General features: G+C 50.9%; 4 protein-coding genes and 3 long non-coding RNA genes across 19 annotated transcripts; 5 read left to right on the top strand and 2 right to left on the bottom strand.

The window, feature by feature from the left end:
- Positions 1–7,124: 7,124 nt before the first annotated feature.
- Positions 7,125–19,052, top strand: DET1 (DET1 partner of COP1 E3 ubiquitin ligase). Its single transcript, XM_068695412.1, has 4 exons — positions 7,125–8,843; positions 11,580–11,770; positions 13,397–13,588; positions 17,141–19,052. The coding sequence occupies exons 1-4, from the start codon at positions 7,761–7,763 to the stop codon at positions 17,328–17,330; spliced, it is 1,656 nt and encodes a 551-aa protein (XP_068551513.1). The 5' UTR covers positions 7,125–7,760; the 3' UTR covers positions 17,331–19,052.
- A 7,678-nt stretch (positions 19,053–26,730) lies between these two features.
- Positions 26,731–30,532, bottom strand: MRPS11 (mitochondrial ribosomal protein S11). Its single transcript, XM_068695414.1, has 6 exons — positions 30,337–30,532; positions 30,161–30,256; positions 29,949–30,038; positions 29,106–29,235; positions 27,552–27,617; positions 26,731–27,081 (listed from the first exon to the last, which is right to left on the bottom strand). Exons 1-6 carry the CDS (start codon positions 30,387–30,389, stop codon positions 26,974–26,976), a joined length of 543 nt encoding a protein of 180 aa, XP_068551515.1. The 5' UTR covers positions 30,390–30,532; the 3' UTR covers positions 26,731–26,973.
- MRPL46 (mitochondrial ribosomal protein L46) lies at positions 30,501–32,939 on the top strand. Its single transcript, XM_068695413.1, has 4 exons — positions 30,501–30,677; positions 30,805–30,997; positions 31,650–31,823; positions 32,498–32,939. The coding sequence occupies exons 1-4, from the start codon at positions 30,501–30,503 to the stop codon at positions 32,746–32,748; spliced, it is 795 nt and encodes a 264-aa protein (XP_068551514.1). The 3' UTR covers positions 32,749–32,939.
- Positions 32,940–41,386: 8,447 nt separating this feature from the next.
- LOC137863073 (uncharacterized) lies at positions 41,387–45,178 on the bottom strand. Of its 3 annotated transcripts, none has more exons than XR_011100678.1 (4): positions 44,496–45,178; positions 43,155–43,245; positions 41,732–42,116; positions 41,387–41,489 (listed from the first exon to the last, which is right to left on the bottom strand). It is a non-coding gene; the product is annotated as an uncharacterized lncRNA (long non-coding RNA). The 3 variants fall into 3 exon arrangements; XR_011100677.1 differs by having other exon boundaries at positions 41,387–41,793; positions 41,923–42,116; positions 44,496–45,172; XR_011100676.1 differs by having other exon boundaries at positions 41,387–42,116; positions 44,496–44,944.
- Positions 45,179–51,521: 6,343 nt separating this feature from the next.
- On the top strand, positions 51,522–54,066 carry LOC137863076 (uncharacterized). Its single transcript, XR_011100680.1, has 2 exons — positions 51,522–52,282; positions 52,523–54,066. It is a non-coding gene; the product is annotated as an uncharacterized lncRNA (long non-coding RNA).
- Positions 54,067–57,196: 3,130 nt separating this feature from the next.
- Positions 57,197–71,487, top strand: LOC137863075 (uncharacterized). Its single transcript, XR_011100679.1, has 5 exons — positions 57,197–57,260; positions 63,515–63,685; positions 65,153–65,255; positions 66,071–66,249; positions 69,317–71,487. It is a non-coding gene; the product is annotated as an uncharacterized lncRNA (long non-coding RNA).
- Positions 71,488–84,065: 12,578 nt separating this feature from the next.
- On the top strand, positions 84,066–279,328 carry NTRK3 (neurotrophic receptor tyrosine kinase 3). Of its 11 annotated transcripts, XM_068695403.1 has the most exons (19): positions 92,766–92,841; positions 110,789–110,910; positions 111,035–111,109; positions 112,346–112,417; positions 128,007–128,075; positions 134,446–134,603; positions 136,366–136,508; positions 137,094–137,235; positions 139,387–139,683; positions 143,499–143,522; positions 144,077–144,147; positions 145,891–145,993; positions 183,372–183,560; positions 235,542–235,672; positions 239,653–239,825; positions 244,578–244,821; positions 255,056–255,130; positions 271,854–272,012; positions 274,839–279,328. In XM_068695403.1, the coding sequence occupies exons 2-19, from the start codon at positions 110,873–110,875 to the stop codon at positions 275,022–275,024; spliced, it is 2,349 nt and encodes a 782-aa protein (XP_068551504.1). In that variant the 5' UTR covers positions 92,766–92,841; positions 110,789–110,872; the 3' UTR covers positions 275,025–279,328. The 11 variants fall into 11 exon arrangements, with proteins under 11 accessions (XP_068551501.1, XP_068551502.1, XP_068551508.1 ...); XM_068695400.1 differs by lacking the exons at positions 92,766–92,841; positions 110,789–110,910 and adding an exon at positions 84,066–84,961; XM_068695402.1 differs by lacking the exons at positions 92,766–92,841; positions 110,789–110,910 and adding an exon at positions 85,276–85,481.
- Positions 279,329–279,674: the final 346 nt, after the last annotated feature.

Below are 279,674 nucleotides of genomic sequence, written 5' to 3'. Positions count from 1 at the left end.
AGGAGAGCTGCCCGCAGCCCATGGGGACCCCTCAGAGACCCCAGCCCATGGAGATGTTGGTTCCTGGAGTCCCAGCTTGTCCCTACCCTGTCCCCAACGAGGCCGCTGTGCCCGCACCTGCAACCCGTGTCCCTGGCAGAGGACGGCACGCGTGCTGAGGAGCCTCCCCCGAGCACAGGGACCGAATTGCACTCCGGATGACTAATTTGTGCCCTAATTGGTGTGGAAACGAACGCCAGAAAGCGCTGGAATACCGAGAATTGAAGCTCTCCATCTTGGCTTCCTTCAGGGAAACGGTCTTAATTAAGAGCCTGCCTTGCAAAGAGAGATAATTCCCAGCTCCGTGTGGCAATGGGAGCCCCACAGAGCCTGCAGCTGGGACCAGCACCTCAGCGGGCCTGTGGGCTGGAGCGAAGCCTTGGCCAGCATGGGCCCCTCCATGCCCAGCACCCCACAGGACACCCCCGTGGCCCTGATGGCTCTTTTAGGGTCCTTCAGCCCCCAAAACCCGGCTTGTGCTCCCTCACAACCAGCCCCAGCAGCAGGACAGGCCGCACCACTTGCAGGAGGCCCTTTTGGGGCCGGTGCTGACTCCACCAACACCGTGGTCATACAAACTCCATGCCACCAGGGCCTTTCCCTGGTACATTTTTGTGGGATAAGCAGTGATTTCCCCACTCCCCGTGGCCAGCAGCCCCAGAAACCCCCTTCCCCTTCCAGCCCCACGGCTCACAGAGCTGCCAGCCCCATCTCCGAGCTCGGCTGGCACCGTGCGCCCCGGCCCCTTCCCCACGGCCGCAGCTGCTCCCATAGAAGTGGCTGTTGCCATGGTTTTCCCCAAGAAAACACGGCCCCCCCCGCTCCCCACCGCCTTAACCTTGTGACAGCAGCGACGAGGATGACGCGGAGAAAGGCCACTCGGCGTAGCCATGGCAACAATTAGCTTTTTCTTGTGGGTTTTTATTTTTTTATTATTATTTTTTTTATTATTTTCGGGGGTGAGGGGAGCCAGGCAGACCCACGGCTTCCCCCCCTTGGTGTGGGGGCTGCCCCCAGCACACACCTGCCCCATGCCCAAGCATCCCATATAGATGCCTGGCTCGGCCACGGGGATATCTGTGGGGTTTGTTTGTCTCGTTTGGCCGGGGCACACCTCGGGACACCGAGCAAACCCTAAATATCTCAATAGGGTTCCGCCAGCCAGAGCAGGAGGTGAAGGTGGGGAGCTGGGGAAAGGCACCCCTGAGACCAGGAGGGGTGGGAGCCCCCCCAGCAGGGAGGAGGATGAAAAGGGGCTCACGGGGAGCTTGGGATCCGGGTGGGATTTTGGCCATCTGCATTCTGGCTGTGGGGTAAACCCTCCGCGAGGCTGCTCCCTGGGTGTACCGGAGTCACAGCTGCCGAGACTGCAGCGCCTAAAATAAGCGTTTCCCTGCTTTTTATTCCTCCGAGCCCGGCAGAGCCCACTCAGCTCCGGGAGCGGAGCCGGAGGCTATTAGCCCTGCAGAGCCTCCCGGGAGGAGCGGGAGTCCCTGCGCCAAGCGGGGGCCGCCAGGTCCCATTCCCAACACCCCCAGAGCTGATCCCATCCCGAGGGTGCCCCCGGGACCCTCGCTGCTGGCCAAGGAGGGTTTGGGAAAGGAGCAGCAGCGGGGATGCCCCGGCACCGCTCTGAGCATCGCTGCAGGATTTGGCAGCCCCGGGGAGCGGCTGCAATGCAGGAGGATTTTTGGAGAGGTCGGCGTCCTGGTGGAGCTGGGCATCCCGCTGCTCCAGCCAGCATCCCAAGGGGACGAGGGCAGGGAATGGGGACAGGCAGGGATGCGGAGGGTGCTTGGGGCCGGGCGGGCGAGGGGGAGAAGCCCCGGCTCCATAGCAACAGGTACTCGCCACGTAATGGAGTCCTTTCCGCCAGCCTGCTTCGCGTGGCCATAAATAATTCAATTTTCTCATTCACGCACATGAATGCTGCGGGCCGGGGCTCTGGGCGCGCTCAGCCTCCATCTGTCTGGGGGGGGGGGGAAGGGGAAGGCAGGGCTGGATAATAGGCTCCAGCGTTTGTTTAAGGTGGATGAGTGTGGCCAGATGGCCCAGGGATGGCGAGGTGGGGACGGGGAGGAGGAGAGGGATGCTCGGGGCTCCGTCCTGTCCCCAGAGCCCCCAAGGTTTGGCCCCGTCCCCTGTGCTGAGCCCCTGGGGAGGAGAGCAGGGGACAAGCTGTGCGGGGACAAGCTGTGGCACAGCCACATCAGCCTCTCTGCTGGCAACATGGACGTTGGGGCTGGAAGGGGGCTGGGGGAGTGCAGGTGCCCTGCTCTGCACCCTGCCTTTGGGGCTTCCCACCGGGGAGCTGCTTTAAGGCTCCAGACTGGTGAGACACTGAGGGAGCCGCTCCCAAAATGAGACCCTTTGGCTGGAGACCCCCGAGGCCGTGCCACGGGCGCTGCTCCCCACACCCCACGCTGCCAGGCTGGGGTGCGCAGCCCCGAACCCTGCTGCAGGCACACCGCAACAGCCCTGTGGAGGGAGAGCCAGCCAGCACCTCGCTCCTGCAACCCCGAGACACCGACAGGATTTGTGGGGTGCAACTTCTGGGGTTTGTGGTCCCCCTGCCACGTTGCTTGGCTATGCTGAGCCCCCGGGGAGGCGAGCAGAGCCTGGGGAGGAAACGCATCGAGCCTCAGCTCTGCCTCTCTCGTGCCCAGCTGGGTAGCAGCAAGGTCCCCACCTCGCCTGCTGTGCTTGGCCCCATATGGAGGCACCATCTTGGGCTGCAGCCTACGGAGCAGGATTTAGGATGCCGCAAAAACAGGGGGCAAGAGGAGAGCCCGAGCCACGGCGTCGCTGTCTGCCACCAGCACCGAGTGGTTCCCCGTGGGAGTGGAGAGCGGCGTTTGCAGGCTGTGTTTGTAGGGCCGGGGAGCGCACCCAGCTTACACGGCGGTGCTGCTGAGCGCTGCCACGTATTTGGGTACAGCACGTGTGCATGGGTGCGTGTTTGGGTGCTCTCACGCACGCACACGCTCCCCTGGTCGCACCGGGAACGGGCTCTCGGAGGATTTTGGGGCAGCGAAAGCTCAGCGAGGCATCAGCATCCCTGGAGCAGCCGTTGTGGCCAGCCGCCACCCCACAACTTCTCCTGCCCGTGGTATTTCCCTGCCCGCTCCGTGCCTGTCCAGACAGACCGCGGGTCTTTTCGGCTCGACTCCAGCCCCTCGCACATGTACTATGTCCTAATTAACCCCTAAAATTACCCCCTGCCCACGCCCGGGGGGGCAAGCAGAGGGTGCCTGGTGCATTTGCTCACGACTGCTTGGCCGCTGCAGGACCTGTGAGCTCCCAGGTGAGATTCCCACCCATCTGACAATTTTTTTTTGCCTCTTCCACTCTAAACCCAGGCCCAGCCCAAGCCCTCCGCATCCTCTGCCAGGCTCCGGGCAGAAAGGCCCCACGGCTCCTTCCTTTGCACCCCAGCCCCGCAGCTGCCTCCTCTCCGCGCGGCCCCCTTGGCCGGGCAGCGGTTTTTACCCCATTTCTCAAGGCTGAGCAACGCATCCACCACACTCCTCATCCCCGGCTGCCTCGATACCTGCCCCCTGAAGGCTGCAGGGGCAGCCCAGGGTAGGACTAGCCGCAGGGTTTGCCCTGGGGCCACCCCTCCGAGGCCACCAACATGGGATCCAACGCAGTCCCCGTGGAGCTCTATCCCCCCGGCACCCAGGGGAGAGGCAGGGTGGGGGCTCAGGGACCCCCGAGGTGCCCAGGTGAGGAGTTTGCCGACTTGCACGATCCCTGCTGGGGTGGGACATGCCCTTAGCCTCAGCAGGGAGGCAGGTGCCTGTCCCTATGCGCGCATCCCCACCCCGCTGTGCTCTCAGCTGCTCCCGGACCCTTTTTCCACCCCGCACATCCAAGCGGCGCCGACATCCGCAGCCAGAAAGAGGGCACTTACCTGCTGGAAGGACAGCGGGACACAATGCCACCACCCTGGGGACCGGGCAGAGCCCGGGGGAGGACGCAGCCCCTCTGCCCCTGCTCCTTCACCGTGCCCGTGGCTCCCACAGCACCCACCAGCACCTGGCAAAGCCCTCGGGGCTTGGAGCCCCGGGTGCGTGGCACAGCGCTGGGGACACGGAGATGTCCCCCGGGGGTGCCACGCGAGGAAGGTGGGTGCCTGGCCGAGGGGGTGAGAGCTGGGTGCCCGCAGGGGTGCTCGGGGAAAGCCAGCGTGGAGGCGAAGGGAGCCCGGTGCTGCCCAAAAAACAGCATCCCGGCCCTTGGGGACAGCGGGGTTCTGCCACCCCGGGGTGCCCGCTGTCCCAGGGGTCGCCCTGTCTTCTGGAATAATCCCCGTGCCCTGCGGGGAGGCGAGGGGAGGGCAGGGAGGCGGTGGGAGCATCCTTAAGGCTGGATCCCAACGGGTTCCCGGGGGGCTGTGGGCTGGGGGTCCTGGCACAGCGCCCTGCCACCTCCCCTCAGTGGCACGGAGCGGCCCCTTTGTCAGAGCTGGGCCCAGCGGGTGGGGGGCTGCAGCAGGGTCTGGGGGGGCTGCCGGGGCCACGGAGCGCAGCCTTACCTTGGTGGGAGCTCTGTAGGGGCAGCAGCCCAGCCTCGGTGGCCCTAAAACCGAGCGGGAAGCGGCTCGGAGAGCAATGGCACAGGGGGAGCTGCGGTGGCGGCGGCGGTGGTGCGGGGATGGGTGGGATGTAATGGGATGGGTTATATGGGATGGGATGGGTTATATGGGATGGAATGGGATGGGATGGGTTATATGGGATGGAATGGGATGGGGTGGGATGGATGGGGTGGATGGATGGGGGTGTGTGTGTGTGTGGGGTTTGGGGGCTGCGCGTCCCCCCGCTGCCAGGGGCGCAGACAATAGCCGGGGCTCCCGTCGCCGCCGCAGCCGGGCTCTTTAAAGCCCTCACAGCCCACAGGTGGCCCTGTCACCACCGTGGTCATCCATGACGTCATCGGGAGGGAGGGATGAAGAGGAGGAGGAGGAGGAGGAGGAGGAGTGTGGGGGGGGGGAGAGAGGCGCCATCCCCCTCCACAGCAAAAGTCTCCGGGCACCCATGGCAACTGCCTGCAAATGGCAGCGCGCCGCAAATGGGCACCCACGGGGGGGTGACGGGGGTGGCACCCCATAGGGGACCCTGCTTGGGGTCTGTCTGACCCCAAAAAGCCCCCCCTGGCACCATGCGGGCCCCGCGTCCCATCAGATGTGTGCCCAGGTGCCCCTGGAAGGGGCTGCGAGGGGCTGCAGCCGCTCACGGAGTCTCCCCTCCAGGCCTGGGACAGAGCTAAATATCAAATTAAAATTTATTTTTTATTTTTTAGCTTGGAAAAAGAAAAAAAAAAGAAAAAATGGAGACTTCTGCTGCCTGCCTGCCCGCCCTGGGCTCCCCCCGTGCCCCCGCAGCACCCACCCCAAGCGGGGTGCCCATCGCTGGGGTGGGCAGGGAAAAAACCCCACAGAGGCGGCTCGTTTCCCAAGGAAAAGCCACCGCCAGTGGGGATTTCTCCTGGAGGAGCCCCCCCAGCTCCCTCCCACGGAGAAAACACCCCTGGGAGAGGTTTCCCCGGGATTAACACCAAGCCCCCGAGCACCCTTCCCACCGCCCTCGGGTGCTAACCCACAGCTGTGCACATTTGGGAACGCAGATTTGGGAGCCTTGTGCTGGAGCAGGGCCGTTTGCACAAACTTTTGGGGTTTTCCCAGCCACCCCCATGCCCCAGGGTCTTCCCCTAAATGCCACCCCGACCAGCCAAGCGGGAGGGCTCTGGGTTTGCTGCCCCCAGGGCTCCCCGAGGTGAGGACGGTGACGGCCTCGTGTCCCTGTCCCCACCACGGAAGGAGCCCCGGTGCTGTGCCGAGCTGGGAGCGAGCACCGTTTTGGGGAAAAACCCCAAAAAAGCAGAGCAGCCACCCCAATCCCACCTCCTCCCAACCCTACCCGTGCCCGAGCCCTTCTCCCAGCTCGGGGTGCCTGCCGGGGCCCACCCTACAGCCCCAGGAGTGGGGTTTGCCCCCAGCCTCGGCCAGGTGAGGCCTCATCAAACCCATCCCCGCTAATTAACGAGCCCGTCCCCTCCAGGGGAGCGTGCCGGCCGCGGGGAGGTTGCGGTGATGAAGTTATTAGCCCGGGGAGCGCTAATTGCTGCCATATTAATGGCCCTTTTGTCCGTCCAGCCGCCTCTCTGTGTGTGCGGGTTGGGTTGTTTTCCTGCCAGCTGCCGTGCGGTTGGATGCTCCTCGGTATTTAGTGTGATCCTATTAAGGTGGAGCCCAATTAATTACATGATGGGGGGGGGGGGGGGGAGAGAGACAAAGGGAGGCACCGAGGCCGCTCGGGGCAGGATTTTATCGGCCCCCCGGTGCCCGGCCATAAAGGGCCCGGAGAGGGACCCTATGCGCCCCCAGCCCTTTTTCCCCAGCTGGTTATGGGGTGCAGGGGTTACAGATCCCCTACAACCTGTCGCAGGGGATAACCCTGCTTGGGGTGACGTCCCCAGGGTTTTGCGGGGATGCCACCGAGTGCTTTTTTGGGGTGAGGCGCCCCATTTCTGGCTGCGCTCGGGTGCCAGGTGAGGCCGGGTGTCCCCAGCTCCGTGGCACTAATGCCACCGCCTGGCCGCTGCTGTCCCCGTCCCCAAGCTTCTGCAGGGACCCCATTTGCTTGGGGACAAGCCCAGTTTATGGGATTGGGGGGGCACAACCCCAAAAAACACTGAGAAGCGGGAAATTGCATTGGCACATGGCAGGACACGTCAGTGCCACGTTGCATGGGGGGGAACACGGCCCCAGCACCCCCTGGAGCACCCCGCTCCTGGTGGAACTCACAGTGAGGGGACACCAAATGGATTTTGGGGTCCCCTGAGCCCCCCTGGTGAAGGATGAGGGGTGTGGGGTGGGCACAGGGGGCTGCAGCTTTTGGGGGTGCGGGGTTATAGGGGGGCAGGGCTAGAGGGGTACGTGGCTAGAGGGGTGCAGGGCTGCAGGGGTACATGGCTATTGGGGTTCGGGGCTATGAGGGTGACGGGTTATTGGGGTGCAGAGATATTGGGGTGTAGAGATATTGGGGTGCGGGGTTGTGGAGGTGCTTGTTTACTGGGGTGCAGGGCTTTCGGGATGCCCAGTTACGGGGATTCCAGGTTATCAGGGTGCTGGTTTATGGGGGTGCAGAATTATGGGGGTGCCCCGTTATGGGGGTGCCCCGTTATGGGGTGCAGAGCTTTGGGGTTGCCCAGCCATGGGGTCTCTCCTCCCACGGCCAGGGGGCGCTGTGCCTCCCCCTGCGGACGCTCTACCCCGCCCGGGCCTTTCTCACTGCTCCACCGACCGGAAGCGGAAGCGGGCAGCGGGGCCGTCGCCCTCCGGCCGCCGCCGTGGCGGAAAGATGGCGGCGGCCATAGAGTGAGCGGCGGCGGCGGGCCCGGCGGTGAGCGCGGCCTGAGGCGGGCCCGGGACCCCCGGGACCCCCCCGGGATCCCCACGGGATCCCCCCGGGACCCTCTGGGAACCCCCCGGGACCCTCCCGGTTCCCCCCGGTTCCCCCCAGACCCGCGGCCGGGCCCCGCTGCCCCCCCGGGCCCTCCCCGTTGCCGCCCCCCCCCCCCCCCCCCTCAGCCCCGGTCTCTCCTCAGCCCCCCCCCCGGCCCTGTCCCTGTCCCCCCCCAACCCCTCCCCCCCCCCCCCCCTCCCCAGCCCCGTTGTGCCCCGGTTGGCGGCGGGGCGAGGATGCGGTAGGGCGCTGGCCATGGCCCATGAGGCCCCCACCATCCGGCCCCGCCGCATCCAGAACCAGAACGTCATCCACCGGCTGGAGCGGCGCCGCATCAGCTCGGGCAAAGCCGGCAGCCACTGGCACCAGGTGCGCGTCTTCCACCAGAACGTCTTCCCCAACTTCACCGTGGTCAACGTGGAGAAGCCGCCCTGCTTCCTGCGCAAGTTCTCCCCCGACGGCCGCTACTTCATCGCCTTCTCCTCCGACCAGACCTCCCTGGAGATCTACGAGTACCAGGGCTGCCAGGCGGCCGAGGACCTGCTGCAAGGCTACGAGGGGGAGATCCTGGCCAACGGCAACGACCAGCGGGCCGTCAACATCCGCGGGCGGCTCTTCGAGCGCTTCTTCGTCCTGCTGCACATCACCAACGTGGCCTCCAACGGGGAGCACCTCAACCGCGAGTGCAGCTTGTTCACCGACGACTGCCGCTACGTGATCGTGGGCTCGGCTGCCTACCTGCCCGAGGAGCCCCACCCGCCCTTCTTCGAGGTCTACCGCAACAGCGAGTCGGTCACCCCCAACCCCCGCTCCCCGCTGGAGGATTACTCCCTGCACATCATCGACCTCCACACGGGCAGGCTGTGCGACACGCGGACCTTCAAGTGCGACAAGGTCATCCTGTCGCACAACCAGGGGCTCTACCTCTACAAGAACATCCTGGCCATCCTCTCGGTGCAGCAGCAGACCATCCACGTCTTCCAGGTCACCCCCGAGGGGACTTTCATCGACGTGCGGACCATCGGGCGCTTCTGCTACGAGGACGACCTGCTCACCCTCTCCGCCGTGTACCCCGAGGTGCAGCGGGACACGCAGACGGGGATGGCGAACCCCTACAAGGAGCCCTTCATCAACTCCCTGAAGCACCGGCTGCTGGTGTACCTGTGGCGGAGGGCGGAGCAGGACGGCAGCGCCATAGCCAAGAGGAGGTTCTTCCAGTACTTCGACCAGCTGAGGCAGCTCCGCATGTGGAAGATGCAGCTGCTGGACGAGAACCACCTCTTCATCAAGTACACGAGCGAAGACGTGGTCACGCTGCGGGTGACGGATCCTTCGCAGGTACTGCCTGCCCCCTGCGGGCGCTGTGAGCTGCGCTCCTTACCTGAGCCTCCGAACGCTCCGTGCAGGAGCTGTTAGGGCCCCGTTGCTTCGCTCTTTTGTGAACGTTTGACGCCTCTGGTATCAAATAACGTCGCTGTCTTTGGCTCTCGTGATTTCACTGCACCCTTCTCGACTCAAAGTGAGAGGGAGAAGATCTGAGGTGGTTTCTGAGTCCCCTTTCTCCAGGGATTGTTCCCCGTGCTCGTGGATGCTCTTCCCCTCCCAAATCCCCAGCTGATTTTTTAGATGTTATTTCATGTAATGTGCTTGTATTGCAGACTCTCCCCCTTTTCTCCTGTATTTTCCAGCATGGTTTTCAAACATAATTGTCTCCATTTTCCCCCAGTAGAATCACCTTCTCTGCTCTGCCTACGTACTTACTCTTTCGAGCTTCTACCAGAGACAGCATTTGTGATCTCTCCCAGTTGGGGTAGCAGCTCTTAAATCGAGCTCATGTCCCAGTTGCTTCTCCTTTCCTCTTAGTTCTGAAGAAGTCAGAGGAGGGCAAATGCAGCCCCGGCAGAGCCGAGGCCCTCCAGACATTTTGCAGTCCTGTGGGTTGAGCGTCCTTTCTCCACTGCTAGCTCAGAAACCCAGTAAAAACCCAGTAACACTGAAACCGAGCCAGGTCTTTTACATTTAACCTAGCCTGCTCCTTTAAATTGTTTTTTTTTTTTTTTTTTTTTTTAATATTGGAAGGTATTTAGCGAGAAATCTTAAATCTCTAGTGCTGATCTGTTCCCTAGGTGCTTGGTTTTATTTCCACACCTGTCCCTCCCTCCCCATCTCTGCCAGTTCCAGCAGAAACGGGCGGTCGTTCTCTGCAAGGTCCCTCGGCCTCATTCGCCCTGGAGAATGACTAAGAAGTCCTTCCTCTTTTTCCTCTTGAATTGTCCTCCACATTTTCCTCCTAAATTGTGCGTTGGTTTGGAGGGAGTTGTTCTGGGAGGGAATGGGCGAGGCTAAACCTCACCTCAGTGCTGGTTTGAGGCTCTCTGCCGTGCTCACCGAGGCTTTTGTGCCCGATTTGCTGCAGCGTGTCCTCCACTCGCTTCACCTGAAGTTCCCTTTTAGATGGGAATTCGGGCTTGTTTGTGCCGTTTGTGTGTTTTCTGCTGAGGACAAAGCATTTTGTTTGTTGTTGCTTTCAGAAGCTAATTCCAGAAGTCGGCAGGCCCGACTGCATTTCAGCTCTTTATTAGGGCTTCCTGAGGAAAGCTCTAGTCACGGAATGCCTAAAGCTCCCGTTTGTCTTTCTTCTATCAGACAGGAACACAAATTTAATCTGATTTCAGGCTGCTCCTGTTCCAGGGAGGCTGAGGAAGTCGCTGTTGGAGCTTGTTTCTATTGCCAAGGTCTGCGCCGAGCCTCCCAAGATCTTTAATCGCGTGCTGTGGATCCGTAGCCTGGGGGCTGTTGTTCTAGGCTCGTGGTTTAGCCTTGCTGTGTGCTTCTTGCAGCGCTCAGCTCCTGCCCTGCGTGCTGTGAGGGTGCTGTGCCTGTCCCAGGTGCTGCTGAAATGCGGCGAGGGTGATTCCTGACGTTAAGGGCAGCCTGTTGGTGCCTCTGTGTTAAACTGGCAAAGGCACCTTTTTACTGCAGGACACCCCTTGCGATTTTCAAAGCTGTAACCAGTTTCTCCTCCTGCTGTCTCCTTGCGTTGTCTCTCTGTATTTCAGGAGGGCTTCCCTCTCCTCAGGCAGCAGTTCAGTGAGTAACCTCCTCCTGCAGCGTGTGGGGGCCGGATTGTGTGAGCAGGGCTCATTTTGGGCCCGTAAAACAAACAAACCTGGTGATATTTACGGACGGGTGGGGTGGGCACAGCGCCTGCTGTCATCACTGGGCGTTGCTTGAGAGCGGGAGGCGAAGCCTTCACAAATTGCCTTTGTGAGCAGGAGAATTACCAGATACGTGCATGTACCGGGGGAATTAGTTACTTGAGAAGCAGGGGCAGGCTCTGAATTTGGGGTGCCAGGATTTCAGCCCTCTTTTATCCAAGAAATTAGCACCGTTGATGCCCAGGGGATGGGGATGTCCTCCCCTGGGTGCAGCTGGTACAAATGTCACGTTTTCCCCCCGCCTCTGGCTCCTTCCTCCTGCAAAACGCTGCCCGTCTGCAGCACAGTGCCTGGGGCTTCTTGCACGGGAGCGCCGATGTTAAAAAGCTGTCATTAATGCCTCTCAGATTTTCATTTCTGTGCCAGCAGGGTACCTGGAGGGCACAACTCTGTCGGCAGTGCTGCGGCGCGCTGAAAAGGCTCATCTCTGTGTGGCAGCAGCATTAAGAAGGGAGAAGCAAATCGTTTCTCTGCATAAAGGAAAAAAAAAATAATTTGTTGCTGGCTAGCATGGGTTTGAGATCAGTTTGTCAGCAGGAATTGAAATTAAATTTGGCACTTCAGAGAGCATTTTGGAGTTGGTGGAGGGCAGAGAGAGAGGGAAATACCGACATCCAGTTCGAGGGGGAAAAGCTGGAAGTCCATCCAGGTTTTTTTCCATGTGTAATCACATCACAGTTAGCAGGTGGGTAATTTGGGACCTGCTGAGGCATTTGGGTAGCAGAAAGGATTACCGTGGGGCTGTGGGATTCTCCTGCGCTGCGGAGAAATTTGGAGAGGGTCTGGGATGTCACCCGGGGAGCAGGAAGGGACATCTCTCCCCCGGGGTAACCGCTGCCTCTGCCTCTCTCCCCAGCCCTCGTTCTTCGTCGTGTACAACATGGTGAGCACCGAGGTCATCGCCGTGTTTGAGAACACATCGGACGAGCTGCTGGAGCTGTTCGAGAACTTCTGCGACCTCTTCAGGAACGCCACCTTGCACAGCGAGGCGGTCCAGTTCCCCTGCTCGGCGTCCAGCAACAACTTTGCCAGGCAGATCCAGCGCCGGTGAGCCCCTGGGAGCATGCTTTATACCGTGTAGGCACGCGCTGCCCCCCGCCAGCTGAAGGCTAGTATCAAATAACAACGAGGACCCCGAGAAAAGCAGCTCCTTCAGGCCCTGAGGGGTGCAGGAGCCCGGCTGGGACGCGGTTCAGCTTGCAGCTTCGTGCAGCTGCTCTTGTATTTTGCAATATCTGTGCAGGAAGGAAAAGGCAGTGGCAATTTGGTGCTTAGAAGGGAAAGGAATTTTAAGGGCAAGATGTTGCTGGCGCTCCTCGAGCAGTAACTCTTCTGGAGGTTATTGAAGCGGTAGCTTCGAGCCCTGCAGATAAGGTTTTATCAAGATGCTACATCATTTATTTGGATGTATTTTGCCAAGTGCCCTTCTCTAAATTTAGTGTGCAGCAAACTGCGTTCTGTAACATCAGTAAACAGCTCGTGGTTCTCGTCAGACGCTGCTCGGGGGAAGGAAGCTGATCTGCCTAGAGCTGTAGTGAAAAGCGAGCAAAATACCAAAATAACCAAGGTTTCTAGAATGTGCTTTAACAGTCTGATGTGGTTTTAATGAGGCAGAGTGTGTTATTTCTTGTGGAATATGTTTTTATGTGACTCAGGGTGTTTTGTTCTTCTAGTGACTTGTTTGACATCATCCAAAGCACTTGGCAGTCACTAAGGGGAATGAAGCTTCGGCTGATTTTAGGTTCGTGTCCCATAAGTTAAAGGCAGTTGGCTGCCTGTAACTTTTTAGAGCTCCCTGTCGTGAATTCCATATTGCCTGGGGGGAAGAGAGAATGAGAGAGCTTACTGCAGGTACCTGCAGAACAATTCCTGCCTTGTGCTAAAATAAAGAGGAGAATCTGCTCATCCACGTGGCTCTAAGAGCCTGTAACAGGAGTGTTTAGCTTAAGCAGCAAAGTGTAACAGTGCTGTAGGCACAGCAAGCTGGCTTCTGGCTGTGTTTCTGGCCTAGGGGGAAGGTTTTCACTGTCCCTGGTGTCTGCCATTTGTGCAGCTGATCTGACTCTCCTTTGCTTGTGGAAAGTTCAAATTATATTTGGAAAGAGAAATCCAGCCTGCGTTAGTCTCTTCACCAGGAAGAACTTCCAGCACGCTGTAGTTTCTGAAGAGCTTTATGCTTCTCTCCAGGGTTCTGCCTCATCTCGGGTTTCTCCCTTTACGTGTTTCAAACACTGGCTAGAGAGAGGGGGATTCTTGAGTCAACCTTAAGGGCTCAACTGTTACTGTGCAACCCTCCGGCTTCTGCTGATGCTGTTTACAGGCTTCACGGTAAAACTTGGATTGACTGATAAGCTGCTAATCCACCTCCCCCTGGTTCTGATCCTGTTCATTTCCTGTGCTGTGGAGCAGCTGGGGCCAGGCCTCGTGGATAGGCACAGCCTCGTCCTTCTCAGTTTGGACTTTGAGAGCAGAAACAGTAACGCGGAGGGAGGATGAAAAGGTCACCAGAACTGGCTGGTGGTTGAATCACCGTGATGCACCATTCGAAGGGAACTGTCGTGGTTCTTACACTGCTGCCATTCCTCTTTCTCTCTCAGTTTTCCTCCTTAGTTTATTTAAGCTGTGCCGCTCACCCGGGGCCTTTGTGAGTAAACCCTTCTTGTTCTGCTGCAGGTTCAAAGACACTATTGTGAACGCCAAGTACGGAGGGCACACAGAGGCTGTGCGGAGGCTGCTGGGCCAGCTCCCCATCAGCGCCCAGTCCTACAGCGGCAGCCCGTACCTCGACCTCTCCCTTTTCAGCTATGATGACAAGTGGGTGTCAGTCATGGAGCGTCCCAAGACCTGCGGCGATCACCCGATAAGGTACGGAACGGGCCAGGGAGATGTGTGCGAGGAGAGCAGTGTGGGAGTAGCTAAATCACCTCTGCTAAATCACCACCTGGTGACAAATTTGCAGGAAGACCAAGTAGATGAGTTGCTTTTCTCTTTTGACATCCTAAGAGCAGAGTGTTTGTTTCAGTAGTCCCACAAAGTTTGGCATCTCTCCTTGTGACCTCTTACTTTATCCGTGTGGGAGAGCTCTTCAGGTTTTGTCACTGAGCTGCCCTGGGGAAGATTTGGGTTGTGAAGCCCAAGCCTTTTCCATATGAATGCTCTTGTTCCTCCTTTTATTGCAGCCCAATGTGGTTCTGGATGCCTGCCTTCCTGTGCTGGAGGGATTCCTTTTGAGCACGTAGGGTTAGCTGGTGAGGATCGGCTGGTTTGTCCTATGAATAAAATATCAGCCGGGTTAGGTGTTATTCATAATGCTTCTGGTATTGATTTTGCTATTTTCAGACTTGCCTTGTTTACGTTTCTCACCCTGAAAGCTGCACTCCTCTTCGTGCTCCCCTTCTTTCTATGATCTATAGGAAATTAGTTTCTGTGGTGGGAGTTGAGCCAGGTGTAAGAGCTGTTCTGTGCCTCTTACGTCTGAGTCTTCAATGCTGGCAGCAGGAATAACTCCAGGCTGGAGAATGAGGAGGTTTGCAGTGCTTCTTGCAGAAACACCACGGCTGCTTCTTTTTGTTGGCTGCAGCCATGGCTGCAAGTAGTAGCGTTTAAAAATCCAGCATCTCTCTGGCCTGAAAGGCTCAAATCAAAGGGACTGAGTTCTCCAGGCAGAATAGTCCTTCCACTCAGAGTCCCACAAAAGGGAAATGAACCTGTGCTCTAAAAACAAAGAGAGCCTTCAATCTCCAAGTGCTTTGTCTAGCGATTGCCCACATGTTGGGGGCTCCGGCAGCCTAGGGAGACCGTTCTGGCCGCTTTCCCAACTTTATTTTCATCAAAACCGGGCTTCATGTCTCCCTGGCCCTGACTCAGGTGGCGGGGAACCTCTGATTATTCCTGCGCTCTCAATTCCCAAATTATGTATATTTAATTAATTTTCTTTTCCCCCTGCCTGTATGATTTGGCTTTACTCTCCGGCTCCGTGCTATCTGCGGAGAGCCTGCCCTTTCCTCCTTGTCTGAGTTGGGAAAACTTGGGGAGCAGTGGTTGTCTGGCAGCGCCAACCTGCTTCCATCTCCTGCAGACAAAAGGGAGCGGAGCCGCAGTCATTTGCTGCAGTTACCGGCTTTGTAGTAAACAAAGCCAAGTGCCACCTTTCCTCCCTCCCCTGAGCAGAGCGGCGTTTCAGCGCCAGCCCTTTCAAAGCTTGGAGCTGTGCAGAGTCAATTAGGGCCTGAATAGGGTCTGAAAGCTGCGGGGCTGCTGGTTTTTGGGAAGTAAGTAGAAGGCGAGGCGCTAACCTTAACCATTCAGCAGCTGAAATCGCGCTGCTGCGTTTCTCACCTGCAAAACAAAGGGATTAATAAAGTCATGCAGCTGCCCGGTGAGGTTAGAGAGCTTGGAAATGAGGGGCGGCGGGATTTGTAATCTAAGCCCTGCGACTGGCTGAAGTGCAAAACCGTTCAGCAGCCGAGGGTGTTAGGATCAGTTGTGATCCGTAGGTCGTTTCCTAGCAGGATGGCCATGATGTGAAAGCCTCCACCCGTTTTACACACCGGTTTCAGCACCTCCGTGCGTGGTCTCCCTTTAATCCTTACTTTAATCCTTACTGCCTCTCCGTGTCCTGGTAGGTTCGACCCTCATCTCCGGCTGCTTGAGAGACCAGTGGTGGTTTGCTCTCGGGAGGGCAGAGCTTTAGGTTCCCCATCTCTGCCATCTTCCAGTGTCTTTTCAGGAGGCTTGAAGAGACATTCAGTGGGTGAAATGGTGGGCCTTGGGAGGAAGAGGCTCTAATACAGCTTTACCTCTAGTGGGGGGTCTCTAAAATCCATCTAGATGGCTAAGAAGGAGCCATTTAACCAAAAAAATTGGTCTGCAGATAAATCTTCCATTTTCATACGGTTTGAAAAGGCTGGTCTTGCTGTTTCTGTTGACATACAATTTTATATTGCAGTGCCTAATTTATCCCCAGAGTGAGAGCCCATGGAAATGGCCTCTGATTGCAGAGCACTTTTAAAAATAGATTTAAAAATACCAAACTGAACACATCTTTGAGATTACAGGGAGCTTCATCTTGAGTAGTAAATTATTGTGAATTGGGGAGAGAGAGGAGCAGACCAGGGACTGTGCTTTATTTAAAGAATGACCCTCCACATACCCAGCCTTGTGTAGGAGGGAAAGGGCTTTTTGAAAAGCCAAATACCAAGATTGTGACTCTCTTGCTGGGTTCTTGTGTGCAATTTTCAGGCAGGGCTGGCTAGCACTTCGATTCAGAGGAAGGGAGAGGAGAGTGGCCCTCCAGGAAGAACATGAGGATCTCAATAGGCTGTGCTGTTAAAACGTGGAGTGTGTCTGCTCCTGAAACAGCATCGCCTCTATCTGCCATCACCTGTTCTTTCCAGGCTGAAAGCAGAGTGCTTCGTATTGCTTGCTGGCATGGGGAGGAGGGGGGAGAGAGAAATGTGCTCTAATATTAAAAGCATTCTCTGAGTTGAAACCAGAGGAAAAATGCAAAATACCCACATCCACAAAGCGCTGGTGGAAAAGGAAATGGCTGGGAGGCAAAATGGCAATTCTGTTCCCATAACTGAAAAAGCAGAGAAAAAAAATGGTCGAAAGAACTGAGGCAGCTGCAGGGAGGATTTGAGCCCTGTCAGTTGGAGCTCGGCTGCCTGGTGAAGGTACCAAATCCCTGAAACCTCCACCGGAGTACTGGGGAGAGTGGGGTCAGCACAGAGTCCTCTGATCCCCCAGCAATGCAGAGTGATGGTGTAATGTCTGCTACACAGCGAGCCTGTGCTCATGTGCAGAGAAGGTTCGAGAAAGGAAGAGCTTTTTAGACGAGTCTGTCTCATCAGTGCTTTGCCTCATGCCCTTGGCACTGCTCGCTTCTTGCTGAAGCTGTGCTCCTGAGCTCACCTGTTTGGGGACACAAAAGAGCTTCCTCGGACCCGCAGGCAGGTTTCTGGTGGCAGCAGCAGGACACGTCTCCTGTTTGCCTTTACCACAAGGCCTGGTGGATGCTGCCCACCTGGCACTTCCCACCCAGGCTATCCCATTAAAGATTTTTTTGTTGTTGTTGGAGATCTAAAGGGACCTGCAGAGTTGTTTGAGGTGTAAGGTGGAACCTCTCACCCCTGAGCAGGATTGGATCCTGCTAACTCCAGCTAATTGGTCAGCTCACCCCGCCAAAACAAGGGCAGAGTTTTCTCACTGATGGCACTAAAAGAAATCGTTGCAGACAGCGGGAGGCCAGCTGCCCCGGGAGGGGCTTCCCTCTGTAGCCAAGAGCCAGACCCCCAGCTGAGGACCTCTGCCTCTGAAGGATACCAGAGCCTGAACGAGGCTCTTGTCTCTGTGAAGAGTCCAGATGGCAAAGTCAATAGCCGGGAACAGCCCTAATGGACTTTTCCTTCCTTTCAGATTTTACGCTCGTGATTCTGGCCTCCTGAAGTTTGAGATCCAGGCGGGACTCCTGGGGCGACCCATCAACCACACGGTGCGGCGCCTGGTTGCGTTCACCTTCCACCCCTTCGAGCCCTTCGCCATCTCGGTGCAGCGCACCAACGCGGAGTACGTGGTGAACTTCCACATGAGGCACAGCTGCACGTAGCGGGGCGCGTGGCCGGGGCGGTGTTCTCCTCGGGTCTGGGCCTCTGCCACAGACACACCAAAGCCGGGCTCTGGCACCTTCTAGGAAACCAAACCCTCGCTCGTCTCAAGAAACCTGACCCGGGAGCTCCTACCAGCCTGCATCCCTCAGCCTCAGCTGGGGGAAGGCGAGCAGCTGAAGGCCTGGGGATGTTTCTTCTGACTCTGCTCGCACTGCGGCGTCCCCACCGCGCTGAGCGCTGCTGCTGCTCCCTGCTCCTGTTGGTGAACAAAGCGTAGCTGAGATTCCTCGCGTGATTTCCCAGCGGCGTGTCTGTTTTCTCTCCTGTTGTGTGTCTGAGGATGGCGAGTCCGGAGCTTTGCAACGTGTTTGTGGAGCGCTCCCTTCCTACCTTGTCAAGACAAACAGCCTGTCCTGGAGGGAATGGATGGGAGCCACGGGGAGGGTTAAAAATCCAGCTGCCTGTGTTTGGATCTTCAGTGGTAATAGGGAAACGAAACCCTGTTCTCATCCACACAATCTACCCACGTGAGTTTAATATGCAAGAGGTTAGGAAACAAAAAAGGTGTGAGAAATCACCGGGATCGAGAGAGATGAGGCGTGCTCCTGACTCTTATGCAAGTCACTTAATTTTTGTGCCTTAGTAGCTGTAAAGCCCCTCCGTGGAAGGTGGTGTGTGAGCACCAGGAGGCCAGTGCAGCTGCTCGTGTCTGTAGCCTATGAAAAGGTGGGCACAGGAGGAAGGTGGGTGGCTGGGAGAGGCGTGGGGAGCAGCGACGGCTCCTTGCTCACGTCGGAGGACTTCTTTCTGCAGAGCACGGACAAATCCTGGTGGGCATCTTCAGGTTCTGCTGCTGAGGAGAGAGACCCAGCTGCTGGCACCTCCTGCGCGCTGGAGAACGGACCTGGAGAGTTAGTAGCATTTGGGTTCCCCCAGAAAGGAAGGAGGAGACCTGAATTACTGCGCGTTGCTGCAGGTTTGCAGTTGAGAGCTGCGTTTGTTGACTGAGGTTGCTCACCTCCCCCCGTGGGGTACGCTGTTCTCTGTGAGAACCCCTTTGGACATTGGCAGGCTTCAAAGCACAACCGGCTGGTGCGTGATATTCAGCGTGCTGCTGACCGGACCGCTGCAGTGTCTGTGCTGCCTCTAGAATAAGCTCCTGGGTGAAATATTTCCTGTCCCGTGAGCTGGAGGGGGTGCTGGGCTGCCCTCCTCTGTTAAAAATGGAATTTTTGTGGTTGTAGATGAACATCTGGGTTTATGACTGTGTGCTGGAAGGCGCTGCAGCCATCCCATGGGAGGTATAGAGGGGGTTTTAGAAATCTGGTGCTTGTACGTGGGAGACCTCTGCTTTAGAGGGCCCTGTTGGTGTCATCTTTGGACCAAAACGGGCTGTGGGTGCTGTGGCCTGGCCCTTGGAATCAGCCGTCACTCTCGGTCTCATGGTATTTCTCTCCTCTCCTCGCCCCCCTAAACTTAATTCTAGGGCAAGACACTGTATTTCACTGCTCTTCTCCTGCTGTTTGCACTGTTGGTTTCTCAGGTCTGTCAGGAGCGACTTCAGGTCGGAAGACGGCTGGCAGAGGAGGCGCCAGGCCACGCGTGCTTTGGGTCTGGGCTCCTCTCCACCTAATAACACTATTTGTCAAGGTCTTAGGTTTTTATCCTGCGATCTGTTCCTCAAACATTCAATTAAAGCTCCACATGGAGAATCATTTGCACACTGTAGACCATGGAATTACCTCCTTCCTGCACCCCTTCCACGTTTGTTCACATTTTCAGTATGAGGCTGTTCTTTCCCAAAGCTTTCAGCAGCTCCGTCCAAGACTGGGCTTACTCCTTGGTGTCACGGCCTGGGACGTCAGTGCTTGTTAAAATGGCTGTCAGATCTCCGTTTAGATCTTTTTTTTAGGTGGCAAAAATGTAAAGCACTTCAGCATTTCTGCAGTAGGGGCTTTTGCCAGGGTCAGGCTATCCCGAGTGAAGCAGAGAGCGTGGCACAGCAGACGATGGATTATTGGACCTGGGGCTGAGAGACCAGAGGTCTGTTCTGAGCTCTGCTATTAAATTGTTCTGTCACTGGGGGCAAATCTATTCCTGTTCCAGCTGGTGTTTTCTTCTCTGTAAATGAGGCCAAAACCATATTTTAAGCTTTTGTAAAAAAACACTTTGAGATTCATGGATAAAAAGTGCTGGGTAAGTGCTAAGTATTTTCTTATTATGTTTGCAGACAAACCGATTGATTCATTCTGGGTACTAATTGCCTTGGAGTAGCGTTGCAGATCCTCTGGTTGTGGCTGCTGCATTTTATATCTACAACAGAGTTAATTTTATTACAGAAATGTGTCGGAAGAAAAGTCTCTCATGCTTGAAATTTTGATTCTTTATTTAAAAAAAAAAAAAGCGTGCGGTGGGGAGGGTGGGAGGCAAGGGGAGATATTTTCTACCTGATATTTTTCCTAGGCTAGGATGAAGATTTGTTAGCAACACAAGACAAAAATGGAATAAACAGAATTTGCTTTAAGAGCCTGACTTACTGGTTTTGTTTTCCTAAAATCTCAGGGGTGTAGCCAAGAATTCCATGGCTGAGAAGGGCTGGGAGGGCCGTGCCTTGCACTGTGCAGGCACACACTGACTGCTGGTTTGCTGCCTCTTCTTGGCATCTGGAGTACTGGTGTGCTCAGGGTGTTCTTCCATGGGTATTTCTGTGGCTGCTGCAGATTTCTCAAATTCTTCTCTATAGAAGCTAATGCTGGGGGAGGAATACTTGGCTTGCAGTTGTTTTTCCCCATTTTTTTATTGTATTACTAGCCTAATTGTACTCAGACTCTTCCTTTAGTCCATTTGTCTGGCCTTGTGGCCATTTGCTGCAGGTGTTCCACCATCAAGAGGTGAAAGTGGATCAACACAGCTCGCTTGGCAGAAGTCATCACCTACCCCTTGCTTTTAATTGGGTAAGGCACTCACATTTCCAGCTGCGTGTTGCTCCCAGCCACGAGGATCAGGGCCGGGAGTATCCAAACGATTCTCCCCAAAGTCTGGGAGCCCCCTGCAACCCGCTGCTGCTCTGTAGTGCCCCAGCATCGTGCCTGTGGGTTCCTGTATCCGTCCGCATCGTGGTCCTGAGAGCTGCTTTCCTTTGAACCCGTCCTCCATTTCGTGTCTGCGCTCCTCTGATGCTTTCCTTTGGAGACCTTGAGCATGTCAGAAAGCTCTTGAGCCTGTGCCTTTTCAGAGTGGCACTAAGTGACAAGGAGATGCTTTGCTTGGAAACCACGTTTGGCAGGCACTGGAATCCCATCTTTTGTTACTTCTCGTGCTGCCTGCTTTCAAAAAAAACAATATAAAAGCAGGACACTTGCGATATTTGTTATATAAACTGCATTAGGCAGCGAGCCGCAGAGATCCCGATGGAATCAAGCCGATGTGTCCATTAGCGGCACGTCTCTGCTCCAGACTCCTCTCGGTTCACCTTCCAGCCCCGAGCAGCTGCCCCCTGATTTAGCTCCCTGATGTCCTCTATTTATTTACCGACCCCTCCTTTTGCTCAGGTGCTGGCGTGCCTGTTACGCTTCCTTCCCTTGGTCTCTCGTGACCCAGCTGGAAGAATCACGCTGCTGATGCTTTAGTTCATACATTTCTCTTTATGTGTCTGTCCTGTTTCTGTCCCGTTCCTCTTCTGCTGTTTCTCCCTGCAGGATCTCTCAGGACTTTGAGAGATGGCGATGGCTGGGAGGCAGCAGAACGGGTGGCCTGACAGCTTCCCTCTGTCTCTGAACCTTTATTAGAGAGCTGGGTCCTGTGGGCACGCGGTGGGACAGGATTTTGGGGGCTTGCTTTTGCACTGCTCATAGCTGTTGGCATGCCGGCACACCTGTACCTTCCTGCCTTGTTAGCGTGGCTGGAAAAGCTCTTCTGGCCGAACGCTCCTCACGAGAAGCGAACGGTGAAAGGGCTTTTATTATTTTTGCTGGCCCTTGGCTGCTGAGCAGGGGGTGGAGGGCACTGTGTGTACCTGTAGGCTTTGTGCAGGGGGAATTTTTTACCTTGTCTCTTTGTTTCCTCCCTCCCATGAGCCAAATCCTTTCCTCGGGCACCTTCTTGCCGTCTGTCTGGGATTTTGCCATTTGGCCACTGAGGCAAAAAATCATACAGGAACAAGGCGATGGGAATTTGGGGATAACGCTGCAAAGCCTCTGGTAGTTTCTTGATGCTGAATTCAGCCTCTGTAGAGCCAGGAGCACGTTGCTGGGCGCTGCTCGGAGGCGCAGTGTGGAGCGGTGCTGGATTAGGTGTTCCTGCTGCCCTTGGCCAGCACCGGGAGATTTCGGCGCTCGCCCTCCCGCCTCCGGCCCAGCGTCGCTACGGCAACGGGGAGAAACAGCCATCCGCATGGAAACGGCCTTGCTGCGCCTGGAATCGAGGGGAAAACGGGTCAAAAGGCGAGTTTGGAGGGGCGAGGGGCACCAGCAAGCCAGCCGCGGCTGGGTTGATTCCTGCCACGAGCCGCAGTGGCGCTGGGGACCCCTCCTGAAACAGCAGCATCGCCCCCGAGCAGCCCCGGCATGCTCCCAGCTCTCCAGCCTTGAAGGATGGCTTTCATTACCGCCGCCCTGGTATTTTCAGCCCGTCCCGATGTCAGGGTAAGGCCCAGACCGGCTGCGCTGATAGCGGCGGCAGCGCGCAGCTGGGTCACCGTGGCAGCCCTGCCTTCAGCGCTGCCCAAATCCCCCCTTGGAAGGGAGAAGGGGCGGCTGGCGGCCAAATGAGGTCTCCTGTAACACAGGGCAAACACGCGGCACGGCGATACTTGCCCTCTTGCAGGGATTTCTGTGCAAGGAGCTGGTTTTGGAGCATCTCCTGGTGCTGAGGCTTCCCTGCCGCATAGAAGAGCCCAGGGGCTGCCCCGTCTCTGTCCCTGTGCCGATGCCGTTGGGTAGTGCTTGGCCCTGACAGCTCAGGAAATTGGACATTTACCTCTGCTGTGGATGCAGCAGGAGCACAATGAAAGGCAGCGCCCAGCTCCTGGCGAGGGGCGGCGTGGGGACCATTCCTGGCAATTAGGAGAGCGAGCTGCCTGCCCGCGGGCTGCTGCGCGGAGAGATTGGAGCCGTATTTTACCACCTCAGCCTGGGAGCTGCTGAAAAGGCTGCTGCTGAGAGGCCAGGGGGGAATGTGCATCTTTCTCTTGCCCGGCTGCGTTTTATTTGTTAGCTGAAGTCCTGCGTGCAGTGGGAAAGCCGTTGTGCTCCTGCACAGAGGAGCAAGCGGAGGAAAAGGGGCTGAGAGCCGGAGTGTTTGGTGCTGTGGCTGCGAGTTTGGCTTTGCCAAGTGAACCATGAAGTGGTGAAGCACCGAGGATGGTGCTTCAGGAAGGTTTTGAGGGCTGTCGTTGCTGCTTGGGGAGGCTTGGGAGCGGTCTGTAAATATGGTGCTGGGACGATTTTGGTGCTGTCTTTAAAGTGACTGAGTGCAGGCCCCGAGGAGCGCATCGTGCTGCAAAGAGGGCTCTGGGGGTGGCTGCTGGGGCTCCCTGGCTGCGGAGAGGTTTTGGTCCAGGTCCCGGCGCTGTGCGCAGCCTCAGGCAATCAGATGAAGGGTGTAGGAGGTGAGCTGTGAACTCCAAAGGAACAAAAAGACCCCGAGAAGTGGCAGGAGCAGAAGGGGAGCCGGGAGGGCACAGCGGAGGAGGTGTGAGTGGTTTCAAAAAAAAAAAAAAAAAGAAAAAAATAAGGAAACAGGAGCAAGGCTTGGCTCCCCTCTGCAGCTCCCTGAGAGGACCCTTCACCGTCAGCCCGGGGACTTGGATGCTATTAGGCAGTTCATTAATAAAACCCCTGAGCGGTTCCCACCGCTGTTGAGCATCCGTTAATGCCTCTCGAGGGGAAAGGAGGACAGTGGAAAAGCACAAAAACAACCTGAGGGTCCTTGATCTCTGCTTGGTCTGAGAGGTCAGGGGCTGAGGCTGGAGGGGCGGCTGCGCGGGGACGGGGGGCGTGATTATTTGCCCAAGTCTGAGTGGTGCCAAACACAGCCTGGCTTGAACCCTGAGTTCTCAGAGGCTCCCGAGGGGCGTTTTGGGGTTATAAACACCCAGCCGGGGACCTGCCTCGTGCGGATCTGCAGCCAGGTATTTGTGCACAGGGGGAAAGCGTCAGAACCCGTGCAGGTGGCCCTGGCAGCTGGGCTGTTGTGAGCCACCCCTACAGCCACAGGTTCTCAGCGCTGCGGGGTCCGTCCCCTTCTCCTCGCCCGCTTGTGTACAGCCAGCCGTTAGAGGACACTGACATCGCTTAATTAATGGCTTAATTGAATCTCACAAAGGGATTGGAATTGGCTGCCTGACTCCTTGCCACTGAGGCTCATGGAGGAAATAGTAAATCAGCAGTTCAGTGGATAAAGCTGCGCGCTAGCTAGCAAGCCCTTGCTGTGGGGGTTAGGGGAAGAGCTGCTCTTTCCCAAATAATACATGTATGCTCTTAGGGATAAGTCTGGGGGCTGTTTCTTCCAAGCCACCAGGTGTCATCCGTGTCCAAGGGACAGGTAACTGAGTTAGACTCAGTCTCTAAGGCACTCGTTAAAGGGCAGACAGATCAGAGCATCTTACCTGCTGGCCAGAATACTGTTTTTCGTGTCATCCCGTATGTGACGGGGAAAGGGCTGTGGGGTGTGTTAAAATAGAGGGCAAACACCCAGAAAGGCCATGGTTGAACCTGGATGAAGGTTTGCGGTCAGTAGCAGCTTCTGAGCTTGTTTTCAGGGTGGGATTAAAAAAACAACACACAAAACAAAAACCAAACCAACAGCAACAACAAAATGTTCTGAGAGTTAAGGAATCAAAGGTTAGGAGGAAGAGGAAGGAATGGAGAGAAGAATGTCCCAAAGCAATGGGGAAGCCTGAAGGGAGAGGATGTGACCCTAATGAGGGTGCTAACGCTGTGGCCACGCTACTCAAGTAATTGCTGCTCAGGAGGAATGAGCCAGTGGAACACGGTATTCCACCCAGGCGCCAAGAAAAGCAATTAAAACTGGTAAATGCCAGTGGCTGACTAAAACCAGGCCTTTAATTAATAGTTTCATCTGAAGAGTAAGGAAATCATTAAGTGCTATTGGTGTCTATTAATTCCCTGCTAGAGGAACAACAATGGAGGGTTTAAAGACTTCTTTCACCGTGCAGCGTGTGCAGGGAGGAGCAGCTGAGCCCTAGCACAAGGAAGGGAAGCTGGCTTTGTGTAGCCGTGCGCTCCCACAGCACCGACAACTGCCCCAGAAACCCGGGGTTTGCTGCAGAATTAACAGCTCAGAGCGAGCCTTGAGCTGGGATCTGGCTTTGGGCTGCTCCACCAGGGCAGGAGGAAAAGGGGGTGGAAAATCCAACCAGTGAAAAGCTGTAAAAACAAGGCACTGTGCTGGAGAGCTCGGGGAGGGTATGTGGAACTGGGGGGTTGGAGGGCAAGTGTGGCTTGGTATTGTACAGATCCGGTCGCTGAAAAGAGTGAAAAGAGTGTTAACTCTTCTGGAAAGTGCAAAATAGATGTGACTCGGAGGAAGAAAATAGGGCTAGGTACCAGCAGCAGGCAGAGCGGACAGGGAGGTGAAATGTCCCGCTGTGTAAGCAGAGGTGGTGCATTGGTGGAGTTCATCCAACGCTCACAAAGGCTCAGAAGCCAGGGGTGTTCAGGAGCAGCCTTTATAAAGGGCACAGCCTTGATTCTAAGTCTGGATGAGCCAAAGATTTATTGTAGCTGCTATTTGACTCTTGAGTCATCCACCTACTCTTCCCTGAATTTCAACAGGACCACGGATCTCTTCCCAATCTTGTTTTTCAACCCCTTCCCTCGTATTGATCCAACACGGGCGCTTCCGCTGCGTCGCTGCCACAAGCAGCTGGTGGCAGAGCACGCTCGTGTTCGGATTTCTGCGTGTGCCCTGTGCCACGCTGCGCTGCCAAGCCTGCCAGCAGCTGGTGCTTCTTTGCCAGGGCTCAGCAGGAAGCAGGACAGCCTTGCTCTAAGGCACATCCATATTTGTGGCTGCCTCCCCCACCTGGCTGCCCAAAACACTCAGATTAAATGTGGTTTGTCACAGATGTGACCTATTCTCCTCGAAAAGAGTAGCATGAAGTCACCAGAAGCTCGGCCATGTTTTGGAGCAAGGGGGAAGCTCGTCTAGTCTGTCACACAGGTATAGAAGAACCTCTCTGCCTTGCTGTCAAAGCTGTGACAGCTCAGGGAACTTCCCTGCGAGATAACCTCTCTGTTCAAATTCAGGCAGTCGGATTCATCCGAGTCTTATTTTATTCTCTTCTGTCAAATGCAACTCACCAGGCTCTCCTAAGCAGACTGATTTCTTTCAAAACCTGCTGCATGTCACTCAGCCCCATGAAGGAGGTTCACTGCCTCGTTGCCATGGTACCCTTTCTCTAAAGAGGAAGAGAATAGTTAATTATGCAATTTAAGAAACTAAGGAGGAGCGACAGAAAGAAAAATAATCGGAAGGAAGATTCTGGGTTTGTGATGAAACTGCTGGCTGCACCAAAACACCCCGTGTTTACAAGTGAAATGCGTGCCCAGTGTGTGCTGTGTGTAGCCCAGGATTCTCTGGCAGGGGGGGTTTCCCGTCGCTGCCCTGTGCTGGGCAGTGGGTTTCTGCCACCCAGGAAATCAAAGCTGTTGTCAGTCAGCGCTGTTACCTTCCCTGCTTAATCCTCCAGAGAGCCTCAGACATGTTTGCTTGGCAGAAATTCTCTTTGGATGGAGCTGGGACGGCAATAACACATCACAGCCCTGTGACAAGCCCATGCTGCCTGTGGATATAGAGGCACGGTTCAAGCCGTAAGTGTTTTAAATCTCCTTGGCAGCATTTCATCGTTTCTCAAGCCTGCTCACCCCCTGCTTGCTTTCCCCAGGAGCTCCAGCAAATCCAGTTTGTGGGGCAGAACCAAAGGCGCTGCGAGCAGCAAAACTGGCACAACCACAGCCCCTTGGAAGGGCTGGCGTTTTCCCTTTGCCAGCTGCAGCTTAGCTGAAACACAGCAGCACACCTTGGCCAGTAAGGGATTCAGGCTGCGGTGCTCCACGCGGTGTGGACGGGGAGCGGCGCCTCCCGCATGCCACAGGGAGCTCTGCAAGCCAGGCGGAAAGGAAAGAGTTACTGCTTCTGTTGCCAAATGTGTGCGGTGAGAGAAAGAGGGAAGGAAGATGGAGTGACCCCACGCAGTTGTTTACTACAGCTGACTGCGAGGAGGGCTGATTCTGTACGTAGCTCGTGCTCCCCTTCCACCTAAGCAGAGCAGTAGTGGCACTGAGGGCTAGACGAGAGCCACACACTGTGGAGAGAGGAAGAGAGCAGCTGAGAGGCAATAATAATCCAAAATACTTCTGGGAACACAGCGGGAACGACTGTCGGAAGATCAACATTTTAATCAACAAACTTTGTACACAAGAGGCTTCCCACGAGGGGGTAGATGCACTCCTGCTTTTACCACCAGCTCATACCGCCTGACCTTCCACGGCCCAGGACTGTCTTCTTTGAGCTCCCCTCAGCAAACAATTCCCAGGAGGGGGCCTTTCCGGGCAATATTCAACCCAGTCCCTGTTGTGTGAGCTAGCACTGAATGCAGCGTGGCTCTTCCACTCCCTCTCACATTCGCCGGGCTTTCCGTGGGCGGCAGCCGTTGTGTGGAACCGGGGTGTTGTCGGTGATGGAGATGATCTCCAGGCCTCCCATGGTCAAACCCTTGATGGCAGCCTGCGGGGTGAGACAGCAGACGATACACTGTTAGCAACATGCTGCAGAGCAAAAGGGGATAAAAAAGCTAAAGGAAAAATAGCTTGGGTCCCTGCCCAAAAAATCAGCTTCTTCCAATAGTTCTACTTTGTAATTATCCTATGGATAAGTAATTAGTATCAGAATATACAGTTTAAAACTATCTGCTTCCATTCTTTCATCAGATTTCCCATCAATTTTGCTACTTTAGTTGGAAGAAGATACCAATACAGCTTTTGTTCTGTCTCCAGAAGGAAATTATTCTAAAATTCTTATTATTCTCAGTTTTCTTTACTAGGCATATGAGTGATGAATCCTTTATATCACCTTTTGAAAATAAATCCCACAAATTAATAGGTATTCTCATAAGACTAGCCCGAATTAAAAAAAAATAAAAATAAAAGGATGATGTCTGGGAAAGAAAAACTATATGAAAAGAAACTGACACCTACTTTGCGTCCTGGTCCCAGTCCTTTCACCATGACTCGTACGTGCAATACGCCTTTCCCACGTGCTTTCTGAGGGGAGAAGAATTGGTTAGTATTCTCTTTGATGTATCTACTGCTGCTCTGGCTCCCCTGGAGCCTTTCATTTGCTTTTGACCCACTATCACAGTATTCTGTAACTAAAAATAAAAAGTAGATAGTAATGGATACAGAAGAGAACGATGGTGGTTATTGCACAAAGCCAGACAGTAGAAGAAAAGGAAGCCTGGATACAACTGTGGCAGTTTCAAGAAAACTTGTGTTAAGCTGTCAACTACGTATACAGAGAAAGTGTCAAGATCAAACGATCTGTGACCCAAAGTCAGGACAGAAAATGACATAACCATGGATACCTGGCTAACAAAGAGTAACTCAAAGCTGTTTTCTCCTTCTCTAATGCAGTGACTTCTATCCTGCGATCAGTGGATTCCTTCTAGAGGGTAAATGAGAAAAGTGGGCAGGCTTTATACCTGCTGTGCTGGAGTCCACGCTTTCAGTGCAAAAATTTTAGGGACTTGCAAATTGAAAATGAAAAACACCTGCTGTAAAGCAGAGCAGTGCTGCCACCAAGTGGAGCTCTCCTGAATCTCTCGGTTTCCACACTGAAGTGCAATTAATCTCCTACAAACTTTAACAGGGATGGGAATACATCTGGCCAACCACAGCTATTGAGCTATTACGAGGCTCTGGTGATCAAAGATTAATAGTGAAAGTGTTCTTATATTCCTCTGAATCAACCATAACAAGCTGTTGGCCAGCAGCAGCACAGAACACCTCTGACACGAAAGGTTCCATCTAATTGAGGATGAGGATTTTCAGTTTAACCTTGCCTCGTGTTGCTGTAACTAGGGCCATAACATTGCCAGCTTCATCTTTTTCTGCTAACTGGACGCCCACGTGTTTTTTTTTTTTTTTTAGGAATTACTACAGTAAACTGTATGCATCTGGCAACTACGTGCCCAGAGACATTGCTTTTTCTGACTAGAACTGCTGGTAGCAGCTCAGCTCTCCTGTGGCAGAGAGCAAATATAAAACATTCAGCCAGTAATTACAGCCACTTCTCAATCCCCTGCAGTGCAAATTAAACTGCTGCTGTTTCAGGGGCTTTTATTTCCAAAATGGCTGAGGTACGTTCACTTCAAATAAAAGAGCTAGGAAACTGGAGCAAGGAAAGGAGAGGCTACAAGCTACGTTTCTCAGTCACAGCGTGCACAGCTAAGATCACCCTCTGGGCATTTCTCACCGCTGTTTCAAACACATTTTGTCAGTGTGAAGATGCTCACTGTGTCAGATGAAGCTAGGGAAACTGTCAGCAAACAGCGTGCTGCTCGAGTGCTAAGGAGCAGAGGTCTGGAGTGCTGCTCATGAGCAAGGGATAAGCAATGTGAACAAGAAGCCCTACTTTCCCCCGAAAATAGCTGAAGTTACTGTACTTGTCCTCCACTCCCCTGTCCCCGGGTAGCAGCAGGATGCAGTCAGGGACCCCCTCTGGGAGGGTGACAATACTCAGCGCAGACTCACTGTTGCTGCTGCTATGCCGGCTGTCTGTGCCGCGATGGCAGTTCCCTTCTTGGCGTTCTGGAAGCCTTCAGTGCCGCAGGACGTACGGGCAAACGGCCTGTTGTCAAAGCCAACCACTTGGATGTGGGTGCTACGGAAAGAGAGGGGCAAAAGAAAGGAATAAGCTAGCAGATGATTTAACTCTCCAGTTTCTCCTCGTTCTGCAAAGCTTCTCAAAATGCATGGCTCACCACAGAGCTCATTTCCCCTCTCAAAGCCATCTGAACTCAACCTTCGTTTTCAAAGTATCTCAGTTATGCTCGCCAGCTGCAGAGACCTGCCAGCAGTGAAGTTCAAGGTCATGCCTGGAAAACTGGAGATGGTAAAACCTGTCTGGGTGACCTGCTCCGCTAGCTATCCCTTGGGTACAGCTAACCCTGTCAGACCCACCTCTTACCGTGAGCATTTTACTTCTTCTACGTATTAAAAAAAAAAAAGTACAAAATACTTCTCGAACTCAACAGACGTTTAAGAGGCGGCACAATGTCACACTAGGGTTCACTAATGAAACACAATCATCTCTCATGGATAATACAATGACTTTTTCAACAGCTGCACAGTGCTAGAACTGAGGGCAGGAAGTACCCTGCCATTAAACCATCAGCATCTAATTATTCCTATCAGAACGCAGCCAAGAAGTAATAATAATCCTATTAATGTTAAAGACATTATGAGGACAGTTATAGGTTTGCAGTCAGTAGTATTGTCCCCCCAGCCATGAACTTCCCTGACATTTTTCATTTAAATTGACCGGCCCAGGCACGTTATAAGCTTTTATTTCGCAGGGGAAGCCGCTTTGCTCACTTGTTGTACGTGGCCTTGACGTGCGCTATCGGGATCTCCTCGTAGGTCTTCCCATCCCACCTCATGGAGCTCCTCTGCAGGAGCAGAGAGCTGGGGAGATAAAATCAGATTGTCAGACACTCGCTCTTTGCATCCGGCCAGGTTTTACGCTGTATCTTCAAACAATTTGGGCAGAAAGCCGGGCCGGGGGCTGCCCCTGCCCCAGGACTCACCTCAGGTCTCCGACGCTCTGCCCCTCCGCCTCCTGCGCGGGCTCCTTCGCGGCCACCTCCTGCTGCCTCCACACGCCGCCATGCAAACGGCGGGCACTGAGGGAGAAAAAAATAAAGCAAAACGTGAAAAAGGGAAATAAAACAAAACAAAACAACCCATCCCGGCCGCCCCTCACCCGCGGGCCGCCCCGAGCAGCCGTTGCCAGGCGACGGCGAGCGCCGCGCTCATGGCGGCCCGCGCGGCTGCCCTAAGATGGCGGCCGCCGCCTTGGCGCGAGGCAGGGCGGGAGGAAAGATGGCGGCGGGCGGGCGCGGGGCACTGTGGGGAAGGGGTGGGGAGATGATGGCGGCGGCCGGCGGGGCTGTAGCGGGATGGGGGCGCTGGGTGAGTTCTGCTTCTGGAGCTGTAACGCCCCGGCCGTGGAGGCTGTTCGGGGCGCTGTGCTTGCTGAGGTTGCCCCGCATCACGCAGCCGCTTCGGAGGGAGGAGGAGGAGATGGCGGCGCTCATGGAGCAGGTAAAGCTGGGGGGGAGAAGGAGGGGAGTCCCCCGGTGCTGCTCGGTGTGAGGGGTTTTGCCCCCAAACCCGGCCCCCTGGTGCTGGTGGGAGCTCCGAGCGGTCACACCTCGTGCTGTCCCTCTAGATAGAGCTGGAGAGGAGCCGCTACTCCGACCACGAGGTCCGCAAGCTGGAGGAAGAGGAGCGGCTGCGGAGGAGGAAGGAGAGCTCGTACGACGACGATGAGGAGCCTGGAAAAACCGTCATCATGGCCCAGGACCTGGAGGACAAGTGGGAGCAGAAGCTGCTGCAGTTCAGCCCAGCCCCGAGGGTGACAGGTACCGGCTAAAATTGTGTCTCGGCAGGGGGGAGCAGCCTACATAAAACCACGCTCAGGTGTGTCTAACAGAGAAGACATTTGCCAACTTCTTGTTTCTCTAAAAACTTCATGCTTTGGCAGCATGGCTAGCACGTGTGTGAGGAATTAACTGGGTTATAAAGGAATCAGGGCTGCAGTGCTGTGAAGGTAGGCACATTCACACAGCCTTGTGAGACCAGAGTGGGGAAAACTTGTGTTGTTCCCAGGAAGCTTCCAAGAAAAACCTTGAAAAGTTTGGTTCCTGTACTTGTCTGTCATTCTTACTGGGTCTCCAGCTTGACAGAAATTAAGCTGCTCACTGCAAATTCCCTTTGAAAACAGAACAGGTAAGAGTACGTTTTAGCAGTGCCTTAGAGTATCTGTGCTCAGGTAGAGTACATCTTAGCACTACACTTTTGCATTTTAGCACTTCTGAATCCTGCTTGGGTTCCCAAAGTGACTGCGAATATTTCTGTATAGATTTTTGCCTTGTTCCATGTACCTGTATTCTCTCTGCATGGTTTCTAAAAGGGTGTAAGTTGCAGAGAGAATCATGCTGTTCAGACCAGTGTGGCTGGGAGACTTTGTTTCCAATGTATTTTTTTTTATTTTTTTATTTTATTTTTGGGCAGATGCTGATAAAAAAAATGATCGGAAGTCTCTGAACAGGAAGCTGGACAGTAACCTGATGCTGCTGGTAAAGCAGAAGATTGGTAACCAGGAGCTGTGGCTGCTACCTCAAGTGGAATGGCAGCCTGGAGAGACTATGCGAAACACAGCTGAGCGAGCTATGGCTATGTTTTTGGGTATGTAGCTTGCTGTGTGCCTGCCTCTTGTTCCTCTTTGTCCCAGTCTTTTTTTTTTTTTTTCCCCCTTGTTCTACCTGAGGGATATTTGCCATCTGTAGTGAAATTGCCTCCCATCTGCTGGGAAGAGGTATTTCATAGCAGTGGAACTGTGCTCGAGTAATGGGGTTTCTGGCAAGATCCTGGGTGATCTGTGCCTTAACTGCACTCAGCTGTGCTGCAGTGTGAGGGGCTGCCAGCCAGCAGGCTGGGAGCTGGGCTCTCTGGCTGCCAGCCGCTGTGGTGCCAGGCCTGGCCCTTGCAGTCTGATGTTTGAGCAGCACCAGATGCCCCCTGGATGGTCTAAGCTTGCTCCAGGTGTGCAGCTTCCCCTTCCCTTTTGTCATCCTGTAGCAGCTTCTGTGGCAGATGGATGATAGCAAACACGTGTGTCCTTCCTTTTCTGCGTGAGTTGGCAGAGCTTGATGTTCTCTCTACCTCTCAGAGTGCTTGATGAACTTGGGACAAGTCACTTTTTCATGAGAAAAGACTTTAAATGGGCAGTATTTCTGCCAAGAAGAGGGAACAGTCAGTCTGAACCAGATATAAGGACCATCCTATGCTGTCTGTCTGTTATTACAGGAGTATGTAATTACTGTTGCTCTGTGTTCTTACATGTTGTTTTCTTTCTCCAGGAGATCACATTCAAGCCAAAATCCTGGGGAATGCACCGCATGGGATTTACAAGTATAAATTCCCCAGGGCCATCAGGACTGAGGATAACGTGGGAGCCAAAGTATTCTTCTACAAAGCCTTCCTCCAGAGCAGCGATTTGTCACAGGCAGAGCTGAAGAAAGATTATCTGTGGGTCACAAAGGATGAGCTGGGAGCTTACCTGAAGCCGGAATACCTGAAAAAAGTCAATCGATTCCTTCTGGACTTATAAATGATAAGCTGTGCTCCAGAACATGGGGAAGACATGGGATGTGACTCTGAGGAGGAGAAGAGCTGTTGCTTTGCGTGGCCTGTGTATATAGGATGTTAAATAGGGCTCTGGAGGATAAATTGCCTTTGCGTTACTTCCCACTTCTCTTCACCAGGCCTGTTCTAAATAAATATTAAAACTTATACTCTGAAGTGAAGCACTCCTCAGGGAGTTCTTCTGGAAGTGCATGTTGTGATCTGTTCCTCTCCCAGGTGTGCAACTCCCAGGGGCTTTGGTACCTAGGAGGCTCGCTCTCCTCACCAGACCCCTGTCACAGTCTAGAGCTCAAATGGCTTCTTCTAAACAATTGCTAATGCTTGTCTCTGACACCTGCTCTTCAGTAAGAGCAGCTCTGGGGGGTGATCTTTGTGTCCAGGTGGGAATAGCTGCCCTTAAGTGTAAGGGGAGCCAGCTAGATATAATGGGAGTCCTGGCAAGGGAGTGATTTTCTTTGGCGCCATCCCAGCCCCCTGAGGCTGTAGTTTTCTGGAGGATTGTTATGACGCCCAGGGGAGGATATGCACACTGCAGCATGCAGCAGAGCAGCAATCAGTTGCTTACCCAAGGATTAGCTTTTGCAGGCCTGGAGCAGCTTCACCAGCGTTTCCAGCAATGCCTTCATCTGTCTGGACGTGGTGGCCAAGCTCCCTCTGTGATCCCCTGGAACCCCTTTAGCTTCTCCAGAGGTAATCAGCTCATTGGCACAGCTGGGCAGGAGGGCAGCAGTCCTTAACCTGTCCCCTGCGGGTGGAAGTTCCTCCAGCCAGGAACAAGCCTGGTACTGCAGAGAGGGGAGCTCATCATGGATCACGAGCTGCAGGTGAGGGCTCACAAGGCTGGGCAGTTTCTGGGGAGTTTGCAGCTGGGTTGTTCATATCTTAGTCATGTTTAATCAGCATTGAAGCTGCCTCTGGTCTTTGAGTCCACAATACACAGTGACCATGAAGGGGACAGATGCAGTGGGAACTAGTGGTAGCTCCTCAGATGAATGCTGCTTTCCCACATACACTGAATCAGTCCTTTGGGGCCTGAAGCAGCAGTAACAGTGAAGGTGAGTAACACTCAAGCAGCAGCTCTTTGGGGCTGAAATGCTAATTTTCACTTGCAAGGGGAGTGCTGCTCTAATGTTCCTGCTTCCTGAGAGCAGCCTTCAAGGTGGCTTTGAGTTCTGTCCCAGTGTCCAAGGCCAGCCCTGCTGCTAACCCAGCCCAGCCAGGTCTACCTCAGGTAGCCCAACGTGCTGCAAGTTCTTTGCTAGAAGAGCTATCCTGTGCTTATATGGTGCTGGCGTGCCTCTCTGGGTCTGTTTTTATTTCTTGGGGTGCTTTTTCTGGTTGTAAATGTTGCTGTTTGGTAGTCAGATCGTGGGCTTGGAGCTGGTTGGACTTTGCACGGAATCAGCCTTCAGTGGCAGGGAGAGAGAGGAGGAGGAAATAGGTGTCGTTAATCATCTGGAGAGGGTTCGGCCTCCAGAGGTGGAACTGAGATTGCTATATATATTATATCAGTCCTTTGGGAGCTGCAGGCCTCAAATTAAAGCTGTCCTTAATCACTCCACAAGTCATTGGGGCATGGGGAGGGGTAGCACAGCAGCCTTCCATTTTCTAATGCTGGGCAGATGGAAGCTGCAGGCTTGCCATAAACTATAAACAAAACAAAACTTGGGTTCACCCTTACAGGCCTGGCAAAGGAGGCTGCCTGCAGCAGAGAGCATTTGCAAAGAGGAAATAAATGCGAAGCAAAATGTGTGCCTGCAAGCTGCAGGCTGCTGTCTGTGCTCAGCCCTGTGCAAGGGGAGACTCGTCTTCTCCGAGACTGAAAGCACCTGTGCAGGGGAGAGGTGAGTCTTTCCCCTCAGGCTGTGCCCCTCGTAGCCTGGGGCTTTGGTGCAGATGGCCAAGGACTGGGCTTTTTTCTGTCCCCTGATTTTAGGCTGTTGCTGGTGCAGTAGCACCCAGCTTCTGGGCAGAGCTTTGTGGGCAGGGGCTCAGGGCATGCCCCTTGCCGAGGTCTCTGTGCCATTTCCCGTGCTAAAAGCAGGTTTTGTGCTGCTCGAGTGAGGCTTTCAAAGCATATGAGCTGGTGTTTAATCAGTGCTTTTTTGCTCTCAAAACAAGGAGCACAAAAGAGAGATAAAACTGTATGGAAAGCTTGGTGATGTTGAAACTCAGACAGTTCTTCTCTGGCTTGCCGGAGCACCAAGTCTGCGGGCACTGTGTGTGCTGAGAGGTGCAGCACCCTCCAGCAACGGAGAGGCCAGAATCTTCAGCCTCTTTTATGTTTTATCTTTTTCCTCAGGCTCAGGCCTTTGTTCGTACAGGCTTCAGGTGCATAACAAACTGGGCCTTCTCTGGAAGCTGACATTGTTGTTTTCTCAGCACCTAAACCAGAAATCTCTGCTCCCAACCTGCATGGGAACTGCTTTTTTTTTCCTTCTAGTGTTTGTTCTATTTAAGGACCCTCAGCCAGGTGCTGCGAACAATCCCAGATCCTCTCACTTGGGTGTCTGCTCGCTTTTTGTTCTGTGTGACCTGCTCCCCTTCCCCGTGGCCTCTGTGAGTAGAGCATCTTGCAGGCTGCACCGCCTGGGGAAGGAGCTGGAGGGTGCCGACAGTCAGCCTGCAGAGACTTTCTGCTGCTCCAAGCCATGCTCAGCACAGAACACTTCCCTTCGTGAAGGTGGTGCACGAAAGCCAGCTCGTTCCCCCCTCAACGAGCAAGGATGCATGCCATTTAGATGCCTTTTCCCTCACGCAGTGCCGCCCAGCAGCCGTTGCTAAAAGCCTCCTGAAGCAGAAACAAACGTAAGGATCAATGGCAGCCAAAAACCCCTGCATCTGAGTTGTTGCTTCAGCCACCATGTTAGAAGAGAGAGATTAAAGCTGTGTGTGACAAATGGGATGCTAGCGCTCCCCTCCAGCCATGGAGAGATAACAAGTCCTAATAAAACCACTTCTCAGATTCGCAGGTACAGGTTTCTGCTGTTTCCCCTACAAAATGCCTTCCTTAGCTGATACCCTGCCCTGTCTGGGGTTTGGTGGTCTATACGCAGAGCTCTGTGTGCCTGTGTAGTGCTGTGGTAACACCGAACTGCTCACAACCCCACGCTGCCCATGTAACAGGCAGCTGGTAGCATTTGTTCCTCCTCCTGGCTGGCTCCAGGCGACCAAAAACTTAGATATTTGGAAGATAAATGCATGTGGAACCAGGAGGGGCTGAGGGCCGTGGTCTGCACTGCTTCAGGGAAGCTGTCCCAGTGCAGAGCTCCGTCCAGCTGGGATGAGGGTGGGTGGGTAGGAGTTGGGCTGTACCTGTGGGCTCACCCCTGTCCTGTCCCTGAGGATGAGGGGTCTTGTGGCTGGCTCCCCAGCAGCATCGGTCACCTGCTTTTGTTCTGTCCAAGCTCCATTTTTGAGTTGAAAGGGATCTGTCTCTGTGGGGGGAGTTTTTTTGGCAGTCCCTGGGGTTTCTGTGAGCACCGTGTGCTTACAGAAGCAGCACGGACCGTTCTGCTCAGGGCAGCCCAGGTGCCCTGCAGAAAACGCTGTGGGAAATCAGGTCGAGGCAGGTCACCAGCGACAGGAGCGGATCAGCTCTCACCCTTCTGTTTCGAGGATGCCTTTTCCCTCCCGTGTCTGGAAGGACGCCGAGGGGGGCAGGCAGAGGTAAGGACGGGCGTAAAAGAAGGAGAGCTGCTGGGAAACTGGGGCTCAGGGAAAACAGCCCCAGAAGCTTTGCTGTTAATACCCAATCCTCAGCACCAAGCCCTCCAAAAGCAGAGCCGGGAATTGGTGAGGTCAGCACAAAACGCTGACAGCAGGGAGCTCCTTCAGGTTGTTCTAGATAAAGCTTTGCTGTCAAGGCTGCTTTTCCCCAACAGATCGCGGGGGTTATAAAATCCTTTGGCAGGACTTCATAGGCAGGGCTTGGAGACCCAAGGGCATTTCTCAGTTGAAATATGACGGGGTGTTCAGCAACATTAAAACGAGGCTTCTTCAAAAGCCAGGTGAGGCAATAACGCCTTTACACGGGGCGTGCAAGGCTTTGGGGCTCAGCAGAGCCTGCTCCAGAAGCAAGAAGGGTGCTAGCAGGAGCTGGCCACTCACACAGCTACAGCAAACGCCCCATCTCATAATTAAATGAGGCAAAAATTAAGGAAAATTGTCCCAGGTAACAGTTTGCAACTGAAGGCTGATTCCTGCTGGCTGGGCTGCTGCCTGCCCGTGCTGCCCATCCCCTTCCTGCTCGCCCTCATTTATCACAGCAGTTACACACATCACCCTTCTCCTTGCAGGTTTTCCCCTCCCAGATGTTCTTTCTACACCTTCAACCTGTGGGGGAAAGTGAATTATTGGGGAAAGGGACCAGGTGTAATCCAGGTTTAATGGGCGCACAGAAAAAGCATGCTGGGCTAGGAGGGAGGCTCGGCCTGCTCTGCAGGCAAAGAGAAATTTATCTATGTGTGTGTGTGTATCTGGCTTTGTGATCTGTGAGCTCTTAATAATGGGTTTGGTGACCTGCCGGCAGCGTGCTCCCTCTGCAGAGCTTTCCCCAGTCCCCGGTTAATGTAACGGGTCACAAATCCCATTTGCTTTTGAATTCCGAGTAATCCTCTCGCTAATGTCCCCTAGCGCTTTGGGAAGCATTGGAGGTGCTCGGAGCCCCGTGTTCACCAGTGAACCTCCTTCTGTGTGCCCGTGAGGCCCTGTCCTGCCCTGCCTGGCTCTTCCAGGTGAGCTGTGCAGCCCCCTCAGTGTTGGACACCCCCGTGTGCCCCTGCCCAGCAGCAGTTGCCTCCCGAGCCGTGGTTTGTCCTTTGTACGTGGTGTCACCTCCCCGTGCTCCGGGCTGTTTGCCTCTCTTTTCCCTGAGGGTTTCCGTCAGGATCTGGGTGGATTCCCAAGCCCTCACCATGACATAAAGTGAGGAGCACGGTGGGTACAGGGCCCGAAACCCAGATGTCCCTGCCACCAATTTAAGAGCTTTAATCCACCGAGGATGCAGTCGGGTGTTGCTGCCTGTGAAACAGCTCGGTGCTGGGCACTAGATGGCAGGCAGCGACTGGGAAATCCCATCCGTGGAGCTTTCCTTCCCTTCCCCCTTAAAATCTTCTATTCCAGCTCCTGTTCTCCAGAGTGGGAGCCTGAAGGCTGCTGTGGGGACTGCCACTTCCTAACCACCATGCCCAGGCCTGGTGGCTTGTGCCTTGAAGGGTCCCGGGGACCAGCAGGGGGTTGTGTTTGCTCCACAGAGGCTTGACAAGTAACCAGGGGCTCAAAGGAGCCTCGAGAGCAGGGAAAAGAGGCAGGGAGCAGGCAGGCTGGGTTTGGTGATGGAGGATGCTTAGGGCTGTAAGGGGGTTGGGGGTATGGGGGTGATGGACCTGTATGGGGTAGAGAGAGGGACAAAAAGTGGTGGTGGGTGTTGGGTGCGGACAGGCAGAAGTCAGCAGCTCCTCTGGCCACTTCCCATGGCTTGGTTGTGCAGGGGTTGCTTTAGAGAGGGCGTTGGACAAGGCTTCACCTAGCTGAGCTTTCGGGGCTTTATCCCCATGGGTGGGGATAGAAGTGGAGTTGCCAAGAAGAGAGGGTGCAGCTGTGCCCCTACCCAAAGTGCTGCAGCATGTGCTCTGAGGGAGCAGGACTGGCCAATTCCCTCCCCTTATCCTCCCTCATCTGCTTTGGGTCTGAGCTGGAGGTGTCCCTGTGCCCTGCTGGGTGCTGCCCCCAGCCCTACAAAGCCCCCGTGGTGCTGGGTACCTGCGTGTCCCCTCCAGGCACGGTGCCACAGCCCCCGTGCTGGGTGTTGTAGGTCCCTGTAAGCACCTTCCAACAAAAAGGGGATTAGCTATAGCTTGTTAGAGGCCTCGCAGGGAGGCAGAATAAGGCTCTTTGCTCTGAAATGTTCTCTTCCCCGGGATTACAAGATAATGCATATGAAACGACATTAGCTCAGCCAGGTTTATGGATTATTTGAAAATCAAATTCTTTTAATCTCATCCACCATCTGGCAGCGCCGTGGCAGCCAGCTCGCTGCCGCTTCCACCCTGGCTGTGTCACAGCGAGGGGACACCAGCGGCCCTGGCCACCTCTGAGCATCCTGGCGCCGGGGCCAGCCCTTGTCCTGATCCCTTTCTGATGGCGTGGAGGTGACAAGTCCCAGGAGCCACCTCCAAGGATGCTGATGTTCCTCTGTGCCGTGGGTCCATGGGGAGAGGGGACGAGGTCGGTGACGCCCCTGCCTTCACCCACGGGGCAGCCAGCCCCTGCTGCCAGTTTTTGGAGGTGAAGGCAGCCAGGCTGCAGCGCGGCTCAGCTCTCGTGTTTTAGTCGTGAGCTGCTTTGCCCTCTTTGCTGAGCCTCAGCAGGACCCATCCATCTTCTCCCGTCTCCTCCGGAACGCTTCTGCACCTACTACCAAGGAGCTTGCTAATCTCAGTCCCCATTTAACACGAATAAAAAGCCTTCTGGGACAGTAGGTCACGGTTATGCAATTTAGCTCGAGTCGAGAAAGGGCCTTTATAGCTATGAATATATGAATACTTAAAGCACACATATATATAACGTCGGTTAACAGCGGGACACGGAAGCATAACATATACATAGCGCCGGGCTGACGCTTTGCTCCTTGGCTCCCTCCAGCAGGCTGGGGCTGCTCTGCCTGCCAGCTCCAGCTCCTCGGGGCTGGGATCATGATTTCGTGGTGCTGTCGGCTCAGAGAGTGGCTGTGGAGGGCATGGGGAGCATGCTGCAGCCACCCCAAGGTGGGCATGGGGTGTGAGAGGGGAGGATGTGAGCCCTGTGCCCGCAGGTAAGGGCTGGCAGCAGCGGTTTGCTGCCGGGGTTTGTGCGCCCTGAGGAGAGCTGCCTTCAATAAAAAGGGAAAAGCAAACAGTAATAAGAAAAAAAAACAGGGTTTTGAAGAAAAGAAAACATCTTTTCTGTAGGTAACTAATTACACAATCAAAGCATTGTCTGTGTCATTAGGATTCCTTGTTTTTTCAGTGTATTGTGGTTTTAATTAAACAAAGCCTTAGATTGTTTCTTTTTTTTATCCTCCTTTGTAACAAAATCTTTTTTTTTTTTTTTTATTAGTGCCAAAGAATAAATTAATTGTGTAATTAGTGACTATTACTTTGTCATTCCTAGGAGGATTATTTCCTGCGTGCGTGTGTGTAGTGGCTGGGGAGTGGTGATGAGAAGATGTTTGGCACCAAGACTCCCTGGAAGCCAACGAGAGGAGCGTGGAAAGACTCTGCCAGGCTGGCTGGAGGAACCCCCCAAGCCCCGATGGCATCCCCTTGCTTATCTGCACTCCTGTGAGTAATGGTGTTTTGGGTTGGTGCAGAAATCCCTCCAGAAGGCATCCTCGGGCTCTCCAGAGAGGGAGCAGTGGCTTGTTCCAGGTGTCCCTGCTGGTGACGTTCAGCCTGCACCACTACATCTGTCACTGTATGGGACAGGGGCTGGCACGGCTCCCCTGTCCCCAACACCTGTAGGGCACCCAGCAGGTTCCAGACAGGAAAAAAAGGAATTTAGCGTGCAGCGAGTGACGGGGCCTTAACAGATCTGCACTTATGATCTGGGGAAAAAAGAATGGGAATTAGAGGCTTACGAGGGATTAACAAGCGTGAGTGCCCCTTTCTGAGTGTACAGCTCCCTTTTAAATCCCTTGTGCCACTATCCCAATGGAGATTGACACCACTGCAGCAGTGATATCAGCGTGTTGCTGCTGATTAGGAGACCCAGCAGCCCTGAGGGGCTCTCCCGGTGGCCTCCTGCCCTGTTTGCAGCTCGGGGTTCAGCTGTGAAACCACCCTGATTTCAGGCAGCACCGACCCCCGGTGGGACAGACACCCTGGGAGCACTGCCCCCCTCCTGGAGGGTTTCCATCACCTCCTGAAGTGCTCGAATTGAGGCTTGAAGTGTTCCAGCTGCCCTCTCCTGGGGAGTTGAAAGCAGCAGAAGGGAAAGGGATTCTGGAGGATCCTCAGGGGGCCCTGCAGCGAGCTGTAGTGCTGCAGAGAGAGCTGGGGCTGCTCGGATGGCTCCTGGATATACCTGCAGGTGGCCTTCAGCTGTGCCCCAAACCGTGTGCTTCTGGTCCCAGCTAGAGCACGAAAAGCTCCTGGTACAGGCGGTGTCTGAACCAGGACAAATGGATGAGACACGCTCCCAGCCCTGGGCACAGCCGGCTTCTTCCATGGGGTCCCCTCCGTGCCACCTCATTTTCACCTGGGGGCTGATTTGGGTCAGAAAACCTAGCTTCTCCCACCAGCCTGGTGCTCGGATCCCAGCGCGTGCTGGAGACCCTACAAAAACAACTCTATGAGCACCGATGTGGCCCTACAGGCCCTGCCTTCACTCATGGGCAGGATTCCCCCTGGGAACAGTACCTGGGGAAGTCGGGTTTGCCATGGGTGTTGGCCTGCTGATGCAAAAATCCCTCCTTAGGTGAAGGAGAGAAGCAGAGCAGAGAGCTAGACGGGCTGGTGAGAGCAAGCTCCAGGTGCTGAGAGCCCAGCTGCCGTGATTAATGGCACTTCTCAGCAGAAGGTGCTCGAAACTGATGTTTTCTGGAGAAAAGAGAGTGAGATCTCTGCAATAAACTAGGGAGACGTTTTATTTTTTTTAAGTTTTTAAAGGTGTTTCAGCTGATGCAAGCAGTTGCACCTTCCCGGGTGTCTCTCCCTGCTCAAAACCCTTAAAAAAAGAAAAACTGGTGAGAAAAATTGCTGTTTGGGTCAAGAGACAGCCAGACTGGGGCATCGTGCCAGTGGGGCAGCACCACCCCTGCTCCCCATGTGCCCTCTGAGCTTCCCCCAGCTGCTGGGATGAGCAATGTGCAGATATTCCCCCATCACCGCCCTGACCCGAGGATGGCAACCTGGAAATCAGGCGGGACACACGTCCCTGGGTGCCTTGAGATGACCCAAAAAGCAAACCTGGTACCGCAACAGAGAGCTCTCCCAGCAGGCAGTGTTTCAAGGGTTGAACCGGAGCCGGGCTGTAACGATGTAAAAAAAAAAAAAAAAAAAAAAAAATATTAAGGCAGGCTTTTGATGCTCCAGCTAGATCTTAAAAGGGTTTCACGTTTCCTAGAGCAGAAACACCAGAGTGCTCTGCATCTGTTTACTATGCAGAAGGGTCAGGAACGGCTCTTCTCCCTCCAGGGTCCCCGCAGCTTCGCTAGCAGAATTAAAAGGCACACGCAGAGCTCCAGCAACGGGTGAGGAAGGGAGGAGAGGGGAGGAAGAGAAGAGAAGAGCCTTCTGTTTCATCCCACCTGCTCCGTGATGGGGACTTGCCCCGGAGAGTCGCAGGAAAATCCTGTGTAAATGGAACATAAATGTTTTATGAATTCAGCCCTGGTGGAGTAAATTAAAGGGTCATTAATGGCCTCATTAAAGAGCTTTGCACTTTGTTCTGAATTATGAAAGCTATCGTGCAATGTTAAAACTAAATGGAGTTTTGGTCGGGGTTTTTAAACTCTTTAACTAGTTCTCTCTCCCCCTCTGCCTCTCTCTATTCTTCTCTCGCCTTCATTTTTTCCTTGTGATGAGAGATGTCTTTCGAGGGAGCCGCCTGTAGTGCTACAAACTCCATTTCAATTATAAATCTCCTTACGCTCCGCTAATTGCCCAGGATTTTTCTCGAGAGCTGCCTGAGGTTAACGCTGATGAAGAAAGAGCCCTCTTGTCTCGAGCTGGGGCCTCCCTCCTGCCTCTGGCGAGGCGTCAAGCTGGGAATCACCTCCAGTGGCACCCGAAGGGGACGCGGTGGGGGACAACAGCGGATTTTGCTCTGACTTTTCCTTGGTTTGCAGCAGGCTGGGGAGAAGCCCCAGGGAGCACCCACCCCAGGGCAGTGCTGGAGCCCAGCTCTTCCATCCTGCTCCTCTCCATCTGACAGCGCTCACCCCTGACACCCAGTAAGGACACGTTTTGTGTGATTTTAGGTGTTGGTGTGGCTGGGTGTTAGCAGACAGAGGGTTTTGGATGGGGCAGAGGCACAGTGCCCTGGCCAGCCCAGCCAAGGGGACTGGGCGATGGGGGCCAGACCCTGCCTTTACACCAGGGTAAGGGAAGAGCACACGGGGCAGTCTCACCAAGCCGATAAAATCCCCATCCCACAGCTGCCATCAGCAGCTGGTGGTGGTGGGCGCAGCACCACGGCACAGCCAGCCCTCCCCTCCCCTCCCCAGGCTCCCCCCAAGGCTCGTTTCTTTGACTTATCGACTTCCCTCGCCCTCTGCGAATTCTTCACGCAGCTACACAACAAATTAAACCCCTTATTAACTAATTAAGCTATTTATCCAACCAGGCAGCAAAGAGAGGAGAGGTTGTTATTATTTCTATTTTTACATACCTGCCAGAGGCGCACGTGCCCAAGCCACGCGTGGCGGACGGGTCCAGCTGAGGGGCCCCCGCTGCTGCCCAGTGCCTTTACCAACAAAACCCTTTGGAGAGAAAATGTGATAATTTTTTTATTTTTTTTTTCTGCTTAATTTTCACACCTGGGAGCTATTTTAGTGTCTTGAAGGGCCTCATTGACTTTTGGGGCTCCGGCAGTGGGTTTGCTGCGTGGAAATTTGTGGGGTGCTCTTCAGGAGCATCCCTGGTGGCTCCGGCATCCTTGCAGCCCCCGTGTCCCCAAAAGTGCCATCTGTCCCCTGCAGGGGCCCCTCCGCAGCCCGGTGTCACCGTCCCCAGGGTGTAAGGGCTGGAGGGAGCTTGGGGAAGAGATTCTTGCAGGGTCGGGCCCCGGGAAGGTTTGGGGTGAGCACTGCGATGGGAGCGCCTGCAGAGTGTGCTGTGGCTTCAGGGATGCTGTGGGAGCCGGGCATGGGATTTTAGGGGTTTGCTGTGAAAAATCCCTGCTGGTGGCAAGGCAGAGGGATGCTGGGGAGCCGGAGCTGGTCTGCACGGGGGGAGGATGTGAAAGTGGAGGGGGCTTGAAGGGGGATAGCTGCAGGAGCAGCTGAAGAGCCCCAGAACTGCTTTGTGCTGCTGCTCGCAGGGAGGTGACCGATAGGGACCGAGGGAAGGGGTGGGTGTGGGTGGGGAGGGAATTTAGGAAATGATTTCATCCTAGGGTCGATTTCCTCGGGGAAAGGGGAGGCAGGACGGCACCAAAACACCCCCCAGGCAGCTGTGGCTGCGGCTGGCTGGTGAAGGGAAGGAGCTGGAGAAGCCTTTGGCCATGCAAAGCCCCAGCGGGAACACGCGGGGCAGGGCACGGCGAGCCCACACCTGAAAAAGAAATCTTTCCCCTCGGATACACGGCCACACGCTTATTCCTCTAACAGCTAACTGAGTCAGCAGGAGCAAACCGAGCTCAATTGGTGTCTCAATCCGAGCAAATAGGGAAAGGCTGCCAAACCTGAGAATAAAACCCGCAGTGATCTCAGACATCTCCCTCCTATATGGTACAAGGGAGCAGAGCAGCGTTCAGCCAAGGCGCTGGTGCGGGGGGATCAGAGCATCCCAGGGACAGCCCTGAGCTGTGCCCAGGGGCAGTGAGCAAAGCTGGGTGAGCAAATCCTGCCAGCTGTGATGGGCACTGCCAGACGGGGGCATGGAGGTGGCTTCGGAGCTGCCCTGGGGACAGGCAGGGGGTGGCACTTCTGGCTCTGTGCCGATATCATCCAGGCAGAACCTGGAGGAAAAATATGGGGTTGTCCCACATCGGGATGCTCCTCCTGTGTACCCGTGTGATTCCCAGAGCTGGAACTCCGCCTGGGGTTCCCTGGCTGCTCCCACCCAGCTGCTGGTGTCCCCAAACCGAGCCTGGTGTCCCCAAACCGAGCCTGGTGTCCCCAAACCGAGCCTGGTGCCCATCCAGCCCCAAGTGGTGCTGAGCCCCTGCCGGCTTCCCAGTGTCAGCAGCCAGGCAAGAGGGATTAAACGGAGTGAGGACAGGCAGCGTGCCTGACTGTTTTCCTAGAAGAAGGCATTCAGCAAGCTCAGCTGAGCTATAAATACCCCGTAACCTCCGCTACGTGCTGGGGAGCGGGCAGGGGGGGCTTTTCTCCCTGTAAACAGACGCAGAGCAGAGAGCCGCGGGGAACAAAAGCTACCCAAGGACTGGAGGCGAGCGCCGCGGCTCGCTTCGGCTCCAAGGCGTTGCAGCATTTCTCGGGCAGCCTGTGGCCACGGCCAGATGCTTCGGGAGCCTGTCTGGAACCCAGGCTTCGGACTTTGTGTTCCCAGATGCTGGGGGCTGAGGCATTGCAGTTGATCCTCCTTGTTTTCTAAAGGCTTAACAAAGCAAGTTAAGCAACCTGAGAACAAAACAAAAGCGTTCGAGTTAGGATGGAATGAAGTTTTTGGTTTTTTTTTTGGAGCTGCAAAGTTTTCAGCTTTGTATGGGGCTGAGGGTTGGATCCCACCAAGGTGGCTGAAGGCACTGTTCAGGGAGCAAGGGGGACACAGGTCCCTCTCCTTTAGACATGTGCTTTGCTCAGGAAAAGCCAAAAAGTGTTCCCCATGCTCTTCTTTTTTTTTGCCATACAAACCCCAGAACAGCAAAAGGGAGGGGACAGAAGCATTGTTCCCCGGCTGCGTTAGGAACAGTTTGGTCTCGTTACAGCCTGCTCTCACCTGCTACTAATTTTCCTCTGGTTGCGAGGGCCCGGGATTGTTTGTTTGTTTGTTTGGCTGAGCGGAGAGGGAAGAAGAGCTGCTGGATGTCACTCGGTGCGGGGAAATGACTGCGAGCTGGCGGGGGCACGCGGGGTAACGGGTGCTGGTGGGGACAGGGAGGGAGCTGCAGCACCGAGACCCTGTCTGGGGTTTTACTGATGCACAAGGGGGCTGGAGGGGCTGCAAGGGGGTGCAATGGGGCAGTGGGTGTCCCCAGTGCCTCTGGATTTGTGCTGGGGGTGAGGTCTGAAAGCAGCTCCTGAGCTGGCCCTGCCTGGTGGCTCAGGGCTGGGTGTCTGTCTGGCCAGGAGCTGCAGGACGGACAGACACCCGAGTGTGAGGCTTGCAGTCCTAAGGCAGCAGCAAGATGCCAAAATGCTGTTCCCATCCCATCTCCGGGACGCAGGGGCTGCTGATTTATGGGGCTGTGATGGGGAAATGAGAAAGCACAGGTGCACGGGGAAATCCCGTTGAGCGCTGGGGCTGGGAATGCCCGACACCAAATCTCCATCCTCTGAGCCCATTTGTTCCCCTCCATCACCCTCCTTCCTGCCCCTGCACCCCGTGGGGCCCTGCCGAGGTGTGCTGGAGCTGCAGGGTGCAGGGGCTGCACGTCCCCAGCTGGGGATGGAGGTGGCTGTGGGGCTGTGCCCGAGGAGCTGTGGGGCTGCGGGACGTCTCCGCTCCTCTCCTGCTGGCCCTGCGAGCGCAGCACATGGGAGCTGTCTCGCATTATTGTGACAAGCAATTATGGTGATGTGAGCTGCTAAAAAAAATGACTTTATTAGGCAAAAATGGCCTGTAAACATCCCGGAACAAGCAGGGCTGTTTAAACAGCTCCAGATTTTGCGGGAAGGTGGCTGCTCTCCTCCTGCTCCTGCGCCGCGCCCCGGCGGCGATGTGGCACCGCGGTGGCACAGGGCACAGGGCTGGCACAGCCCTGCCCAAGCCTTCTCCTGGATGAGTGTTAATAAACCCACAGCGCCGGGGCTGCCTTAGCGCTGCCTCTAATTGGAGCCATAAAGTTAAACTCGGCCACTTAGGGTTCTGCTGGGAGCTGGGGCTTCCATTTGCAGGCTCCCCCGCGCAGAGGAAGGGCGCTGCGCTGGCTAATAGGTGTTAAATCGGAGCATCACTTTTTAATAAGCCTCTTAATGGCATGACGCGGCTCCTTGGCAGCTTTGGGATGCCTCCATTATGAAACCCCTGTGCCAGGGGGAGCCAGGGAAGGTGGAAGCGGTGCCAGGGCTGCCATCTCCACGGGATAATGCAGGGGCGATGAGCAGAGCCCAGCGGCGCACCCGGGTCCTGCGTTTTCTTCTTTGGGACCATCCTCTTCATCATCAGGACCATCCTCTTTGTCATGGTGCTGCTGAGGTGCCTTGCCTAGGGTGAAGGTCCTCGCTGCCCCTCGTCCTGCGTGCATCACCACCACCAGACTCCAGATCTCACCTTCGTCACCCCCTGGGGTGCCCCCTAAAAGTGCTGGCTGATGGCATCCAGGGCCATACTCCTCCTTCACTTCAAAAGCTGCATAATTAATGGATAATAATCCAAAAAAAATATCCAAACCCTTCCTTCTCCCCTTCAAAGGGGCTCCTCTCCCCCCGCTGCCCCGTGTGGCTGCTGACCCCGAGGGGACAGCACGGACGGGACCAGGAGCTGCCCTGCAGAGCCCAGCTAACTGGAACCAGGAGGGGAGCCTCTGGGCGGCTTCCACGTGGGTACTGCTTACAGAAAGGGCTGGGCTCCCAAGGAACAGGCACTATTTTTATCTAATCCCTCTGCTTTAATAACAGGGAGTTGGAGGGGGCTCGTTATTAGTAATTCAGAGGAGGGCGGATAAGAGTCCCCGATGATTTCTGCAGTCACGTGCTGCCCCGCTGCCGCTCCTGCCTTGGCTTCTCCCACCAGGAGGGGTGGGAGGGGGGTGCTTGACACGTCCTGATGGTGCTGTGCTCGCCCAGAGCATGGGATGTGCTTCGCACATGTCCTCCAGGCACACTGAGGTTTTGCTACAGGCACCCACAAGTAGGAAGCACTTGTTCAAAGTCAGGTCCCTACAATGCTGGGGATGGGATGGGGTGGGATGGGATGGGATGGGACAGGTTGGGATTAATAGGATGGAATGGGATAAGTTGGGATGGATGGGATGGGGTGGGGTGGGATGGGATGGGGTGGGATGGATGTGATGGGATGGATGGGATGGGATGAGGTGGGGTGGGATGGCATGGGATGGATGGGGATGGGACAGGTTGGGATTGATAGGATGGGATGGGATAGGTTGGGATGGATGGGATAGGATAGGGTGGGATGGATGGGGTGGGATGGATGGGGTGGGATGGGATGAGATGAGATAGGATCAGATTAGATGGAATCAGATGGGATGTGGTGGGACAGGACTTTCTGTATTCAGTACTGATGGGCGGGGGGGATTTGTCACTTCCAGACCAGGCAAATTTGAGGCCAAAGCTGTGGAAGGGAATGGATGCAATTTTTGTCAGTTCCATCCGCGCCGGCGAATGCAGATCATGAATTACACACCCGCCAGATGACAGGCTGACATTTTAGCTCCAAACATTCTCCTATAATTAGAGAATCTAATGCAATACAGGGAATGGCTCCATTTTACACACACATTATCGTAATGCCTTTAAATAAGATAATTGATTATGCCTCTGCATAAGAAAGTAAAATATTCGGTGTAATTAAAACCGACATTCAGATTTTGGCATGCTGACAGGTGAGGCCATGTGTCATTTTATAAATCCTTAAAGTGATATTCACACCCACATTTGAGTTCTTGAAGTTTGGGGAGAAGAAGAAAAGAAACCCTCGCTGCCGAGTTGTTTTTTCATCCTGAGTTCAAATGTGTTTTGAAGAGGGATTTCTTTCTTTTTCTTTTTCTTTTTTTTTTTCATTCCTTCTGCTCTCATTTGTCTTCATTTCAGCCTCATACCTCCAGCTGACACAAACCTGTGCTCACACCGCCGGGAGCAGGGCTGTTGGTGGATGCTGTCCGAGCAGGAGACCTGGCCAGCAGCAGAGCCCTGCGAGCAGTCCCTGCACAGCACCGCTGAGCTGCAGGCGGTGTCTGCTCCGTCTTCAATGCCCAAACCACTGCCTGGTGCTGAGGGGCTCAGCCTGGAGCAGACACCTGTCTGTAGGAGCTGACAAAGGGCTTCGTGGCTGCCAGGAGCCCTGAGACCCTTGGGGTGGTCAAGGAGCCTGCCCTGATGTGATGGATGGAGGCGTGGGGCAGCCCAGGATGGGGCGTTCCTGGGAATCCAATTTTTGTGTCTGGAGGTGCCAAAAATGCTCAGGACCCTCTAAGAAACCTGGTGCCTGGGGCTCCAGCAGCTGCTGATGGTTTATGGCACCGATCCCCACCGCTGTGGGCTCACGCCTCCTGTGGTCACCAGGCTAGTGATGGGGTGTGAGGTTTTGGGGGATTTTTTGGGTCTTGAGGAATTCTCTGAGTCAGCGCAGATGCTGACCTGCTGCTTCAATATTTGCCGACTGCTGCACCTGGGAACTTTGCAAACAGAGGCCTGGACACTTGCAGCATACCCAAACCATCCCAGGGTGTCTCTGGTGAGAGCTGGGCAGGCTCTGGGCAATGAATGTCTGCGCCCTGTGCTCTGCATCCATCCTTGTCCCATCTGAGGGAGGTAAAAAGGAGCTGACAAAAAGGAGCACCAAGGCTGTGAGCACTGAACCTGCCTCCTGTCAGCGACGGGGACTTGGTGCAACCCGCTGTAAGGTCACACCAGGCAGCACCCCGCTTCTTTCCAGCCAAGCAGACCTGCTAAAGGCTGTCCTCTGCAGCCAGCCTCACCTGCCAGGGACCTCAGGGACCTCCCCCCAGGATTCTCAGTGACAGCCTTTCCTATCGTACCCACCACCCCAGCTGCCTCTCCATCCCCTTCCATAACCCCATTCCCATCCCCAACCCCATCCCCATCCCCTTCCAGCCCCCCTGGTGCCCCGAAATCCAGGCTGATCATCTGGGCAGGGCTCAGGAGGAGGAGGAGGAGGGGCAGGCAGCTCTGTCTGCTCCGCTCGCATTAGCAGACGGCTCTGGCTTTCTCCCCCTCTCTCTAGGCCATTACCGCGGGCTCGCGGGGCTGCGGTTGGCAGCGCGGGGCGCCGGAGCCCGCTGGGACGCCGGCCCTGCAGCCTTCCTCCGCTCTTAAGTGGGCTTGTAAAGAAAAACCACCCCCCTGTGCCTGGAAAACGGAGCCGTGTTAAAGCCGGCTTGTTTAAACGCAGCGCACGGCCTCCCCTCGGCAGGGTGGCGAGGGCGAGGGCAAAGGGTCTCGCTCCTGGATGTCCCGGGAGCAGGGGGGTGGCTGTAGCTGGGGATCTGGTACCCATCCTGCAGCCAAAACCTGAGATCATCTTGGCTGCGGTCACCCCAGGGAGCAAGGGTGGCTCTGGCTGCGGTCCTGCAGCCCCCAGGAGCCACCTCCAAGGTCCCCACGGGAGCACAGGAAAATGGCACACAGGCACCCGAGGCTGGATGGGCCACTGCAGGTGGGAGAAAACCTCAGTGCAGTGAGGTTTTCCTTGGCTGGATGGGAATTTGTGTGGATCTGGCTTTCTGGGGCTGCCTCCTGCACCCCTCAGCATCCCGCATCCCTCGGCACCCGGAGTCCCCCAGGTGCCCAAGGCACTGCCCTATGCGGGGACTGTGGCTGGAGGGACAGCTGGGGCAGGGAAAGGTCCCTGAGGTGCCTGCCCAGGGCAGTTCCTTTCCTTGAGCAGCCCACCAAAGGGACATGGGGCAGTGCGGGGCCACCCCGCTGTCTCCTCCTTACCCTCAGCCATTCTCCCTGACCTCCCACTCCCCCTTTCTCACCTGATCCCAATACAACCACGAGCAGCGTGCTCTTCCCAGTGCTCCCCTGCTCCCACCTCCTCCACGTTCACCCCGCTCACGACGACCACCCCATGAACCACGTTCCCTTTCCAAGCACCACCTGGACATCCCCAACCCTTGCTGTGCCCTGCTACCAGCACGCAGCCCCCGGGCTGTCCCCCCCCGAGCCCCCACGCAGGTTCCCCAGCCCGTCTCACGCTCCGGCTCCAGCTCTCCCCCCTTTCCTCCGCCTGCGCCCGCTCCTCACCCTCGCACACCCCCGCGGGATGATGCACGCCGCGGAGGAGCGTGCGCGAGCGGCATTAGTCACCGCTCCCGTGGGAGGGAGGGAGGAAGGCTGCGAGCAGAGGAGGAGGAGGAGGAGGAGGAAGAAGAGGAGCGCAGCCACAACGCGGAGAGAGGCCACGGCCACCCCTGGTCCCTCTTTTGGGGTGGGGGGCCGAAATGGTGGCAGTGGGCTCGGGGAGGCTGCTGGGGTGGTGGAGGTGGGGGCACCGCTGGCACGATGGAGGGCTGCGGGGAGGGAAGGTGCCGGGCATGTGGATGGGGTTGGGGAGGGAGAGAAGGAGGAGTGCAGGAGGATTTTGGTTTGCCAGGGAGCTGCGGTGCTCCTGGGCAGCGTTTTTGGGGAGGAGAAGCCAGGTGCAGGGGGATAAAGCTGGGGATGAGCTGGGCAGGGGACAGCAAAGCACCCCGGGCGGTTTGGCTGAGCGTTGGCTGGGGTGTGGGTGAGGAAGCAGGGCAGGAGGGGAAAAGGGCACCCACAGGGTGGGTGAGAGCTCTTGGGGGGGCTCAGAGCAAAGGGACGCCCCCCTCTGAGCAGTTTCCAAGAGGTGGGAAGGAGACAGCCTGGCCAGCTGCCCTGCACTCTGTGGAGCCCTGCGGGACTTTTCTGCTTTTCCTCGCTGTCCTGGCACCCTGCAGCCCGTGCGTGGGCTCACACCCCTTTGCCTGCTCCAGGCTCTTCTGGGGGCTGAGGGAAGGTCTCCCCGGAGCTGCCCCCTGGGGGACTGCTCCCCAGAGCCTCTCACAGCCCAGCCTGGGGCCTTTGGACGTTCCTTGGCCGAGAGGCACAGGGCTCAGCTCTGGGACGAGCTCTGCTCACGAGCTACCTTTATGTCTGCAGCTCCCAGTCCTGCTGAGTGTGTGGGCATCAGACTGGAGGAAAGGGCACCACAGGAGCCTGCTGGTGCTGTCTCCTTCCTTACAGCCAGCCCAGCCTGGCTGCCTCTGAACGGCAGAGCAGGGAGCAGGTGGAATCACAAACCACTCTGCCTCTCCTCCCCTCTCCGCCACCCGTACTTGTCCCTGCCACCCCTCTCCTGACCGAGGGGTTTTGCGTGCACACCGTGCACAGGGACAGTGCCAGACCGGTGAGCATCCCTCTGCCCCGAGCTGCTGCTTCTCAGCTGTCCTTGTGCCACACACCTGGGTCTGCTCCGTGTGTCCCCATCCGTGTGCCACACGTCCCTGTGGCTGCACCTGAGCCTGTTTCAGCCTTGCCCAGCACACTCAAGGTACTGTGCACACCACTCCATACCTGCATATTTCACCTTTTTACCATATCCCAACCCTCTCCTGTGCTTACAGCTCTTTCATCCCATACACCATCAGGCTGCTGTGACAGTGCTTCCCCCACGGACCACGAAGGGACTGAAAAGATCATCCAGACTGGGGCAAAACAACACATTTGAGCACTAAGTGGTGCACCCAGCTCCAGCCCTGCCCTTCTCCCGACAGGGGCTGTGTTGCCAGCCTTGGGCTGGGGTCCTCAATCCCATCCGTGCTCCCTGCTCCTTGGACTTGCCAGCAGACGAGCATCAGGCTTTCCGTAGGGGCTGCTGGTTTATCTGTGGGCACCGGCACGCCGATGCGCTGACGGACAGCTCATGAATCACAACATCCCTAATGCACCAACATCTTCAAAATGCAAAGCTCTCCCTTGGTATTTCGGCCCAAAGCGAAGCCGGGTAGGTAGAGAAGAGATGGGTGGGAAGCTGCACAAGGTGATGTTTCCACCTGGTGTCTGGCACGGTGATTGCATCAGCATTAATCGCAGCGGAACCTGCTGCCCTTTAAAGCAGCTCAGCACACATCGTGTCCTCAGCCTTCCTGCCTCGGGCTGGCTCTGGCTCTGAAACAGTCTCTTGCATACATTTGAAACAGTTTGTAATTAACAATCACATTGTTTTCCTTTTGAATGTCAACAGAGAGAGAGGAAACAGAGAGATGGAGAGCTGCGATGCCGATACGACTGGGGATTGTTTTGCTTTCGCGAAATGATTTTTCCCATTTCGCAGCAAATTCGGTGCTGATGAGCCCGGGAGGCTTCGCTCACCCATGTAGCACAAAGCCTGGGGAGCAGGCAGACATCTGGAAAAGTGCTCTGCTGTACCTGTGGGGAGGCAGGAAATTTGCTCTCGGCTGCCCCGCTCCCTTTGCCCCATCTTCTTGGTGCTCACACAGAAATTATTCCTGGCACCGTGGTTGTGTCCACAGAATAGGACCTGATGGAAAAACCTGCAGAAAGGGATGAGGAAAAACCAGGATTTTCCACAGGTTCCTGAGCTACCCAGCGTGTTGGAGCAGAGGGGGCTTCATTTGGAGCCTTGGCTCGGCAGACAAGAAGCAGATTACAAACTTCTTCAGTCCTGGAGCAGAGCTGGGATGGGAGGATTGCTCCCTCCATCTGTTCTTCTCATAGACAATCTGCCTTCGAAAGCCACCGCCGCATAAATCTGGAGAAAGTGTAAATGCAGGAGCACCTGAATATTGTTTAACAGATGGGGACACACATTTTTCAGGCGGAGATTTCCCTTCCATCGCCCCACTTATTTTAGAGGTGTTTTTCAGGACCGTCCCGTGACTGCCTGGCACTGAGCTGGCGTCCCAGCCTCTGGTCTGCGGCCACTCGAGTTAATTTTCAGCAGCAAACTTCACCGTGTGAACACTCTCGTGACATTTCTGAAACTCGCTTTCATCTCTTTCGGTGCCTCCTTCCCTTCCAACTAAATTCCCATTTCTCATCAAATGTTTCTGGAGGATCGTCGGCAGGGAGCAAAGCCGCACTCCGCCCTGGGTACAAGCGGCTTAGGGAGCTCATCCGTGCTCCTGAAATTCATTCTGAAACCCTCAAACAAACACAGTCAAACACAAAGCCAAGTTTTGCACCCTGTGAATGCCTCTGCCCACGTGAACTTCTCTCCGTCTCTGTGCAGGCAGCCCAGGAGCTGCCCTCCTGGTGCCAGTGCTCTCTTCTTGCACCCTTCATCGCCGACAATCCAGCACCTTTTGTCCAGCGCCGTTCAGCTGCACCAACCCGAGGGCCACTACAAACTTCCAGACAGAAGCAGAGCCGCAGACTGCTGAGTGGCAGGAAGGAAATTGCTTTGCTTGCAACCTTTTCACAGCTCCGCAGGCTGGGACCCCCAGGACTCGCGGACTGCGGAGAGGTGCGCACGGAGCCGGCGTCCCCTAGCATCCCTGGTGGGAGCAGGTCAGCGTTTTCAGGCATTTCACGTGGATACAGGAGGGAACAAGGAGCTGCTGGAATTGCAGCGGGTGTTTGGATACTCTTGATGGATGGGGTGCTGTTCCCTCCCGGTGAGCCTGAGGTTGCCAGCCCGGCTCCTTCTCCTCCTGTCAAGCACAGGGGCACAGTGATGCCGTGGCGCTGACCCCTGATGCTCAGAGCTCGGGAGCCTTGTCTCCAAATTCAAGCAATGACATTAAATCCTGTTTTCTTTTCCCTTGCCTTCTGGCTCTGGAACTAGTAGGTTGTGCTCAAATACCACTCACAGCTTTTATTTATTCTCCCCCCCCCAGCCACAAGAGTTAGAACTTTTCCTTTTTTTTTTTTCTTTCTCCATGTAAACTGGAAGCTGAGTCTTGCTGAATCACCTGTCTCAGGGAGCTGCAGATTTAAGGAAAACACTAAATATTGGGAAGTTTGCAGCGGACACCTGAGACTTGGCAGCACTGCCAGGAAATGAAACCAAAAGGTGATGGAGTGCGGCCGTGCTGGGGAGGACAGCACCAGGGCTGTGTTTGAGGGGCAGCCCTGGTCCTAGGGCAGGACCCCACAGCTGTGACTGAGGGCTATGGGATGTCACATCGGGTGGAGATGGCAGCAAGGAGCTCAGCCTGGCTGCTCCCCTCCACTGCACCTGCACCTAAAGGGGGATCAGAGGTGAAGGGTTTCTTCTGGGTGAGGCGGGCAGTGCCTTGGGATGCTGGGCCAGCAGCAGGGGGTGTGGGGTGGAAGCTAGAAAAGGGGAGGGACAGCAGGGATAAGGCTGAGAAGTGGGAGAAACCCAGCAGATGTCCACAGAGCCACCTGCACGGCTCCTCCAGGCAGTCCCAGCTGGACCTGAGCAGCCCGTTACCAGCACGTGGACCCCCACAAAATCCAGCTACCAGGAAAGTCATGGCTGGAGGAGAGAGGGTAAATGTAAGAGAAAATATACGTGCAGAGGATGGACGCCAGATTTCTCAGTTTTCCTCTCTCTTTCCCTTTCCTCTCTGTTCTTCAGTTGTCGCGCTCTTCCTGGGAGAAAGTGGCTGTTGGAAAACAGACAGAGAAGACGACAAACACTGCTGTGGAATTATTTAACGAGCCAGAATGAATTGCATTTGAAATCATTTAAATGGGATCTGGGAGTATTTAACTGCAGCACAGGAACTTAACAAGAGTGGGAAAGGATTTTGCACTAATTGCTGGCAATGATATACCTACGGAGAGAGAACATGCAGCAATTAGTAAGCAAGGCTGTAATTTCAGCCTAAGGTCCCTGCCTGCCCCAGAATATGGCGTGGATTATCTGCTGGAAGAAAGACAGGGGCCTTGGTCCTCAGGTGCCCAGAGAAGGACCAGGAGAAGCAGCATAGGTTCTCGTTAAGAAGTCATTAATTGAGTTTTTCTTGTAGGAGATGGGTCTGGTCAGCCCGGCACAGCTCAGGTTGGTAAAAGCAAACAGATCTCAAAGCCTCAGCCCAACCCATGCTGTGCACCTGCAAGGGGATGGTGTCCTGCTGAGCTCAGGGCATCCTTGGGGCTCCTGGGTTTGGGATAGAGCAGGATGAGCCCAGGGAGGTGGTGCAGGACCCTGGGCTGATGGCTTGCAGGAGGGCAGAGGTGGGGGCACGGAGCCCCCAAACTGAGCAAGGGGTCCTACAGCCATACTGGGGGGAGATGGGAGGAGGAGGGATGGGATGCTGCAAAGGATTCCTGCTCACAGCCATCCCCGGAGGCTGTCCTCGCTGCAGGAGGAGGCAGAAAGCCACAGGTCTTGGCTGAGCCTCTGCCCCCGTCAGCTGCACGCAGCCTCCGCCAGCCTCCGCTCATTGTTCCCCGTCCCCGTTCTCTCCCCGCGATGCCTCCGTCTTCGCTTTTTGTCTTTCAATCAGTTTTCATCTCAGTAATTCCCATTCAATGGTTAGTCCCTGATCTTTCTAATTGAGATCAGAGCTCCGTATAATAGGGAGGGGGGAGGGAGACTATTTTTAATTTGCTACGTTCCCATTAATAACAAGTTCTAATTAAAAAACCTCCATCTTCCATCCTCCCAAGTTCAGAGGAAAACTCTGTGACTTCTGTTGGAATCTTCTCCTGATAAATTGGTACCACAGCCTCCTAGAACAGTTGGTCCTCTTTAGCAGGCATAGTAATTAATGGGAATAATAAATGCATTCAGAGCAGGTCCGTAACCCTCCTTTCTGTGCACTCAGACTTCTCTTTGCATCGCAAGAGACGCACATCAACATTTCCACTGAACAAACAGGCCCAGAAGAGCTGCCTGCTTCTGACAAACCTGGCTTCATCAGCACCTTGGGGCACGAATGGTGCGGGGTACGGGGAGGTTCCCTGCTGGAGGTGGCGGGCAGCTCCTGCAGCAGCTCCTGCAGCTCTCTGCCACCCAGGAGCAGCGCGCTCTTGCTCAGGTGCACGGCTGGCACGGTGCAAACCCTTGCCTCTCAAATCTCACGGGGATATTTTGGGGTGTTTGCATGTGCCAACCCTTCTAGTCCAGCCAGGGCCAGCCCTGCCTGTGTTCCTGCGTGATGCTGCCCTGCTACCATGGCAGGGGACGTAAAGTGAAAAGGAACCTCAGGGAGGGAATTTGCTTTTTCACTTGCACAAGAAGAAAGGGGACCAGGATTTTCCTTTCTCCCCAGCTCCTCCTTTTCTGTGTCCATCTCACTGCCTGGGATGCATTAGGGTGGACAGGTATTGCATTGCTGCCTTGCAATACCCATGCAGTGAGACTGTGAGGAAGGCGAAACAAACACATAGCATAGGCTATGGCCACACTGAGAGGCAGGGAGGAGACCCAGGTGTGCTCCTTCCCTTTTCTGGGCACACAAGATCAGCACATGGGGCCAAGGAGGGGCTGCATCCAGCCTGGAGGTGCAGAAAAAGCAGAAGATCCAGCAAGCCACACACCCTCTCCTCCCTTTGTGCAGGTCTCCAGTTATACCAGCTTCTGGCCTGGGGTTCTTGGGCACGCAGATCAGCTGTGCTGGCGATGGATGGCCTCCTCATATCCCCTTCACTTGCTTTTATTCACTGCTCCTGAGTTAATGGCTTCATCTCAGGAGTGGCCAAAGCGGGAGCCATCAGCGCAGCTCTCCCCGAGCTGAGCAATCTGTCCCGAGCAGTGATTTCAATTATAGGGTCATTAGCGTGAAATCTTATCCAGCCCGGCTCCCATTTGCCATCAGGAGGTCCTTCTCCTCCCCGTCCCAAGCCCTGCGCTGTGGTTAGAGCGCGCTGCTCCTGCTGGAGCCCTCCCGTTTTGCTAAAACACAGCAGCTGCTGCTAATAAACAAACATATTGATCATGGAGATATGGGCTGTCAGGGACTTAATTCATGAACGAAAGGTGCTTAAGAGTGCCCGGTAGGCAAGGGCTCTGCCTGGAGAGCTGGAGACCAAGATGGTGCTCGGAGGTAGGAGCAGAGGAGCCTGGTTGGTGCTGGGGTGTCGCAGTTTGGGGCTGGTGTAAGGGGCTGAATTTATTTGTGGGACAGAAAGGAGCAGAACAAGCTTCCTCTTTGTCATTTTGTGCCGTTGGTGGCAGGGAGGGATGTGCTTCAGTGAAGGGCTCTGGTTCCCTCCGGTTGAGGTGTTCAGCATGAAGCTCCTGGTGCCTGACCCGGGCTTTTGACCTGCCTGTGGTAGCAACAGGGCAACCCAGCCATGTGTAACTAGTTTAAGGAAAAACTCTGAAATACTGCCCAAAAGCTAATCCCATGAGTCTTACTTCTGACAAACACCTCTTTCTGATTTGGGATCAGACTTTCCCTCCACCAGTGTATGTGTGGAATGGGGACTGTGTGTATGGCTGAGGTACTGATGCCTGCCATTGTCTCCAAATTGTTGTCATTGTCTGCAATCGTATCAAAACAAGGTGCAATCAGCTTGGGGTGGATCCCACACAGCCAGGGGCTGTAATTACAACAGAGGAATATCTGAATATAGCCTTTTATACGTTACACTGAAATAACCAAGGGTATAGTCTGGGCTGGAAAAGTTCGGTGTGATTTTGGTATTAGCCACACCAAAAGGCATTGATAAAATAGGCTTTGGTATTTATGGTCCTGGGACATGGAGGCCGTGCTGGGAGCCTGATGAATGAACTCCCAAGGATAGGAATAGTTGTCAGCCTGAAATATTTATTAGCCTGGACTCTCCTTGTGTTTCATGCCATGGTTTCGCTACCTCTGCTTTTCTCCCCGTCTTCTGGCTTTGGAGCTGAGGTTCCCTGGGCAGGAGGGAGGCTCTCTGCTGGGCAGCACAGCCTCCTGTTGGAGGAAGAAAATCCACTCCTGGTGATTTTCTCTCTTCTCCCCACAAGCACGTGGGCATTGACCACTGCTTCACCCGGCTGTGGTATTCGGCACTGACCCAGCTGCTGGTCCTGCCTTGCCTCCTGCCCCAGGGGCTGTGTTTTGGGGCTCACCAAAGAATTTCTGCTTCCTGCACAGCGGGAGGTGGAGGTGCTGTGCCTCCCCCAGTCTGTGTCTGTCTGCTGCTCTCATCTCTTTGCTGTGGGACTCCTGCATCCTTCTGCTCAAGGGGAGGTCAAAGGAGCCGCAGGCCACCCAGATGAGGTGGGCTGTCCATCGTTCTGCATCTCGTCCTTCCCTTACTGACAGCACGAGCCCGTTATCTGCCTCCTCTCCAGTTCCTGTGTCAGCAGGACAGGGACCTGGCAAGGCTGGGACCTGGTGAGGATGAGCTGGGAGGATGGGGATTTCAGAACCTGATCTCACCAGCAGGGAGTTCCCAGGCTCCTGGGGTCTCCAAGGCACCCAGGGCCTGCAGGTTAATGAACGTCTCAGTGTTATCCCCTGGGCAAGGGGCTGACAACTCCCAGAGCTGCACCCGCGGCAAACGCCAGCGAGGCAGCTTTCTGGGAGGCTTCTTGGAGCTCCTGCTGAAAGGTCGGAGCTCTCAGCGAGACGAAAGGCTCTCTTCTCCCTCCCAGCTGTTCCATCAATACTTGGTTTTCCTCTCCATTTATTTTTACCTTCCTGCTCAGAAAAGCAAAATGCATAAAGGGGGGAAATGCTGCTTCTCATGACATGTTCTGCTGCTCAGGCCAAAGACCCCAATACGCTTTGGGGGCAATAGGGGAGATGGGGAGGCCCCAGTGATGCCGAGGGGGATGCAGCTGTGAGGTTGGGGTGCAGAGGGGACACCCAATCTTCTCCAGCCAGAAGCAGGGCACAGGGTTTGTCCTCCACATGCTCCTTCCCAGTTTTTTGGGCACCTTGCTGGGTCGGGTGGCTGCTGCTTCCAGCAGCCAACCCATGGGGTTTTGGCATGGGCACACTTCAAGCTGGGGAAGGAGCCCCCTGCCTGCTGTGGGAGCTCTGTGGGGAGGTCAGGAGCCCTCTCTCTTTCTCGTGATGTTAATAGCTCTCTGCTGAGTTCCTGTGTAATACAATTCGGGGGGAATATCCCTTAACCCACCGCTGGGCCCTCCTGTGATGATTCCTCCAGCTGCAGCGCACCTCTCCTCCTCTTCCTGACCCCATCCCTCCCTCCTTCCCCGTCTCTATCTCATTTCTCTCTCTCGGTCATTATGGCCCTCGTCCAGCAAAGCACTTACACAGGTGTTTCACCCAGCCAGTAACCCGGGAGCCCCCCGCAGGAGGCACCTGGCCACCCCTGGGGCTCTCGTGGGGAAGTCAGGACAGGCACCCAAGCCCCCCATGCCAGAAAACACAGGGCATGATGCTTGCTGCCCCAGGGACGAGGAACAGCTCAGGGCGCTCTGTCACAGATAGGAAAAAACACCCCCTGTGTGATTGGCACCAAACCCTCTGCCTTTCACCCCAAAAAGCCCGAGGCTGGAGGTTGGCTCCTCACACCGCTGCGGTGTCTCAGCCGCTCGGCTCGGGAGCGAGGCGCGGGTAAGACAGCGGGGCTTACATTTCAGGACTTAAATATTCAATTAATCAATGGAATATTCCATTAGCGTAATAATCACTTGGCATCGCCTGATCTATAGGTACATCTCAGCTGGGCCTCGCAAATTGATTTCTGATGAAGTCCTAATTGACTGTGCAGGCAGGAGAGGACCTGTCGGGGTGTACTGAAGCAGGGCCCGGGGGGGGGTCTGATGTACCACCCCCCTTGGCAGGGGAGGGGGCAGGGGGAGGTGTGATTTATGCCCCATTTATCACGACAGCCTCTACCCTATCCTGTTTTATCGGTCCCAAGTGAGGCATGAGAGCTTACAGCTTTAATGCGGAAATTTGCAGGCAGCCGGAGCCCCCCGCGAGCTGCTGACAGCTGCTTGTCACTTATGGGGTGGGTGCCGGGGGGACCTTAAATCCCAAGCCTCTTAGGGCAGGATGCAGCCGTGGATTGGGCTGAGATTTTTTTCCAGTGCTCCCCATTCTCTATAGAGCCAGGGCAGCAAAGCCATGGGGGTTTTGTCCCTGCAGTGCCCATGGGGATGGAGGTGCATGGAGCGGGGCAGTGGGTGACACACGGATTTCCCTTTTTTCTTGGCCATCGTGGAGCCTGGTGCTGGTCCCTGAGGGCAGCAGGCGCTGCGGGGACACTGGGTGGGATGTGTGGGCTTCGTTACACCACTTTGTGCTGTGATTTCATGAAAACTGGGAACGACAACATCACCGAAACCAATCAACGCGTGTGGCTGGCTGCTGGATTTGAGGAGAAATAGCTGCATTTTTCAAACACGGAGAAGTGACTGTAACTTCCTCCCCATCCTCTACCTGCATTAACTTAAGAGACAGCCAGGTGCTTAAAGGTTACTTTGTAGGCAATGACTGCTCTGTAAAGGGCTACTCATCTCTAACAGAGATAGCTTTTCTTTTATTGAACATCAGCCAGAGTGGCTGAAACCTGATAAAAAATACAGAGTGATAGCTTTTTCTTTCTGTTTCCAGTGAGGAATAATAATCAGCAAAATAAAAAGGCAATTGCCTCACTGTATGCACTGCGTTAAGCAATGGCTTTGTGGGGCGGAGAATGCAGCTTAGGTAAATGCCCAATTAGAAGGGTTTTGATGGAAGAATCTTGGATCACCATGTCTGAACACGTCCCGTCCTGTCCCCCCTCCTCCATTTCCATCACCCCTGCTTCTATAGCCTCATCTAGGCAGGAGATTTAGGTGGCTGATACCCACGTGTAGGGTTTAGGTGATAAAATCCCCCCTGGGGCAATCAGAGCCAGGCAGAAAATGGCAGTGTGGTTTCACGGGGTGGCCTTCCTCCGGGACGTGCACGCCTGTGAGTCACTTTGGGTTGGTTCTTCTCTAACAAGCACAGGAATTTATGCAGAAGGGGTTTCTGACTCCCCAAAAAATGGAAATAGCATCCTCATCTCCATGGGGAAGGTGATTCCCAGCCTGGTTTGGGGTGAAGGAGAATCAGGGCCTCCCTGCGCTTGTAGCTGCTGGTTGCTTCGGAGCAGTCCTGACCGAGCAGGGCTGACTGACTCCTAGTTTGTTTGTTTTTGTTATTTTTCAAACAAGTGTTTTTAATTACCCAGTGAGCAGAGCCAGGAACACAACCCATGGTGGAAATCCAGCCAAGAGGAGCGGGGCTGCAAATGGGGGACGCAAAGCCCAAGGCCTGGGGGGACCTTTCCAGGTGCTTCCCCTGCCACTGCCTCCACCTGAGCCCCTCCCCGGAGACCCCCTTTTCTCACCTGCCTTGGGCACCTTGGCCTCCAGCACTCCCCATGAGATGCCTGAGCAGCCTGACTGCCCTCCTGTGCCAGGTCCTAAATACATGGTGCTATTTAGCTGCCCTCAGGGCTAGATCTGTTGTCTGTACGTGGAGCAAGCCACAGGCATGGCTTGGGCACAGCTGAGACTCAGCCCTCAAGAGCTGAGCATCCTCAGGCAACCCTGGTACCTGCAGCACCTGTGACTGTAGGATGGGGATGCGATGCACACCAAGAGAAACCCTCTCAAACCCTCACCAAATCCTCCAGATCGAGGATCTGCCCATACCCATGAGCATTTAGCGCTTATATCCGCAGTATAAAGAGAAGACCCTTAATCTCCAAAGCTGCCAGCCCTGATTTTGATTTTACCAGCAACGTGAAGTTCAACTAAAAGTTACATTACATTTTTCCCCATTTGCGTGTCCCAATCCTTTTTTTATTTTTTATTTTTCCTTTTTAATGCAAGCTGCACGACATATGGGGCAACCACGCTGCGTGCGCTTAGGCAGCGTGTCCAGTTCTCGGTGTGTCACAGATGCCTCCAGAAACGTGGAGGCTATTAGGCAGAAGTTATTAAGTGTCATTATTAATATGCTGGAATGTGACAGGAGAGGATTTATTTTTATGCTGGCGCCTTGGCAGCCAGAACAGAGGTGGGCGCGAGGTTGTTCCTCCTCCGCTGGTGGACATGGGCACGTGGGAGGGTTTCATTACCCTCTGCCCCCCGTTCGGTCCCTGCCTGGCGTGTTTTTGGGCTGGTGGCAGTCAGCTCCAGTGGGATGAGTGGTGTCAGGATGCTCAGGTGCCACCTATGGCATCAGGAAGAGCCAACAAAGCCACCACGGCTTTTTGTAGGGTGCTTGGTCATCGTGGTGAGACCTGGGAGCAGAAATGCCACTGGGAAGGCACTGGGATTTCCCAGCTCTCCTCCACCAAAAAAGAAAAGAAATAAAGAAAGCAAAGCCGCTTCAGAAAAAAACTCATCAGAAACTGAATTTTGATCTTTCTAAGAAAAAACACGCTTCTTCTCCATGTTCTGTGCCGTTTTCTGTGTGATGAAATACAGTTCCTCTCCCAAATGAAGCTACAGGCAGTTTATTAGCCTAGCTAATTAACCCACAATCAGCGTTTCGCTCTCCTCTAATCACAGGCTGCTCACACCCTCAGATCACGGAGTGCAGCCGTGCTACAGCACATGTATTTATAAAGGGAAAAAAAGAAAAAAAACATGCGACATGCCGTGTCCCCGATTTACAGGGATAACGTCAGCGCCTCCAGACACGCGATGGGGCCAGGGTGGCTCTGAGGGGTGGCGGTGAGCCCTGCAGTCGGGTGCTGGAGGCTGGATGTCCTCATCTGGTTTGGGGTGGAGAGGAGCCCAAGCCCTTCATCGCCACCTCGGCAGGGCTGTTCACTAGGGGCTCTAGCTTCCCTGCCTCTCCAGCAGTGATCCTTCCACGAATACACACCAGATCTGCAGAAAACAAAATGTATAAAACACCTACGGCTTTTCATTTGTTATTTTTTTTCCCCCTGCTTGTACGCTCAGAGACACCTTCCCCAGCACCTGCCTCTTGCCCTCCCGGCTCCTTGTGGGTGGATGCTCAGTGCCCCGCTCCCGCCAGACAAAATGGGTTCGGCTTTCTCAACGTTTCCTTGTAAATCAGGTTTCCGATTATTGCCGCTGCCCTCTGAACTCCCTCCGATTCGTCACTCTGTTCCCGGTGCTGCGGTGCGCCGGCCATGGAGAGACGATGTTTGAAAACATCCTCAACCCGGGCGGTGATCTAACGAGGCAGCGTATAAAAATATCGTTACACGGGGAGCTGAAGGCATTGTGCAGCTCTGTAATCATTTTCAAGATGGTAAAATCATTCTGCAAGGACAGCCTGTCTCCACTCTGATAAAATCAGGGCCAGAAAAACAACCCGGCTTGGAGGAACAAATTGCAGAGTGGTGGTTTTTCTTTCTTTTTTTTTTTTTTTTCCCAAAGATTTATTTTTAAGTAAGAGAGCTGTCATAAAGTGGGACAGATGTTGAGAAGATCAGGTGCGAGCAAAACCATCCCCTCCAGTCTGCTCTCCCTCTCTGTATCTACAAGACCTGTGTGTGCAGAAGGAGATGAAGAAGACACCTTATGTCAAGAAGATGCCCAGAAAGCTGGGTAAGAAGGTCACATCTGAGCCAGGGATACAGCTAGAGATGGGTCTAGCCTGCTTTCCACCACTTTGCCCAGGGTTTTTCTTCTCTCCTGCCCCAGTATCTTCCTCATTCCCATCTCGTATGCTGGGGAAAGGTGAATTTAATTCTAGGCTAATGAAATGTGTAACACATTTATTGAAAAAAAATGTAACCCGAGTTAAGAGGGAGTACTGTTTTGTTTTTGCTAAACCACTTATTTTTTCTTTTTATTTGCTCTTTTTTTTTTTTTTTTTTTTTTTTTGTCCCCTCTCTCTGCATTTTCCTTTGTCTTGTAAACACGCATTGCGTAAGTCCTCTGTGCATTCACTGGGTGCTCACAGCATTGTCCTCAAGGGCCATTGTTTGGGTTAATTTATGCCGGGTTAGGCATCACCCTTTGGAGCAGGTCCAGAGTCGTGGTGAGGCAAATCTTCTTGATTTATGTCTCCCCGCCCCTTAAAAATAAAGAAATAAAGAAATAAGGAGGAATTTAGGAGTTCCAAGAAGAGGAGAATGGAGAATTCAGGACAGTTTGCACCCATTGCTCGCTCCTGGCAGGGAAGGCTGGGATGATTTGGGGTTGGTTAGCAGAGACCTCTCATCTGTTTGCAGAGAGAAGGAAAATTAAATCTCATGGCCTGTTTGTGAGAGGAAATTGCCCAGAATAGCTCTGACAGAATAAGCTATTCCACAATAGCTCCCCATGCGGACACTCGAGCCACTTTGTTCCAGGCTAATTAGTGTGCTTCCAAGCGGAGTAATTACTTTGGAAGGGAAATCTCTCTTCTCCCACAAAGGGTGTCTACATGGAGGTAGCTATCTGGGAATGGCACGAATGGGACGTGGCTGCTCCATGGGCCAGCATCGCCTTGTTGACACCTCCTGGGCTCGGGGAGGTACCGCGGGTGGGAGGGATGCTCAGGGGTGTTTGGAGGAGGTGGCAGGTAGGGAGAACCTCGCTGCCTATCTAAGTGAGGTGGGCGCAGGTGGATCCCCATGATGCTTGGTTATCCACCCCAGAAGAGGAGATGATTCAGAAATTAGAAAAAATATAGCACCAATCCTGTTATTTCATGTCCTTTTTTCATTCCACTGTTTTATGGCCATGTTATTAAAAGTCTGCTCTAAGGGCTTTTTTCCTCTCAGAATGTCTCTCTCTCTCTCTCTTTTTTTTTCTTTTTTTTTTTTTTCCTAAAAGCATTTTATTTCTCACCTACTTTGCTACTGACTCACTGGAGAGCCTAGATTTAGTCTAAACGTTTCTCAGGAGACTGCCTGGTGTCTCACATGGCTCGTTCCCTGTAATTCATGGCGAAGTTCTTTTTATAAAAGACGAGGGCTTCTGCGAGGAGGAATTTGGGGCCAGATAGCCAGGTTTGGTGCTGAAGACATGGACGGGCTTTGATTTCCTGGAGGTGGCTGCCGACCTTCTCCATGCTGCTCTCACCAGGCTGGATGAAGGCTGGCTCAGCCTGTGCCAGGGGACCCAAATCAAGTCTCCTGGTGAGGACCAGTGGGAGGGCCTCTTCTACATCATTTCTCATGGAGCAGATGTATATTTGCACTTGTCTTGTTGGTTTTTGGGTTGGTCCTGACAAAGAGTTGATACTAAAGAGACAGGAGAAATAACAGGAGGTTCTGAGGTTCATCTCCAGCCCCTCCAGCACCCTGCCTACATTCAGCACCTGATAGCTATGGCCCAAAGCAAACTCTGAGCTGTGCTCTTCTCTTATTCAGAGCTGCTGAGAGTCTCAGCCCAATCTCTTGTTCTTCTCACATAGTTTCAGAGAAGGGAGGCAAAGGTCCTACTCTGCTTTTCTGGAGCTTCTAACCCTTCGCCTTCTGGTTATCCTTCCCCCAGGGCGCAGCCCATACACGTGGTGGTCTGGTGTATGGACAGGGCAGAAAGAGGGGCCTGGATGGTCCACGTTGGATCCCTTCCTCCTGGAAAAAATTCAAAACAACTTCATAAGCATTTTAGTGTCAGTTGGAGAGATTCTCTCCAGCCATAAACCCTGGCACGGTCCATAATTACACACGGTCTGCCCACTCTGCAAAATTGATACTTACATGGTCCGCTGGGCCCCGTGTCCCTGAGTCGCTGTCAAAATGCAGATCAGCCATTCCCAGGGGAGCTGAACCCTCCTTCCAGAGAAGTATTAAAAGAAAATGGATGAGAACTAACTTTCTTTCTTTTTCTTTTCCTTCCTTCCTTCCTTCCTTCCTTCCTTCCTTCCTTCCTTCCTTCCTTCCTTCCTTCCTTCCTTCCTTCCTTCCTTCCTTCCTTCCTTCCTTCCTTCCTTCCTTCCTTTTCTTCTTTTCTTCTTTTTCTTCTTTTTCTTCTTTTTCCTTCCCTTTTTTATGACAGCATCTCCTTAAACTCAGACTCCACGGGGTCCAAAAGACACACTGTGATGGGAAATAAAGTGGGTTCTTCAGGAGCCTGGCTGTGAGAAGTCTTTTCCTGCGTATTAGGAAGATTTTGGGATGGACTCAGAAGCCACCATGTTGCTCAGATGTGCCCAGGTGGCTGCAAGTCTTGGTGGGGTGAGTCCTGCGGGTCTCCAAGGCTGGGGAAGAGGTGGAGGGAGGGAGGTGGGCTTGTGGTCTGAGCCAGCAGCACATAAATCTGGGAGCTGCCACCTCTTCCAGCAGGGGTGGAGGACACGTGGCACGTCCTGTAGTTGACATCTCTGGGGAGAATTGTCCTCCTGTGCTGGCAGGCTCAGGAGCAGAAATTATTGCTGCAGAGAACTAGTTGTCACCTTACTTAACCTGCTGGTCCCTCCAACCTAGATATGAACCAGTGGAGGAGAAAAAAGTGGGGAAATGGTTGGAAATTTTGGGCCTAAAAGGGTTGAGAGAGAAGGCTAAAGAAGAGATTTTTTTGGGGTAGGGGTTGGTGGCAGCGAGGAAGCCTCAGTTTCCATGGAGTGGGAGAGAAAAAGCAACCCTTGTCAGCCAACAGCAGGCTGACACCTCGTCAGCGCCCGCAGTGACTGATGTCTCCTTGTTCTGAGATTAATTAGCTGAAAATAGCCGTGCACCAGGAGCTATGGGATCTGCTCCCTGCGGAGAAGCCCTCTCCCCTCCCAGCAGCAGGCACGTCTTGGTAGGCTGTCTGAGGACACAGAGGGCATCTCCAGAGGGAAAAGCCTGTCTGGGGCAAAGCGGAGGGGATGGGTCGGAGAGCCAAGGGGGAGAAATGCAGTTTGGGGAAGCTGGGAGGCTTTGCAGCCTCGCGGAGAGCTGCATCTACTCAAGGAGGTGTCAAGGTATAAAAGCTCCATGCCATGGGTCCAACACCTTCGTGGCAGGAGAGGGAGCCCAAAAGACCCTCTGCATCTCCTGCCAGAGTCTCCCCAAATTTCAGGCTCCTCAGAAAGCCCCCACCTGGCAATTAATCTCCGAGACTTCTTCCCCAGCTCTGCACCTTCCTCCTGAGCTAAACCCTTGCCCCAGCTGAGGGTTTTCTGCTCCTGAATTATATTTCATCTGTCAAAGCCGGAGAGATGAGGTGTGTGGAAATTGTGCAGATCCACCTGATTTCTGCCTCTTTATCCAAGCTTCACCTGCTTCAGAGGGAGCAAATGCAAATATTGACAAGTTCAATAAAAAGGCCCATCTAGCAGTAAATAGCTAAACAGGCTATCTAATGAGGGGGTGCAGTGAGGGATGTGAAGGTAGCTGAAGGGAAAATTGGCGCTTTTTACCCGTTTCCATATGCTGGCCTCTTGCCTAGACCCTATATAATCCTAAAATACGGGCATGCAGAGCAGTTGCCCTGCCTCAGCCCATCCCCAGCAGCTGCTCCCACCCCACACAGGGAAGGTGACGTTGTCCTCTGCATTGAAAGGACAAAATCCCTCATATTAACTGATTTCAGCACTTTTCGTAGGGGAAATGAGACACGAGAGTCCCTCCTCTCTTTGTGCCAATGGAAAACAAGGGGTGCTCTGATACCAGCAATAATTGGGCTTTCCCAGCCCTTTTGCAGGGGGAGTCAATGTTTGCAAAGTGCTCTGGGATGTTCCACCCTAGGATTTCGTGGCACATCACAGGGTTGAACATGTACAGGAGGTGCCAACGTTATCAGCAAATGGAGGAACATCGAGCAGCTCGGGGGAGCTGTTGGGGAACATCCCTTACAGGGCTGACACGTGGAACAAGTCCTGTTCTGCATGTTGTGGTACTCCCCTGCCTAGGGGATGTTGGATTTGAAGACTTTTGTGTTTAGGAAGCATGTATTGACTTAAAATGTTGCCATAAAGGGATAAAATTCTCTCTGGAAGTCAAGTTAAAGATTGAGGTTTTTCAAAAACCTCCATGTGTGTGAACAGGGTGCCTAAAATAATGTCTGGACCATTGCCTTTGCAGCTTAAGGGACCCAGGAGAGATCCAAGAGCTCACCACTAGGTATGTGTCTTGTCCCCAAAGAAGACCAACCCCCAAGCTCACCATCCTGCCCCAGCATCTCCCTAAGATTTATGTGGGACTGGAGCCGAGTGTCGGAGCAGTGGCACCCTGACCATGAGCCTGCCCTGGAGCAGGGTCCCCGGGGCAGGCTCGGGCAGCTACAGCCCCGCTGGAGCCTCCAGCACAGCTCCATGGTGCCAGGAGGGACGCCCGCCTGGAAGCCAAGCTGCACATTACCCAGCAGACTCGAACGAAAACTAATTTTCCCCAAACCTCCCCATTTTGTCTTTGCAGCAGAAACATCAGGCAGGCAGTGCAGGGAAGGAACGAGCTTGGCGTGGTTCCCACCAACAGTTTGCTTCTCTCCATCAGCAATTAACCAGGACAGGGGTGGCTGCACATCTCAGAAGGGCTCACAAGCATAACCCAACAGAGAAACCACTAGATTTTGCCCCCCAGACTGTTATTAATGCACAAATCTTCAGCTAGACGTTGTCTACAAAACCTTTCTACCTTAACTTTCTCCAAAACCTCACCACATCCTTGGTGTTCTCGGAGGCAGAGGCAGCAACAGGGGAGCTGGAGATGTGTATGATGCCCAGGGAAGCCTCTGAAGATGAGCAGAGGGTGGGAATGTCCCTGCTCCTGGAGAAACCAGCCCTTGTCAAGCCAGGAGCCCTCCTCACGGCTGGCTGGGGCAGGGACCAGGGACGCACAGGACGCGCCAGGCGCACGGGTGGTAACAGCCTTGTCCGTGCTTCGTCTTCCTCCCCGCTGACAGCTTGACAACCTACCAGGAAAAATGAAGTCAGTGAAGGGAGAAATGCTATCAGGAGCCCCGTGCTAAGAGGGCAGACAGGCCAGATTGGAGGAAAATGAGAAGCTGTCCGGACTAATGCAATCATTTATCACATAATCTCGCTCAGCAGTGGGGCGGGGAGCCTGGCAGTGCCTGGCACTTGGAGGAGGCTCTCTTGGCCCCAGGTACCCTGCTCCAGTTGGTGAGGGATGCTCCTCCTGGATCCTCCAGGACCTGAGGTTTCCTTTTTGCTGCCTTGTTGTGCTTGTTGGACCCACCTTATTTTGCTCCCTGTTGTCCTTTCCGTGCTTCCCTCCTCCCCAGGGCCAGACCCAGGCTGTCCTTGCTGCGGGGCTCGTGATGTTTCACGGCGGACCTTTCTATTTTTTATTTTTCCAGAAAAGATGGCATCTCGTCAGGTCATTGCTTGCGCTGAGACATTTCATCACCAGGCCGTTTTGGCTCCACGCTGTGTTAGTGCTAGCCTGGAACCGGGATTTACTGCTTCCTCACACCCGGCCACAAACAGAAGCGCTGCTGAAACGCCGCTGCAAAAAGGGGTCAGCGACAGAGTGCTACCAAAAGGAAGCAGCGAGGGAATTTCTCCCCCTGCTCATGTTGCATCTTAGGGTTTGCTCCGTGCTTGGGCCATATGTGACCCGTGCCCCAGGGGGACGGGGGGGACATCAAAGGGCAGCCTCAGGCGAGGATGAGCTCACTCGCCTGTGCTTGACCCCTGCTGCAAGGCAGGGGGTGACAGCTCCGTGTCCACACATCCCTGCAACAGTTTGGGGGGGGGTATGGGGCAGGGAACCCCCTGCCTGCAGCTGCCTGGGCTTTGTGAGAACCTGATCTGCCTTCCCTTGAGCCTGCAGCTTGCTCTCAGTAACGCCATGTGGTCCTGCACGGCAGCAGCTCGCGTCAGGGATGGGGCCAGCAGCTCTGCTGGACGTCCCCGCATGGAGCTTTGGTGCCCCTGGCTCCAGCAGATGCGAACGGGCTCTGTGGATCCCCTCATCTCCGGGATCTCCAGGAGAGCAGGGACGTGCCAAGCCGTACGGCTAATTTGTACAGGTCCTGTCACAAACGAGCACTGAGCTCTGCAATTGCCAGAGCCGGCCGCAGGATGAGTGCTGACTGCACTGCCGCTCTCAGGCTTTGCTGTTTGTTTGCTTTCTGAGCAAAACCAAACCTTCGGGTGCTGTCCTGAAGGCGTGTGGGTGTGCTGGGCAAGTTCAAATCCTCTCTGCTTGAATTATTTCCCACCTTGAACACGACGGTGCCCCATACCCTAACGCACCTGCAGTGCCTCTCTCTCCCCTGTGTCCTCACCTCTCCGGGCTGAGGAATCCAGCCTGGCGGCTCCCAGGGCTTCCCAGCTCCTCCTGGCTGCCGAGGCAGTGTTGGTTCAGCTCCAAGGCACGGGGAGGTTTTGCCAGCACGCACCCCGTGCTGAGGACCCACCAGGCACACCACAGCAGCCACCTGTTCTCAGGCTTTGCAGGAGACGAGCAAAATTTCCCAGACTGCTGCCTCCTCCAGGAATGCTGCCTGTTAATTATTATTAATGACTCCCTGCGACTTTTACTATTACCAATACTAATTAATTGGGTTATTGCTACCGTTTTTCTCGGAGGTGTTTGGGGGTGGCACGTCCAAAAAAATAGGCTTGGCTTTCAATATGGAAAAAGGACAAGAGGGAGCTCACTCCGTGCTCTTTGGGGAGCACAAGGCAGCAGAGGTGAGCAGCCCTTAGCCCTGGCACTCCTTAGCTGGTTCTCCTTAACTTATTCTCCCTGTGTCTGGATGAGCAGCAAGTCTCTCCAAGCAGTCAGCCAGGAAGCTCCCCCAAGGCAAAGGCCAGGAGAAGACAGACAGCAACCTCCACCACGGCACGCCTTTGTCCCCAGATCCTGGTCTCATCATCGCACTCCATCACGGAGCAGATAACGGAGCTGCCCATCACAGCAGATCTTCCTGGCCCTGGGCTCGGGGTGAGCCAGGCTCCTCTGTGGTGAGACCCGTCATTAAACGTATGGCACAGCCCCAATTTACCAAAAATATCCCTGAAGAATGGAAAAGAGGAGAGGCGCGTGTGCAGGCATGCGTGCGTGCGTGCGTGTCCACAAAGCCATTTGCTGTTTAGGTGTCAGAAATAAATTTTACCACTGGAGTCTGAAGCATCTGATTAGTGAATTATTCAGTTTGGAGATTGCCTTCGCTGTGACCTCATTAGTAACCCCGAGGTGAGCGGGACGCATTAGACTAACCACCAGGCTGTCACTGAGGAGCAGAACTGGGGCATTAAAATGGATTAAAGTGCTTTACCAAGAAGTGCAGCACAACTCATAAAAAAAAAAAAAAGACCAAAAAGACAAAAGGGAAAAGAGTGAGCAATAGGAGGGGAAGAAAAGAGAGGCAGAGCAATAAAATAAATAAATAAGGAGGTCTGTTAAACAGGCAAGCAGGCGGAGGGGCACGGGGTCCCGGCGTGCTGGCAAAGCATCAGCCTTGGCTCCGAGGCCAGGGCAGGTCTGTGGCTGGGAAGAGGAATCTGTAGGGCTTTGTGCTGTCTGTTCTGCCAAGGGAGAGCAGTGTCTGCTCGGTGTGGCCAGCCCTTGGGATCACAGCCAAATTCCCTATGTCCCCAGGAGTGGCTCCCCTTTGTGACCCCAAGGGGCTGAGCCCCAGCCTCGTCCCTTCACCCCACCAGGGCTGGGGGAGGTTTGCAGAGGGCGGTGTCAGGGCAGGGCACGGGGCTGCGGGTGGGGAATTGCCCCTGAGGTGTGCACGGGGATGGGGAAGGGACTTCAGCCAGGCACGGAGCAGCAGGCACTGCTTTCTGACTCCTTGTTCCAGGAGGCTGGGGCTTCTGTCACCTTTTGTGGGGTACAAACAGGGTTGTGCTCGGTCACAACATCCAGGGCGCGATGGGAACAGCCCACTTTTTGGCATGCTAAAGCCAGGACAGGAGCATGGTGGGGTTGTGCACATCTCCCAAACCCACCTCGTGAGTGGGGGTCACTCTGCTGACACGGGGAGGAGGATGCAGCCCAAGGAGACCCTCTTGAAGGGGGCAAGGCGAGATAACCCATTTCATCCCTCCTTGACAAACCCACAGAAGGAAAGGGGGATGGGTGCACACCGTGCTCCCGCAGGGTCAGCTTTTCTTCCCTCTTTGGGGGGAGGCATGGCTGATGTGAGCTGCTCTCAGCAGGGGATGGGCCCGGTGACTGATGTGGTCGCATTTGTTTGCTCAGCAGCAGTTGCAAATAATGGATGCTAAAAGGCTTTGTGGTTCATTGATGGCCATGCTCATAACCACACACTCTTCATCCAGTGCTGGGGAAGAAATGCAGTGCCTCCCCTCTAACTTCTCAGGTCCTAAGCCCTGCCTTAAGCATGATGTGTGGCCTTTTTCCCTTCGCTGTGTGCACAGGAGACCTTGTTTGTAAGAGATGGTCCAAGGTGGTGGATGGTCCTTATGAGTTGATCATCCAAGGGTCTGCACCTGGGCTGGTCTCTGGATCATTGGATGGGAGCATGTTGTCTCTTTCTTCTCTTCTGTAGGGTTTTGGGGCTATCCAGGGTAGGATATGTTGAATGATCCCTCACGCTGAATCCTTCAGGCATGCTCTGGCCTCTCGTATGAGGTTGTGTAAGGAACAAGAGGGCGCGAGAAGGGTCGAACACAACTATCTGAGTTTTATTAGGTCTAATTGTCCCTGTTTTATTATACCTGAATGCACAAGGAATCTTAATTGAATCAATTTCAGACGGCCAAGGCAAACAAGCCACTCTATAGAGGCAGAGAGGGAGCAGACCAGGCTGCTGGGTCCCTGGGTCTTTGCTGAGTCCTCCTGCCCCCACCACCGGGCGAGTACGGGAAACTCATTCATTTATCGCTGCTTAATAATATATACTTCTGCACTGTGCATCCCCAGCTATTTGCATTGTCAAGTCATGTGCACTGACGTGGAAGCTTTGCTTTCCCTCGTGTTGCTGCTGGTGTCGTCTCTGAGCATCTTCCTAATGGTGACCCGAGGAAGTGAAGGGGAAGAGGCAGCAGAAATGAGAAAGGGCTGGGGGAGCAGGAGCAGGGATCTCTGGCACTGTCCCAGGACTTGGTGCACCGAGCATCTGACAGCGACATTCCCCTTCCAACTAGAGAGGAGCATCCTCATTTAAATTTTGTTTTGAAGGCCGCTGAATCTCGTTCCAGCTGGGCTCTGATTTCCAGGACAGCTGTCCTTGGAGTGGCACGCTCCTCTCCCATGCAGATTGTCACTGCTGCAGCTTAACCCCCTCCAGAAAACCAGCAGCATGAAGCAGAAGAAAACACTGTACCAGATAAACAAGTCACGCCTTGCATTTCATCTCCCTCTCTCCAGCCACCCCCTCTTTGGTCGGCAGTGCTGCCAGAGCACCTGGGGACGTTGGGGACTCTCCATACCTTCCCACAGGGCTCTGTGTCTCTTGACATCCCGCAGAGTGTTGAAGCCAGGCTAGCAGGATGGGTTTGAAGGACAGAAGACCACGAGAAGAGGCCTGCTCCCTTCTTTTAGGCATGAGTGTGGGTGCCCCTCAACCAGTGATCAGCACCCGGCCCTGAGCATCCCCTCCCTGCTGCCCTGCAGCCGGAGGAGCGGGGCAGAAATCCCTGCCTGTTCTGCAGAGCAGGGCTGGGGTTTCCTCCTGGCCATTTGCAGAACAGCTGGAAAGCTCCCTGTATCCAAGGAAACCTGCCTTAACCTGCTGCTTACGGGGAGCCTGCAATTTGGCGAGTTCCTCGGCTGTTCCCCGTGCTCCCAACAGGTGGGCACCCTCCGGTGCCAAGCCCATGCTGCTGGGTAAAGGTTTCGGGAGCTCTGTGAGCAGAGATGCTCCTGCCTTGGTTTTGCCCTCCCAGCCTCTCCTGCTCCACCTGCTCTGGATGCTCCAGCTCTGCTCCACGTGCTCCCCGCAGCCCCCTGGCACCCACCAAGCTCTGCCGCCAACCCCCCGGCTCTCCCCTTCTCCCGTGCTGCTCCGCGGAGGAGAAACCCAGAGGCTGTTTTTCTGCTTCTATTTTTTTCCCCTTTTCTTCTTCTTTTCCCCGACTCCTGACACCTCTGGTGGGTGAGGCGTGGTGTAACCGCCCACCTCCGCGCTGCGTCTGACGGGGGTCCTGGGCGGGAGCTGCGCACCAGCAGGGGGGCGGCAGAGGAGGTGGAAAGGATTCAAATCCAGGGATGCTGGGTGGGCTGGGAGGTACCTGTGGGATAGGCGGTGGCTGTGGCTGCAGCGGGGCCCTTCTACCTCTTCCCAAATGCAGGGGAGCATCAGGGAGAGCAGAAAGCAAGAAATACTCCCAGTTTTACACCTCAGCTCCTCATCCCATCCCATCCCATCCCATCCCATCCCATCCCATCCCATCCCATCCCATCCCATCCCATCCCATCCCATCCCATCCCATCCCATCCCATCCCATCCATCTCATTTCTCCTTCCAGAAAGCCCATGGTCCAAAACATCCCCTTTCCCTCCCTCATTTCCACCGCTGTTAGGAACTGGGAGCAGGCAGGAGCGTGGCAGAAAACCACAGCCCCTGGGGTGGATCCAAGCAGCCGTGAGCTTGCGTCGGGGCTGCAGGAACTGCGGTGGGAGAGGCTGGAGGAAGCCTGGGGAAGGCACTTTGGGCAGAGAAGGGCTGGAGACAATGCCAGGTGTCCCCAAGGCAGTGTGCCAAGGTGAAGAACACAGGCAAGAAGGAAGAAAAGAGAATCCTGTGCCCATGCACCTTGGCCAGCCCTGGCTCGTCCCCGCTGCCCCTGGCCGTGCCATCGATTTGGACCTGGCACTGCTCCTCTCGCTGCCCGCACGTCCCACTGAGCCTGCCAGCACCTCCCAGAGCATCTCGGGGAGGTTAAGTGGTGCTGGGGGAGCGGGAAGCTGCTGCTGTGCTCCAGCAAGCCCATACCATGTGGCAGGGGCTGTGCTAAAAGCTTCTGTGCTGGAGCCTTCCCGGAGCCGGGTTAATGCGGCGGCAGCTGTGGGGCGCAGCCCGGAGCGGGGTTAACATGCTCGCCGTCCCTCAGCACCTCTGGCTGCATGGAGGTTAAACTCCTGCCTCGGCCTTGCCGGAGCTGGGTTTTAATGCTGAATGCTCTGTGAGAGCAGCTGGGTTTGGCATTTCTTTGGCTCTCCCTAAGGTGGCAGCAGGAATCGCCGCGCAGCAGCAGCATCCTCTTGCAGTTTTAAGGTCTGGATGCTCTGCGGTGTCCCTCTGCCTCCTAAAGAGCCCGGAGATAATTTTGGAGCTCGCTTCCCATCCACACCATCCTGCAGCCCAGTCTGGCACCCGTTTGGCTCCCCTGGGGACCCGGGATGCTCTGATGGGATGCCCCATGGGATGCGAAGGTGCCACATGGGCCCTGGCAGGAGGAAAAGCTTGGGGAATGGCAGCCGATACTGAGAGCTCGGGATCTTGTTGATAGGAGGGGAGATGATCGAGAGGCAGAGAAAGCTGTAAAAAAACCTCACTTTTCTACCAATGAAGAGAGAAATGAAAACGTTATTGCTTTGTACTGGTGTGGGAAGCTTTAAAGGGTGATAAGAAGGTGCCAGAAAGCCTCGAAGGCAGCAAGAGGACACCTCGCAAGCCAGCCTAGCATTTTCCCTCCTGGTTTCGTGTTTGCTGGATCTGTCCCCAGCACCACCTGTGCAGCACGGAGCCCAGGGACTGGTGTCCTGCAAGGGGCAGCTCCTGGCCATGGCAGCTCTCCTGTGCCCAGGGATCCCTGCTGCCATCTGAGGTTCCTGGGCTCCCCATGGGATTTCCACCACCTCCACAAAGACCCAGCCTCTTCCAGAAGAGCCCGTGGGTTGCTCAGCAGGGTGAGGAGCTCACGGCGTGGTCCTCCAGGCTTCTAGGGCACGGTGACCAAAGGAGGTTAAAAACGATCCAGTTGGCATAAAGACCCTGTAATTTCCTCTCTCTCTGATCACAAAGTGCCCCCTTAGGAGTGCCAGACAGCCCTGGGCAGCAGGCACAGATTTGGATTTACTTCTGTTGTTCCGACCAAACAGCTGCTAAGGGCGTCAGTTATACAGACATGATGATGTTGTCACTTTATGTATCATTTTTATTTCATTGCTCTCCAACGTTTGTAATACCCCGGAGCTCAGAAGCTTAAATAACAGCTCTCCCCATATTGATTTTATCCTTCGCCATTTGGCACCGGTTCATTCCTTTCCCTTGGAGTTCCTGATAACCAGGACTTGCACCGAGCGCCCTCCCTCTCCGCGCCTGGGCAGTGGCCGTGGCCAGCTGCAGATGGCTGGGGAAGGGAAAAACCCAGGACAACTTTTTCTGGGTCCTCCAGAGGCTGGGGCTGGTGTAGATGTGTTGCTGCAGTGCCTCTTTGACTCCCTCTTACTGGAAAAAAAAAAAGTAAAACTAACACCAAGAAAAAATATTCTCACTCAGTTGCAATCTCTCTGGGAGGAAGCTGCATTTAGGGTCAGCGTGGTCCTCTCCAGCAGGCTTTTGGGGATGGATCAAGCAACCAGATGGTGCTGAGAGAATTATTTCATAACAAACTGTGCCTCTTCTTCCCCATACACACTGCCTGGGAAGCGAGCACGTGCTTTCCACGTGTCCCAGCCGTCTGGAGATGTGCTGGCTGCTCAGCCCGCGTGCCTGCTGGGTGCCCAGGGGGACGCGGCGATGGTGCCCCGGGGGAAGGAGATGTTCCTCCACCCCGTGGCAGGGGAAGGGAGGGACACAGCAGCTGCTGGAGCCAGCAGAATGGTGGGACTGGTGAAGAAGGAGCGCCCCACCAGGCAGCTTTAATGGGCAGCGGGAGGAAATATTAATCTTAACCTCATTAGGTGGCTCTGGCGTGTCACCGAGGCAGGCTGGGGAGCCAGAGGAGCCCTGCAGCACGACGAGGCACATCCTACTGGCTCTGGTTGGCACGGCGTGGCCTGGAGGCTCGGCTTCTCTGTCCTGGTTGCAATCTGCACATGGGTAGCTCCATCCTGGTGAGAAGCAGAAGTCTCAGTCCAGATGCTCCTCATCGCAGGGCAAGGAAAAGCCCGGTGCCATTTCACGGCCCGTCCCTGGCCACCTCAGCTGTAGGGGCCACCTCCAGATTTCAGCTGTGTGCAGTCATCTGTGTATTTGCAAAAATAAAGCGATCCTTTAATATTTAATCAGTCATTAGTCACTTTTATTTATTTTACTCAGCTGAACTGCATCACAAGTGTTTCACCGATACCTCCTGGTAGCAGAAGCTCTTTGCTGGAGGAAAAACTCACCGGTGTCGGAGATTTCGGACCAAAATGGGTTCCCGGGATGTGGTACAAGGGGTGGCTGAGCACCACGGCTGGCAGAGCTCTGCCTCCATCCCTCCCTACAGCTCTCCCCGAGCCTCCCCAGCTCGGGGGGAAGAGCAGGGCTGGCAGCATGCTGCTCGGTGCTGCTGATGGGCTTGGCTGTGGCAGCCCGCAGCACCGCCTGGCAGCGGGTGCCGAGCCAGGGGAGGGGAGGATGGAAAGATGGGCTCTTGGGACCCCCCCCGGAGGAGCAGGTGGGTTGTGTTTCACATTAGCTGATGCTCCTGCGTGGCTTCCAGCTCCAGCCCGAATGCAGAGGTGTGGGGCAAGCCAGCTCGGATATGCGGCAGGCATAAATCACGGTAGCCAGATCTTTCTCGGTAAGGGCAGGGGGAGCGCCCTGATAGTGGGAACTGCTCGGTGCTGGGAACTGCTCAGCAACAGGCTAGAAGCTGGGGGGATTTATCCCTTTCAATAGCACAAAGATTTATTTGGGAGATCTTGGGCTTTTTTTCCCCAGAGGTGTTAGAAGTGGCCAGACAGGGATGATACGGGCACCAACGTGGAGAACAAAGTGACATTAGATCTTCAGGGCTTACTGGTGTCTTCTGCCTCCCAGCCCCAGTGCTGTGCCCCACAGCCCTGAAATGCTGAGCCCATAGGGAGCTGGGAGCTCTGTGTCCGTCACCATGGCCAAAATGACCTGAGAGATCATTTTCTGCTGCAGGATGCTCTGTTCGACTGTAGGATGGAGTTGAGCAGGAGGTAGGAGAGGTTTTTTGGCACCTTGAGCTTCAGACAGGTAGGTGAGAGGTTGGCGGGCTGCTTTTGGGAATGCACTGAACTTCAGCAAGGGATACGTTTGGAGGAGCCAGGCAGGAGTGAGCAAGATTGCCTTATGGCCAAGGGGAAGAAAATCTCCCAGGTGTTTTCTGTGCAGGCAACGAGACCCTTCCTTCACCCCGGGTGGAGATCTGCGCTCATCAAAGGCCGCAGCAGATGGAGTCTGGGTTTCATCTCGCTTTGGTGATTCTGTGCTGGTGGTGATGAGCACTTCTTCCTCCCAGTGTCCACCCCAATGTGTCCTCTCCATCATTGGAGAGGAAGTGCTGGTGGTGGGATTCACCCAGAAAACATGGGATGGGGGACATTTTGCCTACACAACTGCCTTCATCCCTCTTCTCCATGACCCCACATGGGTTCCCCAACCATCTTCCTTCCCCACATCCCTCATCCTGCATCTCAGCCCCATCCTGCCGACCCTCCACCTCCAGCCCCAAGCCCACCCCGTCCCCCTGCAGACCGTGGCCCCTTACAGCCCCGCACCTCTCCTCCCCTCACACGTTTTCCTAAAGGTCTAAAATAAGCTCTACCTGGAGCGTGTTCAAGGGCTAATGTATATCCTCCCTTAATTATTGATCTGTTTATTGCAGACGCTTTGGCAGGACATTCGCCACAGTTCACAAGCCAGGCTCCTGCCTCCCACCCCCCCTGAAGCCCACGGGGGCTGGGGGCAGCATCCGAGGCTGGCCTGGGCACCGTCTGTCCCAGCCTGGGGACAGCCACCTCTCCATCCCCACCAGCTCTTGGGGGCTCGCAGGTTAATCCCAGCACCACGGGGATGGCAAAGGGCTTTGCTGCAGAGCCCAAACCTTCCCCAAACCCCAGCCCTGAGCCTCCCTGGCCCCCCAGGCGAGCAGAACCTGCAGGAAATGTTTCCAGCACTGAGACCCCTCCTGCGAGGTGGCATCACCTCCCAGCCTGTGCCGAGGAAGTCTGGCAAGAGGGCTCAAAACACAATTATGCCATTAAGCCCCAGCTTCCACCATCCCCACGTGGGGATTTGGGGTGTTTTGGGGTGCTGCTTGCTCAACTTGGGTATTTTGGCTAAGCCCAGCTGCATGGGTTATGGTCCCTTTGGGTTTAGCACAGTCAGCTCTTCCTCCACGAGGCTGTGGTGGGTTGAGAGTCTTACTTGTACCCATCATGGGGTAGGGAGATGTCTTAAATTCAGGCTTTCACAGTTGCCCTGGTATGCCAGGAAATCATTTCAAGCAGCTAATGACTCGATTTGTCTTTGGGATGAGAGAGGTAGCAGGGATTTTTGAAACGATGCCCTTTTGGGGCCACAGCCATCTCCCCGACAGGTCTGCAATCACCTCTCCTCTCCCTGGCCCTGGGAAGCACATCAAGGCACGTCAGGGGATGCTGAGATGGGGCTGGGTTTTCTTCCCCCATCAGGGCTTGGACAGAAGCAGAAGCTGCCTTCCCTACCCTGCCTCAGATAATAGCATTCACCAGATCTCTCCGGCAGAGCACCCTCAGAAAAATGTTTTGGTAAATTGTTTTGTGAAGAGCCGGTTATTTTAGCTTCTTCCCTGCTTCAGCCCACTCTGGCACCTCTTCCTGGAGTCACCTTTGAAGGCAAATTGGTTGGAGCTGAAGTCACAAACAGGCTGGGGAGCTTTTTGTAAAGCGATTCGATTTATTCCCAGAGCAGGGGCTGGGAGCACGTCTGTGTGCGTGTGCGGGGAAGAGCACCCAGGGCGAGGAGGAATCGATTCTCCAGTCAGCAGTGACTTAACCTGAGCACCCGGAGCCAGCACCCAGCGCCACCCAGGCGCTGCTTCACCTGGTGCCCGGCACCACATCCTGCTCCTGGGTTATCCCAGCTCTGCCCCTCCTGGATGCCGGAGGATGCAGGGCACCCGTGAGACACGCAGATGGCAGGTCATTAGCGGAACAATGCCGGCACCGTAATTCTCCTTATCTGCTTCCAGCACACACTCAGCCTCCCGTCTGTCCTGGGACTTCTGCAGGACCTGTGATGGGGAGGTTTGGAGAAAGCAGGGCTTGGTGCGTGCCCAGGGAGCTCGGCGGAGCTGCGGCGGTGGCTCGTCCTCAGTGCTTTCCGATGCTGATCTCCTTGATCTTCTGCCGAGCCTCGCTCAGCTCCTTGCTGAGGCGATATCACATGTCAGTGAGTTTCCCAGGCCTTCTTTATCCTTCTAACAGCTTTAATTTTGCCGGCCTTTTCTTACATTAGGAAGCAGGGGGAGCAGAAGCGCGCACTCAGCCGTGCTCAGCCCCATCCTGGTGTCCCCAGCACCCCTCTCCAAGCAGACCCCCAGGATTTTCAGCCTGCCCCCACGCTGGAGCTTTGCTATCTGTGATTCCTTCCGATTGCCTGGGATTTGCTCCAATTTCTTCCTGGTGAGAGACCAGCCAGGTCCACCCAGCCGTACTGCCTTGGTGTCCTGACTGCAGCTATCATCTGCTCTGCATTACGCTCCTGTGTTTCCCTTGCACTTTCTAAGACCCTTGTTTCCTTCTTTTTTTCTCTTTGATCATTGCCGTTGTCCTCCCCAGACATCACAGCCATGGGCAGACCTTTCCCCTCTCCAGACACATTAATTCAGGAGCTTCCTAGGTGGGAATTTGGTTCAGCTTGGAGCCATGAATGCAAGCATAGCAATATTTGTTATCTTTGTGACAGGGCTATTCCTTTCGTCCTCCCCTGAATATGTTTTCCCTTGAAATTCTTGTTCCCATTTATATGGGCACGCAGTCCTGGTTAGGTACTTTTTCCTATACTTTCTTTACAGTCCCTGAGAGTTCATCTGCTGCGATGGCTCCATCGGCTCCTGGGATCCCTAAATCTGCTGCCACCCTGCTGGGGACAGGTCCCCACGGAGACCGAACCCTTTGTCACACTGCTCTCAGTGCCCACAGGCGTGAGCATCCCCCTGTGTGTTCCCAGGCTGGGCTCTGTGCAGGATGAGAGCTGCCCCCGAGCTGCTCCCGGGGTGGTGGGAGCGAAGGGATTTGCTCCAGGACTGCTCCTTTTGATGCTCCCAGGACTTCTGAGGCTTGGCCAAGAGTCCTCTTGGCCCCACAGGGGTGATGTCTCCCTCCTGCAGCCCCAAGCCAGTGGTGCTGGGGGGATGCCTTACCCCCTGAATGCTGGCAGCACCCCCAGCATTAATTTAGTGAGCTGGGGGCTCTCCCCTCAGCACCCACCCGGCACCGATGCCACGTCCAAAATCTCTGCAAAGGGGCACGTCCTTCTGGATGAGAGGGGGCCAGAAAAACGTCAGCTCATCATTTCAAGCGAGCGCTGTTCTGGTAAGAGGCAGTGCGGTGCGCGCCTCGGCGTGGAGCTGCCAGATCGATAGGGATGGATCTCACAGGCAGGAGGCTTCAGTGGGGTGGTGATGACTGAGCACAGAGAGGACCACAGGGATCCTTGTGGGTTTGCCCCCAGCACCGTTGCTTTCGTCTGCCCGCTGCCTGGAGCAGAGCTGTGCCTTGTGGCCGTGGCACAGGGACGTGGCATTTACCTGGGGACAGCAGTGGCGGGAGGAAAGCTCATCCCAAAGGGAAAACCAGCCTGGAGAGCGATGCTTTGGAGGTGGGAAGTGCATAAATGCAAATAAAACAGCCCGTTTGGGCTGGGGTGAGCTTCTGGGGGCCCCGCAAGGCCAGGGGGAAGGAGCTGCAGCATAGCACCCCCGGTCCCTGTGGGGGAGAGCTCTCACAGGAGGCGCCGATTTCATCCTTCATGGGGATGCTTCTTGAAAGAGCAATTTGCCAGCATCCCTCAGAGCAATAACGGCAAGGCCTCTGCTCGAGATACCATCTCTGCGCTCTGACAGCCCCATCACTCACGCCCTGCTCCAGCCTCCCTCTTCCAAGAGGAGCAGGAGCGAGGGATGGAGGCAGGGGTGGCACGGTCCCACCGCCGGCACCTCCCCGCTGCTCCCGGCCCCTTTGGGATCCAGGTGTGCAAGGGGTGGCCTCGCCGAGCATCCCCTTCCATCTGGGGGAAGACGAGGATGTTTTGCTTGGCAAACACGAGCTGTGAACCCCTAAGAGCTCTTTTTTGGTACCTCCTCTGAGCGTCTGCTCCATTCCCCCACTTTGCCCGGCCACATTTCATCCACGAGCAGAGGCTTTATCTGCTCGCTGCAGAGGAAGCTGTGCCTTGGCACAAATCCTGCCCGTCAGCGGGTCTGCCTGGCACGGGGCAGCGGATCAGGGCACGGGTGGGCTCCAGCATCTCTCCCAGGACAGCACAGCCCCCAGCACACGACTGGAGACATCTTCTGCTTCCTCTGGGCTCAGCCTTGCTCGTGCGAGGGAGTTGGGAAGCACAGGATGAGCTCCGGGGGTAGCACAGGACTTGGGGGGACAGGATTTTTCTGGGGGGGCCTTGGCAGCACACACGGCTGCTTCCCTCCTGTTTCCACCCAGGTCAGCCCAGGAGCAGAAGGAACATTTCCTCCAGTCCCTCCTCATCCTCATCCCCATCCCCTGACCTCCTGCAGAAGGGGCTGAGCCCCCCGCCCAGCCTGCACAGGGCTGGCTCTGGGGTGTCCCCAAAGGCATGGGGGACCCGGGTGTATCGCTTCAGTAATTTCCAAGCAGGTGGGGCTGGGGGGGAAACCAGCCCTCTGACCTCGCTATTTATTCACTGGATGGATGCCTTGCTCCCCATGGGGCACCCCATAAGGCTGCCGTTCCCCCCAGGAGCAGGATTGATCCCTGGTGCCCCACATGGGAATTTCCAGGGCTGTGACATGGGGGCATGCAATCGGGGAGCATGCGAGCCCTGCTGGGACCAGCTCCCTTGGGCATGGCTGGAGGTGGACAAATCCCCCCTGCATTTCCTTATTAGTTTTTCTCTTTTATTTTCTTCTTTATTTTAATTTTTCCTTCCAAATCCTATTGCTTCGTCAACCAAACTAGGATGGCTCGGGGTGCAGAGCAGAGCCCGGAGGTGCTGGCTGAGCCCCCCGCGGAGATTTGCCTGCCTCCCCTCCCGGCGTGCAGCCTGGCAGAGGCAGACCCTGGAAATATTTGGAGCCCTCCACCTGTAATTCCTCCCTTCTCCCGTCCCCTTAGAGCCGTGCCTCTGTGCAGAGGAGCAGAGACATGAAACTATTGGGGAAAAAAAAAAAAAAAAAAAAAAAAGGCATGCAGAAAAGCGCTGTAGAAAAGCCGAGCAAATTAAGCAGCGCTCTGATCTGCTTGGGTTTGTGCTTGCCAAAAATGCACCATGCATCTTAATTTGCTCTGCTGTTCAGCTCGCACTCACTGCTCTCCTGATGCCATTTCGGCACTCTGAGCTCAGCCTTTTCAACACTTCAGTCTTCCTCTTTCAGGATTTTTTTTTTTTTTTTTTGCATGTCTGATTGCAGAATCTGCTGCAGGAGGGAAGCAGGGGAGGGAGGATGGGAGCCCCCCGGCCCTGGGTGCTGTGCCCGCACCTCGGGCACCCGACCGAGCCCCCGCTGCGTTTCGGAGGGGTGTGTGTGTGTGTGTCTGTGTTTTCTAGAAAGTCCTTCCTGGGTGCTCTCCAGCCGCTTTTTTTTTTTTTTTTTTCCTTTTTTTTTTTCCCACCCAACCGTCTGATCAGCCTCTCGCTAGGATCTTCTAAAGAAAATAAATAAATAAATAAATAAATATTTAAAAAATTGCTGTAATCCACACTGGCTTTTACGCTCTTCCAGTTCAGCCCAGTCTTCCTTTCCCCTCCACCCATCTGTCCGGGGTGGGGGGGCCGCAGACACCCAAGGACCGAGCGCAAGGCAGCATCGTCCTCCCAAAGAGCCTGAGAAAGCAGGAGCCGAGCCAGAGCCCCTCGGCTCCCCCCCACCCCCCCATCCCCGGCACAAATTTAACCCCAGCTGCAACTTTTCCTCCTCTGGCTGGGGCTCCAGCCCTGCTGGGGTGGGATTTTCCTCTTTCTCCCCCCCCCCCCCCTTCCCCTGCCTTGATTTTGGCGGAGAGGGAGGGGGGTGGGGAATCCTTTTTATTGCGGAGAGGGAAGCGCGCAGAGCCCGGCTCGCTTTGCAAGCCTTCCTCCTCCTCTTCCTCCTCCTCCTCCTCCTCCCCCTGCTATTTTTTTTTTTTTTTGGTGCCCGCTGCAGCAGGGCTGCCCAGGCCGGGGGAGGGAAGCGATGGGAAGGGGGGGTCGCCCCCTCCTCTCCCCAGCCTCCTCTCCCTCCTTGTCCGTGCGTGTGTGTGGGGCTGTGTTGTTTTTTTTTTTTCCCCCCCTTTTTTTTTTTTTTTTTTTTTTTTTGCAGGTGTGTCAATTTTAATTCTGCCCAGTAGGTGGGACTTGGTGACTTTCGCACCGTTTGCCTTATTTATTTATTTCCCCGGCTGCCTCCCCAGCCTCCGTTGCGATCCTCCGGAGCGGCGGGCGGGCGGCCGGGCCAGCATGCATCCCCGCCCGCTGCCGCTGCCCTAGCGGGAATTACAGCCTCTCCGAGCCAGCTGCCAGCATGATTTCATCTGCTGGAGGATTTTTGCATCTGATCGCTTGAGGTTTTTTTGTTGTTGTGCGTTTTTTTTTTTTTTTTTTTTTTTTTTTGCCTCCCTCCGTCTTTGTTTCCTTCCCCCCTTTCCCCCCCTTCCCCTCCCTCCATCCCCCCTTTCCTCCTCCTCCTCTTTTTTAGCAGCAGCAATCGGAGATGGATGTCTCTCTTTGCCCTACCAAGTGCACTTTCTGGAGGGTATTTTTGCTCTGGAGCATTTGGGGAGACTATCTGCTTTCGGTGCTGGCTTGCCCTGCTAATTGTCTTTGCAGCAAGACAGACATCAATTGCAAGAAGCTGGATGATGGGAACCTCTTCCCTCTCTTGGAAGGGCAGGATTCAGGCAGCAGCAATGGCAACACGAGCATCAACATCACGGACATCTCAAGGAACATCACTTCGATGTAAGTGGGCTCCCCGGCGGCAGGGCGCGGGGCTGGGCTGCGGGTGCTGGGCTCAGGTGCCCTGGGAGCTGCCTGGCTCCGCTCGCCCCAGCTCAGCCTGCGGAGGAGACGAGGATCGGGCTTTTCCCTTCCTTCATCCGAAAGAAAAGGAGGAAAAAAAAAAAAAAAGAAAAAAAAAAAAGAAAAGCCCAGCAACAGTTTGGCCGGAGCTTAAAAGGAATAAAGTCAATGAGGTTTGGTTCCTTAGCAGGAGAGAGCAGCAGGCGAGGATGCTGAAGCTGCTGCCGCCTTTAACTGTTTGCTTCTGCCAAGGGAGGGGGGAGAACACCCCGGCCAGAGCCACACACAGCCACACATACCCAAATCGGGCAAGAAAAGCGAGTTCCGAGCTGCTCGCTCTTTTTTTCCCAGACTTTGGAGCTGATTAGTGTCATTTTTTCATCCCACAAGAGCAAATGTTCCCTTCTCTGCCCTGCCTGGGTGTATATGTGGGGAATCTGCGGTTTCGCCTCCGTGAGGGGTATGTGGGGGGGGTGGGAATAGGGCAGAGCACGATGTCCCTGAAGTAGCTAATTTAACTCGCATTGTCATAATTTTGCGGCTCGCCGTGGAGCTGTGACAGGGTTTGTGTGTTTTCCTCTCGGGGTGGTGGTGGGGAGAAGCGTCGGAGCCGGGAGATATTTTTAGTTGAGCACTTTGCGTTTGTTTGCATGCTTGTTTATCTGGAAAATCAACTTGAAGTTGCATTATCCTTGTTTGGAGAGGCAGTTAGCAAAGCCCATGTTAATCTCATCAGCGTGGAGTCGAGAAAGGAATAGATTTCCTCCTCCTGGATCCATCCTGCTGCGTGTGTGTGCGTGTGTGCCTGCGTGAAAAGCCCTCATCGCTTCCAATCTCGGCTCTTTATTTTCCAGTACATTTTTGGGTGAGATGAACTCCGAGCCATTTCATTATTCTAATGCTAATTGAAATGTGAGCATTTAGGGAAATGTAGCCCCCAGAGCAAGTTGCCAGTGGGAGTTGAGCAGCGAAGAGGTGGAATCCTTTATTCTGGCAGTTAAATGCAGCAAGGTTCGGGATGACTAATGGAGGGCTCGTTATTTATTTTTCACCCCGATCGCACGGCTGCGTGGAGGGAGGGTGCTCTGCCGGGTCCCCAGGCTGTTGTATTTGGTCACAGAGCAATTGCAGCAGAGCCATGGAGTAATTGCAGTGCTTCTTTCGCAGCTCTGCTCGTCACCTTTGCTGGGGAAAGATGACTGGAGCCGCTTTCCCCGCTGCCTCACGGGTCCATGCAGTGCCCAGGCAGGTTTGCAGCACACAACCACTCACCCTGGCCAACAAACCCCTCAGTGCCCACCCCACAGGAATGGGGAAAGCCACCATGGAGCTACCAAAACCTTCCAAACACCCCACATTTATCCAGCGCCGCGGGGCCGGAGCGTTTTCCTCTGCACTGCCGGAGGGACGTGGGTGATGCTTAGGGAAGTCGGAGAAACTCACCGTGTTTTATTTATTTATTTATTTTATTTTATTTATTTATTTTTTTCCCCTGTGCTCGCTGTTTGTTGTGGTTTGGTTTTAACCCGTTGTGGGGTGGCCGGGGCCGGGAAGGCTCGGCGGCGAGTGCGTGTTGTCGGGTGCCCACACGGGTCTGAACCGCTGCGAGAGGTGTTATTGCGTGAGCCCTTTGTGCCCAGAAAATGCCTTTACTGCTTCGACACTGGAAAATGCTGATAAGCAGCCTGTAAAAAAGGAGAAAAGAAGAAAAAGACCCAACTCCAGAACCAGAGATGCTGGGTATTTTATTTTTTTTTCTGCAGAGGAGCTGCTCGTAGCTGGGGGTGAGGGCAGGGTGCTGGGTTTTGCTGGCTGCATCTCTGCTCCCCCTCCAGCTCCCCCCTGCTCTGCTGCTGGCCCCACACCTTCCCCCTAGGTCTGGGCCTGGGACCAGGACTGGGGTGAGCCCCGAAATGCCACGAGAGGCCCAGACTGAACACGAGTGCCAACTTTCCCCAGGAGGTCTGCGTTTCCTGGGGAGGTGGCGGTGGTTTGTGCGGGATGCTGATGGAGCAGGGGGATGTTTTGGGTGGCGAGGCTGCTTCCTAGCGAAGGAGGAGTCCCCCAGAGCCAGGCTGAACCAGGTTCATGCTCTTGCGTGGCTGGCATCGGGTCCAGCACCCTCCATGCTCGATGTTTGGCCTCTCCTCGCTGGCCATCAGCGAGTGCTGGGGCGACGGCGCCTCGAACCCAGCCTGGCCGCCGCTGAATCACTCCAGCAGATGGGTCTGATTCAGCTCGGCACTGCGTGGTGTTTCCCCTGCTTGCCACGCTCGCCGGTGGCTCGGCTTCGTTAGGCAGCTTGCCTCGTTTGTGGGCAGCAAGTGGGCAGAGGTGCCTCCGTGTGTGGGGCTGGGGGGTGAGCAGGGGGGCTTAGCCCCATCCCCACGGCTGGGGGAGGTGATGCTCGGGGCCTGGGAGGGTTTGGGAGGGGTGGGGGGCTCTGCCCCACCCTCTGCTGCTGGTGAACAGAAAGATGGGACACGGGGAGGCCAAACAGGGCTGTATTTATGTCCAAAATACATGCTCAGCTGGCAAGGGTCCACCTCAGGGGGTGCACCCACCTCACACCCAGTGCAGGGCATGACCCCCCCACCCCGATACATCCCCACCAGGAGCTGTGGATTATTTTTACCATCTCCATGGCTGAAAAAAACCCAGGCACCACCACAGCAAGGAGGACAGGAGGCACCCAGCCCGTGGCCCTGCCCATGGGTGCCCTCGGCGTGCTGCCCCACCTCTGGGTGCCAGAGGGCTTCAGCTCCAATTCCTGCAGCTTCTCTTCTCCCAGCTGTGCCCCACGGGGCTGGTGCCACCTACCCAGGCCATATTTCCCCGTCGGGGCCCTGGGGGAGGCCGGGCTCGCCTGCGGTGCCGCGTGCCGGGGAGCCACCTCTCCTGGCGGCGTGGGCAGGGCGTGCGTGCTCCGGCACGGCGCGTGGGGAAGGAGGGACGGAGGAGTTTGCCATCTGGGCCTCCCCACTCCTCAGCTGTTGCCATGGCACTGCCGAGGGGCTGCCAGGAAGGTGGCGGCGGTGGCGGTGGCCTGCGTGTGTCACCCCCTGGGCTCCCTCCAGGTGGGGAGGTGTCCCCTGCGTGGAAAGCCCGGATGCCTCGCTCCGTTATCCGAATTCACTGGGGAGAATGGCTTATTTAGGGTAAAATGCCCCCCGTGGGTAGAGCTGTAGGGTGTCTGTGCAGCCCATAGGTGCTGTCAGACAGACGGGACAAGTTCAGAACAGCCCAAAAGGAGATGGATCATCACGGGGCATTGAGGGATGGAGGAATTTGGGGCTTCACCTGCTCGCAAGTCCAAGGGGCAGCGTCTCCCTTGGGGTTTCCCCCTGGGGACAGGAGGAGCAACCCCATCCTTGCCCCCTGGGCTGTCCCATGGCAGCGTCAGCTCCATCCCATGGGCATGGCTGAGGGTGGGAGGACAACATCAGAGCAGGGCACAGGGGGTGCTAGTGGCAATGCCAGCCCCCACTAGTGCATGGGATGGCTGGGGAAGAGTGGGGGGCTCCGGAGGAGGGGGTACGGGGCTGCAGCACCCCCTTGCTGCTGGTACGATGGGCAAACAGGCACTGGTGGTGCTGGGATGGCTCCGCTTTGTGCAACAGGGCTCAGGCTTTTCCCCCTCAGGCTTTTTCGCCCACTGTGCCTCGTGTGCTGCTGCTCCCCGGGGACCAAGGGCTCTGCCTCCCCAAAGCCGCCCCGTCCCTCCCTGTCCCTGAGGTTTTGGCTGCTGCAGAGACCATCCGAAAGGTCCCTAATTCAATCCAGCTTTGTTCTGGGCAGCTCTTGTCTGCACGGAGCAGCCACCCCAGAGCAAGGCACCGAGGGGGAGGCGGGCACTGCCCGAGGCTGTGCGGGTGGAAGGAGGTGCAGAGATGCTGAGATGATGATTTTGGTGTCCTGGAGGCAGCTCAAGCTGTGAGCACCCATCCTGGCTGCCACGGCATTGCCCCTTGCAGCAGGAATTGGGTCCAAATTGGGTGCTGCCCTATTTTTTGGAACATTTAAGCTTGCTGGGTCCGTGCCCTGCCCTGGTGGCCTTTGTGCTGAGCAGTCCTGGAGGGAGGCACTTTCCTGGCATGGGCAATGTCTGGGACCTGCTGTGCTTTTGCAGCCTGCCAGGCTTGGTTTTGGGGCAGAGCAGAAGGATCCGAGACAGATGTGCTGTAAGAGATGGGTTCTGGAGGAGCTGCTCAGGTCCCAGCTCATCTTTTCCTTTTTATTTTGGGAGCAGAGGGCAGCCTGTCCATGTCTCCATGCCCAGCCTCTGCTGAGGGCCCATGCCAGGTATTTCTCCAGGAGGAGACAACTTTGGTGCCTGCCAGGACTCCCTGGGGCTTTCTGGCCGTGCTGAACCAAGGGCTTGGGCTGTAGGAGCTGGGTTTTGGGGTGCGTGTGGCATCTCCTTGTCTCCTGCGGGATTTGGGGAGCTTCAGGTCAGCTCTGCCTGCTGCCTCCTCTCCCTGGGCCAGGAGGATGCTTTGGGAAGGATGCTCCAGGCCTAAGGCAGGTGTTCCACTGAGAGGGAAGCAAGGATTAGGGGGAAGAGACTGAGGAAACCTTTACCTTGCTGCTCTTTGGGGCTTGGAGATGCGTTACATCTGGCCCGGGGCATTTGCAACCCTGTTTTTCTCTATGAATCCCCCAGAAAAGCCCCCTTGGATGTCCCCGGGGATCCCACAGCTCGCTCTCAGTGATGCAGGACTCGAATCTGAGTGCTCGTGATGCTCGCAGCTCACCTGCTCGGAGTTATTTATGGGGCACAGGCAAATAGCAGTAATTTTGAGCTTTGGGCTCCCTGCAGCGGGGCTTTGGGCAGGTTGCGTGGATGCTTTTTAAGCAGGTGTGTTCGTCAGCAGCCTGCGGGCTCCGGTCTGCCCCAGTTTCCCCCTCTCTCTCCCCACTCCTGCATTTAGGGGCGAACAAAACCCCCCTTGCATGGCCGGGGGGGGGGACAGAGGGGCAGCTCCTTGCTGCGGGACACACACAGGGGTCACGTTTTGCGCACGAACATCCCCGTGGATGATCTCCAGCCCCCAGCCCACTCGAGTTTCTGCCCCACTCTCCCTCCCCAGCCTCTCCTCGGCTCTCGCAGCCTCTTCCCTCCTGCTTTCCGAGGGCGGCTGAGCCGCTAGAGGGCAAGCGGCTGCGGGAGACGGCTCGGGCGAGGCTGCCTCCAGTGCCTCCGCAGCCTCGCATCCCTGCGGGCAGGTCCCCCTGCTCAGCACCCCGGGGTGTCACCGACCCCCAGGACCCCCGAAGCTGCCAGAGGACGCGGGCAGAGCAGCCCCACGCACAGGGAGCTGTCGTGCCGGTGCTGCAGGAGGCACGGCCAGAGCCAAGCTGGGATTTGGGGCGGTTTGCAGCTTTTTGGAGGATGCTGACCCACCCGTGGTGGTGTGTTTGAAATGCTGGGTTTGATAGGGGTGGGGTGCTGCCCGCTGTCACAGCTGCTGGGTGAGAAGCCCATAAAACCTCTGCCCATTTCGCTGATGGGGAAACTGAGGCTCGGAGCAGCGGTGCAAGTGGTACCAAGGGGCAGAGATCCTTCTGCTCACCCCTGCCCTAGGGGGATGCCCAGCACGAGGGGGGATAAGCAAGGCCGCCAGTCCTGTGGTGTCAAACAGCCACGAGAGGCGTCCCCAGGGAAATCCTGGACGCAGAGCCAAGAGGGCACAGGCTGAGAGCTGTCTCTGGATGCCCCCGGGGTGAGTGCGATGCTCTCAGCTCCTCCAATTAACTCCCTGCTGCAGGGGCTGGGTGGAGGCTGGAGGATTAAAGAGGCCGTGTGTCCTTCCCTAGGGAGAGAGGCTGAGAAGAGCCCGGTGAGGGATGGAGAAAGGAAACAGGGGTAGGAAACCGGTCTTGACCCTGCAGCATCCTCAGCGTGGGGCTTCCAAAGGAAATCTCCTCCTCCCTGGCAGCGGGGCCAAGGATGAGCCGGTTGTTTCCCTGCTGGCAGCGGGCACGTGGTGGAAGGGCTGTGACACCCAGTGGTCCCACAACGCAACAGCAAACGGGTCCCCAGCACCACCTCGGGGTGACGTCCGGGTCTGGAGGGGTGCTGGTCAGAGCTGTGCTTGGCTCCGTGGCTCAGGGCCTGGCTCCGCTTGAAGGAAAAGGGAATAAAATATCTTCCCCTGGGTGCCCCTTGGAAGGCTGCTCAGCAGTCATCGCCCCGCTCATGCAAAAATGTTGAGAAGCCAACTTGTGTCACTACAGGTTCTGGGGGAAAAGGAGGCCAGGGATGGTGCAGGTTTTGGGATGATGCAGGTTTTATTGCCATGCTTGCACATCTCCATCCCCAACGTGCCACCCCGTTCCCTGCCCCGGCCCCACGGGATCCCTGCCCTGTCCCCTCTGCGTGATGCCCGCCTGCAGCTCTGGTCCTGGCTTGCCTGGAAGAGCAGCAGCAGGGAAATGTGCTGCTTTTTGAGCTTGTTTTCATGTGACGTAGCAGTCGGGAAGCTGAAGGAGAAGGCAGCTCTGGGAACGCAGCAGGCTTCTCTCCAGCTGCCACCAAGGCTCTGCTGTAGCAGACGCAGGGATGCTGGGGACTGTCCCTGCTCCAGCACACGCCGTCACCCCCACCTTCCCCTTCTCCCAGCTTCAGCCTGCCTACGTGGGATGGAAAACAGCTTATTCGACCAAAAATATCCTGGCAGTGGGCTTGGCACAGCCACTCCATGTCTTCCCCAGCCCCCTTGTCCCCTCTGTCCCATCCCCTTGCGGTCCTGCCTCACCCCACAGCCTCCCCCCCTCCCCAAGCGGACATACCCCAGCCCATCATATTTCATTCCTGCATGGAAATATGTTCCCAGCAACCTCATCCTTGACCCTGGTGAGGGCCGTGGGGCGCTGATGTCTTTGCCAGCTGTTTGTGCCTTCCCTGGGGGGCTGAGAAATGGGTAATGGGAGGAGAGCGGGGTGGGGTCCCTGCCCCCGAGCTGTGCGAGGCTGTTGCTTACACAGCAAACCCAGAGCTCTGCCCAGGTGGATCCCGCAAGGAAAAAAGCTAAGGTGGAAATGTTTGAGCAGGTGCATAAATTAGAGACCCTAATAAATGAAGGACCCTGCTCGGGGCATGAGGCTGTGTGGGGGACAGCGCTGTGCCAAGGGTGCTGCTGGTCTCCAGAGCTGCATCACCAGCAGATTCCTCGTGTTCCCCAAACCTCCTGCCTCCAGGACGTGGCTGGGCACTGCTGGGGCAGGCACTGGTCCCAGTTCTGGCTGTCTCCACCTCTATGTGCTCTCGCAGCCAAAATACATCCCCCAAAACCAAGCAGAGAGCCCTTGTGTTGCTTGGTGGCTGCTGCTGGGGAGCAGAGTTCAGCAGGACACGGGGTCAAGGATGCTGCGTGCTGTGCCAGTGCGGGGAAACGGAGTGGTGCTGGGGACAATTTCCCAGCTTGAGCTTCATGGGGGGCTCTGACACCTCTGCAGCTGTCCCAGGATGGGCTCTGTGGGGTGCACAGAGCCAGGTGGATGTGGTGCTCGTTTGGGAAGCACCCTGCACCTTGCTTTGGGTTGGGACAGGAGATGGAGGGTGTCCTCAGGGATAAAACCTGAGCTCAGGAAGCGTGTGCAAGGCACCCAAGGGCTGCAGCGTGTACAAGAGGGAGCCCAGAGGGTTAATGGCAATGAGCAGGGCACAGGTGGAGCTGCTCTGGGGGAGGCAGAGCCCAATGAGGCTAAAGAGGAACCAGGTGGGAGGGTGGAGAAGGTCCTGGTGGGAGCAAGGGGTTGCTCTGCTCCTGGTGAGGTTGCAGGATGGCTTGGGGAGAGGAGAGGAGCGGAGCTTTCAGGTACGAAGCTGTGTGGTCCCATGGGCAGGGCACCAGTTGTGCCAGAGCAACCCTGCCTGCTCTTGCCTTGCCCTTGATCCCTCTGCCTCCAAATGCCACGGGTCCCCTGATGTCCCTAACCTGGCACTGCTCCGTGCTGCATGTGAGTCTCTCCCTTCCTGGGGTGGGATGCTCAGGCATGCCCTGGGCTGGCTGCCCTGGCCCCATGGGAGGGCTTCCTGGCTCCAAAAGGCGCGGGTAGCATAGATTTATTTATTCAGAGACTTAATTAGCATCTTTAAATATTAAACAGTAAACAAACTGCGTCTAGTGGGATCAACATTTACAAACAGGGATTTTTTTTTTTTAATTTTTTTTTAATCCCTCTCTGGGACGCGCACTTGTGTTTTAAGTGTTGGAGGAGGAGCAGCTGCGGGTGGGATCTGGTTGGGGAGGGCTGAGCCCAGAGCACCCCCGGTGAAAGGGGGGGAGAAAGGACACGGGCAGCCAGGATGGCTGGGAAAAAGGAGGTGGAGATGCAGACAAGCAGGGGCGAGTGCTTGGAGCACAGATATTAGGGATGCAAGTGCTGGATTTTGGTGCTTCTTCGCAAGATACTCAGTGCCTGCCCTGCCCCGGCAGGTGGAAGGGGGCAGGCAGGAGGTGGGGGCTCCTCGTGCAGGGTGAATTGCAATCAGAAGGTGGTGGTCCCTGCAAGGGGAGGTGTTTTACAGCTGATCTGCATCCTATTATCTCTGCAAATGGAGGCCTGCCTGTAGCAGATTACACTGGGGGTTATTTATTGGCAAAGCACTGTACAGTTTTAATTTTTCCTTTTTGCTTATTCAGGCTTTAGCTCCAGAGGAAAATAGCCTGGGGTGGCTTTGAAATGGATTCTCTCTGCCCCATTAACTTATTCAGTGAGTTTAATGGGCCTTTTTTTCTCTGAGCCTTGAAGCCATCATTAAAAGGCAGAGATTTATAAAAGCAAAGATACTCCTGAGCTTTAGTCAAACTTTGGGGCAGGGGGGTGTGGGGGCACGGGCTGGTGGGGACGTGGGACGCTGTGTGCCTGCTGGGTGTGGGAGCTGCAGCACCAGCTGGGCAGGGCTCGGTGTCAGCCTGTGTTTGGGGTCCATGCCTGGCACCTTTTATCCCCCTGTGCCAGAGGAACCCAGTCCTATTGCACCCCTACGCTGAGAGAGTCAGTGCTGAAAAACATTGTGTGTCCTGTGCAAATATTGCATGAGTTTTGTGCGTGGTCTGCTGGTGTGTGCACAGATCTGGGGTGAAACAGGGAATCTGGAGGGTGGCTAGAAAAGGAGCATGAAATTAAATGCCTGAATGGATTTGCTGGAGGTTGCTTTCCCTGCTGGGAGGGAGCTGTGTGGGTGCAATGTTGGACCCTCCTGTACCTGTGTCTGCCTTAAACCAGGCGGTGGCTGGCTGTGCTGGCATCTCCGGGCTGTTCCCAAGTTGTACGGGGGCAGCACAAAGGATGTGGGGTTTCACGTCATCTGGGGCTGCCCTCCTGCTAGCAGGGCTGTGTTTTTGCTCCTGGTGCCCTGATGAGCTGTCAACGCTCCTTTTGCAGAGCCTGCCCTCAGCCTGTACTGGGAGCTGAGGTAGGGGAGGGCTGGGAGTTTGAGGTTTTCCTGGATTGCTTCTGAATTTTGAGTCAGATCTGGTTGTGGAGCCTCGTGGGGTGGCAGAGGGCAGCGTTGGGGCTGCCCCACCTCCCCAGGTGTCCCGCACTGATGCCAGGATGCTGTAACGTGGTGAAGCAGCAACCAGAGATGACTTTCCCAATATTTATTTCTATATTTCTATATTTTTAATGCTACGTGCAGCCCTAGAGGCTAACCCCCTGGCAGCTGCCCAGACACAACCCGTGCGTCTCCGTGCCCATCCTGCCTCCAGCCTGGGGTGCTGAGCAGCAGCAGCGCTGTGCTGGCACCTGGGCAGCCCTGCAGGAGGAAATCTGCCTCCCCATGAGTGGATGGGCTGGATCGGACCCAGGAGAGGAGATTTGCTGAGATATCAGGGGCCTTGCTCTTTGCAGCCTCCCTGGAGAGGCTGAGCTCTCAGCCCAGCCTTGGAGCGCAGCCGTGGGGTGGTGGCAGCCCAGGGAGGTGCTGAGCTGCCCCTGAGGGTGCTGTGGCCGAGCAGAAGCCATCTGTGGTCACACTGGGATGGGAGGGTCCCCGCTGCTGGCCTGCCCGTGACCTCCAGAGCAAGGGGGAGGCTCGCTGTAAATCCAGCTGCTTCTGCGCCCCTCCCTGGGTCACAGTAATTAGGGGAAGGAGGCCCTCATTTCCCAATAAACACCAATAAAAAAGGGCTTCTCTCCTGCCCCTGTAAATCCTTGCCTCCTCGCTGCTGCTACCTGCTGTGTAAATTGCTGCCGACCCCATAAATCACCGGTGCTTTGCTCCGGGTTCCCTGAAGCTGCCCCTTCCCTGTAAATCCTCCGCATGCATCAGCCGTAAATCCCAAGCCCCCGTGCAGCCCCTTGACCCCAGTGATGCTGGGGGGGCGGGATGCAGGGACGGGGTGATGGAGGGCAGCTGCCCTGGGGCTTAATCCCTCTTAAAAGGGGGGCAGCATGGGGCTGGCATCCCCAGCCCGGGGGCTGCAGCCAGCTGGGTGCTGCCGACTCCTAACTGTGGGCATGCTGGCCCTTGGAAGGGCTGCTCCTCCAGGACTGCTTTATTTTTGGAGATGTAAAAATAGCCAGAGCGAAAAGACAATCTCCATTTATCCCTCAAGAGCTCAGGGTCATCTCGTGGCCCAGCTTTGCTGTGCCCGTGGCCGGGTGCTGACCCTAGGGGTGGGAAGGAAGGCTGGTGTGGGGACACCAGCTCTGCACCATGAGCCGGGTGGTGGCTCAGCATCCATCCTGGCTGGTAGCCCCACTGTTTTTCTGTGGCCACACGAGTCTTTGGATGCTGCATGGATAGGAGCCCTGGTAGGTGGGCGCACGGAGCCGTGAGACCTGCCTGCTGGCTGCCGCTTGGTTTGCAAAACACCAAACCCTGCTGCACGCAAGGAGCAGAAGCTGGTTACACTTGAGCAGAGCTGCCTTTCTTCTCCAAACGAGCAAGAGCTCATTAGGCTCACCTGGGATGCGTGAGCTCTCTGCCCCGCTCTCATGCAGCAGGATGGGGCTGCTGGGGCATTTGGGGACGGAGCTGGCAGGGCTGCTGTGCACTATTGGAGTCCAGACATCTGCCTGGCTGCTGGAGGGAAAAAAAAAACAGTGCAGGGGATCTCAGCCCCTTGTGCATTTTATTTTTCCTGCTGGAGATGTCCCCACTGGTGCCAGCTGTGGCTTAATTCTGCCCAATCCTTGATAGAAGTGAGGTGGTGCTGTGGGCTTGACCCAGCTCGGTGTTTCCTTTAGACCTCTCTCCTGCTGGCAAAAACGCATCGTCCTTTCGTATTATTTTTTTTCCCCAGCATCCTGTGAGTGAGGCCAGCCGTGTGTTAACACCAGCTCACGGTACCACCCTGCGCTGGCTTGCGAGGAGGATGGAGGAGGAGATGCGTGGAGGCAGCACGGGGATGCTGCTAGCAGTGGGGAAGGCAGGGGGCAGCGGAGGAGAGCAGAGGCAGATTTCTAAAAATCCGTATAAATAGCAAAAATAAATTTCTAGCAAACACTTCCAGCCCTGCAGTATTAAGAAAAGTGAAGCACTAGAGGATAAGGAAAGCATGAGCAATAACAGCAGGGATTTAGGAAGAATAAATCTTGCCAGACAAACCTGATTGCTTTTTCTTTTTGATGGAATCTCAAAATTAGTGGCTGAGCAGAATGTGGAAATCCTAATATATTTGGATTTAGCAAAGCATTTGATATAGTGTCTCACCAAATCTTACTCTTAAAATTAGTTCAGTTTGCCTTGGATATGACGCTGCCAAATGGACTGAAAAGTGGCTTAGGGCCCTAAGCAAATAGCAACGGGCTGGGCTGGGGGAGCGGGCGCTGGGGGAGCAGAGCTACCAAAGGGCTTAAAAAATAAAATTAAATTAAAAAAACAGGAACGGGGCGTGAGTTGGAGGCATCCTATGAGAGTAGTGATGAACTAGTGAGAACTAAATGAAGGGGAAAAATCCCTTGGAGGGGTCCCGTTACCCTGGGAAGAGGCTGGAGGTGAAGGTGTGCTGGATTTGGGGACCAGCAGGTGGTGGCTGTGGGGCCGGGTGGGTTTGGGGCCGGGGCACGGAGCTGGCACCGACCGCTGCTGGGGCCCCGTGCCTCGTCCCCATCGCCCCCGCGCAGCGCAGGCTCGCCAGGCTGCCCATTTCACGGCTGTTTTTCCAGTTATTAGCGAAGAAGCGGGGGAAATATTCGGCGTGACTGTCAGAAAGAACATCCCTGACCGAGGGAGCCGGGCACGTTTCCTCGGGGAAATCTGCGCTCTCGGAGCGAGCCCGGCTGGAGCAGCCGGTGGTGGCCCGGGGTGATTTAGGCCATCTGATGGGGGATTCTCGTGGCTGGGGTCATGTTCTGGGCTGAAAACCATCACAGGGCTGCCTTCTGCTATAGCTGCCTGCACCCCAGGTACTCGTTTACAGCACGGCAGCGCTGGGGACAAGGCTGGGAAACCTCTGGTTGGTGGCTGGATAGGGGTGGATGTGCCCCCAAGGCAGGGGGATGGCAGGGGGTGGGGAGCTGAGTGCTCCTTGCAGGGTTTTGTGGGTTGATCCCTGCCCTTAGATGTCAGGAAGGACAAGGGCTTCCAGCACACTCATCCACAGAGGTGTTTGGGAGGGATGCTTCAAGAAAATTGGCACTTTTTGCTACGAATGCAAAGAAACCATCCCTGCAAGAGAGGCAGCCTGCTAGAGGGGACATTGTGTAGTGTGGGGAGATGTGGAGCACAGCTGGGAATGGCTCCTGGAAGGTGGAGGAGCACCAGTTTGAGGTCCCACAGCCCCTGGGGGGAGCACAGAGCCCCCTCTCCCCAGGACCCCCTTCTCTTTGCATTGCTCCCCAAGGCTGAGCCCATTGCGAGGGCGATGGCACGGGGACGGTGCTGGGCCAGGCGAGGTTGGGGAGGTATTTTTAGCTGTTCTAATCGTGGCAAATAAATGCCATTCTTACTTGTGGGGATTGAGCTACGGATAAATCACAACCAGTCCTAATGATGATAATTACCGGATTTCAATATTTATAGAAACGGGCGCTTCCTTCGGAGCGGCGGCTGCTGCTGCGCTCTCACCTTCACAGATCGAAGCCCGGGCTCATTACCGCCGCAGCTATTTATTTACTTGCACATTTTTAACCCGCAGATGGTAAGGTAGGGGAGATCTGAAAGGATACGGGCCTGCTGGGGATGTTGTCAGTGTTGGGTACCCTCGAGAGGTACCCAAAAGCTTGCCTGTGCCTGCAGGGCTGTAAACCCCAAAGGGTGGAGGTGGCTGCGCATATTTTTGCATGTGTTAACTCCGTGGGTTAAAAACGTGCAAGTAAATAACTGTGTGTGCATGGCACCTATGCACATCCTGTCCCAGCACCTGGGATAAGGGTGCACAGCCCCCCCAGGCTATCCCCAGCCCAAAAAAACCTCTTGGCGCCTAGCCCCGTGCACCCATCGGGTCCGAGCCTCCCTCCCCGCGCAAGGTGTAGAAAAGATTCACTTACTCAATTTGCTATCTCTCCAGTGCCACATAAGCTGTATTGATAAATTAATCTTATATTGTTGTGACTAAACAGCCCTGCAATTTTTTACACTGTGCAGCCTAATCTGCCTTGACAGCTGTATCATTAGTTTATATTTGTTGTAATCTCATTCGCTGTATCGGCTGCGGGGAGCTGCTAGGGGAGGCGGCGTGCTGCCGGCGGCTCCCACCTGGGAACCTCGGGGTGCAGCCAGGATGGCACGCGGGGGACCCTGTTGTCACTTGGGTGCCCTAGGAGGGCCGCACGGGGCTTGGTGCGCCCCCAGCTCCAGCCTGGTTGCTGTCCCTGGTGCAAGCAAGGCTGGGTCAGGGCTCTTCATTGCGTTTGCAGGTGGTTCCCTTGCTTTGCAAGGCAGGTTTGTGTGGAACTTCTTGCAGAAGCTGCTCCCGGAGCTGTGGAGCAAAATGTTCTGGGCTGGAGAGATGAAACTTTTGGCAGCAGGGAGCAAGAGAGGCAGGGTATTGCCTGCTTGGCCCAAAATGATCGGGGTGGGAAGCGTTCTGGCTGCTGCTTTGTACTTTAGGTCCTGAACCTGTTAAATCTGGACCAGAAAGGATGGTGTGTGTCACAGAGCACAGGCTGCTTTTGCAGCGTCTCTGACCAAGCTGAGTGGCTCAATAACAGCTGAGCCCTTCCTTCTCCCTTGGGTGTGCTCTTCTGGGAGGGCACTCAGGATCCGGCAATGCTGAGGATGTGCGAGGCTCCTCAGCTGGACGTGCCCCTTGTAGTCTGGTGACGCAAGTGGTTATTTAGGACTTTAATTAGGCTTCCGTGCCCAAATTAGCAGCGGGGTCTGGCAGTGCTTCGTGCTGAGCTCGGACCCACCCTGCACCCATCACCCAGTGGATGTCAGAGAGCACCACGGAGCCTGGTGGCACTGTCCGTGTGCATATCCTTTATATGGGACGTGCTGTGTGACAGACCCCGAGGCTTCTGGGGGAGAATGGAGAAGCTTGGTGAGACCAGCATCAGTATGGATGTAGGAAAAACCCTGCTCCAGGAGACGCAACTGGGGAGCACCAACTCGGCACCTGTAGCCTGCATGCAGTGATGCTGTGAAATGAGTTTCACTCGTGGTCTGACAAGGTTTTGGTCGTGTGTCCCTCCACCAGGCAGCTCGGTAGTTCATCACCGGGATGCAGTGGGGTTAAAATACCAGGCGTGGAGTGATGTTGCAGTGGGGCTGGCTGGGGAAAGCCCCGAGGCTGGCTGCGGGCAGGTGGCTGAGACATGCATCAGCATCCCACAGAGGGGAGAGCCTGTCCTGCTGTCATCGCTGGGGGAGCTGCTGCTTGTCACGGGCTGCAGCTGGTGACAAGGTGACGGCCACACCTTGAGCACAGCTGCTTGGTGTGGCTGGAGGCAGCACGCAGCCTGTGCTGGGGCAGGGAGCCATGTCCCCCACATCTCCCAGCTGGGTGGGGTGATGGAGGTGGGGTCCCAGCTTGTTCCCTAAACCCAGGGTTGGTGACAGATGTGTCCACACAGCCATAGCACCCCCAGCTCTAGAGCACTGCTGGCTGTGCTGTTGGCTCCTGGGGAAAAGATGCATTTCCCACCGGTGTCTAGAAAAGCAGACACTCTGAGCTTCTGCAGCACGCTCAGACTGGAGGTCATGCTCTCCACGCACGCAGCAGGCAAAAAAACCCACCCTTCACCTTGTGGAGGTTCAGGGCTCTGGGGATGCCATGGGAATGAACGCTCATCCCTGTGCCGGGAGCTCTTGGGTGCACAGGGACCTGGCCCAAGCTCTGGTGCTGCAGGATGGTCTCACACCAGGATTTTTGGTGAAGGAATCTGCTCATGGTATAAGATCTGAGGGGTCTGCGGTCGATGCTGTAGGGTGGGAGAGGGGCTGGCTCGGTGCGGGCAGTGGGGGCGTTGGGGCACACAAGTGTGCAATGTGCTGGGGTCAGTGCTCTGATCTCCGACCCTCTTTGCAGCTTGTGACAGCTGCCGTTTGCACCCTGCTTCCTTGGTAGGCAAGGTAGGGATGCTGGAGCACAGAGCAAATGGCAGAAATCCCCTGGGAGATGTGCACAGGACCAGTGGCCAAGCTCAGCTCTGCCCCATCCGTGCCCACCTCCCTGCTCACAGCAAGGGCACCGCCACGGGGGCTGCATCTTGTTACAGCTGTGCCCATCTCATCCCTTAGCCAGCGTGAGCATGTCTTGATTCCTGGGTGAACTGCAGATCCCTGCCCTGATTCCTGGATAGGTATCGCTCTCCAGGTGGTGCCCGTGGCTGCTTTCAGCCCCAGGTATGCCCTGGGATCACCTCCAGCATGACCACTTCCTAGGCAGTGGTGGCAACTGGGAGCCACGGGGAGTTTTGGCTGGCACTGCGATGCTCCTCCCATACTGATGAGACCATTTCCATAGCAACTACAGGATTTTTCAAAGGGGAGATAGGGAAAAGATGTGTTTGGGTTTGTTTATTTAAAAAATGCGTAAAAACAACCCAGCTGCAAACTGCCCCGGGCAGAAGCTGTTGGTCAGAGGGTGGGATGTGGGGTGCCCCTCACCTGGGATGGGTTCCCTGGTTTGGTGGTTGCTTCGGTCCTTGTGGCCAAGCAGTTGTGATGCCCTCACAGCCCCAAATGTGGTATCTGTGGTTAGGTGGTGGCTTGGGGTCCAGCAGTGGGGTTTGGGGCATTTTGCTGGCCACCGGGCAAGTCTGAAGGTGGCCTGGGGATGGTGGGAGAGGGCACGATGATGGGTGGCCTCAATGGCATCGGGCACCATGAGATCCAGCCACGTTCCCCCTGCTGCAGAGCAGGGGGGAGCACAACAGCAGCCCTTCTCCACCCCACTGCAGTACCCACAGAGGGAAAAGGAGCTGACGTGCAGGAGGGCTGCCCCGCCAGCTGCTGTCCCAGTGAGCCCCAGGCTGGCACATGGCACAGGCTCTCGGCCCCAGCTGCTGCAGGCTGCGAGCGAGCCAGCCCGTTCCTGGGGCCGGAGGCACACAGGGTCCTCATTCTTCATGCAGAGAGGAATTCTCTTTGCTGCTGACCCTACAGGCTTGTGGGATTTGCTCCAAGGTTGGGCTGGTGCTGGGACCTCCAGGTCCTGCAGAGGGGTAGAAGCAAGGGTGGAGTGAATCTGGAGGGAAAAAAAAAAAACACTTAGGAGGACGTCTGATGATCTACTTAGAAATTGCTCCATGACTCTAACCAGTGCCAAAAAGGTATCCCACTAAATACACCATAAACACCAGTGGTGAAAGAGCAGTGCTGTCAGGACTCGCTGCCTCTGCACTTACATCTGGGTGCGACCTTGGGGTTCCTCAGTGCTCCTGCAGGTTCTTGTGCCTGCCTGTGTAATGCCAGCCTCCAGGAATGCTACAGGAGTAGGAACATCACCAAGGAGCACTGAAGTATCGTGTACTTGTGTCTCGTGGCAGGAGCTCAGCCCCAGTGGCCGATTTGAGAGCTCTCTGGCCACTGGTGCTGAGCGAGCAGGCTTTTTGTAGTTCAGTTGTGCTTTTATCTGGAGGAACAGCAGCCTGAGCTGATGTAGGAGATGGAAACTGTCCCTAGCCTTGCTGGGTCTGCTCAGACACAACAGCACGCTTAACATCTTTGCCTCTCAGCGTCTTCTCATGTAATGTGTTCCCCAAGCCCTTTTTTCACGTTTACATGAACAAAGTGGAGCACAGGGAGAGAAACTTTTAAAGTGTTCGCTACCTCCCTGCTCTCCTTCCTTCCCCACCCTGCCTCCTCCTGCCCGTGTCATGTTTATAGGCGTGTTGGCTCGCTTCTCCTCTAAAGAGCTGGTCGTGTTCCCACTAAATACCTGCTATCTCCTCCAGCCCTGCCACCCTATTGCAAAGCGTGCATCCCCTGCTCCTGCGTAATGCTCCTGCTCCTCCACCTCTGCTGGCAGGTGTGTCCCTCATAGGAAATGGATGCAGGCAAAAAAAAAAAAAGGGAGATTTTATTTTCCCTGCTAGGGCTGATTGCAAGCTGCAGGAATCAGAGTGTTATCCTGATGAAAGGCTGCTGCCAGCCCGTGGGTTTGGTGGCTCAGCATCCAAGAGAGGACCCTGGCAGGTCCCTCGCAGCCCCAAGCTGCTGTGCTCGTCCCGAGCCGAGCGGCTGGGAGCCTGGCCCTTGGCCAGCCCAGCTGGGCATTGCTGCCCGCTCGCTCGAGCTTCGTAAACATCGGGGCAGCCAAACTGCTGGAGGATCAAAGTTCAGGCTCCTTGGGAAAACAAACGCTTCGTGGGAGCAGGACGCCAGCCCAGGACAGATTGGCCGTGCCCCCACCGTGCGGGGCCGGCAGCTTGCCTGGTGCCGGGGCTGTGGGAAAGCCCTGGGAGCCAGGCTGCAAGGGAGCGGAGGAGGATGTGGTGGGATGGGGGTGTTGAGAGGGGAGGGAGGGTGCTGGGTTTGGCCCCCGAGCAGCAGTCAGAAGCACACGGACCTTCCCGTGCCTGCAGTTTGCATCTCCAAGATTTGCTTCCCACACCAAGATGCGGGCAGAGGAGCGGGGGGAAGCGTCCGCTGCACAGCCCAAAGGCTTGCAGCTAAATTTACCCAGGGCTCGGGATGGAGCTGACGTGGCTGTAAAAGTTCCCAGATTTAGACTCCCGGGAGGCTGTGCCTTCAGAAAACGTGCTTGCAGGTCTGTGTGGGTGCGTGGCCGAGGGCAGAGCTGGGGGCAGCGATGGGTCTGGTTGGAGGATTGCAGTCCCGTCCCTGGTTCTCGTGTCTGCTCTCACTGGGCTCTTGCTCCTACATCCTCGTTCTTCAACCAGTCTATGGGAGACTTTATTTTCTCCCTTTTCTCCATCTTTTTTTCCTGTCTTCAGGCACAGCATGAAGTGTAACCTGGGCATGTGGCTGGCAGCGCTCCCCTTTGGGCTGAGCTAACGAGGTCTAATGGAGGTGTAGTCCTGAAACTGGGGCAAAAAAACAAAACAAGAAAGATGTTCGGTGGCACTACTTACACCAAGAGCTCCTCCTGCCAAGCTGAACACAGCAATCCCATACCCAGGGTCCATCCCTTCATCATGCTAATGTGTATAGGCACCGCGCTCCGCAGGGGAGGCGTGCAGCTGCCTCTGGAAAGAGTTTGGCAGCTCTGTCTCGTTACACGAATTTTTGTGTACGCACATCTATATGTGTATATTGTATACTTTAATTTCTGAACAGCCACGGACCTGTTCGGAGGTGGGAGCGTGAGGAAGTCTGACCCTGTTTGAAGTTACAGAGAGGGTTTAATAAGGCTGAATGTGATTACTGCAGCTGATTTTGACCAGGGTGCTGCTTCCTCTATAAAATGCTGTTTGATCTTTAAAGACCACAAAATGCTGCACGCTGCTAGGTATCGCTGCCTATGAAATCCTATGGATAAAAGCATCCCTTCCTTTGACCTGGCAGGCACGTGGGGAGCCGGCTGCTGCCTAAAAGGGGATTTTTTTTTTGGTTTTCTGCACCCCATAAAGCAAAGGCTGCTTTCTTGTCTTGGGACTGGTGCTCAGCGCAAAACTCCTGGGGGAACTGTCTTTTTCCACTTGGGTTGCCCTATCCTCCCAGGCAGTTGCACGGCTGTTTCTTGTGCACTGTCCTGCCTGAGAATAATTAAATAAATGCATTTTGGAGGGAAAATCATCATTTTTGAATCTGTCACTTGGAGGAGAAGGAGAGACAGCTACAGCTGATGCTGCAGGCAGGGGGTGAGCTCCTGTTTGCACTGGGCAGATGCCTCATCCTGAGGTGGTTGTGCTCCTGTATTTATGTGCACATCGGTGGGAATGAGCCCATCTTGTGCTCTCTGCCTTCTGGTGGTGTCCAAAACCATGCAAGCATCCGATACGGATAGGCAATAAATAAAAAAGAGGTAGGGAGAGGGCCTGCAGGGGGTGCCGAGCCACGAGCCCACCCTGCACACAAGGTCCCTGTTCCCTGTGCAGGTGATACTGCAGCCCTGGACAGGTTCCTGAAGCCTTTCCACCGTTGGTTTTCCACCGTTGGTCATCCCTGATAAATGAGGTTTCTTCAACTCTGTGGGGATTTGGGACACCTCAGATCTTGCTTGAGCACCAGCTGGGATGTAATGATGATGGGAATCTTAAGGAGGATATCTGATGATGGCCATTACCCTGCTGCCTGCAGTACTTCTTCAGCTCCACTGCCCCCCTTGCATCTATTTCTTCCTTCCTGAAAGCAAGTGGCTGGGCATAACTCTACCTGTGCTGAAAAACCTTGGCTTTAGCATGTGATAATGGGGACGTACTGCTTCCCGTGTCCTGCAGCAATCTGTCCACACTGGGTCCGGGCAGCCTGCTGTCCTCTGGTAACGCTGAAACATTGTCCCTGGAAGGGGTCCTGTCTGTGCCATAAGTCACCAGCCAGAGCTGGTGCTGGATGTGGAGGCTGTCTGGGGATGAGCTGGAGGCTTGTGGAGATCATAGGGAAGTTGCTGAATGCACAAACACGGGGCTTGGGAGTGGGAATTCAGGGTTTTTCCTTTTGCCCTGCCTTTCTGGAAGAGCCCAGGTTGGATTATTGGGTTGGATGCCCAACCTGATGATGGTTGGACCTACAGGAGGGTAACCAGGAGCATCTCCCACAGCACCCACGTACCTCTGCGTGGCCCTGGAAAGAGGAACAGAGCTGGTGCAGAGGGAGCTGTGTCTCAGTGCTGTGTTTTATGATTGTTACCTTGACGAATCATAATTACACTGTGGGGTTACGCTAATAATTATTTCTACAAAGCTGGATTTGCTTGCGTCTCTCTCCTTCCCCCCCTTTCTCTCGCTGACCTCAAATTATCCTTAATGATGCCAAGTTGTCTGCTGCTGTGTGACTTCTCTGTGCGCTTTTGGGAAGGGGAAGCCCACGCTTTAAATGGGGAAAATATTGCCTTCATAAGTCTTTATTCAGCTGTGCTTGCCTTTAATGCTCAGTTACCAATTCAATTTTATAACTTCCATATTGAGAGAATCAAGTCCTTCATGCCTCTGGTTATTAAATGCATGCGATAAGCGCCTTATGATGCTGTGAAAGATGGCTGATTTCTTTATGGCTTCCTCAACCCTGTGGGTAAAAGGGGCCAGAAACTCCTGCCGTGGTGTGCTCTGCCGCGGGGCATGGGACCTGTGCCAGGTTGGTGGCACTGGTGGCGGGGGTTTCCCAGCTTCTGGGGTTTCCTATCAACTTCTGCAGCACCTCTGCCTGGAGCAGGCAGGGCTTAGTGGTCAAAGGTGTTAATAGAGGACTTCTCGTTATGAATTTAATGGCAGGGGGAAAATATTTGCATGGCTTGGCACTGGCGTGCCATGTGGTTTGTTTATAATGCTACACATACCAGGTAATTGAAAACTAATTCTTCTGTCGGCATCACGAGGTATAATGTGCCTGGATGACAAACCAATTTTCCTGTGGCCCTAGCAGAGAGGAGTCAAATGCTCTGCTTGCCTTTCCAACAGCACTGTGTGTTTCTCAGAGCCTGCCTGCTTGCTGGATTGTGATCCCACGCTCGCTGCCCAGCATCCCAACACGAGATGTGGCATTTGTGCAGCGTGGCTCAATCCCCTCATCTGCTCTGGCTGCGAGTGGAGCTGATGGCATCCTGACGAAAAGTCATCGTTCCTCAATCTGGGCTCGATATAGATTTGGGCAGCGCGTGTGTACACACGCTATATAATACTCGGTGCTTATCGAGTGCCTTTTTTAGCTATTGACCGCAGCGCTTGAAAAGCTGAGAGAGATTAGATAAATATTATCCTTGTCGTATGAGGAGAGTGAAGGGAGGCCAGCGACATTAAGTAGCCTTGAGCTAATCACTTGGCAAATTGGTGTAAGCTGCTCCTTTTCACCTCTGCCTCACGCACATGGGACAAAATGAGCCTGGTTGCATTTAAATCCCCGTGGATGATGTTTTCACTTCCCTCGTCGCGTTGGCCCTGAGCTGGAAGAGGAGCACGTGGGGCTGTGCAGGCTTGCTGCATGGTGCCACCAGCCCCTGCTGTCAAACACCTCTGGGGGAGTGGTGGGAGCTGCTGCTCTGTTCCCATGGGGATGCTGTGCAAGCTGTGCACCGAGCATTGGTCTGACATCGGTGCTCTGCGAGGCTTTCATCGGGCATTAAAGGCTGTTCTCACACGGAGGCTGAGATACAAGGCAGGGTAGGCGTCCTAACGCCAGCTTGTGTCAGGCTAGCTCTGCATCTGGTGACTGATTGCCTAGGCAAAGAGCTGACTTTGTGATGAGAGGTTAACGTGATGCTGCGTTATGCCAGGAATGGGTTGTTATTATTATTTTTATTATTTTTATTTTTGGAGAAGGCACAGTGCAGCTCACCTGTTTTCTTCTTTACCCGGGTAAAGAAGAAAAGGTGGGGGGACACGTTGCAAGAGGAGATAAATGCTGAGGTTCCTTGGGGATGATGTTAGCTTCTGCTTTCATGAGGACACCAGCACAAAAGGCAAGAGCAGGCTCATGGGCTTTGCTGCTGGCTCAGCGCTGGGGCCGTGGGGGCACAATGCGGGTGAGGACGGCCAAGGGGAAGAGCTGCAAAACCAAGAGCCTGTAATGCCAAGTGGGATGAAGGCACGTGGAGACTTAAACAGGCTGGTGAAGAAAACAGCGCTGCTTTCCCCTACAGCCCGGTGCTTATTGCATAGGTCACCCGGCGTAAGTGCCCGTCGTGTGCTGGGTCTGAAACCAACAGCAAAACATCCTCGCCACCAGGGCTGTCTGAGCAATATATCTGCATCATTTCTGGGACTTGAGTCAGTATCTCTTCAAGGCACTTGAGACAATTTGCCTTGCACTTCACTGCTCGGTACAGACGTGCTGCCTTAGGAGAGCTGACCTTGTGTAATTTATAAGTGATAGCTGGGTGGGTCTGGCTTTTGCTTGTAGAGGAAGGAGGAGTAAATGCCAGGAAAGGAAAAAAAAAAAAAGCTGCTTAAGCAAGGACTATTTTGACACAAGACAAAATGGGTCTAAGATGCTTGCGAGTCTATTTTGGTAAGAAATGAGCAGAGCAGGGAAGTTGTGGTGCAGCATTTCAGGATGAGTTGGGAAGGCAAAACCCCAGCTACTACTGAACGGGATTTTGTTCGGTCTGTGAAAGGCAGTACAAGGAGACCTGGGCTTGGCCAGGACCCACCAAACAGACATGAGGAATGAGAAGGAAGCGAGCACTTAAAATGAGCAGCCCTTTCCCCTTTCACTCCCCTTTCAAGGAAACGAGCACTGTCATCTTCGTTAGTGATGTATTCCACATGGTCTCGATAATAAGGCTGGGAATTAGTCTAGGTGGATGTGTACATGGCGAACAGTTCAGGATTTGGGGAGTAGGGTATTGTTCGTGAAGCTATTGCATCTCGCAGAAGAGCAGCTTACCTTAGTAATAACCAGGGAATGTCACGGGGATGTGTTTAGAGGAGCCTGCAGGGAGGAGGGAGTAACCCTCTGCCTGTAATTCATACCTCCAAGCCTGATTGCGGAGAGCAGGGCAGGGCTGGGAGTTGATACATCTGTTTTTTTGGCCTGAACCTTGCACACGTGTTCCTGCCAGGTTAATGAACTGAGGCAGAGGAGAAGGGAAGGTCTCTGGTTTGGCCGGCAATTGGGAGGACATGATCTTTCTAGGGCACGCAAAAACCCTGGAAGGAAAAGAGGAGGAACTTGTTGAGAGGCTGAAGGACATGAAGAGGGACTTAAGTCTGAGGAGAGGAGTTTCTTTTAGTTGTTTTGCTTTTCTGTGCAACAGCTGCCAATTTTGCAATCACAGCTTGACTCCTTGAACTTTCAGAATAAGATGCATTTTTTGTTTATTTTTTAAAGTGGATTCAGGCAAATCCAACCAGCACAAAGTTACGCTCCTTGCTCAGAAACAAAAAGGAACCAAAGAAAATGTTTTTTCAGGTGCATCTTTGGGGGGCCTGAGAACCAAAACTGGTTTGTCACTTCTAGGAGCTAGGAAGTGACTCCTGCTAAGTTCAAAAAACAGATAAAAAAGGAGAAGAGCTGTTTCTGGGGGCCCTTATGAAGGGAAGTGTCTGTGTAGCTAAAAGGACTCAAAGTCCCTTGTTGACCTGTGCACCTAATTCAGGATGATGTTATTGCCCTTTATTGTGCTGTATGTTAAGCAGCTGCTGTGCTGTGGGATTATCCTGTACGTAAGTGTGTGTGCATTTATTTCCATGGTTGCTTCTCTCGTCTCTGTGTTGTGTGTACGTTAAACAACACACCGAGGGGTGTATCTGGCTCATGAAGCTCACAGGCTGACTTTGGGAGGCTGCAGCAAAGATTGTGGAGGTGTTTTAAACCTGGTGTAATGTCACTTCTGTAGGGGTTAATGGCTTGGGGAGCAGTGGCCATTCTGTCCCATGGGGGATAACACCAGTTTATGGCTCTCTTTTCCCACTCCATAGTTATTGTGCTCCATTTTGTGGACAGAAAGAGATTTAATTTTGAGTCTGGAGTGGGCCAAGATGTTGGTGCTTCTGTCAGATTTACAGCTTTGTCAATATCCCCACAACCTGAATGTTGAGTCCCCAGAAAATTCTGCCTGTGCACGTCGCTGGGCACAGGTTCAGGTCTCGTCCTACCTCTTCTAAAATCGTGTATGTGGCTTTGAGTGTCAAGTCAAAAATAACCCTGCCTTTTTTTAGCAAACACAATCAATAAAACAAGAGCCAAGCTGGCTGCTGCCTCCTCCCCAGCTGTGGTTGCTCCATAGCTCCTGGCTCGGGGCTGCTCCATCCCTGCCCAAAGGTCAGCGCTTGGATGCTGGAGCTCCAGCGTGCCCCAGTGGTAAACCCACGTCCTCCCCTTCCTGCTGCTCTTCTTTTTCCTTGGAGGACACTCTCGTTTGGGTTGGAGAAACGCCTTCAACCTGTGTGTGTAGCCTTGCCCAGTGTGGCCAGGATGTTTTGTGGCAAGTCCCCAGCAACCCAGACCTGCAACCTCGTGCCCCAGGACCTGAAATAGCGGAGTTGCCCTCTCTCTGGAGACTTTCAGCGAGCTGTTGAGTGACTTGAGTGATGCCTCCCAGTCTGTGCTTTGTTCTGCAAGAGCTTGCAAGGGCCTTTGGCAGGGAACATGAAACGGCTGTGATAATGTCCTGTTTCTCATTCTGTCTGGGACACAGGCGATCCGAGCTGGTGCACAGGTCACTGAGGATGAACCGTAACTTATGCTGTCACGCAGCAGCCAGCTGGGAGTTTGTGCCGTGTCCTTATGCTAATCGTTCTGGAGATGCAGACAGCCATGGACCATGTGGAAAGCAGAGGTGACTCTTGTGGGTCTCTGCTTTCCTTGGATGGTGACAGCAGAGGAGGAATATGCTGAGAATTTAGGTTTAGTCCAGACTTTTATTTATTTATTTTTCTTTAGCCGGGTATTATTTGGGGTATGGCTCAAATCGGTCTAGATACTGCTGTTTGTTCCTGTGCAAACACGTTTTTCAAGACATAATGAGTGCTGGAGGAGGAATGTGTGGCCTCTGTGACTGCTCCAGAAGTGGCTGAAAGTCCCAGTTCCACTTATTCACCCTCTGGACCACTGTATGTGATCCTGCAACCACAGGGGATGGCTCTCAGTGCATCACCCCCTCTCCATCACTTGAAAATGTTTCTCCTCTTCACCTCTACCTGCTCCCCAGAAAGACTGTCTTGAAAATGTGTTTTCTGGTGTCTGAGTTTGGTCTGGGACAAAGCCTCAGCTGGCCAAGGGCTGCCTGGCTGATGAAAACCAAGCTTCTTCCCCACCCTGCAGCCCTGTGGCGTATTAGCAGGGCCCGTGGCCATGCTGCAGCCGTGCTCCTGTTCCCCTGATAACAGGGACCCCATTCTCTGGGGCTGCTGCTCTGTCACCTTTCCCCCAGCTCTAATACTTACTGAGTAATGATCCCGCGGTGACAGATCTATTTCTGTTTTCATTCTCCATAACATACCTGCCACAGCACCGCGGGCAATGGAGGAATTTATAATAAAGGCATGGTTTCCAAACTGGCTTTGGTGCTCTCCTGCCAGCAGCACTTCCAGCCAGCAAAGACCAGGAGCCTCCTTGTCCACCCCAGTGGCATAATGGATAAATAGGATTGTTTTTCCTTTTTTTACCTTTTTTTTTTCTTTTTTTTAGAGGTTGTTGTTTACTTTGACTAGTGTTGCATGAGCCGCGTGGCTGTGGCATTATTTCACTGACGTGCACAGAGAGGGGCGATGACTTTGCCAAGGATGTGCAGTGGATTGTTTGCACCTCCTATGCTCGAAATTCTGGGTAAAACCATGTTTTTTTTTTTTTTTTTTCACCCAAAGTGCTGGGAAAACAGAATAAAAGCAGAATGAGAAAACTGCTTATTTTGGCAGCATGATGCATACCACATATGTCTGGGGATATGGATGCTGAAGCCAGAGTATGTCCAAGCCCCAGACCTTCTGTAAGTTAAAGGTTTTGGCTGAAGCAAGGTTGGGAAGAGGTGTGGGGCACAGTGCTGTGCTGCCCTGCCTGGGCAGGGAGATGCTCTGATGTGCCCTGGCTGAGCTTTTCCTCCTCTTTCACAGACACATAGAGAACTGGAAGAACTTGCAGACGCTGAACGCCGTAGACATGGAGCTGTACACGGGACTCCAGAGGCTGTGAGTATGGTTTGCATGTTGGGGAGGAGAGCTGCGCTGCACAGCCCCTCATTTCCTAAGCAAACAGCTCCAGCCAGGAGCTGCAGCTTCCCTCCATCTCTGCACCGTGGTGTTTGGAGCCTGCTTAAGCTGCTGGCTCTGCGGTGTTTTTGCTGTGAGACTTCACAAAATGGAGATGAAGTGATTTTTTTTTGGTCCTTGCTGGATCTGTGAGAAGGAAGATTGCTAGCTCCTGACAGCTCTGTCAACACACATCAGCCCTGACCTCCCTTCTCCCCCGCTGTTCTGGTGCTGGGCTTGTGCATTATTCTGAGTCATTTCAGTCCCACAATGTGAATTTCCAGCTGTCTCCACCGATCCTTCAATGCTGGGCTCTTGGTTCCCATTTTGTATGGCTGTGGTCACGGTGGGGCTGCACAATAAGGGAATGGCATCTCCCTGCACAGCCCCCTGGTGTCGGGAGAGCTTCATCTTGCCCATCATGGGTGGGGAAACTGAGGTCTGTGAGGCTGCAGTGGTTTGCTAGGTGCTTGGGAAGCCTGGGTACCCCCCTGTCTCTTAAATCCCCCTCATGGAGCTGGGAGCACCATGGGCTCCACTGGATGCTGCTCCCTTGGGATGCACAGTGCTGCTCAAGGTTAATCATCGGGTGCTAATGGGTTTTGTTGGAAGCTTATGTTAGGTCCAGGGTGCCCACATGCAGGAGCAAAGGTGTTTATTTGTCAGCACTCAGTAACTGCACCCCATTAAGAAGCACCTAAGAACCCCAAAACCAGCCACAATATTTTTGTCTGCAGCAGCTATTGATAAATCCTGGTTCCTCAGAACAGGATGGGAAGAGGATCCCCCTCTGACGTCCACAACTCCCTGAGCACAACGCTCACCTCTTCCTCCTGGACTCCACGCAGAGGGGTTTTCCCTGGGGCTGGGTTTGCTGGGGGGGGGGGAGCAGGCAGTGCTGCTGGTGGAGACTGGGAGCAGTGGGAGGTGCTGGGGGCTGCCCCAGCTTGTACTGGTGGAGCAGGGGGAAGGGAGTTGCCCAGCAGATGCTCAGTCATGTGGCCACCATATCAGATGAAACTGCAAAGCCCAATTTCCTCTGCACTTGGCTGGGATGAGATGTGTGTCCCCGGAGGGCTCCCAGCACTGGGGCGCTGCCTCTGGCACTCACAGCGTGAGGCTTCAGAGCAGGCTTCAGCCTCGATTCCATTGCTGCTCTCTCAAATCTCTTTCCAGGACAATCAGGAACTCAGGACTACGAAATATCCAGCCCCGGGCCTTCGCGAAGAACCCTCACCTGCGCTACATGTGAGTGTGCTCTGCTCCTGTCCCCGTCCCCATCCCCAATGCTCCTGCAGCGAGGCTGTGGCCACAACACCCCAAAGCAGCAGGAGGGAGGATGCTGGAGGGGACAGGGCTGGGAGGTAGCCTTTATGTTGCCAACTCTGCCCCTAATTATTGGGTTTGTAAGCTGGCATCTGCCATGAGCATGGGATGGGGAGGTTTTGTGCCAAAGGGCAGGAGCAGTGGTTTTGTGGGATGTTGCACAAATACCCAGCTCCTGGGGCACTGTTAGCCATCAGGTACGGTGTCCCAGGGAATTTCCTCAAGTTTGAAGCCCAAAGGCACTGATTTCTTCTCTGGTTGTATATTTGCTTTTCTGAAGGTGATAAACAGACCCTGAATTTTGGGAGAGAATGGATGGTGCTTCCTGGGCTTAAAATACCTTGTCAAAGCAACCCTGTCCGAGATCAACCACTTTTTGGCTCTGATAAAGATCTAAAAAAAAAAATAATAAAAAAAAGAAAAAGAAAAAGGGTTGGTTAGAAGCCCACAGGCTCAGGCATGAGCTGATGGGCTGGATGAAGAGCATCTGAAAAACATCTCCCTGCTTTTTAGAAACAGACATTAGTGGGGGAAAAAATGGCAGCGTGTGGCTGCATGGGGTCACCAGCATGGGGTGTCACTGGTGGGGGGAGGTGGACACGACCTGCAGGGCCGGGTATGTTTGTCTTTTTAAACTGAAAACCCCCAAAGCTTTTTTTTTTTTTTTTTTTGAAAAGCAGTTACAGTTGCTAAGTGACGGTAAAGTACTTGCTAAATAGGAGCTCTGCAGTACCAAAGGGCACGAATGGTTAAGGGCATTGCAAACAAACATGGGGCCATTTTGAGTTTAAAAAGTGCATATTTCGTTATAATAAAACCTCCTTGACGCCGAACGCTGGGATTTTCCCCATTTCCGTGCTTTATTATTTTGATTGCGGCGTTTGTTTTGCATTTTCTGTTGATGTTTGTTACTGGGAAACGTTCTCTCTAAAATACATCTCGCAATTGATTTTTGGGGGATAGTTTGTCAATCGTGCTGTTGCTGTTTATGCACATAACAGACAAAAATGAATAACATTTGATTCCTGATGAAATTAGTTTGGTTATCATAGGAGATTAGAAAGATGTACGCTCGTTTGGCGTCTGAACGTGTCGTTAAGTGTGTGCACATGCAACTGTTGCTGTTCTCTCAGCAAACGTTTGTTTTCGTCTTTTGATATTACTTTTGAGACGGGGGAAAAAAAAAAAGAAACATATCCATCTTGTGTCAGGAGCTGAGGTTGGTATGTTGTGATGAAATATGTGTTTGTTTACTGCTCGGGCCGCGTAAGATTGATCATGTTCTTAACATCTTTCTTTCCTTGCCTTTTGAAGCTCGAGGCAAGTAAGTGCATTATTGGGTTGGTGCTCGCCAGTGGGTTTTGATGCTGGTGCTGGCACTCGACAGCGTGGTCCTGGTGTGTGAATATTTGCAAAGTGGCCGCTCCTGGTGGCGGGTGCTCGGTCTCTGGGGGTGGAGACCTGGGTCTTGCAGGGATTTTGGCTCCCTTGAGCCCTTTGGGATATGGTGCTGGCTTTCTTTTCATGGGGCTCTCCAACCCTGAGTCTATGGTGCCACCTGGGGCCCCCTATGTGCCTATGGGACCATGTAAGCACGTTGGGGCATCTCCTCGGCTGCCCTCCAGCTGCTGCTCAGCTTGGTGTCAGCTCGCTGAGGTCCTGGTGTTCTCTGCAACCACTGCACACAGGTGCCAGGGATAAAAGGATTAATGGAAATGTCACCCTGCTGTATGTCTCAGGCTGCTTTAACTGGTACAGTAGCTGAGAGGATCGAGGGATGCTGTCCCAGCCCCCTTATGGGGTGGTTGTCTGCTGGTGGCAGTGCTGGGTGGGTTGTGGGATGCTGAGCTTGAGGCTCGTGGGGTTACTGCTGTGAGTGTTTGGAGGGGTGCAGGCAGAGTTGAGCCTATAGACTCCAAACGTGTCCAACAAACAACACAGAGGCTTTACTGTCAAAGTGGACCAGCACTGGGCTGGACCTTGTGGGGTGCTGCAAGCTGGGTCTGAACCACAGCAAGCATTTTTCCACACAAAGCTTTTGTACAAATGACAAGGACTCAGGAGCTGTTTCCCCCCATCCTTCCCCATCCTGGGTTGAGTCCCAGGCTCCCGCTGAAGTGACTTTTTTTCCCAGTGCCTCTCATCAAGGCTTCCTCCCCTCAGATGGGCCAGATCTCTCTGCCTTCTCCCAGCAGCTTCTATTTCTGGTCCTTCCTCAGTGCACGCACTTCTCTTCAGACCCCAGCTGTGCAATCACAAGCAGATCACTTATCCCTGCTGTAATTGCAGGAGCTCGGGTTTGTGGGGGTTTAAAATAATGGTTCTGGATGAGGTTCGGTGTGTGTGTGTTTGTTTATTCCCCCTTCCCCATTGCAAAGTCAGGGAGGACCAGCGGAAAAACCACAAAGGGGTTTTCAGCATTCATCTGCCTAAGTGGTAGATTTCCACGTGCTCCCGAGTGCAGGCTGGTAGGGTTGTTCCTGACCTTTAAGGTTTGAAATCAGCTGTACAGATGTAAGATGTAAGCTGAACAAATCGAATTGGTAGAGGAGCCAGAATTGGTGACAGGGAGCCAGAGGTGTATAGACAGAAATAGCTTTGGATCCCTCTCCTTGAAAGAGCAGAGCTAAAGCTCCACGGCTTGTCCAAACATTACTGCTGTGAAACCGATCACTGTTAGACACAATTAATCCAAAGTATAGCTGGGTTTTAATGTGGATTTACCTCTTCTGCTGGCACTTGGGCTGAGGCCATTGATTTCTTCTAGAACAAGCACTGCTTGGATGTTAAATGGGGTGGATGCGGATCTAATGTAAACTGAAGGTCATCCAGTTTACATCTGGATTTTTTTTTTTCTGGGCTAAGTTGCATTGACAGGTTCCTGTTCCTATTCCTATGTAGCTTTGACAGTCCTTTGGCTAATATGGGAAGGGTCCTGGGGAACGCCATGCACTGGATGTGAGGACCTGCAGGTCTAGGTTGTGGAAAACCAAGTCCTCGTAGCCCAGATCAGCGTAAATTAGTGATAGTAGGCTGTGCAGAAGAGCGTAGGAGGTATTTAGTGATGACAGAAAGCCTCAGTCTTTGGCTTGAGATGTACAGGGAGGCTTTAGGATGATATAGTTCCTAAATTTGAGACATAAACAATCTAAATGCATACTTACTATGTCGCTATATGCAGCACAGCTCATTAAGGAAAAAGTCCTACGTACTCTTACTCTGCCTGTCCTCCTAGTAAGTAACACTGGAACAGTTTGGCCGATTTAATTCGACTTGTTTGCAGTGTCTGAGTGTCCCTGTGCTGGGAAAGAGGTCCTGAAGAGGCTGATCCCCTCTGAATGCTTTCCTGGGCAGCAGCACGCGAGGCCAGCCAGCCAGGAGGCACGGGCTTGTTTGCAGAGGGTAATTGTGTGCACCTTATTTATTTATTGTGGAGTAAAGAAAACAAATTAAGGCTGTGTAATTATAGAGACAGGCACACTTTTAAATAAAGCTTAAGTAGTCAGATTCTATTTAGGAAATTAATAATTGCCATTTCTGCTTGCATTTAGAAGCCCTTCTTAAGCTATCTTTGGAGGTTTATACATGCTCTAAATTGGTTTGTGGGCTGGCCAAGACACAGCTCCTGTCAAAGAGCACTCAGTGCTGCCTGCCAGAGCATGATGGCATTGAGGACAGAGCTTTCTCCTCCAGTCTTCACCCAAGCATCTTAAAAATGGAGTCCTCGAGTACAGCCAGAGTGGGCTTCGGGAGTATTTTGTGCAGGCTGCACTTGTTTTTGGAGTATCATGTGGTTAGATGGCCCTCTGATCTCCACAAGTTTTCATCTGTGTCATACTGCTAGTGGGGTGTGTGTGTATATTTACATATATATTTATTTTTTTCCTTTGACAACCCTCTGCTGCTTTGAGGGTGGAGTTGGCCTCGGTGTCGTGGCTGGGCTCCTGCAGCTGCGCAGCATCACACGGACCTGGTGCCCTGGTGGTGGAAGTAGTCTGGGGCTCTGACACGGGACTTCCCAGGGGTGTTCATGGTTTTAGGCTTTGATGGGAAAGAAACTGAGCTGTGTCCCCTGAAAACTGAGGTGGCTCAGGGTTGGCAGGTTTCTCTGTATGTTCTTCAGTGCTGTTTTGGGACAGCACTTGAAGCCTTCCAGCAGCTGAGGCCCGCCTGCTTGCGAGGGCTGCAGGCAACAAATTTGCAAGGCTGGCAAGGTTCACCTTCCTAGCGCTGTGCGTCTGGGAGCTCGATCGAGATCTTACACTAAATAAAGAAATAAACAAAATATCAGACTTTGAATCATTGCAAGTACAACACCGTTCCCTCTCAGTCATGGCTTGAGGGTCGTTTTCCGTGCTTTGTGTTTAATGATCTATTGCCTGCCTCTAAAAGAGCCACTCGTGGATAGGAGGCAGAGTTAAATTCTCTCTTTTTTACTCTCCTCCTGTAAACAACTCCACACCCTTGGCTCCTTGCAATCCATCGCTTGGTTCTGGATGTACGATTACCCTTTCCCTGTCTTCCTGATGACTTCTCCATGTTCTGTCCTTTCATCACTACGCTGCTCTCGTATTCATCTTGGCAGTCTCCTCCTAATCCAAACTGTCATGTGTTAATTGTTTATGATTTCCTTTCTGTACTCTTGAGCTACTGCAGTCTAACAAGGCCTGCGTATCAGCTGGGGCACAGTAAATGACTATATGTGAGCTCTTAGCTCTCTGGGAGTATGAAGTAAAATGTGTTTAACTAAACCAGCTCCTTGATAATTTATTGTGTTATAGTTTGCGTTTGCAGAGGACTAAATAGGAACCGATTTTTTTTTTTTTCCCATGACTGTAGGAAAAAAAAAAAAAAAAAAGTAATATGAGAAAAAATTAAATAGCCTTTCACTTCTGTTAGCTGCATGTTCCTTCGTTATTCCTTACCAAGCAGACAGTCTGGTTACCATCTGATTCCAAGTTGCACTCTAAAGATGTTACTGCCCGAATGCCTTCCCGGAGCAAGCCTCCGTGCTGTGATTTACTTGGAGGCGTTTTCCCCCATGTCTCTCTAGTTCTTCTATAAAATGATGGGCTCACTTATAGTGCAGTCACTAAAATAAACAGCAGCGTCTCCTCTGCTTCCATAAACTTTCCTGTCTGACTCCCTGCCTGCTCTGTACCCAGGATGAGCTCAGAGCGATGCTAATTGCCAGCGGTGGGTTTGATGGCGTGTTTATTCCCAGCTGTTACCGCAGGTGACTGATAAGCAGGTAACTGCAGCTCCTCATTTTCCTGCAGCAGCAGAGGCAGGTTCTGCGTTACATCAGTCATTCTGTGCAAGGCCAGAGGAGAGCCCAGGTCCCTGCAGGACTGTGGCTTTCCTTCAGGCTGGGTTGAAATCGTTTGACCTGCGTTTGGAGGGCTGGGTATAGGATTTCTGACTGCAGGCTGCTTCAGTGAGCTGTGGATGGGGTTTATTGCATTATAATTGGAGGTGGAACAGTGAGTTTGTGTACTATACGCTCTAATGGGACCTGAGAAAGAAACTTTCTAACTCAAGTACTGCGCATCCTTGGGTAGGATTTATCCTGCCTTGATTCTCCACCTGGAATAACAACATTTGCTTTCTCTACTTTTATTCAATCTGTTTGCAAGCCTAACACCTGGTATGCTTTCTAGTGATATCCAGCCTTGAATTGTGGGATGTGTTTGCAATGTAAGATGAGTTATAGTAATGCTATCACAAATATTTGTTGCCTGCTCAGATTCTTATGTTGTGCCCATCGCTCTAGTACCTGGGCTCTCAGGATTTTGCTCTGGCTTTGGCTCTCCTTCCTTCCTTTGAGATGTTGAAATGTTGTTTCTAATTGTGTTGTGTGGCGGTGGGATTTATTTCCCTTTCTGAAGATTGACCGGTTGTCTTCTGGCAGATGTATGAAAGGGGAAACTGCACTTCTGGAATGTTTCTGTTTTACCTTTCTTCCCTTTAAAAAGGCTGCAGACGATGTTGGGGATGTTCTGAAAGAGGTTGCCCAGATGTTTCTTGTTATGGGGATTTTCTCTGGTCTATTTACAAGCCTTATTTCAGGTTTGGGGCAAAGTATTTCAGGATGGGGTAAAAAGTGAACTCTAAATGTACATTTTTTGGGGGGAGGTGCTCATTCTCTGTGACATAGTCCTTGTTGTGCAACAATAGCCTGACACGTCTTGTTGTGAGCTTCCCTTCAAAGAGATGCCAAAAATTCCTCTTGGATGCAATCCTGAGGCAGAGGTGTAGTTGTTGTAGTTAAACCTCACCCCATCTCTTTTGATCTCTCAGAAGAGAAAACCAGCTGCACAGAATGAGCTGATCCCAGGTGACTTGGGAGTGACAATGACCAGATTTTGTTCCTGGGATTCCTGCAGAATGGAGGTGCTCCAGAAACCTCCTCTGGCTGCTCCTTTTGCTTTCTCCCCAAATGCTGGGGCTCAGCTGATTGGATGTGGTATAAGATGTGTCTTTTTTGCCTGGGCCAATGTAAGAGTTACTGCACAGGGAGGAGGACTTCCTCCAGAAAGGACCCGAGGGCATGGGAAGCTGCTGGGAGAAGGAGAGAACAGTCACGGCAGGATGACTGAAAGCTACGTGACCACACAAATGATCTCACCTGGGATTTCTCTTTCCATGATACTGGTTTCCTAACAGGCTGATTGCAGGGATGACTTTCCATTTTTGATGTACAGGCAATAAGCACCAGGGCAGAAAAATAGAAACATTCAAATCATATGTTATTTGAGCAATAAGACACGACAGGGCATGAATGATGGGACATTAATTCATGATGGTGTGTGACTAGGCAAGAATTTAAATGTCATAAGTTAGGCAGTCGTGTGTTTTATTGGAATTATAAAACTTTATTAGAAAAACGTAGGGAGGGGGGAAGTTTCCCACCAGCCCCCCCCCCCCCCCTCCTTGTGTTGGTGAAGGGATGAGCTGTGAATTATTGGGTGCGAGAGGCTGGGATGTTGATGAGGCCGCCTGTAGGAGCGCAAGGGCTGTCTTCCCCAGGAGCTGGGGGTGACCGGAGGATGGAAGCTGGGGGGGACAGATCTGACCCTCGGGTTGAACAGGGAGTGTGTTGGATGTTCTCTGCTGTGCAGGGAGCCATGAGGCCATGTACCTGCACGGCCTCCCCGGGCAGCGTGCTCCCCATGTCTGGGCTTCAGCACCACGGACAGGGCCGGCCTCACAACCCTCCACTCCTCCAGCCTCCATCCCCGGCCTCCTGCCTTCCTACCCTGATCCTCCTGCTCATGGCTGAGCCTTGCAGCTTCAAGCCTCCAGCCCGCGTCTGGCTTTTCTGCCTCCCAGCCTCCAGCTTTTCAGGCCTCCCAGCTTCTTCAGCCTCCTGGCTTCCCTGCCTCCCACCCAGCCCCAACCTGGCACATGGCTTCTCTGCCTCCTCTTCCTTTTCTCTTGCATCCCCTCCCTCCCTTTCCAGCCCCAGGGCAGCGTGGGGAGCAGTGGCAGTGTAAAACAACCCGCTGTGAGTCCAACAAGGAGAGCCCGGCCTGGTTCCTTCACCAGCGCCACCCTTATCCTTCTGTCCCTCCCTCGTACGAAGCGAGGCTGCCGAGACGCCCGCTTGACAGATGCAATATAAACTTTCTGAACTGCAGTGGCTCCTGGCACCGGCGTTGTTCTGCAGCAGGAGTGGAATCATCCTGCAGCACCGCTACCCGGCGGCCGGCTGGGGCTGAGCTCGCCCAGCCTCGCTGCAGCTCGCGGGGCTCGGTTAAATGTTTGTTTTATCCAGTTGTGCCTGTTGATAATTGTGGGCAATTTGCTATCGCAGAATAACGAAGGAATGCCTGCTGCCGTCTGAAGCACTCTGTGCTTCGTGGTGATGATGTTTTTCATTTAAAAATACTGACAATGACCAACATTTGTAGATAAAGGGTGGAGGAAAGGTATTTCTCTTTAAGTACAAGATGTGTTGAGAAGAACGTGAACAATATTCTAGTGAGTTTTTTTTTTTTTTGACAGAGCTAATTGCCAAGGACAAAACATGTTTCTGCTTTTGGCATGGCTGAGTGAGCACTGTAATAAGCAGGTTCTGGCTGCCTTTAGCCACCAACAGCCCCCTGCTGCCCTTTGCTAGGTGTGCCTGGAGCCACGACGAGGTGCGTCACACCAAGGCTCAGGTGTAGCTGTCGGCAAGTCTCTGCTCAGCCCAATTCTCCCCTACGCTCAAAAACCGCAAAAAAAGAGCGTTTCTACCCCAAAACGCTACATCCGTGCTCAAGTGTGCTCTCAGGCACCTGCTCCCCGTGGATCCCCGGGGAGAAGCAGCAGCCTGGAGCGAGGCAGCTCTCTGCTCGGCGCTGTCTGTCTGCTAGGCTGAGGGTTTGGCTGATGGGGTGCAGCGAGAGCGTCTCAGCCTCACCTCCTGCTGCGACCAGGAGCCTCTGCACGGCACGGGGAGAGGCAGCTGCCAGATCTGCTGGCAGACAGCGTGGTCCCTGTGGAGGAGCGTGGTCCCCTTGGAGGATCGTGGTCCCCAGCCCTGCACCCTGTCCTCCCCCCATGAGCACAGCTTCTTGCCCTCAGCTCTGCGCCCTCAGAGTGCAGCCTCTGCTCCCAGGAGATGGGAGGACACGGGCACCTCGCCACTCCCAGCAGGGAGGTGGGTGAGTGCCGGGGGCTAATGGCAGCTCTCTTTTCATTAGCTGCTGTAAACACGGCTCTTTGGCAGCCGCCGCCTTTCCCGAGCCCAGGAAGACCATTTTTCCTTTTATCTATAATTTAGTGAAGTGTCAAGCCACAGAAGTTTGAACGGTAATAAGCAGCAAAGGAAACTTATTTATTTGCTGTGAAGGTGGGTTTCGTTCCAAGGCTGTGGATTTTTTTTTCATGCTTCCCTTGCAAGAAATGTTGGCTGCTCATGCAAAATCCTTGCAGGGTATTCGTGAGGCCTTCCCTGGGCAGCTCACCGCTGCGGCTCCTGCTTGGCTTTGGGCCTCTCCAGCCCTTTTTCCATGTTGGATCCATGTGGCCAAGGGGTGAGGTATGGAAAAATGATGGAAAAAGGGGTCTGGAGAGAAGAGAGGGGTTTAATGGGAGAGGAAAATATGTCTGTATCGGTTCTATAGGAAGTAAATATAAAGGAGAAATGGGTTTGCTAGGAAATACTGGGGAAATGTGCTTGCAAATTAACCAGAACCTTCCTCTTCCCCTTCAGCCTGGCTTTGGAGGCAATATTAGAATCTTCCTAATTATTTTTCTTGGACAAGTTTTGCGATCCTGATGATATTAATTATTCTTAAAGGTCAACAGCTCTCACTTGAATCCCCTTCTGTTCTATCATGTAATCAGTTAATTAATTGGAAACCATTTAGCGGTGTCTGCCGAGAGCTTAGCCCGCCTTATGCCCTGTTGTTTTGCTGTTGCTGGGAGATATAGGTGTGTGATTGTATTAATTTTTGTACCCCTTCCTTTCTTCAGAGGACCTGAAGGGCCCTCGCTGCTGTCCCAGCCCCTCTCTGGGAAATGCCCGTTAAGGGTTTTCCATCCTGTGCCGTCTCCTTGTGCCGTGTCTCAGCGCAGCGGGGTGGTTTTTCTCTCCTGCAGCCGTCTGGTTTGCTCTGGGCCTGCTGGAAACCTGTGAGTAGGAGGCATTCCCCCGTCGCTTGCTGTTTCTGTCTTGAAGAAACACGCAACGTGAAGCAAGCAGGCAGGATAAACCCAGCCCCTTGCCGGAGCTGTCGGCTGGCAACCCTTTTTTCTCAATCAGTACGAATCTCCAATATTATTTCTGTGTGTCAAAGCAGGGGAGAAACCCACCGTAGAGTTATGTTCCAGGCCTAGGAGGGCTACAGGCTGGGAGAAAAGAAGCAGGGTGGGGTCAGAGCATCCCTGAGGATACCTCAGTGGCAGGAGGACAGCCAGGGGGAAGGGTTGTTGCCTGTTGCATGCTAATTTTCTTTTCCTTGAGCGGGAGCCTGGCGGGTTTTGTGGCTGCTGCTGGACTCTGCCCTGCGGGGAAGCTGGCAGGCAGAGGGAAAGCGACTGCAGGGCTGACCTAGCTTTTAACCTTTCCTCGAGTCCTGGGAGAGCCCAGATGTCTGCGGAGAAGAGCAAGTGTAAACAGCACACAACAAATGTAGTTGGGAGGGCCGGATCCCTGCATCTGATCCGCCTCAGAGCACGGGGATGTTATTACCCACATCTGGTGGCTGCTCCCATCTGCACCGCGCGCTGAACCAAAACCGTGCGCAACAACGAGCTCCGAGGGATGGGGCCTCCAAACAAAGCTGAATGCAGCTGGGACATCCCTCTGACGAGATGACTTAGAGGGTGTGGAAGCATCACAGGGTCAGGGATGGCCTTTAAAGTGCTTGGGCTGGGCTGGAGGCAGCAGCAGGAGAGGGCTGGCGGTGCTGGCAGGGGCGGTGAGAGGCGAGGCAGATGTGCCGCGGAGCTGCGGCGGAGGCGTGGTGCCACACGCCCTCGTCCTGCTCTGCTACTTCTGCTTTTTAATGCTATTGTTTAAAGAACAATGCAGAGGAGCAGCCCCTCTCCACCTCCTTCGATCCTGTTTCAGTGACGTTCGCGGTTTGCAAATCACGGAGGCGGGGAGGGACACGGGCTTGGGGTGGCAGGGTTTCTCCTTGCCTCCGTGACGAGGGTCTTCTGCTCTCCTCTGACGCAGGAGGCTTTGAGCTTGGGAGATTGTTGCAAATTCTGGCTCTAGCCTTAGAATGAGAAGTAATTTGGGGTGAATGAGGTGATGTGATTGGATGTGCTGTGTGAGTTCAGGTGCCTCATGGAGCGTGGCACAGTGCCGTGGACGTGAGCAAGTAGGGAGTTGTGGTGTCCGAGCTCCCAAGGGAAGATTGAGCCTTGGAAGCTTTTTTACTCCTCTGTGTCTGGAGCCTGGGCAGTTCCTGCCCTGCCTATCCCCGCTTTCTGGGTGTGCTTGGCATCGTCTGGCACTTCCACAGGCGCTGCCTCAGGTGTGTCCTGCTGGGGCTTGGCGCTGAGCTGTCGGAGATCTCAGTTGAGCCCAATGTCTGCAGGGCCTGATCTGTGGTGAGCCTCTACTTCCACTGCTTCTGGGACTTGCTGGAGTAATTTCAGCACATTCATTAAGAAAGGAGAGCTTGTTTTTTTTTTCCTTAATGAACAAAGCTGCTTACTACACAGGGAAGGGAGGGAGAGTGATGGAGAGGGCAGGAGGGGCATGTGGCACTGCTTTTAGAGGTCACCAGAGTCATCTGTCAGAGATGAGTAAGCCCCAGAGTGACTCCAGTGTTTTGTTTTTTCAAACCCAAAGCTTCAGTGCCTTACTTGCTGCAGAGATGAAGCCTGGATGTAGCTACCCCTATACCTCCAGCTGCCAGCCTTGTCCTCTCCTGCAGCCACCTGTACTGAGCCAAATCCCCAGTGAGCTGTGAGATGATGGGAAGCACCCGCTGTGCTGGACAGTGTGTCCAGGGCACGGGAGGGACCACAGGAGTCAGGTGTGGTGCCACTGGCACATCCCGTGCTGGGGTGGGCAGCTGAGGGGGTACTTTTCACCTCGAATGTGTGCCAGGCTGTTGCTTGAGTTCCTCCAACCCCAGCTGCTCCGCGCAGTGAATCCTGCAATCAGGACTTCCAGAGCAGCACCGTGTTATTAAAATACGTGGAAGACTTGTCCCATGCAGGAGAAAATGTGTCAGGTTGGAAATAAGGGCGAGTGGAGGAGGGACAGGCGAGGAGAGTCCCTCCCCAGCAGCGTTTCTGCCACCGCGTCGGGCTGAACCATATAATATAGCTTACAGTTTAATTACAGGGGCTCTTGCTTGTTGGTGTCATTAATGAGGCATCCGGCTTAATTTAGCTGAATAAAAATGGCTTTAATAGTGGGAACTCTTTTGGCAGCTGGGTAATTGAGGGAAAAGAACACGCTGCTTCCACTTTCAGGAAAGTCCCCTCGCTCCGGGCTGCGTGGGTCCAGGTCCCTCTTTCATGTCCCTCCCTGCAGCTTCGAGACCTCCTCGGGAGGCAAAAAGCCCCCTGGCAGCTCTTTCTACACAGGCTGCCCTGGGGAAAGCAGTGTCTTGTGAGTGATGGAGAACACGTCCCACGGCAAAGCAGCAGCTTGACGGCGTTACGGGAGTGCTGATGGCAGCTCCGTCCCGAGGCACGCTCGTGCTTGCCGCCGTGAAATACGTGGGGAAGGCGTTTTGCTCCTCTCCCCCTGCGTCTCCTCGGCTCGTGATGTGCCAGATTTTATTACAGGTGGAGCTGATGCACAGCCTGTTAGAAAGGTTGTCTGGCACGCTCTGCTCCACGACTGCTTCCACTTCCCTGCAACTGCCAAATTTTAATTGCTCAGGCTGAAGTTTTCTGTGTTGGGTGTCTGCTCCTGGCTGAAGGCTTTTTTTTTTTTTTTTTTATGATTTCTTTCAAGTTTCAAATAAAACCTGTTCAGGTGGTAGATGGGGGAAACGGGCTGCTTGGCTCAAGCCAGAAAACACTGGTGATGCTTCTGTCCCAGCACCTGCATCCCTCCTGTGGAGGGGGGAACGCTGCTCATCAAGGAGCAGGCATTGCAGGAGAGACTTAATTTTGCTCTTCCCATACAAGTGTGCCAAAACTGAATTGAATTAAAAAGAAAGGAAAAGAAATCCCTCTGGTATTGCTTGGAGACTTCTACGGTGTTCCCAGGTAACTTGCCTGAGTTTCATGTGACACCCACACTTTCCAGCCTTGTGGCACCCAAATTTATTTCTCCAGGGTCTCACGTAGGATCTCTTGATCCATTTGGAGGGAGAAGTTTGGCAGAGGATTTTTGGGGGGAGATGTGGGGGGCAGCTCTTATTTGGGACACTGGGGATGGAATGGGAGGATGTGGAGGGTGGGAAGATCATAAGAAATTTGGGCGTGGATGAGGAGTTTGGGGCTGAGGAGTGTTTGGGGGTGGCTGGAGAGTGAGGAGTGGAAGGTGGTGGTCTCAGGTCGCTGGAAATGCTGGGGACATGGAAGTGATAATGGATTTCTGGCCTCCCAAGCAGAGAGAGCAGCTGGAGGTGGGCGAGGGCTAGTCCTGGATGGGGAAGGTCTTGCTCTTCCCCTAATCCTCCTCTCCTATGCCTTATAAACACTGGGAATCTCGGTGTGCATGGCTGGGGTTAGAGCGCGGTGGGAACCTTGTGAGTGCCGAAGAGGAGTTACAAAATGCCAGAGCTTCGTTCACCCGCGGAGCCGTAATTTAATCTCCTCGTGTGCATGTACTGCGATACCGTCTCTAATTACATAATCACACGCTATTTTCCCCAGGAAACCTGCCCCATCCGGCGCAGGGGATGGATCTATTCTGGGGAGAGATCGGGGCCATGCAGGGAGGTTTTTCTGCAGCAGCTCCGTGTCTGTGCAGTCGGTGGATGGACCCTTTGCACCTGCACACCCGGTCCTGGCATTCCTGACCTTTCCAGTGTTTGCCTTTGCAACCTAAATGATGTATTTCTGTCTCCACATTGATACCAGGGGCCATTTTACGAGGGCCTTGCTGACATTTTAAGGTGTCTGGTGTGTCTGTTGGGTGACAAACGCGCTCCTCCCTGCCTGTGTCCTGCCTGCCCTGACATGGAGCTGCTGGCGCGTCCTTCCTGACCTGTCCTGCAGTCAGATCAGGCAGTGCCAGCCCTGCCAGAGCAGGGGCAGACGTCTGCATGAAGACACTCCTCTGCTGCCCCTAAACCCTCGCTGTGGGTTGTGGCTTTTTGGGGCAGGTGGGCGCTAGGAGCGGGTTTGCAGAGAGCGGAGGAGAGAAGCGGAGCGCATCTGCCTGGCAAAGCTGCCTGCATTAGTGAGGGCGCTTCCTTTCTCCATCTCTCTGTGCCCTAAATTGTAATAACATGATCATGCTATTTTTGATTCCCTTATTTGCGTGGAAAGCCTGTTGTTTTTTCTCTTCTCTTTCAGAATCCAATTTTCTCTTGACATTTCTGCCTAATGTAGCAAAACATGACCTTTGAGAAAGGACATTCTAGCAAGACTCACTCCCTCCTCTGCATCTCTGCCTCTCTCCCACATCTTGCTGTCTCTCCTGCATCCCCTTTACGCTTCTTTCTTCTCCCTGTGTAGGGGGAGGGAGTTTACTGTCTCACTTTTCTCTAGAAGCGAGCTGCTCCTTCCCCTCCTACTTTTCATCTGTCTTTGCAAACTTCCCAGGTGCCGAGTGCTCCGGGGTGGATAAAGGAGGGAGTTTTGTGACTTTTTTTTTTTTTAGTTTTTCTTCTGCTTAACATCACTTGCTATTTTTTGCTGCCTTCCTAAACTTTGTTGGCGGCTGGAAGCAATTTGTCTAAAGCCTTAGGAATGGTGGGATCTCAGTCATGTGAAGCAAGGAACCTGTGGTTTTCGGCGCTTTACGCAGCAGGGTAGTCTGATGCGAGGCAGAGCCAGAATTTAATGATGCAGCACCGTGCTCTCGGGGTGCTTGGGCTGGTGTCTGCCAGGCTCAGGAAGAGCCTTTGGTGTGAGAGCTGCAGCAGCAGCTCCTAAATTTGGAATTTGGGAGCGGGGTTTTGCAGGGGCATGTGGTGGCGGGTGGGACTTGATGGGAAGGGAGCTGATGGGGATGGGACTGCGCTCAGTGAAGGAGGATGCAAAGTGCCCCCTCCCGTGTTTCCTGGAGGTCTGAATGCTTGCACAGACATGGGAGGATTTGGGATTTTGCCAGCATGTGCGGCCACCCTCCCTCTGCTCCCCCAAAGGCTGCCTGATTTCGTTATCTCCTTCTCACCCTGCTGGCAACCCAAGGCTCTCCTCTTTGTGTGGCTGCCTCCTCCCTGCGTAGCCTGCCCCCCAAAAAAACTCTTCTCTTTTGCTTTTAGTGCTTCTCAGGTTGTTTTTGCGCTCTTATCCTCTCTGGCCTCCAGCCAAGGAGGTGATATCTGCCGGGTCATGAAGCTCTCCCAGGTAGATGAGGTTTATGTTTTTTGAGATTTTGATGAGATTTATGTTTTGGCAAGCTTGGGCAGATGGAGGGAGGGGCAGGGAGCTGTCAGCTGCTGTGGCAGTGACACCCCTGGGTGCAAACAGCCATAATGGGATGCTTCTAATGCACAGCCACTAAGTATTGTGTGATGATGCCTGGGGTAATCATAATTCTGTCACTTCAACCCGGTCGTTAATATTTTTAACACGATGTTTGTACTTAACTTTTTGTTCAACTTACAAAATTAGGCTTGTTCTTTCTGCATATGGTTGGTTGAGCTCTGGATTCGTGGGCAAGAATCAGACAAATCTTTTTTGTTTTCATTATTATTTTAATGCTCCAGCAGGATACAAACCATTTTTCCCTTTGGGGGTAAAATAATAATAAAAAGAGAACTTCCATTCAGGTTCATCCTCATTAAAATCTCTCATTAGGAAACCTAGAGCTAGGTCCTACGCTGCTTGACAGCCCTGCAGAGGATGACGGGCTCTGTGGTGGCAGTAGGGCCACGCGCAGGGGGAATTATTTACGGTGACTTCTTTTTTTCCCGTTAATTTTCAGAGACCTCTCTGGTAACCGGCTCACCACCCTGTCATGGCAACTCTTCCAGACGCTGCGGCTCTTCGAACTGTAAGTCCCATCCCGGAGGTACCCCCTGGGAGAAGAGGGAGGCTGAGAGGAGGAAGGAGCTTTATATAGAGCTGTTTTGAAGCCCGTGAATAATTACCTAAAAGTCCAGTGGTCAGCACCTTCCCTGGGAGGATTCCCTGGCTATGGGAGCACCAGAGCAGAACCGCTTCTCTTTTAACTTCACAGGGGCTGGCTAATTAACGTCAGGATGATGAACAAGTCATTCCGGGGGTAGTAAATGGCTGGCTGACCCTGGGAAAAGGTTAGAAATACTCTAGAAATACTCACTGGGCCAGATTTTGAGTGGATCTTCCCAAAGATTTGGCCTTCCTCTATTGGAGGGTGACACCAGCTGTATTTCTTTATCTGCCGGCCATTCTTTAGAAGACAACCCTGCTTTTCAGCTGGATGACTCCCTCGGTCTCTAGCAGTTGAGGTTCCTCCCAGCTCCTGTGTGGGTGAGGAGATAGGGTCTCCCCTGGGGCAGCAGAGCCCTTCAGCCTGCTGAATTATTGATGGAGCGTTCAGTGCTGTGCTCGAGGAAAAAGTGGACGTGAAATCAATGGAGCGTTGCCCTGATGACCTGTTTTGTTGAATTTTAGAAATAGTTGTTTGGTGGGTCTAAATATATATATATATATGTAGGATTTCTCCCAGAGGATCCTGGGAAGCTCCATTCATCCTCGCTGATGATCAATAGAGCTGTAAGCCAGAAGTGACTTATGAAGGAATAAAGACAGTCTTTCAAGTGGGAGTAAGTGTGTTATCACCGGTGTTACTGCAGTGTATTTTATTTCTGTCAAATTGTTAAATGAAAAATACTAATAGTGATATTAGAAATAGAGGAACGCCCCCCTGATGGGGAGTCTGGCTTGCAAACTTAAAATGCTGAATCTGGGATTTGTCCTCTTGCTGATTACAACCCCAAATATTTCTTTAAAGCCTGGCTCGGGTTTCAAGTGTAATAGCGTGAGTCATTTGTATGCTTAGACCTTTACTTCTTGTCATTGCTCTGTCTGGCAAAACTCAGATTGATGGTTCCTGCCCAGGAAGTGTGGAGGAGCAAACGGGGCTGTGGTCCTGGGTGTGAGAGGCACCGGCAGGGCTTGGGGTAACGGTGAACCTGAGGATTGTTGGGGATGCTTCCAACGTAGCTCGTTTTTGTGGTTTTGTTTCACTTGGATCTGTCTTCTTTCTTTGGGCATGTCCCAGGTCTTCCAAGTCAGGCTTAAAAGACCAATACCAGCCCAAGAGGAATCGAGATGGTGCTGTGTGGGCAGCAAAGTGTACTTGTCCCCACCATATGAAGGATGCATCTGTGTTGAGCCACACCATTGATGCTGGCAGGGAATTTGGTGGGCTGGAGGTGGCCTCGCTCTGTGTCAGCAGAGTCACTTGGGGCCAGGGCTCTGCAGCCTGGCAAACGGAAACGAAGTGAACAATTTGGCTCCCATCGGAGCTGTGCTCAGAGCGGTTTTCTCAGCGATAACGAGCCCTGATTGATGAAAGAAGTAACGTGGGAAGGAACGTGGGAGGTCACGGGACTGGCTGATAGGAAGAGGAGAGGAGTGGGACAGCAGCTCTGTCACGAAGCGTGGTGTCAGCATTTCCTTTGAAGAGGCTTGGCAGCGCCCAACCCGTCTGGACGTCTCCTGCCATCGTGCTCTGACAGGCTTCTTGGCACGCCACCCCCTGGCACGGGCTCAAGTGATCAGCTTAGAGGTACGGGCTTAGAGCCTGCTGCTGCTGAGCAGGAGCCACAGCCTGGTCGGGTCGGCGGTGTTCAGGAGAATTGCTTTGTCACTGCTAGTTCCCATCACGTCTTCCCTCTGGGCTCCGTGTCCCCAGGGGCCCTCCTTCCACATGAGCACAGGTAACAACCAGGATAATGTGGTGATGCTGGTTCCTAGAGCAGGAAAGAAGAGGAAGGTTTCAGCTGGTGGTAATGTGGCTTGGAGATGTGCTTGCAGCATCCTTGCCAGGGCCAGGAAACTGCTGAGCTTTGCAGAGAAGACCTCGCAGAGCTGTAGCTTGAGCTACACACTTTGAATAATCATTCACGTAAAGATGCTGGGAATTAAGGTAAAGAAATGTTTTTTCTCGTGGAGTGGATGTGGTCCTGAGTGCTACAGCTGCTAATGAGGATAAATGGATCCCCAAGCTGGAGAGAAATTGGTAAAGGATGTGCAAAAGTAGAAATATCATATTTTATTGTATTTTATTTTTTTAGCAATGCAGAAGATGGGTGAGTAGAAGACAGCTTCTTGGCATGGTGAGCTCCAAGGAGGCTTCCAGAATTTGGGAGGGAGATGGAACACGTGGCCCAGGACTTCAGCGGAGGCCAAACCTCAGTGTGCAGCTCAGAGAGGGTGGGAAGGGAAGTGATGGGAGGATCGTCTCCAGCAGGGTGCTGGGAGAAGAGCCACAGCTGTGTGACATGGAAAGTGCCAGGGAATGTGCAACTGGACAAAGCCCCTTGTGGAGGCGAGAGTAGAAGGCTAACATGAAGTTCCTGCCACGTGAAGATTGTGCCATGCCATGAGAGGAGCAGGTGGCTGGAAACCTGGGGCTCAAAACAGCCTCTAGGCTGCCTTTGAGGATTCTCAAGCAAGGAAAGATAACAATTTAAAACAGAGTTTTTCTTGTTGAACAGAGCTGAACTTGTCCCCTGCTGACTCACCGAAGAAAGGATGGCAAAAATGAGGCACACTTCCAAAGGATATTATCTCTTCCTCCTCCTGGCCAGAAGCGGGGCTTGGAATGGTTTCCAGTAACTCCAGCCCCAATTCCCACGGCACGGACTGACCTTGACCAGCAGGGCTGAAGCCAGTGTGTACACAGCTCTGCGAAGCCTGAAGCTCCGTGTGCGCGGGGAAGTGTCTGACACTTGCAACAGCTCATAAACATCGGGCTTAGAGCCTTTCTTATCCACGAGTCACAGCTGGCTTCCTCTGTCATGTCCTTGGCTTCCTTTGTCATGTCCTCTGAGAGCTTAAGGCTGACATTTCAAGAAATTCCTTCCCGGAAAGACCTAAGACTCTGGATCCAATTACCTCCTTGGTTGTCTGAAACCCCATAGTCCTGAACATCTCCCTGCTCTGCCTGGACCATTTCTAACACGAGCAGTCCCCGCCAGCAAGCCTTGCAGAAGGTTTTTGCAACGCTACAGCAAGAGGCTTTGGTAGGGATGGGGCACAGCAGCATCCCTGTTATAAGCCTGACTTAACGTTTAATGTGCCTCTAGCTTAAAAACTTATTGCCACCAACAGTCACGGTAATAGAGCTGGATGGCTGGTACTCGCGTGCTCTGAGCGTTAGCTAATTCAGTTTTCGGACACCGCGCATCGCTCCCTGTCTGAGCCCTTCCCTTTCTGGCAGAGCTTTGGAAACAACAAGTCTGGCTGCACCCCACGAGAAGCACAGGCTCTGGGAAATAAATAGAAATGGAAAATGAAAATAGATTTTGCTCTCTCCCCGCTGGGCGCTCTTTGGTTCTCCTGCTCGGGGAAGCAGGCTGAGTCCCGAGGTAGGAGAGCGTTTTAATTGCGAGCGTGCGAAACCTCGGCAGCAGCTTTATGTGAATCAAAACAGACAGCACAAGTGTGGCAGCGATCTCTGCTGCCCTCCGAGAGGCTCTAGCTGCAGACAGCTTTGTTTTAGCTGATGAGACAGGGGAGAGGGCGTGTGTCTTTGTTAGCTGCCGAGCTCAAAAAAAACCTGCTTCGTGTGCGAAGTCCCTCAGCTTCGGGTGGTGGTGCCTTCCAGCACGTGGTGGAAGCTCCTTGAGGTGCTTCTCCTCTTTGCAGGGAAGGGGAGGTGTGCTTATCTCTGCAAGCAGAGGGTCACAGGCACTGGGGATGCTTTTACTCATTTCTGTCGTATGCTGGAACGGAGGTGACCGAGCTGGCTGGGGGTGACTGAGTGGTTCAAGCCCTGCCAACATGCTCTTTGAGGAGAGCTATATCCTCATTCACTTCTGTCGTGTGCTCATTAGCCCAGCCTGTGACCAGCCTTTGCTTTTAGCTTTTGTTAAATCTGCAACAGGAAAGAGCAAATGTGTTAGAGCAATTGCAGGAGAAAGGGCTGGAAGGGGCCGCAGCTCCTAATGAGCCATGCATGCCACAAGGCAGGGATACTGATGAGGGCTGAGAAGAAAGATGGGGGTTCATTTTTGGGGGCAGGTCCAGGGCAGAGTGAGCACTGAAATCCCTGTAGACCTCTCTGGAGAGCCAGCCATCGTGGCAGGGAAGGCTCCAAGCAAGGAGGGAAGGCATCTCCCACACCTCAAGCGTGCTTTTTGCAAGTATGTGAGAGGAAAAATGGTGCACACCCATGTGCACATCTAGATGCCCATGGTGCATTCACATTGAGGTGCCATGCCAGCAGCTGGTGGCACTTGGCACGTCCAGCCAGTGATGGGAGTTAATTTGTGCAAAAGCCCCTGTGGGGGCCTCGATTAGAGCGAGTTACATCACTGGTGCTGGGGCAGGTCGTGGGTGAATTCTGCCCTGAAGCACGCTCCTCCTGTATAATTCATGGCCCCTCATGAATTAGCAATGGGCTGGGAAGGCTGCCTTCTCTTACTTACAGAGCTGCCCTTAAGTGCTGTGACAGCGGCTCTCCCGGCAGCCTCGTTTCGTGAGGATATTTGTAGCAGAGCAGAATTTCACCCCCACTGCCTCTGAGCTCCCCCTGTTCACTGCCTGGCCCTGGGTACACGTCCAGCCACCTGATCCAACATCAGCTGAGCTCTTGCTTGCTTACGTGCTGTCCTGTGATGGTGGGGCTCTGTCCCCTGCTCCTGCCCAGCATCCAGCCCTGCTGGCAGCACTGACGTGGGGTCCCCAAGACAATGTGGGCTCTGGATTTGGGGCTGCAATGAAGCTGTGATGCCTGTGCAAGGCACTGACTGTACCTATTGTGGTGTGCAGAGAGTGCCTTGTCAGCTGGGTCCCACCAAATCGCTGTGCCAATCTGCTCTGGCCTCTTAAATGTGGTGCTTTGGCCTTCAAGTCTCTTGTCTAGGCCTCGTACCTGTCTTGTGAAGGTTTGGGTGCTTGTGAAAAGGAAGCAATGCAATAAGGAAAAGGTGCGAAGTGAAGTTTAACTCTGTTTGTTCTAAAAATAAAAACCAGATGACATCTTGTTCTACGAGGAGGATCAACCTGACACCGTTAGGATTAAAGTTCAACAGCCCTGGGTGCTGACAGAAGCTCCCTTCTCCTCCTGCTTTTGCAGTGCCGTTACAGACCCAACAGCAGCTGCGCGTGTTTGGAAGGCTGTTTCCAAATCCTGTTAGTCAGTGGAATTAATTTTGTAAAAGCAAGCATGAATTTTGCAGTAACGTGTGGAACGGATCAGAAAAGCAGCTTCCCCTTGTCTGACGGGAGGTATCCAAACGCTACGTGGAGCAATGGATTGATGTTTGGAGAAGCCCTTCTCTTCTGGGGTGACTGAGCTCACCTTTTCAGTGCTCAATCCTCTGCTCCCTGCTTTTTTTCTGCTTCGTGGTTATGTGGGGGGCAGGCTTTTGTCCAGGCTTTCTCCTGAGACAGCCCCCTGGGTTGGTAGCTCTGTCCTGGCCGAGCACCGGGGTCTCCCCCCTGTTGGGACCCATCCTCCTTGCATCTACACAGAGAGCCGTAGGGCTTTAAAATGTAAATGAAATGGTTAATAGGTTGGAAAATCGATAATAATAAACATTCATCGTATATAAAACGTATAAGTGTGTTTTAAATGAAGTACATTAAAGGCAGTGCTTTTTCCCTTTTCTCCCGGCCGGGTCAGCAGGGTCTCAGCGCAGAGCTGTTTGATTTGATTAAAATGCATGATATCCTGCACATTAGCTCATGTCCTGGAGCCCTGGGAGGCTCTGTTTGTACACATTACTAAGGAGAAAAACTGCCAGCTTTGCTGAGTGCTGGTGCAGCCGAAGGTGTGCTTTCCCCAGCAGGGTCCTGGCCCCCCACCAACGGAGGATTTTAGGATGTGGATCAGTATTTTAGGGTGGTGTGAAGCTGCCTGCTCCTTTGCTGAGAGATGCCTGGGATGTTGGGGTGGTGTTACTGTGGGACTGAGCTGTGGCTGTGCAGTCCATGCAGTGAAAGATGTTGAGTGCATGTGTGTTGACCTGGAAGATGTAAAACCTTGTTCAGGGAGGAGTGTGTGTGAGCACATGGATGCACAACCTCCATCTCTCTGTAGCAAGGAGAGATGGGAACCATGTGCTCCAGAATACCCCACGGAGGAGTTTCTCCATCAGCTCAGAAGCATCTCCCTGGTGCCCTTTGTCCTTGGGGAGCACAGAGCCAGGAGATCTCCCTGGTCCTCCTTCCCCACCCCACTGTCGTTTCTCTCTCTCTGCCCGTAGGAGACTAGAGAGGAACCTCTTTAACTGCAGCTGCGACATCCGCTGGATCCAGCTCTGGCAGGAGAAGGGCGAGGCCAACCTGCAGTCCCAGGAGCTCTACTGCATGAACATGGACACAGCAGTCATCCCTTTGCAGGAGATGAACATCACCCAGTGCGGTAAGGGGCAGCCCGTGCTGTGGGGGAGCCCTGTCCTGTTCTGCCCTTTCCAGTTGACCCCTTTACTTAGGGAAGCTGATGCCATAATATCTCCCCACGTGGTCAAGAACAAGATGATTGAAGCTGATCACAGTGGTTTGTGGATTAAATATAGAGTATCAGGGTAAACGTGGGGCTGCTGTTTGAGTGCCTGAAGGTATCAGAGGATTTGGGGGATTTCCTTCACTATAATGGCACTGCTCGACAACGTGTGATGCTGTGCTCATGAGAACTGATAGGTTTCTTGTTGTTCTTCCTCTGTCTAACAAATCCTAGAAATGGCATATTGATAAGAGGAAACACTCCTAGGAAATACATGTCTTTATCCATTTTCCTTGCTTTAATTTTTCAACTGCAAGCCCGTGTCTGTAGGGATGAGGCAGGAGTGACCATGTGTCTCTTTCTGCTTCCTGCTGATTAACAGAGTCCAGTGGCCCCAGGAGCAACATGAGGCATGTTCGATAGCTATCCCTCACCTTGTTCACACGTCAGCTGCCTGTCTGGTATCAGTTTTTGCTCTGCTGTTGCTATTACTGGAAAGCATTCCTTGTAGTGTAAGGGGAAGGACGTGTACCTTCAACAGAACAATTAAACTGTCTATACCCTAGCAGCTGTCAAACTCAGGATGAAAAAAGGAGGGAAAATAGAGGTTTTCTTTCTTTGATTATTGACCTTTGTTCTAGGAATTTGGGTTTGTTTTTTTGCAGCAGTAGTAGACAAACAGCATGCATTTTGATTTGCGTGACTTTTTATTTTTTAATTTTTTTCCCAAGTTCATGATGTCCCTTTACTAAGCTCTGGAAGCCGGCCAAAGCGTGCCTGCATGGGGATGAACTAAAAAGATTTGAGAGAGCACTGTAATTTCCTCCCCAAATCAGAAGAATAATCTGTGAGGATTAGAGAGGGAAAAAAAAACAAAAACAAACAACTTAGGGATCAGGGATGGGAAGAGAGGTGACTCCAGCAGTGGTGGCATTAGACTTGAGGGGACACCAGGGTGAAGATTTGGGAATGCAGAGGGTCCTGTCTTTGGGTCAGCACGATGGATGGATGATGGAAGGGCTGCTTGCCCTTCTTGCAGCCAGCTCTGTCTTGTTTCATGTTGCAAGGATATTTGGTAGTTGGGGCAGCAAGCAAAGAAAGCATATAAATCAGGGCCATCATAGATCAGTGAATCGCAGCCACAACCAAGGAAGAACAAGGGCGCCTTTTATTAGGAGAGCTGTGGTTATTATGAAGATGCATCCTTGGTCATCTCTTGATTATTACAAGTCAGAGGAATGCTGTCCTTGCCTGGAGTGTTGGGTGCTCTGTGCCATGTCCCTAGGGGTGGAGACACTTTGGGTCCTCTCCCAGTGCATGCAGCTTTGCCATCAAAAGTGATTGCCCTTGAAATCAGCTTTGGTGGAATTAAAATAGATAGGGAGGGCAGTTGTGTGAGGGGATGGGCAACCAGAATTGGGCACAACTTTTGGATTAGAGTCTGATGGGAGGGTCTGCTCAGCTGGTGTTTCTTCAGAGTCCCCACTATTTCATGTCTCCATGCTCCCTCCTTCCCTTGGTAGGAGAAGGCCATGCTATTGCCTCCTGTTGCTTATTGCAAGGTGCTGGGGGCTGATTTGGCACACAGCCTGGCAGGATTTGGGTCCACATGTACATGTTCTACAGCTAGCTGCAGCAAATGCTGCTCCGCACCTAAGCACCTTGGTGTCTGCCCTCCTAGACCTCCCGGAGATCAGCGTGAGCCACGTGAACCTGACGGTGCGGGAAGGGGAGAACGCTGTCATCACCTGCAACGGCTCAGGCTCGCCGCTGCCCGACGTCGACTGGACGGTGGCAGATCTCCACTCCATCAACACGCACCAGGTAAGGGATGAGGGACATCGGTGCTGCTGGGGGATCTCCACATCCATGTGTGTAAAGGCTCAGGTAGATGTTGGAGAGCGCAGTGGGAAATGTGGAACAGCCCCATCCAAAGGAAAATAGAGGGCTGTACCTTATCCAGATGAGAACCTAGGAAGCGTCTGAAGGGCATTGCAAAAACTTCCCTCTGTGCGACAGGAAAGTGAACATGAGATAGCTTCATATCTCAGTGCTCCCTAATTGAATCTTAATTCATGTCTCCTCTAATGAAACTACCTGTTTACAGAGGTGTCTGCAATAGCTGTAGCTGAAGCAGGCAGCTAAGCAAGCTGTTCTAGAGACAAGCTGTGTTTATCAATGCTACAGCGCTATGGCTCTCCACCTCTCAGTAGTGCTCCTCATACATAACGGTGAACTTAATCGGGTGAGGAAATGCCTCACCTCCCCCAGGTCCTACTTGTCCTTGAATTTTCAAGCCCTTCTTGCATTTTATGTGGAAACTGGGACCCTCACCTCCTGGGAGCAGGAGCAGGGAGGAAAGAAGCCACCAGCGGCTGATTTTTGCCTGTGCTTCTCTGTGATGCATAGACCAACCTCAACTGGACCAATGTTCACGCCATCAATCTGACCTTGGTGAATGTCACCAGTGAGGACAACGGGTTCCTGCTTACCTGCATCGCTGAGAACGTGGTGGGGATGAGCAATGCCAGCGTGCTGCTCACTGTCTACTGTAAGTAGCCGTGGCAAGGCTTTGATGATAGAGGCTGGAGGGAGGGATGCTCTGAGAACCACGTGAACCAGTTGCTACCTGTGGTACTCTGTTTTTTTTGGATGAGAACTAGGAGCAGAGCACAGAGGTGGGTCCTTGTACGTTTCTCTTAAGGTCAGTACACTGCAAAATTTCTTGCAGAAATGAGCACTACACAGGCAGGATCCACAGAACCATGCTGGTGATGGTTGTCTTGCCATCTGTCCCTTGGCAGATCCAGCTGATTGAGGAAAAGATATAGAGGGGCTAAAGCTCTCTTTACAAACACGGGGTTGCTCACCCTGATGCTGTGTGAGAGGTTAAATGTCACCCTTGCTAAAGCCAGTGTAAATTTTGCCTCTAATTTCGGGGATGCTATTGCTTCTTCCTAGATCTGCTCCTACAAAGTTAAACAGCACGCGCCGTGTAAACACACACGTGTCAGATTTCCACCGCTCACTCTCAGCTGCAAGTAGCGAAACTTTCTGTGTGCTTTCTAATATAACTTAACACAAACCTGACCTTAAGAGGAAGTTTACACAGCTTTGTGCTCTCAAGCAGCTGAGATTTACTATACGTTGCTGTGTCTGTAACATTTGCCCTTAATCTATAGTTTGGAAACCTGCCCCCCCAATCCCCCAGCCCTGCTAGGCAGAGGAGACCACGTGTGCTTCTGGCGGGTGTCGGTGAACCCATGTGGTCCATGTTCAGTGCGGGAGCCACGAGGTCCTGGAAAGACAGGGCAGTCAGAGGGGATTGGAAAGAAGAGAGCAGATGCTTTTCTTCTTTCATCTGCCTCCCAGTAAGTATTGATGGACTGAAGAATGGAGGTATTTAAAGTTGACATCAGCTCAGAGGTCAGCAGGCGGGTGTTTTTTGCACTGCGTTTTAGCTGCTTTTCCTCCCCATCTTAAACAGCACGATGCCAGTGCCTATTTTCACCCGTGTAATCCTCTAAGCTGCTGACAGTTTCTGCTACCCCTGCTCTCGTTGCCCAGACCCATCACTCAGGCTGCAATTTCACGCCAAAAAAGATCTGGGTTTCTGTGTGTAGGTGGATGCCTGTTTTGAATCATCCTTGCCAGGAAGATGTGAATAAGCCACATGCAGATCTAGGCTCGCAAATGGAGCGAGGTGGCTGGGACATGGCTATGTGGTTCAGGGTGGCTGGGGGGAGAATTTTGCTCTGCTCCCACCAGGTCTGTACCTTGCTTGCTTCTACCACCTTTACTGGTTGAAAAACGCATGACTTTTTTCCCAAAAATGGGGTCAAAGTTGGTGGATTTCTGCTTTCCCTTGTGGGTTGCCTTTGCAGCTGGATGCTCTCAGGTAAATGAGAGGTTTAGGGAAGACCTACATCTCTGTGTCCTTGCTCTTTGCACTAAACTCTGTTCTTCTGGTCCATACTTTGCTAGTCTTGGGGTTCAGGACCTAGTATGTAGATGTCATAACTGGGGTTTCAGAAGTGGTGGAAGAGCAGCATTTGAACTGTTGGGGTGGCTGTGGTCGGGGGAGATGATGCATATGCAATAAATTGCAAGTGGTGTCTGCTTTTCTCTCTGTCCTACTCTCCTCGCTTTAATTAAAACACCCCCGGAGGGTGCTCGACGGGTGGGAACTCCTTTGGGATATTCAGGCAGTCGAAACCCTCAAGGACCGGCAGCCACTGGGGGATACTTGCTTCCACAGCTTATGAAATCCAAAAGCGCTGGTTGCGACCGAAGATCCCCCATGGGCACCTCACACACGTGTACCATGATGGCACTATGTGGTGGTGTCCTCCATGGAACAGGCTGCCTCCCTCTGATCCCCAGGGGGAAGGAGCGCAGCCATAGATAGGCATGTGGACCAGGCAGCTTCAAGCTTCATTATTTCTTGTCTGGTGAAGGGACCAGCCCCGTGTTTAATTTGTAACCCCGTTTGCAAGCCCAAGGTTATGGTTCAGATCCTCCTGCTGGGGAGTGTTGAGTGGTTCTCATGATTTAGTCTTCCTTCTTTGCAGACGTCCATGGGAGCAATAAAAGGAACAAGGGATTTTGGAGGCTTCACATTCAATAATCTTAATTTCCCCCGTGCACGAGGCTTGACGTGGGTGTTGGGTTGCTGTGAGCCTGCCATGTTTCTCTCTGCTAGATCCCCCCCGCATCCTAACCCTGGAGGAGCCGGTGCTGCACCTGGAGCACTGCATTGCGTTCGCAGTGCATGGGAATCCAGCTCCCACCCTCCACTGGCTGCACAACGGCCAGGTCCTCCGGGAGACGGAGATCATCCACATGGAGTTCTACCAGCAAGGGGAGGTCTCGGAGGGTTGCCTGCTCTTCAACAAGCCCACTCACTACAACAATGGCAACTACACCATTGTGGCCACCAACCAGCTGGGTTCAGCCAACCAAACCATCAAGGGACATTTCCTTGAAAAGCCTTTTCCAGGTGGGATATTCAGTTTATCTCTTTACATTTTTTTTTTTTTTTTTCCCAATCTGAATATGGGACCAATCTTATTATGGTACCACTAGTAATCCTGACACCTAAATAGAGAAGGCCTGGGCAACCCAACCCAAGGTGGCCTTTCTCTGGAAGAGGTGATCTCTGGAGACCTCTTCTGACCCGTACAGTTCTCCTACAAAAATGTGCTTTGGTGTTGTGACTCTTTAATGTGGTGATCAATACAAAAATTAAGAAAGTTGGTGAAGAAGAATCAGCCTCCATTGAAAGTTCAGAGGTGCAGGTATCTAATCTGGTATCTGGCTGGGAGTATGAGAACTGACGTATATAACAGGAGAGGCACCAGGATAAATTTACCTTTTGTCAAGTTTTCAGCATTTCTGCAAGATTTTGACCCCGAGAACGTGGTTCACCTGAAACCTGCCAGCTGGGGTTGTGTTGGGAGTCCTGGTTCTCATCAGCCACATATCGATGAGGCCTGATGTGGATTGGTGTAGGAATTGAGCTCGCAATGCAGTTTAATAGCAGGAAATCCCACTTTTTGTTGCTTGTATCAAGAGGAAGAATTTGATCTGGAGCTTTAATGGAAGTCAGTCCAAATTGCACTGAGAGGCGAGAGACTAACTTGTTTAGATGCTTGTGTTTTGTAACGTATTCTGCAATATATATATTTAAGATCTTTAGGGATTTCAGCGGGAGAAGGGTATAGGATTGGTTAATTATTTTGGATTTTGTATCAGCTCTGGGGACCCATAAGAAGATAATTTTTGGAGAGAGAGTTTTCTTCTATGTGGCTGTCGTTATAAGCTAAAGAAAGGAAACCCCTTTAAAGTGATGCAGATCTTTTTTTTTTTTTTTTCTTCTTCTAGCTTGCATTTGAGAAATGATTGTAGCTGGATGCAGCATTGTCGGGATTGTTTTCTTTCTAAATATGACACGAGCAATTCTAGGCTGACAGGCCTACAAAAAAGGCGACAGCTCAATTAGTTGCTTTGCATCAGTTTGCTAGGATTTCTCAACCAATTGTTTGGAATGCCCCAGTGCTCTCCCGAGTGACTTACAGCTTAAAGGCAAAAAAGCATTTGAGGACATGAAGATCCAGCTCTGGGGGGGCAGCGGAGACCTTGTGGCGACTTGTCTGCTCTGTAGGAACGTGGAAGGTTTTTGTCTGCTCTCTGGTTTTTCAGCATCACGCTGGCCACCATGGGGTTAAGATCCCTGTGTGCTGCTGCCTTCAGGAATGATGCCATGAGAAAGTGGCAGCTCTAAATTGGCCCCTGCAGCCCAAGAAAATCCAACAAAATAGGACGTTTGCTAAATATAGAAAAATACCAATGGTAGTCTCATTTATTATTTATATCACACCATATATGTACACAGAATTTTCCCGCAGGTCAAATATCATAAATGCAAACCCAAATCTCTGCCTTGAAGATCTGACAATTGAACAAATGAGCTGATATGAATGGGAGTGGAAAATTTATATTCAGGCCTCAAGGATGATGCCCTGTATGGCTATCCAACCTATTTATGTTTCCTGCTGTCGGGAAGGAAGAGCAGCTTATGAACTGTAGGTGGGTGAGGTGAGGCACGGGTTTGCAGTGTCAGCTCTGCCAGGTCCCACCTTTGTGACTCCATTTCCCCATCTGTGAAATGGGGACAGCTCTAAGTAGGTGCTGGACCTCTAGAAAAGGGTGCAGATCTGCTGTTCTGGAGAGCTGATTTTGGAAACGGATCTGAGCCGTGCCGTGCTGTGGAAGGCATGTTAATGTCTGAAGCACCTCTTGTGCCAGAGGCTCTGGGAGAATCTGTTTGTGTGAAATATAAGTAAAACATTGCCCTTGGCGCATCGTCACCCACACCTTGTATGTGTTGTTGGTGTGGAGTGCTTTCAGACTCTGAACCATCTTCCAGCAAGAAATGACCCATTTCTCGTATTTCTTTTGATCCAAAGTCCCAGGCTGTTCCTCACCCTGGTAGACCCTGTCAGCACAACCCAGGCTGTAATTTACTTTACTTGAAGTTCGTTGCTCCATCCGTTGCCAAAGCTGACATTAACACTCAATGCAGCTGACGCTTATTTCCCGTTTGAAGGTAGATTCCTCCAGAAAATGCCTCAAATTGAAGGTTCCCTATTGTGATTCATTCAGGAAGCTTATTGCCTATAGCTATTCAAACATGCAAAAATTTTGCTAAAGCTATCCAGGATGGGGTTATTAGGCTTAATGAAAGCAGGACCTGGAAGGCTTATCAGCATGGAGAAAGAACCCATGACAGTGTTTTTTTAGAACCCCCTGATGTTCAAGCTCTAGTTGGTACAAAGCTGGATTGTGCTGCCTGGGTTGGGAGAGAAATATTTTATTACAAACTGGATGGGAGATGTTATTCCATAACCTGTCTCTCTGCCTTATCACGGCTCTAGGAGCAAGGACAGTAGCTCCCAGGGCAAACTTGTGCCATTCCCAGTAAAAATCTCACTGCATGTTGTCATTGGCATCTCTACCATAGGCTGCCATCTCCCTATTTAATCCACAGAGGTTGGTCTGCCCACCTCCCCCTTGACGCATGTTCAATTCTTTGGCAACTTTTCACAGAAGTCAAGTTGACTGAAATTTCTTGGTTATGTTTTATGCTTCAAAAAACAGGGAGGCATAAGTGGGGAAAAAAAATAAATATTGTGGGTTTCCGCTGAGTTTTAGTCCAGCAAAGAAAAATGGAAAGAAGAAAATGTAGAGTCAGCGAATGTTTTATGATTAGACTGTCTGTGTTAGATTAAAAAAAAAAAAAAGAATTCTCCAAATAAAGTATTTCTTCCTAATTAATTATTTCTCTTGCTAGGAAAAGCCAAGACAAGTTGTTTCTGCTTGACTTGACACACAAATATTTTTTTTCAGTTCTTTTCCCCCTGTTTTGGAAAGCCATATTTGTCACCTGGGGATTGCTTCCTGCTTCCCTTCCAAACCTCACCCGTATTTCAGCCTGAGCTTTTTCTCATCCTTCCAGGAGCCCTCTTCCAGCAAAGCTGTGTAAACTCCAGTTAATATCAGGCTCAATTTCTTACATGGGCAAGTGAATTGAGAGCTGACGTTGTTCTCATACTATGTAAACTGAGTGTCACTGGGAGCTTTAGACCTCATCGTCGGAGCCCTCAGCTGTCTTCGGAGCTGAAGGGGCTTTACTGAATAGTCTGGAGCAGTCAAGTGGCTGACACAAGGGGCTGGCATGGGGAAGAGGCAGCTCTAGGACAGACACTGCCTCTGTACATATCCAGTACAGACATTATTAGCTTCCAGCAGTGATTCAGGAGGCTTTTGAGTGAGCCCAGGAAAGGTCTCCTGTAATCCCCTGCCCCGAGCTGGGCTGTCCTCCCTGGGAGCTGGTCCTTGTCCCCGTGGGACTTTATCCCTGGGTGAAGACTGACAAAATCTGCCTCTACCCTCACCTCCATCCAGCTGAGCACAGGTGTCTGCTGAGCTTTGCTTGCTTGCTGGAAGCTGAGCCATTTAGCAGAAGTCCCACACAACGTGCTGCTGATTGTCCTCTGTTTTGGCATCACTGTAGCATCCTTCTCCCGTCTCAGCCTGAGGCCCCTGTGTAGTCTGTTCTGACCCCTGGGATATTCTGCTGACATGTCTGCTGCAATTTCCAGTTACAGTTGTCCTAGAGGATAAAAAATGAAATGTTTTGTTTTCCTGGGCTCTTGGGGTGGGTAGAGTGTGTCTGAGGGGGGCTGGGAATGAAGCTGCTCTCCCTTTGCTGTGCTGCTAATTGTGTTGCTTCTCTCTTTGTCCTTTCCACAGAGAGCACGGACAACTTTGTCTCAAGTAAGTGTCTCCTTGCACTTGGAAGATTGTGGGAGTTTTTAATTTTCTTTCCCTCCTGTTGTTCTGCCTCTTATGTGCTCCTGGAGGAAAAATTAGTGAGTCAAAAGCAAGTTGAGGCTGAGGTCACACAAAGCTCTGGCTTCTGCATACATGAGCAAGATTACTGGAGGGTTCATCTGGGGTGTCTCCGGAGTCCTGTTTGCTTCCCGTGAGTGAGGTCCTGTAGAAGGACCTTGTGTATCATGGCCCACATTCAATGTGCCGTGTAATATGGAGCAGGATGAGAAGTGGGACTGAATTCCCATTGTGTTTTCTCCACGCATTTTTTCCTTTTTTTCTCCCCCTCCTAAAACTATCCATGTAATTGTTTCTTTAGACCAAATTCTGCTGAACCTGCTGTATTTTAGCCCTACTTAACCCAGTAGATTTCTAGGAAATGGCTCAGTGGGAGGCCACCCACCCTAGAGGACCAGGAACCCCAGTGTTTCTCAGTTGTAAGGTTGGAGTGTCCGTGGGAGTCTCACTGAATCCTCTCTTTGGTGTTTTGGTTTCAGTCGGTGATTACGAAGTGAGTCCCACCCCACCCATCACTGTGACCCACAAACCAGAGGAGGACACTTTTGGGGTGAGTCCCGTCCTCTTCTCACCAGAACTGCTCTGCATGTATTTCTCGTTAATGACGGCTCAGTATTTACAGACCTCTGCTGTTCTGAGATGTTTGCAAGGCAAAATCTCTTCCTTTGTGATTCAAGACAACCAACAATCAGAAGGATTTTATGGCTTGTGTCGGGCAAGCAAAGTTCTGATGTGAACCATGTGAGCCTCCTGGGTCTGCAGTGTGGAACCAGGCAGCCCTTTGAAAATCAGGCATCCTGTGAAGCTGCTGCTGGCAGGTCAGAAATTCGTGCTCTGAGAAAGTAGCACCCAGAGAACAAACAAACAGCCGGCCGTGTGTTTCACTATTATCGAACTGTTAAGTTTAGCCCTGTGAGAGACTCGGATTTAGCTTGGTTTAAATTTGTCAATGCCAGTTTGCCCTCCCTTCTGCTCTGTAGGGTACGCCAAAAATAAAAAGGAAAGAAAACCCATGGCTTATCAGATCTCACCATTGTCTTTCTTTTACAGAATCCAGGTAGAGGAAAAAAAAAAAAAAGGTGTACAAGTTTGGAAAAAAACACATTATATAATTGTTCTAGCTATATGAAAGTTTTAAGATATTGAAATCCATGAAGTGTTAACAGAATGAGCAAAACACAATTCCCCTTGGTTTCAGTTCTCATCCAACTGAAACTCTCCTATAGCTGAAGTGGAAGCTTTGAACAGTGGGATCAGGGTAATAATGTGCGCTGATTATTAAATATAAAGCAGAGAAAACAATCTGGGGGATGAAAATAATGTGTGGTAAAATGAAAAATTTAAAAATATCTTAGCTGATGTATCAAGGGCAGGGAAAAATGTTGCACAATAAAATAACTTTTTTGGTTAAATGATACATTTTCTATTAGAGTAGACAGTTTTGTAAAATGAAGTGAAGTTTAAATGCAATGCAAGACGCAGTACAGGAGAACAATTGGCCAAATGCCAAAGAAATTGTTGTTTACATCAATGTAATGAAAGCATCTCGAGCAAAGACTTGAAGCAATAAATATTCATAAATATTAAAATAAGCCTGAGCTGGTAAACCCTGTAGGGCAGGGAGGTTTTCTTTTCTCTGCTTGTTCACTGACACACTGGAACCACAGTTCCAGTGAAGGACTTTGGACACTGCTATAGCACAAATATTTACCACTATAAATTAGAATAAATAGGGAAACGTTGGAGGCTTTAGGGGAAAAAAAAAGTGTTTTTTTTTTTTTTTTTTTTTAGGGGGGGGAGGTTGTTCTTGTTTTCTTCTGTTCTCTTTTTTTGTGGTTATGTTTTTTGCCCCCTGTTCCTTGTCCTGAGGGATGGCTGGATGGAGAGAATTGCTCTAAATATTCTGCTGCTCCTGCATATTCCAAGCTGAGGTCAGTATAGCTTTAGCATTGTGACACCAAGGCCCGATAGGGACACCGCAAATGACAGCTCATGATGTATGGTGAGGGGAGAGGCCAGGCACTGGAGCAGAGGTCCTCCTCCCCTGCAGGTACATGGGGTGAGAGGCTTGGGAGAACTGGTGCCAGACCAGCACTGCTGACAAAGGCATCCCGTGCAGCCCATGATGCTTCCAGTTTGTATCAGGGCTCTCTTTTTGTTGTATTTTCCTCCACAGCTGATGCCCGTGGGGCTGCAGCAGATGGTATGAGCCTACAGACAGGCAGGGAGGCACCTCTACATCCAGTCTGCTCTCCCCAGTTCCACTGCCTTGACTCCAGGTTTTTCCTTCCAGGTTTCCATAGCGGTTGGGCTGGCAGCTTTTGCTTGTGTCCTCTTGGTGGTCCTCTTTATTATGATCAACAAGTATGGCCGGCGGTCCAAGTTTGGGATGAAAGGTACGTGCAGTCTCTTTCCTTGAGCAGGAGGCACCTTCCAGGATTGCCAGGTCCTTATAGCGCCCATGGAAAGGTGTTGTGGCTTTATTCCTACGTTGTCCATATCGGTGCAAACCTTCTAAAGAGGATATTGCCCTGAGGATGTTGTTCAGCCCTCTTCTTTTGTCAAGAGAGCAGTGGAGTTATGTGGGCTGGTGGTTCTCTGTATGCACTATGGCTTGTTCAGAAGTGTGTGCACGTGTATTAATGTTGGGCAGTGTTTTCTTTGTAAAAGAACCCATGGGCTGTCCAGAAAAACGTTGGCTGCTCCCTGCAGCCACTTGCTAATGGAGATGCTCTCAGAGGAGGATGTGCTTGGATGAAATCTCTTTCTGTGGCCCTGATGAAGGGTTTTTGCTCTGGTTGTACTGGGTGCAGAGGGCAGGGCATGGAGGGGGAACAGAAGGATGTGAAATTATTTTGTTTTCTTCTAGAAAAAACAGGTGCATCAATTCTCTACCTGATTTGTGTGTGGGAACCAACGTGCTGCTATAAATTTGTAAGGTCCGTGTCAGGAAAACAAATGCTGGCCTGCATTTGTGATGTAGAAGGTCTTTCTGTTGTCTCTCTGTTGGAAACTTTCCTTGTTTGCTTAAAAATAACCACTTAGGAGTTTTTTTTTTTTTTTTTTGTCAAGTGACGTTGGCCTCTGCTGCTTGCTGTGCAGAGCTGGCCTCTCACTCCTGCTAGCAGCCGTGTCGTTTTGCTGTGTGGTGCTGGTGTTAGTGGCAGAAGGAAGCCGATGACTGGCTACCAGCTGATTTTTGTGACCGTCCCACTGCCTCCAGGTGGGAGCGTTGGTGGTGCCCGCTGGAGGCAGGAGGAGCCTTCACATGACAGAGCCCTCCCAGCCCAGCCGGTGGCTCACGCAGGGGCTGTTTTGAAGCCAGGCTCTGGCAAACACGAGCTGCTGCCAAGGCTCCCGAGTCGCAGCCTGCTGCCTGGCCTTGCTGGTGTCTGCGTTGTAGGGCAGGTTGACAGGTTTGGAAATGTTTCTCGTGCTTGCCTGGAGCTTTGTTTGCTTTAAGGAGACGTATCCTGAGTGGGTCCAGATGGGATTCTGGCTGGAGTTTCCCCTATGCATCCTATGGAGATGGAAGACAGGACTTTAATTAAATAGCAAATCTTCTACACCAACTTAGCAATATTTAGTCCATATGTCCAATGATAGGAACCATCTGGTAGGGTGTACTGACTGGTGGGTGGAGTAAAGGAATGGAAGACATGGTTCCTGGGATCAATTCCCAGCTCTTCTGCTGCCTGACTCAGTGTCCGTAGTCAATTAGCTGTCTTAACCTCTGCCTCTGCTCTAATTCCCCATCTGTAGAACTGAGATGATGTTATGTGCCTTCTGGTGGGATTTGTCAGAACACTTCTAAAGCAGTTGGGCATTTACCACTGATGGGGCTGAGGGATACAAATATGAAAAGGGAAAGTAACTTCTGACCCGAATGGAACAAGCAAAGAGGAGTGAACACGATGCGAATAACCGGTCTGCGTGAACAGATGTGGTGCTTGTTCAGAGGTGCTTGGCTATGCATGTTAGTGGGTGTGCTGTGATGGACCTGTGTGTTGCAGTCCTTGTGAGGAAAAAAACCCACATTTAACCAGAAAAGCCTCGTTTCCTCTTCATTATGCTGTATTTCTTCATCTCCTATGTGAAACCACAGCTCTGCAGAGTTCCTAAAAGTTTTATTGATGATGTTGCCGGTGCCTATGGCACCTGCGACTCATTACAGAGATATCTCTGTGGTTTTAAAGATGTGTTTAATTTGTTATCTCTGTCTCTCTAAGCTAAGGCAGCCTAATCATACCACCTAAACTCTGCTCCCTGCTGGAGGCTGCAGATCCTCCTGGCCTGTGAGCAGTCTTCCTCACAGATGGCTTTACCTCCTCTGATCCTTCTGCTTTTTTTCTAGTGTCGTTTCTGCCTTTTTCTTTTGCTATGGGGCCAATGTCAACTGCCGTGCCACAAGGCTTTACATCTCTAGCCTGCATCTTCCTCCCTTGCAACAAACTTGCTAGAAAAGCTCAGCATTTTATCCACACCATGCGTGCCACTCTTCCATTGCCTTGCAGTGGCTGAGATGCTTGGCAGTACCCTGGCTGTGGCCTGCCCTGGCAGCTGGTAGAGTTCTCACCCCCTCAACAAATGTCACAGTCTCCTCCACTTTTTCCTGAATGTAATTTCTAAAAAACCTAATTTCTAAACGTTCTTTCCTTGCTGGCCAACTGGTCCATGAGCCTAGAACCTTGTTTTTCCTTTCCATGGCAGGGGTTTGGAACTGGATGGTCTTTAAGGTCCCTTCCCACCCAAACCTTTCTGTGATCCTATCAAACCATCAGATGACTTTACCGAGTGGTCCTGAGCTCTTTTCCCAGGGTCTTGTGTACAGGTCTTACCTCAGTGTGACACCTCATACTGGACACAATGCAGTCAGCAACAACTTCCAAATCTCTTTTAGCTGGCATTTTCCTCTGGGTCACTCGTTATCCATTAATTCCTGGGCAGGAGCCATCATGTGTGGCATCCAACATGTTATCACGGATTAAGAGAAAAAAAAAAAAAAACAGAAAACACCAAACCCCGAGTCTCTGTGGGAAAGTGCATCACTCCCTGAATCAGGAGCTGTTCCCAGCCAGCTGATACGTTGCCACTTGTTGTTGAAATCCCAGCTTGGCAGGCCTGCAGGAGCAGGTTTTTCCCTGTTGTTTTTGTCAGGGACGCAGAACATCGTGTGCTCGTGTTGGACACGTTACCCAAAGTACCTCATGAGCCTCTCTGAGCACATCTTTTCCCTTCTGCATCGCCGAATGTTCAGCAGATGGTTTGTGGCCTGCTGAGAGAGGTGTGCTTGGGCTGATGGGCTGGAGACCCTGTGAGGTTGGCGAGCATCCCTGGGCTGGTCCTGGGTGGAAAAAGGAGATCACCATTCCAGGGCATATGTACTGGAGGAGGACAGGGAGAGGATGGTGTGCCCACACTCATCCCCTTCTGGCTGGTAGCACGCCCTCGGAGCCCCCTGCCTACATCCCATGGATAGGGATGGGTGAAGTGGCTCCTGTAGGCAAAGGGGGTGTGGGACCACCTGGTAGGGTGGTGGAGGTGGCAGGAGAGGGGCACACAAAGCTCCTCTTGTGAAAGAGCTGGGAAGAAGGAGGCCAGCAGCATCCTGCACTCGCTCATTGTTTCTCCATCTCCGTGTCCAGAGCTCCCACTGGAAGGTTTTACACCTCACCTTTTGGGGTCAGCCTTGTAAGCGGGAGCCTCATAAACCCAAGTCTTCCCGTTGAAATAGCACCCCAGCAGATGACAGGAAATGAAATTTCATAATACAATAAAAAAAAGCCACACGCAAGTCCTGGGACTAACAAAAATGAAATTTCATAAAACAATAACAACGGCAGAGAGAAGTCCTGGGACTAACAAAATGTTCGGATGGCACAGTGATGGAGGCCATATAAATGCTTAGGTTGATGGACTAAAATATACGCTGCTTTTGCCTATTTCCTGTTACATTTGCAAGTATCTAGGGATAAAGAGAGTGTGCTCATGCATATTTGTGTGATGTATTCCTGGTGCTGCAAAACCTTTTTTTTTTTTTTTTTTTTAAAAAAAAAAAGTGTTTGCAGAGAGATGGAGAGAAAGAAGCTAGAAAAAAAATCCAGAGATGAGAGTACTTGTTTTGCTGAGATGAACTGTTTTCCAGGCTCTGTGATTAAAAACTTCTTATATTTCCTAAATGAGGTTTCCTCCTTGGTGGAGGCGGTGCTAGCTAATGGTTCAGAGTTGTTACAGATAGCAAAGAATATATTGCTTTTTAATCTGATTTCCTGAAGAAATAAGGTGTGTTCACACTGTGTCTGCACGTGCAAGTATGTGTGCAGCTCTCCTGCTTTTTCCTCTCTGTCTGTAGCAGTTTTTAGATCTCCTGGCCCCTTCCACCCAGAGGAGAGGGAGGAAGAATTTAGAAATCTAATTTTTACAGGCACCATGGAAATAAGGAGCTGAATAAAGAATGACCACTCGGGTGATGCTCCACTGATGGAAATACCTTGAGCCTTCCTGGGCACCAGGGAATCTATTATAGATGCTCATCCTGGGACAGAAAAGCAAATCACATGGGAAGGGTCTGTCATGGGGTCTGCTGTGGTCGGTGGTGTGTACGTCTGTGCAAGTGCATCTATGTATTTTCTTTCTGAAAAAAAACCAAGGAGGTAGGGGGAGAAAAGAAAGACCAGTAAATAAACACTGCCCACACTTTGTGTGATGTTTCAGGAATCGCACCATGCTCGGTTCACTCGGTATCTGTTCTAATAGCCCTGATCAAAGTGCTGGCACTGCTGATGTGCATGTGGATGTCAGAAGTACTTGCAGAGCTGTTCCATTGTAATTTAGCATTAGTTAATAGGTACTTAAAGTAAAGTGGTTGCCTATTTGATTATGATTGGGGGTTATTAACATTTTTTTCCATAAACAGATGGTAACTGTCCGCTGAGTCGATTGCAGAACAATTCCAGGGTTCTGATTCAAGAGGACCTGCTCCTGCAAAGATAGATCGGATGCTTGGCTTTTTGCTTTTGTTGATTTGTTTTTTTGTTTCTATTTTTTTTTTTTTTGCTTTCCTCCTTCGGCATGCAATTATCGCTGCAGCTTTGAAGAGGGAGGAAAATAATATACAAGAGACATGACCTACCTTGCAGATGAGGCTTAATGCTGACCTGCATTGCCTTGGCCGAGTCCGGCGATAATCACGCACTAGTTGTTTTTCCCTGATTATTAGTTTGCAGCTGTATAGGAATGAAAATGCTGTGCAGCTCAAAGAGGCTCGACTTTAAGGGTTAGGTGCTTGGAAGTCTGTGGTCGGGCCCCTTTCATTTCAACCTCCTGGGAGAGCATCCTCCTGTCATGTAGCAGGAGGAGGAAGGAAGAACAAAGTAGTGCCAGCACAGAACTGGGAGAGAAGCAACCATACATTAAAAGTCACGTCTAACCATGGTAGCTCAGGCATGCGCACTGAGCTGTGCAAATGAACTGGAAATTGGAACCGATTGCTGTTGCTTTCTGTGACCTGGTTGTGCAACCAGAGCTCCTTGCCCCTACTCTCCCCCCCCTCCCGTGTCTCAGGTTGGAGCCTTTCCTTGTTGGTATCCCTCCTATTTGTTTTAAAAGCCCCTTGATGTACTTCTCGCACTCAATATTGCTTGGTTTTATTTGCCTGGGAAGTGGATTGAAAGGGCATGTGGTTTCACTGGGGCTTCTTTCTATAAATGCCTGTTTATTCTCTGCTGAAGTGCAAGCTGTGCTATTTATTTATTTATTTGGTGGCTTCAAGGTGATAAAGCATGAAGCTCTCCCCAGCCAGTAGGTGCCTCGGTCTGCTCAGCGTGCCTCTGGTAACTGGTGCAGCTGTGTCATGATGGCCCTGGGCTCCTCGACAAACCTTGGAGAGATGCCACCTCCCCAGGGGGCTGTGACAAGGCTCCTGCATCTCATCTCAACCAAGGCTCTCCTGCCCCTTTCAGTGTTCACAGCCCCTTTCCCAGGTTTTGTTATTCTGGTGAAGGCTTTGGAAGATGGGCTGGTGCTGCCTGCCGGAGCAGGGAATCACCCTTGACGGAGGCTGGGGAGATGCACCAAAAAGCCTGCAGCAGAAATTAGAAGGTCAGCAATTATTTAGACCCAGAAATAAGAGTTATTCCCACTCCCAGAAGCATTAATAACCTATTTATAAAGGAATTGTAAAGTGTGCTGACCAGCCATCAGCTAGCATCTATTTCAGTTACTTTTACAAAACCAAAATATCTATTTCAGGCAGCTACTAAAAGCAGTTTTAAAAAAAAAAAATAAAAATCAGCTCAGCAGTTTTCTGTGACCCAGGAAGCCCTGAGCCGCCTTCTTGTTAAGTTCCCACAAGCTCTTTTCCCTGACCTTTTGTGGACACCTTCGCTTGCTCCGTGCCCAGCTGCTGCTGGCCCTGGAGCCCCGTGGTGGATCACCAGCCTTCAGAGTGCTCAGGAGGGCAGCAGCTGCAGGATTTCCCCTCTGATCCCAGACCTGAGGTGTGAGAAGAGCCTGGAGCTGGTGTTCATCATGGTGGTTGTCTGATGTTCATCATGGTCATCTTCTGCATCCTGTGGCTCCGTTGCTGCCCCTATCTTTTGGCTCCCACTAGCTACAGAACAATTTTTCTTCATTTTCTTTGCTTTGCCCAGCGCCTGCAAGAATCACCAGCCATACTTGAAGGCCCTGGTTCATCTGGCCTGATGCTCTGCAGCCCAGCACCCTACATGTGCTGGCACTGGGGTGGATTTGTGGCTTTGCTGGGTGCAGTCTGATCCTGCTGAAAGACCTCGCCTTGTGACCAGCGAGAGGTTTTCCTGCGGAAAGGGAAAAAGTTGATTTTGACCAGAGTCCCGTTGAGAGGAGCAGCTTTTGGCAACGTGGGTTTGCAACACCTGCCTTCAAAGCCACCTGAGCCAAAGCAGTTTAGCAGCTTCCAAAGCCACAGAAGTTGACAAAACCATACAATTGTGGCAGAGAGAATGGATGGATCTACATGGATTTTGGATTAAAAGCTCTTTGGCTTGCTTCTCGTTTGACCTGAACCGCCTACAACAGGAGCCGGTGCCAGGACCCTGCATCACCATCTTCTCTAACCAAGCACATGCTTCGTCCCCAGCAAGCTGCAAGTTTTTCCCAGCCTCGTGCAATCAGCAAGAAAGAGGCTTTGAATAAGTACAAGGGGAAAAATACTGTTTTCCTTCACCCTGCTTTCCTGTAGTGTGAGATTTGGGGGGTAGGAGCTCGGTGGCACCAGCAGGATCAGTGTCCTGCCGCGGCACCAGCACCAGCCTGCGGCACCGAGGCAGCTGCTGGGATCGGCACGAGGGAACCGGCCCCTTTTTGCTGCTGACAAGACGATTTCATCTTGATGCTCTAAAAGCTCTTGTGACATCTGCAATTTTCCAGATGGATAACGAAAACCTGTAAGCAGGGGCGTCTCGGCGGCTTTCTAAGCGCCTGCCTGTGGAGCGGCATCCATTGGTTTCATATCTGCTGACAGGGCTTAATAATCATTACGCTAAGTGGAGCCAGCGCTTGGGAGGCAGGTGAAGCTGCTGCTGTCCTTGGGCTGAGATGTGCTGCGGAGATCCGACCCTCTGGGCTGTTTTCTGCCCCTTCTCCTTGCAACCATGCTCCTGCTTGGGAGCCCCTCGGCACCTCTGCACCTGCTGGTGGCTTTTATTTAAAGGCAGGGAGCCAGCAGGGATGCTCCTGGATCTGGCCCAGGGGTTGCCGTGCTCCCACGGGGCTCCAGTCCCGATCCGGAGAAAGGAAAGCAGAGCAGGAATTTCCCACAGTTACCAGGTCTGTGCCAACAAGCAGAGAATTTCTTCCTTCAAAGTGCTCCTAACAACAACGCGGTCTTTTCCTCGTTTTTGCAGGGTATGATAATGAGCGTGGTCCGACCTATTGAGCTATGATTTTTTCACGAAGGAGAAATGTCTGATAGTGCAAAAAGGAAAGAAAAACTCCATGATTTTTAGGCAACAACAACCTAGGATCAATATTCAGTTTCCTTAATCGATTTTTTTTTTCCATTTGGATTTTCAGTAGGTTCTTGTGCTTCTCCCTGTGCGGGGAGGCTGCAGTGGCTTGGGGATGCCTGGGCATGGTGGTTTTGCTGTCTTGTCTGGCTGGCTGCTGGCAGCTGTGAGGCAGCCATGTGAAATGCAGCATCCTGCTGTGTGTGGGCTTGGGCTGCTCTGTGCTGTCACTGAAGATGCTCTGGGGCCAGACTCAGGAGAGGTGGCTTGGTGTGAGCATCACTTGTTGCAAGAGTGATGCTTGTGGGTATGGGGCTGATGCACACAGGAGCCCTCAGGGTGAGGTCTCCAGCATCAAAATTTGGTTTTCTTTAATGTTTTGGACGTTTTGGTCTTTGCTTTCTTACTTGTGGCTGCGTGCACTGGCTCAGGAATGTGCTACCTATGTCATTTCTGTACCTGCAGTGCCACTCGGCTGATGGGCAAGCAGCAGAGCAATGGCGCAGGAATCCTCCTTGCTCTGCTGCTTGCTGCCCCCATCAGTGGGTGCTTTCAGCAATTATGCAGCTCGCACCCCCACTCTCCAAATGACACGTATACACAGCTTAGCTAATTCACAGGATATGCTTCATTTCCAAAGAATTACTAAAGATACCGGATAAAACCAGACGTGACACCAACCCTGGTGGCGAAGCTCCCCAGCAGAACCCTTGCTGGACCCATGCCCCGTTTTTGCAGCCCCTCACTCGGCATTCACCCCACCCTCTGCCCTTCATGTTGGGGAGGTTTTGTGGGCACCGAGACTGCCTCTAGCTGAGAAAGCAAAATTTACTGTTAATATTAACACTGGTGTATGGCAGAGCTCATATCCAAGCCAATTTAAATTAATTTTTCAAGTAAGGTTTTTTTTTTTTCCTGAGATGCTATCAAATATTTTACTAAGCCCAAATATATTGCAGCCTTCATTGACTAATTTTGTAATTCAATCAGGAGAAAATAAGACTGTGGAGGTAGTTCAGCGTGATTTGTTTTTATAGACCAACTGCTTCATCCTCTCAATCCTGCTATCATTTAGGCTCTTAAATAATTTTTTTTCTTAATATTTCCTTTGATGTTTTACTATAAATTTCAAAGTTAGACTTCTTAATTTCTTCTGCACGGCAGCCATGAGAACAAATGCAAGTCGTGTGCATATGCGCACACATGCACGTATAAAACGGGAAACTTCTCTACTGATTTACTGTACGCCTGCCTTGTCAACGAGCTTCTCTGCTCGGAATTAAATCGGTAGCAACATCTGGTAATAACGCTTTATGCCTTTTGGGCTGCTGAGTGCTTTTGCTGAGTATCCTGCTACAGACTGCGGCAGGTTCGTCCCCATGGTGTGGGACCAGGAGAGGAAATACTGTTGATTTTTGCAGTAGGACTTTGTTTAGTTACTTTAACCATTATTTCTTTTTTTTTTTCTTTTTAAGAGTATTAATTCATCTGTCTCCTATTTGCTCTCAGTCTCTCTTCATCCGAAGTGCCATGATAGAAATTGCAATTAGATGTGGCTGTCTGCAGAATTCCCCTTCTAATCTGCTGCTTCGGGACAGCTGGATTTTAGATTTTTTCCCCCCTTTTATATGTTGTCATTTAATTCTAAAGAGCAAAACATATGGTCCTCGCTATGTGTTGGTTGTTTCTTGCCTTTTTTTTCCTGCCCCTAACCAAGTTTATTATGCTGCTGGTGTATTTAGGAGTGATTTGGGCTTATTCTCTCTGCTTAAAGATTTCAAGTAACGCTTCTTGGCTGCTACTGTCTATTAGCGTGATATTGGAGTTAATGGGATGTCAGCATGTGCCAAAACCCCTCATCAGCAGAGCACGTGTATTCTACCCTAGCGTATTAAAACTGATGTCGGAAGGGCAAAGGAGGGCACCTTCCTACCTTTTGAGATGTGTGGGGAAAGGCATTGATTTAACTTCTGCAGGAGTCGCTATGTGATAACGTCACACCAAAAAAAAAAAAGTGGTTTCCTCTTCAATGCATCCAAAAAGAGAGGCTGAAGCCTGCGTTTGGTGGAGGGACGCTTCAGAAAAGGACGTCTCACTCGGGTGCACTTCTGCCAAAGCTTTGTCAGGGTTTCAGCCTGTGGTTTTGGGACCGGTTGTATGGGCAGGCTTTTTGTTCGTCTGCCAAAAAAGCGATGAGTTTCTGCTTTATTTTTGTTAAAAGAGGAAAGGTGCTATTACATTTTCGTCAATTGAGTCTTTTTACTGACGTGCTACTGGGCCTTTGAACGCATGCCAGACATTGTTTTTTTATTTTATTTTATTTTTTCCTTTAGTATTTGGATGAGACCAGAACAAGCATTTATTTAGCAGCTAGCCTGCAGCCTGCAGAAAGCCGTGTAAGCTCTTTTTTTGCAGAGGATTCCTCAGTTCAAACTCCTGCTGGCTCCACTGACCAGCAGTGCTGCAGCCTTCTTTGATACCAGACTTCAGACCCCGCTCTGGAGGCAGGCAGGGAGGCTGTGAGCTGCCTGACCCTGTTTTGAGGATGAATCCTGGTTTTCAACCAATCATAAAACCATGTATTTTCACTGCATCAGGCCTTACCATTAGAGATCTCTCCCACAGTATGCCTGTCTTCTGAAAACTTTACGCTCCCCTGCACCACCAGCACTATCTACAGAGCATTTTAGACACCACAACACTTTATAATGTGTGTGAAGACACAAAGGCATCTCCTCGTGAAGCTCGTGGCCAAAAATGAGAACAAATGAGGACGTGGAAGGACAAGAGGCGAGGTGACGCAGCAGCCCAGGCGCTTTCTTGTCAGACTAATGCATGCGTTTTGAGGCTTCGTGTCACTCTGAACAAATCAGGTATGGAGAGAAGAAACCCAGCTCTGAGTGCTTCGTGTGTGGGGAGCGCGTGTGTGTTGCGTGTGAGTTTATGCAGGCATCCCAGGGGAATAAAGGTAGGGAGAGGTTTTATGGGGCTGTGAGCAGCTGGCACTAAGTGCCTATTTGTCTGCGCTGAGCTGCAGAGCTGGGCTGGAGCGAGATTTGCTGTCGGGAAGGTTCTTTAAGGATAAATAATCTTGGCTGGGATTCACGCTAATGATTGCCTAAGTGGGCTCGGGCTGTCCTGAGTGGTGGAGAAGGAGGGAGGCCAGTGTTTGGGTCTGTTTGGGGGTGTGGATTGGGAAGATCAAAGAGAAGTAGCAATGGTTTCCCATTTTGCTTAGTGGTGTGGGAGATGGAGAGCTGGCTGTTGAATTCTAGTTTCATTTGTTTGTCCTTAAATAGCAGGTCTGGATACTTTGTTCTGATGGATGCTTCTAGGATGCTGCCTAGACAAAGAGGTTTGGTTAACATAGAGTCAAACACAGCTCTGTCAGCTTAAATTATTGAGGAGGTACATCCGACTGTCTCAATCAAGTAACAGCAAAAACAAAGCAGAACACACAAACCCATCTCCTCGCCAGTCAAAGGCCATCCTAGCACTCGTGCTGCTCTCAGGGGGAGCCGGGTGGCAGCCCTTGGTTGTTAACCTCCTGTCTCCATCCTGCTCAGGGCAGGTTCAACAGAGGCATCCGAGCATCTTCCTGCAGTGCTGATAGAGTGAAGTTTTGGATATGGAAACATAAATGTAATTGTTCTCTGCTGTTCAGCGTCTTTTGAGTGAGCAGCAGCACTGCAGGCTGCTGCCTCTGTTTTTGCCTTGTGCTGCAGCTGTTGAGGCACGGGGGGGTCAGACACATCGTGGTACCAGAGAAAGTCCTCAGGATATTAGGACATAATCTCCTGGAAGGTGTGGGCTGGGGGAAGTGTTACTAGTAAATATCGGCTCCTAGAGGATAACAAAACGAGCCTTCCTCATCTGCTCGAGGTGGCTTATCCCCATTTCTGGGGCACGTCGCGTGCACAGATGACGCTGCAGTTGTGCCGTTTCTCGTGCCGTGGATGCAGGAAACGCAGGCTGTGGGGTGGGTGGATGCTGTATGAGAGCTGCTGGAGGCGTGAGGACCCGCTGACGTGCCTCTGCTCCAGCTTTCGTCAGCGTGCTCGCAGCCTCAAGCCCCACCAGCTCAGCGAAACATCCCGGGTGTCCTCCTACCCGGCGGGCTGAGCTCTGCTGCTGGAGGATTTCATTAGCGGTTACCTGTTGAGAAGGATGCACGTGCCAGCGTTTCTCTAAGTGTGGGAGTTTAGGAAGTATTGAAGGGAATTAATGGACAAATCCTACTGTAATTCCTGCAACATCCTTTGACAATCCTGGGTTTAATGTCTAACAAGTGTTGAGGTATACATGATGGGAGTAGGGGAGGGGACTTAAAATGGTTTATTAATGAGAGAAAAAGGGTTTACTCACAGTCACTCGAAGTGAGCAACTTTGTATGGTGTAAGTGTGAAGACCGGGACTGAGACAAGCCCGGGGACAGACAGGCTCCCTGCTGTGACCACGAGCAAGCGAGCCATCCGGAGCATGTAGGGGCCAGGGGCCATGCAAACAGAAACGCCGCCTCGCAGACTGTTAGCGTTCCTGGGCTGGGTTTTCATTTACCCTGTGCTAGCAAGTCTGTCTTTGTTAATTCACCCACAGTGGTTTGATGCTGAAGTAGCTTTTGCAGAGGCTTAATGAGACTGTTCAGTGCAGGCTGCCTCCTCTGCCATCCAGGAGGGGCGGGTTTCTCGTTAGGCAAATGCAGAAGCATTTGAAGCCGCACATTGACCGGCGAGTGAGCCAGGGGATGGCAGTCAGGCGTGGTTAAAGCAGCCCTTCATGGGGCTTCGCTTAAAGATCCAGGGGTCTCAAGGTGCCTGTGGAAAATGCATCGAGAGTGGCTGCAATTTCTGGGTCTGGATGCCCAAGACACAGAAACTGGGGTGGGTGCATCCTGGCTGTGCTGCCAGAAGGGTGGCGGTGCCTCCTGCTCTGACCCTAGTGTGGAAACTGCTCATGCAGGGAGTGGAGCACACCTAGGGTGAAAGCATCCTGAAACATTCTCCTCATTCTCAGGGAGCAAGTGTTGACCATCCTCGTGCCATTTGTTCATCTCTCAGAAGGGGCAAACACAGGTTTTGGGAGAAGTCTAAGTGCATGCTAAGCATCTTTAGGGGTATATATTTCTGGCAGATCTCTCCAGCATCTACCGATGAGAAGTGCTTCCTGCACTCTTTCACTGTGCTCTTTGTTGGAGCTTGTTATTATTAAACTTTTTATTATCGTGTCAGCTGGAAAAGATGAGCTGCGAAGGAGGATACATTATCACAGCCTTCCGCAGGCAGCAAAAGGCAGATTAGAGATGTTTTCAGGAGGTGAATAGACAGAGAGTAATGGCCTGAACTTCAGGCGGATTTAGAGTGGTTGGAGAAGTTTGGGGAGGGCGGAGGAGGAAGGTGTCCAGCACGGCAGTGATTCAGAGCTTGGAGCAGAGCAGCAGAGCCAGGTTTCCAAGAGGTTTGTGTGCTGTGACCCCAGGTCTGGCTCCCTAAAGACTTCTCTGCCAGCTTTCCTCTCCGTGACCCTGTCGCTCTCCTGGGGAATTAGTGAACGCCCCCTGGCACTGCAAGGTGAGCTGTTTGCAGTTCTCCCTGCTACAGACCACCTGCATATTTTAGCCCTGACAAGTGCACCGTGTACAGATTTTCCGTTTACAGCCCTGCGTGGTCTGCTTGCTCCCCAAGCCCGAGTTAGTTCCAGCAGCTTTCGGCACCCTGCCTTGATCATTGTGCTGGTGGGCGTGCGTATTTCATGCGGGAAAAGCTTTTTTTTTTTTCCTTCTTTTTTTTTTTTTTTTTCTCTTCCTGGAGAATGAGTGAATTAAGCTACGTGTTTACTGCCACTTGAGCAAAGCGGTCCCAGGCTGGGCCACAAGATACATGGCTGGTGTTTAAAATTAAGAGAGCAAACATCAACATCGAAACGGAGAGAGGGAGAGGGAGCCTGGGTAATGGGATTGCATTATCTCTGCACTAATATGACTTTGGAGATGGTCTGCTGCTCTGCAGGGATTTGGGGAGTAATGCGTTTGATAGCATCATCTGAGAGGTGTGCATTTATCTGTGGGTACGTATGTTCAAGCCCGCATATCCCTGCCTATGTGCACGGTGTTTATTCTTTCAATTTAAATTTCGTTATGCTAGTTTTTTATCGATCCAAATCCCGCTCCTTGTGGCAGCCAGGCAGGTGATGCCATGGGATCCTCCTGCAGCAGGCTGGGGTGCAGAACAAGGGGTTAACGTCTTCTCCTTTGAACTGCCACCTGAAAAGCCTAAATAAAAAACCTCGCACCCTGAAAAGTCAGAACACAGTGGCAAGCCTCCCAGGGACTACATCTGCACTCCTTAGTCTCTGTTGGAGACGGGAGGGGAGGCGGATTTCAAAGCGGGGCGCTGCTGCCTGCTAATGTGCCCGCTTTGTGGCCTTATTAGTGTGGAGAGGAGCAGCGGTGGCGTCCCTTTTATCTCAGCTCTCGGGGTGCCACGCCAAGGTGCATCGATTGCCGAGGTGTCTGAGGCCCTGAATGAGAGCTTTCCAGATCAGAACCAGCATTTTGGATACCTGTTGGTGTGTGCGCAGCAGTGCTGGGCAGGCTATAAATTATTCACATCCATTTTTTTATAACAGACAGTTACAGAAGCGAGTAACAATGAATGGATCCAGCAGTTTACAGTCAAGCAGGGCATGGGTGGTGGGGAAAGAGCAGGGGAAGCTGGGGCAGAATATCCAGAAGAATGGGGGGGAGGTCGTTGTTGCCTCTGGGCTCTGCAGAATTTAACTTTTTCTTTATGCAACAGCAGTAGGTTTTTCCTTTTTGTTTTTATTTGGCTGGTTTTGTTTTATATTAAGGTCACTGTTCCTTCTAGAGTATGCATGAAAATAGCCTTTTTATACCAAAAGGAGAAAGAGGTGAGCTTGTAAGTAGGAGAGGGACAGCCTTGGGTGGTGTGGGAGCTTTCTATGTGAGCATGATGTATGCTCTAGGAGAGAAGGGCACTCTTCCCTGCCTTCCTTGGAAATAATACTGGTGTGAAAGGGAAGAGAACGAGAGGAATGAATGCAGCAGCTTGCATGGCTGTTGCAACTGAGGAGCCAAATAAGTTGTGGAGTGGGTATATTTGCCTTTGAGGCTGCTCGAGGTGTTTTGTGGGGCCTTCAACTGATGGAGAACGTTGCTTATGAGTGGTCGGCTGGTCCCCACCCAGGTGAGCTGTAACCGTGCTGAAGCTTCAAGTGATTTCTCTGTAGTCATTTGTCACCTCTCGTACCATAATGTCCACACCCATCTCTCAGCTATTCTTTTAGCTCCTCAGATCCTTTCTGGTGAAATGCAATTTTCCTAACGTTTTGAAATAGTTTGGGTGGGAGAAGGCTGTATATCTACTGCGAAGTTTAATGCTGTCGCTCTGTTGCAGTGCATGTTAATCGTGTCCCAGTTCTCTGGCAGTGGTACCGCCTGCAGCAGGCAGGGCACTTCGCCTGCGATACCCCACTGTGGCAGAAGGAGATGTCCTTCTGCTTGAAAAGAGAGAGCTCTGGCTCTGCGGGGCAAATCTTTGCCTACCTGCTTCTTTCCTTGTCATTCTGCGCTGCTGACATGGAGGGAGGCCACTTGATCTGCAGGATAACACATCCCACCTGAGCTGGGGTTGGGGCACTCATCTCAGAGAAGGCAGCAGCCACCGTAAGGACCTCTCAGGCATCACAAGGCAACCATCTGGAGAGATGTCTCCTGCTGGCTTCCAAAGGAAGGGCTTGGAAGGAGCTGCTGTGTGGGGCTGCTGGATGACCCCAGCCCCTGGGCTCAGCTCCAGGCTCCCCGCAGGCAGGTCGTAGGCAGGCGGGAGACAAGAAGCTCTGCTTGCGGGCTGAAGAACACACAAAAGAAGCTGCTCTCGACAATCCAGGCAATTAAAATGTCTGCTCGGTGTATAAAAAGAGTCTAATAATAATAATGGTGAAGTTAATGAGATTTCAGATGTCTTCGCTAACTGGCCTAAGTTCCCTAAGTTCAAAGATGGGTTGTGCTGAATGAAGTTTCAGCCCCCGTGAGCTGCGGAGTGTTTTTCCCCCAAGTGCTTCAGGCTGTAATGAGCTCTGAGCATCCCCGATCGAGCAGCCTGTGTGGGGCATGTCTCATCCCAAAGGAAATATGCGTTAGTCAAAATGAAGCCCAGAAGGGGCAAGAGCAGATTTGTAAAACATTCTGCCTGCTGCCTTGTTGGAGGAATTCGGAGAAGAGCAACTGAAATGATTAAGGTTCTGTGGGGACTGTATTTTAAGAAGAAATTAAGAAAAAGAAAAGCTAAACGTAGAAAATCCAGATAGGCAAGAGTGAAGGGGAGTTGATTCCTGGTGGTGCATATTTAGGAGCTGAACAACAGAGAAGCGAAAAGAATGTCGAGGATGCAGGAAGGCGAATTTGGGGTGCAGAGAATCATTTAAGCAATCAAAAGCTTGCATATCTAGATCCCTTTTTAAAGGCAAGGGTTAAGAGGAGCACCAAGGAGTCCCTGTCATGGACACCTGGGAATTTGGAGACCTTTGAGCTGTGCTGTGGTGGGCAGGTGACCAGTGCTCTCCTCACGATGCCTCCATGTAGATGTTCTTCCCGAGGTCCCTGCCTGGTGGGAGGCTGAAAAAAGAGGCTAGAAACTCACAGCTTCACTGTGTTTCTGCTTTCTGCTTGGTAAGGGGGTCTCTGGGTTACCCCCATCCCTGGCTGTGTTCTCCCCTCCCTGCTGTTGTGCCGGCGCATGCGCCAGCAACCTGTAAGGCGTGATAGGGACGAGTGGCTGCAGTCTCCCTGCTTCAGCTGATTAATTAACTCTTCAGATTAATTTCCTTTCTGATTACCGCTTGATTAATTCCTCCTAACTCGGTGAGACCTCCTCACCACTTAATCCTCTTTATAAGCCCTCAGAGTGCGATGCTTGAAGTAAACATCAGGGGAAAAAAAAGAAGCAAACACGGTGAAACACAAACACGCCGGGACCAGCACCCAGGGGCTGTGCTGCAGCTCCCTGCCTGCGGGGCTGCCCCACTCCCCTCTTCTCCTTGCCCCCAGACCTCCTTCCCCTGCCACCTCTCCGGCGTGTCTGTAGCAAATGGCATGATTTCACTTGTTGAGCCTGATAATTAGCGACAATATCCTGGTAATTTGCAAAGGAGGCAGGAGGAGGGAGCGGCGTTCAGCAGCATTAGAGTATTTTATTATTTTTTTTTTTCACAGCGTCATTAAAGCAACCATCTAAGCTCATAAACCAGCTTCTGATGTATGCAAGGAGCCAAGATACGCTGGCGGTGTGGCAGGAGGAGCCAGACATGAGGACGTGTGCTGCCAAGTGCCATGGGCAGGTCCCAGAGGCGTGGGGACAGCACCAGCTAGGAGGAGGGGACTGGGAGAGCTGTGGGGATGGCAATCGGTGCAGATCATGGGCTCAGTGTAAATGGTGCCATCAGGCTGAGCTTTTATTGAGTCTGCTGCCTTCTGCATGGAGATTTTGTACAATCCTGATCCTGGTGGGGATTTTTTTTTTTTTTTTTTCCCTTTTTATTCCTGGGCATCCGCTCCCAAAGGCCTCTGGATGCTTTAATAAAGTGTAAGTAAAAACATAACTTATGATGGGACAAGAAATGCAGCCAAATGAATCCCTGAGCAGGAGTGAAAGCTTTCCCTATCTTCCCTACGTGCAATAAACTGATGCTCACCCCTGGGAACCAACATTTAAAGAGCAACAGCAAGTCTTGGCCCTTGTTCTAGAGGAGTGTTTTGTGGCTGGGTGTGAGGCTGTAGCATACACCAGCTCAGACCTACTGAATTTATTTTCCTTGTGAACTCAGCTGCCATGGTTAGAGAGTATTTTATGCCCAAGAGCAAAATTTTCCTTTTGTTTTGTGGCTATTTAGTGCGCTTTATACATAAACATGACTTAAGCTAATGAATTTGGCTGAGTTTGAAGTGCCAAGTGGCAGAAAAGAAGAAAGAAGGTGTGTGGATAGAGGCAGGGGCACGGATTTATTTCTGTGCTGACTGACAACATGAGCAGCTCGTGGAGGTTTTGGCCTGAGTGCCATTCCCAGCCTGCAGCCTGGGCTGCGACAGCCTTGTGCAGCCTTGCCCTGAGCCCTGCTGTGCTCCCCGTGTGCAATGTGACAGTCACAATGCTCAAATCAGCTTTAGATCTGCCGTTTTGCGTTGTCCCTGCTGGAAACACATTGCTTTGGCTGATAAAGGAGGCTGAAGTGCACACAGAGGATATGCTGCTCCTGTGTGCGTGGCTTTAACGCAGCCCCGACAGATTACCAGGGCACGCTGGCTTGGGCAGGCTGCAGCCGGTGATCTCTGGCCGTGAAGCCGCTTGGGCCAGCGCTTGTTTTTCTCTGATGTCACTGTCTCGAAGAAAATACTCCCTTCTGGCCCCGTGGGCATGTGACAAATCAGGGCTGTGCTCTGCTGCTTTGGCACGGACACGCGCGAGTCTGCAAAATAGCCTGGAGTTTGCTGTGGTCCAGGAGCCCAGCTCCTGAGTTACAGGAATGGATTAATGGTCTGTTTTGGCTATTTCTGTAATCATGCGATGATTTCAGGGTGAGGTGAGGGAGGGATGAAGCCCTGCTGGTAGCACACTGTGACCAACTGCAGCCCTTCCCCATAGGAGGCCGCAGCACCAGGACTGTGGGGCAGGTTGCTGGCAGGGAAGTCCCACATCCCAGCAGATGCAGCCTGGGGGAGTTTAGGGGACCTGAGCTGAATTGTTGTTATGCTGTAGTCCTGCAGAAACTGCCTTTTGGGTGCCAGTGGTCCTGTACTTGTGACTTTTGTAGGTTAATCGCATCTTTCATTAGACAGCAAATGCCCTTTATTTGCCTTTTAATCTCTGCTACGGGTGTTTTATTGCCAAGCAACCTACAACGATGGGGGAGAGCACATTGGGATTTGTGATCTCCTTTGCTCAGCCTCCTAGGACAGGGAGCTGATGCCCTGTCCTCCTGTCATTCCTGCAGGGTGACCGAGTAGCCCTGGGGTGGTCACATCTCTGCATCTTGTCCCATGGCTCACCCTTGTCTTGGCATGTGTGTTTGGGTGTTACTGCCCTAGGAATTAGCTGGGCTCTGAGCCACTTTAGAGGGAGCCTGTCCTTAATTGCTGCAAGTTGGAAGCCTGGAGGAGGGCAGCAAGTCGGCGAGAAAGTTCTCCAGCTGCTCGTCTGGGCTGTGAGCGTCGTCTGGATCAGACAATTAACTTCTGAGAACAGGAAAAAGGAATAATTTGGATATTCTGACTATATCCTGAAAATCTAGCCAGAAGCAGAAGGAATACGACTTGGTGGAGCAGCGCTGGCACGCTTTTTTGGTTTCCTACGCAGCTTGGAAATAGGAGCAAGAGAGAGATGAAAGCCAGATTTGCAAGGAAGGTGGTAAGTCTGGGGGAGAGGGGAAATAACAGACTGAAAAGGATGGATGGATTTCCAGCTCCTGCACAAGATCCAAATGCGCACATAATTTATTTTGTAGGGATGAAACTGTGGTTTTAAAGAGGCGTTGTTGCCAAACCCCTGGAAAGGGTGCTTTAGCACCCGAGGCAGTTTCTCATTTTGTCAGGTGACCAGAGGGTGAACGCAGAGTCCTTTTGGTACCACATTGTGTCGGAGCTGCCCGCACTCCTCCCGTCATCCCTCTCCCTTGGACAACTTTAGCTCTGTAAAGATGACTTAGTGCATGAAGGAAGTGCTAGGATTGGATCTCAATCAGATCATTACTGCAGCACAGAAGGAATACAATTTCTAATCTATGAGCCACAACCTCTTTCAGCATCTTCTTTATTTATTTCTAAATATTATCTATAAATATATGTTATATTTTGCTGTGTGGTCAGAAACTTCCTCCTGCCTTTTACAGTGGGGTTTGAAATAAGCCAGGTTTAGGCAGTGTGGAAAATGTTCTTTTCTTCAGAATTAAACCCAAGCAAACAAAGACCTCAGACGACTTGAAATCCGATGCTGAGACGGGCACATGCATGAGCATCTTTGCTGCAAAATGAATAATACTCTCCTTCATCCAAAATCCAGCTACTGGGCTTGTATGTCTGCTTAGCACAGTGGGCTCTTGTTGCCAGAGATGACAGAACAGAAAAGATGGGAAGGAGTGCAAGCATCTTTTAATTTTTTATTTTTATTTTTAAAGAAACATATCAAAACACAGGACTCCCTCACTGCTGTAACACTCTGTGGCTGCTGGCTGCCTTAAAGCTCAGGTAATAACTTTCTTTTCTGTGTGGCACATTTAACATCAGGTCTAGTGCTGTTTTTTTGGCTGGTGGTCTGCAAAACTCAAGATGTTGGTGAGCCACTTGAGAGGGACTTGTGAAGGGTGACAGTTTATGAGCAGAAGGTACAACAGGGACCTCGAGCTCCTTTATTTATGCTAGGGAGAATGTGTAAGTAAAGCTTCTGGTAGTTACATTCGGTTCCCTTATTCTTCATCTCCTTTAAATTATTGCTTTCAGCCAAGCCCATATCTGTCCCGACAGACATGCTGGTGCTGGAGAGACCCAGTCCCCAGATATCAGCTCCTAGAGGGACGTGGGAGGTTTGTTTTGCTCTCTCCTGTCTCTGATCTTGCAAGTAATCACTGGGTGATTTCATCAGCTGCCTTGGAAAACATTGTAGCTCCGATATTGTGCTGATTCCGTAACGGAAACTATATGCTGTATGTGTGGCAAGTAGGGAGGCATTTGTGGTCTTGATGAAACTGTTGAGACACAAAACATGCAGCCTGGTAGCTGATAGTGGGGTGACATTATTGCTAATTTTTGGAGAAAATCATCATTTTCCATGTAGACTCAAACTCAGAAAGTTTGCATGTGGTGTTGGAGAAACTCTAGAGCTGCTAGCGCTTGGCAGAATTATTTTTATTTTTTTTTAAGAGCTCACAGATGGAAAATAGCTCAAAACTATCAGCTAGTAGGCAGCTAGGCGTGAATGGGAGGGCTGCAGTTGTACGAACCATTCACAGCAGCAACTTGTTGGTGCAGGCTGATATTCACGTACCTGCTCCTAACAGCCTCGCTTAGCTTGTGATGCAGCTCCTCGGGTGGAAACCGGAGTCATACAGGCATGGTGAAAGGAGAAGAAGTCTTGCTCTACTGCAGTGTAAGCTCCCGGGCTGTGGGTCAGCCCTGGGCCATCACTCTGTGTGTTTCTGAAGGGCAGGAGGATGAGGTTGGAGCCCTGAGATCCTGCTGGGCAGCTCAGGAGCACTCTGCCTACAAAGAGCTGTCTCAGCAGCATCACCATTCCCTGCTTGAAATGCTAAATTCTTCTTCTCCTCTGTTGTGCAATTGTTTTATGTGCTTTTCTCAGCAAAATCAATCAGGAAGGATTGATAATTTATAAGCTCTTGTTTGCCTTTTTCGCTCTTCAAGGAGAAAAAACAAGGATAAAACAGGAGACGAATGCCAGGAGGGAACGGAGCATGGGGGACGTGGAGCTGAGCACCACCTCTCTTGTCTGTGGGGTCCGAGGGTGCTCCCCACCCATGCTGGTAGGGGCTGATCTCCATGCCATGATTCTCTGATGTTGATTTGAGAGTATCAGCTGTGAGCCTGCTGGAGAAATCAGGGGTTCAAGCTGGAGGTGCTGGGCATGTCAGCCCCAACAAAGTCATCTGCGTGGGGGAGAGAGCAGAGCACTGCCAGGATGGTGCATTTCTGCGTGTACGGAGAGCCGAGGGAAGAGAAAGATCCAACTAGGCAGGTAGAAGGAGAAAGCTGGGTCAGCTGCCATCCTGGCTTACACCGAAAAAAGCAATACCCCGTGGCAGCATATTCCACACTTCCAAGCCTGAACCCTGCGTGTAAGCCCATTGTCATGCGACACATCCTCCTCCCCAGGCACTGCTGCCCCACGGGCACTCATCCCATCTCCGTCCCACCCCACCACCTCCCCAGGACTCTCCCTGAATCACCACGAGGAAGCAGTAGGAGGGACCCGTCTCCCCGGGAACTGGGCTGCTTTGAGAATTTTTTTGGGAAAAACAAAACAAAACAAACAAAAAAAACATTGTCTTAAAATAGAGACAAAAGTTACTGATTTATAAAAAAGATAAACAGAATAAGGAGACAGGCTGCCTAGTTAAATAAGCACTGTAGATAAATGCTTAGATACCGTAGATAATTATGTAGATTGATGGGTGAGAACTGGTACAGATAGGGGTGATAGCAGGATGCTCTTGTAGAACAGGAGAGACACGCGTTCATTATATTGCCCTGTTTCTGCCCTGAACTCTTTGTCCCCTTTGCTGATGCTCCTGCCAGAGCTCTCATTTGCATGGCAAGTTGCTGCTTTTTCTCGGGTTGATTTCCAGTCTTTGTACTCCGTAGCTTTCCAAGCATTACATCGCCAATTTGGAGAGCAGCCTTGGAAGAGAGACCTCAATAAGGCCATGCAGACCCATTTATGACAACACCCGACTTCAGAGCTGCCTCCAGCTCTGTCCTCGTGCATTCCTGGCCCAGCAGGACGAGGGGTGCTGAGCTGGGGGATACCAGCCTGGGTGGCTGCCTGCACCCCTCCAGTGCTTGCATACCCATTGGAAAACGTGGTGTCTTCTGTGCTGCTGCCTCTGCCTGGCGGGGTTTCGTGCTTTAGCAGATGGTGTAGAAACGCAAAACAAAGTCTCGGAGTGGACTGTTGATATCCGTCCTTTAGCTTGTTCCGAATTCGAGTCAAAAAGTCTACATTCGTCCTGGGTGTTTCAAAGCACGCTTTGGAGGATTTGGCAGGGATGGTCTGGAAAACTGGCTGGCTCCCAAAGCTTTCCCATTGCAGATACTCCTGCCTGAGTTTTCGGCTCTTCTGCTTCCACTCATGACCTGAAAGAGAATCGCAGTAGTTACCTAAACTGCCGAGAGGATGAGGGATGTGGGATTTTTGTCAATTCCTAGAAAGACTTGGGCGTTCAGCTTGGTTCTAGAAACAGCCAAAGCTGGTGTGGGCGATGCTTCTTCAGAGCAGTTCTGTCTTCTCCTTTCTGGCAAAGGACTTTATCTGCCTCGGCTTCCTGATATAACCAACGCTGGTCTATCCCACTGGACTCAATGTCATGGAAAATAGGTGTTACTGGATGAGTGAGCAGCTGATATGATTCGAAGTGTAGCCTACGGTGGGTTCAGCAATCCTGAAAGTTTATGTGAACCTCTTTATTATTTTTTCTGGTTGCAGTTTAACCAATGATATAGCTCAGCAAACAATTTTATTATATACCAGTCTCTCCTTCTGCGGGAAACTTTCAATTTCCACCCACTGGTGCCCACTTGAAAGGAAAGCAAGCAAAAATGTATTACCACTTCACTACCCGGCTACTTAGCAGACGAAGGCTCAGACCTGGCCACGTTGCAAAGAACACACTCTTACCTTCAAAGCTGTGAGTAAAGGGTGAAAAATACCCCAGAATCCTCTTTCCAAGCCTTCCTAGGAGTTGGACACGATGATCTTTATGGGTCCCTTCCAACTCGGGATATTCGATGATTCTGTGATTCCTCTGGCAAACGTGTGTTGGTGTGTAGCACAACCAGAGGCGGTACCGAGAGCTCCGTTTAAATATAGCGGAGCCGTGCGACACCCCCACGTGCCGGACGCTCAGTCTGTTCCTCGCTGCGTGCCCGACCAGGGACGTGTTGAAACAGCTTGTTCCTGCTGCTGTCGGGCGGCAGATGCTCGCTATCTTTATTCTTCGCCCTGGTGAGGAGTACATTGAGCTGGGCAGCACGCACGTGTCCTCTGGTGAGGTTCTGTCGCAGCCACGGAAGAAAAGAGTGGGCTGAATAGTTAGGGAATTATCACAAGATGGGGTTTTGACTATAGTGTCTCAGAAATGCCTAGCAGAAATCCCTATGGATCAAGATCTTGAATTACACTTGTTTGTTGGCCATTCTCTTTAGAAAACAGGACTTGGTGCTCCCCAGGACTCTTCCTGCCCCACATCCCTCCCTTCTCTCACCTCTTGTTGCGCCACAGCCGCAGATGAAAGGAGCGGCTCTCTTCTCTGTGCCACTAACAGGGCTGCAGATTGATAGCTCCTGGTTGCAAAAGCACTTGTCACGGGCTTGACAGGCTGCTCAAGGTTGCCTGATGTTGCAGGGTGGAGGGAGGGAGCCAGCGAGCCGCATGCTCGCTCTTTATGGCCCTCGTGGTGGGACTGGTAGGCGGCCTGGCATAGCAACCGCTCGGGGCATTTACGAAGAGATTTATGAGTTTGTAATTTTCAGAGGCCCTGGAGCAAAAGTATCTTTAATTAAATTTTGATTCTCTCCCCCCTCTTTCTCCCTCCTCTGCCTTCGCCCTCCCCGCTCCCGTCCCTGCCTGCGGTTTGTTTACCGAGACCCAGCAAAGCTTTCGGAGAACAGGTAGGAGTGTCTGAGCGTAGCCAGCAAGAGCAGAGGATGGCAAAGCAAGCAAACAGATGGCAGATATGATAAAGCAGCCCCCGGCCATCACTGCCAAGCTCAGAGAGGGCTCTGCGATGAGGTCCTAGGGTCCCACAGTAAGAGCTTCCTGCATCCCTCTGCTCTGGTCGAGGGCTTGGCAAGGTAACCGGAGAGCGATGGCCAACGTGTGCTCCTGTGCTCTCATTTACCCGGTGCACAGATCCTGGCATTGCTTAGGGCTACCTGGAGGGTGTGAGTGTTGGGGACGAGACAGCCTTATGCTGCTCTGCACTCTCCTAATGTGGCTTACATGGATGTGCAGCCACCCGTCTCTGAGAGGTGGTTGCCTCTAGAAGGGGAGCGCAAAATTAAAGGAAAACAGAAAAGACAGTGTCCCCATTTCTAACGGTTTTGTTTTACTTTAAAGAGAAGGTCTAGAAAAATAAGATAAGGAATTAGCCTCTATGGTTTGCTGTCAAGGGAACAGGTATGGCTCTCCCAGGAGATGTTGCTTGGGCATTGCCTGGGGCTCCCCCCCAACACCTCTCTTATTTTGTGATCCCTCCCCAGGCATGGAGTCGGTGGCAGTGTCGCTACCCAGCCGTGCACTGCCAGCCCCACAAAAAGATTTCCATCAACCCACTCAGCCCTAAAGAGCTGTCGTTAAAAGGCTCTGGAGACATAATTGTGGCTGCGTAGCAGCAGTGATGATTTCCTTGAGAGGTAGGATGAAAAGTGGCTCCGTTCCACTACTTCTGCGGAGACGCGATAGCTGCTTCTAGAAAGCTGCTTGGTTGTGGTCCAGGTGCCTCTGCCACCACAGCTCTCCCTTCCCTGCCTGTCCTCACCCTGTACTGCCCTCCAGGCACATGTCTGCACTGCCTGCATGCTCAAACCATGCTCTGTAGGGTGCTACCAGCCTGGTGGGTGAAGGTGGGAGTGGGGTTGGCAGGGTCTGCTGCGGGATGCTCTGGCAGCCCGAGGTGGGATTTGTGCTAGCGATGCCTGGCCTGGAGCTCAGTAGATATGGGCTGCCCCCTGCTAGGAAGCTGCCAGCCTCGTGCAAGCTCCCTTTTACTATTTTTTATTTTCCCCCTCCTCACCGTGCTGTGGGTGAGGATGCTGTTTATCCAACTTGCTCCTTGCAGCTCCCTGGGTGGTGCAGATGGAGGAGCCACGCGACCTCCACGCGTCTTCGGGTCTGGCTTCCCAGCGTGGAAGTGTTGTCGTGTCTCCTCTCGAGAGCTCCAAACCCACCGAGCTAGAGATGTGTGCTGGGGGTGCAGGGTGTGGGGCAGGGAGGCAGCACTTCGTCATGGAGGTAAATGCCAAGCAGCCCGTCTTTCTCTGCCCTCGTGGCTCGCGGGCTAACGCGAGGCAGCTTCCCTCCCACTTGCCTGCAGGATGCTGCCGGAGGAGCTGGGGGGAGGATGTGAAATATGCGCGGGGAGACAGGGATTTGGCTGGCGGTGGCTCTTCTCCTCTTACACTTTAAACGCTGGCAAGTGAGTTTGCAAAAATCAGCAGAGTCAAAAGCATGGCTCCGAAGAGCCTGCCTTAATGTCCCTTCACATTGTCAAGCTCTTGCTTGTGCCAGCCCCATGCTGGGTGGCTGCTTTGATGCCCAGCCTCTTGCCTCCTTTTGTAATCCCTTTTCAGTGGGGTTTTCCTCTTCTTCTTGCCTCTCTCCTGGCTATAGGAAGCTGCTTGTTTATGTTCTGCAGCCTCCGGGGCTGGCATCGTGTTCAGGTGTCCCTGGTCTCACGTGGAGTTTCATATGACTTGTCCCCATTTTCTTGCTGCCCGCGGCAGCGTGTCCATCTGGTTAACTCCCACCTTCATTCCTTTTCTGAAGCTGCTCCATCTGCACAGCTTCTTCACTCCTATCTTTGAGCCAGAGGCCTCCTCTGAGTCTTTCCCTTGCCGTGTCCCAGGCCGTGACCCCCTGCTGGCATGGGAAGCTATTTTCTGGTGACAACCTGAGATCTCTTCCACCCCTAAAGCTCAGCCCTCCCCTTCTCTGGTGGGTGCTGCTGGTACCTGCAAATCATCCAGGCTTGTGCAGTGGCATCTGCTCACGTCAGTGCCGTGGTTAGTTCCTGATGTTGGAAAGGACAGGGGTGGAAGTGGGGGTGATGTGGCTGTGGGAGCTGGGAGATGTGCCCTGCCCCGAGCTCCGTGGGCACCAGCAGCTTGTTTTTCTACTGGGATCAGTGGATGTTGCATTTCTGCAACCCAGGCTGCTTGCTTGGGAGGATGATTTACACTCACTGCATTAAAAAAAAACAACACAACAACAACATTGTTTTGAAAGGCTTTGGTGTCAGGCTGGCAGGGTGGCAAGAGGCAGAGCGTTCCTAACTGGGTGCTGGAGGTGAGAAGACAAGCTCCCTGCGAGGGCTGTGGCAGAGCCCCTGCCCTGGCACCACAAGCGCAGGGACGTGGCGCTGCGTTTGCGAGCGCTGGTGTTTGAATGCGAGCGATGTTCCTGGCTGACCTCTGACGGGAGCCGCGTACACGCCTGTTGTAGCTCAGCCTTGAGGAGGGGAGAGTGCTGTGCTGTTTATAAAGGGAAATTTCCCCAGGCCTTGGAGGAATTAATCATTTTATATGCTGGACTCTTGCCTTCTGACTGATCTATCTGAATTACAGATTAACTGGCAGCGTGGGGACAGAGGAAGCCATTTCAATGAATAGCTCTCTAATTTATTAAAGGGGTTGTTTGGGCTGCTGGATAGACAATGCAGCAAGTTCTCAGAGCGGGGAGCTGTCTTGTGCCCCCCTCCCTGTTCCCCAGCTTTTCATCCCCTCCCCTTTCCTCTCCTTTGTAGGACCTCTCGATGAGGGTCCCAGCAAGGCAGGCGGAGACCCCGAGCTGGTGATACTCTTTGCAAATGAGCCAGCAGCTCCCAGAAAGCTGTAATTTCAGAGCTTTTCCCTAGGGGCCACTTCTGTGACTTTTAAGCAAAGCCACCACCTTTACAAACAAGGAATATAAATTTTGAAGTAGGACGTGGCAGGAAAACAGCAGTGTGTTGATGCTGTGGTGGGTTTCAGTCAAGCCAAAAAGCATCGGTCCTTTGCCAATCAGTTTTGCCTGGAGAGTGTTAAGGGCTTTCCCCCACCCCATGAATTTACAACAGGCTCTGGAAAACCTACAAGCCCCCTGACCTCTCCTCTCCTTTTCTTTTTTTTTTTTTTTTTTTTTTTTCTCTCTTTCATTTTTTAAAGCAATTTTTTCCCTTTAGCAATTGTTGCTCCCTGGGCTTGAAGTAAAACTCTGTGCTCCCAGTACTGCTTGCGGAGCACCTGGGCTGCCCAAACCCCAGCCCTGCGTCCCCTCTCCATCACTCAGTGGGAAGAAAAAGAATTTCTTGGTTTGTTTGTGGATATTTCCGACATAGACTTTATATTCCATCAGAGTCTTGTAATATTACAGGAGCAGATTCAGGATATAAACTGCTATACACCTTAAATACGTTTTGTTTCTGTAAGAAATGTGCTATTTATTTCGGGATAGAATAAATCTGAGAGATTGGTATCACTGCTGGAGATCATCTCAAGGAGGGCTGTGGAGGAACGAAAAAAAAAATGATGGCCTCTTCCAAGGCAGAAGTTTTAAATTTTCATCACTCTCATGCATGAGCTAAACCGAAGTGTGGTTGCAAAGGTCAGCTTTTATTATTATTTTTGACCACATAAGGATTTATTTGTTGCCTGAAATTAAGCATGGGCCTGACGTTTGGTTTCAGTCTATTGATTTGCACCCTGAGCAGAAGCAGTCGCTGCTTGCTGACAGGGAGCAGGCATGTGGAGTGTCCGTGGGAAGGGAACCCATCCCATTGCCATGTGCAGCCTCGACTGCTTGCTGCTTTCATAAAAAGCCCTCTTTAAAAAGGTCAAAAATAGACCAAAACCCAATAACCAAAGCTTATTTTTGTTTGAAAAATTAAGAGCACTACTAATTACTGCATGAGAACCAGATGGCGGTACTGACCAGTTTCACGGTCCAAGCAGTATCTTGGAGAGGGAAAAAAGAAAAAAAAATAAAAAAAAAAGGAAAGAAAAACACAAAGCAAAGACAAAGCATGTGTTGTGCCAGGTATTTTACATTTTGAGCACTCCTTTCCATCTGAAACCTCCGAGCGATGCAGAGCGGGGCGTTTATTTATTTTTTAATGCGTGATTTTTTATCTTGACAGAATATTAAACCAAAATAAGGGAGGCCTGAAAATTAATGTCCTGTAATGACAGCGCAATCCCTCGGTGTCTCGGGAGCCTCATAAATTGGATATCTGGAGAGGGGACGCGCAGCTTTCTGGGCTCGCAGGGGCTCTGGTTACTGCTGGAGAAAATCAGCCTCCGTGGCGCGGGGGCTGCGGGGCTCCGGGGAGAAGGGGCTGGTGTCAGCACGAAGCGATGTGGCTCCGAGATAGCCTCGTCAGGGTAATTGATCCTGAGCCTTTGCCTTTCCTGTCAGGGCCGCCTGGCTCCTTCCCCATCACCCCCGCCGCTTTGATGGCCCGTCAGGAATACGGGACTTGGCCCGGCTCTGCGTCCATCCAATAACATTATGAAATTGGTGGTGACACTTCCATTGGCACTAATCTCGGTAAGAGATTGGAGCCAGAGGACAAGCGCTTTGCTTTCATGGCGGGTGAGCTTTCCAAGTAGATCCAGGCGGCCCAGGACTGATCTGGCAGTGGGAGGGGGACAGAGGCAGCTGGGGGCCCATCGAGGAGGCTGATGAGGAACGTGCCCACGGCTGGTGCTTTTATTTAGGGTGCAGTGGTCCTGGCTGGTGGGGAGCACGTGCTGCTGCCCTGGCTTGTGCTGCGGAGATGCTTCTGACAGCACCTTCTCTCCTTGGAGGGTGGTTTTTAATTAGAGCTGGACATGGGACTTGGCAAAGGTCAGGGAAAGCTTTGGGTAGGAGTGGTCCGAGGTGCTGCCTCTGGGACCATCCGTGGTTCTCAGCATTTGAGGTATTTCTTGGCTCAGATATAGAGGTTCCTGCAACATCGGGCTCTTGGCTCAGGTCAGTGCCCCAGAGCTGTGGTGGGGTCCATCTCCTGGCTCAACTGCAGTGTAAGAAAAAGATGCAGCCTAAACCACCTTTGGTTTTGCTCTATCTTGCAGCTTTTCAGCCAGGATCTGGCCTGAGGTGGGAGAGGGAGCATCACCCCAAGCTCAGCTGAGCTGAAGTTTGCACAGGACAGCCCCCGCTACCTCCCCAGGCAGCCCCCTCTCCAGCCTCACGCTGCGTTTGCACGTTCACCCAAGCAAGGGCTCGGGGAAAATGCTTATCAGTTTGTCACAGTCTCCCTCTGCAGTGGCTGGGGGCCAGGAGAAAGGATAAAAGCCTTGGGCTGATGATAAATAGGAAATGCAGAAAGGAAATGCGTGTGCTCAGCGCTGAGCAGGCAGCCCTGGGTGTTTGCACGAGGTCATTCGGCTGCTGGGTGCCCGTGAGGAGGAGAAATGTTATGGGGCCGCGTGCGAGCTCTCGGATGAGTACAGCTATGGGGTCCTGAGGGCATGGGGGAAGCATATGCTGCTTCCTCAGCCTCGGTGTCCCCATATCTGGCAGCACATCCGAGCACGCCTGGGTGCCCATCGACCCTGAGCGAGCAGCCAGCCACTTAGCAAGAGATGCCAGGAAGGGAGCATTTCCCTTCTAATGAGCTCTAACGTGACCCAAACTCTCAGCAAGGGCTCGGTGGTGCTGGTCTCACGGGGACAAGGCTCGTTGAGCTGGGAGACCTCTCCATACCGTGGCTGGGACCTGCAGATCTCGGAGCCTGGCACCGCAGGGGCTGGGAGCTGGGTGGGTGGATTTGGGGTGGGAAGGTGCCTCCTGTAGACAAGACTGCTGGCTGTAGGAACTGCTGCAGTATATAAAGCGCATCTTGCAAACAGAAGAGATTAGAGAGCTGATATGATGTTATTCCGATTGATTTTGCTGTTGTATTTATACCTGGAGGTAAAGAGCAGACATACTGGAAATCAATCGGCCCTGTGCTTTTCCCCACTCCCTCTGCAGTGCCGTTTGAATGAAATGCTTATATCATTTTTACGGCGTGTCTGTGATAGGGATGAGTGAGCCGGGAGATTAATGGGCGCTGCTGCGGCCTTCACCCAGCAGCTGCCCAGCTCGCACCTCGTAAAGCCCTGCGCTGGAGCTCAAGGTGCCCCCGAGGTGACAGCTTGGAGACGTGGCTGGGAAATAACAAAGGTGAAGCTCCAGTCGGGAGGAAAGTTGTGAAGGGGAAATGTAAGTGGCAATAAGCTGAGAATTTGGGGCAGACAGCATGGTGCCCAGCTCTGCTTGGGTGAAGCCGGAGAGCTGGGGGCAGAAGATGAGGTTTTGGCTTCAAGATGCAGCCTGTTGGGATGGAAATGATGGCTTTGTGTGTGGGAGGTGAGGCACTGGGGACCTCATTTTGATGTCTCACCGCAGGTGTGGTACCCAACAACCATCCCATCCCTCCCCACCAGCTTTGGGGATGTGGGTGTTAGCTCCTAGCTGTGGTTCTGCTGCTTGTTCCCTTCTCCCGACACCTTTTAGGCAGGGCAGGCTCCTTCACTGGCCAATGCAAATTTCTCTTCTTTTTCATTGCTCTGGGAGCTGCTGCTTCTGGGGTGAAAGTGTTTGCTTTTTGGTGAACAAAGCAACTATCCAGCATCCTTCCCCTATTACGTGGCTGGAGAGTCAGCAGGTCTTTCTGCTGTAAGATCCAAAATATTCCTGTGGTTCTCCCACCCCCCGTTTTTGCAGTCCCTGCCTGGTTATGTGAGCTCTGAGTTGAAGCACCTTGGTACAGCTGGGCTGGGAGCTTTATGCCCAGATGCAAAAACTCCTGCTTTGCCTTCCTGCTGGTGGGCCTTGCTGTCACACACGGCCATGACTTGTTAAATACCTCTCTTTTTAATTATCAGATCGTCTCAGCATTTTCTGTTGCTTCTTCTTCTGGATTTATGCATTTGTGCCATCATACGCATTGACTTTACATTTTGTATGATAGGATCTTAACGTTCTTGTTCCCAAGTGTGAGGGCTTAGAAGATTCATACCTAAGTTCCATAAACAAACCTGGGAAAGGTGGGTTAAAAAAAGAAAAAAAAGACACAGGGAGTTTGGGAGAGGTCTGAGGATTCTCCACCAAAGTTGGGCTGGAGCGATGCTCCATGCTGGTAGCTGGTGTGGATGAGGGATGATGCACCTTCCTCTCCTCCTGCAAACACCTGGAAAACTCAGAAGGAAACCTGTGTCTGAAGAGAGAAATGGTCTTTGGCCAACGGCAGTGTTTTGGTAGCACTGTTCGATCAGGAAAGATCCCGAATCTGGTTGAATTGATGGTGATAAAGCAAGGACAGGGAGTGCTTACAAGGCTTTTGGGTTAAACCACGGCATTCTGTATGCGCTAGGGATCTGCTGCAGCTCGGGGGAGAGGCATCTCACAAGGACAACCCAGTGGTTGGGACGGGCATCCCAGGGGACACAGAGAAGTGGCTGCTTCCCCTGGCAGGAGGGCAGGGGACGGCTGGAGCCCACGGCAGCCTGGCTCCAAGCGGGTCCTACGCAGGCACCAAGCACTGCCTTGGCCCCGTGCCCGCATCTGCCAATAAAAATTAAGAAATTGATTTCCTTTTGTTTGCCTGACAGGACAAGGCTCTTTTTATGAGACAGTAAATGTGATCTCACTCTGAGCATGGCTAGAGTTTTAATTGTATTTGTTGTGCTTTCACTTATTGTTTTATGAGTTTCAGTTCTCTCCCTTGCTGGCTCAGAGAGCAGCCCTGGGGGATTGTTTGATTTCAGCTCCTGCAAAAGGTTGGGATTTCTTAAAACATTATTTATTTATTTATTTTTTTTTCTGAGCAGCTGAAGTTTTGGGTTAGTTTTCTGTCTGTATTTTATAAATAAACATGTATACGTGGATGTATAGCTCCCAATTGCAAAGCTCGGCAGAGATCCTGTTTTGGGATTATCTGCTTGCTTGACGGTGATACAGTCCCTTTGAAGAATAACATTTAAGATTAAGATCAGGGAAACGTGCAAGTGCCAACAGAGGTTTGAAGTCGGAGGAGGAGGGGATTTTACATGTAATATATATTGGGGTTTAATGAGTCCTGCTTCAGTGCTGCTATACAATGCATGGTGACCCACTTTACAGGAGTTTTTTTTCTTCTAGTTATGGGTCATATACAGTTCCTAATTAAGTAGGTTAATTATATGGCTCCTTTATATTACACAGGCAAATGCGGATGGCACAATTAGCTCTTGCAGTGATCGTTTTTGATCAGAAACTATGTTCTGAGTGACAGCTCCCAGAAACATGGGTGGAGGGAGGGGGATGCCCTGCAGCCCTGAGCTCTTGCCTTCTCATTTCTGCTTAAGCAAACTTCATTCCTGTGCTGAGAACGTGGCCAGGTGTGTGATGGAGTTGTCCTTTGTGAAACAACATGGAGACATCCTTGATTTCCAGCTGCTACAGAGAAGCAAGGTGAAGCCCCAGCCTGGAGCAGCTTTGGAAGCATCCAAAAGGGAGAAGCTCTCCTTGCTGAGGCTGGTTGCAAATGGAAAGTGAGTAGAGCTCTGAGCAGCATCAGGCCCAAGAGCTAAACTGTCCTTGAGAGAAGTTTCTTTAACCTTTCCCTTCCCGGCCAGCAGAGCCCCCCTGGAACATCCCTGGGTTATCTATTCCCATGCTCAGCCATCCGTGCTGCCAGGCATTAGAGAAAACATTCAAACCCTAATCTCCCTCAGTGCAATTTAAACCTATTATTTCTTGTTTTATCCCCAGTGGACATGGAGAACAGCTATTATATTTCTCTTTGCTGCAACCTTTTACATATTTGAAGGCTGTTATCACGTGTTCCTCTAGTCTTCTTCTCTCAACACAAAGCATAATTCTTTCAGTTTTCCCTTGGAGGTCATGTTTTCTACACCTTCCATCATTTTTGCTGCTTTGGAGAGGTTACTGTGATAGCAAGCTGGAGTTTTTGTTGTTCTTCACCCGTCTGCCTTGGAGCATTCATTATGTTATGGATGTGTGTGATGTGGCCATTATCTTATCTTCTCTAATCTGTGGTTATTTATAAAACATGCTATAATCCCGAGCCTGTGCTTTATCAGAAAGTATAGCTCTTAGTCTTGATAAATAATTTACCGTTATGATATGATCATGCAAACAGGGGGTCCTTAAGCTATTTGTTATTATTTGCTTTATTTTTCTTAAATAACTAGTTGTCCATATAACACTGTGAATGAGCCAGGAAATTCACGGGCATGGACTAAAACATATAACCTATTTCAGAGGGCTTTCAGATGGGAACAAAACCACCATGCCAAACTACAGTTTAGCCACAAGGAAGAGTGATGAGTAGGGAATGAGAGATTTTCTGAATAGCAGAGCTTTCAGGGCAGTCTGGAAGGGTATTTTCTCAGTGTTTGCAGAGATGATGATACCAAGGTGGAGATGGAGCAAAGAAAAGAACTGGAGCATTGCTGATAAGGCTGGGGGAGAAAAGAGGGTGGAGGAAAGGCTGGGATGGATGTTGTCCAAGGCAGGTGTGCTCTTGGGAAGAGGAATTGCCTGTAGAGAGGGTGTGTGGAAGGGAAGGGAGAATGGTGAAGTCTTTCGTTATGTTTATAGGAACAGCATTTTCAAGCTGCCTCACTCCTCTTTGGGTAACGTGAAATTAAATCAGACCTGAATTTTCCTTCAGGTCTCCCCAGACTTTTCCTGCAGCTCTGTGGCTCCATCATTGCTGCTGATATTGCTTCTCTGTCAGGAAAACTGTATGTGGTTAGCATGGAGAGCAGCTAAACTCTGTCCTTAAAGGTTGCGGAGATGCTCCTGGCTGGCAAGATCTCTGCCTGGATGGAAGGGGAGGCATCAGAAGCCTTTCAGAATACAGCTATGCCATGTTTGATGCTCAGAACGTACAAAAGCTTCTTAAAATACTAACAATAGACAGTTTTTATAGTCACTATCCACAATATGTTTGTCTGGAGCACAGACTGATTTATCCACCACAAAATCTATTGCATCACTCTTTAGATTTTAAATTTCAGAGGAGCTCCAAAAATATTTCACGGTGTTTTTAGATCATAGGACTATATACAAGGGCTTGCCTCAACACTACCCTTCACTATTCTGCATTTTTTACTGTACAAAACTGGCTTCATTCCTACATCCTCTGCCATTCCTCTGTCAAGTGGAAGATAAACCTAAATCTTAAAAACTGTACTCTTGTCTTACCCCATTTTTTTTTCCTTTAACCTTACCTGGAAAATCTACTTCTGAGGCCAGTGAGAATTCTTCCAAATAAAGCCATTCATCAGCATTATACATCAGAAACAAAACCTCTTTACCTACTTAGCAGCAAAAATATATATGATATTGCCAAGACAGATTAAAAAAATTGAAGTGCAGGTAGCTGCTTTATTTCTAGGAGTTACAGATAACAGTATATATTTGAGTGCCAGAGCAGTAGTCAAACCTATAAAAGTGATCAGTGACTGCTCGATATCAGTGATGTTTTTAAAGTCTGTCTCAGGCAAGTGCAGCAAACCTGGTGCTCCTCTGAGTCTCAGAGGGGCAAAAAAGTGGCCATGTGCTTAGACGGAGCTGGATCTCAGCTGTGACCACCCAAAAGAGATGGGAATGAAAGACTGAATGTGATAAGAAGCCATGATTGTGTTGTAGGAGTTAATGTTGCACCGATTTCTGCCCCCATGCCCTTCCCATCACCACCCTCATTAAAAATAGGGGAAACCTGGAGAAGTCCTCAGCTCTAAGTTGTGTCTTTAACCCAGTTACATCCTGCTGAGGATATTGGGGAGGAATTGCCCGAATGGTTTGTGCCAGCTCTGTGCCTACTGTGACCAGAAGTGTTTCTGAAATCTTGAAATCTGGTGCATTGTATCCATCATGGTATGTTCCTTAGGACTCAGGATGTTTTCTTCCAAGACCTCCATAGATTATTGCAAGGGCATAACGTGTGTGGTTTCATAGCCGCGTGGTGTCCTGACTGCAACTGCTTGTTTTCCCACTTTTTCCAGCTGAGAGGGTCATGGAGTATCAGAGCTTGGCTCTGAGGCTTTTGAGGATTGGTAGGTCTTGTAGATGTCCAAGCTGGGCACTGCTGATTTTGGTTGAGTCACTTCAGAGTACCTGATATTTGCTAGGGACAGGGAGTGCAAATATGGGGTCTGAAACAAGGGATAAAACATATAGAAAGCCTTCCCCCGAAGAACTGAGCTGCTGGGAGAAAAAAAAATAAAACAAAACCAAACAAAAACACCTGCAGAGTATAAAGAGGATCAGACTGGATCTGTTTATTGGCATGAAAGTTGCCATATGAACATCAGGGAGTAGTAGCTGCTGGCGATGCTTAATTTCACAAGTACCTCGGTCATGCCCTACTCCTTAGGATCTAGCCATGTCCTAACCTGCACGTACCAGAGGGATGCTTCTGTCATCTGGGGTATTTAGTGACCTTTATGGTCTCTCCTCAAGTCAGTGTTACCAGTTTATATCCAGCAGATTTTTTATGAGTTGTTTTTGGGAAGTGCACCTCAAAAAGCACAGGTGGCCCCTTCCCAGCACAGCCCAGCCGGTGGCGCAGAGCATGCAGAACCAGTCCTTTGGGTCCGCACGCAAAGAATTGATAATGTGAAGGAACAAAACTTCAAATTGCAATTCTTGCCTCTTTGCTTTTTGTGCTTGCAGAAATACAGCCTACGTAGTCCCACCAGAGGTATCTTGCGGCAAGAGCCGAGTTTTGTCTGTGCGTCTCACAGGCTGGAAGTCATGTTGGCCCAGGGCCTAACCTAAAAAAAGCAAGAACCTGCCAGAAGGAATTCACAATAAAGGGAGAGACTTTTTTTTTTTTTTTTTTTCCATGCGACTAAAACACCTGTCACAGCTGCCAGGACTCTGCTAATTACACAATAACTTTATTATATCCCACTTGGAAGACCAAACAATACTTGATGCCTCAAAAACGAGCAGCCTTTAGACGAGATTAATGCAGGCAGAATGATTGCGCGGAGCCAGTATTCACCCTGTCCTCCCAGAGACTCCGGAGAGGAAAATGGCTTGAAGACTCCCCTCTTTGTTGCTAGCACTGCATAATAAAGTAATTGTGTAATTAGAAATAGATTGCTGATGGGAGAGTGGTGTTTTCTATAGAACTTAGGTAAAAGGCCTGAATAGGTCTAAAGGCTCAATGCATCACCTTTGCTTGACCTGCTGGTAGTCCCTAGCAGCTTCCAGGCAAGAGAAAAGGAACATCTCTAGCTGAGTGCTTTTAACCTCCCGTGAATATGAATGTCTGGTTGCAGTGTGGTCTCTAGCGTCCACTCCTCGGGATCCCATGTTTATGTAGCACCAATAAATGAAGCAGGAATTAAAGGGTTTCATCTCGGGATGAAGGTGTTTTTGTGGAGCTGCTGTGGGCTGGCAGGTCGGACCCCTGGGATGTGCGAGAATAGAAGGAATTTGGGAATAATATATTAAGGGCTGTTTTCCCCTGAGGTTTTTCCAGCCTTGGCAGCTGATAGCAAAATTAGAAGGCCTAAAAATAAAACAAAGCATATACCTAAAATTCAGGAATAGCTGAGTATCGTGAAACAGGTCTGTCTGAGAGGCAGGCACTGGCTCTCAGTTATGGAAGCTCTTTCTTTCATGACTGGATTTTGCCTTTGGGAACAAGCCTGCCCCTGGCTAGGGCAGGATTAGAGCAGTGATGCTCTTGGGTGCAAACGCAAAGGTGTGAGGAGCCATTGGAAGGCTGGCGGGGATGGAGCAGTCCGGTTTGGCCATCTTAGGTTGTTCTGGGTGCATTTGGGCCTACTGCTGTCTTAGGACTTGAAATGAAGAGGGATATGAGGATGTGGAATTGGTGCTATGGGGTTTGCAGACCAGCCTGTGAGGGCAGCATTTGGCTGGGGTGCGGCTCTGGCGCTGCTTTCTCCATATTGTGCTGGGCTTGGGAGACTCCTGGTACTCCCATATCAGGGATTTGACTATTTTGGCTGTTTCCTAGCCTGTCTGTTGGTGCTCAGCCTTTCAGAGCTGGAAAGGGTGAGGGGAAATGTTGATTTTTGTGGAATAACACAGCATGAGCTGAGCAAGATCTGCTCAATCTGGTACCCTGTAATCAGCAGAAAAAAACTTGGTGTCTTCCTTGTGAGTTTCTTGGAGAAACTGGTCCTGGAGATGGGGCCAGGGATGGTAGGGCAGGTTGGTGAGAGTCTGCTGCTGAATCCTAGCACATGAGTATGTGGTCGGCAGGACTTTTAGGTCTCCTTTCCTCTGCCGTGCCTGATGGATGTGTCTGGTGTTCGCAGGTCCCGTGGCAGTGATCAGCGGCGAGGAGGATTCGGCCAGTCCCCTCCACCACATCAACCACGGCATCACGACGCCCTCGTCCCTGGACGCTGGCCCGGACACGGTGGTGATCGGCATGACCCGCATTCCTGTCATCGAGAACCCCCAGTACTTCCGACAAGGTCACAACTGCCACAAGCCAGACACGTGTGAGTGCCCGAGCCGGCTGGAGCCCACGCAAAAAACAGGGGACGGGTGGGGGGACAGGGGAAGGAGGGCGAGGAGGAAGAGGCTAAGAGGATGAGGAAGGAGAGAAGGATATATTTTTTTTTGAGGAGAATGGGTCTTGGTATGGTCCAGAAACCAAAGCGAATCTCAGGTCTCAGAAATCACAACATACATGTAGGTTCTTCCCAAGGAGACTTTCCACCCTCACCTTCACCTCCCTTCACCCTCCCTCCGCCACCCACCAGTCACCTTCCCCCCTTTGCCTGAAAAACGCCATTTGAAGCCAGGCTCTGCCTTGTTGGGTCCGAGGCACGAGCAGGAGCTGCGGGGACGGAGGTGACCCGCTGCCTGGCCGGGGAAAAGGACCTGCCTCCCCTTCCTCCTCCAGCAGCTTCCCAGCCGTGGGGCTGCCTCCTTGGCTCCCCGCCGGGCCGAGGACGAGCTCAGGACACGTGGCCATAGATGGGGCAGGTGCGTGGAGAACAGGAGGCTTAGATGCTGGCTGTCTTGTTTTCATGGGCTTCTCTAAAGCTTTCGCAGCTTCTCGGTGTAAATCTGGGTTGTGAGCTCGGCTCATTAGGATAGCAGGTGGTGGTAAAGTGGTCCTCCGTTTTGTGCTCCTAAATTCTGAGCGTGAAAGACAAGCAATGGGTAAAAGGATGTTTTGCTGGGAGTTCCCCACTGCTTCTCGTGTGGGCTGGGAGGTGCAGCCCCCCTCCTGACACACAGCTCACAGCTGGCAGCTCAGTTTTCCTCTGCTCTTTACCAGCTCTGAGATGCAGGCTGAGCAATGCAGGAGGTCCAGGCGATGTTCCTCCCTTGTTATTGCTCATCCCTTTGGCATTCCTTGGTTCCGGGGGCAGAACCGGATCTAATAGCAAATAAATCAAAGCTTGCAAAAAAAAAAAAAAAAAAAGGAAGGACGGAAAAACCAAACTTGTCCCATCTCCCATGGCCCAGCCCAGCAGCAAGGAGTGCCGCACCGAAGTCGCCTCCTGCTCTCTCCCCTTTGCTGACTCACGAGCGCAGGAAGCATAACTCAGCCTCTGGAAGCTGGAGCGCTGGGAGGAGGCCAAGCTCCCAACCTGCAGGAGCTCAGCCAGCATAAAACCCTCTGCTGGCATCGCTCCTCCTGCCCGAGGAGAGAGACCCGCAGCTTTCTGCTCCGTGGGGGGGCTCCTGGGGCAGACCCCTCAGGCGCCGTGAGTTATCACAGCTCTTCCATCGCCAGAGCGAAGGGGTGTATCCAATTAACGCGCCCGGCTTTCCCTCTGATTTTCATGTTAATGCACTAAATTTGGTCTGTTTGCAGAGAAGGGGGAGGAGGGCGCTGATTAGGCAGGAGCAGAGAAGCTGAAGGTAGCGTGGTTTTGCTGTGCCGTTAATTATACTTTATATATTGCTTATAGCACCTCATCTCAAAATGATTTACAAACCCTGATTGCTTGGGGAGGGAGGGGTTCCCCCCATGTTTTTTTCTTCTCTTTCTGTGCTATCTCTCAGATCGCTTTCTGTGCAACCGTTTCAGTATGTGAGTGCTGTTGCAAGGGTGCAGCCGCCAAGCTTAAAACCCAGAGGACTGAGTTTTGCCCTGAGCATTTGCCCTGTGGGGCTTGTCAGATTGGGATGGGTTGAAGGGGAAGCTGCTTGCAGCAGGATTTGGCCTTGGAGTTTTACAGGGCTGTTTGATTAGGATCTGTGGATCTCAAAGTGTGCCTTGAGGGGCACCCAGAGCCTTTTCTCCTGTGGAAGGTGCCACAGGGGGAAAATGCAGCGATAACAATAACTGTGCACACCCTGGAAATCCACGACAAATTGCTCACTTCTGTGTTCCAGCTTTCCTGGGGCTGTGAGGCAGCACTGATGGAGCCAAATTCCCCACCCAGGTGCTACATTTGGGTGCTAACAAGAGGCAGATCACAGCTGGATGCTGGCAGGCTGGAAACTCTTGTGTTTTTTTGGAATTTCTTGCCATTCACAAGGCAAAAAAGCAGTTTTGGAGACCTCAGGCAGAGTTGAATTTGGTGTGTGTTGTATTTTAGTCCCTAAGACTTCACTTGGACAAAACTTCTGACTTTACTGGTGGCTTTGCTTGAGGCTGGAAAGTTTCGTAATTCACCTTTTAAATTAAGTGTGCTTTGGGGAGCTTTAGCTGTAAGGGTTTTGTTTGATCTGATGTGTTCTGCTCAACTTAAACCTGAGCTGGAGAGTATTTGTTGCTCCCATTCTCCCCATGGTTTTCTTGCTGGAGGGTATTTCTTTCCCCCTGTGCAGAACTTGGACACAAACATTTCTTCATTTCTGGTGCCACTTGGAGAGAGGAGAGCTCCTCTGGCCCAGGGAGGGTCTTGGTGCCCAGCTGAGCCCAAACTGATGAAAGGAGTCACCTCCCTCCTGTCACCTGCTGAGCCTCAGCCCATCTGCAAGGCTGCAGCGTCCTCAAGCGAAGGAGCTCCGTGGCACCCAGCCTCTCCTTTGCGCAGAAGTGTTAACAGAGAAAAACATCCTCAGCAAGCGATTTCTCCTTCCATCGCTCAGCTTTTCTCCTTCCTTCCTCCTGCAAGTGTCCCTGTGCTCTTGGATGTTGTCTGGGTGGAGGACATGCCGATACCCATTACCGCACTGCAATGAGGAGAGCGAACTCTATATGCTTAATGCAGTATTAATAGTACATTGATGTGATATAGATTTCTGTCACCCTCTATACTAGCAAACATCGCTTATCACGCAGGGATGACGGATGTTTATTCCCAGCCACTTAGCTCTGCATAATGGAATCGCAGCTGAAATATGGCGAGCAGCTCCCTGCCCACAGAGCTGCAACCCCTCTTGATCCCGCTGTGCGAGGCTGTCCCGTGGGCTCCTCACCAGCTAACGTGTCCTCTGGGAGGAGAAGAAGGTGCTGGGAAGAGAAGAAGAGATGAAGGGTGCTGGAGCCACCTCTCACTTTCTTGGATTCACACAAATTCATGTCTTTCTGATTTAGAGGAGCAGGAGAGAGGAGCTGGGCTCAGTGTCCTCCTCCCTTCCAGACTGAGCCATGGAAGAAGCTGCATCATCCCGTTTTCTCATGATAAAACATCAACTCTTTGAGAAGATGCTCCCCGATCTTTACACATTAACTCCAAGACATTCTGGGCAGCACTAGGGTTTGCAGCCAGTCCTCATTTCAGCCATCCTCAGCACCACCTGGAAAGTTGGGCAACGAGGACTGACAACGAGGACAGAACAACCACAAAACAGTTGTGGAAGAATAACCTAAAATAGACTTTTCCTCCTGTTCTTTGGCACGTGGAAGAACAACCAAGTGGCACGTCTAGTTGGCAGATGCCGGCAGGAGAAGCGACAGGTTGTGAGGAGTTTGCACCTCTCTACATTTGGAAATAAACAGATGAGAGGAGAAGAACAGGGCCTGTTGTAAGGCAAGCACCGTAGACACAACATCTGATGAGGAGATGGAGCTGTGTGGTTCTGCATTCTGTCATGAGGTCAGGGGGCTTGGTAATACAAAATAAGATCCAGTCTACCCACATTTGTGTCCAGAAAACAGCTATTGGTCCTTATGGGCAGGAAATGCCAGCTCAGTACAACAAATAACTCCTGGTCAGCGGAAAAAAAGAAGGGAGCATTGGTAGGTAGAACATTGTCATAGATGTGCTTCTTGGCAGTAAGCAGGGGCTGTTTAGCTTAGCTCTGTCTCCTGATGTTCAGGATTTGAATTTGCAAAATGGGTAATTATGAGTAGCTGGAGATCTTTGTGGTGAAAGACTGGTAATGTTTCTGAAGAAACATTTGGGAGGCTTGTTTTACTTTAACAGTAGTAATTAATTACTAGCACAGTGCATCAGATGCAGATTTGTTCCTGGATCTGCTCTCTGAAGCCATACTCAAATGCCATGGCACAGTCAAGCAGTTGTTCTGCTCCCTGGTATTTCTTGCCAGACAAACCAGGTCTCCTGGAGAACACCAGGCATCAGCAAAAAAAATCCAAATCTCAGTGGAGGAAACAAACCTGGGTGGCAGATCCCTTCCAGATCCCTTTCTGCCTCGCAGGGATGATGCTCAGCTCCCACTGACGCTGAGAAGCTCTGCTCCTGGGGCAAGGGGCTTGGTTTTGGGTAGGGGTCATTGGCAGATGCTGCCCCTGCTCTCCTCCTGCAGGGCTGAGTTTCCTCCTGGCGTGGTCTCGGGACCGCGACGCATCCTCCACGCGGGTGGAGCAGCCGTCCTTCCGTAGAGTCCTAATGAGGGTTTTTTTCAACCTCATTTATTACAGGCTGCCCTGACATAATTACATATTTGAAGTTAGTAATTACATGTATTCATGCTAATTAAGTAATTAGATATAATTACACCAACTGTAAATACATGGTAATCGGCTAAAAAGAAGTACTTCAGAAAAAAACAAGGCAAATCACACAATAAAAGCGCCATCAGCACTCTTTCACTCAGTACCCTGTCTTTATCTTGTATTTTCAATGCAGTTTAAAAGGAACATTGTGGTCATTTCAAAAATCATATTTTTTAAACAAATGGATTTCCTTACCTCTGCTTCTAATAGGACTTGGAAACAAAATGGCAAGGACATTTACAACTGTGGCATTTATCTTGCCACGGTTAATTCTTTTTGTTCGCCTAGTGTGTTTTATTCATCCTGGGCATGAGAAGCTGGAAACTCTGCAGCATTTCTATTTTTGGTCAGTTCGTGTTCCCATTTTCATCAAAAACAACAAAATTAAGCTGTATTCTGTTTCTTTTCTCTAAAAAAGAAAACCTAAACTACTGGTAGTGGAAAATGGATTTTTTTTTACCCCTAGGAATAAGGGCATTTGTCAAATATTATTCTCATGAAATATAAATGTGGAGCTGAGTGTGAAGTGACAGCAGCGCTCTGCTGCCCCGTGCCCAGCCTGGAGCCCAAGTACAGGCCTCAGTGCCTCCTTACAGGCCTCTGCTCTTTCTCCAAACTTCTCTTTTCCTTCTCTGTTCCCTAACTCAAAAGCCCCAGGCTCTTCTCCAGCAGGACCCGACGTAGTCTGAGACTCTTCTGCACTGGGGTTCCTCACTGCCTTATGGCCTTGTCCTTCAACATCCGACTGCCTGAGATACTTCTGGGGAATTTAATCTGAGCAGTTTTAGACTCATTTGTGTGTGCTCTGCTGCTACAGCTCTCCGTCTCCTCATTTGGACTAACAAAGCCTGGCTTTCTGGCTTGGGTCTGAGGAAAAGCCCTGACTTCAGCATTCAGCTACTGGCAGGTGGATGTGTTGGAGGTCTACACAAAGACCTTCTGCCTCCAAGTTTCCCTTGCTCCTGTTTTATGTTTGCTTCTGATAGAAACTGCTCTGAGCCCCAGGTGCTGACATGAACATCCTGCAAAGGATTTGGATGTTGAACAGAAACCCCCCATGCTCTGGCTGGCTGCTTCCAGTGCAGATGTTGCAGGCTCCTGAAGAAAAGCATGAGCAACAAAAGCCAACTGCTCCTGTCACCCCTGGGAGAGCTGACCTGTCCTGCAGCTGGCATCACCGTCTTGTCCCCTTCACTGGGCTGCAACACCTAACAGGGGCATTCGTGGGACTCGATCCAGCCTGCTCAACTCTCTTCAGCCTGCTCAGCTGCTCTTCCTTCTACTTACCTGTAGCTATTTTATACTCTGCTTCACTTCATCCAACCCTGAAAAAAGAGCAAGTGGAAGAAATATCCCCATTTTCCAGAACACAGAAGCCCAATCTACTTTAGCAGAAGTAGAGAGCTCATCTTACCTATTGCATTTATTCTTTGTATCGTAACCTTACGCTCAAGGAGTCAATCCTCAAACCTTTCTACCATGAAGATGCCACAGAGATGAGTTTTTCCTGCTGTCTTGGAAAGTCTGGCAATATCCATTTGCATATCTTTAATCTGCTTACCAAAAATGTTTGTGGCAACACCCTCAATCAGTGTGGCTGCCCGGGCTCCAGCCCTGTGCAGGGAGGTGGTGCTGGCAGCAAAGATGTGGTGGTGATGGCACATCAGGCAGGGACTTTCCTGGTGGTGGGGATTCATTAGGAAGAGAAGTCCTTAAATCAAGCAGAGCATGGCTTTGTGCTGCTGATGTTGACCAGCCGCCAGAGAGGCTGTTCTGGTGGAGGAAATACTGCCAGATACAGACATCAAGCAGTGATGCAGGACAGGGGCAGTGTTTTCTGATACACAACCATCTGCCTGCTCCTCTGACCTGAAATCTTCTCCTTGGGACACTTTAATCCCGAGGTCTGTAGGGGCGGCAAGCAGGGTTAGCCCACCTGGGGTGGATTTTGGAAGGGAGCCTGTGATGTGTCAGCTGTCAAGCACTGAACAAGCCAGGTGAGGAGAGGCTCTGAGCTGACTTCTCTTGGGTTTGGAGCAGCTCTAGCACAGTCCTCGCTGCCTGGCAGCCTTGTCCTAGCATCAGCTGGGTGGTCTGTTCCTGTACAGCCAAAGTGACGGGGCTCAAAGTCCCTCAGCCTGGACCATAACTGCCCAAGATGTGCATTATCTGAGGGAGGATATACACAGGTGCTCCTGATGGTCTGTATTGCCTCTGTCCCTTGTTCAAGCACTCATTGCTACCAGCACCCTCCTACTGTCCTTGTGGCATCCCTCAGCTCCCACGCACACGATGGCTGTGTCTTCAGATATCAGTGCTTCTCCATGTCCAGGTGCTCTCATTGACCCCGCAGTGCTCTTAAACCTGATAGAGGTGTCCTTGACAGAGGAAGGGGAGCTCTGTTCATCAGCCACTGATCCTCGTGCCTGGGACTGTGTCCCAGAAAGGCGAGAGAGAGGCACGGTGCAGCACTGCAATCTCAGGCAGTGCTGGTGCCAGTGGTAACAATAGAGGTTTCAAGAGTATTCTCCTAATGGTTCGTTGATGGCGTGAATTATGTTGTGGGTTGCTTTAAAATAGCTTGTGAGTGTATGTGCATGTGGGTACAGTTGTGGTACTGATTTCTTTTGGCCATCAGTTAAATGTTTATCTTGCTTTTAATGAGTTTGTTGTGGCTTATAATGCTTGGCTGCTGGGAAAGTTATCTGGAGGCTGGGGCACCTCTGTGCTGGTGGGGCCAGAGAGATGGGTCTGTGGTTTGCTGTGGTCCTGGCAGTGGGGTACCCCCGAAAGACACTGGGAGCTCCCAGAATTTGCAGGATCTCATTGTGACTTTTTAATCTAACCAGAGTGGTTTTCAGGTTTATAATCTAGCTCAGAGGTGCATGGGGAAATCATCGTGGTCAGACAGGAGATGTCTTCTGGTTAGAAGACTGAAAGCTCTCATTCTCTGTTCATTGTCCACTTAAATTACTTGTCTTGATTAAAGATAGCTGCTAATGTTTAGGAATTGGGGCAGGCTTGCACAAGAGCACACACGGCACTAAAGTTATTAGACAAAAAGTACAGCCCAGGATCCAGCAGGGAAGTTGTGTAACCATCAGGAGAGGGTAAAAAATAACAAACTTGAGTGCTGATTTTGGGCTAAACAGATCAAAATACTTTGTTCAATTCTGAAAACTGCTGGAAGACCCACATAATAAGATCATCTTCATTTAAGAAAAATGTAGAAATAGTCATTCTTGGTCGCAGGGTGTGTCAGGGGGAGTGGGATGGCTGCCAGCAGGGCTGGTGGCACGGGGGATGCTGATGCTGCATCGAGGTAGCGGTGGCACAAGTGGGTGCTCTTCTCACTTGCACCCTGCTGTGCTCCTGAAGGCCTGACCTTGAGCATCCCTGGTGCACCATGGTTTAGCATAAAGCAGGAGCCTTGTTGAATTCTGCATGATTTACTGATGCGAGCCGACCACACTGAGAACTCAGCAAACTCGCTGCCACGTGGAGCTGACGCGAGATTTGTGTGCGAGTGTCTGGAGGTGAAAAGTACACTGAATTCACAGTGTGTAAGGATTGCTCCCGATGCCCTGGCTTGTCTCCCATTAAAGCAAGGTTTATTGCATAATCCATTTTCACATTCCTGCACGCTTGTTTCTAACCAGGCTGCGAGTTACCTAATGCTGAACCCTGTTTGAAACTGCTCTTCACGCCCTCTCTCCCTGCCCCTACCTGAACAGATCTGTTTAAGAGACAGAAATAGAGACTCAATGAGAGCATGAAAATGCCTGTATGTACCACATCACCGCTCAGACTGTCCTGCTGTCCGCAGCTAAGCGTAGTCCGTACTGGGTGCAGTACCCCAGCCAGCGATGCTCTGCAGCTTGGCGTAGACTTTTGTCCAAGCTTGGGTTTGTGCTGATGGTGCAGCAGTTCTTCAGAGCAGTCATGCATCTGCAGAAATGTCACACCTTTCTTGCAGCCCTACTAACCTATTTTTCACAATGATTTGGAGCGCTGAGCCTAACGGCTAACACGTCTACTTATTTATATATATATTCTATGTGATATATGTTATATAATATATACATTTGGTCTTTTAAAAATATACCACTTTATAGCATTTTGGTACCTGCTCTTATATTGCTAATAGATTTAAAAAACTTTAACATTAACCTTCCCTGTCCTACTACTATATCTCCTTTTTCCCCTTTGCCAAAGAAAAGGGATTTATTTTACTCGTTTCCCTAAAAGCATCTCTTAAATTCAGGATGAGCAGTCTCCCTGACTCCTCTAAGTGTGACTAGGAGAGAAGGCAGCTATGTCTCCTAAGTTTATATGGCAAATTTGCAATTAGAAGAAAACACTGGAACAAAATGACTTCAGCCCTGGTCTCCCTTCCCCCAGCCCTCCACCTCCCTTTTGTAGGATTAAGCTGAGCTAATCCTCAGATGAGCAAGATCTTTGGGAACGCAAAGAAGTGAAGTAAAACCAAGGGAGAAGAAAGAAAAATCCTTCACACTCACCACTAATAAGGAAATTACTGGCGTCCTACATTATGAATTGGATGAATTTTTAATGGTTAGAAATGCAGCTGATTTATAATGCATCCATCCTGGACTGCGGGGCCTGTCGCCAGCTAATAAATAAATGACAGGGCCTTTGTATTAAAAGTATCAGTCATTTTACATCTCTGCACTGTAATTGATGTGGAACGCTGAGCAGGGGGAAACAATGGCCACCATGTGGGTGCCAAAGCAAAGGACCTGATGTCTCAAAACATACCTGAGGTCTCGATGCAGCAGTAGGCTGCAGCCCACTCTCCAAGCCTTCCCTTGGACCAGCCACAGCTTCTGCTCCGCCCCATTGCTCACAATCCAAAGCCAGAAAGACATAAAGAGCTTGGCAGAGGGCTCCACAATTTTGAAATTGTCATTTTAAGCCTAATTCTGGGCTGTGTTTAGTGTGCCGTTCTCTAGAACAAATTTGCCCCCGGGCAGCATGAGAAGCTCCATTTGAGGCAGCTCCCCAAGGCTCCCTTTCTGCGTTGGAGGGAGATGGGATGCTTGGTGCCCTGCGTTCAGCACTTTGCTCGGGATGAGGGCGATGGCACCGTCTGCTCTCTCGGTGCTACTAGCTACCCACACAGCTCAGAGGCAGAGATCAGCGTGAGACCATACGAATCCCACCACAAACGTTCACAGTGAGGGCTGCGTTAAAAATAAATCCTGGGCACATTCCAGAGGTGGGGTGGGACCGTCCTGTTCTCGTGCCAGATCCCAGCAGAGCCCAGATGTCAGGGGAACCTCACTGAGAGCAGAGCAGGGAGCTGAGCGTTTGGGAAGTGGGGTGTATTTGAGAGGTGGGGTATATTTTCTCCTGTTCTTAAAGGAGAGAAGGAACTTGGCATCCTGCTCCTCCACTGCTTCCTGGAAAGATGCGTTTCTCCTTCCAGCCCAACAAGGGGCTGCCAAGAATCTTCATCTCCATTTTATGGGTGAGGAAAAGCAGCTGGGAAGACATTGATTTGCTCAAGGTCATGCTGGGTTGCTGACAGGCAGCAGCCAGCCCCACGTTCAGCCTGCTGGACCTCGGCGTGTGTTTGAGACACCACCTGAGGTCCTTTCACAGCCAGGCTGGTGCCAAGTGCAGTCAGGAGTTTAGATGGACAAAATAGTTCTTGGAGCTGTACATAGCAAGTCAACAAAATGTGGATTCTGAACTTTTCCTTCTCCTTTCCAGGTAGATAATCTCTTTCCGCTTTCATGGGGGGCACGCAACAGCCTAACAAGTTTTGCTTTCTCTGCCAACTAATTCTGAAAAGATCTTCCCTAGGAGACCTCCTAGGAGCTGTGCTGACCTCATTCCACCTAGGCATTGCCTCCCGGCCTGCTTGGTCAGAGTTTTGCTAGGCTGGGAAGAAAAACAGTTATTTTTTACCTTGGCTTTAGTTTCTGGCTGATGAAGCTGAGCAGGGAGCCTGGGATACAAGCCTTGCTGCCCGAGGACAGCATCGCTCTCCAAGATACAGACTTTCATCTTGACCTGGAGGAAGGAAGTGCTTATTGGCTTATTTATTACATTTCCCCATAGTAGCGTAAATATTATATCCATGATAGATATGGATCTTATGAATAATATAGAGATTTGGACTAAGTAATTGCCATGCTTTTTAATACTAAAGATCCTCAGCATCAAGTTCTATTAATGATCTGTCTTGACATGGTCTCTGCAGAGGACAATTGCAAACCTCAGTTCCGTGAGAATTTGAGAAACTGGGGGAGAAATCCTAATGTGTTCATCCCCTCTGTTTCCTTTGGGACACTCTGGAAAGAGTATCCTGTCTGTCGGTTTATTTTTTTTCCTCAACTCTCCCTAGACCCTCCAAGGATGGGAAGGCCGAGTGAGTTCTGGGAAAACAAATCCCTTTTGCAGGCAGGCTGTATTGGGCTGTCAGAGGAGATGACTTCGGGAAGAAATGTAATACGAGGATCCTAGCAGCTCCTTGTGGTCACTGGATATTTCTGGAGGAGTAAAATGATTAGTTCCAATGATATGTCTGAATTTGGGTGGACATAATGATATTCTCTGTCTCTGCCCATGAAAGCCTGGTCTCTTTTCTATAGCTTTATTCTGAAGCTCTTCTTTCCACCTGCTCTCTGAAACCCTTGCTCAGCCTTGCTGCTGTGTGCTATTAAACAGGTGGCTGCATTATTATGAAAAACCCTTTCTGAAGTCCACTCGTTAATGCTTTGGAACCTTTGGGGATTAATTTAAGACGTTAATAAGTATTAACACCTAATACTTCTTTGTAGCTACATCACTGCTGGGGGCACAGTAGCGTGACAGCAATTGCGGGCTGTGCTGTGGCTCATTTTGAGCATCACATCACCATTTGCAGGGACAAGTAGCCTGGCTGGCTGCTCCCTCCTGCTCCCGAGCTGCTGTTCCCTGCAGATGTGCTGGGTGCTGGTGCTATGGCTGCAGAGCTGCAAGGCCTCTTTGAATTAATGGAGCTGTCTGAGAAGGTTATGAATGCCTTTTCAATTTCTTTTCGCCCACCCCCCAAACATAGCATCTCAAGCCTTGAATCAGCTTGTTAAGCTTTTTCGTTCCTCTCTTTTGGGCCAAATTTCTCTCTAAAGTCATATTGTTTCCTTCTTACACCATCACCCTTTAAACAAGGGGGACAGGGGAGACCCGAGGTCTCTCTACCTGCCCAGTGGCCCATGTTCTCACCTTGTCAGTCCTGGGGAATAAGAGAAGTCTTGCTGACCTCTGTGGGCTGTGTTGAGCAGGTAGTGCGGGCTCAGGTGTTGCTTTGCCGAAGGAATGGTAGCTCATTAACACTCTGTGCCCTGCAGATAACTTTTATTGATCAACAGCTTCTTAATCAAAAACTCTATCACAGTTTACTTCGATCATTCTTTCCCATCTCGTCATCTCTGGAGAATCAGGCTGGCTGAAGTTAATGTGCTCGTTACGCAGTGGGGAAACCACTGCCGCAAACTGGTATGTAAATCGTGGGTTTTAGGAAGCGTTGTGTCCTCCCTCCTGCACTTAGCAGGGTGACTATGAGTGCATATTCCTCCACTCAATGGGGAGGAACAGGCGCTGGGAGAATTGTGCTGAGCTGGGTTTGGACCTGCCTGGGTGGCAGTGCTTACATCCCAGCTCGTGTGGAGCCCAGGTCCCACATCTAGATCTTCTCTAGATCACCCTGTCGAAGCAGCTTTATGGATTGGCCTCTGTTGGTGATGGCTTGGGGGATCAGGGCTTTCCTACGGGAGACTGAGAGCTCAGGACAGCACGTTTTGAGACACGTAAGCTGGGCAAGGGAGGCAGGAGGGGAGTTGGGTGCCAAGCCACGATGGCAAAGTCTGTGTAGCTGGACCATGCCTCCAGTTTTTATTTTCTGATGATCCGTGTGCAGTTTATATATAGATGCAGAAGTGGTGACCTAAAGCAAATGTAGGACGCTAAGTCCCCTATCGGAACAGACCTCAGCACTCCTGAAATCAGCACCTGGAGTATGTTGCTGCTGGCTGTTTTGCTGACAGAGTGGGGGCCGTGGCTGGAAAGCTGCTCTGGGAATAGGGGCTTTGCTCTTTTGGAAAGTCAGCTCTGTGGGGAGGGGAAGCAAGGGAGCTGTGCAGGAGGTGGCAAAACTCTTTGCCAGCACTTGCTGTGCTTCTAATGGCAAGCTCTGAGAAGTGGCAACCCAGCCTGAACAAGGTGCACAGGGAGGTTTAGTGAGGGAAGCCTTGAGACAGGCATGCTGCTTGTTCCTGCCCCTCCAAACTTATGTTCTGGTTTTGTTTGATGTCCTGATGTGATTCATTTTCCTTTTGTCTTTTAATATTTGCAGCATAAAAACATTCTCCTTGATCCTATGCGCTATCACAGCTACGCATTCTGTGCTGGTTATGGTGTTGCAATGACCTAATTTGATTGTGGAGGGTCGTGTCCTGTATAATGTTGTCTCGTTTTCTCAGTAGTCAATACAAACTCAATCTTGTTTTCTTTGAAAAGAAAGGAAATGGGGGCAGGAGCTGAGCATCCCCAGCCAAGCTTATACCTGCAGCCCTCCCCTTGTTGCCTGGCTGTGAGACGGCGATGGCACGTGTAGTTCAGCCTGAATGGGACCTGCAGGCTTTTTTTTTTTTTTCTTTTTTTTTTCTTTTTTTTTTTTTTTTTCCCTGCCAGTACTGAAGGGGAGAAAGGATGGAAGCTCCAGCAGGGAAAGGCCCCCATTTATAGATGCTGGCACCTCTGATATGCCTCAAGGAGTCATTATCCCAGCAGGCTGGACTCTCTCTTGATGGAGCTTATCTCTGGAGGGGAGGGTTAGCTGTGTCTCCCCGTGGGACCCGGGTGAGTGTTTAGCTTTCTCATTTCACCTCCAATTAGCTGCTCGGTCCTTTGTACCTCCTTGTTCCACCTGCACGTGCCGCGCCTGCCTCCAAGACCCTTCACCTCTGTCATTTATGAGTAGCTCAGAGGGGAAAAAGGAGGGTCTGCTCTCAATTTGTGGTTCATTTGCATGCGAAAGAAGCGTGTCATTTCTGAAGTGGTGGCAGCAGCCTGGCTCTCCTGGCCCTGCTGGGCTCCTCCAGGGTGGTTGTGACAGCTCCATCAGGGCTGGGGCTGGGCGAGCAGTGGCAGGGCTTGCTCAGGAACTGGCAGTGTCGCTGTGGTTTTGCAGGGTGCTTTCAGAAGAAGGTGATTTTGCAGCAGCTCATAAAGGAAGTGTCAGTCCAGTGTTCGATCTGTAGGGAAAAAAAAAAAGGAAAAGAAATATTTGCTTTCACAAAATGGAAATTGCAGCAAGTACTTTGCTCTTGGCTTGTGGACCATCTCTGCCAGCTGGGAGTGCTGGTGTGGCAGCTATTTTTTGTGGGATTTGGACTTTCTTCCTTAGTTCTCAGGATATTCTTCATTTGCATCCCTGCCTCTTCCTGTCCAGTTGGGCATTCACTGGGCTTTCAATTAAAAATAGATTCATTGCAGTGACAGAGCAAGAGTCAGAGAGGCTTCGGCAGGCAAAACGGACCGTGATTTTGCAGCTTAAGATAGAAGTAGAGTTGAACACTTGAGTCAACAGTTCTGTGCTCCTGGTGTGCCACCAAGCAGGCTCCCTTGGCTTGGGCCAAGGATTCAGTGGTGGGAGGAGGTGAGGCTGCAGAGAAGCAGAAGCATGGCAGTGACCTGTTTGGCTGGGGAAGGACTGTGAAACCTGTACTGTGCGTCGAGGGCAGGGAGATGGGAGCAGGCTGGGCACTGGCCACTCACATCATCCTCCTTGGCAGGATACCAGCTTTCCATGGACCAAGCATCTGGCAAAAGTGAATCAATGCCCATGATTTGTTTGCACTTCTGAAATATTTAATCAACGAATCAAACACGAAGTCTCTTTAAGAAGAGACTGGCACGCGGCAGCTGGCTGAGCGTTGCAATCAATGTATCCGCTGCGGAATGCTTCCTGGAGAAATATTACATCCTCTCTCATTTACTTGATGATCTTTAGGGTGAATCAATCAAAAGATGCTGCGCACAAATAGTTCAGCCTGCGATCCTGTGGGTGTCCATTAGAGAGGCATTTGCTCCATGTTAATGGACCCGCTGATTAACAAACAAACCATTGCTTTTTAAATAGTAAGCTGTTACCTGATGGCGATGGTTAGCACGGGTGTTCTGCTGCTCCACCTCTCCTACATGTAACTCACATTCTGTGCCAGCACTGGGAACTGCTGCAACAAAACCCAGGTCTGCACGACCAGGGAAAAAAGCATTCCCATCTCCCAGGAGCAGGTATCGGAGGTGGATCTTTTCAGAGGGGTGGAAAGGACTGAGACCTTCCATGGGCTCAGTGTGGGAATTCGTCGCTGTGTCGTGTGCTCTGCACGCACCAGCCTCGGTGTGTGCTGACCTCTTGGGCTCCAACAACGTCTGAAGGTCTCACTCCGACATCCCCAACAGGTCAGCAGATCCTGAGGGATCAGGCTTGGGTTTTCACCAGGTTTAGGCCATGAAAGTTTTTATTTGTGTCTGTAAAAACTCCAGCCTGTTGGTGCAGTTGTACATTCATTTCTTTTCCTTATGATGTAGACGATTTCCAAGTTTCCACTTTCTCTGGGTGATAAATTTCCCATGCTGTAGCATTAGTTCTTGCTGTTCTGATGTTAGTGTGGCATGAAAACTCAGCACAAGGACTGGCATTTTAAGCATTGGAAGATCAGGATGGTCTCCATTGCTCAGATGTCTTTATCCATTGGAAAACCATGGCCATTACAGAGAAGCGATCGTGCTGCAGGGCTGACTGGCACAAAAGGACATGGGTGGTCACTGTGGCTTGTGCTCAGCCTTGTGCTGGCATTTGCCAGCAGCTGCTCTTCTTCTGCAAAGTGTGTTTGAAACCTCGGTGCTCAGCCAGAGGCAGCAGGGGCATCTGCTCCCCCAGCCTGGCGGTGCAAAGGAGCTGTTGGTGGATCTGGCAGGCCATGCATTGCTTCAGCCCTTCGGTACAGAGGGGACTGGTCCCCTGTGGCTCTTGTTTAGCTCGGTCCCTTTATTGCTATGAGCCAACTCACCCAGAGCCGTCCTTCCCACAGCTGGTGGGAGTCAAGGCGAGGAGGCAGTTAGTGGATTAGGGCAGCAGAGTGAAAACCATTTGGCGTTTCTATCCTGATTCTTCTGGGTGCCTTTAATTAGCATGATTGCTCAGCACACAATTTTGCCATGTTCTTTAGCTCCCCTGGTTAGAATAATTATTCCCCCAGCTCCTTTTGTTCCGATTCCTGATCGCTTACAAAGTCTCCCGTTAAAAGCCATTAAACCCGTAATGTAAAGCCAGAGTAAATGCTCGGCAGCGCTGTGCTCTCAGCCCCACACGTGCGTGCTCGCGGCTCCGTGTTCCTCCACTCCCTGCCACGTGCTCCACGTACACGCTACCCACGGGCCAGCCCACGCCTCCTGCACACGGCAGCTCCTGCTTCCTTCTGGCACCTTCTGGCAGCTCTGGCTTTGAGGAGGACGTGTCCTGCAGGGATGATAGGCAGGACTTCTGCCTTCTGCATGGTGGATAGTGGAGAAGAAGAAAGATCTTGGTTTTTAAGTACAGCTGTTTCCCTTTTTCTCAAGCATGCGGTCCTCTGGTGGAAGGAAAATGAGGTTTGGGCAGTTAAATTCCCAGAGTTTTCCGTGTTGCACTGCCTCCCTGTCCGCAGGTCTGAGAGCTCAGCCCCTTCTCTGCCCCTCGTCTGTGCTGAGATGTGATCGGCACGTACCGTGTTACAAGTGGGACAGACACAAAGGCTCACACGGAGTGATACGGTGTGAAATGAGATTGGGCTGCAGTGCTCTAAATGCCTCGTACGTTTAGGTGACTCAATGAGAGAGACTCAGTTTCAGTCCCAAAATGAAACTGGGTCAAAGACTGGTCTGGCAGTCAGGTAGTTTATTAAGCTTGGAGCTGACTGCCAGAGCAAAAAATTCACTGCTAGGCTGCTTGCTGGAAAAATCTTACAAGAAAGAAACCCTGGTCTTTCTCCCTCTGAATGTAAATGTCTCATTTGCAGACGCTGTGCATTTGGGGTTTGGCCTTCATTTGCTGCCCTGCAGTGATGTGCAGGACCTTCCTGCTCTGCACAGCTCCTTGTCTGCTGCAGGGAGGAGTGAGGGTCTTCTGGCACAGCAGCCACCAGGAGCTCCCCTGGGTGGGCAGTTTGGGGGCTCCCCACCCACCTCATCTCATTGCTGGCAGCAACGAAAAGGGTCTTTCTGTTTTTTTTTTTTCAGACCTTCTCTTGCAAAATATGCTGCGTTTTGTGTGTGTTTTGTGGGAGTGGTGCCTTTTCTCCTCTCCTGCAGAATGAAGTCCACCACAAATATCAGCCACTTTTTCAGTTGGTGCTACCAAAATTATTCCCTAGGAGCAGCACAATCCTAGCACCAGCCTTGTTCCTCTGCTTGATCTGGTGAAAGCTCAGTCCTGGGACTGCCCTGGGCTGCGTGTTTGAGAGCTTCTCACGTGTTGGCAGGTACCAAAACCTGGTCTCGAAGGAAACTATGGAGTCAGGATCTCCCCTCTCAAAAGCTTAGTAACACTCTTCTAAGATATTTTGGTGCAACTTGTTTTAAGAACCATCTAGTGGGGCAATTATGAAGGAAAGAAGAGTTGTGGTGGTAGCACTCATTTCCAGAACAATCAGCAGAGTAGGAGAGCCAGAGAAACATAGATGAAGGACTACAATATCAGACAACCCTGAATCCAAACAGACGAAAAAATCAACAAAACCTCATTCCTCGAGGCTCCCTGCTGCACTCACAGTGCTTTTTTTGCCCTCAGCTCATCCTCTTCCATTTACAACTCCTCTGTAGCGCTCTGTGCCTCCTTGCCTGCTGAGAGCTCGAGTGCTCCTCAGTTTCCATCCCTGATTTGCAAACTCTATTAAATCTTTCTTTCCCGAAGGAAGCTTCTCCTGACACGTCAGGCTCTTGGGCTTGTACTGCTCCTGGGCTTCCTGGAAGGCAGCTCTGGCCTTTCCAGATGAAGTCAGGTATTGCTGGAGCAGATGGCAGACTAAAGAGACCTGAGCGAGAGAGAATTTATTCTGGCCCTTGATCAGCTCCTCTGCCAGCCTCATCTTCACCGAGGAGCAGGAGAGCATCGTCGGAACCGTCTGGTCCCAGCTGCAGCCTGCAGAGCTCTGTGCTTTCCTACCCACCGTATGCATCTCCTTTGGTGTCTGCGCTCACGTCCTGACCATCTGGCTTTTCCAAGCTCTCCTATCCCCTTCCAGGCACCAGGTCTCTTGGACAGGATGGGACCCAGGAGCTGGGGCTGTTCCCTGCGCAGTGCTCACACCCTGGCATTGATTCCCCTGGGGACCTCGGACACACTTCATTCCCATCCTGTGCCACACTTCTGCCATCTGCGTAATGAATACAACAGCTCCTGTCTCCCAAGGGAACGAGCAAGGCGTAACAAATTAATGTTTATGAAGCTCTCCCCGGCTGAAAAGAAGTTTGTAACGAGGCTGTTGCTGCTCTAACTTAGGGGCTTCCTTTGCGGGTTGGCTCTTTGATGTGGCGATCTGCAGTACCGGTGGATCGGCTGTACAGTAATTGGAATTAATCAGCAATTACGGAGCACGAGCCCGACCAGGTTCTTTCTCGGCGGATGTTCATTGCTGAGCAGAGTAGTTGGTGGTTTCAATAGCTCCGTGTAAAACGCTCAGGGTAACTGCTGCTATCTGAAGCGGCTGGGGAACAGAGGGACGCGAATACCTGTCAGGCAAAGTGGAAATGAGAAGCTCTTGCAAAACGGTGCGCAGCTCTTAAATCGGCAGCACTCCGAGGGCCAAAAAGAAAAAAAATAAAAAGGAAAGTATTTGAAAACCAAAGCGATATGAAAATAAGGTATTACGTGTTGGGATGGGATCTTTGATGCTGGGTCCTGTGGGCTTTGTGGAGTTCAGAGGCGGAGGAAGTGCATGACTGTGAGAAATGGGGATTTTAGGGAGATTCTATTGATGCTCAAGTTGGTGAGAAGTATAGAGGGGAAGGCTCTGTGATGTACTGGTGCAAGCACAGATTGGGACAGGGGCAGAATAGCCTGACAGCACCCAGGATGTAAGCTACCACCAAGCTCTCAGGCACTTGGAAACTTTCCTGCAGCTTGCTCTCATGGTTAGCATGGAAACCTCAAGAGTTTTGCCATGCAGGGCTGTGGGTGTCATGATGGACAAAATAAGGCATCCTCTTTGCTCAGAAACCTTCACTGACCCTGTGCAATTTATCTGAGGTGAGAATAACCTCTGTATGTTGTGGTGGAACTTGCTGGGTGCCCAGCCTGTCCCCCTTCCCCGGTCCTCTTATAAATAATTCCACATACTCTGGCTTCAATCTAATGAAAACAAAACCGAGGAGGCCCAACTGATCTGGCTGCTTTCCATCATGCAGTGGGCCTCTGAGTGGCTTTAAATAGCTGCACCTCTGTGCAGTCTAGGGGAAAGCATTGGCTGTGCCTCTGGACAGGGAGCGTAGCTTCAGCTCAAATCACAGGGCATCTCAGATGCTGCAGCAGGCTTAAAAATAGCCCTTTTATTTTGCACTTTGTCTTAAATAGACATTTTATTTTTTTCTTCCTTTTTTTATTTATTTTATTTTATATTTTTAAATTTTATACCCTGGTAAGCACTTTGGGGCTTTTCCTAAGGGGAATTGTTGGGGAATCTTGGAGCTCTGCCTTCTGAGCTATCAGGCTACATCGTTTAGTATCTTGGAACTCCTCCATCCATGAAGGAGTTCCAGAGAAAACAAACTTGTGATCCCAGCTAATATAGAAATGGCTCACATTAACGGCAGCAACAGCAGAAATGCTACGGATGCTGGAATTCCTCCGACCGAGGGTTTAACGAGTCTTACACAGTCCTACAGAGTTTATTGCACGGAAAGCCATGAGCACTGCCCTTTTCTCAAGGAACATTGTTCAGCTCTTGGGTGTCTGCAGTATTGTCCTATCCCTTCCTGCACTATAGGTAAGCACAAGAGAAACTTGTGTGGAAATAGGATCTTCTGGATCCACTTGCTTCTGCTGTTTCTCTTGTTTTTAGCCCATCTCTTCCCTTTCATGTCCTCAAAAACATACACAGTGCCCCAATCCTCTGCTCTTGGTTTTGGGTTGAGGTTGATGAAGGTGCCACAAACCATAGCTAGAGCTCCATCTTGCACATCCCCAAGAGGTCTCCAGTGGTGTGAGATCTCACTGACTAAAGTGGGAGACTCTAAGCTGTGAGGTTAAGCCATGGAAAATGAACAACAATACAAAGTGAGCTGCTCTGGAGGGGGATAAGGACCCTGTTTCTATGAAAATGAACAACCATAAGCACATCTGTAGCTCTGAGGACCTCTCTGTGAACCTTATGAGAGTTGTCGTCTACTTGAAGGTCTGCTTGAGGTCTGCATATTGGTGTGAAATTCATCTGTGGGCTAAAATGTCTTGCGGTTCTTCACTGTGGTCAACAGTGACGAGCTGGTGTGAGAGGAGGGCCAGGCTGTTTGATGGTAGAGGAGATGACGTGCTTGTCTGCAGCTGAGAGCGCTGGGGAAAAACTCGTGGTGTGCCTCTGCCCGGCTGCTGTGACCTGCTTTGTCGTGGGAAGCAAAGCCTCAGGCTGGACTGCTTCTCGCCCTGTTAGATGTTGGGGGGGAGAAAGAGAAAGGATTTTGTATCAGAGCCCTGCAGATGAACCCATCCATGGCAGGAAAACTGGATTGCTGTGTTGCTTTCCCCTTAGGTACAGATATATCGGTCCTGGCTTTCACTAGATGGATGGTTGTTTCGTTCGCTCTGGATGTGGTCCAGGCTTGACGGTTTTCATGCCTCCTCTGATGCTATTCATACTTCATATCTGTGCATAGACAAAGATAATGTACGCTGGTGGTGGAGTCTCCTGTTGCTTTTCCTTTATATCTCAAATTGTGCTGTAACATAGAAGAGACATCAAAGCTCTGTCACCCTGTCTGGATAGCAGTGTTGTGTTTGGCCAGCTTGTTGCCCCTAATTTGCTATTTTTAATTAATCCATTCTTGCCAGGCATTGTATGACATTCCGTTACTTTTCTCATCCATTCCCACAGCAATTTATGCTGCTTTTTTTTTTTTTTTTTTTTTTTACTAAGAGCAGTTTCCACCCATGGATTTCAAAACTGGGCTGCCCCACTCCTGCCGCCATGGTGGATGGGGCTGCCGTGAGTTGTGCATCGTTTCTGCGTCATTCTCTTGCCTTCTGCACGTCCCATTCCCTGATGCTCTTATCATCTGGCCTGGAGCAATCTCAGGCAAATGTTTGAACAGTTGCAATTTTACTGGAAAGCAAACAGTGATGGTGAGGTGAAATTTTCTTTCTTGTCTCCTTAGTCTTGCTGTAAGTCAGTGCAGGCAGGGTGTTCCTTGCAAGGTGCTGTCCATAGCACCTTGGATTGGGTGTGTGCATGGGGTGGAGTGGCTGAGACTCACCAGTCAGGGTGTTGGGAAACTCAAGACGGCTCTGGAGGACTAAGTGGATGGCCAGGGTTGAAGACAAAATCTGATTGCATGGTTTGGTTGCCTTCAATCTTCTCGTCCTTTCATTGCCACATCCCCCAGCCTGCTTAGAGAAATGCCCCATGTGCTCTTTCCATCTCAAGCTGTTAGAGCTGCACAGCAAATCTGAGCTCATTCCTCCTCCCCTGTTCTCCAACGCTCTCCATACATTTACTCCACTCCCATACCATGACTATTAGGAAAGACAGACAGCATTAAGTTTTAATATAAAATGCGGTCTCCCTAGAACAGGGACAAGCACAAAGTTTAATCTGTCAGACCCTTCCCAATTTTGTAGGTGTTTGGAGTGCTTTTGCTTTGAATCTACAGTGGTTTTCTATTTTTTATTTTTGTCAGTTTTTTTTTTTTTCTTTTGTTGTTTTGTTTGGTGATTTTTTTTTTTTTTAATTTTTATTTTTTAACCTCCTCACTATTTTCAGACTTTATATATAGGAGTTTCCCTCCAAATCGGCAACCAATATCAAAGATAATATTTTTTTCCTCCCAGTTTTCAACTGGCACTGACAAATGTGAAACTTCACAAAAAGAATTATTTTTAAGATTTCCCCAACCTTCCAAAAAGGTGAATGCTTTTTTTTGTTGTTGTTATTTTGGGGTAAGGGGGAAAAGGGGCAAAACAAACAAACAAAAAAAGCCCATTCTTTAAGAAATTTCCAAGCTACTTTTTTATGATCTAAAAGCTTTAATAGTGGAAAGATTACATTTGTCATTGCAGAATCCAAACTCTGAACCTATTGAGATTCACCCATTCTAACCCCGGACATCTCAGTGAACATCATCCATCTCACATCTGATAGTGAAACGTAGCAAGAGCCTTGTTGGTTTCTGCTCCATACAAGAGAATGGGGGTGAAAGTAGCAGTACAGTATGGGAGATAGCAGTGAGGAAAGAGGAATGATCAGTCAGGCAAGAAGCATGTTTGTTTTTTCAGATACTTTGGGAACTTTAATAAATCAGGAGAGAATGCCAAAATGCTTCATTGTTTTCCCGAGTCATCAGTATGTGCATTCAGCCCCCTAGCTTCAGAAATAGAAGCTGTCCTCCTGCCACATTCCTCATTGTCCCTCACTACTCAGCATGTCGGTTGTAGGATAACCTCTACCCCAGTCCCACCCTGCAAACACCCTGCCCTAACAGAGGTCCCTGCAGCTGGGATTCCAAGCTTAGTGTTGACAACCAAGAGCGAAACCCTTGGCATTCCCAGCCTTAACTCTTGCTGATCTTTCACACGTCCCTTTGCCGAGGCTGTGTGTCCCCAGTGGGTTTTTAGGTCTGTTGCACGTGGTCCAGCAGAAGTGGAATTGCCTTAATTTAGCAGAGCTTAGAAATGCAAAGAAAATAAAGCAGACAGGAGTGCTCCTCTGAGATACTTGATATTGTTGAGTATAGGCTTTCCCAGCTATCCTTTGGCGACCATAAAGTATATTTATATTATGAAAAACAAAACAGGATAAATAGTGACGTTCAGGGATGCCATGTTTATTTGTCTCCCAGTGGCTCTGATAAGAAATGGACTAGTTTACATACACTTTTCAAAGCATCAGCACTTTAAACTCTGCTTTGGCTCTGAGAGTTGAGCTAGGCTCTTTCTCACTACCAGTGATATTTCAGCACTTGGAATTTGCCTATGAATCTTGTTCATGACACATGAACTGAAGCTGAGCCTGTCTTACTCTCCCCTGTGGATTAGTCCATCAGGGCCACTGAGAATAACAGATAGTTTTCCCCAAACAAATTTAAGCAGTTCCAAACCAAGCAAACAGCTTTAGTCTGCATCCTCAGGTTCATCAAAAGAGGTATGTGTCAATGAGCTGATGGAATAAGATAGTACAGAAAAGAAAGAGAAATGGAAGGGTAATAGAAATAATAATAATAAAAAAAAATCTGGTTTAGATTAATTTTCCATTCCTAGGCTAGTGGAAGGCACTTTTCCTATTGCAATCAATTCACAAGGACATCCAGGCTGCTTCGTGCTGCCCTACTAATGCCAGACTGGGGCTGACTTACCTGATGTGTTAAGAATCCTGTGACAATATGAGGAACAGGAACTTTTCCAGATTTTAGAGCAGTCACGTAGCTAAGGAATCTCATTAATTTTCTTGGAAAAGCCCTTTGGGCCCATAAGAATTTGGGACAGATTAGAGCAATACCATGGCTGCTGCCATGTGTGCCTTGGGCCTGGCATCTCAATGGATTTGCATTGAGGATTTTGAAAACTGGTGTAAAAACCGGTTATGTTTTACATGCCTGCCCTGAGCCAAGAGCTACCTCACTGCAGCTTTAACAGCTACCTTCAGTGACATCTGCCTGCTCCTGCTGTGTCTCATCCCATTCCACTGGGATGGCCTCTGTTGTAGAAATACTAATACGAATGGGTGTCTGAAGAAGTAATGTAAAACTGATGAGCTGACACCTGAAGACAAACCTGAGTCTTTTCTGCAAGAAACTTGCAGGATTTAGCACAAAAATGGGATGAGCTTAGCAAAGGAGGATTCCCTTCTGGGGTCCTATCCAGGGTTCCACAGCAGGTTTGCTCGCTCCAGCCCAGAGAACTATTCTCTCACAAGTCCTGAATATTTGCATATAACTTCAGCAAATAATGTTCATCTTCAATAGTAAAGAACATCTAATGATTTCTATACTAATATAGACGTTCTATACTAATATATGTTTTCTAAAAACATGCTAGTAGTAGGTGTCCCTGGTCATAACATCCCAACGCAGGAACGTTATGAAGAGATGGTTATTACTGTCCTTGAAAACATTGTCTTTGCTCACGAAGTTTGCTGTGGCTGAAGGAAGGTGGATGCATGTGTTTTCTGCTCCACTTAATTTTCATCTGGACAGTATTTTTGGAAAATATTATACCTTCAAATTAGTTCTAAAGATGTGAGGTTGTCCAAGAAGAAGATGCCTCCAGCTTGCCAGGTTTCAGGGTAGATGGGACAGCTGAGGCTAGCTGAGGAAGTCTCATTGGTTATGAGAGTCAGGTCTCCCCAGCCTCATAATAGTACTCTTGCTTCAGAAATGTTAAGCCATACTAAATAAATAATCAGAGAAGTGTAAGATATAAGAAGGATCCTCCACTTTCCTCACTCCCTGCATAGACGAATGGGTGGACTAGGTAGGAACTAGGACTTTTCCACCCTTGGTTAGTTGGAACCTCTAGCAGAGAGTTGTTCCCAGTTGTCCATCCAGACTGCTTGCATGCCCCTTATCCTCAGAGCACTCGTGCCTGCATGCACCAGGTGAAGTGATTGCCTGGTCCTGGTGGAAAGAGAGAGCGAGATAGCCCTGCCCAGAGAAGGCATTTTGGCTTTAATTTAACTGCAGCCGTTTGCTGGTTATTCATTTGGTTCTTTTTTAATAATTACATGTGTGTCGATATCTCTCTCTTTTTTTCTAGTTTTGCTCTTTTTTGTTTTTTCGTTTACTTTATTTTGCTTTTTTCTTTTTTCTGTTTTTTTTCCCCCTTTAGGTTTCAGAGAAATTATGTTGAATCCAATAAGCCTCCCTGGACATTCCAAACCTCTTAACCAAGGCATTTATGTTGAGGATGTCAGTGTTTATTTCAGCAAAGGACGTCATGGCTTTTAAAAACTCCTTAAAAGTCCCTGTTCTGATGTCAAGTTTATAGGCTGTGCCCTCAAAATGGTGGGAAGCAGTAAGCGTGGTCTGTATGGATTGAGGTCTCCTCCTAATAGGACTCCACAGCCCTGCCTGTACACACGTTAAAGCCAACTGAAACTGTGGTTTTCTGTCACCAGATAACAGGGCTGTTCTTTCCTCCAATGGTCGCTGTGTTCGTTAAATATTCCTGCAAGGCACAACAGCAGCAATGAGAGCAAATAAAGAAAATTAAACTCAATTGAAAGGAGTCATCCTAATAACACAGTAAATAATTGTACTTTTGCTTTAAAATAAAACACAAAACAAAACCAACCAAGCCAACCAAACTGACATCTTTAGTCATGTCCTCCTCCCTGCTTGGAGTTTTCCTTGTAAGCTTGTGTCTTCGCAACACCCAGTGAATGCCGCCATCACCTCTTACTGTGGCACTGCGATGGGAGGTCTCCCAGAGCGAGCTGAGGCGGGAGCCTGGAAGAAACTAAAGCAGAACGAAGACTTTTGGTAAGAGAAAAGGCAGCCCCGCTCCCAGTTCTTGCACAGAAAGTAATGTTGGAAGGAATAATAACGGAAAGAAAATCTTGCTTCTCTGATGGGAAGAGGATGTGGTTATTTTTGAAGTGCACATATTCTAGGAGGCTTTTTTTTTGTCTGTCTGTCTGTCTGTGTGTTAGAGCAGCTCGTTGGATCTGACTATATCGTTGTCGTGCTCTGGTCTCTCCCTGCTGCTTGAATGATGAGCTTTATCTGAGGAGGTGCCTGGACTTCCCGCATGGATGGAGAATCCATAGCGCAGGAGGGTCCGTGTCCTTGCCAGGACTAGGGCAGTAAGCAAAGTGGAAAAGCGTATCAGGCGCACGCAGGTCCCAGTTGCTGGGCCTTTTCCAGCCCCATTTAGCTCTTCTCTGTATTTCCACCCAAGTAGAGATTGATTGTAACCCAGTCACGTTCCCAGAACGATCAGCTCGAGGCAGACCAACAGAAGGGGAGGAAAAATAAGTATTCTGTTGCTTCTTCTGTGGCATAAACAGGAATATCGATCTTGTTCTCTGGCCGGTATTTGTATTCTCTCCCCCTCTCCCTTCCCACTTTTGTCTTACTTCATCCAAAGCCTCTCAGATGGAAAAATAAACCCTTTGATCCTGTCCTCAAGAGAAGTCAGCTGCCCTCGTGGCAACTTGCAGGGTTTTCCTTGGACTCTCTGGATGTCACGTGTACGGGGAAATACAGATTTGCTCACACATATCAGTGAAAACCTATAAGCAAAGAGGATTTTCTCTAGAGGAAAAACAAAATCCCGAAAGCTTCAGGTTTGGCCAGATCCTTTTCGGAGAGGAGTATTGAACCAGGAGCTTGCTCACCAGCCACTCAGCTGTGCTTGCCTTCTCGGTGGCCTGAGATGACCTTATCACACCAGGGATGTCTGCAAATCACCAGCCCTGAGGGGTCGCTGCCACTGGAAAGAGTCCTGGTCTCTGTCCACCAGAATTGGGCAGAAGCCTCAGAATGGGATGTTCTGCTTCTCCCTGCCTTTACACGTGCCCTACGTGAACCACCCTGGAGATGGCCAGGAGGTTTTTTAATCAGCTTTCTCATAGGGATGTCCCCGGGAATGTTCCATTCTCTTGCTTCTTTTCCTGGTTCACTCATTCAAAAAGGTAAAGTGCAATAGAAGAGTACGGGAGAAATGGTGGCAGATTGCTTTAAGTTAACGGACGTGCCGTAGGGGGGCACCTGCGTTAGGACGAGGAGGCCTGGTTCAGGTTGGATCACCTCAGAAACCACGACCAAACTTCAGCAATGTTTCCTGCCCGCATCGGAGCTGGAAATGCGAGAGGTGCACCGCGAGAGAGGAGCCGCGGCCATTCGATACTCACACCTCAATTCTGCGGATTCACGGAGTGAGGAGGAGCTTCGCGAAGCGTGCGAATCACTGGGTGCTTGTCTGAACTGAATTCCCCACCTCCTGGGAGTCGCCCACCCGACCTGGGGATGTCTCGTCCGTCTGAACTGTCTCCTCTCCCTAGCACTGTTCAGGGGACTCTGCTCTCAACTGTGTATATCAGTCGTAGAGACACATCCATGGGCCTGAACCAGAAGCCTATACCCAAACACCCTAGCAGAGGAAGGGTTGAATTTTGCAGCTCAGGTCCATCTCTGCTTAGAAGAAATCCTCCAGACCGTACAGTATAATTTAAAGCAGTTCTCCCCACTGTGATCGATGTCTCAATTTGTTTAACACCAGTTACAGTCTCTGGTTCCTTACTGCTGAAAACGAAAGCCAGTCATGGCCGTTTCTGATCGGTGGCTTTAAGTAGCAAGTCTAAGGATGTTTTTTTTTTCTTTATCTTTTTCTTTTTTTTTTTTTTTTAAATTTTATTTTATTTTTAATTATTGTAAATCATTACCTCATTTTCTGTCAATGAGACTCCTCCATCTTTGAGCATTCTTATCTTGCCATAACTATCATCCTGTGCTAATGGGAAATGGGACGGTCCCTTTTCACAGAGACTATAGGGGTGTTCAATGTCTAGTTTCTTAATAAACACTTTATTTTCTAACGAAACAGCTGCATCAGGTCTCTTCTTTGAAGACAAAATAAATAAACATTCACAATGACACGTCCTATAGTCCACTTCTTCATGAGATGATCCACGTGTGGGAAGCCTGGTTTGTTTGTACCTTCGGGAGGGTGCAGAGGGTGGGATTTACGGCTGTGATGTGAACATTGCTCAGGTGTGGCTCTTGCTCCTGTATCTCTGCTGCTGACCTCAGTTGATAACCTGTTGGGTTTTGTAGCTCAAAATGGTCAAGGTAGTTCTGCTGGGAGATGGTGGTAGGGTTTTTCAAGGCAAGTTTCGGCACTCAGTGGAAGGAGTTTTATTAGGAGCCTTATCTCTCAGGGATCTTGACACTAAAAGGTTGATGTGGCTGCAGTGCTCATTTCAGGACATGCTGTTGCTGCTTGGCTATGCAAGTTGCCCTCTTGTTTGCGTGTTGGACTGTTGTCCCTTTATTAGGGACAATTATCCTATTAAACTAACATGGATGTGTGTGATGTAGAGGCAGTGGGGTGCCAGGTGAGTAGCAGGCTTTGGTTTCTCCTTGGCTTTCACATAAGGATGGTTGGGTGCTCCAGGAGTAGGGAGGAGCTGCTTTGCAGTGTGCAGGGCTTGGCTCGAGGATGTGTCTTAGAGGCTGTGGCTCGTGTCTGTATTGTCACTGGGATAAGTCATTTCTGTGACTTAAAGCTTCTGTGCCAACCTGCAGGTGACGGTGAGCATAAGGCTGGGGACTTGTTTGAGTTGATGTTGGTGGATGGTGCTGGAACCGTCATGGAAAGTTGGTGAGAATTTTGATGAGCAGGACAAGAACATGTTCCAGCATCTTTCTGTTGCTGTAACTTCTTGGCATGAATTTCAAGCAAACATCTCAAAATGACACTGAGTACATTTCTGCTTGTTTTTCCCTTCGGATAAGAATGTCTCTAGAAGCAATGGGGTGTTGTTGTTCACAGGATGGATGATGGCTGAGATCTTTACCTTTTTAGGGATTTATGCAATGCCTGGGATGAATGTTTGTCTCCTGATGTGTATACAACCTTATACGTATGCTGGCCAGCTGAGATGTGTTGGATTTTGCTTTTGTTTCCCTCTCCTTTTTCAGCTATGGGAAGCAAACATGGGTGTTGGAAGCTCTGCTTTGTCTTCCGCACCACTCCAGGGTCTGTTATCAGGTCTCACAGCCCAGCAACACTGCGAACAAAGGCTTGATTAACCAATTATGTAGGCTGCTGGTATTTCAGGACAACTGATTCCTTGGGTATGAGTTCCCCTGAAGCTTATGATGCTCAGTTCCCAAGGAGATAGTGTAACTATGCTCTGGGGTTCTGTTATGTATTGTGGAGGGGTTGGGCACTTGTTTCACCTTGTGCTTGCTTCTTGGTCATCTCTGTTGCCTGAGGTACCTGTATGAAGGCTCTATGCTCTTCAGGAGAGCCAGACCATGAGCTGATATTGCTGTTCTGCTCTTCCCTTCCAAACTTGTCTCAGATGACTCCTGAGTTATCAGCTTATTACTGAAGGAGTCGGGGTACTGGTTTGGTAGGGTGCAGGCAGTGGTACATATCAGCTCCTTCCAAAAGTCTTCTCGGGTGTTGTACAGTGTGACCCCTGCATGGGATGAGCAGAGAAGTGATGTTTTGTTTCCTTGTGTTTTGAATCTGGAAAGATGGAGTCATTTTTAGCTCCATGCCTGGAGTGAGTGTGATGGGCATGGTACAGTTCTGGCACAATACCTCTCTGCACTAAGGAAGCACTGTGTGGCTTGGCAGGACCTTGGGCTTGGACTTGATGCAGATGAGTGTTTGATACTTGTGATGCTGAAGGTCATGATGAGGGTTTGTTGGCCCTGGTGAGTGCCGTGAGTCTCCATAGCTGCTTATCCAAGTTGCACAGGATGAGTCTCGATGCTCTTTACTGCTCTTCTGGCTATTTAGATGTGCTTTTAAAGAGTCAGCCCTTCTTTCCCCAAAGGCTGGAGCTTCTTTTGAAGGGGGTAGTCTTCCCACCACCAGGTCTTTGACTTTCCCAGCATGTGTCTGTGCCGTGCTGCTAGGGGAGGACACCAGGGCAGAAGTCCTGGGAGCTGTGGACAGTTGGAGGAAGGTGCTTCTGCCGTGTCAGCAAATTGCAGCAGTGCATCACCACTCTGCTCCAATTTGTACCCAGAGCGAGCTGCAGATCCTCAGGGTTAAGCCTGGGCATTAGCAGAGGATAAAGAGGCCTAGACACAGAAGTAGAGCTCAAAAACGCAGGTTTGGGTGAGCAGTGGGAAGAGAGCATGCAAGAAATCAATGCTGGGTGACTTCATTTTTGTTTAACATTTTGAAGTGCTTCTGGTAGGATTTATGCAACGAGCTGAAGAGTCCTCATTAACTGTGTATGTCCCAGTGCCTCTAGGCCCGGATCATTTAGCAGAGAAGTTTTAGAAGCTGTGGGAAAATGCATACATCCACTCTGAATGGGAAAGACTGTGATGGGAGACCAGCATGCACACAGCTGGAAAAGGTGCTTTATCTGGCAAAGCGATGTATCTCCCTCTGCTGTTATGGTTCATTTTGCTTTGCCTTTGTTTTCTGTGGTTTCCCTGATGTCTTCCCACACTCTCCTCCTGACAGGCAGGCTCCTTAGTGGAGCCAACATGCAGCCTGGTGTGCCAGGCTCTGCATCAAGGCATCAGCTGCCAGCCCCACATCTCCAGTGGCTTGTTGTGCTGCAGTCCTGCACTGGAGGCTGCAGGACTTCTACACCATGGGGGATCACACCGATTTAGCCCTACTGACCAGCTTTATCTTGACCCACCAACAAACAACATAGGAAGCCCAACTGTAAAAATAAGGTCATTTGCCCAGTGGGACTTCCTTTGTGTTTCTTCTAATGGTACAATTTCTCAAAAGCAGCACCAAACAGGTGAGAAATGCATGTTGCTTTCTTTGGTGCTCTCTTATACCCAAGCCCTTGTAAGCTGACATGTGGGGAAGACACGTGCTGGGCAGAGGGGTGCAAATACGGTGCCTCTCTGCTGCTGCTGGAAACTCAGTTTGGTTGCTTTGGCTCCTGAAGTCACCCTTCTGTTCTGAATTTTACCTCCTTGGATATGTCACAGCAGTTTTGGGGGTTGTTTGTCCATCTTCCTTGTTGGGATTTGGTAACTGGCTTCCAGAGAATTGGTAAGTGCCTGCTCCTATTGAAATCTGTACAGAAATGCAAAACGGTGTTAACTGGGTTTTTGCAGACTGGGGTTCTGAGTTGGAGTTCTGTCTTCGAGTTTGTCAAGTTAAGAGTTAAGAAAATCCTAAGCCACGCTCCCAGCCTTGGTAAATAAGTACAAGATGATTCCTTAGCTAAGAAAAGATGATGGTCTCTCCAGCAGTGAAGCAAAGTGCAAGTACAAGACAATTATATTTGAACTTTGATAATAATTTTGAACTTGTGAGTGTAACTGTTGACTAATCAGCAGGAATAAGTTCTGGTTGTTCTATACAAAGCAGAAGGATTTGTTCCAGGCACTGGTTAAATGATTTGCTCTGCTTTTAGTGAGTCATTTGTGACCTATGCCCAATTCCTGCAGATGAGTTGACTTCTTGTAAGGATTTGCCTATGATTTCAGATTATTTAGCCGTTTTCCTCCACGGGCTTGCTTCATATATTCATGTTGTGAGACTGGCTGAATGGTTCTGCTTTTGCTCTCAGGTTAGGTGAATGGATCTTTCAGACAGGCAGCCAGGAATGTTAATGTGCAGAGCTGCTCTTCAGTACTATGGTATTTGGGGCTTGCCCCCATATTTCCATTTGATACCTTGGGAGTGGTACCACCCTACCAGATCGGTCTGCTGGCACAAGAAACCACTGCTACCTCTGCTGTCCAGGATAGTTAGGAACTTGTTTTCAGAAAAAGTAGCCTTCACGGCTCCAGCCTGATTTTTGGGAGCAGCCTGTGCCTGATCTGTGTATAGGTCTCCACCCGCTAATGGCAGAACAGCCACTGCTGGAGGTCAGCCTCTTTCATGAGAAGTCCGAAAGAGCCAGACTGGAGTCACATTAGGCTCAGAAAACTGCCAGGAAGTCTGAACAAGCTAATCATGGCCAGGTCATCATTATCTTAAGTGAGTCAGAGATGTGTCCAGGCTGTTTATTAAGATAATTGGGGTCAGGGGGAGGGAGGGATACGTGCAGTCTGTGGCCCAGACTGAGGAGGCAAGGGAGAGTATTGCAACATCTTATACAAGAGAGAAGCAGCTCATGGTCTTGCAAGCTCTGCACGTGTCCAGGGATTTGGTTCCGCAGGGATTCAGCCCCTGGTGGCGATAATGGAGATGTAAAGTGGCATCATGATAATGCAGTGTGCACATTTCACACGCCACCATTGTGAGCTCATCTTGCCAGGCCAAACAGTTGATCTTCTCAAGAGGCCTTAGTGCCTGGTAATTGAGAGAAGTTATGGATCAATACCGAATTTTGGTTTTGCTGCATCAGTTCCCAGTGATATGTGGGGACCATAGGAGCAGCTGTGCACAGTCACTGCTTGCATGGTAGTGCCTGGTTTGGTCCCCCATGGACTGGTGAATGTTGCTGCGGGTTTGCTTTGTGTTCCCTGAGACACATTTGTTCGTTGACTGGTGCCAGAGGGGGGTTACAAATTTAGGAGTGCTTAAGTCATATGCTCAGTACTGCTACAACAACGCGAGATACACAGTCCCCAAAGCCATCACATCTCACAGTGCACAGATGTTGTGTGAAAAAGGACTCGCTTAAAGACAGGTAAGTGTCATTTTTTTCTCCTTCCAGGGAGCTATTGTGTGCAATACACTGAATTCAGCCTTCTAGAAGGAATTATTTTGATGGAACTGGTCTAAATGCATAAAGGATAACTGCATGAGACAGTACCTGAGAAAGCATCAGTCCCTGCTCACGGACTAGTTGGGGTTCTTCTGGCTGAAAATGCTACAGATCTGGCACTGGGTAAGAGCTGGAAACCAGAAAAGAAAAGTTCAGTTTAATCCTGTTAACCAGAGGGGACTCCTGCGAGTTGGTCCTGGAAGTAAAGAAGACTCCCAAGCATTGAAGATACTGAGATATTGTTGGGTCAGAAGGGTGAGGACTGGCAATGTCCCTTCTAAGGTATAAATTAGCTAAGACTCCAAAAAGCAAGGAAAAGTAGTACTGAAGAGCTGTAGATGCAGCACAAATTCAGCCTGGCTCTTTGATCCCGAAACAACCACTGAAAACAGGCTACCTTGGTGATTCTTCAAGGGGATGGTTCAAGCTTTCATGGTTGGACCAGATGATCTTGGAGATCTTTCCTAATCTTAATGGTTTTATGTCTGTGCCTTTAGCTTTTGGTACCTTGAAGCTCAGGTTTGCCTGCTGTCAGCACAGGGAGGGAGGCATCCCATAGCTTGCTGGATACAAGCCGTGGGACCCCTCAAAGGCAGCACGGGCACTGTGAGAGCAGGGTGGGCATTGTATGGTATGATGGATGTGGAGTAAGAACAGACACTCATGGGCTTGGGGCTTTCACCAGGCCCTCCCTAGGCCCATGCTTAGGTTACCCAACAAGGAGTCAGAGGAAGATCATGACTTTGGTGGGAAAGGAAGGTACCTTGGCATGACATTGGTGCAGTTCTTTGAAGTAACATTCATGTTTGGAGAACTAAGTCAATGCTCACTGCTTGTGGTGTGGGATATATGCGTGTCTATGTTTATATGCACAGTAGGAATTAAATATTGTCGGCAGAAGTGTTGTGTTGGGTTTCCAAGAGAAGAGACACCATCGGTAAATGTCATCATCTGATCAGAGAGCTAGAAGTCAGGATGGTGAAGCCCTCAGTCTATTAGCCTGTGACATGGAGGTAAGTTTTCACTAGAGCTTCCCTGTCTGTAATCCCGCATAAATCATTTAAATCCCTTGCAGTGCATGGGTAGTATTTGTATGCTCTGGCTGCTGGGGATGGATGAGGAGATTCTGTCCCTGGGCTGGTCCTGGGCATGAGTCAAGAAAGCAGTTCTCGAAACCCTCATCAGCAAGCATGTTCTTGTGCCTTAGAGACCAAGCTGGGGACTCCTGCAGAATTCAGCTTCAAGCTCAGAACAGCTTCTGGGTCCAGAAAGAGATGGGGAGCTATGGCGGTCCTCTACCAAGGGACATCCCAGCCCAGGTGCTGGCACTGCACACGCTGCTCTTTGCTCCCTCACAACTCTCTGAATAAGGACTCTTTGTTCTAGGAGGTATGGATTATATATATTTTAAGGCCCCATGAATCATTCATATCCCAAAGATGAATCCCAGCATCAGAGCTGAGGAAAGGCTGAAGGTGTGAGGCAAGGAACCTTCCATTATTTATTGTATTAAATCTTGACCCGCTAGCACCTTCTCTTCATGAGCCTGCTTTTGCTTTGGGAAACACTCCCTCCTTCTAAAGATAATGTAATCCGAAATACTCTTCTACTTTCAGTAGATAATTGTAGCAGGAAACTAGTCGGCTACTTCCCTTGTTGTGCTGCTTGATGCTTGGTCTTTAAAGAAGTAAAGAGTGTGTCCTAGGGAGTGTGTGAGAGCACAGTGGGGAGGCCAGGGACAAGGTGGACACATGGGGTTTGATGGAGAACGAAGAGCCCTAGGTGTGCTTTGGGGTCAGGGAAGGTGGAAGGATTAGCACTGAAGCTGGCAAACAGTCACAGGGGAAAATGCAATTGAATGGTTTGGAAGGAGGCTGGCTGCTTTCTGACTGAGGCAGGCTCTTCCAGGTTTGGTGTGGCATAAGGCAGATGTGAATAAGGGCTCCTGCTAATTTCTGGTCACTATGGGTCAGCCTCATTCCTGGCAGTCAAAAGTCCATAGCACAGAAAGCATCAGTGCTTTCACAGAGGGAAGCTGATGCCAATGGGTGAATCCAGGGTTGCTGCATGATACTGCTTTGTAGTGCCCTGATCTTTTAGGAAAAAAAAAAAAAAAAAGAAATATTGAAGATAACCAGTGTGTCTCCACAGTACCAGTATCATAGTTAAAAAAAGATGAAAACTCTGGTGGAAGAGGGACTGGTTGGTAGGTTTGTGTATTTGCTTTCTGTTTGAAGCTGTACTCTAAGAAAAGGGCTGGAATTTGAGCTTTCATTTTACAAAATCTTTTTCTTCCTTATCTCAGTTTTATTGCAGTAAAAATTCAGGTCCTGTCTTTCCTGATTAAATAGCAAAATGTACCACAACAGCAAGAAACTCTTGTATTGCTTTGTTACTGCCTATTTAATTACTGTGACCAATTCATTGGTAAGAGTAATACTGTTATTGCTAAGGGCTGCAGACATCTTCCCTTTCCATCGTTATATGGCCCCAGGGCTTGTAAGACACAGCTTTGGCAGCAAGGTGAGATAAAGAGAACTTCATTTATTTGCTGCCCTTCATTTGTGCCAGCACAAGAGCTTATGAGGCCACAGCCTAACCCAGGTCTCTAGCATGATCCAAGTTAAAAATAACCCCGTTTCCATCCCTGCCCTTTCCAAGGTTATTTTTACCCAGATTTCAGAGCGCTGCTTTGCCAAACAGCAGCGACAGCACAAGGCAGGGGGGTGCAGATGTGGGGATGGGAGGAGACCGAGAGCCTAAGAAAGTTTCACCAGCAGAGCTGGCAGCTTGCAGCAAGTGCCGTGACACCCAGGGAGGCTGCTGCAAAAACTGGGAGAGAAATGATTTGGAAACCTGTGCTCTTTCTAAAGATTTTATTTTTTAATAGAGAAACCTTTTGGGCCCTTTTCAATTCATAATACAGAGCAGGTTGAAAAGAAGGAGAGGGCAAACGAAGACAGCGAGGCTTGCAAACTTCCTTTAAAGTTGGAAGGTCACCTTTAAAAATGGATGAATGCAGCATTTGGAGGGAGCTTGGAGGCAGCAGGCCTGGGGTTCAGCACTAGAATGAGAGGCAGAACAAAGAAGAATGAAAAGAAGAATCCAGTTGGGATCTAGGACTAGCCGCAGAGCTGGGAGGGCCCGGGGTGGACTTGCAGGGAGCTGGATTTAAGGGCACTTCTCTGCCCTGCTTCTTAGAGCTGCTGCTGGGCTTGGGGGGAGCAGGGGGGAGCGGAGACAGGGCTGCCCCAGAGCCAGCTGGGCTGCGGGGGCATGGGTGGGTGGTGGTGTGCTGGTATGTGCTGGTATTCGGCATAAAACAAAGGCATTGCCTGCCCATTCTGCATTCAGGGATGCTAAGTAATACTGAGAGGTCTCATCCGCTCTGCTTGCATTTGCTCTGAGTTCTCCCTTTTCCTTGAAGCCCTGAGGGAGTGAGGAAAGGGTGTTCACAGCATGGGTCCTGGTAATGGTGGCTGGACAGAAAGCTGTGTATAATTTCTTGTGTCTTGCTACTTTGGGACATTTTGTGAGCTCATGGTATTTGGGGTAGCACCACTGTGTTTTATGGCGTCCCCAAATCCCACCCAAATCCATGTGATGGAGGCTAACATGCTGCTAAATACGTGCCAGTCCTCAACCACGGGGTTGAGAAACAGCTGTGAGGTACTTCCCCAGAATATTCAGAAGATGAGACATCACAAGGAAAGAGGTCCGAGGCTTGGCAAGGTAAAAGCCCCTGTGTGTCCTGCACACTGCCTCCTGCCCCACGTTCCCAATCCTGCCTTTTCCTCTTTCCCTTGCAATCCACCAACACAGCCTGGGAGTTGCCTGATCATGGAGCAAGCACGTGGCAGGTCTTTTCTCTTCTCAGACGTGTCTTCAGGGAGCTTGATATGGCCCAACAGCTTCCACGTTTGGAAAGGAAAGGGCCTGGGTAAGCACAAGGAAATATATTTCCCTTCAGCTCCTTCTACTCGATGCTGAGGGCTAAGATATTTTTTCTCGTGTGAAATTGGTGTGCAGTGATGTGCAGGGTGACTGCTCCGAGTAGACAGTCTGCAAAAGAGAGAAGAGTCCTTTGAAATTACCTTTAGTGGTAATTTCCTTAGGTGGCTGCTGAGAAATGTTGTGTGCACGGTTTAACAGTCCTGCTGTGTTGTTCCCTTCCTCTGTATTTGTCCTATTGAAGGTGTTTAGAGCACTGTTGTGATAAAAAAAATCAAAAAGACTTGTTCTGGCTGAGGCTATATTTTGGTGGTCGTTTTCAGAAAGGGAAACCGAGGCACGGTGTGTCCCCAGGCTGGTGCAGTTCTCGTAGGAGCACGTGGCCAGGCAGGGAACAGGACCCGGGACAGGCATGGGGACCATGACCAGAGAACGATGTGACCCAGGCACTGGTCTCAGCTGCGTCTGCCCTGGGGAGAAGCTCTCTGACAGGGAACGAAATGATATTTCTTACGGGTTCATCTCAGAACTGAACTTGTTTCTTATTTAAGCACTTCATGCCTCGTTTTTCCACTGAGCCAAGGCACGGGGGCATCAGACATGCTATCTATTGCTTATTAAGTGGTTTAACAAGCCCAGTTAATTGCAGTGTACTCAAGGATTTTCTAGCTTGGGAAGGCAGCCCCTGTTTGTTTGTGTCGGTGTTTTAACGCATTAATACACCGATTAAACCCCCGTGTGCGTGGGTGCTCACGCAGTGTAGCATAGAGGAGGGCATGTGGGTGTCTTTCACTTCAGCTGGGGCTTCTCAGGCTGCTTCAGCTCCGGCTCTGCAGGGATGTTTGTGGTTTTATGCTCAACCTTGTTTCCTAAGAGGTATGTATGCATCAGGAAAATACACTTCAAGCGCCCAGTAGTTCACTGTTTCGCAAGACTCTGGCAGACACGGGCACACTTTAAGGTTGGCTGTTCCAGGAGAGTTTCTCAGTCCCTATTGTCATCCCAGTGCTTATGATATACAGGCAATTTGTGCATGAAAATGGTTCTTCCCTCCCTCTGTTCGTCCTGAGGGGTCACCGATGGGAGCGTGCTCTCTGCTGCAATTGCACTTGTTTGCAAAGGGCCCAGCACCTTCGTTAAGCCGTACGGTAATGAGCAATAATCAGCGCACAGGACACTGGTAGCGAGTTGATGCAGGGATGGGGCTGGAGAGGGCAGCGAGGGTCAGAGGGAAAAGCCTCCTTCAGTGCACTTGTACTTCAGTGAAAGGAAGGCAATCACGGGGGGAGGAGAAGAAGAAATGACAGATTAAAGGAAATTGAGCGGCTGTAATAAATACACTTGAAATTGAAGAGCGTCTAGGATGCAGTGATTATATTCCCCGCAGAGCTGAAGTGCTGAGGAGGGTCTGCGGAAAGGGCAGCCGCACGAAACCACTGGCCTTTGAGCGAGCCGCTGCACGGGGAATGCAAAATGAGTCAAAGAAAGCTGGCTGGGCTTTAACGCAGGTCTTTAAGATACAGTTGGGAAGGCTGCCCTAAACATTCAGTCTAGTAAAACTAAAGGAAATAAGGGATGAAAGGACTGAGATGCACAGGTATGGAAGAGATGGAGACACCATGATGGGGCACTGCTGAAATATCACAGGGACGGCATAGGGGAGGAAGAAGAAAGTGGGAGAAAAAGCGATGGAAAGCAGGAGCCATATGGGATGCTGAGGGTGTATTTCGGATAGCAAGGTCTTTTGGCACACAAGTATCTGTGAGAGACAACAAAACCGCTCTCACATTGAGGATGGGCTTGCAGCTCGGGGAGAACAGTGAGCCAGATGATACGGAGGAGCAAGTGTTTATGTCAGGAGTGATACATGGAGAACTTAGAGTGGCCACAGAGAACAAAAGTCAGTTATATCAGTGATAAGTGGAAAGAAAGATAATTACATTTACATATTTTTTCATCTGCCAAAATTACATCCAATTTTTTAGAGGGTGAAGAGGAAGATCTCCCCATGCCAGTGGCCACCTGGTGAAGGGCACTGGACAAGGTGAGCATCTTCTACAGATGGAGAGCATATCCCATAATATCCACACGTGTGGGCATGCACACAACTCACCGAGCTCTTCTTTGACATTTTAATTTGCCTGCCTGAAAAGGGGCAGGCTGATGAGGGTTGGAAGGTGGTGGGCATAATGGGGAAAAGAGGCAATCTGATGAGTTTAATGCGGGCTCTGGGAAAATCCTGGAAATATGAAACCTTAAAGGATGCTGTGGGAAAACACCTGGGAAAGCAGCACTCTGGGAAAGGTCAAACACGAGGCTCAAAGTACTGGGAGATCTCACTTACCTGATCTGCTGGGATTCCCTGAGGATCTAGCTGCCACTGGATATATAGGAAATTCAGCAGATATCCGACACTCAGATTTTCAGCAAGTGTTTGACAAGGATCAGCATCAGAGATTAATGACTGGGGGCAGAAACATTGGTGTAGGATTTAAAACAGGAGCCCATGAAGAAATCTTGCCCTAAGAGCAATGACAGAAAGGAGGTATTGTTATTGCTAGAAGCGTTTCCAATTGGAAAGAGGCTGAACGTGAAGTGTCCTGGAGGTCAGCCTTAATCATCTGTGTTTTTCATAACGGCTGCTAATGACCTACAAGGAAATAGTGAAAGCAAGAGCCAGAGTCACCCCTGCTGCAACACCACGGATGTGAATGATTTTTCACCAGCTCTGACTATTGCTAAGGTCCCAACAGCACCCAGCAATCTGCTGTTTGAGATGTGTTTGAGAGATGAATGCCAAGAGAGAGAAAAGAAGTGGAGAGAGAGGAGCTCTGAGACCCTCCTGCAATACCACGAGCAGCACAAGGAATGTACCCACACCAGGGAAGACAACGTCTGGGGACACTGCAATTTAGGCAACAGAGATGCCATGCTATCTAAGAAGACAGGATAAATGAAGCAAGCTGGACAGCGTAGGAATTGTTTCCTTCATTAACTCCTTCCAGAAATGAAGATATGATTTTGAACAGCCTGGTAATTATTTTTATCTTCATTATTTTTTAATTTTGTCTGCTTTCTCTACAATTCCGATTCCTGGTTTGGAGACCTTGTGGCTGAGACTTGACGTGAGCTCTGTTTGCAGAAGAGCTGCAGCCTGGCAGTGTAGATGCAAGGAGTTGGAGCAAAGGTTTGAAGCTCAGGTGCTCATCTGCACTCAGCTCTCAATGTGTGTAGGTTTGCCCATTACCAGCTTGAAAAATCTCTACTCTGGGAAAAGGTTAAGGGACTCGATTTAAACTCTGATTGATAAAGAAAAGACATCAAAGTGACCTTTATAATACAAACTGAATTCGGGGTCACTGTCCAAGCTCAGATTGCAATAACCAAACAGGATTTGCCGGCAGACTGATGGATTAGATTAGTGGAAACTGGCCCCTGTTTTTGCCGTGTTACCATCCCAATATGTGCTGCTGGCCCTCCAATTAAGGCGTTTCAGGAAAGCAACGTATATACTCTTGTTCAAGCCATTTTCCGATTAAACGAGACCTGTCCTAGGCTAGTGAGGAGAACAAACTAATAGCATTTCAGAGATCTTTCCACCATTATGCCCTGCTCTGTGCTCTGCAGCACCACCCACATACTTTCATCTGCAGATTGCTATTGCTAGCTTTTGGGGGGTGCAGCAAAGATCCCTTTCATGCCTTTGTTTCCTCAGCTAACTGCAAAACATTATTTGCCTTTCCCTCCTCTTTTTTTTTTTTTTCCAGTAATCTTGCTCATTTTTCTCCTTTCCATTAGCAGTATGGTCTTGCTGTAAAACTTCAGCATACAAGTTTAAAATTTAAGCTGTTAAGCTGTATATGATATATATATATATATATATATATATATATATATAAAATCTTGTTTTTGTAGCTGAAGATCCTAGTAGGTTGCCTTCCCCATGTGTCTTGAATACCAACTTAGCATTCATCCAGTCCTCACGCATAGTTCGGTTAAAACTGAACATGCACCTTTCTGCCATCTGCAATTAATCATGTCTTCTGAGGCTACCAGCACTGCAGAATGTTTTCTTGAGTCTCACCAGGGCCCTTAAGAAGAATTAACTGGGTATTTTTCCCCTGGTGCAGACGCTGATTTTTTTGGCACAGGAGAAAACTAGGATTTTTTTTTCTTCTTGTTTCACACAGTGAAGTTTTTAATGTTTTTCTGTGAAAATTTACCCCAACCCATCTGGCTCGTAATGGCATGAGGCATCACTGAAGGATGACAGACAGAAAATGGACACATTTACAGTGTTTTATTACCCTGTTTTCTCCCTGCGTTGGGAGTGTTGGAGACAACAAGCCAAGACAGATTTTCATTTGTAATCATAATAAAAGCAGGGCACGGGGGGAATACAATAAAGCAATAGCATCAGGGAAAGAACAGCGGTGCCCTAACAAGACGTGGTTCCTTAAGTAGTCCTGAACTCCTGGTGACAGAAAGATGTGCAAAGCCTTGTCCAGAGGCAACTTCTTCTGTTTGACCCCTGACTTTTCAGAGTGCTCTGTTTCTGCCAAGGAGAGGAAGGTACCATTGGCAAGATGGTCTCTTTGCTCAGCCAGTGTCCATCAAACAAGTTGGATCCCACCCTGGAGCACTTCTGGAGCCCGCACAGAGGCAAGGCTCTGCCTTTCAGAGGTCCTGCTCATTTTTCAGCAACAAGAAGGACATGGGAAGACAGGGGGAATTCTCACTGTGTGAAGCATCACAAAAGCACCAGTCCGATATTCATCAACTTCTACCTGTGACTGACTCAGACACAGACAAGAAGAGAAGAAGCACCAGCTCCTCTCAGACCTGTGTGACTGAATGAGGACCAGCTGCTCTCCCCATTAGATTAGCTAATTCTTTGGTATGATCCATCCTTCTCTATTTTTTTTTCCTCTGCATAAGTTGCTGCTTCATAACAATTGCTGAAATTGCCCAAACCACAGAAATTTTAGAGCCCAGCAGGCAGAAATGGCTCACATTACTCTTCCTTCAGGGGTTTCCTTCTGCAGGAGGAGTTGGCAGGATGCAGAAGGGTTAGTGTCATGCACGCAGAACAAGTAGGGAGAAAACCAAGGAAACCTCAGGCAGAAACAAAGACAGAACAAGGTCCATTTGGGGTGTTAGGAAAACATGAGTCTGAGGGAACACCTCATCAAGCCATAGATGTGTGTGCATCTCCTGTGTTAGCCTGAGGAGAAAGGGAGTCAGAGGAGGCGAGAAGGAAGGGAAAGGAAGGAGAGAGATGGAAACTGGGCAAATTGGAAAGAGGCTTTCTAATTAAATCATAACTTTAGCCTGAGATCTGTTTTTCAGCACCTCATGTTTTCACTCCATATGGCCTCACTTCTGGAATTTTCTTGTTCCATGGGTTTGGCTGCATTAGCCCCCCATTTAATGACCAGCAAAGGAAGCCACTGGTGGGAGAATGACTGGGCAATGGGCAAGAAGAGACACAGGGACACAGAGTTTCCAGGAGTAAATAGAACAGAGAAAACATCATCAACCACCACAACAACAGAAAGCAGAAAATGCCATGTTTTGTCCAAATTTTCCTTTTCCTTTGCGATTTTGGTGAGGCTGACAACAGTCAGAAGCATTTCCAACCTGTGTGGAGCTCCAGTTGGAAAGCTCAGAAGAACAGGCCCTCTCACAAAATCACCTGCTTTGAATTGGTCCAGAGATTGTGTCACGACAGATTTTTCTGAAAACCTTTTCTCACTTTCACATCTGGAAGGAACTGTGATTCTTCTAAAAATACCACTCCAGTTTGCACCCGAGTTTGGGGCCAGCTCTCACTCTGTTCAGAGAGGGTTCTGCACCGTGAACCATAGCTGTAAATCAGTCCTGGGACTGTTTCCAAACCTTGCCTCTTTCTTTAATGCCACCTTTCTAATAGCTGCCTAGTCCACAGAATGTATTCACTATATTCACTATGTCTGACACTGCTGTGTGAGGGATTTTTTAGCACTTAGAGTGGGGCAGGTTAAGCCTGAAAGTTGTTAGGAAGATGGTGACTGCAGAATTAGACTAAGCAGAAGCAGTGTACGTTTGTGGCTATAACCCCAAATTCATGGAAACTGGACAATATTGAAACAGTAGAACCCCAAACCCTTCCATCCTCAGAATTGCAAGGAAAAACTTAACCTAAAATCCTGAACCCATTGCTGCAATATCTACCTGGGTCTAGAATGCAAACTACAGCATGGCTAGCACCAGCAGGATTTGGTTGGTGAAGCTGAAAAGAGCAATATATTCACCTTGGGACACCCAGGCCTCAGAGATGTGCCCTCTGCAGGGGTAAGTACCAGCTGGTCCCATTGCCTCCATCACCCTCCCAGGTGGGGATTGCTGGCTCATCAAAGCTGTCAAGGAGGGGAGGGAGTTTTCTGGTGCTGCTCCCAAATTAAGGAGTGGGAGGAAGATTCTGTGCAGGGATAAGGGTTAGAAAAAAAGGTTCATGTGGACCTAAGAGCTCTTTTCTGGCTTTGCAGCAGTTCATCATGATTTATACACAGCCAAGGAGGGGATGCCTGTGCCAGGCACCAGAGCCAGTCCCCATTTCTCTGCAGAGGAGATTTGACTGGGGAAAAGTGAGCCTTGGTATTGCCTGAAAGCAGGCGCTGGGAGGCTTCTGGTCCCTGCTGAGGGGCATGGGCAGAGCCGTGGTGGTGACTTTTCAGGCTGGGGAAGCCGACAGCCCAGGGCCTCAGAAGCCACCTCGGGGACAGAAGGTAAGCCTCTGTGTTCCTGGTGGGAGACAGTCTTAAAGCTGTGAGGCTGCTGCTGAGACCTGGTCGCTTCCAGCTTTATTGTGATTATCCATCTCAGCAATAGGATGCTGCTAAGTGTCTGATTACTGTGTTGTTAAAGCCTTAAGCCTGAAATCTGACTGCTGCGTGGTCCCTCGAGGGGCAGCCAATCCTCCTCCGTCCCTCCACCGGTAATCCCTCCCTTCCCTGGGAAAATAATAAAAAAGAAAGACAAGTGGTATCTGTCTGCAGCAGCGCTTTCCAATCAAGTGAAAAGTAGCTGGAAAATCAAATCAGCCGGTAAGTTCCTGCAAAACACAACTCTATCTCTTTAAAATCTCCCTTTTTGAAGGGCTGAGCTGAACAGCAATAGCTGCTGATGTAAAACAAACCATTATTCCTCCTATCTCTTCTCCAAGCCCCCTCCCAGCAGACGCGTGAGTCTGAGGGAGGCAGATGCTCTCTGAAGACTATTTTCCTCCGTTAAATAAATTCACTTTCAAATAATGTGTAATTAAATGTGTGGTATTGAATTAATGTTTTATTCTGAGCGCTCTGGCAGCAGGGGACCTAGGGGCCTGGCTGGTGGAAAGAAAACATATTTGCCAGGAAGACTCACTTCCCCTCTCACAACCCCTTTTCCTAAGAATCCTGATCCCTGCTTCTAAGAGATCCTGGAGTCTACCGAGTCAGTGAAGATGATGCTTTATGCAAAGCCCCTTTTATGATGTGTTGTCATAGGGCATTTACCCAGTAAAGTCCACTGCAGCCCACTCTGGTCCTTCTACCTTTCTCCTGCTGGGCATAGTCATGCTCCTCAGAAGAAGCCAGTTGTATATTTAACACTTTGGTTTTGGAGCCTGCTGCCAGCCACAAATTATTTGAGGGGATGCAGGAGACGATGGGAATCTTTGGTCTGTTTTAAAGTTTGGAATGCTAATAAGGTTTTAGTCCCATCAGCAGTGTTTTGTGCTCCCTTGGGAGCTACAGAGGAGCCAGTGAATACAGAGGCATGGGCAAGTGCAGGGCAAACCTGCACCCATGCTTTGCAGAGGTGGGACCAAGGCTATCTGTCCTCACCCAGTGACATCTCATCACATGCCATCTTCACAGGATGGCCGTGCTTCTGTAGGACTCTGCAAAGTGGTGTGCATCCCAGCTGAGACTGCTCTGCACCATGTAGCCGTGGGATGCTTTATCTTCCTCTCTTTGTAAAAATAACTACCAAGTGTTTTGTGCTCTGACTTATGGGACTGAACTGGATGAGAGATTGAAATCATTTTGTTTTTATAGGAGTGATGGATACTTCAAGCTGTGACTAGTTTTCCCTGAAAAGGCGTTTGTGGGGTTGGTGCTAAATGCATTTTTAACATTATTATTATTTTTCAGATTTTTTTTAAAGGAAGAAAATGAAAGTTAGCTTTGGTTTGGGTATGAATCCCCCAGGCATGTCACACCACCCTGTGTCACCCACAGCCAAACCAAGGCATTGTTTTTTAATGCAGGATGGGAGCTGGGCAGCGTCTCGGCGTGCACCCATTGATCTGTTGGTTGAAATTGTGGTTGTTTCACCTTCCTCTCAGCTCCTACACGCACACCTCTCCATCCCTTGATGCTCACCTTCACCTCAGAGCACACTGTATGTGCAGAGTGCTGCTGCGGGGGCTCTGGCTGCTGCTGTGTGGCTGATAGCAGGGCTGGTGCTGCCGCGGAGATGCAGCAGCTTCAGTTACTGCAGCCCAGCAGGGGCTCATCCAGCCACTCCTTGCCACTCATCAAAGCTCTCTGTGCAGCTCCAGGGCTGTTTGGCAGAACAGCAGCTCTCCTTCAAGCCGGGGCTGGTGGAGTTAGCTGATGAGTGAAAGGCAGCCCTTTGGGTCAGTGCTTCCTCTCCACGTGGCATCGCAACAGCAAAGGCCAGAGGAGCTGATGATGGCCTGATTGCCAGAGGTTTGCTTGGAAGTGGTGCATGTAAGGTATTTTGAAAGGATCAGAGATGCAGGCTGCAGAGGTAGTTCTTCTGTTCTCCCATTTTCTTGAGCCTGATTACACTGAACATCACAGGCTGGTATTCTGGATTATTATTATTATTTTTTTTTTAGCCCAGATTGTCCAGCTAAACGCATCAAGGCACACAGTATTTATTTTTAATTTAATTTTTATTTTATTTTATTTTAGCCAAGGTCCATTTAGCAGCATGTACTGCATTAGCTCCAGGTCATCTGGGCAATATTGTCCCCTCTTCATGTGGGATCTGCACTGGTGCCTTGCAGCTGCTCCCAGAGAATGAGGGCAATTACAAGAAAATACAAAGAACTGCAGAAACCTAATGTAGGTACCTTTTAAGGTCTTTATGGATGACTATGATCATGAATAATGCAATAGGTATTCAGGCACCAGGGGCTGGCTGCCTGAAAGCAAGTTGCCAGCACCTTGGTAAGATTGAAGATATGAAAAAGTCTGAAGAGAAGCTGTGAAGCCAAATGCCACATATAGGCTTGCTGGAGATAGAAAAGCCTGGGGAGGGATGCAAAGAGAGGGGTAACAGTGAAAGCGAGAGCATCTGTTGTGTTTCAGGTTGTTTCTATCAAGGCCAAAGGAGAGAAGCTGAAGTAATGAAGATGTGAGATGGAAAGTCTCTCTATTTTTGCTGTGTGGACACACACAAATGGCTGTGAGAGCTGTCAGAATTAGCAAGATTGAAATACAGCCTGAGAAGTGCAGAGAAAGGTGTGACCGAGGTGGTCTAACAGGGCCTGCAAAGCAGAGGGGGGGAAGGACATCGGTGCAGCTGTGGGTTGGGGCCCACATGGTCCAGCCAAGGACTAGGCCTGCTCCATGGAGGTCCCAGAGATCCAGACGTGTTTTAGCTAAAACTCCATGGCTTTGGGGCCTTTTCGACAGGACTTGCAGAACTGCTTGGTGCTTATAATCACAACTATTCTGAACCTGAGTCCTCGGAGCGTGCCTTGACAGGGGAACTTGGCAAAGCACCAGCGCCTGGGCGCAACGCCGAGCTGCCAAAATGTGTGCCCAGGCCTTTTCCCAAAGGTTGCTCATGTCAGAGCTGGGAGAGGAGCCACCAGAAGTGGAGGGCTACCTACTCGGAGTCCATATGGAGATAAGAAAGCCTTTTTATTTCTCCATTTTTTTAAAATGAGGTGGGACTGATTCTCCCTTTGTTTACATGTACTTCACAGCAGCCCGCAATTGAAATCAATATTGTCCTTTGACTTTGATGGATTTGCACCAGGCCAGGAGGGAGACCCACACTCTGTGCAGCTAGCTTATGCATTATCCTCTCTCACTACAAGTCTGTGAGAGAATGACTTATCAGCCCTCCAGCGGCAAGGCTTTTTGATCTGGTCCTACCCGATCCGCACACTTTACTCTGATCAGGTACATCGGGTAACTCTTCGAGCTATTTGGTTGACATCGAGATTGCAATTGACTGCCTGACATGAAAGGCGCTCTGTTTGGTAGTTACACCTCTTAATGACACAATTTCCAGTGCAAATAGTGAGCTTGTTTTATTTGCTTTTAATTGTCACGGAGCAGGAAAGCAATGCAGGATTTATTCATAAGAATTATTTTAGCAGTGTGTCAGGCAAGAAGTGAATGAATCATATTGACTAACTGAGAACTTTGCTACCTTTTTGTGGAAAACTTATGTATAAAGGGAAAAAAAGAGAAAATTATTTGGCATAAATTAATTGTTACAGCAAATGACTCAGCTGCTACTGAAAAATGTCATTGTTGTTATCATTTATAGAGTGTTGTTGATGCAAATGAGGCTTTAGAAGCTTATGGAAATCAAGGCCATTACCACAAAGAGCCCAGGATCAGACTCCAATTGGGACACCCTAAAAACACATCTGAAAGAAGTTAGTATTAAAACAAAGACTGGACAAGCAAGAAAGGCAAGAAATGGGAAGCCAGATCAAGCGAGAATAAATGACATGAAGTGACAAAGCTAAGGGAGGGAGGAGCTGATGATGGAGAGGTGCAGGAAAGGAGCTATCTCCAGGGAAAATAGAGCCAAGTGTAAAGGAGAAGAAACTGTTAGAAAATTCATATTGGTCATTTCTAGGATAGAAAAGAAAGCTGCTGGTAAAGAGGGCTGCAAAAGTAAAAGAAAAGACTTCTATAGGTTTGCTCTGTTTCTCCAGAGAACTACGTGTTGTTTGTGAATTAAAAGTCCAAGCAGAAGAAATCTGCTAGAAATACAGCACCCAGATAGACTGCTGCTCAGGAGTTTGATATGGGGTTCAAAGAATTAATTTCAGATCTAGTTCCATTCGGAACAGATGATCCAGCTTAAGTAGTTTTGCATTTTGCCGTGACTTAGGTACTATCTCTGCTTATGGTTTACTCTATTTGGAGTTTGATTTGTCCATTTACCTCCCACTGTAGTCGTCTGTGTCCAAACACTGCATCATGCGCATGCAGGTTGCAAGAATATTATCAAACTGTGGTTTTAAGGACCCTGGCTGTGATGGGAATCTCAAATGCAGAATTTGCTGTATCACTGAACCCTTCTCTTCCTTGCCTGACCCCCAGGACTGATTTGAAAATGAGACAATAATTGGAAAATTAGATTCATGAAATGGGCCCGAGCAAGTTCCCAATTTGTTCTCATGTGATTGAAATGTAGCTGTTATTGGAAAAAGGGTGTTTTCACTGCACACCATCTGTCATCTGCTCTATAAGCTCTACCTGGGATTTGGAAGTTCAGCTGGGGTCTTTCTGCCTTGACACAAGGCATAAGCAAGAGAGATTCTGCAATATCGGTGTAAAACATGGGTGAAGAGTCATTGAATCAGTCGTATAAGTGAAAAAGTTCTGGCGTTTCCAGGCTCCTTCCCAGGGGCTAGTACAGAAACTACCTATCAGGGCATGGTAGATTGATGTATGAGGAGGAAAGCAGAATTAATCTTGTTCCCTCTTTTCTCCTCCCCTATATTCCTCGCTGTGCTGGGTCTGCAAGGTTAGTAAAGTAGAATATGTTTGTGTCAAGAACGGGAGCAGATGCAACTAAGAGACACACGGGAACAAATACAGGGAGGAAGAAGCTGCTGTTTTTAGACAGCCGCTTTTCTGACTGAATGCACTTTAAGCACAGATAAAGTCAGCCATTCCGCAGGAGGTTCAGAGGAGGTTAGGCAAGATCCCATCGCAGATCCAAAGCCGCAACCCTTCTGCCTTGAGTCTTGGAGAGAAACAGAAAGCTTTCTGCTCTGGAGGTGATTTGTAAAAGCAAGTGCAGCATCCCAGATTTACCCTCTTGCTAACCTTCTTGCTTACCCACGTGCTAGCATCATTGAACCGAAGTTGTGAGGCATTCCCAACCAGCTGCAGGTCGGCTGTTTGCTGCTGCGGTTCATGTGTTATTCACAACTACAGCAGAGGCAAGGGCTCGAAACGTGTTCTCCACGTGTTAAACTTTGATGGACAAGAAGGGAGGTGGAGGATCTGCCTACTCTCCTTCTGTATCAGACAGCAGCATAGTAATCCTGAAACAAGGACCGCAAGATGTTTCATTTTAAACTGGAATTACTTCAGTGTTGTGTGCTCACATCCTTCCTGTAGATACAGCATGGCCTTGAATGAATTCCCATCATGCTGTCAAGTCTGGTTATTTTCCTGTCGGGTCTTGCTGTGGTTCCCGCATAGATTCTTCTTTTGAACTGTCTTGTTGGCTTGTTTTTATAAGTTAATGGTACGGGGGGGAGGAAAATAAGAGAGTGGTACTTACGGGAAGACAGTTTGCATACACCTTGTCAGCAGGGCTGACCGCAACACAGCTGAGACAGATTAGCGCACCGATGCCTGCCTAAAACAAATAAACACCAGCTGTTTATCAGACAGGGCTCAGCTTCCTCCAGGAGGAGGTAAACAGATTTATGCAGATGAGCCTCCCAGGTGCCCTTGCAGCGCAGCGTCTTTCATGGCTATTCGGTCTTCTTTATGAGTTACAGCCAGGGCAGATGAGCACAGAGTAGATGCAAGGTTAGCGCAATAACACGGCCGCTCGGACAGTGCCGGGGAGGTTCTTCACTGCTTTGTGCTTCAAGCCCATATTTAACAATAATGCAGGATTAATCACAGCGCTGATCTCACTGCTAATGGAAGAATTTGATATAAACTTCAGTATTTTAAGCCTATAGCATGTGAAAAAGCAATTTATTGTAACTCACTTATTATTCCATTTGTGCCTAAAATGCTATGAAGCAAAATTTATGGCTGTTCAAGGTTGAGGGAAATTACGATCTTTAAAAGTATTTTCTCATTCTCCACTAAGATTGTCCAGTTGCTGTCTAACTGCTTAACTTCATGAGCTTTATTTTATTTTTTTAAAGAACCATCAAAGTTTACTTTAAATCCAGCAGTGCTATATGAGTCTGCTACCTCAGCAGCATTTCTCCCTCGGTTCATCTCCTTCTGTCATAATATCCCCTTAAATTCTTCATACGCATTTTCCCTGAAGCTTCACAGGTGACCCTAACAACTTACTATGAAATCTAGGTTTTGAAGACAGATGGGGTATTATTTTAATAATGTAGACATAATTACACAGTCTGGACACTGGCTCTCAGAAACGTCTCATAATTTATTAATACGTTGTTGGGAAGTAAAACTGGGAGCTGAAAATTTGGAGCAAGACCCTAGGGAGTTCAGAAAGAGAGGTTTGCTTCAGTTCTCATGATGTTACCAATTATTAGATGTGTTAATAATTTCCAATACTATCACTGCTTATTCTGCAACAGTTTCCTTTTTAACTTTATCTCACATCAAAAGGGGCAATGCTATATTGCTGTTGGGATTCTAATTTTTTTTTTTTTTTTAAGTATGCTAGGGTTCCTCTTAATACATGATCATTTCCCTGCAGCTTTCTTGATTGCTGTTTATCGGGAGTCCTAGAATGCAAATACATGGTTTGTCAATACAGTAAATACTAGGTACTATAGTGATGAGTGCTAAAGAAATGCTTGCACAGAGAAAGAGGGAGGAAAAACACACACACACACATACAAAATAAAAAATAAAAACCAAATAAAAAACCAACATCAAAAGCCACAACACTTCTCCTTACTCTATTAAGTAAATTATGCCATTTGAGCTTTTCTTAGATTAGGACTTTCCTCACCTAAGTGCATCACTTGACATTTCAATATGTAATATTTCAGATTTCTCAAGGTATTCCTTAAACACCCAGTGGAAACAGGTGGAGAAAGCTAAGTCCACATGTGATTTGTTCCCTCTGGCTGTCATTGTGGATTTAAAACCAAAGTCATTTTGGATGTGCCTCCCGTCCTCTGCGTTAATGTTGCTAATATTAATAATATTGGTTACTAACAGTTTTCAGTCTATTGAATGATTAATGAAAAGGTCGATGGGAATTCTCTACAGAAGCATCGTTCATTACAAGGCCCATTGCTTATGCAATCTTGCTGCATCCATCTTCCCAAACAAGCAAAAGAGCCAGAGACGGCAGCTCCTTAAACCTGCTTGTGGGCTCCTAATGAGAAATCTTAATTGTATGAAAGCTATTAGGATGTTACTCTTCCAAGCCATTGGCTTGTTGATGCGTTGAGTTTTACCTAGGTTGCTGTGAGGCATTTGCTCTCCTGGGCTGGTGTCAGTGCCTACTGAATCAAACTTGGGCGACAGGAGCTGGTGGCAGGTTGTGAGTGCTGTTAGTGATGCCTCCCTGCAGCCAATTTGCTGACGGTCACCTCCATCTCTTGCATCTCCAGTGCTGCAAGGGAAATGCATCTGAGCTGAGGGATGCATACTCCTACAGCTCCTGTGGCACATGGAAGGGATGGAAAAGATTCAAAGGTGGTTCAGAGCAAAGATAAAGCCTCAGGGTGGGAATGGGAAGAGGGCATTATCCCATCTAATGCCTCGGTTTGAGGAGACCTCTAATGCATCTTTTTGCTCACCAAGCACTGGAGGAGAGTGTGTAGCTATCACTGCCCTGTTGTGACCATCAGGCTGAAGCTGCGGGTGATCTGTGCTACAACTCTCTTCAAAGGCAGGCAGTTAGCTCCAGCAAAGTGAGATTTAGAGGGATGAAGTTTTGAACATCATGCTTCCAGACAGTGCTGTGGTGGCTGTTCATCTCTATCTGCCTTCACAGTTCATTTCAGGATAAAAAAAAATGCTTCTTCATATTTCAAGAGGAGTTATATGGGCTATGCAATGCTAGAAAGGTGCTTGGAGCTTTGTCAGGAAGTAGCCGTGCCCTAGTGTCATCCCCAAACGAGAGCATGGAGACTCCCAAACTCTCCCTGCAATCCGTGACATTTAATCACAGCCCTGCATTTATGGAGATCTCACTGTAGTTGTTTTCCTTTGTACATGCCTAATACCTGGGTGGATCCAGCCTTATGAACAACCCTGTTAGCTGATGTGTGAACAGTTGGCACAGACCAATCTTTATAGGCTTCTGTATCCCCACTAAATGAATAGCTATTGCTCTTTTGATTCTTCCTGGAACCTCAGTTGCTATTTTCTGTCAGTCCTCGCCATCCTAAATGTCAGTGGAAAGGATCATTGAAACTAATGGCTGGAGTTCATCTGTTCTGCCGGGGACTTTATACCGTGGTGACCTGGTTTCTGAGGGAACGGGTGCGCAGGAGATGGCTGCGGGGTCAGGGTCTTGCTACAGGGCAGGGCTCGGTGCTCCCAACCAGCTCCTGCTAGTGCCCTAAGGTGCAGGGGGGTCAGTGCTTCTCTTCCCCTTGGGAACTCTTTGACTTGCCAAAATTCAGCCTCGGAAATCTGCTTGAGTTTGGGTTTAAACTGATCACTGTTGAAATGCAAAATCCAACGGCTTCTGGGAACTCAACCTCCTAATCTCACCTGGCCTGGCATCAGAAGTATGCGACCTCTGCTACGCCTCACAGGAGATGAATTATTTCTGAAAAGATCCAGGTCTTTGTGGCAGATTTTACTCCAAAGGTTCCTCTCCCTGAGGACTAGGCTGCTACAAGCTTGCAGTGACGACGTGATAAACCTCAAGTACTTTCCTCGCAGATGTTTTGCATAAGACTAGCTCCATCCCAGAGATGGCTGCATTCTGTGGGTGGGTAAAAAGATCCTTGTAGATATTTTTGCAAAGCAATTTCAGATCCTTTGCAGCTTGCTAGAAAATTGAATTAGTTGTTTTCCATTCCCTGAATTAACCCTGATTCATTCTTCCCTCAACCCTCTCCCTCTTCCTTCCCCTCCCTCCAACAGATGTCCAGCATATTAAGAGGAGAGACATCGTTTTGAAGAGGGAGCTGGGAGAAGGTGCCTTTGGGAAGGTGTTCTTGGCCGAGTGTTACAACCTCAGCCCCACCAATGACAAAATGCTGGTGGCAGTGAAGGTAAATCCCGAGGGCAAATGGCAGAAGAGTGCAGAGATGAGCCTGCATGGGAAAGGGAGGCAGGGGAGGGCTGGGGGCCAGGGGCAGAGATTTATCTGATGCTGGAGGTTGTGGTAAATCCACTTAGTCACACAAAGTTTCAGTGTTTCGCTTCAAGATCATCTGTTCTTGCCAATGCCAAAGCTCCTCTTCCTGCCGATGGGGCCGGGAGACACGGAGCTGGAGCTGGGTTGGGAGGTTTCAGCGCCGTGCAGCTGCAGCAGCGTGGTGTGGAGCCCACTCCCCTCTGCGAGGGACTGGGAAGCTTCTCTTCTGGGATTTTGGCTTTTTGTGGAACATACAGAAGATATGAAGAGGCCCCAGGAAAAATAAGCACCTGAAAGCTAAGCACGATCAACCGACTTGCTGGGATCTGTTTGCTGGGACAGCTTTGCTGCAAGATGAATTAACCAGCTCAGCTTAGTTTGTGGGGTTTGTGGGGCCACAAATTGCTCTTCCCTTCGTGATTTTGAGCTGGCAGTAGTTCAGTTTAACTTGCACTGTGCTCTTTGCATCCTTGTGGGGCTCCTCACGTGAGCTGTGCCATACCAGCATGGCTCTGGGGCAGGGACCATGGCAGGAGTGTGCCCTGCTCTCAGGTGGCACCAGGCAGCAAATACACAGAGTAATGCCCAAGGGTTGTTTTAATCATCAACAGCTTGAGCCTTTTTGCTTTTATTTATTTATTTTTTAGGCTAATTTGTCCCCTCATGCTCTGGCCATGAACTGCAAGGTTGCAACTTCCACCTCAGAGACTGGTTAAGACCAGGGTAGCACAGGTACCCACATGATTAATTGCCTGATTATAGGGTTGGCACCTGCCTATCAGTGCCAGCCGTCCCTTATACGATCCTGTCTCTCAGGTCTCTGCTCAGTTTCGTTTGCATGTAGACAGAAACAACATCCAAACTTGTTTCTGCTAATTGCTATTACAAGCTTACATCTCCAGAGTGCCTTTCATCCTACCAGGTCACAAAGACCCAGAATCAGAGTGGGGCCCTGCAATCTGGCTTTTTCCCAGTTCAGGGGAGGGTGGGGGAGTGGAGTGGGGGGAATTCCTTCTAATTTGGACCACATTATCAGTCTTAGGAGAAAGAAGAAAGAAAAACAGAAAGGCTCTGTGTATAAAGTTGAGATTTGGCTGCATTTCATGAAGATCTCATGTTCCCAACAGAGGCTGAGAGCTACCTCCATGGTCACTGCAGCTCTGGCAGCTGCAGGACGTGCTGCTTTGCTGCTTTTAGGGCAACCGAGTCCACAACCCTGAGTCTGGGGCTCCCTCCCAGGGCCAGGACATGGGCAAAGAAAGTGGCTGCATGCCTCACTGGGCTCAATGGACTCAGATCTGCAGCGGATCTAAAGAATGCAGCCCTGAAAATAAGCTGAGTTTTGATGTGATGGCACGGACAAGCTTCCTGTTTTATTCAGCTTGCTTCTAAAAACATCTTAAGAAGTGCACAAAAAGTATAGTCAGCAAAGAGCGTTGGGGTTACAGAGTCAAGCACCAGGAATGCTGGCAGGGCTGGTATTCAGGGCATGTTCTCCAAACACACATTTTTTACTTTCTCTGTGGGCTTCTCCTTTGTCATGCTCACTCTGGTGTCTGAGAGCTCCCTAGATGAGTGCTCACTTTCGCAGCCTCCCAGACAAGTGCTGGGGTTGTACGATCCCCATTTCGCAGAGGGCAGATAGAGACTTGGGGAAATTGAGCTGAAACGGTCGGCTTAGCCGGAGGACGGAGTTATTGACCTGCTTTTCCAGAGCTCCAGGCAGCAGGTACCAGACCGACTCTGAGCCCTGCTGCTGCAGCAAACACACAGCACTTGGGGAGATCTGGCCCTGATCCCGCATGAGCAAGAAATTCCCAGGCAATGTCATCAGAGCTGACAATTGGTGGCAAGAGCTGCAACCTACAGATAGTGAGAGAACTGCCTGATAATTTGTAGCAACCTTGCGAAGGAAGCACAAATTTCAATTCACCCCAAGCCCTTCTAGGAGAGATATTTCTGCCTCTGGTTCCGCTGAGACCTCTGCCTCCTCTCGTCTTCCTCCTGTCCTCATCTTCTCTCCTGGTTCCACCACTTCCAGCTCCTTTTGCTTCCCATCGAAATGCTTGGCTGTGCAACCTCAGCTATGTTTTTTAATACCTTATTCCGTGTGATATTTACAAAGTCACAGTCCTAACACCTCGTGGAAATGGTAGCGTGTGAAGGAGAGGAAACCTGAACTCACTGCAACCTGAAATATTACGTGCAACTACAGGAAAAAAATGGAGAAAATAGTGATAAGGGAGGAGGAGTGTATTCCTGGAGGAAAAAAAAAAAAAAAGAAAAAATAAAAAAAGAAAAAAAAAGGGTAGCATCAACATTATGAAGATATTAAATGACTAAAAGTAATTGGGTGCCTGAGATAAGGATGGATGCTTTGCCATCTGCGCAGTGTAACTACCATCCATCTAAATATCTCTAGTCAAGCTATCCCAGAGGACACAGAATTAAAATAAAATTATGCCATGTGTCTAGCAGGTTGGGGGCAGAAGAAGGAGATGAAGGAGTGTCCTAAGGCTTAGGTAAAAACTTTGCAGGACAGCTGCTTGATGGGGAAAGGCAGCCGCAGTGCTTTGCTGTGGGTGGCACTGATCTCAGCAGAGCCAGAGACCAGCCTGAGGTGCCTTAGCAGGGTGCTTGGGCTGTTCCTCCAGACACAGCTTTTGGATGCTCAGCACCCCTTTTTGCTCATAAATTAGAGCCAGCTGATGTCACCTGTCCTGTTGTCATGGGGAGATTCAAGGTGTGGGGAAAGGGGCAGGTATGTGTGTGTAGGTAAGAGGAGAGCAACCTGCTGGCCCCGGCTGCTACAGGCGAAGCTGCCCGGAGAGAGGATTCAGATTGAAACTGGGATAAACTGGAACAAGCTGCCTTAAGTCTTTTTTGACTCCCATCGTGCTGCATGGTTAAAGCCCAACCTGGTGCTGAACAGTGGAGGATGGAGGGAATATAACTGAGATTCTTTGACTCAAAGCTACAGCTGCTTCTTCATTTCCTTAAACGTTTGTGAAGACTGCTGATTTTCATGGCTGTCCCATCTCGTCAAACATTCTGGACTTCAAATTTTTGCTAAGTGCTCACGGCAGAGCCCTCTCTTGGTATCCTGAGATGACAACAAGCTGCTTTCAAACCAGCTCTCCTATGCAACTGCCCAATAATGCACAGACAAGACAGCCCCCAAACATGTGCAACCCTCCTCTATCACCAGCTGCACCCACAACAGCATCTTCAAAGCAGCCCTACAGTGCTGGGCTGGAGCACACAGCCCGGAGCCTGCAACCTACCCTGCGATGGCAATCTGGTGCACTCAAATGTGGAAGATGAGATATTCTCCATAAGGATACCTATTTCAGCATCGGTCTGCCAGGGGAGCTGTTATAAACAGCGGGGAATAAAAACATGATTTTAAAAATTATGAGAAAATACTTGACAGTGTCCTTCTTCAGAGGCGGTTTGAAAAATCCACACAATAACTGCACAGCCAGGCAAATCCATCTTCTGAATAAAGGTAGTATAGTCAGCTATTTCAAAGTAAAAGACGGATAGCAAGGACTGGCTGGCTCAGGAATTTAATAATAATGAGATATGAAGCCATTCACCCCTAGGTCACCAGTACGAATCCTGCCCAAGCTGGGAATAATTGGAAGCTATTACCCTCTGAGGCATGTTTGCTGCTTCCTGGGAAATGAGCCGGGGAACCCGCTGGGCTGGTAAATACATGAACAAAATGCTGAGGTGGTGCTACCAGCACCCACTGCCCACCCTCCCAGTACGTCTGGTGGTGGCAGTGGTTCCTATCCCCTTCCATCAGCCCCTCTGCAATGCCTCAACCACTTTGTTCGGGCTTTGTCCTGCCTGAGCCCACCCCGTGCATGTCTGTGTCCCTTCGTTCAGGCGCTGAAAGACCCCACCTTGGCAGCCCGCAAGGATTTCCAGAGGGAGGCAGAGCTGCTCACCAACCTGCAGCACGAGCACATCGTCAAGTTTTACGGCGTGTGTGGTGACGGCGACCCGCTCATCATGGTCTTCGAGTACATGAAGCACGGGGACCTGAACAAGTTCCTGAGGTACGTGCGAAGGGGGACAGGGGGTGGGGTGCTCCAGAGACATCGCAGCCATCTGGGTGTTGGTGGGCTGGGTAATGGGAGCGGGTGGTTCAAAGGAGACGGGGGTCCTCACTGGATCTGGTGCTTTAATAGCCCTACCCCAGCATTTCCTCTTGGGCAGTCCCAGGGCTTGTCCTCCAGGTGAGCTGTGGAAATCAGATGGTTCTTCTCCCACCCCTGCAAGGCTGGAGGTGCAGAAAGTGGGGCTGCAGTCCCTCTCTGCCCTGTGAAGGTCCCATGTATCCATGCCCTACAGCTCCCGAGGCTGGAAGGTCACCAGCCATGACTCCCCATGTCACCCAGCTTCTACTTCAATAGCACCACAACCAAAATACTCCCTAGAGAAACTTTCCGGAGCCCTTGATCTGATTGCAGTCCGGGGCATTTACTGATTTATAATTCTTATTTCTGTATTCAGAAAAGTGATGAGAAATTTTGGAAGGGCCTCGGGCAGTGCCTGCACGGCCCATCCCTGGTGCTCGTGCCCTGGATCTTATCAGACAAAATGTCCTAACCTGTGGCACCGTGCTTCTCGAGATGCCTGGCAAGGCCAGACCAAGTGCCGTAATTGCCTCCCCGTCTCTAGAGAGACACAAATTGCTAGATTCCCCCCGCCCAAGCCATCATTCAGCCATCTCATCAGCACGAGGCAGATGGTTTGTGTGCCCTGAATCCACCAGTGGCGAGGGGCAGGGAACAACAGTGGGGAAATGTTTGTGGTGTTGTTCTCCCCTGATACCGAAATTACGCTCTGCAACCTGCGTGCAAGTGGAGTGGTACTTACCTCTTGAAATAATTAGTAGTTTTATTTCCCAGTATTTAGAAAATTGGACCCTTGATATTTTCCTGCTTTGACTGTTAAGTGGGAGCATGATTGCAGTGGGAACAAGAAGCTTGAGCACCTCAGGTCTAGATCTGGGGCTGGGATACACTCTGAATTTATTTTTTTTCATCATCACAATCTGTTTCTGACCAAGGAAAACAAGAAAACAAATCATTTCCTGAGGTTTTCACTTCTAAGCAACCACCCTCAGCACAAGAACCATGGGAAAAGATGCCAAATACTTCTTTCTTCTGACAAGCAGAGCCAAGCTGTCTGCAGATCCCTTGGAGCACCCACAGGGCAGTGGCCGGGGACACCCCTGCAGTGGTTTTCCCCCTCATTTTGGCATATTAGTGGGTAGATCAAATACAAATTTATAGCTCATTCCCTGTGTCATGCCCTGGATAGTACAGACTGGCGATGCAGTGTTAAGGTCAGAGCCTCAGCCTCGTGACAGAGGGAAGCCACTCTACAGCAGAGCATGAGAGGCCACGTTCCTCAAGTCCTTCACTAGGAAGGCAGAAAATTGACCCATCTTTTTTCCTGGCAGAAGCAGCAGCCTTATTCTCCTTAGAGGAGGTAGATACTACAGCTGAGGCATGGCCTCTTTTGCTGCTCTAATTGACCTCCTAAAGAGACCAGCCCGAAACTGGCTCTCCTGCTGTCTCTGAGGGACAGCTCATGCCTGCTACCACTGCCTCATTTAATTGACCACACAGTGATGTGCTCCTAAGGCTGGTGCTGCAGCCACACACCACCACACCTCCACATCCCACCCCCGCCATGGAAATGTCCAGGTCTTGGCCCAGTACTGGGAATCTTCACATCTATATGGAAATAAAATCTTGGGCTTTGTTTGTGAGGTCAGCTACCTGCTCTGCTCACAGCAGCACTAGTGGGAAGCTCAGGGGGATGAGAGCTGCAAGAGGGGTCAGTGAGTGTGGGTGATGCAGGAGTGCTGAGCACCCCTTGGCGAGTAGCAGGTTTTATTGTGGCATGATTCACCCAGCCCATTGCAGACAGCTGCCCCCAGGCATTGGAGCCAGGGGCACGGTGTGTCTATAAGAGACACTCAGGTGAGCTCTTCCCAGTTTAACTGCAGAAATTGGAAAAGCTATAAAATGGAAGAGGCTGACTTTAGACCCAGCTTCCTGGAGAAAAGACAAAAAACAAATAAATAAATAAATGGGTAGTGAAACAGGAACCTGTTCTGAAAAACCCTGCCATGGAGAAATACGGACATTACTCTGCAGGCAGCACAGCATCCCTAGGGCTGGTGTACGTGGTCTGGGGGCTCCCAAGCACATAGGTCTGTGCTGGAGGGTCTGCAACAACTGCTCACTGAAAATCCCCATCACTTTCTCATTTTCCTTCAGTCACATGTTTTCTAGGTTTTATTGTGTTTCTGTCTGTGGCAGCAGCAAATTTGTTGTGGGGATATGTGCATGTTGCCATTACAAGTCCTCTTTGCAATCTATAGTAAGTTGTTGCCATTTGCTGTTACCTAAGACAGTATTTTTTGTTTGAAAAATTGTGTAGTTCTGAGCTTTTTGTGTCTGTCCTTCCAGGGGAGCAGCCCCACAGTCAGACTGCCTTGGGACAGAAAGAGCCCTGGCAGCAGAGGGAGCACAGATTTTCCTCCCCACGTTGACAAAAGCCTCTATCACACCCTAAAAGAAAAACAAAACAAAACACCACCATTCTTTGGCAGGGATCTACCCAATCCTATGACCTTTATGTGAAGCTGAATTACACCCCTTGCTCCAAGAAGAGATGGGCAGATCCCTCTCGTATTCTCTGCAGATTTTTTGATGGAACTAAATACACTAAAATCCCTCCTAGTAATCTCATGAGTGTGTTGATACTTCTTTATTCTGGACTATACCCACGTGGGATGGAAAAAGGGATGGAGGGAGGAATACGAATTTTGTAAGACATACCCAGGTATCTCCTGTTATAGTAGGGTGTAAAAAGAACCAGGGAAATAAAGGCATTGGCTGAACATTTTTTACATGTGACCTGTTCCCTTCAGATGCAGACTTCTTTGGGGACAACTAATGTATTTGGAAAAGGTAGCAGTAATAAGAGAGTAATATATCCTTCACTTCTCACCAAGGAATATTTACCCTCAATGACACCAGGTATCATTTGCAGCTAAATACGGTGTAACTGCAAGGCACAACTGGTATAAACAGTCCAGCACAATTTTAGGAGCTATTTTTGTCCTGCTTTGTGGTTTTTAGTTAACCTGCTCAGTCCTGGCTCAGCTCCACCTGCTGTCAATATCTGTGGTCACCACCAGGTAATTTCCTGGGGTAAACTGTAGCCCAGGAAGGGCTGTTTAAAACCTTTGAGTAGCTATTTCTGCAGCCTCTCCTTTTGTTTAGCAGTCCTTCCAGTACACTGCTGCTCTCACCGTGCCCAAAAGCTTCCAAATTTCCCTGGGCAGCCCCAGCTCTGCAGCCTGCGGTGCTGCTCCCTACCTGCCCATGCCACACTCGCTGCAGCATCACTCACTTGTGGCTTCCCAAAACACTCCTGGCCCCTCTGCACTCATTTCTGGAGTTTGTCTCCTCTTCCAGCTGTCCTGCAACCAGGAGGGGACCTTCGGAACTGTGTACCCGAGCGCAGAGCAGCGGGAGGTAGCTGAAGGCAGCAGCATTTTAACAACTGTTGGTTGAACCCTAAATGCCTGGATGCTAATTCCTTGGTGCACCATAAGCCCAACAGAGCAATTAGGAAACAGAGACAGAGGAGGGAAACAGTTTGGGTCTCGGGGGTTGTTCAGTCCTGTATCGAGAAGGAGAGAAAGTTTTGCACCTGCATTTCAATTCGGTAGCTCTCTGCGGAGTTACTGCTGGTGGCAGGGGTGAAACTCCAAGAATCATTTCAAAGAGAACAGTGTGAAAGCCTCAGAGGAGATGCTGTGCTGTGTCTTAGTCACAAGGAGGAAGGTCACAGCAAAATCTCTTCCTTTTCCCTAAATATGAGGGCTTTTGTTATTCCACCTTCATAGAGTCCACTGCAGGGTGAGCTCCACTGGGGAAGAGACATCACAGAGGGAGCAGGACAAGACAGGCTTGGTACTCAGTGAGGGAGGGGATAAGAAAAGGGGACAGGACAGGGATGAGGCTGACCTTAAGTCCTGCATTTACAATGCACTTGGTTCAGCAGAATATTTCCTTTTGTTGCCCAGGATGTTCTCTGCTTCTGCTGACATCCAGGTCTAACCTCTGCACCTCTACCTGTGCCTTCACAGTTTATAGCACCTGTGTTACCTCTGGGATAGCTTAGGGTATAAAAGATAATTTCTAGGGATGAAGCTGTTGGTGTTCTCCTGAAAGTTTTCATGTGATCTCTGGTTGTTTTTGTATTGACTGGGGGGAGAGTTTGGTGATGTATTTGGATGAAATAGAGGAGGGTGTTTGGGATTAATAAAGAGGGTTGGCAACAAGAACGGGATGGCTGTGGAAGAAAAGAGGGTTATGTCTGCACATCTGAGAAGGTTTCAAAGGTGTAAGAATTAACTAGACCAAATACGTAAGTATCTGGAAGCCCATTAGTTTTGCACAGGTCTTGTTGGAGAGAAGGGTGGCCGTGGTGCCTCAAGGTCCTGCTGTCCCAGCAGCCTGTGGCCATAAGAGGTTGAAGACAAAAGAGTAAAGATAGGAGAAGGATGTATGGCACATCCTCAACCTACAAATATTCACCCAACCTCCTGTTCTCTTAAGCTTTCCTTTCTTTCTTCCACTGGAGCTGTGTGTGCATCCTCCCCCTGCCGAGCTGGGGGCTCATCCCCATCCCAGCAGCACCAGTGACTGTGTGGGATCCCCATCTCCTGGTCATTTTTGAGACCCAACCCTATGCTTTTTGCTTTTTCCTCCCTATAGGGCACATGGCCCAGATGCTATGATCCTCGTGGACGGGCAGCCTCGACAAGCCAAAGGGGAGCTAGGGCTGTCCCAGATGCTCCACATCGCTAGCCAGATCGCCTCTGGAATGGTGTACCTTGCCTCCCAGCACTTTGTCCACAGAGACCTGGCCACCAGGAACTGCTTGGTCGGAGCCAACCTGCTGGTGAAGATTGGAGACTTTGGGATGTCAAGAGATGTCTACAGCACTGATTACTACAGGGTAAGGCGGCTCCAGCGGCAGTGCGATGCTCAGAGTGAAGGGAGACTAGGAAATGTGACCGTAAATCAGTTTGTGGAGCTCTCGGGCTACACACTTGGTTATTCCCTCAGTGAAACATGCACACAGGTGTCCATCAGGTACATCGGTGTGTGCCTTATCCCTGAACCACTGTTCTCACTCCTTTTCAGTCCTGGGCATGCTTGCAGTTCAGACATCCATGCAGATGCCTACAAACAGAGCTCTGTGATACCCCAGCACACAGCCACAGCCTCTGGGATGCCTCTGAAGTCGTCCTGATCTTCCTTCCTTCCTATTTTCTTCCTCATTTTTTTTTCAAAGACATTGATAAATTAAAGGTAATCCAAAGAGGTGACAATGATGATTAAAAGACTACAGGCTGTGACCTCTTGTCTTAGATTAAAGAAACTTAATGCAGGGACCTAGAGAAAAGGCAACTGAAAGACTGACTGATAAGTGCATAAAATATGGAAGAGGAAATAATAGGCAATTTAAGTTCAACCTCAAAACACTTTTTCCAGCAGGGACATCATTTAGACAATGGAATAATTTGCCAGAGGTAGGTTGCTGAGGGCCTGTCATTAAAGAAGTTCAGGAAGCAGCTAGATAAAAACGCCTGGGCTTAGTGCAGAGGCTAATCCTGCACTAGTCTCTGGGGACTGACTCGATGAGTCAGGAATGCCTTTGCAGTCTTATCTCCTGTGATTTATGCTCGCTCTGTCCCCTTGCCTCTCACACTCCCTTTGTGCCCGTTGGCACTGCCCTATCAGCCCAGGATGGCAACGTCCCTAGGGAGAGAGTGGCATTGTCACCCGTCCTCTGCTGGAGGAGAAACCGGGAGGAGCAAAGTGTTGGAAGCACACTGGGGCAGGGATCTGTGGCTGGGCCATCCGCCAGCAGGGAAGGGCTCTTCAAAGAAAAGAGCAGGGGTTTTTTGCCTGGTGCTTGGTGTAAGGCTGGTTTATTTCTGATTACAGCGTGGATGTCTGGCTTTGAGGCTGATTTCCATCAGCTACCTTAAGAAAGGGTTGACCTGTGGGCTTGATCTGATTGGAAAGATTTTCTGTATGTGATGGGCAGTTGCCAAGTGGAGCTGGGGAGGAAGAAAAATGTGATCAAGTTTCTGCTGAGACTTATCACCTCTCCAAGGCCAGGACATTGCCTTATCACTGAGTTTAATTGCCAGTGAAGGAACTGATATTCCCTGTGCAGCACAAAAGCCCATGCTGGGAAAAGGTCTCAGAGGACTGCTGGGGCTATGGTCCCATCACCACAGAAACTTCAGGAAACAGCAAGCAGGGAAAAACAGAGCCCAGGGGAGGAGGAGAAGCAGCTTGTGAGGCACTCCACATTCTTGCTTGGGTTCTCTCCTTCAGCCATGTTAGATCAACCCCTACTGCAGGTGATATCCTGCTGCTTGAGACAATCCCAGCAGAAGCTGTTTACCCACAGCACCGAGAGCTTTCTGCAATGGGACAATTGGCTGCTATTGCCACAGAAAGGATGGGAGGCCCCCCAGGAAGCGAGAACTGCAAAGAACTTCATTAGGCCAGCTCACTGTAGTGGGATTTTTTGTCTTCTCTGTGATGGTGTCCTGCAAACCTCATCCTGTCTGTGCAAAACACTCTGCTGATGATTGCTCCGTGCTCTTTTGTGCAATGTCGTAAGGCTTTTCTATTTCCTAGTGGACTTTTCTCTGCTCACACAGATGCCATGCATGCCAAACCAACAACTAGTTATCACCCATGTACCAGAGCTACAGCTGAGCTTCAGAGCAGCTCAGCCCTGTGTTCTCAGCTGGTTTTCCTCTCTCTGCTTTCCCTGACTTTTGGTACCTTAAAAACTCTGTGCTCTGCACGCATGGAGACCTTTTCTCTGTTATTGTCCAAAGAGGGATTCCAGCAAATTAAGGTTTGATTGCCCATATTTACTTTGGTATGTGTATTTATTTTCTCCTGTAAACATAGGTAAGAAAAACAATCTGGCTTCACAATCATGAATTTCTGCTCTGTTTTCCTCACAATTTTAATTCTGAACACCCCTGGCGTGAAAGCTGGTTCTTCAAGGCTCCTTAGACAATCCTTTCAAGTACCCAGACCCATCACAAAATCCACCAAGATACCCCAAGGGAGGGCTTTTGAATGGATAGAGAGAACAAATGACCTCAGATGTGAGAACCAACCTGCTCCTAGGTCCTCCCCATGGAAGGTGGAGATGTGGCTGAAGAGCTGAACTTTGAAACTCTTTTGTGCTCTCCCTGGTCCCATCCACATGTGGTGCAATTCCCAAGACTGATCCCTAGAGGTTGTGCACATCCCTTTACCACTGACACAGCCTGCTGCTCCCAGTGGAGCAAAGTTCTGTTTCAGGTGATTTTTATAAAATACATCCCAGTGTACCCAGGCTGGAGGGTGGGTGGAACGCCACAGTTTGTCATCTTCTGGGAACACCGTGAAGGACTCAATTTCGAGGCCAATGCGAAGTGACAGGTCTGGAGCTCTCTGCAGATGGTCTCACTTCAGTCTGCTGGGTCCCTCTGTCTGCTCCTGCCCAGCTGCTCTGGGCCCCATGAGCACAGGGACATGGGCATGTGGATGTGTGAGCGTGTTCCAGGCTGAGGATTAACTTCTAGGCATTTCCTTTCTTTCCCATTTTTAATCTTTTAAAACAAAGAAAAAACACCATCTGGCTCCTGCATTTGTGGGATGCAGAAGTGCTTTACAAAGGTGAACTGCTTAATTTCCTGTTACACATTTGGATACAGAAAACAAACATTTGCGTAACAAAAGCAGCAGAGAGGCTTGTTTCCTCTCCTCTCTCTGCCTCTCTATCTGCCTGGAGACAGATGTGTCCTTTTCCTCGTGCCTCACAGAGGAATCCCATCAGCTGCTGCCTTTAAACCTCATTTCGGCGAGACAGGCTGGAGAGAGGATGGTTGTGGAGGTGTAGGCAGGGGAGAGGTGAAATGGCATCTGATTAGAAAGCAGAGGAAGATGGAAGTACTGGGGAGAAGTAGCCCAGCAGGGCTGTGAAGAGAAAAGGCAGGGATGCTGAAGGAGCACTTCTGTGACATGTTGTGCAATGTGCCACGTAAGCTTTGGCTCCATGGGAACACAGGGCAGAATATACCCATACTGGAGAGAAAAGGGTTGGGAGGAATTTTTTCCCTCACTTTTCCTTCAAAGCCATATGTGAGTAGGGGCTTTTTTAGGAAGGTCAGGCACGTGGAGCCTGCCCAGAGCCACCCCGCCGAGCTGTGCTCTGGCGATGTCCAGATCATTTCCCTTTCTTGCCCCAGAATGAGTAATGCAATTCCAAAACAAAGTCATTTGGCAGCTGCCCAGGGAGAGGACAGTATTTCTTCATCTGTGGAAGAGAGCACAGTCTTAAATCCTAGTCAACAGTCCTCAATAACTTCCAAGGTAATGTGCTGACATGGGTGAGACATCGGCAGTGAAGACACGGGTTGAGTAGAAGAAGGATTTATGTAGGAATTAAATTTCATGAAGACAACCCCCTGTCCGGCTCTGCTATGTGCTGCCCTTCTGGCAGCCTGTCCCAAATCCTAGGCTGGGCTCAAAACCCCATAGGGAATTTAGGGATCCTTTTCCAGAGATCTGTCCTGAGTATATCCAGGCCACTGTTCATCATGCAGAGGACACTCACTCATCAAAAAAATAAATAAAATAAAATAAAAAATGGCACATGCAGGATTTGCAAATGGCTCTGAAAATAAATTTGTATTTCTGGCAATGCAGAGCTAAACAGAATAATAAAACCCACCCCCCACTTCTGTGTCTTCACCACTCTGGAGCATTCTTTGGATTTGGGTGAGACAAGGGTTGCAGGAAGAGGCAATATCTTTTATTGGAACATCTGATATTGTTGGAGGGGAAAAAAAAAAAAAAAGAAAAGAATGAATTTTAGACACATAAGTCCTCTCCGAGCTCTTTTTTTTTTCCCTTTTTTTTTTTTCCTTTTTTTTTTTTTTTTTCTCCAGTGATATCAGTTGGTTTAATAAAAGATTAATATCTCTTCCTATGAACCTTGGCTCTCACATCCTTAGACCATCAGTGCCAAAACAACGTTTCTGCTATGACTTTGGCCTTAGGTCAGTGTTCTTTAAAAACTCTAGGATTCCTCTGGCAGATGTCTCCTCCTCTGAAGCGTGAAGGTTTACTCGGTAAATGTTTTCTTTCTTCTCTTTAGAATGGCTACATAAAAACCATATTCTTTATAATTTGCAGTGCCCCTTGTCAGGCTGCCTTCTGATGACCATCTCCCATCTAGACCATCTCTTACTTTATTTCTCCTCCCTGGAGATCAAAATTGTTTTCTTTTTTCCTGGGCTACAGTCAGCTATTTTTCCAGCGAAGTCTCCACGCAAGTAATAGATCGCTGAGGTTTAGCAGCTGCCTGGGTCATGCTCCTTTGGAGGCTCATTCAGCGTGGCAGATAAGACTAATAGACAAGCCTTCCACTGAAAGCAGATTTAGCCTGACCCACACCCTCCTAGACAGAGGGTCCCTCAATGATCACGGTGCTCTGTTCCCACCAGCTCTGAACCCACTGCAGAGGTTTAGCTCTGCCCACCAGCATTTTCTGTGCCTCTATGCCAGGGTTCCTCAGTGCCTGTGTGTGTGTCCCTTGGTCGTGCAACTACTGCTTTCCTGTCCTCCAAAACTCTGTTGCTTTGCTGTCCATCTCACGCAGCATGTTTACAGCATGGGGGATTGATGCTAGTGAGGGAAATTGCTGCCCAGCCCTGTTAGCACCCAACCCTCTTCCCCCAGATGTGGACAGTGCAAACTCTCTGAAGCAAGCCCTGGAAAGGAGAGGCTGGCCCCATCACCTACAAAAGGGAATGCCAGCAGGAGAACAGGAGCAAGCTCGGTCCCTGGCTGTGCTGGCAGTGCTGTGGGGTCTTGTGTATAGGGTATAATAAGTGTGCCACATTCAGCTTCCAGCAGAGGATAATTTCCAGCAGCTAAATGCTGTGCAGATGCTAAGCAGGAAAGCATCACCTTTTGTCTGTTCTGCCCCTTCTCCCAGGTGGAAAATATAACGTGCTACTCTCTCTCCACCCTTTCTCCCAGGGTGCTGGGAAGGTTTCATGCCTGTAATTATATGGTACAGTAAGGAACGGACTTAGAAGTGAAAAGGACTTTCATTTTCTCCTGTAACAGGTGGGATTCTGGAGAGCATGTCTTGCTTTGTCATGCCTAAATAGGGGCAGGGAAATCTCAGAGTGACCTGGAGATGTTCCCTGGAGACCCCTGGTGCAGATACAGATGGGCCAGCCAGGCAGAGCCATAGTTTGCTATGTGTGGGATTCTTCATATGCCGTTGAAAACATTACATGCCCTTTTCAACCTCTGTTTGCCCATGTGTTCCCTCACCCCAACCCGATTTGTTATTTTTTTGCTTGTTTTCATGGCCGTCACCCCCTGTATGACCCATGAGGTGCGGGTGGCTCACAGTGTGGTGCCTCACAGCTGCCCCAACTGGTGGTTTGGGGCCAAAAGGGCAAATTTCACCAAAGTGGTAGTAAGGCTTGAAAGAGGGGAGGTGAGGGAACTGCTCCGCTGTGGGTACATGGGGTAAGTGTCTTTGTGCTCGTCCTGGTGTGCTCTGCGTGCAGGAAAAGTCGGTGTGATACTGAATGTGCTGCTCTCTGATATCTCTGTGGCTCCTATAAAACCCTCTGCAAATTGAATTCATGGCACAGCTCCTTATCTCCTGGAAGGAAGATGTAACAGCATCATCTTGTGTTTCAGACAGACATTTTTTCTCAAGTCTTGCTCATTTCTGCACTGAGGGAAAAAAACAAATGTTGAAGAGTCTTTATTTTTCCCCCTTCTTCCTGTTTGAAACATTAAGAGCCCTTCACACAAAGCAGCTCAAGTGCAGAGGAATTAATTGGGGAAATTAGGTTGTGTTGTATTTCTGGCATTTTCTCAGAAATGGTAATTGCCCTAATTCTCCACCCTGCCAAGCCCTCCGCTCGCACCTTGTCCCCCCTCCCTTCTCCTCACTGTCGACCTGTCTTTCTCTTGCTTGAGTTGCTGTTTTCATGCTGTTGCCATTTATTTCATTTCAGTAATGAGAGGGATGTGGCAGGTGAAGAGCTCTCGCAATCTAGTGACATCTTCTTTGAAGCCGAGACACAAAAGAGCAGTTTGTTTTGGGGAAATGAAAACTCCCTGCTACGGTACTTGACCTCCATGTTCACCGTTGCTGCTGCCTGGGATATGTTGCTGCTGCTGCACTGCAAGTCGTTTGGCTCATATATTTTATTTAATATTGTCTCTAACGCTGACTTTCACACTTAACCCCTTCATGTGCCCCCCCAAACCCTCGCACGCTCACCAAGAGCTAATCAAGCTTATGATCTTTAACTCAAAGCTCAGTCCAGTTCTCAGAGGTGTGAATTGAGGTGTGTGCTTTCTCCTAACCACCAGACCTGAACTCCAGAGCGCAGGGGAAGTTTGAAGCTTTACAGTTTGACTTCTTGACGGTTTTTAACACCTGGCCTCCCATTTGCTGGGATCACAACAGTAGACAATATGTCCTGATCTCAGGCAGCTGGTGATGTTCATGGCAGGTTGAGATCAAACGGAGGTGCTACAGTGGGTAGTAAGGTGCTGGGACTCCTTGTCCCAGGAGATGGTAGGTGCCAACAGTTAGGATAGGCTAAAAAAGTGGTTGAACAGATTTGTGGATAAAAAATAATCTATTAGAGGTAAGCAAACACAGAAAACAGATCCAGAGAGGCAGAGGAAGCGACTTGTGAACCCCACCCATCCTTGAGCAGTCTATTTTCTTGAGTAGCAGACCTATCCAAGAGAGAATATCCACCTGCAAGAAGCTGCTTGCTTGTAATGTCCTCCATTCCTCCTGAAGTCCCTGCTCCAAACACCCCATTAGCCTGAAAACTTTGAGAGGCATGGAAAGGAGCACGGTGCCTAGCTTAATCCAGAGACTCTCCCATGATGGAGATCCATCCAGGATGTGCTCCGTTGTGCCAAAACAAGGAAAGGTCGTGTATGGAGCAGGCTGCAGTAGATCACGATTCCTGTATTTACCAAGGTGGCCTGATTAAAAGTGTAGCTAGAGCAGAAGAAGGTAGAGAACCAAATGGCAGCAAGCTGCGTTATTCCAGCCCCAGGTACGCCACAAGCAATATGTGTGTTTCTGAGCATACCAAAAAAATCACCCCTATTTTGGAAGAAGCATCACCACTTAGGGGAGGCTTGGATATGCCAAACTCTCACCTTCTGTAGGTTGTTGGGCCCATTTCCACACTGCCCCCCAAGTTGTCAGAGGCCTTCTCCTGCCTTCCCACCCACAGCACCCCGCTCTCAGGTGTCCTTACTGGGGGACAGCCACGAGATCAGCCAGGAAAGGTGGGGAGCAGCCCCAGCCCTGGGGTGAGCAGTGAGACAACCCGAGTCAGAGAAGTTATAGCCAGTTTAGGGGGAGCATGGGTAAAATGACTTGGGTTGTTTTTTATTTATTCCCTTTTCCTGATGTGTTGTGTGACTTTTAGTGGTTTTTCAAGTGAAACTTGAAAACGTCCCCCATGTGACAGGCCTTACTTCCAGACAAACTGAAGACCTCCCTAGAAAAAATAAGAAGCAAATTTCTTTATCGCAATCCTTAATTAAGATATTTACATGGAAAGAAAACATATTTTGTTTCCCTCCTGATTCCTGCATGGCCAGAACTCCCATGGGCTTTCCTTTCCTGATTTCCCCCCTGTTTCATAGTCCTGCCTCTCTTGCAGCCACAGAGAGCTCCTTCTCCACGCCAGCTGGATGGAGAAAGCCCCTGTTTGCAAGCAGCTGTCTTTAATAAACAGGCTGTTTAGGACTGGGCTGTCAAAGAGAGCATGTTCAATGTACAATCAAGGGGCAACGATGCACAAAATTGCACACACACACAAAATAGGAATCTTTTCTTGGTGCGTATTGAGCTTTGAACGCTTAAGTGATTCCACCTCTCTCTTCCCCATCCAATTATGTGGGCAACACACGATAAGATTGCTAAAGGAATTAGTGAGTGAAATCTTTATACTGCCTAATCAATATCATTCTGCTCAGTACAAGGCATCTCGCTCCCCTCCCAGCCCTGGTTGTGTTTTCATTTACCCTCTGAAAACACAGGTTCACCTTCTTGTTCTTTGAGCTGCGGTGACCAAGAGGAAAAACAGCGGCACGTCTCTTGGAAATGTTTGTAGTCACAGAGCTTTTTCCTTGCATTAAAAAAGAAAAGATACAGGGATGATTATAAGCCTAGCCAAAACCATGTTTCAGTGTCTTAGAGAGACCAGAAGGACCTTTCCTCTGTTTCAGCTGTATGGCCTTACAGAAATGGCCAGCCACCTTGCAAGCAAAGATGCTGGCAGATAATTTTTCTGAGCATCACCAAGGCAAGACGCCAGATTTGATGGGCCACCAGACTGATCCAATATAGTAAATCCTGTGTTCCACTGTGGATTCAGAGACCAAATTATCAATTAATGTGAAGCATTAAAAAAATCCAAATCCCTTTTAGTTCCCTGCAGTCATTAGTGACAAGATACAATATCTATAGCTCAGATGCTTTGCCAGCATCCCCTGGCAGTAAGGCAGAAACTCCACTCCTAATTTTTCTAATACATACAAGAAAAACATATGAGATCAGTGGTTTTTGGAGTCAGATTCAGCTGCCTCTTCATATTTACTTAGATGGAGGAATAAATCAAGTTTGGGTTACTCTCTGGGTTAGTTATTTGTTATTGGAATAAATGCATGGTAATAGATCTGACAGGAGAAGATGTTTCTCTTTCAGCTCTGCGTTTGAGGTAGAATTTGCTTTGTTCTGCACTATATTATATTGATGTTTTTTTTCCACTGCTGATGACTTCATCTGCTCTGCTTCCTTCCAATGTCCATACCTCTGCCACAGCTGGCTTTAGGATGCGGATTTATGTGATAGATATTTCTCTTTCTTTTTCCCCAACTGTAACCCTGTAACGCAGAGGCAATTTAAACAACCATCATGAAACAATTTTCTAAACCTTTCCCCCACCCATTTCCTACCTCAACTTTTTGGGAAGGGAGGCGAGTCAGTCATTCTCAGAGCAATTCCCCAAGCAGAATGAGCTGTCAGCTACATTTAACAGCTCAGTTTTCACCTCTGGAGCAGGGTGGGAAGGCGCCCCGGGGTGATGACTAGCCAGACACACCCTAAGCCCGTATTTTGGGTTTTCCCTGGGCAGCTGTCAGCCTGAGCTCCTAAGGACCACAGCCAGAAGCCTGCCCCCAAACCACCACTCTCACCAACTGCCCTTTCATCTTGGGATTTTGCCTCCTTTTTGTCCTGGTGGGAACACAAAGACCCTAAAAGACACTAAAGAGCCAGCAGACTTTTTGCTAATCGTTTACTTTTAATTTGCACACTGAGATCCTTGCTCTTTCTCCTCCCTTCCATTCCCCAAACCTTTCCTGCCTCGATGCACTGGAAATTGTAGCATCGTATTTTCCAATTCCCTTATCCCTTCCTAGGGTTCAGCTTTGCGAGCACCTGCAACAGCAGTGATGGGACAAAGACTTTGGGGGAAAAGCAGGCTGATGTACCAGGTGCTTCACTGGGACATTTGGCTAAAGATGCCCTTTCTCTCTGGCTACCCCTGAACTTGGTTGAGTACAGACATCAAGTCTGGGTCTTGTTCTGCTGGCAGAGACAGATGGGTCCTTGCGTCATGCCCAGGAGGGCTGGCAATGGATCAGGAGCTGGAAGCTTAGCTACTAGATCCACAGCAACCTCTCAGGACCCCTAAAATTCCTTCAGGCTGTCCAGAGAGGGGCTCAGGGTCGCCAAGAGATGGGGCTTCTCTGGCCAAGGAGAAGTCTGAAGAGCCCGGAGCCCCCTTTGGCTTTTGCCCAGCACCAGTGCTCACCCCTTACCCTCCCTCTGCACTGGTGCAGGTGATGTTTTGGGGTGCCAGGTGCCAGCCACCAGGGCTGGGGGCTCGCCTGCCCCGTGTCCCCCCTGGTGAGGGCTGCGCAGAGCTGGGGTGCTGCAGGCAGTGCGAGACGTACGGTTCGGTTAAAGACATACCCTTTCCCTTCTTGTCCCCTTGCTTCATCCCCCCCCATCCCTCCCTCCCTCTCTCACCCTCCCCTTCTCTTTTGTTTGTCTCCTTCCCTTGTTTTCGCCCATTCACTGTCAGGAAGGGCCGCGTCCGAAGGGCCAGTTCAGCGCAGCGTGGCAGCGACAGAGACTGGCACCGCCGGCAGCTGCAACAGTGAGTGGATCCCGACCCCTGGGGCAGCTGGAGGCGGGGGACTGGTGCTGCTTGGCCGTGGAAACACCCGTGGGGCCGAGCGGCTTCGGGACTAGGTCGGGTCTAGTGCGTGTGGCAGCCGAGGGGCTCTCGTGTGCGGTGGGAAATGTCCGTGCTTCTCTACTCCAGCAGCTCCCTGGGGCTTGTATGGAGAGGTAACGGGATGAATGCAAAAGTTCCTCAGTGCAGTCCTCCTCCGTGGGCATCCAGGCTGTGTCTGCACTAGCAAACGGTGTGGGACATCCTCTGGTTCTGATGGCAGTGTGCTCAGTGTGGTTTATCTCCATGCAAACCTCTCCCGCCTCCAAGCAGGGCGGTGTTTGCTCTGCCTACCAGGGACCATTCCTGCTTTGTGTTGTCCTCTCAGCAGTTGCTTGGATGCTGTTGAATTGGCGGGGACCTAACGCTGGCCATTTAAACAGTTGGACCATCACATGCCAACCCTCATGGCTTTTGTTTGCTAGTCTAGGCACAGCCCCGGTGCCTGAACAGCCGGGTGCCTGCAGCTGCCAGTGAGCAGACTGAGAGCCCCACTGCTGCTCCCCCCCTCCTTGGTGCAGCAGCACGGGGAGATCAGCGTGGGTTCAATGCTCCAGCAATGCAAAAAAGCTCGGTTTTGCCAAGGTGGTGGCTGATGGGAGCTGTGCCAGCCAGCTGAGGGCTGGTGAATCCTCTTTACTCTCCCACAGAGGCGAGCCCTGGTCCCAGTGTTGTGTGCTGGATGCTGGAGCCTTGGGATGCAGCGAGGTGGGATGCAGCACGGTGGGTCCCCAACACTCGCTGCATCCCAGAGGCTGCTGCTGGCAGCATGCTGGAGGTCAGCTGCAGGAGCTAATGAGAGGAGCAAATACTGAACTCGATTGTCCATTGTGGTTTTGCTGCTTGTGCTCAAAGAAGCGTTCTGTGGATCCTGAAAGTTGGGGAGCCATTGCTTAAATCTGTTTTGGGTTGAACTAATCCACCCAAAAACACTCTGCAGAGCTTGATGCGCCCTAACAGGTTACAGCAGGAAAGTGATGGCTCCCCAGATTATTTCTCAATAGTTTCCCTGTGCCAGCAAGCCTTAAGAGATGCACATAAATATTCACAAAGTAGCCATGACTTGGACAAATTCCTGGGGGCAGGGAGAACTAAAGGCTCCAACCCCCCAGCGTGTGCTCCTGGCCAGGTGATGGAGGACCAGCTCTCGCAGCGCCCAGCCTCCTCCCAGCACTGCTGTACTCCTGCCCCAGCAGCAACAGGGATCCAGCAAATGCCTATGGGGTGTGAAGCAGCTCGGTCTGTTTGCAGAGCCCTCCTGGACCTGTGGCGGAGCAGGGCTCTGGCAGTTTCTGACTGCTGCCCAAATCACAAGGGAGTGTGAGTTTAGGTCTCGCCGGCTTTACAAGGGGCTATGTCAGCAGCTACGAAGACGTGCCACCAAAAGGTGATTTTGTTACGTTTATGCCTTTCTGAGCCAAAACCGAATTGCAGGGTGTGGATGGGAATTCAGTTCTAAGCTCTGATGTAATTTTGTATCCTCAGGCCCGAAGGCAGCTTTTAAAAAATGATTTCCCCCTGTGCCCTGACACTATTTTTTTGCCTTTCAATCATGCCCTTATGACAGAACAAATACAGGACTTGACCTTTGCAATGTGACATAATAATATGTGACTTCTTTATAGCTCTTTTCATCCCAAATGCTCGGCAGACTATGAATCTGATCCTGCAACCACTTACCACTGGGCTTAGCACTCAGTTGCCCAAGCAATCCCTGGGGAAACCAGAGGAGCACTGACATGCACAAGTGCTGTACCTGGTGTTATTCACAGGATCAGGCCCCAGAGAGATGTAGCACATGTCTGTGAATAGCAGCGTTTTGGAGATTTTTTATTCACTGTCAGAGTCGCGTGGCCAGCACTAACACGACAGCCTCCTCTTGGCTAAAATATCATGGCAGGTAATGCTTGGGTCATGTTTATAGCTATCATCTGCAATCATGTTGCTTCTTTTATTATTTTTTCCCAGCCTTAAAAGCATGCTAATTAATAAACAGCTTATCCTGCACCATTTGATCCTGCAGAAATCACAGCATTTTCACTTATTAGTAAGTAGCAATTAAAGAATTATAACTCTTCGAGAGGAAAAAAAAAACCCACAAACATTACTGCTCGCCCTCTGCATCCCTTCTGAAACAACCTTGCACAGTGCCCTCAGAAATCCCAAGCTCAGGCCCTTTGACTTGATAGAGGATGGAAATCCCAAACCAGTGAATACTTCTGTTGAAAAACGCTTTCTGCTCTGCTCTTCCTGTTCTGAAAGGCAGACCCCACTTAGGTGCATGGAGAAGAAGTGATATCAGTCTTGGACTGGGCTGCAGGCCCCTTCTATATGCTATCTGTAGTCTGTCACCATAGGAAATACAGCTAGTCCCTCTGTGCCTCAGTTCCCCACTCTTAAAAGATGATCCCTGGTCATCTTCAGCAAGGAGATACACATCCACAAAAAATAAGTAAATAAAAAGAGACAGGTAAGAGACAGGAGACAGGTAAGTACAGGGGAAATACGTAGGGAACCTGTGAGTTGAGACACTTGGTGTACTGGTTCAAGGACAGTGAATTTTGGATGTTCTTGGTAGCTGGAAAATATGAAGAGAGAAGCGGGGGGATCCCTACTTCCACCTCCACTTGGCACATTCAGGACAGGCAGACCTTGGAGACAGATCCGTTCCCCCTTCTTGTGATGGGAAGTAGACAAATCTGGGGGTGGAGACCCCAGCATCAGCAGGCATCCGTGTGTTTTGCTGTTTTCTGCCATCCCCCCGCCCTTAGAAAATAAATTCATTAGGAGTGGAGAGGAAGGGATTCCCAGGATCATCAAACCCAATCCCCTGTTGCATCAATCACATCAGATTTATCTTTTCATAATCAAGCAGCACTATTAAATGTGCTCCTAAGGGAAGACAGGCCCAGCATCTCGTTGCTTGAACTTGCAGATTCTTCTAATTTCCAGCCCGTGCTTAGTCACGGCCCGTTCGCCGAGCAGCAGGTGCCTGGCACGGAAGCAAGAAACTTAACACAGTTTTCTTAAAATAACCACCCAGAAATACTATTGAGAAAAAAATGCTGAGGTTGCAAAAGGGAGCGTGCAAGGTCAGGTAATGACAATGGCAAGGCCTCAGCTCACACGCCTTGCCTCTGCCTTGTAGTGCAGACTTTACATCACCGCCTGCCATTAATCTTGTACGATTCAGCTGAGGTACAAGGCAGAAACGCTCACGGAACAAAGGAACTTCTTCGCTATTCTTCTACATAATATTCGTTGTGTAACACCCTGTCTCTTGTGCAAGGTGTAACTAACCCTGAGCTAAACACCTGCCTATTTTCCCCTTTCTTGGCAGGCTTTTCCATGACATTTCTTGCTTCGTTGTACAAGCCTTTACCTGCACAGCAGTTTTGTGAAGCAAGTGGGTTGCATCGCCCCTTTTTTTACAGGTTAGGAAGGGAAGCACAGAGCACAAGGGCACACAGAAAATCCATGAAAAAAGCCAGAATAAAATTCCACCCGCATTGCCGCAAGGGCAGCTGTCCTCTCAAATGCCCCTGCTTCGCTCAGGGCAGCCTTGTTCTCTCCAAACCACACAACTGCTGCAGAGCCAGAGGAAAGGGGCTGATGCAGCAGCCTCCCTGGTGGCACGCTGCTTGTTGCAAGCCATGGAAATGGTGGGATGCTCTAGAGCCCTGCCTTGCTCTCATTCTTGTCCTGTTGGTCAATCAGAGTGCTCAATGAAGTGGCAATGGGATGGGGGGAAGGACACTGGCGAATGTTGCCGAGCTGAGAAAGGCAGAGGTGCAAAAGCACACAGTTAGCCAGCTCAGCACCCATTAGTTCAGAGCCAGCCCATGGAGAGCAATGGCACATGGAGACATCCAGGCTGAGATGCAGCATAAACTGCTGGAGCCACTCAGGGGGAGGGCTCACTTGACAAAAACACGGTTGCTTATTTAACTTGGCAGGTATTCAAGTGAAACAGGCACGAGCAGGAGGTGTCAGAGCTGTTCTGGGTACCAGCGTGTGGGATTTTTGACATTCTATTTCAGTGCTCCTGTTTGGAAAAGAAATTCACTCAGAAACCCTTTTTTTTTTATTATTTTTTTTAATCACTACTTAAATGTCATAAGAATTGTACAGTGCCCACCTTAATGTTCCTAACAAATTAAAATATTTTATTAGTCTATTACCTGAAAATCATCACCGGGGTTACTATAAAAACCTGAGGCGGTCCGGAGGGAAGGATGTCAGTAGGTCTAAAAGGTGTGCAAATATGTTTCATCGCCATAAAGATCACAGGGGTCAGACGGGCAGCCCCCAGCCCCAGAGCAGCAGGCTGATTAAGGTGGGGAGAGAATGAGGAACATCTCCTGATGGGCAGACAGCCAGCAGACCTCTCCTCTGGTTTTCCAGGAGTTGTGATGGGTGAATGCTTGGGTCTGTGCCCAGCTGCTTTGGGTGGCTTCAGAGGAAGGCAGTGGTGCTGTTCACACTCGCCTCCCTTATGATAAGAAAAAGTGCCCCAGGCAGCTCACCCCATTGTGGAGGAGCCTCTTGGGACCTTTGTCCCCATCCTGTTGACTCAGGGTGCTGATGCGCCCACCCTGCATCCACATGGGCATGGCTCTGCCCTCCCAGGTGTTTTCAGGACACCACCACGGCCAAATTCAGCCAGGAAGCAGCCAAGGAAACCCATCCATGCCTGCCCTCTTCCTCCTGCAGACGACTCTGGATGAGTCCCTCTGAATAAGCAATGCCTAAGTCCCGGGCAGGAGACAACCTCATCCAGCTCCAGAGCCACAGCCCACGTGCACTGCCCCCAGCAGCTGACACCTGGGTGACCAAGTGTCCCCTGCTCTGGTCCCCGGGTGACAGCAGGGCCAGGTGACACCGCAGCAGTGGCTCCTGATCAGGTCCTGTGGCCCCGCAGAGCCGGGGGCTCTCACAGGTTGCTCCTCACCGGCCTGGGCGGGTGTCAAAGATTAATTACCATTTAGCCGGCTGCATTTCCATCTCCGCAGAAGGCTGCAGCGGAAAAGACAGCAGTAGTGGGATAATTTACTCCAGCATTACACAGCAGATTACCCTGTACTTACAGGGTCACCAGTTACCATATAATTAGACCTCCAACGCAGGGAAATCCGCCATAGGTTTCCAAACCTCTCTTCTTCCCAGTGTCAGAGAAGCCGAGGGCCAGCAGCAAAGTGCAGACCGAAACCTCATTAGGTGCATTTAAAGCTGTTAAATGGCTTAAAATTCAGGTTGGGGGAGGTGAAATGAGAAGGCAGCAAGAGCACCTCTCAGTCAGCGAGACGGAGGAAAAAACAGAGCAGTTTGTCTAGGAAATGCAGGGAAGCCGAGGCAGAAAGCAGGGCTGTGAGGGACCTATGCTAGCTAGGGGGTTAGGGAACATAACCTCTTTTTTTTTTTTTTCCCCATGCACCCAAATCAAGCACCTACTCGCAGAGCATTTTGAAGACTGACAAACACCTTTGATTATCAAGCACAAATTCCAGCAGCAGCTCATTTCACCTCTCGGGTGGTTAACAAACACAAATCGGCCATGATCAATACACGGCATGTTGCTGTGAAGTGAGATTGTGCCTGCTCCGGGCCATGCTGCTCTTCATCCTCATAAATCCCATCCTCTTTAAACCACGCATGGTCCCTTGTGGGGTGACAGCTCCCCAGTGAGCACGTGGAGAACCCACGCCAAAGAGCAAAATGGAAACCCCTGTGTGCCTCTCCAGCAATCTTCATTTTAAGTATTACACAGCCACATTCTTGTGACTTAACCCCACAAAGAGTATCCATAAGGTCAACTATTTCTGGAGAGGTAAAGCCGAAACAAAGACGGGGGGAAGCAATTGATTTCTGAGGCAGGGTGGAACGAGCTGTACATAAATAGTTTGGCTAAGCAATGATCAGAAAGGGGAGATGTGCTGCCTGATTGCAAATATTTACATAGTTGTGAGCCTAAAGGCTAGGAAATGTTATTGAGGGAAGTACGTAGAAGTTAGCACAAGGATAAAATGCTGAAGATGAGGCAGGGGAAAATCAGTGTGGCAAGCAGGAATTTTTCATTGTGTAGGCAAGATTCGCTTCTGATTTCCTGAGGGAAGCTGGGGGTTGCCCACTGGGATGTTTGAATTGGTGCCCATCAATACCTTAGCAAATCCTTTAGGTCCCTCATTCACAAGGGAAAGAGGGCAGAATGGAACTTAACAGGTTTTTTCCAGCTCTTCTCCTGGGTCTGTAAAGCTGTTTCATACACAGACATGCGTGTCATTGCCTGTGCATGCTGCATGCACATACCTAATGCTCTTGGGCTCCAGCAGCTTATCCAGAGGCAGCGAAACCAGCCAGGGCTTTAAGCCCAGCGTTCGCAGTCACGTTTCTCCTTGAAGTAAATGCTCCAGCAATGACATAATTGAGGACTGTCCTGTCTGCTCAGCATATGTCTGCGGGGGTCATTCATCCTACCAGACGCTGCAGAACATTAGCGGTTTCTTTAGGCTCACTTTCTCTTTCCGTCCTTCCTCTTGTGGCTAACCCTAATGGAGAGCTTGTGTCTGGAGACTCCGCTAGGAAGACCTGCCTTGTTCAGAGAGCTGGCTATCTAGGAGCTAGTCCTGTCTTATGGCAAAAACAGCCACATGTGTCCTACAAGGTGCTGGGCTCGTAAAATGATCCCAGTGGGCTCGGTGACGTGGAGCACCTGGCTGGCTGCAGGAAGGGGAGCAGAAGGCAACCAGTGATCGCTGTGATGGCCACGTAGTGCTGGAAGACTCTAATGGCATCTGCAACCCAGTTCCTGTGTTTGTGGGTTTGCTTATTTATTTAAGCTCCTGGCTAAGTGAAGCAGGGAGGAAGGATTTTAACTCTCGGTGGTTAAAAGGCATAGGACTCCCGCAACTCTGTCCTAATCAAGGACATCTGCAAAACTTGGTAAAGAGCAGAGGAAACTTCAATGCACGGGAAGTCTCGGGTGAAAAAGTGCTTGAGTACAGAAGGATGAGATGCTCGACTTCAGGTTTAGCTTGTTTTTCATCAGAACCTGCAGCCAAGCCCCAGCCTTAGATGGGTGTGGGTGCACTCTTCTCCACCTGCCCACCACGCATGGCCTCTTTGTGTGCCACACCACCTTGTAACAAGGATTCTGGAGGCAGGCATGGGAAGGGCACATCCAGGGCAACTTTCCCTACTTTGGAAGTTTAGCCATTAGCCTCTTCTAATCCCCGTGTCTCTGCAGTGGCTGAAATCATGAGTGTTTGGGGGGGAGGATGTTGGGGTTTGCTTTTGTGGTGAGACGTGGCTCTCTGTTCAGCGGTGCCAGAGCCAGCCCAGCTTTCACACAGGCACTGATGAGTTTAATCACTTCGTTAGTAGGTGTGACACTGCAGCCTCCGATAATGAGCTCTTTATTTTAACATGGCTTGCAACGTGTTTGTGTGAGATGCCATCTGTGCTTGCACTGCCTTCATTAGGAGAGAAAGCATAAGCATCTTCTGGAGCTGTTTGGTATTTCTGTGATGTTTCCCTGCTGAGCAACCATTGTTCAACTGCAGGGTGAGAACTTGTACCAGAAGGAAAGCACCAGCACCCAAAATGTTTAAACAGGCCAAAAAAAAACCTGTTAGGTACAGCACTGGGAACCATCCTCAGCTGGCTTACAGGAAATCAGCTAGAAGGGATGATCCAGCTACTTTACTGCTGAAAGTTTTTCATTGTGGTAAAGCACTACAGCCCATTCCTCTAAGCTAAAATATTGTACTTTTTCAGAAAAGCAAGGAACAGATTTCTATCATCAAGAGACTTCTATTTTTTGTGCTTCCATACTATGACTGTGCACAAAAATCTCCGAGTTGCCTGCCCAATTTTTGGATACAACAGATGCTATTAAGATTTACATGCGGATCTGACTCCCCCAAATCTCCACCCTCTACACGTTTCTATAGGTACCCCTCGGTGAGCCAACAGGCAGCATGCTCACGGTGTCTCTTTGCTATCCACCAGCCCTCCCAGCTGACAGGCTGTCAGCTCAGCACCCAGCTGTGCGTAAGGGAAGGGGCTCTGCTTCTGCTGGGAGTCCCCACGCCCTGCGTTGTATTAAATTTGTGTCTCTCTGCTGCCAGGCCTATGCTCAGCGAATCTGACATTAATAAGAAATAGATTCCCAAACAATCTAGCCTAATGAATTTTGAATATTATTATGATTAATGCCAAGGCAGTTGAACTGATTATCCAGCATCCAGAAGTTAAGTAATGGAGCCTTATCTAAATCATGTAGAGTCGTCAGTCAGGGACGGCTCTGGCTGCAGACAAAGACGGAGCATTATTGGGTACCCAGAGGGGAGTCACTGTCAGGACAGACAGAGAGGAACGATGGAAGGAGAGATTATGAGATACCAATCTGAAAGCATTTTAGCATAGAGTGATAGCACATGCAAGTGCTTTATTGGTATTATTTCCTAAACTGCATTTCTCAGGCCATGTCGAGATGTTGCTTTTATATCGCCAGGTTAGGATTTATTGGTCAAATATTCTTCCTACTTTCTGGAGCCAGAAACCGAGCTGATTTTCATTCCCTGTGTTGCCACAAGAGTGGAATCCTGATGGACATGTTCCTTGCATCGTGATGGTTTAACTTAGCCTCTATCTGATTAGCTTTTGAGCTATTAAACACTTCTTGTAGTATTACCAGCTCACTGCAAAGCGATAATGCAGATCAGTCATGGACAATTTCTGTTGGTGCTCGCAGTCTTTGCAGACTACAGATCCCCTTTGAAGTTGGAACCAGCTAATAGCTGTGCTGTTTCATGGGTATTGCACATCTCTGAGCATGTCCGCCCTAAAAAAGAGCACGGTGCGGTGCCAGGGTCTCCTACCTTGTGGAGAAAATCAGTAAATCCATGTGGTGCCTGACAAACTGGTTATCTGATGGCTGGAATTTAAAAGGGTTTAGTGGCTTCCCAGATTATGCTGGATGGAGTGCCCACATGGGGGCTGTGGTGCAAAACACTGCAGAGGCCACTGTCTGCATGCACCCCTCCGACCAGCCACCCAACACCAAGCCACAGCCAAGCAGTGGGACTCCTGGGAAGACACTGGGTGTCCTGCTGGTGTCTCCATCCCAGTGCTACCAGTTCCCTCAGCTGTCTGAGATGTCCTCATGTGGGGTCTCTTCACTCTAGGCCCCACAAAGCTTTCAGTAGGTTGGCCTGGGGGGCAGGAGGCTCTAGCAGCACCTGTTAGGGTGAGAGTTTGAGGAGCTGGTGGTGGCCTCACTGACCTCTTTTCCAAGTGCTTTGCAAAGTACAGTTGCTCTTCCCAAATATATCTTCCTCATAGCTCATGTCTGATGTTCATGATGGAGATCATTATTTTTGGAGCATTTATTTTTACATGAAGATGAGAAACTGGCCCTTGTTCCTCTGCAGGCTGGTTGTGCAGCCCTCTCCTAGCTGCTTTGAGAGCTGGGAAGGAAAGGGGAGTGGTGATCTGTAGCAAGGAGCGCACCAAATAGATTATTGGCAAACATAATTAAAAATATATGTGCAATTACTCCTCTGTTTCCCTTTTCTTAACCATCCTCTGCATTACCTCTGGCATTTTTAGATGGCAGATAATATAAGTGAGAGGACTCTTGGGTACAGGCAGCTCTTAGAGAAGCAGTGATTTATCTCAGGCCGTTTTGAGGTAGCAGAATTTACCTCTAGCTACAGCCACCCCTCCATGTCTGCCCCCCCTCATTTGCGTAAGTAATTGGCAGCTTGTTAATGGCTCATTAGGAATGCTGAAAACCGTGGGATTAAAACACACTCGGTGGAGCAGAGATGAGGGGAACAGGGAGAAAGGCCACCGTCCCTGCTTGCAAATTACACTGCTTGATTCAACGTGATGCAGAATTACAGGTCATAAAGCAACTAGTTTGTTAAATGAAGTAAGGAAAAACAATGTCAATGGCAGGCTTTATTCTTAGGCTCATGTTTAAACACAGTATGCGCAGCTGGGGGGAACAAACAGCCCCTTGCCAAAGAGTCCAACCGACAGCAGGAAGGTCTCACCCCCTTCTCAGTTTCGCATTAACCCTGCCTGAGCTCTCCCTGCTCCCGAACAAGTCCATCTGGCTCCTTACATCACCTCGCGACAGGGACAGTTGGTTTCCCCGTGCTCTCCCTGGGTAAGTCCAATTTCTGGCAGCAGGCACCTCTCCTGCTTTGGGTGAGTCTGGGACACCCGGTGCAGGTGCGTGCACATAGCAGACACGGCTACGGTCACTCTGCACCTCGTAAGCCCCCCAAAACCCTCTGAGACCCCTTGCAGATTGCTATAAGGTGTCTTCACTCACTGATGTGCAGAGGAACAGGCTGCAAGCCCCACACTGCAGCACCTCCAGGGCCTGGGAGAGATGGTTGTGTGCAGGGGGTGAGCATGGGACAGGATCAGACCATGCCCAGAGAGTGCCACAAACATGTGCAGTGATGCATGATGAGGACACAATGAGCCGAGTAAGTTGAAATGTTTGGCAGAAGCTTTTTGCTGTTTGTTGACAGTATTAAAACCCACCTTCAGCACTGGCTGTGACAGCGGGGACAGCAAAGGTACAAGACTTGAAGGCAAGGCCTTGGTTGAGAGAGTTTGCAGGGACATCTCACAAATTTTTAAGAAGAGGAGGGAGCAGGGGCTTCATCTTGTGGCTGCTACAGCCGTGATGCTTTTCAGAGTCAGGAGAACAGCTTTGGGATTTTGGAGGTGAGAATAACTCTGGAAATGGTGCTGTCTAAGATGCAGCTAGCACCTTCCTTCCTGAATAAACCCAAAGGAAATTACAGATAAAGTACTGGGGAATCACAACCAGTCACAACGTGCACTTTAATGCAGCTGCCCCTGATGGAAACTACTTAGGGGCTTTAGAGCCCAGTAAGGTGGCAGTGAAGGCCATGAACTCTGGGACAGCTAACCATTAGCAAAGCCCCGATCTGGCTGGCATGTCTTGATCCCTCTGCTTTGCACAAGGTGCCTAGGGACCTCTTGGGATTCACACAGGTAAATGCTGGCCCATCTGACCGATAAAGGGACGTCTCTCAGTTTTGGATCCAGCACTGATGTTATGGGAGGACTTTTTCCTCCTAGATTTTCACCCACAAGCATCCATATCCCTTTGCCTTCTCCCTGAGAAGCCACCCTCTCCTGCCCCAACCTCATTTGACAAACTTCAGCTCACAAGGGCACAATCGACAGTGGTTTTGTTCAATTTTATTTTTATTTTGTCCAAGAACTCAGCCAAAACATTCAGCTTTTTGTGCTTCTCATTTCCATTACCTTGTTTTTTTTTTTTTTTTTTTTTTGTCCTGATGAGGCCGTACATCTGGCTGCTGGGGGAATGTTCAGAGTTAATCTTCGAGGGATCACCCAGCTCCTAAAGCTGAGGTCTAAAGGCCACGTGTTGTAGTGCAGCCCAGCCTGGGATGACAGCCAGGTCTGCAATTAAAGAAGAGCCCGGGTCATCCCTACCTACAGCAGCAGAAACCGAGGCAGCAGTCAGGGAGGCATGTCTTATCTCTACCTCTAAAAAGAGGTGATGTGTTGAGTGGGTTCTCCTGGAGAGAAACAGTTCCAAGGTCTCCACTACTGCTACATGATTCTGTACAAACTCAAACATCTCAGCTTCCTGCACACTTAAGAGACATTCAAGCAATGCTGCACCATACAAAGACACCTCACAGTGGTGCCTGTGACTTCCCAAGGCAGGAGCGGGAACAGAACATCCCCAAAGTAAGCCAGGAGCAGGAGTACAGCTGTCAGATGGCCATGGAAAACAAATGTCAAATGACCTTGGAAAGCAATGCACTGATTTATTTATTTACTTTTTTTTTTTTCTTTCTCTTTTTTTTTTTTTTTTCTTTTTTACTTCAAAGTTGGGAAGACAACTGCACAAAAGGAAAACTAAAACACAGCCTTATAGCATGCCAGAGAGCAAATTCCATTCTGAGCTGAGATCTCTGAAGCAGCCCTCAGCTGTGAGCACGGTGTGGATGGCTCGGTACCCCCCTCTGAATGCTGCCTTGGGGTACAGCCCTGGAGCTAGTGTGGGGGCCAGGAGGGGGGAAGCAGTGCTGCCTGCTAATGCCTGCCTTCAGAGCTTTGAGGTCTGGATTCCCGCGCATACAAAGTTCTCACGAGGGTTTTTCAGCTCTGCTCTGGTTTTGATTTTTTCATGTTATCTCTGCAAGTGGCCCAAACTGCAGATATATTGCACTGCCTTTGCTGAACGCTGCTGCTCCACTACCTGCTGCTGTACTGTCGAACTCATCAGGGATGACATGTCATCTTTTCCCTTCCTAATCAGCTGGATGTCATTCAGAAAGCTGGGACAAGGAGAATCCTTTCCCCAGACACCCGCTTTCCTTCCTAGCAGACAAACCTAGAGCCTTATAATACTACTTGTACATAGCACTTATATAGCTTTACATCTTCAAAGTGCTGTACTAGCATTAAGTAATTATCTCTCTCCCTAATGGCCATTAACGCTGGCCTTTCACGAACCTCCCCCAGCTCCCCGAGGTTCAGCTGTAATACAGCAATAAGCTGCTCAAAGGGGGTGGCTGGTTATCTCGCGGTCTGGGGGCTTGGATGTGTAATGAGGCTTCAGAGCACGGCCTCGGTGCCCTGGAGTATCAGAAACATGTGGCTGGAGACCAGGTCGTGCCCTTGGGAGTACCCATTAGGAGGCGATGGAAATGAGTGGATGATGCTGCAACCCTGAGATGGAGCCAGAAGAAGGAAACTTTGGCAGCTCAGAGGATACACACTGATTGCTCTATTTATTACCAGGATAGTACTGCAAACCGAAAGAGCAAAGCAGTGGGAATAACATGTCAATGTGGGCACGAGGAGTTGATCTAGGGAGAGGAAGTTAGAGAGCTAAAAATGTCAAGCAAAGCTAGACAGCCATGGCAATGGGATAAAGAGGCCAGTCTGCAGGTCTATGAAGCATTAAAATAACAAGGAGAAAGGGGAAGCTTGGCAGCATCGTAGGATTTAAGGGGAAGAACAGCAGAGGATTTGCTTGCCATATTTACTTGAAAGCAGAAGCCTCTTCCAGGTTGCGGAGTGCCTCTGAGGGAGGAGATGTTGCAGTGCTGCTGTCGGAGGACGTTTCATCCTTAGTGGCTTTGGGATGTGCACCTGAATGAGGCCTGGGGTCTCCTGTCCCTGGCTCCCCGGGGGGATGGAGGCAGATGGGTGGGAAGATGATCTGACTATTTCAGGACAGGCTCAGCAATACCATGCTCGTGGTGAGCATCAAGACTGTGAGTCCTGCGAGGTTGTTTAATTCGGAAGCCTGCTGTGAGCAGAGACTTGACCAAAGCAAACTTTCAGATTCTAATGACACAGTAACAGTTCCTTCCAGAGCCAAGGACATGCCATGTAAACAGGCTCCACAAAAGAAAAAAAAAAAAGAAAAAATCACCAAAAAACAGCATCTATTTTTTTTTATTTGTTTGTTTTGTTTTGTTTTGTTTTTAGCCTGATTTAATAGCATCATTTTGCTTTCATGCTTTTGGCAATGGCTGGTCCTGCAAATGAAGCATGCAGCCGTGGCAATCACGTGCAAGTGAATGCTGGCATAACACAGATCATAGCCACTGCATGTTATGCAAAAGATTTCCTTCCTTCATCCTGGACACACTCTGTTTCCTATGGCATCAGTAGCTCAATCCATCTGTGCTCAGCTCTAAATCATTTTGCTACATCAGCAGAAAGCAGGGTACAGCTGACTGCAGACCAGGAAGGCTCAACTTAGCGTTCACTCGCTGTACAGCGTCAGAGCAGGACCTTTCCCTGCCTTCCTACATCTGTTTTCTCATCTGTGAAATGGGAATTTTAATCCTAATCAGTTTGCAGTGGGAGCACCAAGGGACAGTCGAAGGAAATGCTTTAAAATGTAATATTCAGCTTTGTGTGCTAAGCTAGGCATCAGAGTGATTTTGTGGTGCAATTTAATTGATGCTTGTTCTGCATACAGTTAGCTAGCAGGCGAGACTTAACATTTGCTCTCAGAAATGTGGTATTCTGTGCGAGGTGCAGAGAATACCTTTGAGGTTCTTACCTATGAGCACAGCTGAGCCATATGCCAGGATCCGCACAGTTCTGGGCGTTGCTTGGCTTTGTTTTCTCCCCAGAATTAATGTATTACTTAGTACCGGATTTATTTTTAGTAAAAGACATGTCTCATGTGACATAGAGGGCAGAGATGCCAAACAGAGAGTTTGGCAGTCGCTGGACTCTACCATATGAGCTAAGCCAAGATCATGTCGTCACGTCCTTGGGACAACTATTGACTGTGTATGTCACTTTACTGGCAATTTGTCACTAGGATGTGTCTAGAGGAGACCAAAGACCTTGACTGCACTGTAGTTTATTAGAACTGAAATGGGTCTACTGGCTTCTCTGCTGCTTTCGGGGCCAAATCCTCTAGTGGTGTGACTCAGGGCACTCCCATTCGAGAAGCAGTGCTAATACTGTTTGTGTAAGCTGAGGGTTTGGTTCATAGATTCTGAACTGCCCTAAGATTTCTTCGAAAGGGAGTTAAATGTGCTCAATACGTTGTACTACCTGTAATCTCAGATGATCCTGCAAGATTCAGGACATTGTAAATGCAGAGAGCTTGGCAATCTGTAATCATTTTGAGATTGCCAGAAAACTGAAGAGCTACAGCTACTTAAAGGAGGAAAAAATAAGCATTAGTGCAAAAGAGTTTTTGCAACAATCAAGTTTGATGTATGTCATGTTCTGTCGATAACATTTCCTCAGAGCCCTTCACAGAAAGGGAAAGCAACTTGTAAAAGCTGAGAAAGCAGGAAAGAGCTAAAATTGCAGACAGGGTTTCAAAGGAACAAACCAAGGAAAGGGTATTTCCATTTCCATTAAGGGAGGACATTCTTGGGAGTGCAGAGCAGCAAGCTGAGACCACACCAGCCAAGGCATCTCTGCATAGGAGGTGTAGAGCTGCCCGGAGCTTTTTATCTTCACGCATCGCAGTTCTGAGCATCCCTGCACTTAGGAATGAAAGATGTTCCCGAGACTTTTTAAACTCCTTCTCTCCTTTGTAGAAAGAGACTCTCAGAGTTAGAAAAAGGGCTGGTCCACAGACCTCTTAGCACAATGCTGCCAGCCCAGGTCCAAATTCTGTCAGACCCCAGAGAGGCCTGGCTCGCACCTTCCGTGCAGAAAGCCTGCAAGGCAATGTCCCCATTTCACAACCTATTCCAGCACTGCTCACCAACACCGTCCCTCCTGCTTCCAAGAAACATGGCTGGTCTCTGTACTGACCCTTCCCCACTCTGGTTTTAATCAGGCACAGAAACCAGTGGGAGCTTTGGAAAGCCAGGAGCTTAGAGGAGAGCTTTTGTTTGTACAAGAAACGTTTTCATCCAAACAAGCACAACGATCTCATTATTTTGAATAGGCACACACGTGCAGGAAAACTAGAAAGCCTCTCCCCCAGTCCTTCATAGGACCAGAGAGATTTCTGCCTGTTTGATTCAGCTGTGGTGCTACAAAGTTATTAGCGCTTGCTTTTTTTTTGGTGTCCGTAATGAGACAAGCAGACTTCTGAGCAGCACCACAAAAGCACCGTCTCTCATCACTGCTAAACCCTTGGACGCTTTATCCTCAGCAGAAACGAGTGCTGGAGCCTCGTGGCTGTGCTGCTCCCAGCACCGGCTGGGCTTATCAATTAGCTGCTTCCCCACAGATGGTGCGTCTTGTATAGGACAGAACAGAGGAAAAAAACTTTCCCTGCTTAGAGACACTTGTTTAGAAACCTCTAGTGGATCTGAAGGTAAATCCATCTGCTTTCGACATCTTTGCATGTTTTCACCTGCTGGACTCAAGTGCCCTAGAGAAAGGCAGACTGTGATGGAGAGAGGGCCTTTCCCTCACTTAGCACGCCCTGATGGGACCTCACCCACGGGCTCTTCCATTTCCAGGCTCTCCAAAGGGGCTGGCTTTCCTGCTTCCATCAAACACTGGGCATATCCCTGCCTGTAAGAGCCTGTTCTTTACAAACAGACCGCCTTTTTGCAGTGCGGTCCTGCAGTCATTTACATATTCAAAGCACTCTTTGAAAAGGCCTGTAGCACAGTTTTATGCGTGCAAAAATCTTCCACGCAATTAGGTGATGCGCAGATGCCTGTGTATGGATTTTAGCAAGCCTTGCCGAGGAGGGACAAAGCCCTCTCTGTATTTCTGGAGGGTGCTTCAGAGCACTGAGGCCCTGCAAAACTCATTCCAGCACCTTGCTGAATGCTCTGCTCCTTGCCTTGCCTCCTGGTTCACCACCAGTGTAGGGTCTGAGGATGTGCTTGGCAGTTTGTCATTTGATTTCTTTACAAGCCTGTTTTGGGAGGAGACAACATCATTTATCTCGATACATTTCACTCCCTATCCGTCATATTAACCAGGTGGGACTGGCGGGTAAGCCCCTGGGCGGGCAGGGAGGCAGCATCTAACCTAGCTCTTTCGAGCAGCTCCTTGTTGATGGAGCTCGCGGGGAGGCCCTGAGTTTGTTCACATTAAGTAAGGGCTGCTCCCTTCCCCAGGGCTCCGTTCACTCAGATCTCCTCGCGCCTCTGTCCTCCCGCAGGTTGGAGGACACACCATGCTGCCCATCCGCTGGATGCCTCCGGAGAGCATCATGTACAGGAAGTTCACGACGGAGAGCGACGTCTGGAGCTTCGGGGTGATCCTCTGGGAGATCTTCACGTACGGGAAGCAGCCCTGGTTCCAGCTCTCAAACACAGAGGTACAACAGTGCTGAGACACCTTCAGCTGGAAACCCTGCTTGTTACCATCCCTGCTTTCCAGGCTGCTTGCAAAGCAATCCATACGCTGATTGTCCTCTCCTCAGCACCCGTGATAATTATTTGTTTTTTCAGATACAGAGATAAGAAACTGCAGGTGGCAAAAGTGTCATTATCTCCATTTAAGAGCTGGGGAAAGCAAGGCACGCAGGAATGAAAGGGCTCTGCCAAAGCCATGCAGTGGTTATCCCCAGTCTCTGCCCTCTGAGTTCCTGACATTGCTCTGTAACAGCCGCACCTGATAAACTCTTGTGTGCTGACAGAATACCCAAATTACTGCTCAGATATAAGTTATTGAGTCACCCTGCATTTCCTATGCTCTCTTTCTCCTTATGTTGTAGCTGACACTTACTGCAGCCTTCAGTTTGTGAGAAAGTGTTTGAAGCATGTGGCACACTTCTGTGGGGCTGTTTGCCACGGGGACACCTATTATAGAGTTTGCCCCTGTTCCTTGAGGATGGGACCCGAGGGGCTGGTTCATCCTTGTTATTTCTTTGAATAACAGTGTAGGGCTGCACTGTAAAAAAAAAGTCGAGGGAAGGCTGGCTAGGATTAGCAGAGTGTCAAAGCCAAGGTCTGAGGCACATCAGCAGAAAGGCACTGGAAGATTTTTTGCTCAGAATAGCAGGGGGTATTATAGACGAGGAGCCGGATGCATTGACAGAGCCGTGTGTGGGAACCTTGCACATTTTTATCCTACTGTGTATCTAATGGATTTCAGAAATTTCACCTTTTGTAATGAGAAATGTGCATTTCTGCTTTCTGGATACAGATCCCTTAATTAAGTGAGTTGCAGAGATGGCAAATCCAAGGTGTTGCTTTACATCTCTAATACTTGCCCATTCGTGTGCTCAATGGGGCCTGACTGCATATCCCAAAGTAGCACACGCAAACATTTTAGAGACACAAACAATGGAATAGACAGCGACAGAAGTTATTTGTCACGCTACTTAATGAGCTGCTCTCGCATTTCCCTGGGAGGGTAAATACAAACACACACAAATGAGCATGTGGTGAGAGGCAGGCTGGAAAAGAGAGCTCGGCTGTCCTCGTGCTTTCTGCCTCAGTTTCCTCTGCAGGGTAGTGGGGCTGAGAAACGTACCCCAGGCAGGAGGAGGGATAGTGAAGAGCTGCACAGGTACAGGGTATTGGTTTTCCTACCGTCCCTGGAAGAGCTGTGTAATTCCCTATCCTACCACTGCGTCCACTTCTTTCTGAGAGCTAAGGAGTCTCACCCAGACCACGCTATCCTGCTGGGAGGGAGCTGTGTTAGCTCTCATTTGGCTCATTTTGTTGGTCATGGAGAAGGGGAAGAGGCCAGGGGACTGATGCCTCCACCAGCTCCTGGACGAGGAGACATCAGAGCAGCACAGCCTGGCTGCCACCATAGAGCCTGGTGGGCCAAGCAGCAGCACGCTGGGTGAGGGCATTGCCAAGGTTTAGGTTTGCCTTCCTTTCTGCAGCGCCTGCGTGGCCTCCAGAGCACTTTCAGCAGGTTTGTTCAAGGCTGGAGGACACCCTTCCACAGCAGGTGGATGAGGCAGGGAACAACTTAATCTGAAAGCCTCAGCCAGTCCATTAGCCCTGTGCCCTTTGCACTGGAGAGACAGGGCCCACCGCAGGGCTCCTCTGCATGTCCAGGATGCCTGTCAGAAACCATAACTTACCTCCTGTACCTCCTACGTCCTCTCACATGTCAATGCTGCCAACAGCTTTGCCTTGATGCAGGCTTCTCTGCACACTGCATCCGCCTTGGCCTGCTTTCAGCAGATCCTAATCGCGCCCCTCTGCATTTATATGCAAACAGCAGAGCGATAAGTATCCGTTGAGCTGTGTGGCAGGGCCATTACTATTCATAACTGATAAATTCCAAACACCCCTTGCTGGGTGGCTTCCCTCAACACACTGCTTGGGATCTGTGTCTGTCAGCAGAGCGTGGCAGGTCACTCGCACGCTGCAATGCCAGGGCTCATCGGCTCCAGCCAAGGAGGCCAGGAGGTTTTAGCAGCTCTCTGACAACTCGTACCCTCGTTCCCTTTGCATCCATTCCTTCGGTGAGCAAAACTCAAACAGACACATAGGGGATGCCACTAGCATCTCTCTGAAGAGAATTTCATGCTGTCCAAGAGCTCACATTTCTCTCATTAGCAGCACTGACCTGACCCAGAACAAACTGTTAGCACGGCAGTTTTTTTTTTTTTTTTCTCCATCACAGATGTGATTTGAGATGAATTTTTTTTTTTTCCAACTGCTTTTCTGTGTCAAAATGAAGCAAAGCTGCCCTTGGAGATGAAGGTAGAAAGAGAAGTGCTGAACTCTCTCGTGGAACTCTCCTGGGCTTTGCAATGGAAAGGACTCTTGATTTTCAGGGAAATAAAACAACATTTCAGCTGTGTAAAATATCAGTTTAGTTTGGGGATTGTAAAGCTTTTTTTTTTCTTTTTTTCATTCTTCAGCTATCAGGAAAAACCTGACAACTTCAATTAAAACATCACGCAATTTGCTTGTAACCCTCCTGCCTGGAGGGTGCAGTGAGGGAGGGAGGTGTCAAATGAGGAAAGTTTTGAGGAACTTCAAGACTGCTTCTGGAGACAAACTTCTCCCTGTAAAACTATCATTTCTGACACACAGATGAGCACTGAGGATCTGTGGACCTCTAGGCTCCTCAGCATTCCCATTCCCTCAATGTCCAAGAAGTATCTGGGACAGGACATCGTCCAGAAACTGCCCAGATGGTGCTGAGTGATTCTTCTCTTTCTTTCTTTCAGGTCATTGAGTGCATTACCCAAGGCCGAGTTTTGGAAAGACCTCGAGTCTGCCCCAAGGAGGTTTACGACATCATGTTGGGCTGCTGGCAGAGAGAACCTCAGCAACGGCTCAACATCAAGGAGATCTACAAGATCCTTCATGCTCTGGGCAAGGCCACACCAATCTACCTGGACATCCTTGGCTAGCAGTGGCCACTTGTCAAAAGTCCCTGCTCCTTTCTTCCGTCCTTCCTTCCCTCTCCCCCTCCCCAGTCCTTTGCCCCTCAGCTCCCAAGCAAACATCTTCATATAAACTCAAGTGCCTGCTACACATACAACACTGAAAACAAAACAAAACAAAACAGAAAGCAAAACAACAAAAATCCCACAAAAAAAATGACCTGTAAGGCAGTTTGGCTTATATATATTTATAGATATCTCTCTATATATAAATTCCACACCAATACAGAAAGAAGCTGCTGTTACAGAAAAATAAGACTTAAAAAAAAAAGAAACAAAAATGGGAGAAAAAAAAGTAATTAAATATATATATATAATTAAAAAAAAAAAAAAGAAAAGAAAAGAAGAAAGGAGAAGGTATCTTCCCCCGAGCAATGAAGCAGTGAATTGTAACCCTGCTGTGAGTATGGTTCGGGCTGTTGGGCAGGGCTCTAGTCTGGCTACAGCAGTGATGCCAGCCTGGGTAGGAGCTCTGGGAGGAAAGCCCTGCCCCGGTTGTATGATATGCACTGAATGTGTGAAATCAGTCCTCCCTTTTTGTCCTCGCCTCCCTTCCTCCTTCCCAGCCCACAGGTGATGGGCGCAAAGCCAGGGCAGTGCCCCTGGATGAACTCTTTTACCAAGCCCTTTCCTCCTTCTCCATCCCTCCCTGCCCCTCTCTGCCTTCCTGCCTTTTTTCCTCCCTCCAACATTTCAGGACAATTTTTCTAATTTGCTGATTCTTAACTGTATAGACTCAAGGCTTTCAAACACACAGTCAAAGGATTGTGGCACCTACGGGTAAAACACATGCCGGGAACCAGCTGCCCTCCCGCAGACAGCGCGTCAGCCGGACCCAGCCCTCCCTCCCTCTCTGGGGCAGGAGAGCAGTGGCACCGAAGGGACCCCCAGTGGGCTGAGGGGCATCCTAAAAACCATTCCTGATTCATCCCAACCCATTCTGGTGTGTGAGACAGGAGTGCTGTTCTTCTCTGCACCTGGCAGAGATAGGAGGAACAATCCCCCCAACCCCAGCCCTTGCCTTTTCTCCTCACCCTTCACTTTCGTTGAGGCCATGGGATTGTTCCCCCTCCCTCAGCTGTCCACACCACAGCCATATTGGTGTAGACCCTCAGCAGACAGGGTTGCATCCCCTGTTTCATGCACGGGGGAAGGCTGCAGTGAGCAGACCAGCTGGGAATCGCTTGCATGCCAGCTGAGCGTGCCTATGGGGTCAGCATATCCCAGTGCTCTCCCTCCCTATCCTCTTCCCTTCCCCATCCCTGCCCCATGCCTCAGTCCAAGCCTTAGGCACAAGCCAGCGGGGGCAAGGGAGGGGGACAAGGCTTGTGAGATAGCTGGGAACCTACCAACACCTGCCTGCAGCCCCCTTGCCATTCTCCTCACGTCCCCATCCCCTGAAAGGATTGATGCATCTGCCTTTGAGCTGTTGTGAAATGCAGAGGCTGAAGAATAGCTCCACAGGCAGCCCCGGGAGGAGGGGGGAAGGAAGGGAAGGTGCCTTCAGGAGCAGACAGCTCAGCGGATGGCCGCAGTGGCCAGCCTTGCATCTCAATGAGGATAAAGGGCTGACAGCAGCGACAGAGGGTGCTGGGGACAGCCAGGGAGAGACAGCAGCATCCTCCCAACAGCCCACCTCCCTGGAGCAGGAAATTATCCCTATCTGGGGAACGGCTGAGTCAGACGCTGAATCCTGCCCATCCAGACTGGGCTGAGAAAACAAAACCTTCCTGGGTTGCTTTTTTATTTTTCCTCCAGTAGTGGAGGATGAGGGGGAACCTCAGCTTGGCAGCCGCTCTCAGGAGGCAGGGAGCGGACGCCACAGGCATTGTCAAGGCAATTTTGAGAAGGCGACAATCGCCAGCACTAAAATAGCCTGCTCGGATGTGGTGCTTGTCTGGAAGGGAATGCAGATAGGGGAAGAGGAGACGGAGAAGGGATTTTGACTCCTTCCCAAAGCCTGAGTGGAGTTCAGGGCCAGGATGCAAGAGGAGATGGGTGAGCCTGGCTGAGACCTGGTTATGGCCAGCTACTGAAAGGGAAGGCTTTACATCCTCTCCTCATCCTCCTCGCCTCTTGCCCTTCTCTACCTCCCACTCATGGCTCTGACCTTATGGTTTCAAATGAGGCAGGAGACAATTCTCCAAGGAAGTTTGTGGTGGCAGCAGTGTCCATGGGTTCATTCTGTGCTTGGGTGAGGGGATGGGTGGCAGTAACCATATGGGAGTAAGGACACAGCCTTTTTCCTCACCTGCCAGCTAAGGTTCATCTTTGGAAGTGAAAAAAACTGGTTGAAGGGTTGCTAGCCCTGGCATGGATCTCTTTGTATGCAGGCTGCTTGGCTGACAGGACTGGAGAGTGTACGCAGGGAGAACAAGTGGTGGCTGCTCATAGCCCAGTGCCTCCAAAAGGAATCCCTTCCCTGGGGCTGCCTGCCCGATGCCCCAAAAGTCCTCCTGCTCTCGTGGCTTCCAGGCATGGTGCCGGCCTGTGCCAGCCCACCATTTTGTCTGCCCTCCTCTCTGGCTCTCATTTCTCTTTTTACCACTTTCATGGGCAATTACACAACAAATTACCTAAAGACACTGTGTTCCCATAGCCGTTATTCCCCTAGAACCATTATGCATAACAGCTATATCTTCCTTTCCTCCTTCTTTCCTCTTTCCTCTCCTTCCCACCACCACCGCCCTGTCCCTTGTGCCAGCTATGTGTATGGTCACGACACTGAGGCGAGCACAGGAGCCAAGCATCTCACCAGGCTTCGGGGCCACGTGGTGAGGAATAAGTCTGTGAGAGGCAAGGGGATGGGCCCCCAGAAGATGTGAACTGGCTCAGACCAAGGTTCAGGCTGTCTGCTTTGCTGTTAGCCCCACCGAGTGCAGTGACTGCCTCAGAAAAAGGCCCTTTTGTCAAAGCCAGTTGTGAGCAATTGCTCAGAAGAGCAGGACAAGCTGCGGTGACATCTCCCTGTCTGCTGCTGCTTCCCTGTGCCCCTTGGCCTGGTGGTGCTGGATGGAGGTTTGTTGGCCAGGAAGAAGGGGCTGTGTTGTATTTTGGAGATGCAATTGAAACTGCTGCATCCCTTTTCGGTATGACAGGCCTGGTCAGGAGGGGAAGAGAGGCCTGGTTTTGGAGGGGAAGAGAGAAAGCATCTGTGCCGAGTTCCTGGTGAACACCCCGAGACCTCATTTCCAGAAGAACCTTCCCTGGGCCAGAAGAGGAGCAGCCCATCAGCATGGATGGTGGTGTCTTCCCTGTGGGACGAGGGGCTCTTGAGGGGATCCTGCCACTGGCCCACTGCATGTGAAGGGAGGAGGAAGAGCAGAATTGGGGGAAACCCTTGTGGAGTGCCATAAGTCTCAGTGTGGGAAACATTTGGAGGCAAAGAGAAATGAGTTTGTGCTCCTTCTCCATTTCCAAGATAGCGACATCCCATTGCCCCAGCCTCTGCTAAGAGGGGAGAGCAATCCCTGTGGCATGGGAGCACCAACAGGTCTCATCCAGGTCCAGGGCAGGCCAGGCCTTGTTCCCAGCACCTGACCTCAACCATTCTGCTCCTGAGCACTGCAAATGTGAGCACCAACTCAGTCCCTTAAGGGTGTCACTGACGTGATGCTGTCCCGGTGGGGAAGGCACTATTTAGTGCATGGTACAGATGGCAATCTGATGCCAGGGCTGCAAAGTGTGGGCAGTAAATTTGGCTCCAGCCTCATCAGTGGCCTGTCTTGTCTTTCCCAGACATTATTTTTCCTTCCATCATGGTCTGGCAGGTTCCAAGATGAAAGCTGAAATGTGGCTAAAAGGGAAGACTTGCAACGATCTGACAGATTGGAAGCCCACCCTGTCTCCCACAAAAAATTGCATATTGATCTAAATATCCCTTGAGGCATGTATTTTAGGGGTGAAAAAGAGCCTGGGCTGCCTCATTTCAGGCCTGTGCCTCTGCCCATGGGGTGTTGAATTGCAGACAGGTGGCTCTGGGAGCACGTGCTGCACAGACAAATGTGAAAAGTCTGGAATGCCTTTGGAGAGGCTGCTTGGTTGAGAGACATCATTAGCTTTGAGCCGTCTGCTTGTCCCAAGGAGTGGGCGGAACAAGGTGGTAAAACATGTGGGGAAATAAAAAAGCCAAGGAAAGGGAAGGGCTGCTTGTAGAAGGCAAGTGAGGATCTTGGGTTGGGAAATTGAGACTGGTTTCGGGAGTGTGGCATAGAATTTTAAGTACCACAGTGTATACAAGCAAATAAAAAAAAAAAAAAGGAAAATAGAAACATACTAGGACACTAGGAAATTCAAGACGTTATACTGGACAAATACTGGTTTAAAAAGGAGACATATACCAATAAAAGCAAGGGACCATTTATCCAGGCAGGAAAAAAATAGGCAAGGTTTGTGTTCTTTTTTTTTTTTTTTTTTCCCCTATAAGAAAATACAACTGTTACAAGGAATGACAAAGTTAAGTTTTTCTGGGCCACAGACAGGATTATAATAGGATTACATGAGCTGGTTCCTTCCACATGAAGGGCTCTTACTTCCCCAAAATCAAGCGCATGAGTTTCCCTGAATTCAGGCTATGGATCAAAGAATGCAGACCTGGGTCACTGCAAGCCCACAAAA

The sequence above is a fragment of the Anas acuta genome, chromosome 12, assembly GCF_963932015.1.
Source record: "Anas acuta chromosome 12, bAnaAcu1.1, whole genome shotgun sequence".
Classification (NCBI taxonomy): domain Eukaryota; kingdom Metazoa; phylum Chordata; class Aves; order Anseriformes; family Anatidae; genus Anas; species Anas acuta.
The sequence above is the reverse complement of the archived record's forward strand: the minus strand, read 5'-3'. Positions and strand labels throughout refer to the sequence as shown.

Bases quoted from the DNA above. Each gene is read 5' to 3' on its own strand.
- MRPL46 (XM_068695413.1), top strand. From the start codon at position 30,501: ATGATGGCGGCGGCCGGCGGGGCTGTAGCGGGATGGGGGCGCTGGGTG. The intron at 30,678-30,804 runs GTAAAGCTGGGG...CTGTCCCTCTAG, and splicing joins TGGCGGCGCTCATGGAGCAG to ATAGAGCTGGAGAGGAGCCG. The intron at 30,998-31,649 runs GTACCGGCTAAA...ATTTTTGGGCAG, and splicing joins CCCAGCCCCGAGGGTGACAG to ATGCTGATAAAAAAAATGAT.
- NTRK3 (XM_068695400.1), top strand. From the start codon at position 84,714: ATGGATGTCTCTCTTTGCCCTACCAAGTGCACTTTCTGGAGGGTATTT. The intron at 136,509-137,093 runs GTAAGGGATGAG...TGTGATGCATAG, and splicing joins ACTCCATCAACACGCACCAG to ACCAACCTCAACTGGACCAA. The intron at 139,684-143,498 runs GTGGGATATTCA...TCCTTTCCACAG, and splicing joins CCTTGAAAAGCCTTTTCCAG to AGAGCACGGACAACTTTGTC.
- MRPS11 (XM_068695414.1), bottom strand. From the start codon at position 30,389: ATGAGCGCGGCGCTCGCCGTCGCCTGGCAACGGCTGCTCGGGGCGGCC. The intron at 30,257-30,336 runs GTGAGGGGCGGC...TTTCTCCCTCAG, and splicing joins CTGCTCGGGGCGGCCCGCGG to TGCCCGCCGTTTGCATGGCG. The intron at 27,082-27,551 runs GTAGGTGTCAGT...CTCACCCCGCAG, and splicing joins GACTGGGACCAGGACGCAAA to GCTGCCATCAAGGGTTTGAC.
- DET1 (XM_068695412.1), top strand. From the start codon at position 7,761: ATGGCCCATGAGGCCCCCACCATCCGGCCCCGCCGCATCCAGAACCAG. The intron at 8,844-11,579 runs GTACTGCCTGCC...CTCTCTCCCCAG, and splicing joins GGGTGACGGATCCTTCGCAG to CCCTCGTTCTTCGTCGTGTA. The intron at 13,589-17,140 runs GTACGGAACGGG...CCTTCCTTTCAG, and splicing joins TGCGGCGATCACCCGATAAG to ATTTTACGCTCGTGATTCTG.